Source organism: Vanellus vanellus (genome assembly GCF_965231255.1).
Source record: "Vanellus vanellus genome assembly, chromosome: 11".
Taxonomy (NCBI): Eukaryota; Metazoa; Chordata; class Aves; order Charadriiformes; family Charadriidae; genus Vanellus; species Vanellus vanellus.
The window spans coordinates 12,902,611-13,190,968 of NC_138916.1; the positions used below are offsets into that span (position 1 = coordinate 12,902,611).

Genomic DNA, 288,358 nt, shown 5'->3' on the forward strand with positions numbered 1-288,358 from the left:
CTAAGCATCCTGCACAGCTAAGCTTGTGCCTAAGGGCCTGTTAAATTGATCCGCTACCACTCCTCTCATCAGTGAATCTTATCTATCCCTCCTAATGTTAGTGGAGCTCCAACAGGTATCACAGAAGGTATTTCATTGTAGTTCTGAGAACACATTTTCCTTAAATCTTTTTACAACCGCTGGCAAGTTGCCCATCTTGATGACGTACCCTAGGAACAGTAATAGGTGCCACCACCTAGTGCTCCAGAATAGCATTCTTCACAGGTGCCTTTCACTAGATTTAGGTCCCCGGAGAGGTCCCCAGAGATTAGTTTCGGGGACCGAAACTACTTAGTTTTCGACCGAACATCACTCCAAGATCCTGCTCTCTCTCCCCTGCTACCCCGTTGTAACTTTTGTCAGAAAGGCAATAAACCGTCAAAATGCTGCAGCTGTTTGCCAAATGAGTGACTCGGTCCTCGAATTACAGGTGAGGAAAATCAAGGGCTTGTAACAGTGCAGTTCAGCATACATGAGACCACTGTTTAAACATCTACCAATTCTGGTACCTGGCTGGCACGGCCCGGTGGCAGGTGTGTAGCCCATCGAGGCTGCATGGCCAGCACTGCCGAGGGAACACCTTGCACTGGCCTTTACTCTGCTAGGAAAAAAAAAAAGGAAAACGTAGTCAAACATATATAGCAAATTTTAGCTTACATTCTCCACAAATAAAAAGAGCAATAACCCACAGTCATGCCATTGCTGGAATTTCATCAGAAGAAATTAAGTTTCAAACAAAATAAAGCACTAAGGTTGTTCTGGAACAGAGTGAAAAGCAATGGCAAAATTCCACAGCCCCCCACACTGTACAGCAAAACAGACAATCAAAAATAGAGCTTAATTATAAACAAACACCCTCACAGAAGCCTTTTAAATTACAAACTTTAATCACTGTGAAAGAGACAGCTGTTCTAAGGGAGACTGCACTGGGGAATCTCTCTTTTAAAGCCACAGTTTTCTTCTAATAAAAATGTTCATTCTAACACCAAAACAAAAATTTTATGGATTATTATCCCTTTATTATGGATTATTATCTTCTTTCAAGAAGCTCTTTGTTTCTTTCTGTGTACAACAAAGCAGCCTCCCTCCTACTCCCAATCTAGGTAAAGGGCAGAAAATTTCAGTTTATCTCACCATTGTTTTTCCAAGTCAGGAGGAAATGCCCAATGGAGAGCAGCACTAATCAGCAATCAAGAATGCAAGAATGTTGACCAAATGACTGTCTACAGAGAAAACAGAGCACATTCCCAGGACCAAGGCAAACTTGCCCAGACTTCAAGCATAATTGGCTTTTTTCCTCATAAAGATCTGGGGGAAAAAAAAAAAAAAAAAATGTCACTTGTTTGAGACCTTTCTCCTTGATAATATGTTTGGATGAGTTCTCCTATCTATTATTTGTGGAATTTAAGGCTATTTTAGACACATAGTGTAGAACCCAACCTGCCTCTCCGAGCCAAGCCATTCATAAAATCAGTCCTTTTCTACACTATAATGCAGTTGTAACCTCTACAAAGTTCTGCTTGTATAAATAACCATTTATAATTAGATATTCATTTGATACAACTTAAATTCTTATAAACTTCAATTTGTGGATGGCTTATATCAGAAGTCATAAAATATTCTAAGCAGCTTTTTCACATAAGTCTGATGCATACACATTCTCATTCAAAGAGTGCATACTATTAAGGCTGAAAGCGCTGAACAGCAACAAAAGAAACCCCAAATTGGGACGTTCTTCAAAATATTTTTCACATTTGGACAGTGATGAGTAGCAATGGTTTCACTGCCATCTGGCTCCACTTAACAAATGTAACATAGCAAGGAGACAATCACATACGCTTTGATCTTAAAAAAAAAAAAAAAGTCACAAAGAACAGTTGACAAAATTTAGACCAGCAAACAGAACTCCAACAGTCCGCAGCTATTTTGCGCAGAGAAAAATACATTCATCAGACTATTTAAGAGCACATTTTGCAACCATGGGTCCAACGTGCACTCTTGCCAGCCCACAGCACAGAGAACTAGGGAGGAATTTAGGGAAGTCTTTCACAGACAGGACAGAAAAAGAGGGCAGGGACTACCAAAATCAAAGACTGTGAAATCATAGAACGGTTAGAGTTGGAAGGGACCTTAAAGATCATCTAGTTTTAACCCCCCTGCCCTGGGCAGGGACACCTCCCACTAGACCAGGTTGCTCAAAGCCCCATCCATCCTGACTTTTAAAAGTATTTTAATAAAGTCTGATTAACTTTATTAACTCTCAGCTTTGACGGAGACAGAAAACCACCTCAGGCAGAACGGTGACATGTTTTCCTATCTACAGCCTCGACAAGGAGGGGAAGCAGTTGTTTCCTTTCACAAGGCAAATGCTTCTGACGATTCTGAAGGAGGACAGCGGTTATTTGCGCCACCCGCATTAACGGCCGTGCTGCTGTGCCGCTTGGAACCGGGGGGACGAGGGGGCGACCGGGGCTGTTACAGCTCTCGCTCACAGGCCCGCCGCTGCCCCGCCGGGCCCAGGCTCCGCCCGCCGCCGGCCGTGCAGCCGCAATCGCGTTCCCCGGCAACGCTGCGCGCCCCGCGGGGTCCGCCCGCCGCCCCGCCACCGCCGTGTCCCGCGAAAGGCCGCGGCGCCGGGTCAGTGGCGGAGGGGCTGCGCCGCGCCGCATGGCAGGTAGAGCACGGGTAGGGGGAGAAGGGGCCGCCGCCGCCGCCCTCCGCCCCATGAGCCTGTTACCGCCGCAGAGCGGCGGGGCGCGCCGGGCGGCCTAACGGCGGCACGCTCCCCACACGGCCACGGCGCGATGATGGCCCGGCGGCTCCTGCGCCCCCGCGGGCGCGGTAAGGGGGCGGCGGGGGGTCGAGGGGAGCATACGGTGCCCGGCCGCGCTGCGGCCGCGGTCTGCTCCGGGCCCGAGCCCTCGAGGGCCGCCCAGCCGCGACCAGAAGGGGCTACGGGCCGCCGTGACAGGGCGGGAATCGGCACCGCGAGGGGCCCCTCAGCGCGGGCCCGAGGAGCCGGGCGAGGCCATTCTCACCGGCGAGGGGTGGCGAGGGCGTTCCACTAGAGAGCGGACGGGGAGGGAGCCATTTATTTCCCCCTCTGTTTCCGTCTTCAGTGGGCCGGGCCAGTTTTCGCGGGCTTTTCCTTCTCCCCTCACAGCGGTTCTCTCTCGCCTTCACGTCCCCGCTCAGCAATGCCCTCCTCCGCGGCCGTCCTGCAGTCGTCCCCCAGCAAGAGGCAGAAGAGCTCGCTGCCCGAGGAGCCCACCGCTCGGCTCCGCTTCACGAAGCTGTCCGAGAACGCCTCTGCTCCCTCCAAGGGCTCTGCTCGGGCCGCGGGCTACGATCTGTACAGGTGAGGGTACCCCACCCAGGGGCGGAGCCCGCGCCAGCCCCCGGCCCCTTTCCTCTCAGGAGGAGCCCCTTGGCTCCGGGCTCCGGCGGCTGAGGGCTCTCCTGAGGCAGGGCCTCTTGCTGGGCAGAGCCCCCCGGGGAGGCTCGCCGGGCCCGCAGAAGAGGAGGCCAGAGGTGGCCTGTTCGTTAGCTCCCTTGCTCCTCCGTCCCTCTCCCTTCATTTCCAGAGATCTGTGGTCTGGTTGTGCTGCAGCACTGGTTTTGGCAGGCATCGATGCAGCTGTTGGCCAAAAGTCAAGCTTGATGCATCCGCCTGAGTTGGTGTTGGCGCCAGCATTGACTAGGTGTCTTCCTATTCATCGTGGGAATAGAAGATCATAAATGTGGTGTTTCTGACTGGTTGGTTGTAAGAGAAGAGAAGTTTGAATGAGACAGTGGTGATTCAGGTGCATTGTTAAGCAAATGCTTATAGCACTGTATGTACCATGTGAAACTCCATCACGTAAATGTAACATGCATAAAATTATGGGATGATTTCTAGGAGTCACAGTCATACTTTTGGCAAATCTAAGTTTTACAGTTGTAGGATAGGAAACTGAATTGTAGGCATGTCACTGTTTCATAACGTGTGGAAGCAATGAGGGGGATATGACAAGTTAGTGCAGGGATGGTGGGCTGGAATGACAAATAGAATCATAGAATCATCTAGGTTGAAAGGGACCCTTAAGATCATCGAGTCCAACTCACAACCTAATACTGCCAAAACCACCACTAAACCATGTCCCTAAGCACCACGTCTGCCCATCTTTTAAATACCTCCAGGGATGGTGATTCCACCACTTCCCTGGGCAGCCTTTTCCAACATTTGATAACCCTTTCTGTGAAGGTATGTATCTGTTTTAACCAGTGAGTAGCTGTTACTTTTTCAGGTTCGTATTTCCTTCAACTGAAACTAAATATAGCAGCATTAGGGTCTTGTTGCCAGCTTCGATGAAGACAAAGGCTGCAGAAACATAAAAATGTTGGCGCACGTGGACCTTCTCTGCGAGCGCTATGCTCTTCTGCTTTCCTCTTGGCTGTTGGGTGCTGCCTGCCAAAGGAACTTGTGGCAGTTTGATAATGCTCCTAGCTGGAAACCATGTGGGTTGCTGTACGGACTTAGGTTTTGGTTTGCTTGAACTGATAATAAACATTATTTAAAGGCTTACACTATGTTCAGGAATATCTGCAGCTAGGCTTGTGGTTGTTTGCATAGTGCTTCCGTGATCAAATAAAATCACTAATTACGTTTGAAACTCCACTCGTACCTCCTTTAGCTTCCCTTTTTCAGTATTACTTAGAATATCAGCCTTTTTCTTCCGTTGTATTCTGTTTGTCTTACTAGGTTTTTTTTGTTCTTGTTCCAGTGATGCACTGTACACCTGGAAAAAGTCAGTTTCATAAAAAAACCTTTCAGTGCTTCCCAGTGTTTAAAAAGCAGTTCTTTGTCAAGGCCAAGATATGCTTGCCTTAAAACAAGTGGAACAGTCTCACTGTGGTATTGTCACCACTGCTTTTCATTAAGCCTCCAGCTGGGTAGCTTCAGAAAGTTCTTAAAATCTGTCTGGTTTGTAGTTCCCAACCGAATCATGTGAATTGTGAATTTCTGACCTACTCAAAAAAAAAAAAAAAAAAAAGTGGTTGCCTAAAATCAAACTTAATAGATTATTATTTTTGACTACAACTAGCTCATCTGCTGTAGAAAGCTTAATCAGAAGAGCGTGTTATCCTTAAAGTTTTTGCTTTTGCACATAAAATTGCACAACCCCATTTACGCAATGATTAATTTAAAGTTAAACTTGTATTTTTTGTCTATCTTACCAGTTAAAAACATTTAAAACTATCAATCTTAAGACTATGCTGTTCAAATGACACTACTGAAATCTTAAGCTAGCACCATAAAAATGTGAATATCTTGTTTTTGGATCTGCATTAGATTTTGCAAATCTGTAAATATTTCTTGTATAAGTTTCCCAGCAAGAATAATTCTGAATAATTTTGTATCTTAAGTTACAGAGAAGAGAATTTTCAAAATATTCTATATAAATTAGTGTTTCTTTCTTTAATGTAGTGCCTATGACTGTGTGATACCACCCATGGAAAAGGCAGTAGTGAAAACAGACATTCAAATTGCACTTCCTTCTGGATGCTATGGCCGTGTAGGTAAGTTAATAGACTATAAAAAGGCTGCAGAATCATTGTAGAACAGGTTTGACGCCATCTTCACATTTAGATTCTGCCTAAAGCTTTCAGAATTAGTCTACACAAAAAAAGAGGTCTCACATGGCTGTGTGATTTCTTAAGCCTTGTAACAGATGTTTCTGGTTTAAAAATAAATTTGAGGTTTGGTGTATATCAAATGACAAAAAGACGATTAGCAAAAATGTTCATAACCTTCATACAACTTTATAGGCTACGCAATAGCTCATTACTTCTCTGCAGTTTCAGAATGCGAATCAGAAAGACCAACAGGTAATGGATGTACAGAAAATAAACCCCTGGATGTTTAAAAATTAACCCTGAAGTAAGAGTACTGGTGTAGTAGAATTTGACTACTTTTTGTGACAGAATACTCGAGAGAACCCATATAAAATATTTTGTTATGTTCTTTTGTTATGTTCTTTTTCTGAATTACGTATAAATTCTTAAAATAAAAAAAAGCAATAGCCACTCCAGTGGAAGAGCATAGTCAGAGTTCACTATGTCCTTTCATGTAAAAGGAGAATGCGTGTGCATTTCTCTTATCCCAGACAAAGAAAGTTTTTAAGAGATCTAAGTTGCTTGCCAAATATTGTTTTCCATTGTAACTTGAATGGATTGACCTTTTGAGATGATTCCAAACCAGTGGTAGCTGCCAATAATAAACCAAGATTAGATACTTGTCATTGGCTCCAGCTGCCTTCCTTGGATAAACCTACTCTGCAATTGCTGGCCAAAACAAAGATATGCTTATATCACTTAAAGATTGATTTTATTGTAGCCTGTAGCAGCTGTTATTTTGTTTAATATATACATTAACACTTACAGTAGTTCCTGTAAAATCATGTTTATTTTAGAAAGACTGTGGAAACAGTTCTTGCTGCCACGACTCTGTGCAAACACTTTAACCTATAAATATTGTATAACAGTTTTAAAAGAAATAAGTTATTATACTTACAAAAATTCTTGTTTTCTAGCACCGCGTTCTGGTTTAGCTGCAAAGCACTTCATAGATGTTGGTGGTAAGATATTTTTTTTCTTTTTACTAAGACTTTGTAAATCGTGATTGCAAAATTGCCTTAAATTTCACATTGTAGTATGTGTAAATAAATAATGCTAGCTTCATTTGTAGCGTTGCAAAAGGAGATAACTGGGAAATACCTCAGAGAGCCAGCACATCATAATTATTTTAAAACTTGCTGAATTATAAAATATTACTGATTTTTAAAAAATAATAACCGTATCATACTTTTGTAGGCAAAGTCTGGCATAGATGTTATTTTTTGGTTTAGGCTTTAAAGATGACTTTACATTCTACTTTCTCTGTTTTAACTAAACATCTATGTATGATTCTTTTCAGTCTAGTGCAAGATCTGAATGAATTAATAACATACAGATATTCTTTTATGCAGAGAGTATATAGTAATGATACTCAAAAGGAATGATAGAAAGCACTGGAATACACCTTTACTGTGGGTAGAATTGATTATTAGGATGAAAAGAGCTTTACTTTACTCTTACTGATGAAACTGTAACAAATTACGTAAAGCAAATGAAATTTAAACTTGTAACTTGGTACATTAATGAACTTAAAAATCGAAAGTCTTTTGAAACAGAAATAAAACTAAAATCTCACTGTGTACAAATCTTTCCAGGTTTGTATTTTTTTGTTCAGTACTAGCAACAGATTAGTTTTGAACAACAGGATGTTTGGGTTTTTTTGAAGCATTTTGAGCTTTTCTTCAATCTTGATTAGAAATTCACAGGTGCCTCTCCAAAAACAATTATTATAGGCATATCTATAATCAGAAGCCTTCATGAAAGCCTCACTGTCCCTTTGCCATATCCCTATAACTGCAACATGACGTAAATGATGTTGAAAGTTCAATTTCAGTTTTGCCATGGGGCTGATCAGAGCACAGGCAGATTCTCTAGGTGTTGTATTATAACTTCACCTGACTGCCATGACTTTTCAAATATCATGGAGAATGGCTTGGCAACTACATCACCCAGTTCCTCACGACTGGGATGCATCTTGTCAGGTCCCATAGACTCCTGTATGTTCGCATTCCTCAGGTGGTCACAAACCTGGTCTTCTGTTGTAGTGGGAGGGCCTTCACTCCCCCAGTTCCTGCCTTGCAGTCCATCCACTGGAGAGGTGTGGGTTGTCAATGAAGATTGAGGCAAAAAAGTTGTTGAGAACCTCAGCCTTTTCCTCGTCCATTGTTAACAGTTTCCCAGTCTTGCTCATCCTGGGAGGGGGTGGCGGTACGCTTTCTTTGACCTTCCTTTTCTGGCTGACATACCTGTAGAAGCCCTTCTTATTATTCTTTGTGTCCCTTGCCAAGTTCAGCTCCAGCCGTGCTTTGGCCTTCCTGACCCCATCCCTACACAACCAGGCAGTGTCCCTATATTCTTCCCAGGATACCTGCCCCTGCTTTCACTGCCTGTGCCACGCAACTATTTGTGTAGCACTCGTTAGCTAACACTTTGTGTCACCCCTGGTTTAGCAAATATGTAAAGGCTCTAGATTATCTGATATTTTGAAAAGGAGGAAGGAATAGCACTTTGCTAGAAGTAAGAAGGCAAAATTTCCACACTATCATTTTATAATTCAGCCTTTTTTGCTTATACACTTGCCGTGTGTGCATAGGATTTAATTTTTAATATTTTAAGTATTGAATTGCAACATTGAACTGTGGTAGAAATAGTGCAAGAAATCTCTGTGATCACCAATATAAGTGATATACTATGATTCTTAGTTTAACTGATGCATATCTGACTTTCTGAAGGCTGGCCTAACCTAAACCAAATATACAGTACGGGACCCGTGCATGTAGCTTTGGTACATCAAGCTCTCTGAATCAACTGAAATGAATGCTCCGTTTGACTATGTAGTTAATACAGTTACATAAAACAAAAGAGCAAGCTTGTTTTACAGTATTTACACCTGAGTGTAGCTGAATGACAACCATCAATTCCTTAAAGTTTTAGTTCTGTTACCCTGCCTGGGATACAGGATTTGGATCTGTGCAAATCCATAGCTCTCAAATAAGATGTTAGAGTTAAGAACAGATTTCTGCTTGACACTCAAAGAGCTGAAAGTTAGCAGAACAAATGGAGCCTGAATTTGGTACAGCTGTCTTAATTTCAGATGGGATATTACAACTAAAATTAGTAGTACAGTGGTAAAACACTTCTTGACATGTGATGGTGTTTTTCAGTTCTTTTTCCAAGATTGATTAGCATTTTTAGATATTTCAGTATTTTCATATATATTATTTAATTATGCATGAGTAGCATAAAGGATGTCTATATGAGCTACTGCAATAATCTACTAATCTAAACCAGCATTATCTAATATACTGACAACATTTATTAACTGAATATCCCTCTTAATTCTTTCTTATGACAGCTGGTGTTATTGATGAGGATTACAGGGGAAACGTTGGTGTGGTACTCTTCAACTTTGGCAAGGAGACTTTTGAAGGTAAGTATTAATCTTGGCAGAGCTTGTTTTCAGCCATCTGACTGGAAATGTGAAACTAATTTTTCTTTAAAAGTCAATGAAGAGAACATTTTTCTTGTTACAATTAATGAAAACATGGAAACTTAACAATATCATCTCAAGGAAACACAAAAAGATTGCACTCCTAGAAAATTAGGCAGCATGCCAAAAAAAAAAAAGCCCAAAAAAAACAGCCAACCAAAAAATCACACCAGCATACCAAAACAAACAAAAAACCCCCTATTAACTAAGCTTTAGATTCATGAGCCGCACTGAAGCTCGACTTTGTATTAAGTTTCTTGCTTGCTCTGCAAAAAAAAAACCCAAAACAAAACAAAACAAAAAACAACAAACCAAAAAGATCTAGCTGAGCCGTATTTGAGATAAAATCTTCTCCAGGACCCTGGAAAACATGAGTAAGAGAGATACAGTTTTCCCTTAATCATGCTGTCTCTCTGCAAACAGTCAGTTTTAAGTGTCAGGGCCCACTTACAATATTGCTAGCGTTGTCGCAGCCTTTTCTGGGACTGCGCAGCACTTTCTTATGGAAGTTCTGTGAACCAGATTGAGTACTCATGAGAAATTTTGCTTTCTTTTTATCAGTTCAGGGTTTTTTACCCCCAGAGAAATCACTTCCTGGGTCTAGTTCACAAAAGGAGCCACATTATACATACAGCTGTCTCTCCATCTCTGCACTATTTATGCATAATGACACTGAAGATGGCACAGTATGGCAGCAGGGCTGAGGGGAGATGCCTTGAGCTGGTACTGCTGCAGAAACTTCACCTTAAAAGGACTAGTTTAGCCTGTATTTTTCTGGGACTATTAACATCTGCTTAACTAAGTTTCAAATAAGCGTTTACACTTTAGTACGTTCTGATACTCTAGAAAGGGGACTGTCTAAACTTTGTATTGATTCTTCACTTTCTTGAAAGAACTAATAATGTTTTAACTTCGTTGCAGTTAAAAAAGGGGATAGGATCGCCCAGCTCATCTGTGAACGCATTTGCTATCCTGAGCTAGAAGAAGTTCAAGTAAGTTGCCAAAAGAAAATATTTCTGCTATTTTCAATAATGAACAGTTTAAGATAGTCGTATATAAGCTGAAATTTATGATATGGATAAATACTTTTCTTTATAACTACTTTCAGTGTTAAAACTGCATAGTAGCATTGCTACCTGAATAAAAACCTTGGATGCTTTACATGCATTTATGTGGATTTTTTTTTTTTCTTCTTAGTTTTCAGAGTTAACAGGTACTTAAGAAACACTTCAGTATATACTGAAAATAGTTGTCTCACAATGTAGCAGTTGTTTAAGCTTGTACAAAACATATTCTAAAACATCTCTTAGATTTTTTTTTTGTTTAGTTTTTCAGTTATAGCTATTGTTATGAGTAAATGTACCTTCCTCTATGATAGACAACATCTGTTGTATAGAAACAAAAGGCAAGTTAAGACACTAAACCAACTTATCATAATTGATGTCTTTCAGGCTCTAGATGATACAGAGCGTGGCGAAGGTGGCTTTGGTTCTACTGGAAAGAACTGAAAATTATTTGAATATGCTTTCTATATTTTTTGTTATGCTATTTCTAAATCTTCATTTGAATTAGAAGTGGGATTTTTGAAGTACATTTTATTTACTTATCTGTATCTGTCCTTCTGTCTATTTGTACAGGCAGTGAATTCATCTGCGTTATGTGGAAATGTGCATGACTGACTTGGTTAGTTGATGGTTTATATTTTCTTTTTAGATGTTCGGTCCTCAGTAATAAAGAACTCATTGTTTATGTGTGCTTATACTCTAATAAATTAAAAATTAATGATTTTATTTTATTTTACTCACCTAAACTAAAATGGATGATTGTTTCCTTGCCAATTTGGGTTAATCTTCTGAAAGCTATCTTCCATGTAGGTCAGTATTTCATGCTGAGAGCCGGCTTCATACAGAATCAGTAATAATACAGGTATCGATATGACTTCCCATTCTGACCCCGAAATCAGAATAAGGCAGAGACACTTAATATTGCATCTTCTACAACCTGTCCAAATACCCGTGTTTCTGTTCAAAGCTAAAGCTCTGTCTTTGATCCTTAGGTGATCCTCAAGCAGCCAATTTTTCAGCTCTCTATTAAAAAGACCGGGCAATATGGTGTTTGAGCTAAATAACACAATTCATCTGGAAAAAACTCCTATATAGTAAATAAATCCTATGAAATATGCTCTTGAAATACCTGTTGACAAATTAATTAATAAGTTACTGTATGGAAGAAAGATTCTGAATTACTGAAGCAGTGTATGAATTGTTTTTTCAGTTCTATTTTGACCAGTTAACGTAGAACTCTTTTGGAATCTGTCCCAAACCTGATTGTTTCTTTAAGTTTGGGAATCTCTTAAATGACTCAAAATGTTTCAGGTGAAAGAACACACACACAAGAGAAGGGACAAAAAGGAAAGAGAATAATTAGACAAGGCTGTGAGGCTCTCAAATATATTTTTTTTCCCTGCAGCTGTCTCTATTCTCTTTTTAGATTTTCTTAGCTGAAATGTCACAAGTATGAAATACTGTGCTTTAAGTAGTGTTTCAGCAATGGAAAGGTAGGCCCTCATATAGACTGTTTCACAGCATCACTTGTTTCATCACATTTCACTTGTTTCACAGCATTCTTCTTGTAGTCTTGGATCATAATAATCTTGTCTAGGACCGACCATTTCCAGTGAAGCGGGCCCAAAATACTGCACATTTTATACATTTTACCCCTTCTTCCCCAAGGAGCTGGAAAATAAAGTGCAATATGACAGCATTCAGATTCCCTCAACCATAGGGTAGTCATTACATTTACTTGGCAGTGCTGAAACAATAAGTACATTCATCTTTGACTAGGGTAGAAGTCTTTCCCTGCATGTGCATTATGTGCTTGTCAGTTTTTGTTTTGGGTCGTGTCCCGTCCCCCGTTCCCCCCCCCTTTAATCACAACACTGTACTTACATCTGTGTACCCAGACCTTCACAAGCAGGCTTACCATGCAAAAGCCTATTGTAAGCAAGAAGCACATCATACCGAGAAGTTTTAAATGAGTTGGAAATGCCGATCTTGACATGAAGGTTCTTCCATTCTACAATGTGCCAAAAAGGAACTTCAATTACCAAAAGCTATTGAAAGGCCTTAAAATAGCTATGATCCTTTTGTGTAAAGCTGTTTCCTCTTGCTGGACTGTAAATTGAGAGCAAGTTTTGCTGCTCTTCTTTTCTTCCCTCCCCACCCTCCAAAGCAAAAAATCCAGCAGGGGATACACTGATGCAAGTCTTTTTTAAAAGATGCTACAAGATGATCTCGCTTAGAACAGCAACCTACAAGGAAAAAGTTTTGTTGATACTTATCTCATTTGTTGTACCTGTTGGAAACTGATCTAATTTCCATTTTTTAAAGCAATACTAATAATCCAGATTCTGAGATAAGAAGGAATAGTATTTGCTAGAAAAAGCACTCTCTCAGACGCCTGAGGAAGAAACATAAATTTACAAATCCATGGCTGCTGTAAGTTGTCAACATATAGACCGTTATCTGTCATTACCAAAAAAGGCTCTCTTATTTTGAAAATTGGTATAGTTGAGCTCCTTATCATCGTTTCTCAATACTTATCTAGAGAAGCACATAATGAGTTTAAGATTGCCGCATGGTTCTTCCCAGTAGGACCTTGGAAAAGTCTGAAACAACAGAAATGCTTCCAAGCTCACCTCTACACAGAACCCCTACCTGTGCATCAAACCATTGCACGAGGGTAATGCATTCTGATAATTCTTTTTAAAATGTTGGGGTTTTGCTTCAGTATGAGTAGCAAATCCATAGAAGACAAATACTTTTAACCAGGCAACAAGAGTTACATACCAATACATTGGAAGTTCTTAAGCTGATACTTGCTACTGCAGACCAGGGCCCGTATTGAAACCTGTAGAAACTTTTTATTGGTAGCGAGTAGAGAGTTCTTACAGCAATATTTCTTACTCTCTGGTTCAAACCATGATGCCTGTGTCTTCCCCCCTCCCCCCCCTTTTTTTTTGTAAGAAAGTACCACAATTTCATTAATATGAAACTTATTTTAGTGTTCTCTTTTTCCATTATTACCACCTATACTACAAAAGTCTTTTATCTTGGTATCTGGTTCTCTTTTGAGATCTGATTTTCTAATTTGGACTGAAATACGTATGACAATTTATATTTCCTTAACAAAGGCAGGAGCTGATGAGAGTCTTGAAGGAGCAGGTGATCACTAGACAATTCCTACCACTTAACAGGGAACTCTCCACTTACAGACAAAGTCTTAAAAGAAAGATTATGGTATTGATACCATTGATCTTTAGGCCTTTTCTTGGTTCCCCAAAGTATTAACCTGCTCTTTAGTGGTTGTGAATTTAGCCCTGCTTACTCAGTTCAGCTACAGCTACATTCCTCTGTGGCATGTTAATTTTTTTGATCTATTTAACGTTTTTTAGTAGATCAGCCACTAGATGGCAGTTAAAGTTTGCTTTCTTTTCCACTTTTTTTTCCAGAGGTATTTTTCAAAGAACTGTTCATCTATAATTAAGAGTTGATGACTCCCATTGGGACTATGTTGGCGGAAAGCAAGATGCAGCAATATTTGAGTGAAAGCAGGCAAAAGTATAACCATTAAAGGGGGAACAATGACTATAATTTAAATAAGATTTGGGTGGTTGCAGTGTTTGCATAATCCCTCCTGGCACGCAAGAGCAGTAGAGAAGCCTGTGGCTTTGCTCTCCTGCTGTGTTTCAACAAAAATGGAAAATTGTAATGAACAGCAACATTTTTCCTATCTTTCATATTCACTCTTCTTACTCCCCCTTCCTCCATTCCTTTAGGTGGAATGCAGTCTACTTAAGGATTGCATTGTAATGAAAGTAGTGTATAGCTTGGTAAATTGCATTGGATTCTTCAAATCAGATGCCTCTTGCTGCAAGTTCAGGACATAAATTAAAACTTACTTATCTGTGTTAACCCAGTAGTGGCAGGTGATATATACTAACCTGAATTCCGTGAATTTTTATTAAGGTTCCCTATTTTCTGTATTGGTTGCTATTCCTGTAATCGCGCAGTCCAGTGCTCTTGTATTTGTTTTCCTTCCCTTCCCCCCCTTCTAATTTTTTTTTTTTTTAAATAACTGTCATTGTACTTTGGCTTAAAGATGGTTAAATAAGTTTCGGTATTAAGTAAACTTCTATGACCCTGCCTATTTCCTGTCCTGTCAAACCTTTCCTTGTAAGAATAACAGTGTCCTTTTATTTGGTGGAGTGTAGCATGATGTTTTTGGCAGGCCCAACATTTTTGACTTGCATAAATTTGTGACCTCAAGTGCAAGAAAAGTGAATGCTTGCTTCAGTGCCTCATGGTTTCTGCCTAAAAATAAAAGTGTCCACATCACTAACCATTACAATTTCTGAAGGAAAATTATCAGCGCAGTTATTCCACCTGATTGCACATGACTGCACTTCCAAAGAAAAGAATCATAAATAAAAATAAGTATTTTGCACCTAGTTATGTAAGGTACCAAAAGTCTGAAAATATAGGGCAGACTGTACTGCCTTATGGGTTTCTAGAATTGGCACACATGGCACTTCCCTCACGAACAGCTATTTGGCAATCTCTACCTTCATAAGGATGCGATTCTGCAAAGTGTAAATTTGGGTCTGCTGCTGGGAAAAGAATGTCACATTGCATGGTTAAAGGTTGCAGGATCAGGTCTGAAGTGAATTAACATAATTATTTTCCGAAACTTTCCCTCCATTAACTGTGTGGTTATTTAGCTCTTTACCACTGAAGTGATGCTTTTCCCCTACTCTGTTAGAACACAGCAAGAAAAACCTTTCACCCTGCCAAGTCTGAAAACCTGACAGATTTGTTTTATAATTTGAGAGCCCTCATCCAGAAAGTAACTACTGTATTTTAATATGTAAAATATGCTTAAATAAACATATGTGAGCTGTATGTGCACACTCACTTGTTTACCCTTAGACTTTGATGTTTTTTTCATTATGTCACAAAAATGTAGTATTAATCATTGACTTTTTAGGAAACATTCGTATAGTAAATTTTGTAACAGAAATAAGAGTTTTGTATCCATTAATATTGCTTGTAGCCTTAACATTTAAAGCTGATATACTTGAACTGAAGAAAGTTATCTTTTGACTGCTATTGATTACAGCAAAGGAATTTGTTTGGTTTTATTTTGTAAAAGGAAAAAGAAAAAACAAACAGTCCTGAATGTAGTATCTTTGGCCAGATTCTTTTAACACGAGTATTTTGTGGTTTATGGATTCCTAGTCCGAAAGGTTGTCTCCAAGTGTCCAAGACAAAATAACTATGCGTCCTAGTTGGAAGAAGACGACTTCCCCTTTCCTTTGCAGCTAAGGAGATTGTGCCATGTCTAGCAAGCGCAGCAGCATGTAGTCTTCAATGCTGTCTTGCTAACGCACCTCCGTCCTCACCACAACCTTCCTGCTGCACAAGCTTGCTCTCTGGTCACTGCCAAGTTACCGGTACCTTCCTTAGGGTGCAGGACAGCATCAAGGAATGGTACTTGTCAGGTTTTCACAGCAGCAAACACAAAACAGCAGTCTCGCTTTCCTACACTTTCATGTAGAAGTTACTGCTGGCAACGAAGCAAACTCAGCATTACAGGTCTTTAAGCCATTTAAATTCTGCAAGAATAACTTTTTTTTTGTCCATCCTACCCTGTGACACTGTATCATAGTCAAAGAAAAGGAGAAGGTCTTGTTAGAGGAGAAAGTATAATACTTCAATCCTGTTCTTACCTTTCTTCTCAATTTGCATTAAGGCAATAGCAACGTGAGAAAAGTGAAAAAGGAAGGAGTTGTGAAAATGCCAGGAAATCATGGATCCAGCAACAGAGAACTCATTGCCCTCCCTGGACATGAAGAAAAGGAGACAGCTGAGTCAGAATGGGCTAAGAGCTCCCACTTCATCTTGGTGAGGTTTTTTGGTTTTGGGGTGGGTTTTTTGTTTGTTTGGTTGGTTTTGTTTGTTTATATTAATCATATCAGTTAAACTAATAAAAGTTCTCCAGCAAAAACTGAATAAAGCTCACTGCCTGGCAGACTGCTACCAAATGAAAAGCCAAACTGCTGCTCCAGGGAGGCAGCAAGGTACGGCTGTTTTTGTCAGAACATCATTCCTCACTCAAGTGCAGCACTGTACATCTTGTTATCAGTTTCTAGCTAGGGGAGGCTTTAAGAGCAGCTTTAAAGAGGGCTTCACATTTCTGGAAGCATGATATATGTTGTGTCCCACCCCAGGTCACCTGCACAGAGCCCCCAAACTGCTGTTCATAACTTTCCCAAATGCCAGCTGAGTAAGACTGACCAATAGTCAAAACAAGCAAGCTTTCACCATTGTATCCTGAGCAGGCTGGAAGTCTGCTGCGTGGGAGAATTAGCCTCTGTTTGCATTTACTTTTTATTTGGATGACCTTCGAGATGCTTAGCATTTATGGGACAGCCTAGACTGAGCAGAAAACCACAGCTCAGGCACTTGTGAATAGTTTGGTTCCTACAACAGGATTCTGGATTTTTCAGTCCTGTCTGCTCCTGAGCACCTGCTTGCCAACAGGACCTACCTTTTTATTTTTACATCAGTACTTTCTGCTCATAAAGTTGATTTTAAAATTATGAGAACCTACATTAATAACAATAATAACAAATTGGACTCCACCTCTGTCCCCCTACTCCTGAAGTTCGCTATTCAAATGTTCAGAACATGTGTTGAAGGCATGGCTATGTATATATTAAAGCATGCAAATGATCACTGATGCCAGGATTGCATACAAGCTAAATGAAAAATTATTACTTATTTGCAATTATTCCAAGAAATTTTTAGTTGCTGACAAAATAATACAACAGCTGGATGAGGAGAGGGACAGGGTCTGTTTAAGCTGGCACTCAGGCTAAAGAAATTCATGCAAAGCCACAGCCATGGTTGTCTGGAAGAGTCAACTTTATCCCACTGCTGGGCTGGTGCACAACTGCATGCACTGATAAAGCAGCGTGCTAGCAACATCTGCCCAGCAAATGGGTTACTCCCCCATTTTCCATTATATTTGAGCTGTTGGAGAACATGGAGTGCCTCTAGAGCCACAAATTGGCAACAGCAACACAACATTGAAAGCAGGGCTGTCTGGCTGTGGTAGGACTGTTAATCATGACACTACCTTGTTGGTACTAACCCAGGTTAGGAATGAAACTGGGGTTTATTATGAATACTGTGACTGTCCAAATAGAGTGTATGTGGAGAAAGCTAAGGCTTAACTCATTTCTTATGATCCCTTACGGCCTCCCTGGATAGCACCTTTTCCCCTCACGCTTTTTGCTCATTGATCTCTGCCTTCTGGTTTGCCAAACTTTCATTTTTCAGGTGTGCCATCAGCTAGCTGGCAATGGTAGGAGTGTTTAAATAGTTAAAAGATTCATGTGAAACTTGCTCACTTCTAATGAACAGTAGAGAAATAATTTAAGCTCTATTTAACTGGTGCAAAGGAAAAGTGCTTACAAATTAGGCATTAAAACAAAAATTAGACCTAAGAGCAAAACTCCTGGTTTAGTACTCTAAAGCATATGCTGATAGCCTAGGGAAAACCCTTTTGTTACAACTTCATCATAAGTCTATTAAGTTGCTTCTTCTACTACTGCTTTATGATAAAGTACATTGCATAGTCTCACTGGCCTGTGCACGTCCCTAAGGTCTGGTGGTGTTGCTGGCAAAGCTTTATTATATTCCTACATTACACAGAGCACTGTGCAAATGCTAAACAAAAGAAAATGACATCCAACTGCTAACAAAGACGCGTTGGGTATTCAGATTTCTCCCCTTTCCCCATAGCCAAAGTGGCAGTGAGACAAAGGCTTCTTCGGAATCCTTGCTCATTATGTGAAGCACAACTCAATCAATCCCAAAATGGTACTAATCATAGCCTTCCATAGCTCTACAACTAATATTTTTAAAGTTATACTGCATGCTATATATAATTTTCAGTGGCTGAGAACTGTGAAACTGATACAGCCCTCATCAAAATACTAAGGGCACTGGCATTGCTTTAAAACTATCTCCATAGTCAACAGTTTATATGCACATAGATCTTCAACAAAAGTCAGAGGACTGCGTGTTTTAATAGCTATGGAAGTATTTTATTCCCTCTGAAAAAAATAATTGATTCATGTTTGTTAATGTCCGATACCCAAGGTCAAAAGGCATGTTCATATATTTGGCCAGAAACATTTCCTTGCAAGAAATCAAGATGGCAGTAAGTTATGATTAATCAATAGTAGGTGCCCAAGGGATTTGAATGAAAACATTTGGAAGTCTTAAATCAATAGCTGTCAAGAGTCCTCTATCTATAAATGCAGTTGTTTTTAGTAAACATCTGTTGAGTTTTTTTGATTCACCTAAAGAAAATATGTTGGAATCAATTTTTATGGGTTTCTGGGACATCAGATTACTAATTGCCAAAGAACTTTGGCACAACTGAAAGGAGTGAGAGTCAGACAGAACACTTCAAACACTAGTTAGGGCAAATTCTGAATGTTTGCCAAGTGAAATGCAATTGTTCAGGGTTTGTGCACTACTTACTACTGAAAGATGACAAAATCTGTCTAAGGAATAATTACTGCAAGAAACGGCTGTGGGACAGGACACACTGTTAGCCTCATATGATCTGCATACAAGAAGTGATTAATATAGAATTACATCTGAGATACAGTATAGTCATAAGAATCAGGGTCTTTCTCTCAGAGTTCCTTTTCTCCATCAAAATGAAACTTAGAATGCTTCTGTTATTTCACAGACTCAAAGTTATTCCCAAGGGCAAGAACTAGTCAGCTATGTCATAGTCTCCCCAGGGAAGCTGTGGAAACCCCTTTGGCTTGATGCAGACAAAGAAGGGAAAAAGCACACCACAGAGAACAATCCTGCATTGGCTGATGGGTTGAGTAGATGACCTAACGGGTCTTTTCCATCTATAATTTTCTTCTGTGGCTTTGATGCTGAAGGCCCTGTTGACATCCACAGTGCTGTTGCTTTCCTGGAAGCTTTAATAAAGATCTGGTTTGGAACTCACAATAACTAACACCACTGAGCAAATAACTCTAGTATGGGGCATCAGGCAACAAGAATGCCAATGGAAACATGCCCCATCATGGTAGCTGAATTTATTCCAGCCCTTAACATCAGGATTCCCTGAAACACTTGTGTCAATATATAGTAACTGCAATGGACGTCAGTGTACTGCTGACTTCAATGCAAAAGAAATACAGTGCATAGCCGCTTACTGTACTGTTCACCCAAGATAGTGTCTGGATTTATAAGCTCCCATGGCTGGCTTGGCCTGAAGACTTTAGTTCATTAGGAGATGCAGGAATTCGTCTAGAAATCCTTGGTCAGCAACAAACATGTCAGTATTTCTTCTCTATTCTTCACCTTGTCTGTTACTATCAGAAGCCTACTTCCTCTTCGCTACAGCACATCCTTATGTTAAGATTAATGCAAACTCACATGAGTCACTCTGTCACATTTATTCTTCAGTCGAAAGACCAGATTTTCTACTTTACCCTGTTGCCACTGGAATTACTTCTGGGCAAACACAATTACAGTTATACCTGTGTAACTGTAGCTTCACAACCTCTTTTGTCATCCAAAACTTGGGCAAGGTGACAAGGCTTGATGCTCCATGTGAGACACAACACTAGTCTCTAGGGAAGAACCCGCTTGTGAACAGTTTCTGTGGGTCCATAGACCAGAGCTCCTCAGCTAACAGCCAGGTTTCCAACAGTTTGCAAAGTCTAAAGATATTTTGCCAATACAGTAACTAAATGAAATGTGGCAGAATGTAGCCTATGGCAACCCAGATCTGAATCTAGAAATCTAGCCTGTGGAGGCATGGTGGTACCAGAAGAATATTCTGACTCAGCTGGAGCAGCTTCTCAGATCTGAAAGAAACTTTGCCCAATGGGAACTCACAGCAGGTCACACAGCTCTGTTTCTCATGAGGTTGGCTACATCTATTCCTTTTATGCAAGAGAAACACTTCATTAGGGCCCTACATAACCTTCTGTTGGGCAATACTGGGCACTCCTGGTTTCATCAAATGATGAATCAGTGGGTCCCATTATTGCTTCATACCTCATACAGTAAAGTTTTGAGTGGGTTCTTGGACAAGAATCTTGGCTCTGAAAGACATGTTTAATACAATAGCCTTGGACACAGACATAAAATAATTCAAACACTTCTTACAAAGTGTATGTGTTTACTTACATCGATAAGCATAAAATTAAAGGCATCTCTTTTGCTGTTGTATAAAATAATAAAAAAAAAAATCCAAAACAATACACCGCCATTATATCACTTGGAGTTCAGAGGCACTCACACACACAAATGCACCCTGCTAATTGGCTGAGAAAGGTCTCTCATATGCCAGACCTTTCCATCTACTGCAGAAAGGCCCTGTGAAAAAACCTTCTCCGGAGCTGAAAGCTGACTGTAAGAGGTCCACGCAGGCCAGCATCCCAGAGCAGAATGTGACACTTAGTAGCAAATAAGTTGCTATTTTTAAAAGCCACATTGGTATCTTTTTGAACGTTTCATATGAATTCAGAAGATTATTACTTGGCTCTATCACAATACTGTTTTCTCTCTAATTTCCAGAGTATATTTGAAGTCTGAACGGATTAGAAAGCATGAAGAGGCACTAGGCTGCTATGTAAGTACTGAAGGTAGCTACGATTTTCAAAAATACAGTGGGAGACTGCTGAAATCACTGGCATTCAGACTGGAATTTAACAACAAAACTATTTTTAGAGTGAATGAATAGAAAGAAATATTTTGAGTCTTAGGCCTTCAGGTGTCATCCCTCTCCTTCCTTCAGTCTGGACTGACATGGGGATGTTTGGCTGAGATTCTGGTAGTTTCCCTTAATACAGCAATAGACTAAATCCAGCACAAGTGTAAGTGGACACCAGGACTAATACTTGCTTCTGCCACTAATCAGGATTAGTTTCTTTCCCTCGTTATCCCACAACAATGAAATAATCTTTCCCAGTGACCTACACTGGGTCTGTAAAACTTTTAAGCATGGAGTTGAAGGTACAGACAGGACGTTTGGTCAGCACAAATCCACTCGCAGACTTACCATGTCTAAACCTAAAATAGTCATTAATAAAAGATGTAATTGAACATTGCATCAGGTGAAAGCTTGTTTAACCAATCAGTGTCTCACTACAGAGAAAAGTTTTTGGTGGAGAAATACTTCTGTTTCTTCCTATTCTTACCTTAATGTAATATTACTGCTATGTTTTGTCCTCCAGAAAGGCACTAGAGACTGTGGCATTGCAGCTTTTCCTTTCTGCTAAGTGCCTCACACAGATGACACACCCTAGCAGCGCTGGGCCTGAGCTTGGGAACATCAGCCTGTTCCAAAAACCAGAGTTCCCACATAACTATATAATTTGCTGCTATCGAGTTACTGGGCTAGCCACAAATTGACTAATGTAATACTCACTGAGGATCAGGAGGTTGTAGCATGAGTGTTTAATTTCCAGGGGAGGGTGATTTGTCCTTCAGTATCACAAACACTTTAATTATCAACACACAAATAAGCACTAAATCCCCACGTGGCAGCCATGCACGGCACAAAAAGAAAAGGGAATCTACAACCTTTAACTTGCAGCGATGTACCTAGACATTAGGGCCCTCTGAAATCTGGCAACAAAGTTTGTAGCACTGGTGCTTCCCTAGCTGTGGGGAACAGGCCAAGGACAGGCGAGCAGCTGGGACTCGGCACTGCAGAGCATTGCTTGCCTTAGTGTGACTGAGGTACATTGTTCTCAGGTTGGATATCACTCCCTCTCACTCGGTGTTTTCAGCCCATAAACCAAATGGGAGTAATTATGAAGAGCAATTCCTCTCTCCCTATATGCCTCAGTGAGAAAATTATCTTCTCCTGAGAAATAACTTCAGTCTTAGAAAATCAGATTAGTCTTTTCCTAAGATAAGAGGGTCTTTTGATTGCTCCTTGAACTTAGGCTTTGCATCACTCATTGCTTATTTCTTAGGCTTTTAGCAAACAAACTGGTTCATAACCTACAAAGAGAGACTTTACTCCAGCTATAACAACAACTTAGACTAGAAGAAAGCAGGAACTACTTACATCTTCTTCAGTAGCTCAAAATCCTGAACGCACTGATCATGTTTTCTTCACCAGACCAGCTCAATGGTACTACAAATCCTCAGAAAGTAGAGGAATGGGAACAGGCTGTAATTATTGGCTGCAGATGTTTACACCAGTCAGTCTCCTGCTAACTACCTTTAATTGCCAGTGTGCTCCAGCACAGGAGAGCCAAGTAAACATTTGCAGCTGTTAACAGCTATTTCTTGCTTATGCAATTTCCCAAGGTTATATAAAGATATTTTTTTTTTTTTGTACCAAGCAGAAAAGATTTGCACTACAAAATTTTAAAAACAACCCTTAGGTATCATGCTGAATATACCAGACAAATGACTGCGCAATAAAAGACAGTCCAAATTCATTGACTGGAAACTTGCAGGGAGACTTCATTGAAAGTCTGCCCACCCTCTGCTAGGGCTGCTAATCCTCTCAGTAACGATCTGCTTTCTGAAAGAAATTTCTAAATGTTAAACCATAAAATCTAAGCTAGGAAGTTATTTTACAGTAGATCGTCCTTCTCTGGATATTGCAATACCTGTGATCTTTCTTAGTATTTGATGTGCATAGTAATTAGTGAAGAATTTAGTCCTAGCAGTGTTGTATCTCCAGCTAGCTGTTGTATTCACTACATTATGTTATCTTATTCATCTGAAAATGGTTATCATACTTCCATCTAGGATTGCTTTGTTCAGTCTACAACTCATCTTAGTGGCATCTGTAAAAAAAAATAATTAATTTTGGAAGAGGTAATTTTATAACACCGCTGGACTGCCACTCTGTGGGACAAAGAGAATTCTATTGCTCGAGATGAGTAAACAAACACTTCCCAAATCAGGCAGAGATGATGGGATCACAAGGGTTGCATGTACTTCCCTGTGGACTTCATAGAATAGGTTTCTTTCTATTTAACCCCTCACTCTCTCCCAATTTGCAATTACCTCCAGACTTCAGAGCTACCAGCAAGGTCTATTTCATACAGCTGCTCAAAATAAACCGTTTAGTTATTTGAGCTCCTCAAGCTCCAAGTGCTATAACCACAGCTCACCCTTTCCCACCCACGTATGTGGCATCCATAGATGTTAACTGTTTTCTGTCTTAATATGCTGAACATCAGGTGAGATTAAAAAGCCAAATCAGGTCCCAGAACAGATTGCAGACACAGGGTCTCTTCCTGCCAGCTCTGCAAAGGAGAAGCAGCAAGTGCCTTTTGTTTGGTGCTTATACTAGACCATGCAGTACTGAGAGTTAATAGATCGGTTTATACTTCTGTCCTTCCTGAAAAGAAATTTGGCTTTATGTCACCTGCTTCTTCTGACCTGAAAGGACCAGGGTGAAGGAGTTCAGGCGCTAGGCTACGCAGCATACTTGTGGGCACGTTTCATCCTAGAGCAACACCGATGCCATGTAGTGTCAGGAAGCAATCTGTGAAATAACTGTAAAAAGCAGAAAGAAACTCTGTGTATTTAGAGGAGCAAAAGGAGAAATAAAAATAATGGATTGATTTTCAGAGTCCAGCCTGATATGTATTTGGCTCTAAGGAAAAACCTCTCTGGTATCCCAGCACAAGGTGATTGAAGGACTCTTTTTTTTTTTTTTTTCTTTTTAAAGAGACGTTTACAGTACCTTGGGTTTAAAAAAAAAAGAAAAAAGTAAGAAATACTTTCCTAATTAGCTTCTGTAATAAGAGGGAGAAGTGGAAAGGGACTATAAGCCATGAGCTAACTTCAGTACTCACAGTTGCTTTCTCTGTATGTGTGCCTAAATGTCTTCTAGTAAAAGTGCAAAACCACTGGTCAGCTTCAGCCACACTAAACCAAGCAGTAAATGTCTAACAGCTGCTGAGCTCACCTGCGTCTTTCAGGAAAGCAGGCAGTGAAGGAGTTGGTTGCCACCCAAATGAAAGGACACAGCATGAGCTTCACCTGTATTAGACTGCAGCAAATGGGCAGGAGCTGCTACTGATGCTCTGCCTGCACAGGTGCTAAACCTGACCGAACCTTGGCTCTTCCTAGACATCAAAAAAATCCACGTACAAGCTATGCCTTTAGTGTGCCAGACTGCTTTTATTTCAGATTTGAACTCCCACCCCAATGTTGAAAGAGCTCCATATATCAGAAATCTCACAACATAGTTTAGAGATGAGCTCACCTGTGATCAGTGGGAGGGAGACTCTAAAGTAGCTGTCAAAGAAAAAAAAAAGTTGCTTGAATCCAAAAATGGAGAAAACGTTTTGGTCAGCCTAGCAAATGGTAAGGTATGGGAGAGTTGGCAAAACAAGAGGAAATCAGTGAAATAGCTGTTAAGTAACAGCGATTAACTTCCTTAGCTCTGCTTTCTGGAATATGATGATGATCTTACTTGTACATTTACTCAGGTAGGTGGGAAAATATTGTCACCAGGGGTCATATGTGCTGGGGTGATGGGCAAGTGTATGAACAGGAAGCAATTATATGGTTGTAAAGGAGTTGGACAGAATATGACATAATGCGCCAGGTCCAGCTAATGAACCTTCCTGAATTTATAGGTGGATAAAAGATGTTATGGGTCATTTGAGTTCTCAGGTGACAGGTCAGATCTGTGGAGTGGCAAGCATAGCATCATTATTGAAATGTGTTGGCAAGTATTATGAGTCTGCCCTTATATTTAATAACTTTTAATTTTATAAGTGGTTCTGGATGATATCAAGTAGCTGTTCAGTCAATTAAATGCACACAGAGAAGTGATTATGGAGGCTGGATTACTGGCACAGTGCCAAGGCACTCCTGGGCGGGTGGGACATCTCTCCAGCCATAGAAATTTTTATTTGTTTGTTAGTTATGCTCTGGCCCTCTGAGAGCTCAGGGCAAAACTCCACTGACCTATAAAGTTCTGCTTCTGTGCCAAAGCATCTCCGTCAGCCACTTCAGCTGCACGACACCTATGTCACGCCCAGGCCTGTCGGTATTGCCAAAGTGATATTCTCAGCACATCAGCCTGCGCAGGACCCAGGCTCAGCTGAGGGAGCACCAGGGCCCTTCTCTGCTCTCTGCCTTCCTTTCCCCCGGTGGAGCTGTGGATGGCTGTGCTGAGCATGGGTGAGGTCTCAGGGGCACTTTGAGGATTCAGGGAAAAATCTTGTTCCAATGAAATCAATGGGAGTTTTGCCATTGACTTTGGTGGGGCTGAACTTCATTCATAAAGCGTTGACTGTTACAATAGATTTCCCAGCCCCGCAGGCAGCCCATGCAGAAGTGTAATAGATCTACACTTTTGCTTCTAGAAATTAATCCCCTGGCTCAGGCCGAGGTCTGCAGAGAGCAGCTTCCCTGGGCCAAGCCCTTTATCTGGGAAATCTACCACCCGGTACCCCACCGTAAGCTCAGGGCCGAGCAGGGCTGACTTGTGCCTCCACCACGGGAGGACAGACGCGCGTGCCGTCTAGCTCTGGGAATGCCAAAGGCCCCATGGAGCTGTGGCCCGGGTGGTTCTGCATTGCAGTGAGCTGGTCCCTTGAGCAATAGCAGCAAGGGTGGACTTTCCCGGCTTGCACCATGGCCAAGCTGGCCCTCAGCAGCCTTGGCACGGAGACTGCACAAGCCACTGGCTGAGCTAGCGTCTGGGCAAGTGAAGGGATGAAGTCTGGCTCATTACAGGGCAGGGAAACTGCTGCAGCGGCTAGCGCTGACCCTGCAGAGAGGGCTGTGGTCTGAGTGCCGCCTGCCATTTGTACTGCCCTGGCACGGTGTTCACTCTATTTGAAAAGAAAAAAAAGGAGGAGAGAGGGGGAATCCTGCTCCATTGTCCTACTGCAAGTGGAAAAGGGCTGAACTAATTCAAACCAAACTCAGAACAGAAACTCCTCCCAGGCGGAGACATTTTTCTGTCAAGTTTCAGCCCTGGGAGAATTTTTACAGCTGAGCAATAAACTCTTGAAACAGAGGTTAAGGGCCTCGCTAGCTCCAGGCTTCTAATACAAGGAGCAGCACAGAGCACTGGGCACTCTTTAATCTGCAGGAATGTGTTAGGCTGCCGGGAAGCTGGAGGTACAGTGGGAAGGAGGGGGTTAATCGCCACAATTGCCCAACAAACATTTCCTAATATTGTCACTTTTTACCCACAAGTTACAATTCCTCTGTTACTATAGAGGCAAGATGTTGATACTGGATTCATTTTCTGGGTTTTATTCCTTTTTGTCATTTTTCCCATGAACTAATAAGCCACAGTGGATTTGAAAGTATGAGCAAATGTGAACACTATACAAAGCACTTTTATGTTCTATTGACATTTTCTTCCCACCCTAATAATTTAGAGCTGCTAACATAAAAAAAAAATTAAGATGATCATACTTCCCATCACTTTCATTTCCCAAGTTTATGAAGGAAGAATCATGAGTAATTTCCCATAGTTATTGTTTGCAGCACAACACATGGTCTCAATTACCGGGATAAGAAACATAGAGAGGGTATTGGTAAGGATAAATGATTTATCTGTGCATTTCATTCAAAATTCATTTTCCATGCCATAGTTTATATTACTCTGATCAACCATCATCTTTCTCATTTCACTTTATAAACATAATCCAACTGTTCTGAGCGGGACCCTGGGTCACAAGAGATCAGTTTGCTGACATATTTTTGGAGCAGTGAAGCATAGACAGAGTGACCCTCCACCAAAGCTACTTGCCGCTGGAGGTATCTACCCAAGAAGGGCAGATCTGGAGAGATCTAGACTAATGGGACACAAAATAACTCTTGGCTTTCACTTTTGTTCTCATTTCCAAGGAAAGAAAAAGGGGCAACAACTAGTGTCAGGATCCATGCCCACATAGAAGATAATTCTGTGTATTAATATGCATATTTTTCCTGGCAGTTGGAGGTACTTCACTTGCCTTTGCACTACTGTTGCCTTACAGATGCCATTTCTGCATTAATGAAATGACTGGCTGCAGGCCCGTAGCTGAGCTCTCTGCGCGTGAGCTCCGTCTCCAGAGCAGATGTACGAAACCCTTGTGGTACATTGCTCCTTCTGCACAAGTAGCAGAGAAGTGCCATCGACATGTGACTGTGCTGAACGCGCGTGTGCTATAAAGCGGCAGCTTTAGCGTAGATCACAGCAGCTTGGACGTGGCAGAAAAACTAGTTATTATTTCAGGACTTGGTTGTTGTGGTAGATTTGAAAGGCGTGCTACTGCCCAGCTGGGATAGGCTGGTGGCATGGCTGAGACTCACAGCAAACAGTTTGGTTACTTGGGGATTTTGCAGGGACGGGGGTTCAGCTGACGTCAGAGTCAGCATTTCTTTCTCTTTTGCCCTGCCTTCCCATCTGGTGCCCAAAGCACAACATTCAGCTGCTTCTCTTGTAGGACTGCTCCTGGTTAGAGATCACTTGGGACATGAGGGACTTGATGCTTAGGGGGCTGGTGGAGAGGTCCCCCTGCATAAATCCTTTACCAATTCTCTGTTTTTTAAATTAATTCCAGTCTGGTCCGTGGGGAACTCAAGACTGTGCTGTTTGTTAGCACAAATAAGCCCAACACAAATAACCGGTCTTTTTCACCAGTTGTGCAACTCCTGCCAGACTTGGCCTTCAACCTGGGCCTCGTGGTCACATTGGGACCCACAATTTCCTCCCATGGTTTTATCTGTGCTGTCACTGTGGAGCAGAAAACATGCTTGTTCCCAGCATATTTTGGGATATTGGAGCGAGTAGTAGCCATATGTATGGGCAACAACATGGTCTTTAATAAATTCAGTCTCCTAAATGACTTAATCTAATTACAGGGCAAATGCATAATGGGCAAGTTCACACCAAGGTGGCTTTGTTGAAGACTGAACTTTTGAAATACAGTTGTTCTGGCTGGTACGCAGCATCTTGTCTTTGCTCTGAGAACATATGTAGCAGATATATTTTAGCCTTTTTTTCTCCCTTTCCTTTCATTGCTGGGTGCTGCTTCCAGTCTTAATCCATGCAACACAGACATGATATATGATTTAAAAATAAAGACCAGGTCTCCTCAGGACCTCCGCCCGTCCCTCACCCAAGCTTTGTCATGCCATACAACAGCTCTCATGGCCCTGGCCCAAGTCTCCACTTGGGATGCTCCAGCTTTGGCCTCATGGTGTGTCATGCCACAGTTGTACCCCAAGAGTAGAAACCATTGCTGGTCTAACACGTGGCAGCATCTCGCCTCTGTGGTGCTTTGGTGTAAGAGCTCTACTAACAGATAGGGGATCTCAGAGCTTTACATCCTTTCTCATGGCTACTTCTCCCCAGTGCTGTGAGGACACTGAGATCTTGAAAAAGTATTGGGACCTCTGTACAGGAGCAGATTTGAAAATTGGGAGGCAAAAAAAAAAAGTGAAAAGCTTTCAGCAAAGGCTTTATGCCTTTTGCAAGTACAATTTAAACATACAGAATGGGAAATCTGTCAAATTCTTTCTTGGTCAGTTATCTTTTCTTTAATTGGGTAAATGAGGATTTGTTTTTAAGGGCCTATTCTATACTCAGTACTTGCTAAGGTCTCATAATGATCTGGTCCTGATGTGCCTGGAGGTTTTTTTTCTGTTTGGTTCATTTGGTAACTTCTTACTAGCCAAAGTCCTGTGGACAGCTTTACAGTCCTTCGTAAAGTGCTGGTTGTCTCAGGGGTGTCAGCTGAAGGGAAGTCTCTGCATTAAGGCTGGTAACCTTGTGGAGCTGGCTACCATGAGGGCAGACGGCTGTTGATTCACATCAAAAAGTCTTTTGAGCAGCTGCCCGGCACAGCAGTTCAGCAGAGCCAGCACTGCCGAGTCACTCATTCCCTTTCTCCTCTCTCCCAGTTTCCTGTTGTTTTAGCTTTGCACTGATGTGAATAGAGACCAACAGTGCGGTTCCCTTCATATTCCTCGTCTGCTCTGCGCTGGCACCTTCCTCCTCTCTTCCTGCCCATCCCTCCTGTCACGTGTTTCTCAAAGCAGCAGCAACTTGTGCTATCACCTTCTTCTCTGGACTCAGCACTTATATTCCAAGTTCAGCTGTTCATATTTTGCCTGATAGTTGAAGCCAGCTCCTGCTCAAATATTTTCCATCTACAGCTAATGTTTGGCGCAAAAAGAATCTCATGATCAAGGGGTTTAATGATGATACATATTTTTTTATTTAAAAAGACAAGTTTATGTCTGGAGATCCCTTTAAGGTGCCTGAATGAATCTGAAGAAATCTGCATGAGACATGTTTTCAGCTCTTTTCCGTCTTTAAGGTACCCGTGCCGTGGCACAGCTGGCAGCACTGGCAAGCCAAGACCCATAACCCTGTTGGGCACCTCTAGGCTGGAGAACTGGCACCACACCGCTCTGAATCTCAGCAATTCAGGTAGAAAGTCCATTTCTCCACCATGTGCTTGGATGTGAGCCCTGTTTAAATGCAATATGTGTCTTGTTCCTTAGCTGAATTTACTCCTCCAAATGCAAACATGCAGTATGGACTGGATCTTTGTTGCATAAGCCAATCCTGAAGTCAAGGCACTCCAGGCTTGGAAATTGCACATGCAACTTCAAATTAAGAAGAGTTTGGGGAAGGCTTAATTATTTGGAGGATTTACTGGGACAGCACAAGCCACGTCAGACTGCTGGTCTGACTTGCGGTGGGGGGAACACACCCTGTTGCTGGTGCAGTGTCACAGGTGTGTGCTCAGTGCAGTGCAGGGCTTTGGGCTCCCGCCTGGTGAACCCGTTTCTGTGTGGTTTGTTCTTGGGACTCACCTCTTTGCTCTGGTTGTTTTGTTTTTATGGGCAAAATTCAAAATCAAAATGAAACTCAGCCAAAGTGCCAAGATTTCCTGGTTACAGGTTGAAACCAGGCAGAGTCCATGGTTTGTACGGTTTCAACCTAAAATCATAAATCATCTCTTATTCACCTAAAATTTGTTCCAAATTTACTAAAAACTTGGCCCAGATTTGCCTGAAACTTGGCCCAGGATTGCTTGAAACCAAGCCCAGCTTCAGACAGAGGCTCATGAACCTCGACAAACCTGGCCTGAGCTTTGAGTTTGTAATGAAACTCAAAACCAGGGGAGTTTCACCTGGTTTGGGTTTGGTTGTAGACATTTCTCATGGCTCTAGTATTTATGATGATTGCAATAACAACACATTTATACAGAGCTGCAAGCATACACACAACATTGCAAAGTGAAAAAGTCCAGACAGCTTTCCTACCTGTCCGAGCTTACTGTCTGAGCTTACCGGCTGAATAATGTACTGCACTACAGCTACAGTCAAACTCAGTCCTACACAGGCTGCTTCAAAAAAATATCATTTCTCCTGGGTTGTCACAGAGAAAAAATAAAATCACCCTGAAGCACCTCACATAAGAATGACAGGAATAAAGAATCAACCTCCAAAGAAAACTAAGTGGTAGCCCTGCATTCCTGGCTGGTTCATCCAGCAGCCTCAGAGAGGAGCAGGGGAAGCTGGCAAAGCCCGGGTCCTGCTCACCAGCAGTGTCACTTTTGATTATCTCCATGCAGCCTGCTGACCTGGATACTTACCCAAAATCTTTTTGCCAGCAGAAAACTACCGGGCACTGACACTCTATTTTTCTTTTTTTTTTTTAACTGGTGCTGTTGTATCTGCAGTGGCAGCATCTTGTGTGGGGTACCTATGGGGACAGCCACCCTGGGTGATGCATGCTAGAGCATGGGGCCATGTCCCCAGCTTTCTGAAGAGTGTGGTGAGCGGCTGGGGCTCTGCCAGGCTCCATCTGGGACATGTTTTAGTCCAGACGGGCAGTTCCCACAGCTTTGTGCCTGCTGGGGCCATCACGGCTGATGAGCCCATGTGGCTCCTTGTCCTTCTCTCCAGGGACACCTCAGTACTTCAGGGCTGCTCCCAGCAGAACGGCCATTGCCTGTGGGCTCTCTCAAACCAAGACATCTGGTTCTTGGTTCCTGCCCTGTAAAATGAGGATGACAAACACATCCCAACCTCACAAGGGTGTAGCAAGGCTCAACACGCCTGTCTGCGAGGCACTTGCATCCTACAGCCCTGGGAGCCATAGAGAAGCTCATAAACAAACAAACCTGCAGATGTGAGAGCTGAGGCGGGGCAAGGGAAGGGAGGGAAGGAGAAGCAGCCCTTCCTGGGTACTTAGCAAAGGTTTAGCACAGTGTGACTTTAGCCTGGAAGCACTGAAGATACAGTTATCTGTCTAGACTCTTCAGAAAAAAGCCACATGCATTTCTACACACACATACGAGAGTGTGTCTAAACCAGTTGAGGACTCAGCTGTACACTAACAAGCAGCAATGGCACACACTGGACTGGCTGGCACCAACACGGGACTGCAGCCCAGCTTTGCCAGCACGCTCCCGCTGCCCGGGCAGCTCCGACCTCCACAGCTGCTTCCTGCCATCACTGTGCCATGCAGGTCCATGTTAGAAATAGAAAGGAGAGCCTGAAATGAAAAAAAAAACCAACACTTTGGTGACTCTGGCCTCAAGGTTTCTCTGCTGAACTCAATGGGAAGCTCATAACCGAGGAGCTGGCTTGGGTGTGATATTCCTCAAAAGCATTTGTTATGAGGGTGTGAAATATTTGGCAAGTTTTTAGGACAGCAGAAGTAGATTGTTGGAATTTGTCAGCACTCAAGTCATCAGCATCTTCAAGGTTTTTGCTGCACAGGAAGATGGTCTCATTTTCAGGCAAGCCAAAGCACACAGCCCACTCCACAGGGACCAGGCGTTGCCCTCAAAGTCTCTCCAGGGGCACCAAGGACCTTGGCGATGCACTCACTGAATGCAGCAGCACCACAGAATCCTGTCGCTGACCACCTCCTTCCTGGCACCAGCAGTGCCTCTGCCTGCTCTGAAAGCAGTGGTGGTGCATCCCCCTCTGCGGCGACAGCCGCTGGCCGCTGCAGCGCCTGCACGGGGACCTGCGAGTGACAGCCCAGAAGTGCAAGGCACTAGGGCTGGTGCAGGACCAGCATCTGCGAGTAAAGCAGAAGCCGTGTGTGTTGGGGCGTTTTGGGTCACTGAACAACTGCAGCATTATCCTTCCTCCCCTTTTCTTTCCCTCTTGCTACTACTGCAACCTCTGCAATCATTTGCATTTTCATTGGTGTGATAGCGTATTTTGCCCCAACTTACAGCTGTCTGCTCACCCTGTCTTAAGTTTTTGCAGCATCCAGAAACAGTGTAATCCTGCAGGTTAATGTGATGCCGCCAACCCGCAGTTTGCATGCAGAGCCCCTCCACACTGACGCGTAACCACAGGAGCTCACACAGGGGCTGCATGGGTCTCTGCAGGCATCCAACACGCTCAAGCCACAGGCAACAACTAGAAGCTCTGGGATTTTCTGAACACAGGAGTTTTAGCTGAGCGTTATTCTGCCAAGATTGTGATAATAAGAGGGCTTACTCTGGGCAAATACTCCGGCAGTACACTGCCAACCTGGATTTTCTGGATTAACCTGCTGTGCATCATATCTTGACCTTAGCTGCTGGCCTCTCCTGCAAGCATGAAGCCAACCAAAGCGAAAAAGCTTAAACACTTGCTCTGGGGAGAGGGTGAAGTAGGCAAGATCCTGGGTCCAGACGTCCCAGCTTTGGGAAGCTGGTGTGTCCCGTTAGCTCCTGTCCTACCTGGTGTGGGGCAGCTGGGGACACCGAGAGGGATACACAGCTCCTGCAGCTTCACAGGCAGCGTCGGCCTCCTCAACTGCTGAACTCTGGCCTCCCCTCTAAAACTGAAAATACAGGATTTTCTTGTCACAGCAGTGTAACTGAAAGAAGAGAAGCTGTCTCCTTGACTGGTGCCTCCTCAGGAAGTAGCAGCACTGCAACACAATGCAAGCTGTTAACTTTGCTCATTTTGGCAGAAGCCATCAGATGGGGAAGAGTACTGTGAGGCTTTAATGGTTCAAGTACAGCATCAGTTCAAGGGGGGGAATCCTAAAAATTCCTTCACAGCAAGTGTCGATTTTTACAAGTGGTGAGGCGGCTTTTGCAATGTCAGCACCAACCCCCAGCGTGGCCTGGAGCAGTGGGTTTGATGCAGCTGCCTTGTCCCACACTTACCTGTCGTGGTGCTGCCGGCAGAGACCATCGGTGCCCAAGCTTGGCCCCAGGAAGGCGTAGGCAGCTGTTCCGCAACAGTCACGACATCTTGCTCTCTGGAGAGCTCGGGCCTGTCCATGCTGAGAAGTCTTGACCAGATTAGCTCTCCCAAAGCACAAAGCTGAACTTGAATCACAGCGTAGCATATTTATCTTAGAGAAAACCTGAGTGAGACTCTTTGGGACCTGCTGTAAGAAAGCAAACACTTCGGGTCCTTTGAAAGTCAGCTTAAAAGGGAGACTGTGGAAACAGTCATGTTCTGCCAAAATACACGTCAGCTGTCAAGTTTACAAGATACTGTTACAACACACAACAAGAGAATGATTCGATATGTACAGTAACAAGCCATCTCTGTTAAGCTCTGTGAACCCCAAAATTATATTTATATTCATGCATGTATCTATGCCAAGTCATACGCACGATCGCAACAGAGGGAAGCCACAGTGTTCTTTCAAATAATTAAAGATTTCGCCATTACCTTGAATTTGAAAAATATCTTTTAATTGCAAAAGGATACACACTCAGAAAGGCCTTTACTTCCATCTGTCTAGTGCTTAGAGTCATTCTGGGATCCCACCATCAAATCGAACACAGGAAATTATTTTAAACCGCACTGTAGGTTACAAACCACTTTTTAATTGCAGGTCTTGTGCAATATTATTATGCAACCTTTGTGCTTCACTGACATTCTAAGGAAACTGTAGAAATTCAAACTAATGTAAATAATTGTACACATACAGCAACTAAAACTGACAGGCAGAAATGACACACCAGTTAAAGAGCACTGCTGCAAAGAGACAAATGCATAACTGCACAAGAAAATGGATTTTTGTGTGCAGATCTGTACAGCATGACGGGGCTTTCCATTTCTGAATCACTAAAAGAGATACTGTCAAGATTTCTTGTTTCTGCAGCATAACAACGGTGATTTGCAGAACTGTGCAGGCAACACTGGGGCTGCTGGAAAACAGTCAAGGAACCTTTGGCATGATAAGGTGTTACACAGCAGCTTACAAGCTAAACCAACTCCACTGGACAGAGTCCGGACAGGGCTTTTTGAAACCATTCTTCTCAGTTCCTCTCGGTGTTTAAGGGCTGGAGAGAAAGTATTTAAACCGTACACTGAACTATGAACCATATGATCTTGCACACTGCCACTGGCATTAAAAAGCACTCCCAACCTGCTGAAATCAGAGTGCCATTTACAACTGTAAAGCTCAGATTATATTTTGCCATAGTTACACAACATGTGGAAAAAATACACTGTTCAACATTTTGGCACACTAATAAATAAAATCCAGACATGGTCTATTAAACATATCAAAGTGACCCTGTGCACAAGCTCCATTTTATATAGTTATATTTGTTATGCAGAAGAAATCAGAGAGCTGAAATCTAATTACAGAACATAATACAATTTGGGGCAAATTATTACAGTACATTTCCTTTCCAAAGTATTAAAGCTCAGTATACGTTCCTTCTATCAACTACAGTGCTGTCCAATCAGCAGCTTCAGCAACACAGCTTGCTTTATTTTTTCTTCCAGATTTTATAGCATCACACCTCAGTACAATGTTCTGCTGCTGCTAAAAGATACACCGTGGCACTTGCGTATACAAGAGCCACCACATCATTGAATAATTCATTTGATAGTAAAACCCAGCTACAGCTCGTGATGGCTTTTGGTATTGGATTATCCCTTTGTTATCAGTCTTAGACTATTTGACAATAGCTGTTGAAGTGGGGGTCAAAGAATGGAATATCATAAGTCAAGGCAGCTTTAGCAAACAAGACTTTTCAAATTAATTAAATGTGTTTTCTGTATAATGATTTAACATCCACTTCTGCATGCTTTGGCTACTGAAGTTACTTATTGACAGGAGTATTCAGGTCAAGTCACTGGAAGTGTTCTAACTTGCTTTCTGGAGCCACACAATAATCTGACAGAGGTCCGCTGCTGTTTAGATTTGTGAAGGTTTCTGTATTTCTTCTGTTCTTCCTTTGCATGAAGAATGAACAAATGGCAGCAGCACACCTTCAGGGAGAAATCACCTGTGCACACAGATATACAACCAACCCTACCGACAATGCCTGAAACATCAGAATACAGCTTATCACACTTCTAGCAAGAACACAAGGCCACAGAATAAACTAAAAAAAAAACTGTTTTATTGTGACATTTATGACATTGAACCCTTCTTGATATGAATGACTATGGGTACTCTTGACACGTTACATAATGTCATGATGTAAGATGGCACTGATTGTCATCTGACTTTTGAGAATGTTTAATGGTCCCTACTGACCTCAGTGCATTTTGGCAAGTCACAGAAACTTTATCATCAGGTTTGTGTATACAGTTAACAAGTAGTTGGTCTTATAAGCACCATTACAAACCCTCACATTAAGGGTATTATTAATCTAGTTTACAAATGCTTCATTGATAAAAATAGCATGATTACAGTATACACACACTTAATTTACATGTAATGTATTATAGGCATAACTGAGATAAACTACTGAGCTAACTTTGGTTGATTGAAGTATTTAGACTGAATAATGGCAATTTTGGCTTCTAAGTTGTGTAAATATTACAGTGCATTTATAAATCTAGGTTGAAAATTTACTAGCACCAAATGGATATCATAAATGGCTGACCTAGTAAGTTGTAGTTGGAGAAGCGAAGTTTAAGAATTACAAAAATAGAGCTGTCCATCAGTTGAAAGCACATTCTTGTACCTCTGCTGAATTGATGACGTGTCTCAGCATCAGTGGCCAACTTCCAATGATAAAAGTCCCGTTTTTCAAGATTCAACATATCAAGGTAGCTCAGCTACACTTAAAAGCCTGAGAAAGTGGTTGTTTTGAGCTAGGGTATTCATCCTGTACCTTGTTTATGTAATAATAGAATAGTGCTCGTTCATACAAATGTACTCATGTAAGACTGTACCTATGATATGAAGAATCTGATTGGGAGGAATATTCAGTCCTACCTATCTATCTTTGGTTTAATTATTTGGTCTTTGGTTGATGAATTAATGAAGCAATATCTGAATTTTCATTTTCAGGTTATCTCCCAGCTCACCACTGAGGTAGTCTTTGTCATGTTTCTCTTCAAGCTGGTTAAGTTCCTTCTTTTTATAGAGGGGAATACTACTGATTTGTAATGAATAATTTCCAGGCACTGGCTTCTTCTTTGTGAAATGAAGGTAACTTATCCCGTCCTTCTTATTGATTCTAAAGAAACCGTCTTCATTTCCGGAGTCAATTAAATATCGGTTATGGTTTGTCAGTGTTGTGAGGGCAGGAAGCAGTTCCAGGATGCGATCTTTGTTACTGAGATCCGAGATGTTGATGGAGAAGACTGCTGCTTTCTCAATATCCCAGCTGGCAAGACTGATCGGCGGCTCCAGCTCTTGCTGATCCTGCACAAGGACAAACAATGTTAGTTGGCTTTGTCAGAGAGCATTTCACATGCGCCTATGTGTATGTATTTCTTACCCAGCTCATTCGTTATTAATTAAATAAGTTTTAAAAGGATGTTCTGTAATATCATCTGTCAAATCCACTACTATGGGCCTAGGACTTATCACAGTAAAGTATGGTCTTTGTCCCTGTCCCTGCATGGGTAACAGGAGCCTGAGCACGCACTGGAAGTTTGCGCATGTGTCCCGCTGCCTGACAAACAAAGCCCCTCCGTGCTTGGAGTCCGTGACCGGTCTCCTGCAAGGACAGCAGCAAAGGCACATGCCTCCTCTCTGTCAGTGGAACCACAAGCTAACGTGAACAAAGATGTGCAGAAGAGAATAGGGTCTGTGGAGGAGGCACATCATTTAGGTGGAAGTTTTCTGCTTTGCAAGGTTTGCCTTGTTTAGGTGTGGAGCCGGGGCGGTGCACGGGTGCAGCGGGGTGCCAGAAAAGCAGCATCACCCCCCGCCTCTGAGTGATGGTAACTGGGCTCCCCCTGAGTCCCCTGTGCACGAGTCATGCTGCAGCAGCAGAATAACAACATTTCAGACAGCACATTGGCTGTAACATTTTCATTTGGAAAGCAAGGGAAGCTCTACATCACCTCTGAGACAAATCCAGCGCAAATCACAGACAGTACTGAAACACACTGTAGAAATACAGTTTATGAACCCAGTCTGCCCAAAATCAAATGTCCACACTCTTCTGTGCAAAAGCACACTCCTGTCTTCCCATATTAGCTGAGCACTTAATGGAAACAGCTAATAGGCTCCCAAATCCCCTGCAGTTGTGAGTGGAAAAGCAAGCTCTTCGGCACATACACATGAGCAGAGAGTAGCCGTGACATTTAGCCCAGGATAGTGATGGTGTGGCAACATTTTACAAGAGTGTCCAGTGGCTCTGGGTTATATTTAGAATGCAACACACACATTTGAAAAACCAGACACGTACTTTCAGCTGAATGACAAGTACTTGCACGGTCTCGAGACCTGCCATGACCTGCTGCTTCTCTGGCCAGGTCAGGGCAGATCCCTTCACCTGCACCATCACTGTCATCTTAGACTGCATGAAGAAGTGAGAAACAAAAGACTGTGGACTCGGTGACACTTCTATGAGCTGTTTAGAGTTTACTGAAGTCTGTATATAATTAATGCGAACAATAAGTTTTAAATCCAGTGACTTGTGCTGGAGATTGGAATGGATGACCAGATCAGGCAATTCTGACTTTACCTTCCAAGAAATTGAACTAAGCCAAAGTAGGATTCCCCAGGTAATGGAAGGAGTCTGAATTTTGCGCAAGAGAAACTACAGTAACACTACACGTTACAAGATTATGCTTCTACCATGACTTCTGCACTCATACTGGGAGGTGTGGTTCTGGAAGCCCAGCTGAAGAACAAAAAGAATTACAACCACGTGTCTCACTGTTGTGATCCGTTCAGAACAAACCCCAGCAGGGGGAGTGTGGTGAAGGATTTACTTTAATGCTTTTTTGAGAAATGTTTGCTAGGAACTATAGGAAAATATTTCCCCCGAGAATGAGTGAAAACGGATGCCCATCCTTTGCATAAAGACAAAACTTGTCACACAGCAGACTAGTTTTCATGGAAATATAAGTGCTGAAATGACTTATCAATATTTGGTTAATAAAAATAAGCCAATGACAACAGCTAGGAAGAAGTGGAGTTGTGTGTGTGAGCACCACAATACATGATAAGCATTACACTGATACAACTACCTCCTCGGAGGCAAATGGAAACCTGCCTCCGTCCCCAGCAACTTCCTAGCAATGACAAATGAAGTTTTGCCTCCTGTTCTGCTGGCTGGGCCAGTGGCAAGCACTGTGCGTGGCCTCACTGGCTGCCTCGGCCCCAGGACGGCAACCTGGGTGACTGACTGCAAGGGCCCAGACAAGCCCCAGGAAGGGCTGCAGCCCTGAACTTCCCCCCAGGTGAGTGTTCAGAGCTCTGTGTTTGCTTTGGACAGGGCTCCAGCCCCAGACACGCAGCACAGTGCTGCTTGGCAGGGTCCACATCCACCCCGACCAACTCGTCCCGCCTTTCTGGCCACAAGGCCACACAAACATTTTACATACATGCTGTCCTCTGACACCAAGAGCCTGCTTTGCCGGTGAGAGGACTGTTCTCTAGACAGCTGGATGGGCATTTATTTTAGTGTTTGATGCGACACAGATATTAAGTTATGCAGGGGCTTCAGAGGATGATCTTTGCCTAATGCCAGTGAACAACTTCAGAAAGCCCCCCCCAGACTACCTGACATCCCAAACCAACTCTTTGGTCTAGTTTGTTTGGGGTGTACGTTTCTCGTGTGGGATTGTCTCTTGGCACACCTCCTTCTGAGACTGGCTTTCACAAGACAACCACAAACCCTTTCCCCCCAAAAGGGTCGATTACCTTTGCTTCATTTGCAGTTTCATTAGTGCTTCTGCGCTTCCTTCCTCTCTTGGGATAGCCATTGATTTTACATTCATAACAAGCTTCTGGAGAGAGGGAGTTGTCATCTACTTCTCCACTGAGTGAAAGCTCTTGTCCTTGACCTTTGCCTAGCCCCACTCCAGAAACACAGTGTCTGAGGAAGGAAGAAATTACAAATTAATTCCAGTGAGAGACAGATCTTATCAAAAAGCTGAATTTGGGGGACTGTGAATACAAATAATAAAGCCATTAGTTGCACTCATTTCCTAGGAAAAATTTCTGCTGAAGTCAACAGGCAAAATTCTCACTGAATCACAGTGCAGCTACCTCTGATTTCAAGAACCTGGCTCTACAAGGCTTTGCCTGAGAGAGACCTGCCAATATTTAATAGTTTTAAAGACACAGGCTTAAGCTCTGAGAAGTTGTTAGTAATTTCTGTTATCCAACCTGGAACACATTAAGAGAGGCCAATTTTCAGAAACTGCTGAAAAATCTGAAAAGTGAGGTCTTTCATAATGTATTCCAAAGCTTTTAGTCACTTCTAAAATTTAAGTCACCATCTTTCTGCTTTCCATATGAGTTACTTGGTCATGCACGATGCACAGTCCTAACACTCCCACTGGGGCAAGTGAAAATTGGTTTTCTTGATAAAGCAGACATTTATTCAAAAAATGATTCATTTGGAACACATAAGAATATGGAACATACAAGAACATAAGAGCACGGAGAATTTTTTTCCAACCAGTGAGTGAAGCCACTTGTATAATGTAATTTGGTTTTGGAGCTAGCAGGGGGTGTTACTTTTTTTTTTTTGAAGGAGACAAGTGACACACCACAAATCACAGTGAGGGGTGTGAGCTCCTAAGCGGGAAGCTGAGAGGAGCTGGCTAGCTGCTGGGGCGCGCAGGAGAGAGGTGAAAGCAGCAGCTTAAAAGAGACGATTGAACCTGGTAGCCCTGACCAACTTTCATTAAGCATTAACACCACGTCGTTCCCTTCCCTTGGTTACCTTTCCCCTCCTTCATCTCCAAAATCAGCAGCTGCATCCAACTCAAGCACCTCCACAATCCTATCCCTCTTTCATTGGTGACAGTCCCCCCAGTTCTGCTGCTCCACGCGACAGAGAAAGGAGCAGATTGTGTCCCCTTATGTCTGTTAGTTGAAAATAAGAATCCCTTACCCTTGTCCTATTCTGAAGTAACCAGGTGGACATCCACAGACGTAGCCACCTTCAGTATTTGAACAACCATAACTGCATGGGGCTTGTGCAGAACCGCATTCATTGATATCTTGGCAACCTCCACTAAACTGCTCATACTGAAATCCGGTAGGGCACATACATTTATAGCTTCCCAAAGTATTGTGGCACGATGCTCCTCCACAAATGTGTGCACTGAGACATTCATTCTCATCTGGAAAAGAAGCAGAACACACCACATTAACTCTCAGATGTAGTCAAACCTACCCCTTCAGGAAGGTCCTGCTTGGCTGTTGCAGACATGCTGCCACATCAGATGGACAGGAGTGGAGAACAGGGCTTGGCCTCACCCTTGGCTAGGGCAGCAGTCGCTAGGAGATGACTACAACCATACAACAGAGCAATGTTTGGGCTACTCTATAGAAGATGTGTCATGCCACGTCAGCTCATGCTCTGGAGAGCAGAGAATCAGAGGAGGCAACTTTTTTTTTCATTCCAGAAACATCTGAGAAGAATAAAACTTTGAACAGCCAACAATCTGGTCCAGTAATCCCATGTTCATAATGCTATTCAACATTAAAGGGAAAAGAGTAAGGAACCAAGCTCTGACACTTTTTCCAGGCACTGAAAATCCCTCCCTACACGCTCACATTTAAATATGAGGTACAGGTGAGGTACAGGTAAGGTACAGGAACAAGTAGTAAAGTGAAAATAAAAGCAGCTGTAGATACAAAAGACTGCCACATTCTGAGCCAGCCCTTTTCCAAACTTCCCAAGTGCGGCACTGTAGGAGTTTGAGGTCAGTTCAGGCTTGTTTACTCTAAATGGCTACTTTTTTGGTCTGATTTTTTTTTTTGGCTGATGTGGCAAATTGCTTTGAAACATTCTGAATGCTATTGTTCCCCTTTTTCTGTGATAAAGCAACTGCATACGTGCACTGCGTGTGTGTGCACACGCGTAAGAAATGCCATCTGAACACTGTATGGATAAAATGTAAAACACTGAGCAGCATCTCTGACTTAAGTATCCAGGTTACAGGAGACTAAGTACTAATTCAGAGCACTATTGTCTTTTTCCAAACAATGTGGCCGTTTGTTCTTTGTTTAAAAGCAATGCCTTTGCCTCTTGCAGCCTGATTTACAGCATGGTGCACTACAGAATTGCCCGGGCAGGAGATGCAGTCACACACAGCACAAGACATGGGAGGAACCAAAGCATTCTTCAGTGATTATCTAAATATGTGTTGCAGCAACATCAAAAGTCCCTGAACACTTCATTAAATAAGCTAAAAAAGACACAAACTGTTTGCAGAGCTGGGATTGCCAAGGAATATGAAGGAATTGTCACGGAAAAACCTATTACACGGATTCTTCCCCTGTGGTACACCCAGGAGATCAAGATGAGTATCTTAAGCATATACAGTTACAGACATTACAATGTGAACATGTGGAGACCACAAGATACTAAAACCTGCGGCTGAATTCTGTGTCGCTGAAGCCTGTAGGAGTTTTGCCCTTAACTTTGAGCAATGTTTTAATGTTTGTCATACCTAACACAGCAATTATGTCAACATCATAAATACACGGTTCAGCCACAGAAAGTTACTGCACCAAGAGGAGATACGCTCATTCCACCTCGCTCCACAGCGGCAAGAGTGTGGACACTAGGCATATTTTGGGTGATTGTTGGAAGAAAAAATATGAAGAAAAGTGGAAAAAAGCAGTTACGGGAGCCTCAGACTCTGCACGAGCCGTGCTGCCAGGCACCAGCCTTGCTCTCCTGTGCTCTGTGCTTTGCAACACACAGCTCTGTCGTCCTCAGCTTCAGCAGGAAGGAGAGGTGCCATGAGGATGGAGGAAACCAAGCCTCCTTCCATGCAGTTTTGGGTTTTTGCCTGGAGTGGCCCATGTCCAAGACAGTGGAAGTGCTAGCTGAGTCATTCCCCAGTTGTGGCTCTCTGTAATTTTCCCTGGTGAAGTTTCTGGTGATCAGTATTCGTGGTGTGAAGGTTGAAGCCTTTCTTTCAGTGGGGGAAATGCTAGTGCTCGTGCATTTTGAAACTGATATTCCCTGTACAAAATTTAAGCAGTAGTCAACGGGTAGAAAAGCTGGAATAACAGTGTACACCTGGTTTGGAAATACACTTAGCTGAATGCTACCACCCAGGAAGACTTGGGAACAGCCAAGATGTTTCACAAAACTAAGAGCTGCACTTTTTCAGATTCCACAATCTTCTCCAGCAGCCAGACTTGGCAGTGTCTTTTTTTTAGTTTTCGTGGTTTTGTGTTGTGGATTGTTTTTTTTTTTACCCTCCTGCAGATTAAATTCTAATTTAACCCTAAGATCTGCTAGTTTAATTAGTATTCCTTGCTCTGTTGTATGTTACAGGCATAGAGGACTGGAGCGCAAGCAAGCAAACGTCACAGCAAAGACTGCATAAAATGTCAGGAGGTTTGGTAAGCATAATTAAAAGCAGAGACCTCCCTAGAGCACCACAGTGATAACAAGCAAAAGCATTTTTATGTTTCTGAAAAAAAAAAAAGCCAAACAAAGAGTTATGAAGCCCTTTGTTCTCAAAGAGGTCATCAAACACATCTCCGGGTATCCACACAAGGCTAGCTTGTATGAAGCCCATTAAAAGTGACTAAAAATGCACATAACTGTCACCAGAGGAAAAACGATTCATGTTTCTCTTGTTTGAATACGTTACATACAATACTGCTGAAATGTACGGAGACTTTTCCCATGACTTCTGCAGAGGACCCAGTTCTGTCTGCTCAAGTCATATCCAGCACCAATGCTCTGCACACGCAGCCCCATCTATGAGGGCTCAAAGACTTGGGACAGAACCAAAGTTTAGACAGGGAAGAAATAAGCATTTGAATTCACCAGTGTATTTACTTTTTAACATAAATAAAGAGCACTAGCATTTGTTATTTAGTACCAGAATTGTCCTGTAAGCACTTGTTATAAACTGTATCCCAAAGCTGTAAGGACGCATCTTTAAATTCTGCACAGAGAAGAGGCTTAAGCACAGCAGCCTTCCTGTAGGTGTTGTAAGAATGATAAAAGCACTGATCAAGTAGGATTTTAATAGATTTTTAAGAGGCTTTGGGCCAGAAGTTTAATTTTACAATTTAACAATCCAAACTTGTGTTTCTGAGTCTGCCAGGTTCAACCCACCATCAGCTCTCAGACAGGATCTATGTCTGAGCAGAGACTGTTGAACAGCCAAGTAAGACTTCCTTTGTTCAGACCACAAAACACATGAGTAACACAAGTTCTCTCAAAGTCCACACAACTTCTAGCACCCCCAAGGATAATTTTATGCTTAAACACTTGTTGAACCACGACACTGGCTACTGGGTGCTTCATATTGACTCTGCCTTCCACGGGAGCACACATTTGTAATGCAACTCTGCTGAACGTACTAAATTATAATCAGAAAAAGAAAATATGGGAAACTGCACACTGCCCTTCGCTTCTTGCTGCTCACAAAGGTAATATGCATTTTAATGTATGAATTTAAAAAAGTGACTTGCCAACACATTGGTTCCATTGGTAATGCTGGAGATATCCTTGTGGGCAGCTACACCTGTATCCTCCAATTATATTTTGGCAGCCATGCTGACACCGGTGGTTTCCATCACATTCATCAACATCTGAAAAGGTGAGATACACTCTGAGTTTTGGGAGAGAATCTCAAATTATGCTATATTTGAAAAGTATGTTACAAATAATCATATATATTCATATATCACAAATATAGAGGTATATTTCAGGATCTTCCAAAACCGACCAGTGCTGGGACACCACTTTGGGTCTGTCAGGTTTGGATTTCTGGCTCCACAGCAATTCACTTAAGGCTGAAAACTACTGAAAGCTCAAATTCAGCCACAATTTTCAGAGTTTTTGCATTCTGCTTTGGAGCAGAAAGCAGAAAGCCATTTGCATATGCGACCCCCAAGGCTTTCCTAAGGCTCCCAGCTCCACAGCAGACAGTCCCTTGCTTTTACCCAAGCATTCAGCCCAGTAATCCCAGGATATCACTTTTCAAAGCAAAGTAAACTCTATCCCAGCCTCTAGAGGCTCTAGCGACCCAGAGAAATAAAGCCTGTAGCCCTTCAACTCTCTCTTTAGCAGGTTGCTTTGGAGATGCAAGACTTCCTGTCCTTGGCGAGTCCCTCAGAAATCCATGCAGGATTCAACAGAAGTTCCCAGAACTTACAATACTTAAACTAAAACATTCCAGGCTAAATATAAGTCTCCTCAGAAACTATCTGTCCTTGCTGCTAAATTTCCAACCCCCGCTCCCCTTTAACCTTCACATGCTTACTCCATAGGTTTTGGTGCTTACTCCGTAGGTCTCTCCTTGGATGTCAGTATGGCTGGGAGAAGATGAAGGAAAGCAAGAGAAGGCCAAGTTAAGTGCACTGTGTTTTGTACTTACCTTCACAGCTAAGTCCAGTTTGATCAAGTGAGAAGCCACGTTGACACTCACAAACAAAACTTCCTGGTGTATTCTGGCAAATGCCCTTCGCCCCACATAAGTTGATTTCAGTAGCACACTCATTATTATCTGAAGGAAACCAAAGCCTAAGGGTTACTTTTTATTCCTTGCTGTGAAGGTGATCATTTAGCAACGCTAACAATGAACAGTTTGTGGCAACAGGTACAGAAACATCAATAACGTAGCTGTCTTACTGCCCTCTCAACTTTTTACATTGCATTACAGAAGGAGAGCTTACATTGCCTTCTTTTTCATTTGGAAACACTACCAACAGCTATGGGAAGGGAAACACTCCTTTTCTTCACCAAGAATACAGAGTTTGATGTTCTAGTCTTCAAACATCCCAAAATTCACACTGGTACCACAGGATCATCAGACTGCCACAGGCAGGATCCAACTTGCAGAGCAGAAAGTGTATTTTGCAGGAAGTAGTTTTGTTTAAAGTTTCCACAGACCTAATGGGTATGTGTTTAAAGGACAACTGCAGAAATGTGTATTTCATGCTTTCTGTTTCAAGAAGCCTTGACATGATCTCTAATGTAAGTCCGGCAATGAACTACAGGAACAGAACTACAACTATTTTTATTGCTCAACAGGTAAGAAAGGATAAGGCAAGAATTACAAATTGGTGTTTTTACCGTCTGATTCTTCCAAGTGCAAAATTCAAAGACACAAATTATGAAAACAAGGGAAGGTAGGAGGGAGGGCCTCTGCATATTCTACAAAGAGGTTCTGGGATGGGGGTCAGAACCTGGCCTATGCTTCCATTTGGTTTCTCAGGAAGCTGATTTCACCTCCTTGCTACTTTGCTTCTGGAATAAGAGTCAGTAATGAATCCCAAATCTGCATCTACATTCCTACGTCACTTACCAATGCAGGCTGTATGGTGCTGAGTGAATCCAGGAGGACATTTACAAGTGAATCCCCCAATAGTGTTGACGCAAAGGAACTGGCAGTTGTGCTGCTTTGTTGCACATTCATCAAGATCTAAAAAACCCAAGAAAACATTTTTCACTTATGTTCCCCATGGAGGATCTGACAGTTCAGCTGGACTTAGAGAGGGGCAAATTAATAATGTATCAAATCAAGCCTTTTGAATCTACATCTTGCTTTCCACACTGGCTTCCAGTTCCTCTCACGTGAAGCCCCACATGTAATGAATGGGACTTCAGAGCTAACGCTGGATTACAGACACTGCTCTCATCTGTCGGAAAGATGCTGTTATATAATATATGTCTGCTCTCACTGCAGTCAATAAATGGGAAGTCACCATCTTCATGAGAAGCAGCGGCAGGTTGCAAACCAGTATTGCATTGAGGCATGCTATTACTCCGAAAGAAGTATTTAAGTGCTAATGACAAAGGACACCATCATTTCCCATGCCAAGTTTAGAACTGCTGCTCTAACTTGCGTGGTTTCAGTCAGATCTTTGCTACATAAATGAAATTATAATGAACATTTCAAAATCTCTCCTGCATTTATGTCCCTTACTCAGCATGCTGCAGAGGCGGTAAGTTAAACCTCTGTTGATGCTGGACAACACACTGCAAACCATGCTCATCTTTGTATCCATTAAGATACATATATGACCAAAAAATATGGCTTAAAGCAACATGCTTAGCAAAATAAAACCAATCATATATTCTATTAGTTATGAAGTCTTTTAAGATCAGCTGCCATTAGCCTGCAAAAGTTCCTGTGGATCTACAGTTCATCCAGATTATCAAAGAACTAACTGAAATACCAGCTCCACCCTGTGCAGGCCACTTCCACTGTCTTTAGTAGAAATACTCACACGAATCAAGGAGACAGATTTACATAATTTCAATGTCCTTGAATTGGTATTTGCCTGTGAAACACATAGTTGCTGTAGTCAATTCTTTTCTTGATTTTTACCTTTGCAGCTTCTCCCATCTTCTTGCAGAATGTAGCCTTTCGGACATGAACACTGGAAGCTCCCCTCTGTGTTTTTACAGATGAAATTGCAAGGTTTTGGGGACTCATTACATTCATTCAGATCTAGAAGAAGCAAAACCAGATACCTCAGTGCTGATAACCAAGATCTGTGATAATGTTTTTTAAAATGCTCAGGAGATATCAGAAGGAAATGAAAATCCCCAAAGCATTCTAACGAATGACATTTTCTCTTCTTATTTTCCAAAATCTTTGTATTTCCTTCTTCAAGTCATCTCTTAGTAATAAACTTTATATACATACAGCACAATGAATAACCTACCTATGCAAAGAGTGCCAGTTATATCTGTAGTATAGCCAAGGTTGCAATGACAGCGATAAGATCCCCTCTCATTGATGCATTCCCCATTACGGCAGACATCATGAATAACCTTGCACTCATCAATATCTGCAATTAAATGAGGGTTAGTTCACAACCGAACAAGAACTGATTTTATACAGCTTCAACAGACTCTTGTGACCTGACGTAAAACAAACTCATGCCCTACATAAAATAAAAAAAAATACATAAAATAATGAAATATTGCACAGATTAAGCAGAAATATTAGGAGGAAAAATATGGTATGGAGCATTAATCTAACTTTCAAATGCAATGAACAAGCCTTAAGTGGATGCAAACAACCGGAGCTGATCATGTATTAGCCTCCACAAATCAAACATCACTTTGCTTTCATGTACACAAACAGCTCTTAATCTGCCACTACAACACACTCAAATGTGAGAGTGCAAATGCCCATTCGAGTGCGTGTCAGTCAACCAGCATGCAAAGTAAGTATCTGCCAAGTTGGGATGGATACCTCTGGCTACGCACCCTCCTCCCAAAGGACTGTACTGTCTCAACATAAAAACTCTCAGAAAATTTGAACCTATACCCAAAATATTTAGGACCTCACAGTGTTCAAATATGCAAAAAGAAAGAGTTTATAATTTATCACTGAATTTGACATTGTGTAAGAGGTCCTTTAATAGAAAAGTCAGTACCTGCTCCATTAGACATATATCCTCGGCCATGAGGGCAAAGCTTCTTGAAGGCCACGGTGCCTGGGAAGGGGCAGACCTCGCAGTTTTGCCCCCAGCCTCGGCCACCATCACAGCAGCATTCAGACTTGGTGACAGAGTTCCTGTTGCTTGATCCGATTTGACACATACTTTGTAAGACTTCAGTGAAGCAGTAGCCTTCCCTGTTGTCTGGAAGACAAATTATGCATCACAGAGAATCCTAATGGTGACGACCTCCAGAGGGTCATGAGATATTAGGAATTTAGTCGGAAATATAAAAGAAAGGGCATACTTCACCCTGGGACTGTGGAACTGAGAGTGAAAGACTACCAGCAGTAAGAAAGAGAGCACGACATCTAAGGGAAACAAATAAGACGGGAAATTTAGCAGAAAGTGGAAGACAAGTTACATTATGCTTATAAGAATATACGTCTCTGTTTGAACTGAGAGAAAAAGGACTGGCTGAAAATCAGGACCAAAGAAAAGGCAGAGTAATTCCAAGCTGACTGAAACCAGCTTTCACAGCAAGTCAACCCAACCGGACTGACTGAAGCAGGCTTACTGTTAGCATGAGCAGAATGAACCCGCAGGAGGGCACCTACTTACAAAGCCCAGAAGACACGCAAATTCAAGAGCACGTTTACTCACGATACATTCCTAAATTTAAGTTCAACCACAGTTTCTGCTATCAAAGTGTTCATTATCAAGTATCAAGTTCATCAGGGTGTGCAGCTTACCAAGGCATTCGTTCTGGGCATCGCTGACAGTGAATCCCTCGTTGCATTCACATCTGTAACTTCCCACTGTGTTTACACAGCGGCCATTCTCGCAGATCCCAGGTTTGGTCTGACATTCATTCTCATCTGCATTTTCGAAGTGATATGACAAAAATCAAGGCTATTAAGTGGATTAATGCACATTAGAAAATTCAGTATGGAGTTCTTAAGCTATGCATTCTGCCTGGTTAAACTTTATTTTTATTTTTAATAAAAAGTCTCTTTTATTCAATTTTCAGAGGAAAGATGACCATCTACCTCACAGTACTATATATTTTGTTGCTATGTTTTCTCTGCAATATATTCCTCACTGGTTTTCAAAATTTTTCATAGTTAAGACTGCACTTCTGAATGCCATCCAAAGTTTTAAACCAATTCAGATTTACTCTCATTCACGCTTACAGAGACAAACAAGCTACAGCAATGGGCCCAATTCTCTGCTTTCTTCACTCGGAACAATTCAGCACCAGAGTACAAACTGATTGTAAAGGCAGCCCCATCCAGATTTTCTACTTGGTAGCGAAGCAAAGCCTGTAGGGCACTGATAGATCCATTACACAGGCAGTTGTGGAACTTTTCCTCCGAGTTCCTTAATACTGTTAAATCCAAAATTTTCAGCTCTGTTGAGGAACTGTGTTTCAAGAGCTTCAACACTTCAGTGTCATTACCTATACAGCCTTCCCCATCTGGTCTGCGCTGATAACCCGGTCCACAGATACACATATAGGTGCCAATTAGGTTTTTGCACTCCATCTGTTTTGAGTCACAGTCATGAACTCCTTCTTCACACTCATTCTGATCTAAAACACAAGATTTAGACTTCATTACATAGAGAGACAATCCTGGAAATTCAAAATAGTAAATTCTGACTGGAATTTCAATCATAATCAAACCCCACACAAACTTTTATTGTGCTAAACTAACCATAAGATATACTAGCCTAGAGCAAATTGATTTCTCCCAAATGCCCATTTTCAGGGCAAGACAAAACCGTATCATCTGATATGACCTCACTTTATGCAGATGTATAAGTTTACAGGCAGGACAGGGCTAATACAACCAACTGTATAATGCAAACCATAGAATTTCATCCCAAATTCTTTCTGACTCAGCTACTTCCTGGGATTAAAACTCTGGCCCAATAGCACAGTGAGTCAGAGCCCTACCCCTGCAGGAACTTGAAATCATTATCTCATAACTGTGAGAGTCTGGTAGGAGCTTTACCTCTGCACATTCTCCGGTCCTCTCGTAGAACATACCCCGTGGGGCACTTGCATTCATAGGATCCAAAAGTGTTCACGCAGCGGAATGCGCAGAGCAGAGGGTTCTGAATGCACTCGTTGACATCTGGATTTGGAGCAAAAGACCACGGGGGAAGTGAAACATGCTTTTGTAAAATTCAGCAGACTTGAGTGCACAGGTTTTAGGTACGGGCAATACCACAGATCCCAGTTTACTGAGGGCTAAATTTTAATAGCTGGGGACCCATGGTTCTACTCATTATGGAGTTCTGTATATGAGCAGGCACCAGACATGCCGGGATGTTTGCACAGCTACCTGAAGTTTCAATATCTGCAACGGCAAGCAGCCAATGGAAATAATTCCAGATCCATGTTGCCAAAATACTGTCTGAGTTAAAACTGTATCTTTTCCACATCTAGGCTCAGTTTTTATAACTGGTTATTTTTAAATTCTAGATGCACTAATTCAGCATCTTTGAATACTGAACTCCATAAAACAATAATCTTACTAGAAACATTATTTTGAAGTGCATTTACATACGCTCTGGGCTATTTGAGTAATTACTGCTATATAATGATGCTTATGCACTCCGCTAACTCCTCCTTCGCAATGTGAGCTTTCACCCAAATTCCACAGGGAAGTGAACGAATCTCTAACTGTATATAAAACTAATGCAAGCTGATGCAAAAATAGAAGCATTCTTTGTATGGCCTTGCAAACAAATAGATTGTGGCAGATCATTTAGGAACAGTTGTGTCAGGTCAGGAGAGAGTGCCAGGATGTCCTAGGACATTCTCCTCTCTCTGGTTGTAACAGAAGAGGAGTATTAAAAAAAAAATAATAAAAAAATCATGTATGCAGAGATCTTTCCCCTGATACAGCCTCTCAGTTTAAGGACTTTCACAGCCAAAAGCCACAACCAAACTATCAAGCTTAATTTCCACTGATGGATTCCCACATAAATTTGTACAATCTCTTTCTGGGTCAATTTATACTTGTGGCCTCACTAATATTCTGCAGCAAAGAGTTCCACAACTTAAGTAAGTACTATGCATACAGAAATGTTTGCTTTGGTTTGTCTAACCTGTTCCCTCTATTTTTGGTACCTTTACCACTTGTGGCTTTATAAATTTAAATCATGTATCTCTTCAAACACATTTTCCACACTGAAAAATTCTAGTTTAATTAATTTTCTGCACGTCCCTTCTATAACTGTGATCTTCCTTACTCCTCCCTTCTTCGTGCATTTTCAAATTTTTATTTTTGAAATGAGTGACCAAAGCATAAAAAATATTCAACATACAGGTACCATGGTAATTGTCTAGTACTGTATTTATATTTTCTGGTTTGTTCCCTGTTTCTTCCCCAGTAAACCCAAGCAGCCCATCCACAGTAACTCTCTTCACTCAAGGGTCATCTAGGAGGTAAGCAAAAACCATATAGACAATAAGTAGCATTTCTGTGGACTCTTCTGGAGACACTGTAGTACCCCAACATGCTCCTCTCCAGGCAGTCCCTTAGCCGATACGACCTGAAAGTTCTGTTCACACAACCTCCAGTTAGAAAAAGGCACCACAAAAGGAGGAACTTATTTTTCTGTTTCAGATAAAGATGCATTGTTCCAAATGTCCATATTTTTGTTTTTAAGCTGCTTTACTCTCCTCAGTCATTTCTGAAATCGGCAAACTGTTTCAGCACACAACTACAATGACAGCCCTTAACACACGGGAGTCTCACCTTCACAGGTCATCATCGGTCCAGGCTCAAATCCCTCAACGCAGGTGCATTCAAAACCTCCCACCACATTTCTGCAAGTTCCATTTCCACATGGGTTTCCAACAGCACATTCATCAGTATCTGCAAGCAGTTAAATCAAGGCAAGAATAGATGGTTATACTCAAGCAAAAAGGTATAAAATCTATGTTGTTGATGTACAACCAAAAAAATACAAAAATACAAAATCCAAGAACTCAAGTTATTGAACTAGAGTCACAGAGTCCTAGCATTATTTAGGATCGCTAGAAGTTACCTGCCAGAGCAGGAGCAGGAACAGCTTGGAGCAGATTGCTCAGGCCCTGCCCTGGCAGGTTTTAAGCACCAGAAGGAATGGAGACCCCACAACATTAGAATAATATAACCCCATTACTCCTTAATGCCATACTTAGCAATTCAGGAGATTCTTTAAAATGGAAGATGAAACAGCTATACTTACCCACACATTGAGCTCCTTGTAGGATGTAACCATATGGACATTCACAGCGGAAAGACCCATCTGTGTTGATACACTGCCCAAATTTACAGTTATCTGGATCAAGGCACTCATCCACATCTTAACCAGAAATACAAACAACACAGTAAGTGCAACTGTCTTCACATGCTTTTAGACTTCTCTCAAAGAACAAGCATTCTGGTGAGAAATATTCCCAAGAGCACAAAAAAATAGTAATATTTGAATTTTGATGCATTAGGATGAGGACACAGAATTTGTCTTGCAGGCCAACTTTCAGAATGCAGAAGTGAAATGGATTCTAAATGTTGGATAAAAAAATCTCTCCAACTGGGGCTACAGGGAGAGGAGTAGATATGAAAAGCTGTAGTCATGCAGCACTTCTTAAGTGAAAACTTTTGCCAATAAGGCTGAAGTGCTGTTTGTCTTGGGAGAGAACAGAATGTACTGAAGGGATCTGGGAAACTGTGGTTTGCACTTCTGGAGGATTAAAACCATTTACTGTAAACAGGCTACATATGTTGTATAAGAAAAGACAGGTATGCCATGTGATGCATTCTCTAGATCCTATATAAGATCACTAGCAAGTCTGTTCAGCATAAATTAAAAAGCTAAATACTCTACCCTGAAAGAAGTTTAATTTCTGATATATGAGATATTCAAGCTTGAATTTAAAATTGGTATAAATAATTGAAAAAAAAAATGTATAGAAGTTTCCACAATTGATGGCTTTTGTAAATAGTTGCAGAGATGTTATTCTCAATTGAAAGGGAGAATGGCTTATGCATAGAGAATGGCATACCGATGTAACAACGGCATCATGCAGTTCGGGCGCTTACCCAGTCTTGCGTCACCAGGTCCAACAAGGATGCCAATTCCAAATGGACAAATTTGTCTGAACGCCTCTGTAAAAAATAAAAATAAAAATAAAAAATCAAACCACATGTTAAAGTCTATGTTGGTGATCAGCATTACCCATGAGCTACACAAGTAACCATTGATACCAATTCATCTTCCCCATGTTCAGATCCAAAAATATAGTATGTAAATGTATAAACTTATAATTTAATCTTACATTCATGCAAAAACTGTATGCTCACTTTACATTTCATCTGATCTGCTGTATATGTAAAATTCTGTGAATAATTAGCATTACTTAACTTCCTTTAAGGAAAAACTAATGCAATATTTCAATTTTAAAAGTATCAATACTAGTAACTGCATTCTTTTCTGTTGTAAATGAAAGATTTCCTACATTTTCTGAAGATGACACAATTTAATCTGTAGTCATGTTAGCAGCCCCTTAAAGCATGCCAATCTCTAGTTCTAGAGTAAGTAGTAATCGTATTATAGGTAGGCTGAGAGCAAAATTTCTGCATTCAGCTTAGAGTGAAGTCACCACTTAGTTTACAAATCCACAAGGTTTTCTGTGTGTTTTTTGAAGATTTAAAGGTGATATAAGTCTTTTGAGAACGTGACATTCTCTATTTTTTGTTGCAGAAAGCATGTACTCCCTTACTTTTGCAAATTACTTGGTATATTCTTGGCATTAGAATGAATAAGAAATCATAAATTCCCACTCTGGTGGACCAAAATGCAATGAGGAATCATAAAGATCCTTCAGCTTCAGAAACTCCTCTAGTTTTGGGTCTGACACACACTCAAAAACTACAAGTCTTGCAACCGAAACAAACCTTCCAGCTTTCCCCTCTAAACTGTATTTTGAGCAGACAGATGGACACAGGACTAATTCAAACCATCTCAAAATACTGCTGAGCATATTCTCTACCAACCATGCTCAGAACATCACAGAACCCTTGACAAGATTTCATTTTTTCTTTTGCAAATTCAGTAGGCTGCAAAGAGGTTTACAGTGCAGCAGTAAAATACAATACAATAACAGACATAACAAGTGTTACGCTTTCTCTAGTTGAAACACATTTAACTGATCTTTGCTGAAGTTGAACAAAAGAGAACTAAATGTAGATGAACACTTGCCCTGAAAGCTTCAGTGTCTGGCACACTGCTAGGCTGTGAGTGGGAAACAGCCCTGGGCAGCTGGGCAGCGCAAAGCCTGCCTGTTGCTCAAGCTTTCAGATGGACACTTCAGGTGGCATATAAGCTTGAGCTTGCCAGCCTGCATTCGGATCACAGACGATGGAGAACACGCGTGAGATTACAATTGAGGGGTTTTTTTTGTTTGTTTATAAAAGAAACAATTCCACTGTCCATGACATGCCAAGACACAAATTTCCCAGACTCAGATATCTTAAAGATACTTCTTTTTTAAAGGATGAGTAAAATGGCCTTGATACCATCCTTTGAGAACAGTTTGGACTGTGAAAAATCTATGTGCTGACACCCCAAGGAAATGCTGTGATGTATACCATGCTTTTCCAACTGACTTTAGTTCAAATGCTCTGGGGCAACGGAATGAAACACGCACAGGCAATAAGCACAGGAGGAATGCTGCAACTGGCACATCTGATTCTCTTTTCTTCCCTTGGCTTTTGTGAGGATTGTCTGCAAAACATCTACATGACTTATTAAAGAAATTAACTGTATTAATGTATTACTGAAACCAGTAATGCTGTTAACCACATTTGTCAGCATGGATTAAAGTCCGTTGAGCAAATTGCACCACGATGGCACAAAGGCCTGTTGACTTGCTTGATGCCTAGTTACTCAGTCTTACAAAGGATACTAACAAAGGAAAGTGTTTCTTTAGCAACAGTCCAGCGAGGCTTTCCTTCATCAAGGCCTGTGTTTTGTCATTCCCTGCTACTTTTGAAATTCATTCATATTGATAAGATTGCAAATTTAGACTTTTTTTAATAACAAAATGTAGTCATAAAATGTAACAAGGTTCAGATGTGGATCTAGTTGGACTGTTGTGGTGTTGTTTTTTTTTTAAATAGATTTCCTGTTTATGGCACCCCTTCTTATTTACAATTAGATGAATTCTATTTGTTTCTTGCAGGTATTTCCACTCAAGAGCCTATCAAGGACCTACTACTTTCCGCTTTCAGTATGTGACACCTCCAGAGCAAAATACTCATCACCTAATCATACTAACAAACCTATAAGCAAACAAGGAATATGCTTGAGACTGGACGATGCGAGAAATATGTTTTTTGAGACTGCATCTACTTTTCAGAGAGCAATGACAATTATTAGGGTTAAACACCTCAGGAAAACTATTTTTCCTAATTCCTTCTTATAAGATTCCCAACATTCTTTCAGTTCTGAGAGGCTATCACGACAGCAAGGTAACCTAGCCAATAACGCACCATCTGCTTCCTCTGGGCAGAGTTCACAGGGATCTCCCCATCCCTGTCCCTTCAAGGCGCAGCAACACTCTTGTTTGGAATGGTTTCGGGACTTCGGCACAGAACATTTTCCATCTTCAAATTTGGTAAAGCAGTAACTTACTCTCAGATCTGTGTAGAGAAAAACATTATGAGTCGTTAGGGTTACTTTGGCACAGTTTTTACTTAGAGGTGTTAATTGCAAAATTACGGGAGACACCCCCCCCCCCAACAAAACACCCAACTTCTGAGTCTATCAAGAAGCAGAATTATTGTCTCTGACTGGGGAAGATCTGAAGAGGGAGGGGAGCTCTCTACTGCAGTAAAGGAAAGCTAGATAGAGGGATAGAGTGTCCTACTTCAGTCATGGAAAAGAAGGGTTTTTCTCTTTTGTCCAGCAGAGATGGAACGCCTGTACTCCCCTCTTATCCCCACTCCTGTTATTAATAAGAATCACTGAAGTCAAGCGATTTTAATCAACTTGCAATGATAATACCATGTAGTGTTAAAATGAGAGGCAATTTCAATAGTGCTTTCCTTCCTCATTCTGCTCTAAGGTACACACAGAGAAAGAAAACTGGCCCAGTGGCACTACATTTTAATCCCAGGATGCTGGAAAAGAGCTGAGATCACAGACCACAAGCATCCAGGAGGCAGAGAGCTGGCAGCTCCCTGCGTTGGCAGGGGGACTGCAACAGGGCAGTTGTGGAAGCAGCTGCTCATCCAGTTTTCCAGCTGCAGCTGGGCAACGTCCAGATTTTACAAAAGTTCTAGGTAATGGGAAGTTTTAAACAAAACTTTGCTTGGCCTGAAGAAAACCACAGTTTTCTTCAGGAGATGGGGAGAAGCACACTTAGAAGTTCATACACACAAGTGTGCATTTTCCTCTGACGTTATCTGTGAAACAGTGGCCTGTTTTCCTAAAGGAGAAGATTAGGTTGCATTCTTTTTTATGGTTTTGTTTCACAGAATCACTTAAATTGGAAGGGACTTTAAAGATCATCTAGTTCCACTCCCCCTGCCATGGGCAGGGACACCTCCCACTAAACCAGGTTGCTCAAAGCCCCATCCGCCTGGCCTTGAACACCTCCAGGGATGGGGCCTCCACAACTTCCCTGGGCAACCTGTTCCAATGTCTCACCACCCTCATAGTGAAAAATTTCTTCCTATCTATTCTAAATCTACCCTCTTCCACTTAGAAACTATTACTCCTTGTCCTATCACTACATGCCCTTGTAAAAAGCCCCTCTCCAGCTTTCTTAGGGTTTTTTTTGTGACTCTCCTTACCTGAAGAGAATAATACCCTCAGACTGAAGAAACATCATTTATATAAGCTACAAAAGCCCAGTTAAAACAGCCGTGCTGCTTTCTTGAAGTTGAATGAAGTAACTGTGCCAAACTGCGTGGTGGTTTGGAGACTTGGATGAATGTTTACTGCAGGTTGGATTCATTTTTACCAAAACCACAGTTTCATTTAGCCCACTGTGAAGTGAAGAACTCACTATGGTGTCAACAAGCATCACTGTTCTGTGCCAAGCATAACTACAGAGGTCCTTATAAAGGTCTTACTCATCAGTGGTTCCCACTGTGCACACTGTGTATAGGACATTTAATGATGTATCTATTTAATAATTTTGAAAGTCTTTAAAATAACTCACTCCCTAGTTTCCTGTGCTTGTTCTTTATCCACAAAATAAGCTAACCTGTGGCTTTTTGGTACTAGATGTCCAGCTTTTAGCATCTGATTTCTGTCTCAGTACCCATGTTTAGGCTCTGAACAGTGTATGTAGCAAGCTAGAAGCTAAAAGATGCTTCAGACGTTTCTAAGCAGATAGGTACTTATTGTCCGCAAAACACTGCAATTTTTTTCCTCCTATCTTTTCCACCCACACATCTGTGGAGAGGAATAGCATATAACAAGTGTTATGGATAATTTGATAAGTGCTAAGAACAGCCTTATTCATGGAAATTCTGCCTTTAGCAGTGCATTGCAGTAGTCTCCCGGCTGTGTTTGTGCTCCGTCTCCATGTCAGACATGTCACAGTCTCTACAGATTCCAGGTAGCCTCAACGTTTCTTTCAGGGGTGCAAGAAAGTGGCCGCAGGGCCACATGATTTCCTCGCTTAACCTGGTGCGTTTAACATTATCTTCGCCCCTTTTATTGCAATGTTCTCTTTAATGACAAACAGATGTTAGGGCAGGACAGAACCTGGCCCCAACTACAGAATTATCATGTTTTCCTTGTGAAAAACACAGTTTGAGTCCAGAGCCGCCTCCTTATATTAGAAACAGGCAGCTAATAAGGCTTTTATAAAGCAGCAAACAAATTTTGAAATGCCAAAAAATAGGAATGAACTTACCTTGGCATCGCCTTCCTGTGGAAGACAACACAAAGCCTTCTGGACACAGACATTTGAAACTTCCAGGAGTGTTGCTGCATGTGCCCAGGGCACAAATTTCTGGCTGTTCCACACACTCATCAATGTCTGTAAGAAAAGTAATTAAAGAGATGAGAAATAAAAAAGTCTACAGCCATACTACATAAAATGTAACCTTACGACATCACTGATATCGAATAGATTTGAAAAACAACAAGGTCAAACACAAAGGAACAGACAGAAAGAGGAACAAGAAATCCAGGTGCAAAATCTAGGGTCAGTTTTCAAATTCTCATGCAGTGGGCAAACCTCAGCAGTGTACCATCAACCAAAAGGCCTGGGATTAGATTTTTCTTGGAATCAGATCAGGTAGTTCTCATTCAAAAAAAAGTTGGTGAAACTTTTGCTGGGGAGTGAGTCACTTACTAGTGGCTACAGTTCAGAACTGTACACTGCCACAAAAGACTAAACATTACTCATTTTTAGATGCAGAGGAAAGTGGTAACAACTCTAAGGAGTTAGGACACGGGACAGAAGAAGGATTGTTCTATACACACCTTCACATTTGTCGTTTTGCAGGACATATCCAGGAGGACAGATACATCTGAATGACCCATCCAAGTTCTGACATGTGCCTGGTGAGCATTTTCCAGGCTCCAGTGCACACTCATTGACATCTAAAAGAAAAGAAAAACAGTTTATTTGAGATAATTGCAGTTATCTCAATAAATCTGTGACTGAGGCTGCTTTAATTTTGATTCCATCAAACTGATGGTGGAACTTCCCAGGAGTAGAATAGTCCTCACCTTCTTATCATTGTTTTCTTCTGCTAGGCACAATGATGACAGTGTGACAGTTGACTCTGACCTCTTCTACGGTTTTACTAAGAATATCTCCTCAGGGTTTGCCACACTTTTATTTCTACCCTAAAAGAAAGCACTCACCAACACAAGTCCTTCCATCCAGAGCCACCTCGTAGCCATCATTGCAAAGACACTGGAAGGACCCGATCGTGTTCACACACTGACCATTCCTGCAGAGCATTCCATTTCCACTTGCACACTCATCCACATCTACAAAAAATAACATTGAAAGATATATAACAAACACCTGCAACAAGTGAAATTGGGTAGGTGAGATTTCTGTTTCCACTATATTGGCACAGTAACTGATAATACATAAATAATCTCCTGTTTCAAAAGCAAGCGAGGGAAAAATACCGATATCAGTCTATGTTGTAAGATTGTCAAAGCAAGAGTGAAAAAAGGACTGGCACATATCACACACAAACATATAAGTGGCTACAGAAAAGTGAGGAGTGCACAATCAAAGAGACCTTTTCAGACTGAAGAAATCAGTTTTTGTCTTTAATCACACAGACCACACAAGGTGCGATCTTAACTCAAGAGAGAAGATGGTACTTTCATTAGAAGTAGAAAGTCTTAGAAACACGTAACTGGTCTCAGCACTCCTTACCTATGCAGTCATTGTTGTGTGAGAGGATGAATCCCAAATTGCAGCGGCAGTTGAAAGAGCCAATGGTGTTTCTGCAGGTGCCGTTGCCACAGGCATCTCTCTCACACTCGTTAATATCTACAAAGGAGAAAAACAAGCAGCAAGAATTTTAATCACTAATGCAGAAAGGAAAGCCTGTAGCTATCCCACAGGCAAGAGAAATAATCCACTGCCAACAGAGTGAAGAGATTGTCATATTTCCCAAAAAGAAGATTTTGCACAGGTTTATACACTTGATATTAGCATCTACAAAAATAATCAAGGGTCCAACAATCATTTGTCTTACTGTGGCTGCTATCTCACCCTTCCAAAAGGAATTCTAAGCTATCTTTAATCATAAGCATTCTGAAATCTCCTTGTCTTGCTTAGACAACAGACACTGCACTAACAGCTGTGAACAGGATAAATACAGAATTTCCTTCTTTATGAAGACTACTCTGTTTCTGAAAAGGGCGCTCTTCTGGCAAGAAATCTACCTGTCACTTACTCTGTTAAGAAGCAGGCTATTTACAATTGCTGCATTGCAATATTAATCTATTAAATTTCTTGCCTAAAGGAATAAATGAGACAAAATGCTTCAGAAAATGCTAAGAAGAATGGGACATTTTCCTGAAAAATTAACACATTAGCAGTTCATTAGATAGGATATGTATTTTTAAGGGTTCAGTCTACTATAATGAGTATGTTCTTCATTCATTAATGGCTTCCTAATTGCCAGCTATGGTGTTTTTGCACCTTTGCCTAGTGGTAAATGGCTCATAATCTCTGTTCTTGTAATGCAACTCCTCATGACAGAGAGGATAGACTTAACAACTATCTTAATGGAGAGCCTAAGTACAGCTTCATTCGATATACTTGCCTATACACATTGTTCTGTCATCATTGGTCTTGAATCCATTGTGACAAATGCAGTAGAAACTTCCAACAGTGTCAATACACTGCCCATGGCTGCAAATATTGGGAATTTCTTGACATTCATTCCGATCTGAAAAAAGGGGCACAGTGAAGGTTAAGGCTTCTAAACTGCAGGGCTGGAAAAATGCTTTAACAGCAACCATGATAGTTAGAATCCAGTGCATGACCCTAATTTAAAATAGTCTTTTTAATTTACTAATGACAAAAGCATTACTAAGTAAATCTCAGAAAAGGGGCCACTTGCTTGTAAATTACCTTTTCCAACATTTGTGGAGCTGAAAAAAATTTAGCGTAAAAATTATATTTATCAAATACGAATTCTTGCTGGAGGGAAAGCACATCGCCATGGCTTTGAAAAGCAGAATTAATAACCTGTAACTGTACGTAGAGAGATTTCTGAGTGCTCTCCATCGACTATGAGGCAGATAGGAAAGCCGCATATAAATCACAGTTTGTATCCTTCTCATGAAAGCAACTACTTGCTTTTAGCTACGTTTGATTATAGCCCAAATTACAGAATCACAGAATGGTCAGGGTTGGAAGGAACCTCTGGAGATCATCTAGTCCAACCCACCTGCCAGAGCAGGGTCACCTACAGCAAGTTGCACAGGACGGCGTCCAGGCAGGTTTTGAATGTATCCGGAGTGGGAGACTCCACAACCTCTCTGGGCAGCCTGTTCCAGTGCTCTGCCACCCTCAAAGTAAAGAAGCTCCTTCTCATGTTAAGATGGAACTTCCTATGTTCAAGTTTGTGGCCATTACCTCTTGTTCTATCACTGGGAACCACTGAAAAAAAAGTGTTCCCATCCCCCTGGCACCCTCCCTTTAAGTATTTGTAAGCATTAATAAGATCCCCCCTCAGTCTTCTTTTCTCTAGACTAAAAAGACCCAAGTCCCTCAGTCTTTCCTCATAAGAGAGATGTTCTAATCCCCTAATCATCTTTGTAGCCCTTTGCTGGACCATCTCCAGCAGTTCCCTGTCTTTCTTGAACTGGGGAGCCCAGAACTGGACACAATACTCCAGATGCAGTCTCACCAGGGCAGAGTAGAGGGGGAGGATGACGTCCCTCGACCTGCTGGCCACACTCTTCTTGATGCACCCCAGGATGCCATTTTCCTTCTTGGCCACCATGGCATGTTGCTGGCTCATGGTCATCCTGCTGTCCACCAGGACTCCCAGGTCCCTTTCCACAGAGCTGCTCTCCAGGAAGTCAGCCCCCAACCTGTACTGATGCATGGGGTTATTCCTCCCCAGGTGCAGTACCCTACACTTGCCCTTGTTGAATTTCATAAGGTTTCTCTCTGCCCAACTCTACAGCCTGTCCAGGTCATGCTGTAAGGTGGCACAGCCTTCTGGCGTGTCAGCCACTCCTCCCAGTTTTGTGTCATCAGCAAACTTGCTGATGGTACACTCTATCCCTTCATCCAGGTCATTGATGAATATATTGAACAGGACTGGACCCAGTACTGACCCCTGAGGGACACCACTCATTACTGACCTCCAACTAGACTCTGCACCACTAACCACAACCCTCTGAGATCCATCTGTTAGCCAGTTCTCAACCACTGTGGTTAACTCACAGAAATCATACAAAACAGAAAGGGAGATGAATCCCGCAGTTTTCTCCTTGATCTTACAGACAGATAAAATGCATTGTAGATTTATCTACTCATTGTACAGAGATAAAATGGGTACGTGTATACATATGTGTTGTAGCATCCATGCCTCATGCAACGTGATGATCCTGTAAACCAGATAAAGCTCAAAGAGCAAGAAGAGTTACAGCTATCAGTCAGCTATAGTCAGAAAATATTTTGCCAAGAGCAGCAAACACTCAGCTGCATAATTCTGCAGAGAGAGATGGGGAAAGCTATCCTGCCAGCACATGATACGCTGCCTTACAATAGCAGGGCATCTACTACACTAGTTCAACAGATGACTGCTTCCTGCTACTCATTATGAAAGCTTTCAGGCAGAATCCAGCATTTTATCAATAGTAAGTGAGACAAAATGTCAAAGAAAAATAATGTTTTCTGTCCAGCACATTTTTTTCCATAACAAATGAGAAACATGAATCAAATGAGGTCTTTCTGTTGACCTCATCACCAGCAAGAGCTCATTTGATTCAATATGCTTCCTGGTGTTTTGTCTGCTGCAGCTCCAAAATGCGAGAATGGAGGTGCTGCCATATGCTTCTATTAGAATTTATTAGATTTTAGTGTTCAGTAATTTTATTTTACATGCAACCTAAGCAAAGCAGATGCAGTTTCTTACTAAACCATCCCCAGTTCATTGCAAAACTAAGATTTAAGTTGTTCCTAACTGCAAAGAACTTTATGCACTAAATCTTGTTTTCCTGTCTCTGCTGCCTCTTCTCTACACTCTACTTAGCACAGGGACAGGCCCAATAGCCCCCGCACCCAGGATTACTGTACATCAACTGGAGCCATTACTAACTTTGGATGGGAGTTCACTGATGACCAATGCTACAATGATACTGCTGCTAATTAGAGTCTAAAGGAGGCAGAAAGGAAACCAATGCTGGATAACAGGCTGTCTTAAGAACTCCTAATCTTCTCAGCTCAGGAGAGTAGAGACAAAAGAAAAACCGTAACTCTCTCTGGTGCGTAAAATGAATAGTGAAATAAAGTCCCATGGAAAAGTCACTTCTTTTGGGGTAAAGAGACAACAGTATAACTTTTTAAAAAATTGGGAGGCAGAATTGTCTTAAGTGCCAAAAATAAGTTTATATGAAAAATTATTTATTATACCACAACAGATAGCACCAGCAGAATGCTATTTTGATACTAAGATAAATGCAGTACTCATAGTACTAGTGGCTGTGACACATCAGTTTTGATTTAATAGCACATAAACTATTGGGATGTGATCATTTTCCATGCAGTAGCATGACTGATGCAATACTGCAAGGTCCCTCAGCACTCTTTGCTTTCAGCAGAGTGGTTGGGAATTTCCTTGCTTTGCTGAATCAAGTACTTTATCAACCACTTTTATTTTGACTCTAATTGTGTAACTTTATTTTCACTAAATATAAAATAAGAGCAAAATACAGGGAAGTATTACTGTTTGTACCAATTCATGTTGGGTATTGTAACCCATATCAGAACCTTCCCTGGCTCTTCCTGTACTGCTGTAACGAACCCATAACAAAAACAATTACATTAGGAACATATTGAATATTTACATGTGCCACTACATAGCTTAACAAAACAAAGGTTTAGTTCTCATAGTAGTGTTCTGGTTGCCCCTACACCCTTTTCCCTCAAGGGTCACATGAAACAATGAAAAACTGCACCGCAGGGAAAAGTACACTTCCTAAAACTCAAGTACTCAGAAGCAAAAACCCAAGGAAAATGTTACCAGTTTCCTTTGTAATTATTATTTTATTCAGAAATGTATATAGTATTTACAGCTGCTTGGCTCACAGTAGTCTTTAAAATCTCTGCAACTCTTCAAGTAATCAAGATAACACAAATGCCCCTCTGGACTACGATATTAGAAGAAAGAGAAAATAGATTAGAGAACTGTAGTCCTACTCAGTGAGTATTTAAAAGCAATGTTCAACACCCTGTTTAAATGCACAGAAAAGTTAGGAAGTTTAACAATAAGCTTTTAAAGTTAGTTATTGCATATGGCCTAGCAGATAAGTCCACCTTATCAGCAGAGACCCCATCAAGCAGAGATTTGTTTGTAAAAATACAAGTGGCAAATAAATTGCTAAAACACATCTAGCAAATTCCAATGAAAATGAAATTTATGCAGAAGGAGGTCCCTGTCAGGACTGCAACTGCATTTCTAGTGTCAGAAAATAGTTAGTCAAAAGGTAGTGAATCAATTGGTCTTCCCTCCCTAGACATGACATAAGCTAAAGAAAAATGTTTGCAGTTGGTGGGATAAAGTGGAAGACAAAGACCTACTCAGGTGATTGACTCTCATTTATGCCTCTGTGGGATGGGCCCACTAGTCTTCCGGGAATTACCAGAATGTTTATGTGATGCCCTAAAAGGCTTTAAGAGTAGGGTTCTTGGAGCCCAGATCATCTCCTGGTATACCATTTCTGCAGAGGTGATATGCTTTTTTAGACTTCTTTTAGAATCTACTACTTTTTGCAGATCTTCACACAAACAAGCCAGAAGTACTCACCAGTGCAGCGGCCAGTTGATGTGAACCTGTAGCCAGGTTTACAGTCACAACGGTAGCTGCCAGCTGTGTTGACACATTCTGCATTTTGCTGACACACTGGTCCATTTTGGCATTCATCAATATCTGTCAATACAAAAAGGGAATTTGATTGTTATCGTAAGCTAGAAAGATGTGAAATCCACTTTGCTTTTAGTGTGAAGAGTATTACCTTACCCAAATATAAAATTTCTTTCTAATTCTGAAAAAATAAATATATTGATGAAACTAGATATTTGGTCACATTTAGGTATCTCCCTGAAATGATCACAAACCCACATGCTCCATTTGTAAAATTATTTCCTGTTTAACTCATACTGCCGTCTTCAGTTTCTCCATTAAACTGACTACCACAATGTTAGTAAAGTTTAAATTGGAAAAAAATTATCATGTGTTTATATTATTTACAGAAATCATTGTTCCATTAGAAAAAAATATCTTGGAATTAAAAGAAATTGTGCTCTGACTCAAGACTCTCTTCTTGGCTTTACTGTCAAATGTAAAAAACAATGTTTCTTCCCATGACTGTTGACTCATGCTCCTTCAAGGCCTTAGATGTCTGATGGAAAATCTGGTATTTTCTATGCAAAGGAATTCAAAATGTCTTAATTAACATAGACTTACTACACTGATACTGGTACTTTTCCCCTCATTAAGGATGACTTGCAAGTATATCAGATTTGCCAGTGTCTGAATTGCCAGATGGTTATATCCCATTTCTCCTAATGAGACCAGCACTCTACCTTCACAGATCAGTAGCTTGTCATTGTAGAAGAAACCCACAGGACACTCGCATCGGAAACTGCCAACCATGTTTATACAGATCCCATTTTCACACACTCCAGGAATCTCTCTGCATTCATCAATATCTGCAAGAAGAATTTTTTTTAAATACTTATAAACAGTACTTCATGAACCTTCTGCTACAGCATATGTCCTTATGCATTTATCCTTAAGAGAATTATTAAACGTATAATGTGAGCATCATCAGAGTGTTCCCGACTGCAATAGACAGTGAGTCATTCCAAACAGTGGAAACGTAGATATTTCCAATTTCCTCAGGTTCTGACTCTTCACTGTAGCCAAGATACATCCTGCCACACAGGAATGCAGAGTAGTACGCGTCCTTCCTCATGTCTCCCACCCACAGCCTTGATGAACCTCCTCATCTTCCTGAATGTTACAGTTGAGTTATTGAGAGAATGTAACTGTCTTTGGTTTAATAAAGGAGACAATGACTGAATGCAAACACTTGTCAGAATTAGTTTTGCACTGTTTTACCCTGAAAAGACTTTCATGTTTTTATGTAACAGTTTGAGAGTGCCAATGCCAGGTAACATCTGAAGTGCTGCCAACATGCTATTAATTAGATTGATTTAGCCAGGCAACCAGGGTTTGCCAAGGCTCTATATACACCTTGGTTAAGTAACAGATTTTGGCAGCAAAAAACCCCAGCTGCTGTTACAATTATATGTCTTGCCTATTGGGTCCTTGAGTTTTGCATCTTTAATATTTTGACAACAGGAAAGACTTCAGAGTCTCCTCAAAAGCCTCTCCCTATAGGGAAAACTGCCACATGCAATGATGTACACAAGACAGAATATGGTGGGAAACTATCAGCTAACGTGAGTTTCCATCAGATAACCTATTTTTTTTTTAATTTCGCTGCTGGATCAAACCCTTCATTTCCTACATTAGATTCTATAATTCTGAGTCCTCCGATTATACAAGGGATGAGTAAAAGTAGAACTACTTTTGTCTCTGAAACAACCACCAGGAGTAAATATATAGAACTTTAATCCAAACAGAAGAGCAAAATCATGTAAGGACTGTAGCCAAGTATTACAGGGTACACAGAGCACTATCCCTGCACAGTGGGTGCTGCCTTGCTCCCATGCCCTGTGCCTACAGACGTAAGGGACACGAGCAACTCCTGTGCAAAAGCAGTAGGTTGGGTGCTACAGCCTAGTGAGACCTGCCAAGATCCCAAAGCAGCAGGGAAACCTGTGATTAGCACAACGTAAAGCTGCGTGTGCATCAGTCTCACCACAGTGCTGGATGCACTGAGATGTACTGGTGGCCTCTGTGGGATGGCCCTTCTGTTTCAGTTGGCTCCTGAATGTGCATTGCTCTGGGGACGTGGCAGGGCAAAGAGAGCAGAGTGCAACACTCCTGGCATGCACGTCAGATGCTACAGATGCAGCTTTTACCTATGCGTGTTAGCATCACCCAAGGTCTCCCTGCTGATGCTGACGAGTGGCCCATTTACCTCAAGCAACAATTTGGGCTAATATTAACAGCTAGAAGGGGGAACTTTGCTTCTAAGAAATGACCTGGTAAATAATAAATGCTGTATGTTTCTGTAATTTCTTTAAAAATTACATTCCCGCCTTCACTGGAATATTTCCATCTAACCAGCTGAATACTGCATCACAGCAACAGCTTAATGCTAAAGCACCTGATTACTGCCTATATGGTGCCTCTGTTTGTTACAGGGCACATTATATGCTTCTTATTTGCATTTTTGTGTGAATAAAAACAAAAGGGAGTCCCATTAAGGATTTACTCAACTCCTTGTCTTGGAATTCCTCATTCTCTCCCTCTTTTTGTTTTGCAATTTGTTACTCACGATTCAAATGTTACACACAATAACATACGTAAGAAATATTCCAGCTGAGCAGAAAAAAGGATTTTTGTGTCAAACCAATACACAGGGGGACTGATGTGAAATGTCAGATTAAACTTCTGCTTTAGTTTGAAGGAAAGAGTCCTAATTCCTCTCAGACCAAATGCTGGTTGGCCTTACTCCCAGACCTCTTATTCTCAGTATCTGTGCCCTGCTCATGTAGGCCTGATTATGTTTCTTTGAAGCTTTATGTTGCCCTGATTACACACAGCAATTATCATTGCTGCCAGCTAGGAGGAGCTAGGCTGAAAGTTTGCAGGCTCAGACTAAAACAGAGGGTTGAAATCCATTACACTGTTCAATTGTTATTCCTCCCATGAAAAAGGTAATTGGGAAAAAACCCTCCCCTCTTTCCCTGTGCAGAGGTAGCATGGAATTTAGTTCTAAACAGAAATTACAACTCACCAACCGGTAATCCTGTATAAATGTCAATAAAGAAGCCAGGCCTTTGACTTCCACAGAGTGTGGAGAATTCGTCTGCAACCAGAAAACAAAGCAGCAATTATGGTATTTGGAATTAATCAACAGTCAAAATTCATTACATCCTTTGCCCAAGAAAATTCTTCTCCTTCAGCACCTGCAGGGCACACAGAGGTATGCAGACTCTTCCGCAAGGCTCACCACGTGATGATATGTTTAGTAGGCACTTGGGTTCTCATTCAAAGGCCATTGAAATTAGCAAATAAAAAGATGTAGATCACATGCTGATCACATGTAGATGGGATCACATGCTGATTTTGCTTTGCATATGCTTATCTCTGAGCATTACTGTTTTTGCATACAAGTCCAGATGTGACTTTTAAAAACCTGAACTGTAAGTTGAAAGTTATTCAAAGAAGTGTCTAGAAAGTTTATTTTTGAAGCAAACCACCTCGAACCAGAGTGGGATGCCCTGGTCTCAACTCTGCAGAGTCTTACAGAGTGTAGAGGAGTTCTATATGCCCATACAGTTTGCCCAGAAACTCCTACATCTTACATTTAGCTGCTTGACACAGATCGTTCTCAGAGGAGACCAAGGTACCTCTGTAAACCCATGGCTACCAGAAAGGCCCTTTGTGGCAATCAGCAGTCGAGGCACAGCACAGCAGACACCATATTTGTTGGAGTAATGCCAATAAAACCTTGGTCAGTGCCTCAATACTGGATCAACAAGCATTTGCAAAGGGACAGATTAACCAATATAGAGCAGGAAGTCTCCCAGGCAGGGAAACTCTCACAAAGGAGGCATGGCCCAGCAGCATAAACACAAATCACTCCACAAATGCCTTCCTTGTGACCATGGGCTGATCACCTCCAGGCCAAAAATGCAATTAATCCTTTCATTTCAGACACACAAGAGGAGACAAAGACATAGCACATCTCTAATAATGTTACATCTGCTAATAATAATTATGATGTTACCAAGCTTTCAAGTAGTTTTGCGATGCAAAAACGTACCAGTGCTCGGGATAGGACATTGTTCACAAGGTTTATTCCATGCACGTCCAATGTTGTAGGAACAGCAGCACATTTTCTTGGTCATATTAAAGAGCAGCTCACCATCACAGGTTTGATTGTCAGCATAGTAATTTCTGTAACAGAGGCTTCTTCTCATATCTGTGAAAATGAAGAAAAGCCCAGGGATTAGTTGCATTAGCAACTCCTATGGAAGATTATCTACCTGAAGGGTTTAGGAGATAGGTCCTTCAAATATGTACTTTTTAGACCCCTGTCAAGTAGGCACTGCAGCACTGTAGAATACTACAGAACAGCTTGTCCCTAGAAGATAACTCTAAAAGTATGAAAAAGTGCTTGCAATACAAATATTCAAGAGCAACCAACATGGCTGTAAAACCGATCAGACTCATCAAAGGATTCAATATTGGTCTTTTGCCCAACACTGGAAAACATGAGCTTGTTTACAGTTCCCCCTAAAAACCGTACACAGCTTTGCTTTATTTAATAGAATTAATGAAAGAAGCTAGATCTTTTTTTTAGTTAATTCTTGTATAACTAAATTCAGAGAAATAGTTCTGATTTGTACTAAGTAAAGCCCTGGCCCAAAGCACTAAGATACAGCTTTTAAAAAACCCAACCCATACCCATGCAGTTGTTTCCTCCATTGACTTGCATGTAATCCGGAGGACAGATGCAGGTGTAGTTTCCAACAGTATTGTAACACGTGCCAGGTCCACAAATGCCAGGTGTATCGCACTCATTCACATCTAGAAGAGAACAAAAAGGCAGTGAGTGGCCAACAGAAGCTTTCTCATTGTGCTTCCGAGAACGAAAATGTCTCAGTAACACCTGAGAGAAGAGCTGAAGGGGCGGCTCTGAGCAAGGTGATGCTGGAGTGAAGCCCACACAGAGAAGGAAGTGGTGGCACAGCTGGCCACAGAAAGCCTGGCTGTGATGCAAAGGTGAGAAACTCTGAGATGTCTAGGCAGCTCAGAAAAAGCAATTTGGGTTTTGTAACTGTTGCACAAAAATAATACTTGAGGATCTCACCCATTCTGGATGCCTGGATCTGGACAAGAACCAAAGTTCTTCCCTGTGGAGTGCCCATTTCAATAAGTAATGATGCTAAACCAGACTGACTGGATGGTTCAGGTCTGTTTGACTGGGGAAAAGGAGCAACTTTCCCAACACAAGAAGTCATGTTTGCTTCATAAAGAGACCTTAAACTTTGTTTAAAAAACCTCAAGCAAACCCAAACACAACACCACCTTCACAACACCTCAGTTCCTAAAAGTTCAAAAGCATTTCACTAGTGTTACCATTTTAAAGTATCTTCGACACACCACTAAGGAAAAAATATAGAGGCAGGTTTCCTCTTTAACATTTATTGAGCTACATAAGCACAATATGGATAAATCACTTCAGTGCAGCCTTTATTTAGGACCTGAATCTTTTTTATTTCTGCAGTGTTTGGCACATCATAAGCGCTATATTAACATTATTAACAGTCTGGAAGGCTGAAGACAGCCTGGGCAATGGGAAAATTAAGGATTTGATGAGTTACTTAAAGTTTTCTATCCAGTACAACCGGACAGTTGCATGTAATGTGATGAACATGTACTACTGGCTATGCTAGGGGAAGGAAAATATTTTGCAGTACAACCTCTATTTTCAATTGGACATTGAGATCAGCAGAAGAGAAAATAAGCAGTGGAAAAAAGGCATGGACACACTGTAACCAGCCCAGCAGACTCATGGGGCAAATCTATTCTTTATCTGACTGCTTATTCATTACCCATTACCAGACAGCAATTTTTTATAGCTGATTAGTAAATTACGTTTTACTTAAAGTAAAATTGTTGGGTTTTCTGGTTTTTTTTGCTCAAAATCTGATCATTTTAAACAAAAAATTGCATATATTTCAACAGGGTCAAGCAGGAATTTTCTCTCTCAATGCGAGACTTCAACATGTTCCAATTTTCCCACCTTTGCACTGCTTGGTCTGGTTATGTTCTTTTTCAAGGACAGATTATTTCTTCTGCGTATTGATCTCTCATCATTTTATAAGTATAAAAGCAAAAGACTAGTTAAGTGAAGGCTACGTACCATCGCACACTCGAGTCTCTTCATTCAAATAGTACCCTGATGGACACTGACACTGGAAGCTACCAAACGTATTAATACATTTTCCTCCTTGGCAAAGTCCAGGCAGTTCTTGACATTCATCAATATCTGTTCAAACAAAACCACCAACATTTCATTCATGCTTTTCCATGAAAAACAACGCTCACTGAAGAGTTTCATCATTTTAGACATGTAAATATAGGAAAATGTAAACATTACCCTCTAATATAACTGTAATAGGGTTTGGTCGGAATCCTTCCCCTCCAGGGCAAAGAACCTTATATTCCGCTGAAAACAAAATAGAATTATTACCTTAAAATAGCAGAAACATTTTCAGCACAATTATTTTTGAAAATTAATCAGATTATTACAGGTAATTGAAATGTAAAGTAACAAACTAACCAGATATAAACATTAGGCTTTCCTCTGTAACATCAACTGCTATTCCATTTCATAAAGTTTTTTGTGTGACACAAGCTTGCTCAGAAGTGATAATAATATTCTGACTAAATAATCTTTTTGAAAGACTAGTAAAGTTTTTGGTTAAGACCTGTGGAAACCTGTCTCCTGCATGTACACAAAAAACAATTACACCGGTATTTGAGTTACGTGGCTAAATTAGAAAAAATCCAATCCAACACACTGTATTGCATTTAACCCAGAAAAGCTGACTTACTTGTGTTCACGAGTGGGCAATGTTCACAGGGAACTCCCCAAGCTTTGCCCAGGGAGCAGCAACAGGAGGCTTTGGAAACGCCCACTCCGATCTCATTGCTGCAGAAGGTGCCACCGTTATCTCCACGAGTTTTAATGTCCAGGTAACAGTTACCAGACCGTGTATCTAGAGAGTAAAACACAACACATATCTCAGGATAAGGGATACCTTCAGATGGCTCTCATTTCTTGTTGGACAGCCAAAGAAAATAACTTGTGTTGTCCAGGAGAGCCCCACTTTTCCCACTTAGATAGGACAGTGGTGCCCCATCCCTTGGCTTTGTTGGACATCTCACAAAGCAGGGAATTTATTCAGCATGACCTAGGGGAGTTCAGCCAGGCCTTCTCTGATTTTGATTCACATTTTCACCCACATTTGTACATCTTTGCGGTTCCAGAAACCCACTGCTTGCCTCTCTCCTTGAGGTTAACAAGCATGAAAGCATCTACTAAATGTTAGGAATTTCAAATATATTTGAATTTGAGTAGCATCCCTCCGCCCTCTTAAACAAACAAATACCAAAAAATACCAGAGGATTACTAAGCAGTTGGAGCCTAATACAACAGCACTTCCATCAGTCGTGAAGCTGCACCTAGCCAAGCTGCGCTCAATGCTCCAAGAGCATGAGTGGTTTTATGCCGCAGCTTCATTTGCCTGCCATATTGGGGCCAGCTGGATGTCGGTTTAAGCTTGCTGAAATTTCAAATTGTCTCATGCCTGCTGTAAATTGTGGACAGCTGTAACAACCCCAAGGGGTTGGTTCTGGCAGCCGGGCAGTGCTGGCATGCTACATCACTCTGGACATACTCCCGCTGCACTACTACAACTTCTAAGCCGGGGACAGCGGGGTGGGAGTTGGAGAGCCTGTTCCAGCCCTTTTCCATGATGTGGGCCTTTATTCCTAAGCAGTTAGCCTTGCAGCCCCTCTGTGCAACTTCACTTGTAAATCACATAAGGAGTGGTCCCTTACCAACACATCCAACTCGGGTGGGATTCAGCTCAAAATCCGGAGGGCACTCACAGGTATAACTACCAGCAGTATTGACACACGTGCCACTAATGCAGGTTGTAGGATCTGCACATTCATTAACATCTGCAAGAAAAAGCATCATGTGATAAGCAATTACTCCAGGACAGTGCAAACCATTGATATATCAGGTATCATAGGCTGACCACCCCAAATCCATTAGTTAGGAGACACTGATCTCCAGAAAGCTCTAAAAAATACATACACATTTCAGAAGAACAGTATCTGAGATGAATTCATCATTTCATGGAGGGGGAAAAATAAAGAGTTTTTCCTGGAAAACCAGTCTATGAACTGAAATTCACATAAAGTACTAAAAAAATACTTAGAGGAAAAATATACAAGGCCATAGCTTATCATCCAGTACCGTAAATGGAAACTACAAAGCACAACATATCTCTGCCTGGGAGATTTGGACAAACAGAAAGGTTCTCTCTGCTCTGTTTTCCCCCTTCTTCTCTTAAGGCAATGGGAGATCAGAGGCTCACAAAGAAGGGGAAGGAGAAGTGTAGAAAAGGCAAGCAGGAGAACCCTGTGTTACACAGTAGGGAAGTCTATATTTTCCTCTATCCAGTTTGATTTTTATAGCTTCTTAAAAGAACTTCCTAAGGAGCCGACCACAACACTAACAGAAAATTAAAAAGCATGTTGTTCAAAATTATCTTTACCTGTGCAGTTACCACCACTTCTGTCCAACTCATAACCCACTTCACACTCGCATCGGAAAAGTCCAGGGAGGTTATGACAAGTACCGTAGACACAGATGTTAGGGAGTGAACACTCGTCAATATCTGATAGAGGAACAGGAGGGGAAAAATATGAGGTTTCCTTATCTTTTTAAGGTATAGACAGAGAACTGCAGAAAGGTTCAGAAAACATGGATCTGGAAGCCAACTGCTCCTGCACGCCATATAAGATCAGAAAAAAATAACGTGCAAGATTTATGTCTCAAGCCTAAGGAACCTAATCCATAACTTTTTTTTTTTTGGTCAAAAGGCTCTTTCCAGTGTCACTGGAAGCCATGCCAGAAACAATCTGAGCTTATTAGTGGGCTAATCTGACAAGCACTAAATTAAACATGGCAGGAGATATGCTTTAAAAAATAAAGCTCATTCTAAATCAGCAGTCATCTGCAGAAGGAAAAGCTTGTTGCCCAAAGGTGAAACTGATGCTCATCTTCGGGTTTCTGCATTTGACAGATCTCCAGTTTGGCAAGCAGAGCTACTTTCGTGCCTTTTGTTCAAATCATTGCATCTGATTCAGTGTTTATTGAAAGCCATATGCACTGCACAAAGAACAATAAATAACAAACAAATTTGATGCAATAAAAAAGCGTGCGTTTACAAAGGACCTTAAAATACTGCATTAAGTGCACACATCTGAGACATCAAGGAGAGTCTGTTTTAGCAACAGGAGCTAGGCTCTAGATAAGCTATTTAAAGTTAGTTAAAAGGTTTGAAAGTAAACTGTTTCATGAAACATTACGAAACCTAATATTGTTTTAGTTTATACAAAAATTCACTCTCAAATTATTTCTTTTGGTAGATTACTAAAAAAAATACACAAAACACTTTTCAGGGGAAAAAAATCCCCTGAGAGTAGAGATGTACTTATGAACTCCATCAAATACCAGTTACTATGAGTTATTACTATGTCAGGTGATACAGCTGTTGCTTCTTGACTGACTTAACTGATTAGCATTATATCAACTGAGGATTTCAAATGTTACAATCTAATATATGACCTCAATCATGTTGGTAACATTTTTATTGTTTGATTGTTTTTTGTGAATCTTTGCATATGCAAAGCTCTTATTAAAGAGTTGTAAATAGTGTAAACAGTTTCAAAACTGAACAAATACTCATGGGATTTTTTATTTTTTTTTGCGGTCGTATAAACTTTCTGCAAGGCTTCAAACTCTGGTTCTACACCTCACAGAAGCCCTCAAAGCATGTTCACTGTATTAGCTACCAAATCAGTGTTTTTCCGCTTCATACACACCAGTGCAAAGTAACAAGTTTTTCTGTTTAACTGTTATGAATAAAATGAAGGAGTGGGTACAAACTGACAAAGATGAAATGGCAGCTGACAGCACCTCTTGGATCACCAGTCAGACCCACAAATAGTATGTTGTAAGATAGGCTCTGAAAAGCTGTTTTCTCTTTATATGATAGGTAGATAAACACCTAGAGGCCCATAATAAATTTATAAACTGAAAAAAAAGCATCTGCTATGGACAATTTTCAAGCAGTTCTGAATACAACCACAACTGCAACCAATTGTAAAATTATTCAAACATATAATATTATTAAGGCAGAATTTGTTGAGTGTTGTTTAAAGCTTACAGAGAATTACCTTCACATGCTTTCCCATCTGGACTTGGCAAAAATCCCATATCACATTCACAGCGATATCCTCCAGGGGCATTGAGGCACTGCCCATTTTCACAGAGATTCAAGTTTTCTGAGCATTCATCGAGGTCTATAAAAGGAAGAGAAATTGCAGGTTTGCAGTAAACACAGTTTTCTCACCAACATTTGTTTCAGCTGCAGCATGCAGTGTTCCAAGGATTTTAATTATTCCAGTAGCTGTGAACACTTGCAGAAGAAACCGCAATCTAGTTATGTGCGGAGGCTATTATGTGTAACAGTTTGGTATATTTCCTATGTGTTGAAAATAACAGCTTCTAATGTAAAGGAAAATCAGAGAGAGGTACAGACTCCTAAAGTAACTATAGTTAATAACAATTGGAGGCAGTACACAGGGTCAAATTTAGACTCAGAATGAGCACATGAATTTTATTATAGTTATTGTTTCTATTACAGCAAAGCCTAGAGGCAGCAACTGAAAAAAGAGGTTTACTGTGCAATGAGCAAACATATGGTAACAGGCAGTCTCCACGCCAAACATGGAAAACACAAAAAGTGGCACGTAGGTGAAAATAGCTTGATCAAAATTAAAGTGCAAGTTAACAGCTGATGAGAAAAACAGCCTTTCTACTGGACTACGCCGCCCTTCAGATAGATTGTGGCCCTTATTCTCTAGCTGAAATATTATACATCACAAAAACACTCTACTTGTTGCAACAGAGTCTGGCTGGCACTGTGAGCTTGTAAAAGTCCATGGCTGGCAAATCAAAGGTACTACCTACTAGGGTGAATGCTGCAGGCTTTGGCAGAGGGCTTACAGAACACTCGTGTGCCCTAGTTTGAGTCCCAGCCACCTCTTGAATACATGAACAATAAAGTATGCAAATTATAAAAATAAATAAATACAAAGTTTACTGAATGCAGAAACTCTGTAAGTTCTCCATTTGAAAGATGTAGTTTATAGACTCCTGGAAAACATCATATGGGAAATTAACAAAGAGCAGTGGGTTACGAAGGGCACTAAGGAAGCTGAATCAGATTCGAGAGTAAATTATACAGAGAAAATTAAACAGAATCCCAGGCTCCATTTATAATTTGGAATTAACAATTCAGCCTTAAACCTGCTAAGCCAGGTTCTCAAATGCTATAAAAACCTGCTGTAGTTGATAGAGTGCTGCCGATTTGCACCAGCTGAAAACCTGGCCCACCAGCTGTCTGTCGCACAGCTTTATTCTGAACAGGGTCACCCTCCATGTAGCATCACCAGCGACACTGATACCCTTAATGTAATAGCAGGGCTCCTGATCACTAAGCTTACATGAGCTAATCTGTTCTTCAAAGGAGAAGACTGAAGTGTGGGTGGGAAATATCTCTCTAGCAATGTTTTATAATCACATTTACAGTTTATAAAATGAGGTTTCAGAAGCAGCTACTTCCATCATTCCACATGTCAGCACTGCATCCTGACACTATCTCTCAGGATGATGCAGTAAAGAGGGCAGACAGCACATGCTCACTTGTGGAAAGAGCAAATGTTTTTAGGCAATTATGAAATAATTTTAGTGTATGTGCCTTATTATTTAAATACTAAGGGGGACAGCCAATGGACTGGTTTACTAACTAGCCAAATTATATGATCACGCATTGCTTTAATGTTTGCCACTCACTGCAACCAACAAGAAAAGCTCAATGAAAACTGCATTTTATCAAGTGAAAAAAGTGACTGCTTCAGACTAGGTATAATAAACAGTATTTCTTTCAAGTTATGGCAGCTTAGGTGAAGTAGAAGACAACGGAAGATGACATATTAGAGAATAATTTCAAATGTTTGAAAGTTATTTTTGTGTATGGAATTGTAAACTAACTTAGGTTGCAAGGGACCACTGGAGGTCATCCAGTGCTTTCCTAAGAAAGCTAACCTGTACAAGTGAAGCCATCCCCAGTATAACCTTCTTTACACAGGCAGCGGTAAGAGCCCATTGTATTCTTGCAGTCCGCATGTGGGCTGCACATGTGGGTTCCATTGGAGCACTCATCCAGATCTTTAAAATAATAATAAAGAAAAAAAAAAAAAGAAAAAAGAAACATTAGTTAAAAAAACACACCATGAATACAAACTTTAAATAGCATACGGCACACAGAAGCTCTACTTTAAATCATCTTCCAGGATAAAACCCACACATATGTGGGGTCATCTGACTGGAAAAGCAGGCACAGCTTATTCGCAGTCCAACAAAGAAGTCTGGCAAGGTAACTGTGAATGAGGAAGCTGCAGGGCACTCTCAAAACTAAGATCTGTATCTTGTTTTCATGGTGAGCACGAGGAGACCTCTCACTGCCTCCCATCAGTTGCCCTCAAGGGCACAGTGCCTCTCTCCATGGTCCATTCTGTTTTCACCACCTCGCAAACTACACATGAAACAATGCAGATTTCACAGTTAGCATGGTGGAGAATTTGTCCTCCAACAGATCAAGTCAAATCGACCCAACAAGCTTGATAACCATTCATCTTCTCAATTTGGAGGGGTGGTATTGTTTTTCTCAGAATGGCTGGGATGCAGTTTTGGTCTGACCTTACAAATAAATACAAATGCATATATGACCTTTACCTGTGCACTTGATGCCATTTCCAATCCAGCCAGGGCTGCAGCTACATTTGAAACTTCCTGCTGTGTTTGTACATATGGCGTGCCTATCGCAGTTATGGGCTCCAATTTCACACTCATTGATATCTGTAAAAACAGAGATGTTTCAAGAGCTCATGAATCAAATTTTCTCGTATCCAGATAACTGATACTGGAATTTCTCAAGAAAGACAATGTGAACATGAAAGCAAGCCTGCATTTCTTTATAACATGACATTTAAAAATGAAGCAGAAGAGAAAATCACGACAAAGGAAAGCAAAGAAGCTTGTGGCATATTTCAAACACGTGCTGCCCTACTATCTATTTTTCTGATAGACATATAAAGCAGTACTTCTGCAGTTCACTCCAAAGCCTTGGTGACTTTTAGATTCAAGGAGGAAAACAGTAACTCAGGTTTTCCGTCTTTTTCTAACTGGTGCACTCAGAAAGAATGTGAGGCCTTTGGGAAGAAGAGTACTTGCATCCATAAAGATTACCACTGCAGGTGTACAGCATCCTGGCATGTATGTTTGTCAAGCAGCTTTGCAATAGGTTGTGGGTCAAATCTGATGACTAAGAGCTGGTATGAAGTCCTGTGCTGCTCTGACAGCAGGGAGATACCACTACAATTTACTGGCTTGCATCTTGCCCATACCTTAACACGACAGAGGGAAAGACGACAGCTTTCCCATCTGCCTATCCTGAAGTCTGCGGAGTGGGACTTGGGTGGCTCTACATTGCATGGTTTGCTAAAAGGTCTCAAAGGCAACTCTGCTGCCTATTGATTCCTGGAACGCAGCACTCCCACAGCCCCCACAGTAACTGCAAGGATGCTGATGAACACCAGCTGGGTACCACCTGCAAACTCCTCATAGGACTATCCCTAAGCAGTTAACAAAACTAGGTTCTGCTTCGCCAGAGACTGCGTGGAAGGTGGAGGATGGGCTGTACCCACTGTACTTAATGTGACAGCTGATGCACAACAATCATCAGGCATGCAGTTTGTTAAGACCTCAGGAAACTTAACACAGTGGAAAAACGTCAGCATCCTTGGAGACACCAGACAGCAAGTCATACAATCTTCAAAATATGCATTCGTGCCAGCACATTCTATTTCAGTACTTGCTATTTTCACCTTATTTTCATTCTTGGGCATTCTCTGGCAATGTCAAAATGTATAGACAGAAAAAAAGCAAACCGAACTCCATCCTTGTCACAAAACAATATTAATGCCCCATGTAAGTACTTGGAGAATGTATAAACTCAAAGGCAAAGTTTTGCAAAATTACTACTGGTAACTAAAACAAAACTGGCAGGAATTTTCTTACACATCTGAGCTATGGATTTTACAATGCTTTCTGTAACCAAGCCCTCTCTAACTGTGCTTTACTTCCATGCAGGATGTAAATTATCTAGAATACACATCAAACCACTTAGTATTTATATCCATTTTTTCAGCCCTCCCAGGTGACTTTGCTGTTGCAGTAAGCCATCTCATTGTACAATAGCTGATGGGAAGGGAAAACAAGCTCATAAACTCTGCATGATTCCACACACAAAAACACAGCTCAACCCCTCTTGAGAAGATGATTAAGAAAAAGCATCACCATCAACCATGTAACAACCTTTGAGGTTCTCAGCCCCAAAACCACAGATCTCAGTTTCCCTACCATTGTACCTAAAAACAATTAGCTCTTTAAATAGGGCAAGAGAGTGGAGCCATTGGGGGGGGGGGGGGGAAATGTTCAGGTAATCATTTCCTTTGTAACCCCTTCTCACATTTTTCTACCCACCCTTCTTTAGACAAGAGACTCTGTGTCCTTTCTCTTGCCCTATACATATATCTTGCCTTTTTACAAAGGCTACACATGACTCTGAGAAGCAGGCAACATACATCTGTCATCCTACAATTAAAACCCAGAAATTACTCAAACCCACTGTTGGTTTGGGGCTTTTTTTGGTTGGTTGGTTTTGTGTGCTTGTTTGTTTTGTTTTTTTCTTAAGTCTGTATAGTGGAATTGCATCCAATCTTACTTTTCTGGGTTTCTTTCTAAATGAGGCATTGCTCTGAATCAAAACCCCAGACATGAGTATTCCCATAATCTGAACACTGAAGTCTAGATACAGATCTGAACCTGGCAGCTGGAATCTACTATTAATGAATGTTGACTGCACCAACAAGCCTGAAAGCATGCATACACGGACACTTTTTTAAACTTAAAAAAAAGGGTCAGGAGCAGATAATCTCAGAGCATGTCTGCTTTTAGCATGTGCAGAATCTCATATGAAGATAATATCACCCTAAACAGGAAACTAGTGTCTGTCAAAAATCTTAAGAGTGGTCAGAAAAATCCCCCCTCATTCTGGCTTGGACTGAAGGGAAAGACTAGAAGGAATTTTGAGAGGTCAGCTACAGTATACATTGACATAAAAAAGCTGAGGCAAACACTCTATATTTTAACCTTTACATTATTTTAAAACCGAAACTGTTAAACCACTGCAGACATTAAGATTGCACTGTATTTGATTATTTGATGCTCTGAAACACGCAAACAATAACAGGCTTCCTTATACCCTGCGGAGCACAACTAAACAACACCAAAAAAATCATCAGTGGAGAGATTTCTGCCAAGAATTTTTTTAAACCACCAGCAAACACAAACAGAAACTTGCATGCAACAGCTACACTGCAATGAAATCATGCTCAGGCTCAAATTTAAGACAATCTAAAGCAAACTGTCAACTCTACATAAAGGGACTGTGGACTCCACCTCGCAGTGACCCGCTAACACTGAGAGCACTGAGAGGGGCACCTGAGAGCCCCCGTTAACATCTCTCAGTGGAACCGCAGCACCATGACACCGGTGCCCTTGCACTGGACACTCGCTCCCCTGTCAGCTGTTTGACACACACTAAGAAGCTTGGAAACTTCTGCAGGATGAAAGTTGTGAGCACAAATCTGTATCCAAACATGGGTATTTATCATGGGATCAACTTTCTCAGAGATCATTCACTGAAATGCCATTCCACTCGCTTTGAACAAAATCCTGAAATCCTTTTCAGCTCTTTTCCAGGAAAAAAAATTCAATAGATTCCAATGCTGGGGTAAAGATCAAATGGGGAATGCAAAATATATTTTCTAATACCATCTACCTTTACAGGGACATTGCGGGGCTTACTTCATTGATGCATGGAAAGGTTTTCAGATACTTAAATGAAAGCTGATTAAGGCACACAAAATACCATCACTGGCTTCATCCCAGATTTTACTTATTTTCAAAGCTATCTGCATTTAACTCAGATGTTGTTTTGCTATAATCCCTATTCTCTCCTTTCATTGCACAGCTGAGTTATAAGCCTAAATTTATTGCATTGCAATTATTTCCAAGGCAAAAAATATCTCAGACCAAACACGGTCCTGTGTAAACGGGGCAGTGAAATCAATGGAATTTATGCCTGCTTATACTGGAGCTTAATATGGATTTATGTTGCCATAAGTATTGAATTATGGCTTCACAGAACGAAACAAAAAGGAGTTGAGCTCTGTAGGGGAAAAATTAACTCAACATAAATATCTTTAATAAGAGCAAGAGTCCAGATTGTGCTGTCTGCATGGCAGTACAAACAGTACTACACTCTTCAAATACTCCAACTATTTTCATGTGATTGTTTGAATAGAAAGGCATTACTCAGTCTGAGTAAAGGTATCGTGACCCAAAGAGCACACAGGAGGACACTACTCAAGTCAGGGCTTCACACAATGATGGCCTATTCCCATTGACTTCAGGGGGATTTTCAAACAGTAAAGGAGTGAGTCACTGATTTATATCAACCTTCTCCTTCTGCCTCCAGTATGAGGCCATGACAAGCCAAGGAAAATAAAGACATTCCAAGCCAAGACTGACACTGCATCCTCAGCCAGTCCCATTGTGCCCCAGTCCTGCTGCACACATGTTCTCAGCTTTGTAATTGCACAACTCCCATTATTACTAAGGGAGTTGTCTGCCTACAACAGATGAGAATACGCATGATAAATAATATGCAGATCTGACATCATAACAATCCCAAGCACTCTGGGGAAAAAAACCTGTCAGTCACCCTACTTTGTTGGCTCCTTCAGTTCTCTTCTCTTGACAATTTTTTTTTCTCTCAAGCCTTTGGTAATTAATAAAGTGTCTCTCCCATTAATCACAGAGGCACGAATTTTTAGGGCCGTGGATGTGCAACAGAAACACACTTCATATATACCTGTCATGTTGGCACTAAGCTTGCAAATGTGGCAACCAAAGGAAAGAAATGGCTAGCCACTATCTGCACAGCACATCTCTACGGAGTCTGGAAGTGGATCATTAAACTCAGCCAGAGAGGAGCATGGGCATAAGTCACTGTATTCTCACCTATACTCTGGAATCACCCAAGTCATTTCTCTGCATTTGAACAGGATGAGAGTGAACATTAACCCACAAAAATTCACACATTTATCACAGGGCACAAAATCCTCAAGGTACTCTGTGTACCATTTACATTTTCTGTTATATTTCATTGGGGCTTCAATAGCCCATAAGGATTCTTAGCAAAGTGTGAATTTAATTCAGTCTCCACCTATACATCAGTACTGTTTGTCAGGAATTATGTAAATCCCTTAAGCATTTTCTAACTTTTTAATTTTTTTTGGCAGTTTCTGCATATCTGTGCATTTTATCGCACTGACGTTTCACTGGTATTTCAAGCCTGGGCCTGATTCCCACAAGGCCAGTCGTCTGGTGGAAGTCACAAGGCATTTCCTCCTGCTGGGTTGCTGCCCATGTAATCAGGTAGGTAAAAGGGAAGGCTTTTCAGAGGGACAGGACTGTGAATTTCAACTTAGAAGTCACACAAGTAGAAAAATATATGGTAAAATTTGCCTATTCTGATCTCTACACCTGTAAAATGTTTTGGTTTTGTTTTGTTTTTTTTTTTCTTTTGGAATCACTCTTGGATTTTATTCAGCATACTGCACCGTAAGCACCTCTTGGAGTTTCACATGGGGCAGTTCAGTTCTTGCCTGCTATCCATCCTTACGTCATCAGCCTGGGGCGCAGCATGTTATTGCTGGACAGACGCCTACTCACAATATGCTCCTTCTGTAATACCCCCATTTGGCGGGCAGCATCTTAATATTATTATCTTCTGGTATTTGGCCTGACACAGCCAGGTCCCAGATTCATAAGGGGAAATGTATTTGTTTCACTGATAGCAGAACTCTCTTGTGCCATCAAGACTGAAACACAATGTATTATTAATGGCCAGAAGCCAGAGGCAGGGGAGAGAGGCAAGCGCATTGTACAAGTCACAAAAAAATTATGGACCTATTTCTGCCGGCAAATGACAAGGCTCATCTCTTCCTTTCACCGTATCAGGTGTCATTTTCTATAACTATGCTATTGTCAGCCATGCAAGTATGCCGTGCGTACTCATTCCTTTATCCACTATCATCATCATCACTGCATGACAGCAAGTAATGTTCAAGACTGAAGTCTCTAACCTCACATCCCACACCAAGGCTGCAGCTGAACATCTTCCACTAGCCTTTCTCCAAACAGCACCAGCACAGCCCTTGCAGAGTCAGAGCCGGGTCTCAGCCCTCCGACTCCCTGAGCCTGCTGCGGAGACAATCCAGCTGACTGTTAAAGCACATTTGTTTTTGATCTCACGACCATCTCTAGCAACTTCTGCCTGCAAGTTCACCTCGTTCAGTCTGACTTTGTGAAGAGTGCCCTAAGCCTGTGCAAGCACAGCTCCACCAGGAGCAAACAGCAGGTCTGCGCACACAGCTGTAACTGGCAAGGATAGATGGGAGAGCCAGAGAAGAGTTTGTTGTGAAAATATCAGAGCAAGTAAATCTAAGGCTCTACATGTGAAATATTGCAAATTTACAGGCAATATTCCAGAGTGGTGATGAATCATAAAATACAAATGCAAGGGCCAATACAGGATTTGATCTCTGCACAAATACATGCATACTTTATTGACAGAAAAAGCAGACAAGATATTTGTCATAAAAACGGGCAATCTGGAACTGGGCTAGGGGAAAATTCTGCAATCTTCTCTCTAGTGACTATGTACCATGGCCTGCCTAGAAAAATCTAAAATGAACCGCTCTAAGTCAGTCTTGCCACAGTTGCTTTGTGAACAGAAATTAAACCATTCATAGCACTTCGCCTAGGAAACCTGCATCTACAATGTATAGTTTTGCATATTTTTTAAAAATTATATTTTTGTTACTAAACTCTGTCCACATTCTTACTGAGAACCAAGGAGGGGGGGAACTAACATCTGTGTGGGATGGGAATGTAAGTCAGTGGGTGGATTCTGAATACTGTTAAATGATTGGGGAAAAAAACATGTTTATTTGTTAAAATGGAAACAATCAGTAATGACAAGGGAGCTGAAATATTTAGACAAAACTGTAATGGAACCCACAGGACGTTATTTAGTTGTTCTCATGAAACAGAGAACCTCCCATTCAAAGTGTTGCATGCATTTTTGTAATTTTTTTCCACAAGAGTTCCTAAAAATTGTGGATACCTTTGATCTGTCTGTAAGACAAGAATTGAATCCTGGTGTCAAGGTGCTGTTGGCAAGGTCCCTCCAAAAGAAGTCTTGAAGGATGCTCTCATAGTCTGCAGTACCCAAGCCTGGGAACATCAGTTCTGCTCTAATACTGTAAAAACGTGAGGTGGGGAATTCAAATATCTCCACCAGTAAAGCAGAATTTAAAAAAAAAAAAGTTCCTGCTCTGCTTCCTCCCTTTTCTTATTTAAATCCAAAAGATTTTTGTGATTTGAGTATGGTCCTATCATCTCAGCTATATCAGCATAATTAATACTTCATTTATTTGTCTCAGACCACCAGCCTCTCAAATTACTGAGCCTCTCTACAGCATCTGCTGTAATTAAGCTGTCCTGGTGGTCTTCCTGGTGAACGCCATCCTCCCTGGAACACCAGCATATAGCCAAAAGCAGCAGAGGATGGGCGGAAGGAAAGATAAAGATGTGCGAGGCAGTGGGAAGAGCCCACATGGCAGACAGTGTCCATTCAGAGGGCTGGGCTTGGCTGGGACCAGGATGGAGGGATTTCCCTGCCTCTCTGTTAACAAAAACGTATTGCTTGGGACATTTGCCATTACCCTGTGTCACATGATGCCAAAATGGTGGCTGTTTCCAGGCTCTTCCCCAGAAGCCATACCTCAGATTCCTCCCCTGTCTCCACGACCTTTCTCTGCCTTTTGCCTTCTACTAGTTGCCTCATCTTCCCTGACTGCTCCTGACCATCACTCATTCCGCTGGGAGTGATAGCTGCGCCATGTGTAACTGATCAGCATGAGGGTTTTCAGGTCTAGAGTACTGAAGATCTTTGTATAATTTAGCACAGAAACAAAGAACATTGAAATGTTGGTCTACAGGGTACAATTAGGGATTTCTTGGATTTAGATCAGTTTATATGTAAGTCAAAAGCAGCTGTTACTAACGCACAACTATTTGTCCATGGTCCAATATGCAAAGTATAACTGCAGCTCTCAGATTGTTCTATGAGAGCTGTAAAAAACCAGTTTCATATATTTGGGGTACTTACAGAAGTATATTATTAACTCTGTACAATAAGGGCAGACTAAGAATAAAAGTTTGTCTCAAAGACATTGCCAGAAATGTGTTTACCCTAAGTCTACATTAAAAAATTATATTAAACATATGTTTGCATTCATATTTGGGCAAAGCCTAAGATTCTCAACACCTTGGCTTGAGACACCAGCACTGGAATTATTAATACCATGCCCTTGGAGCCTGTATATTTGAATCTCATTTCTGTTTGCTGGCAATACCTGAAATAATGCAAATTCTAATTTTGCTGATATAATGTAGTTGAGTAGCTGTATTGTTGTCGCTTTGCAAAAACTGAAAATATATTTTAGCACATTTTCAAGCCATCTGTGTTTGCCAAAATAATACTTGGAACAGATATCTGTTATTTGCATACATAATATACAACTAACTAATCCAAATGCACTGAGGTCCTCAGGAGTCTGTCAAGTTACAGGCAATGGCATTTCTGTTCTCTTAGACCAACAACAATGCAGTAATAAGCCCAATTTTGTTCGCAGTGGATATTTTGTCAACAATTTCAGCAGAAGCAGCATCAGGCTGAATGCTGTGCCACTGAAGTTCAGCAGAACACAAGCTCAGCAAATTTGGAAGAGATACACAATATTTAGCACAAATAAGTGACAAGAAGCACAGTGAGAGGATGTATTGAACACTACAGAAAAGGGCATGCAGACTCGCGAGTTTAACTAAAAGTTAATAATTAAACTTTAAAACATACCCGTGCAACCAGTTGTGCCTTTCTTGCCTGAATATCCCATATCACAATGACAGATAAATGAGCCTTTTGTATTCTCACAGGTTCCACTCAGACAGATGTTTGGATGCAGATCACACTCGTTAACATCTAAAAAAACCATGAATTAATACTTATTAAATAAAATTCTCAGAAAGTAATGGGTAAAATCTCCTGTTTTGGTACAAAAAATGAGTCTACGTATGCAAAGAGAAAACTGCTTAAGTTAGTTCTTTCTTACCTAGCATACATTTCCAGACCTGGTTTAAGACTGGTATATTACCATATCTGTATTAACGTACCTTTAATTCCAACTTTCTTTAAAAACAGAGACTAAGATTCAGCATATTAGCCAAAGAATGACTTGACTATTTATCAATGCTTTCTACGTATATGTAGGTGTGCATGCATCTATGCATATATGTATACGTGTGCATGCATTATCTAGTTTTGTACAAACATTTCTCCTCAAATACACTCCAGATTTTTCATTTGAATGTGAATATTTGGGTTTGGAGATACACTGTTTCATGACTTTGTTTTACCAAGGTACAGCACTTGCACACAGTTTTGTCTTAGAGACAAGTTTAAATCAGTGCTGGTGACTTATCTTGCTAGAAATTTTCCACGGCGTCGTCCACAAGCACTTCCTTTCTGAAAGCTCTCTTTCATTGGAGCTGAGGTTTTTATAAAAACCTCACTGGAAGAAGACCCAAAACATGACACTATAGATCATCATGTTTGCATCCCAATCTACAGGGATATGCAGAGGTTACATCTGCATTTGATAAATACAGGCTTGTGCAATGGGGCTGGTCCTACGGTCAGGTGGCCAAAATTAGGGGATAAGAGCAATACTCTTTAAAATATCATTGTTTGCCTACTTGGAAGTAGTGCCTTAATAAATATTTTTTCCCTAGTTAAAGCAGATTGGAAAATAGGTACTGTCACTTACCTATGCAAGTCTTCATGTCTTCAGATGCCATAAATCCATCATAGCAAAGACACCTGTATTCTCCTGGGATGTTTGTACACTGGCCTCCATCACAGATGTTAGGATTGTCTTCACACTCATCAATATCTACAGGGAAAAAAAACAGATTAAAATACACTACCTTTAAGCAATGCAACCAACCATAATCATGGCAAACAAACATTTTAATGCGCTGATAAACATGATGAAGACTGAATCCTTACAAATAACTGAATGGTACATTGCAAAATTGTCCTGACAAGTAAGGTCCTCATCTCCAACCAGAGTCAGTGGCAAACATTCCCCTCTGACTCCAATGGGAACAGGAATCAACTTTGGAGGTAAAAAAGTCATAGACAGAAAAAAACCAAACACACAGAACCTTTGTCACACCACATGGCCACAAACAGCTGGATATTCTTGCATGCAATCCATCGTTGTTGAAGTCAATGGAAGCTCTGAAGTAAAATTCAGTGACAACAGTATTTAACTTTACAGATCTTTAAAAAGCCATTATACATGCAGAATACCTCTACAGGTCTCAAGAGTGGCAACAAACTGGAAACACAGAGTCGAACTCATGACGGAATAATTACAGTACATACATTTATTTCACTATAAGATTTTATGGGTTTTTTTAGCATTTCATCTGACTGGTCAGACCAGCCATATAGTTACATCCTCTAGCATGTAAGCTGTTTTCTCAAATCATGAAATTGGCCATCACTGATTGGGGCCAAGCTGTAGAAGCAGACACTTTATTATATTAATGCAGCCATGCTAAAGTCTGGAATCTTTCGGAGTCCCTGGGGTTATATTAGTGTTCCTTGTAAAAATCCCTAGAATCTCCCTGTGTCAGCACCAACATAGACCAGCAAGAGCAAAAATCAAACTCTGCCTAGTGATACCATGGGAAAAAAATCAGCACAAAAAGACAAGATTCAGGAACCCCCTCCAAGAGAAAGGGTGTAACTCATTATCAGACCAGTCTATTGTGAATTGCAGTAATTATGCAGCTGCAGAAAATGAACTCACTTTAACTTAAAATATTATGTTCATTATTCTTCTGTATTTCTACCAGCTAGTGCTTGTGTGGATACGCAACTTCTGTAAGGAAGAAGGCTGACCAGTCCCTGTTCATATTAACAAGCAAATAATGTTGGCATGGACATTAGCCTGGAAATGTTAATTTGGAATGGAATTTGAATTAACATGCAAAATTAAGCACTAGAAATGGGGATAACAATGACAGAAATAAAGAACTTTATTTACGAACCTGTCACTGTACTGATTTCACAGTTGGGGGAAAATCAGCTGACAAAGAACTCGTTGTTTCTCCTAATTGAGCTGATTATTTATGCATAACCTCACCAATTCAAATCTGACCTACTACTGAACTGAACAGCATTCTTACCAGCTCAATTATCAAGAAATATATTCCATAATGGCTTCTAGCTTTGTGTGATGTTAAAGATAAAAGACATGTTCACACAGAGAGCAAACTGAAAATGTAAAATAGGTGTTTCACATACTCAGGTCACAGTGCTACTGTATCTTGTAACATGCACAAACATCTTAACAGTAAAACGAGATATCCAGTGCAATAAGTAGAAAATGTCACAAAATACATTTTTTTTCTTATTTTTCAATTTGGGCAGAGGCAAAATTTCAGGATGCAGATTTTGAATATTCATCAGGTGTCTATATATGTAATTAACATCTCTTCAAGAGAAGGCAGCAGCATTTTTAGAAACTAAAAGGGTGGTGAAGGTGACAGCTCACATCTCTGGATATTTTCTTAGGTAGACTTTGACTTGACATCAAAGGCGGCTGGTGTTTCCGCTATTTAAACCTTCTTATGTGTTGGCTATTGCATTCAAATCTTTCTTAGAGAAGAGTATGAAAATGAATACCTAATAGCTATTACTGGCTGGCCTATGAATGAAATTCTATTTTTCAGAGTCAAGGCTCGATATAAATATGCAAAAATTCACAACCAAGATCAGATGGTTTTTTTTATTCCTCACCCAGGTAAGATCTGACTACAAAATTCTATGGACATGTGTATGGTGAAGTTAATGTGTGGACAAAACCACCGAGAATCCATCCCCTCCCCACGGCAAAGGCAATAGCTTCCTCCCTTTCTAATTTTGAGAAAGGAAAGATGGTAGTTTTCAATTCCAAAGGTTTTAGTTTAATACACAGGAAGGTGCTCTAAATGATCTGCTCTGTTTTTCAGTTTAGAGATGTCTTTGGGTGGCTAAGGGCAAGCAGGAGTAAAGCACAGAACTCTTTCTAGCCAGTAGGCTTGAGACCCCTTGGGTCATTTGGTCCCCAGTAAAGCCAAGAAGATGCAAACAGAAAAGTCGCTCAGAGAACCCTGCTCCCCCCTCCTCCCTTCCCTCTCATGACCCTATAAATCCTGTCACTTGGGTTTAGATTTTGGCTGAGGCACAATTTTGATCAACTGGTTTTATTTTTGCATTGAAAAAGTGCCTGAAACACCAATGCTTGGGCAAGATTTTGTATGAACTTGCCTTTTCTAGAAACTTGACCTAAACCAAATTATTTCTAATCTAAATATTTTAAGTTTTGAAATACTTAATTTCAGGGTCAGACAAGTTTGCACTTTTTCTAGTTTATTTTTTTCTCTGAACAAGGGTCCAATGCTTGCTGAAGATTGGCTACTTCACATCTTTCTGACAGCGTAAGCTACAATGGAGGGACAAACCACATTTAACTATGCTTTAAGGCTCTTTTATCCTTTGGAATGGTAGCGAGTGGCCTCAGGGTAATTGAGACCCTGGTCAGAGGTCTATAAATATTTACAAATTCTAAATTTGAGCTCTCTCTATTAATTCAGTATAGAAAACTCTCCATTTGTTCAACTATAAAGGCAATTCTATCCCAAGGGATTAACCCTGTTATATTTCTCGTGCTCTTCAAGGAGCTCTTGGATGGAATTGGCAAACTGCTGGCAAATATTCACATGCCTCAGTGGCCCTGTGGTCGTGCAGCAAGAAGTAAGAGAAGAGTAGGGTAGAATTCTCCTTCCAGGAACCTATGTGGAAATCACCAAGTACAATTCACATACCGGGATTATGACTCCCAGACTCCCAAAGGAGATCACCCAGCTGTTATAGAGCTCTGAAAATTTTCTCACAAACCTTGTTTAGAGTGCAAGAGAGCTGTTTCCTAAGATAGATTCATACTATTTAGACTTCAGTTTGTCTGAAAGTAATTCAGTTTTGAAGCAATGCAGCATTCTTGCATTTGACTAAACAAATAATTAAAAATATGAATTTTCTTGCTTGCTTAAATCAGATACCACACAACCATAGAACAGGGCAATCAGCTCCTTTTCTAGCATTTCTGTGTATTCTCTCCCCAATATAACCATATAATACATATGCAGAACATTTTGGTTTATGTTTATGTTTATGATGATTCTTTCCATTGACTTCAACACATTTGAGATTTGGATTTAATAGATCCAAATAGATCTCCCTTGAGGGAGAGAATTTATCTCCTACTGAAAAAAATACAGCTTTTTGTTATCAAACTCAGAATCGACTTGTACACTTCTTGAAATGATGAAGAATCAATTCCCTTCAAAGCAATTCTGTTCTGCAGTTGTTCAATTCTGACATTTTGAAGATGTTCACTTTAGAAAAATAACTTTCCATGCATTAATTACTTTTTTTTTCAGTATATTTCTTATAATAGCTTTAATCTCAAAAATAAGGTCCATTTTTAAACTACTGAAATAAACCCTTTCAGTACAAAAGTTCCCAAAACCTCCCTTACCAGTGCATGTCCTGTGGTCTGGCATGAGTGCAAAGCCTTGTTTACAGCTACATTCATAGCTGCCCTCCGAGTTTGTACAGAAGTTCTCACAGCCACCATTCATTATACTGCACTCATCAATATCTAAAAAAGGAGAAAATTACAGTTAAAACCCACAATACTTTTTACTTTAAAGCACATTTCAAGGACACGCTTTGAGGCAGCTTTCCAGAACAGCATCAATCCAGAATCTACACTTGATATTTGCACCCTCCTTGAACATTCAAGTGTTTGCAAATATAGGAATTGGGATGGATGTCAGGCTGACCAAGAGGGAAAGAGATGATATTATCTGACTGCATATACAAATACCTCTGCAATTCTCTTTTTACATATAAAAATACCTCTGTTGGGTTACCATAGTATCATGAAGGCAACAAAGTTTTTGTAAGGATCGAGGGAAAAAATTATCTACTAGACAGAATTAAAGCCAGTGGATTTTTCATGTATTTCCGTGGCACAATAAAATGTATGCATATAGGATTGCACAATACGTGATTTAAGCTAAATATCATTTACAAAATGTGGCTTTAAGGAAACAGTTACTGGAAAGGCCCTATATTTGAGAGAATTACAAATCAAATTAGGAAAAATTCAATTGAACTACATGATTCTACTCCATGGTCTGTCAGTAATGCTGATTTTTAATAAAATATAGAACTCAGGATTTAACAAGGTATTCCCTCTTAATGAGCTACCATAATTTCATTCATTCCTCAAAAGTAATGGATGTGCACAATTTTGGAGGGTTTTTTGCATACTCTTTTGGCAGACTGTACCAGATTTTTTAATTACACTTAAAAATGTCTTCATACAACTACTAAAACCGAATTTATGTTTTATCTTCCCTATTCACTAGAGACCCTGTGTAGTTTTTGTCCTTACCAACACAGTATAACTTGTCAGGTGTGGACTGATATCCAGGGTTGCAAGCACACTGATACTTTCCAATCAGGTTGACACAATGACCATTTCGGCACAAGCTGGTGCTTAGGTCACATTCATTAATGTCTGTTGCAAAAGAAAAAGGGGAAAGTATTTTAGGTCTGAATGAAAATGATACTAAAGCAAACATTGTAAATGCCTGTGCAGCACAAGAGCAGTATAAAAAGCTGTGCGCAATATTGATTTTGTCTCCACATCTCACCTATACATGCAGAGATATTTGGTGATATCTGATGGCCTGGAGGACAATCGCATCGAAAACTTCCCTCTGTGTTGATGCAGGTGCCGCCTCGGCAGAGAAGGGGATTGCGCTGACACTCGTCGATGTCTGTGGGGAGAATGGAAGGCACATCACTGCAGGGGCCAGCGCTGCCACAGCAGCGGCTCATCCCTCCCCATAGTCTGCTACCCATCACAGCACCGTCTGCCTAGATTGGCTCTGGAGCCTCTCCTACAGCAAGTCATCCCTTACACCACAGCGCAGTTAAAAAAATAAAATAAAATTAATTCAAAAAAGGCTTCTTCTAAATTTTAATCTGCTCTAACTTCAAAGTTCAGGATGGTGTCCCACTTAGCAAAATGGGGTTTGTGGGGATAAATTTAACATTCCAAAAACCTGACCCTTGCTCATTTATGCTATGGCATCCTGCAGAAGTAGCAAAATCACATTTAGGATGGAAATTAAGTTAAAGTGAGCTTTAGTAAGACTCACAAAATGAGAGAGACTTAAACCCAGGAGCAACTAAACCTTCAAAAAAGAAAAAAACCACCCCAGAAAAGGGCCCCATGCATAGCATACTAGCACATAGTATACTGTTGCACATCCATGGTCTATAAAAAACATACCCATGCAGTTTTTCATCATCATAAATCCACTTTCATAGCCTTCAAAACATTCACATTCAAAGTCTCCAGGAGTATTGACGCATATGCCTTGGCCACAAAGATCAGGAGAGATGCGGCATTCATCAATATCTGTAAAACAAAACACATTCACAGTATTTTTCAAAGGAGTTCAGTTTTTCCTTTTCAAATCAAAGTTATGAGAGATCTATCCATGCAGCTTACCCGTGCAATTCCGCTCTTCAGAATCAAGGGCAAATCCACTGTCACATCTACACTTAAAACTGCCAATGGTATTTCTGCATTTTCCATGGGTACAAAGACTGGGGACCATTTTACATTCATTGATATCTAAAAATGAAACCGTAAGGACATATGATGTTATCACCATACAAAAACACTGCACAAAAGAACAATGCCGACTTCAGAGCTCATCCTTTCTCATAATAACGACCCCTCCTTTTGGGAAAATTGTAGACCACACTACATGAACTGATACTGACTTCACCCTAACCAACAATGTAGCACTAGAACCATGAAGAGCACTTTCTGCCATAAAACGGTATTACCCTTCCCTTTGTCCTGGAGGATCTGATCTGCAGCTCACTGAAGTCAATAATAAGATTTCAGTGGACAGAGGATCAAACCTACAGGGCAAAGGGTGCTTCTAGAAGAACCACTCTGTCTTCTGGTTTCTGAGAAAAAAACCGTGACTTCCATGAGTCACAGAAAACATAACGAGCATAAATAAAAGCACATGTCACTTTTCTTTATGGATAATTAATGGCTTAGTAACTGTTTATAAAACTAAGGCTGAAACTAGTAACAGCAGTTGTCATTCACATATATTTTCCCCTCAGTTCAGACTTCAGAATGTTTAGGTTTTGGGTAACTGGCTTTCTTTATAAACATATTCACATCCATTTGTGCTTCTGACACTGTCCAGCTTAACCCCACTGGTAACCCTGGAAAGACAGCTTTCAGCACACAATGCTAGGGTGTCACTGTGTGATTCCCATTTAATGCTGGAAGTTTACCAACAACAGTCATAATAAGACTTGGTTTACAGTAAATTAAATTGTGCTGACTTGAGCTATCAGCCTGGAAATATTTTTCTTAAGTAGCTCCACAAGAAATTCCCAAAATTATTCACCCTCCCTTCCTTGGTCCACAGTAGAATTAAAGTTACTGCACCCTGCACAGGTAAGGAGGATTGCTCTTTCAACACATCCAGAGCTGACTGTTCAATTTGTTCCAGTTCTTGTAGTACGAGGTGCCAGGTTTTCAAAGCTATTCCATCAGCCAGAGGTGCCATTAGGTGTAACCCAGGAAGCAAAGTCAGGCACAATTTAACCTCTCTACTAGACACACAAATTTAGTGGTTTGAAGCTGCAGTATTATGTTGTATCTAATGGTCTGTGACAGACTAAATTACCTTATTCTGGCTGTAATTTCTGTGAAATCTAATTGGATTTTCAAATGTGCCTTAAGGTAAGTGAAGTGCCTGACTATCACCGAGATCTTCAAACCCACAGGAATTGTCCAAGGGAAGAGTAAAAAGGAAAGCCAGCAGGCAACAAACCACAAATGGATCACATACCTTTAGAGAAAGGTTTCCCAGTTATCTCTATCTTCGTAGAGAACCCAGATCCTCTTGGACAAAGGGCTTCAAATTCAGGTGATCCCTTCAGAGGGCACTCCTCACACTCAAAGCCCCACGCTGCCCCCACTGAACAGCAGCAAGCATCCATTCGGTGTCGGCCTGGGATTTGTGAGGTGCATTGCTCATCTTCATGCTGCAGGTAGCAACTCTCCAAGCGAATGTCTGTTGGGCAATTAAACAATATGTTGAGAGAGAAAGAGAAAATTTAGTTCCCTGCAGAGGAATCCTTTTCCAGAATCCCTTCACAGGACAGTTTGCTCCATGTTTTTGTGGACTCATAGGAGTGTACCAAGCACACTGCATAATTTCTGACAGCAAAATACTAATGGTAAACTCAGAAATTAAGAGTTGAAGTAAGTTTAAAGTTCCATTCTGAAAATAGTACTCCACACGAAGTAAATTTTGGATCAGAAGAGGATTGTAAGCATCCCAGCTTATCATATCTATATAAGGCCTTTTAGTTACTACAAGCTACGCCTTGTTCTGAGACAAATCTTAGGCATTTACTATCCTAAAGGGACAAAGGTGTTTTGAAAGGACAGCATACAAAACTTCAGTACTCTGTTGCACCCTCCGTTAAGGTGTATGGTGCAGCTAGAAACACCACGTCCCTCCTCAGCCACCTGAGTCCCAGCCCAGAGCAGTCTCCCCCCCAACTCTTCCAACTTTGGTGATTTCAGTGGGGCTGCCAATGAAGAGTACTAAAAGCACAGATGATCTGTAAGGAACTAAAATCAACACTATTCACCATCCGGTAGCTGGTGATGGGCTTTAGCTACTGGAATCTGTTCATATTCTGATTGAACTAAGTTCATGTCTCTGATTGATTCCATTTGAAAATTTCTTTCTGTGGACAGAAATAATTTTCCTTACTTGTAAGAAAATATGCAGTGCAAACATGGCTCACCACATAGATTTGCTCTTCCCTAGTAGACCTGTAAATGGAATTAATACCTACCAAGACATGTCCGTCCAGAAGCATCTAAAGTCATTCCATTGGGGCATTGGCAAACAAACGATCCCAAGGTATTGACACACTGCCCATTTGTACAGACTCCAGGAAACACCTCACATTCATTTACATCTATTTCCAAACAAAGTGTGAATAAAAGTAATCACTAGCATGCTAAACATGAACAAATCAGAACAAATATGAACATTCTAATGTTTGGTTTTTAGGACAAAATACAAAACCACAGCAGTTTACATGGCCTGAAAAAATTCCAAATATTTAGGATTTCCTATGCAAGTCAGCCACTACCAATTCATTACAGAAAACTGCTGATGATTAGAAATAATACATGTTGCTACTTGTCATTCCTACATATACTGAAATCACACTCAAAAGTTACAAAAAAAGGGAGGGGCATTTAAAAAGTATATAAATTTTCATACTCACTATGGGCCAGATTTTTGAAGCAAATGGGCAAAGAAAGACAAAGGTAAGTGCATAATATGATTATGCATTATTCCAAAGAGATTAAGTTATACTGTGTTTTTTTAATGCTGGGGTTTTTTTTACATTTCTGTGTTTTTAATGTTTGTGCCTTATCAGGCACACCTCTGCATGTCTGGAAACTACAACACTGTTTGAAATCTGGCCTTATGACCTTGTCAGCAATTAGTAACTTTATATAGATTAAAATAAACTCCTTACGACTGCACACGGAGTTTAATTTAATTAAGTAAAGATTATATTTCTATATTTATGTGGCAAATTTAGCACTTTTGGGTAAGGATAATTTGATTAACTTGTTAGTTTGGCCTGAGCATAAATAAATATTTAGTAATCTAAGTGTGGGGTCCTCCCACCTGTGTCCTTTGTGAAAAGCACATGCTTCCCAACTGCCTTTAGGAAAAAGCCTCCAGCATTAAATATGGCCCAAAATGAAGCATGACAAGAGAGGATAAGAACAAGAAATGAGAAGAGAATGACTCTGATAATCTATAGCTGAACACTCATGTATAGAGTACTCCAGAAGTGGGCAGGTTGAACTCACTGGTGCGAACAGACAAAACTCCTGGTGCAAACAAACTCTGCAGCTCTCAAACCGCACAGAGCAGGGTAAAGGATAAACATGGGGTGGACATCAGTGGCCTCTGCCCTTGAACAGATATTCTAAATAAAAGGCCCATATTGACTGGAAGGCAGGAAGTAAAAAAGCCAGTGGACTATTTGAAACCACTGAAACACAGTTCACGGCCTGTGAGCCATATTCCAGCTGACAACTCCAGGGCTCACCCGTAAACTAGAGGAACACTGCCAATTTAGCTTGCTTATTTCCTTGCATAAAGTCCATTACTCATTTTACATGGGCTGTGTATGGGAGAACTGAGTATCACCTTTTGGGAACTAAAGTTGCTCCCTTGTCCTGTCTCTCACTTGCCAGTAAATTTCCTAGAGATCTTCCCGTCTTGAAAAATGTTTACATTGGTTGAAACCCAAATATGGCTTCAGTATGTTAAAAGCAGGGGAAACTACTCTGAAAAATCTGGGGCTATCCAGGTCCCATTGAAATGAGAAAGATTAAAGCACGTAATAGATGTAATCCGAAGTGCTGGTAAAGGAAATGCTGAAAACAGTTATGTCTACATCTTGGAAGGATAAACTTTCCATCCCAGCAGTGTTGAAAATGTTCTAAGACTTTCCTTGTGAAGAGAGATAGGTGGGGCCACTTTTTTTTTTTTTTCTTCCCTTTTCTTTCACTAACACACTCCAGAAAGTGTTGCTGAGGTCAGATAAGTTTTGTACAGTGGGTCTGCAGCACAGACGTGCCAAGGTATTCAGTCATCATTTGGAAAGCAAAGAATATGTGTGAGGGTGTTCCTCTTTTTTTAATTTTATTTTTTATTTTATTTTTTGTTAAGGGAAAAAACAATGTTTCTTTATGGAAGCTACATATGGGAGTAATTTTTTAAAAATATTTTAACTGCAGTGTCATGTCAGATGTTGTCAGTCAGGATGACCCACAGCAGTTTGAGACTCTCTGAGCTTCTGCATATTATGGAAATATGCAGTACTTTGCCAGGGGTTCAAATCAATTCAAATGAAGATGAAATAGGGTGGGACCTTCAATTCTCACAGAACAGTATAGAGTCATCTCATACCAAGCAAAAAGCTACACATTTAAAAAAATCTTCAAGCTTTTCTTTAACCAAAGCTTAACTGTGTCCTGATGCCTTATTTATTTTTTTTAAAGACGACAATGAAACTATGCTTTGGAATGTGTCTGATTTCATATAATGTTACATGGAAGAAAGTCAAGGTTAAGGGAAAATAAAATAAATATCAAAACTTTCATGTGAAATATAGTCTTTAAACATTCTTTTTCTAAAGCATAGTAATGGCTTGTCATACCACTGTATTAATAATGACATGCTTTATAACATATATAAGATGCATACTTTGCCCAAACAGGTTACTCAGTTAACAGTATTTGAAGAGAGAACCATCTCCTTATACTGGTAGACACTATATTTGCAAGTGTGTACTTTGAGATAAACTGTGAGTACGTAGGAATGTTAAACAAACTGAAACCAAATTCATCCCTGACATAACTCTAATGAAGTCAATAGAACTACACGAGGTAAGAATCTGGCATAATGTTCCTCTATGCTAAATTAACCACTTAAATCAAAACACTGGCCTTTTTTCATTCAAGCTCTGATTTATGTTAAGGCAACAATAAATACCTTCACACAATGTTCCTCTTATTCTTGAATATCCCTTTTGACATATTGGGTCTGTAAAACAAACAGAAGTGAATGTTTAGAATGCTAGAGTCCAAAACTCACCATTAACTTCTTGTGCAAAACTGATCATGTGAAATATTGAGTTTATTGCTGTGAGATGTCCGAGTGCTTAGACAGTATTTCAGTATTTTCTGAAATAATAAAGAGGTAAGATGGGGCAACTACATAAACTATATAGAGTGTCAGCCATTATCCTCTTTTGCTTCCTGTGTGTCTTAGCTAGCTAACCCAAAAGGGGTTATATGATTCCTGCTTCATTCAAATCAATTAATTCATTTAACTTGATCACAGCACATCAAAGCCCTATTTACCATGGATGGATGAGGATGAATTCTGCTAAGATATACAGGATGAATTTAACTAAAGATTTGAGCAAACTAGCAGCTTTCAGCGTATAGAAATAACAAGCCACACACATTTCTGCATTCATCAGCTCATCCTTGGGTTCCCAGCTCATCCCACAGTTCATTCTAATTATCAAGTGAATACGCAGAGACCTCAACCCATTTCTTGATCAACCATATAATTCTCTAGGTCATCAGTTAATCTACAGAGTATAATAACAAGGGCTACTCCCTCTCCTCCCTCCATTACCACACCAAAGATCCATTTGTTGCAAACATTTTCTCGGGAGCTCTGGGGAACATGCATCTATTGCTACATCATTAGGAACTCTAGATCACTAATTATGACAAACCATGCTAAAGTAATGCTGCAAGTTACAGATTGTAGGTGTGGTCCCTTCCCCTCAGAATTTAAACTTGTAAAATGTTTACTATAAAACGCGAAGTTAGAACCTTCTATAGCTACATGCTACCTCTCAAGTATTAAGACTTCTCCTTTTCAGACTCAATAAGGTATGAGTGCTTGATAATAGAACAAGTTATTTGTCTAGCCTATGCCCAAACTTCTGTGGCAATAATCTGGACCAAACTCAGAACAGGAAAAATCCTAGGTTCCTAAGGAAAATGAACAGTGTTACCTCGTTCACATGGTGTACATGGGCTTCCCCAAGCAGCACCCAGTGATGAACAGCACTGGGACTTCAGAGTTGCTCCGTTGATATTTATTTCACATCTTCCATCCACTATATTCTGCCAACAGGTACCCTTAACAGTTTCTGTTTGGAAAAAAAACAATGTATTGTCATGCAGATTGTTTAGCATTATACATTAATATATTTGCAAACACATTTGAACTTAACCATGAAAAAGAATCACCCTTTCATTATAATTTACCACATCAGACTTGAATTTATTTTAAAAGCTCTTAATTTATTCTTCTCTATGCTGGACTAGAGCCTGAAATCATCCCAGCACAGAGCTCATGCCAAACCTAGTTTATGCTTATTGACCCTAATGGGGAATATCTCAACACCATTAAAGACGTGAGTCATTGTATTTATTATGACTCAGATTAGAGGTACATGCAGAAGAATGGGGTAGATATGAACCCCTTCTACATCTTCCATTAATCTATTCGATCCCCCAGTCTGGATATCTGATCTTCCCATATAGGGAGTGGCAGGAGATCGCCAAGTATCACACAGAGCCACAGTACCACAGTTTTTCTGGCTATGCAACAGCTATAAATTACTGTCCCTCCAGAACAGGTAAGGGAAGAAACTGTGAGTCCACCGAGTATCTGAGTCACAGCATTGTCAGTGGCTGCTCTTGAGCTGGTCTGGACTGTACACAACTTACTCATGCTCCATCTCAAATAGAAAACTGGCCTTTCTAGCGAGTGGATCTTAAAAAGAACACGTCCACCCCCTTGCAGGAGGAATTAAGTGGGTGAGCATAGTCCTGAAGAAGTAGTCCTAGCATTTCTGCATTTGATACAAAAACATTTCATCTGTCGTTCAAATTTGACATGGAAGCATGCCACTCTCCCAGGCACCAGTCACACTTTATGTACCCACAGTAATGGTGAAAACACACACTTTCTTAATACCGTTTCTGTAGTGTTTTCCACTAAATTTATCTACACGAGTTATTTTTAAATACCTTCTAAACTTGGTATACAATGTTTTTATGTCACTGGACTTTTTCAAACAGTAAATATAAAATCTTCAAAAGAATAAATACCTATGCAGATGGTTTTGGTTGTATCCAAAGTACTTTCAGGAGAACATTCGCAAGCAAAAGAGCCTGGTGTGTTTTTGCACACTCCGTTAACACAGGGGTTAGATTCACACTCATCAATATCTAGAAGAGAAACACACTGCCATTAGTGCTAGGAAGCATTAGCAAAAATACATACGGCCTTTTTCAGGTTAAGGAAAAATGGAAGAAGCTTTCCTCATGACCAGTTTTCCTGACATTCTGTTTTTCCATTATGAAACTCTTCACTATAGACTAATGATGCATGTGTCCCAAAGGCACACTAACATGTCAGAACATTAAAACATTGAACTTGGAAGCTGCATCTCATTTTTCAGTGATATCCAGCTATGGCCCTGCTTTGTGGTGAGGGACTCTGTTGTTTAAATGATCTGATACACATCCTGTCTGTGGATCAAGAAGAGTTCAAACTAGGAGCCACCTGGCTCTGTTCTCCACACAAGATAACAGATTTGTAAAACTTGGTTCATCTCAAGTTTTTCTCACCCTTGGCACACTGTGAGCCCACTGGTAGTAGTCAATAAGGAGAGTGCTAGTACAGACCTCATACAGGCTGTTCCATGAGGTTATCTAATGCTTTCACTTTGGCCTTGTCTCTCCACGTTCCCCTATTTACCCATATAATTTCTTTATGTAGTTTTCAGCTCTAAATATTATATCCTCATCAAGGTTCAAAGTGTTTCTGGCACAATCTGAGAACAATCCAAATGAATAAAACTAGGATGAAATGGAGTGTTACCAATTACCTTCACATGTTTTTAGGTCAGGAGTGTATACAAATCCTTTTGGACAGGTGCAGGTGAAACTTCCAGGGGTATTTCTGCATTGCCCGTTGTCACAAAGCAGCATGTTCAGTGCACATTCATCAATGTCTACAACAAAAATCAAGAACTTCTTAAAAAAGAAAATATTTCTGGAATAGAAGCTAGGACAGAATTTTCTTCCCAGCAGCCACATTTCATTAGATTTTGTGTATGTGGAGAGAAGGAGGAGATAAAGGGGAGAGAGAGAATACTCACAGACATGACTTGCACTGCTTTTCAAAGACACTAAAAAGATTTCTAGATTCATTTCGCAGACAACAGGCTTGGAATGATTTCAAATGGAAACGATCATTCCAAATAAACTAACTCTAAAGATCCCACTTACTGCACCTTTCTTCTTCATGAAAACTATCATTAAAATAATGGAAACAATAATAGTTATATGAATTCAAACCACACAAATATTACCTAGAGAAAAATTAACATTTTCATTCTGTTTTTTCAATAAGGAAAAATAAGAAGAAAAAACCCTTCTCTGTATATTTTTGTTGACTTTTTCCTATGCTTTATTCTTTAGCAGGTTGCTTTGCTTTTATAAGAGCTCGTACTTCCTTTCTACACATATACATAATATGCAACAGCCAAATCATGGTTCAAAATAAAGCTGGGAATCACAGTTTCATCTTGCCTATATTGTGGAATAGGTCTGTGCGGTCTCTGATTCCCTGCAGAGCAGCCCCCGCAGCCATGAAAGAAATGAGGAGAGGATTGGTTTGGAAAGGTTTGCTGGTCATCCTGGTCTTTAAATCACCATTTTTTCCAAGCTGGCTCTGAACTGTCTTAGATGTTATGGTTAACAAGGCCAATGTAAGTCTACACTTGCTTCAGAGGTGAAAAATTTAAATAGAAATGCTAGTACTAAATTTCAAGAGCCCTTAGGAAATGTTTGGAAGAGCTGTGGTCATTAGAGAGAAGTTGCAAGAAGGTGGCAATGGGCCATGAACGGCAGGTGAAGACCAGAAGAGACCCCAAGAGCAGACAGAAACAATTGGCAAAGTCAGAGAGGCCTCAGAAAGTGTTGAGAGAAGTTGGGAAGACTCAGAGGGTCAGCGCAGCAGCTGGGAACAGCAAAAGTGCGAGGAAAAGCTTGGAGATTTGCAGAATAAAACAGACCGTGTGGGAAGCTTCACAGGAGTTCAGAAAAATTGAGAGAGGGCCAGGTGGAACATTATGGAAGAATGGGAAACAGCTGTGATGGAGCATGGATGTGGGTTGCAACAGGGTGGGCTGGGGAGCAGCTGGAAAACTCACAGATGGATGGGGAGAAGAGAAGGGATGCCATAAGCTACAGGCAGACACCGAAATGGGACATGGATAATTAAAGCCAAAGAAACAAATAGGAAAATGGGATGAATTACAGCATGAATCTTATCAAATACAGATCAACTCTTTTTTTTTTTTTTTTTTAAATAAGACAGTGGATAGTTTAGACTGGGATAACACAGATGACTTGAGCTATTTATGTTTAAGTAGAGAATACAGAACTCAAATAAAATTATTATGTAAGCTGGAGATAACAGGAAGGAATTTAAGAACTTTAAGGTGGTTCCAGGGCTGGCTGAAGGAGAGATTACAGCACGGTATATTAAAAAGGGGAGTAATCACCAGGGAGAAAGGATATTAGCAATGCCTTTCAGGGATCAGTCTCGGGACTGGTCCTATAAAATATTCATTGCAATGTAGAAATAAAAAATGAATAGGATCAAAAGCTGTGGACAATACTAAGCTTGAAGTTATTACCAATACAGAGAATCATGCAATACTAAATTTATCTTGACAACGTGAATGAGAGAAATAAGAAGAAATATAATCACCAACGTTCAAAACCTTGCAATTAGGGTCCAATAACAATAACATGCTATAAACCAGAACTCATCAGTTGAAGGCTATTGAGAAGAGAAAACTCTGGATATAACTCCCAATTAGAGGTTGACTTTGATCCCAAAGTATAACACATATTTGAGAAAAGACTAACACACTCTAGAATCAATTTAGGCAGGATATTCAGAGGGGCAATGGAGAATTGCTGGCACCATTACACCAGGCACTAGTCAGACCTCATCAGAACACTGTATAGTGGTCAGATCAGTTGTTTTCAAGAGAAGGCTGCAGACTCTGCTTTTATGAAAAGACTGAAAGCATGGATTTGGATAGCTTAACCAACAGAGTTTGAGAAAGGATATGATGATTCTTTATAAATACTTTGGGGATAAGTGCTGACACAGTGCTAAGTCAAAGGATAATATTAGTACAACATCAACTAGGAATAAAATGGTAACAAGCAAATTTTAACAGGAAATCAGAACAACTTTCTAATCAGTTGTGCAAAGGAGGTCTGGAACAATGCACCAATGGAAGAAAGTGGAAGAAAGGAATCTAAAGGGTTTTAAGTTATGGGCTTTCAATGTCACCATGTAATGGAACAAGACAATTGCCAGAATTAAAATTTGTAACAGGAGTCTGCAGGCATCTGATGGGGACTTTTTATATCCCAGATAGCATGAGAAGAGACTGGAATGCTCCTTATTTGGATGGATTCTTTTTATCCCATGCCACAGGGCTTCCACTGGTCACCTCTAAGGATCAAGAAGAACTTATTTCACCTTTTCTGTGATGAAAAATTTGGCTTTACATTTTTTTCACTTGTACAGCACAGGAAATAAGCCCTAGCTAGGGCCACCATGCCATCAGATTCTGCTGGTGCTTCCAGTGACAATATATTTTTCTGTGTCTGGCCAGGACACAACACAGTTAAACCAATAGCCCTGTCTGAAAGCTGAAAGGGAATTTTCCCCAAAGTCGCAGTTGGGAGAAACCATGTAAGCCTTCTGTAGTGTATGTGATGCTTATTTTCTTATGATCAGTTGGGATTTTTATTAAATCCCCTGCTCTTGGAGGCACCTAGCACACTGATGATCCTACATTCCCCCTGTGATGCATTGTAATTGCAGGATCTGGCTTCTTTTGATTTTGAGAAACATTGGTACTGCAGAGTGCATGTTCAGTGGACTTAACTGAACTGGATGTTTATTGCCTGGTTGCCAGTGATTTGAGTCACTAATGGCAATGGTCCCTTACAGCCCCACAGTGGAGGATTTTATGAGCATTGCAAAGCACTGAAATTAAAACAAGATTTCAGCAGAAACATCCAGAAATATCAGAAGAGCAGATAGTGGATCTGATGAAACACAGAAAAAAAAAAGGTGGAAGATAAAAACAAGCATCAAACTTCAAAATTAAAACTGGGACGTTTCATACCGATGCAGTTTTTCCCAGTTGAATCCACTTCATATCCAGGGTCACAAATACATTTGTATGTTCCATGCAGATTCTCACACCTTCCATTTGGACAGAGATCAGTATCCAGTAAGCACTCGTTAATATCTACAGAAAGGTAAAAAACAAAAACAAAAAACAAGAGTCAGTTGTTAAAGGGTTGTGGGGTTAACTGTCCAAACTAGAAAAAGATATATTTTTAATATCACTAACATTGGCTGCTCTGTATTTACAATCACGTTGGCCTGATTAGTGACTTCACACCTAAATATTCACACTCAAGAGAAAAAAAAGCATCCCTTTCACACTGATTTAAGACCATCTCTAGCCCACAGACATTTAAGACACTTGTAACTGTGAATAAGAACTGGGATTATAAACTGGGGTCTTACATTTAGAGATGCCCATGTACTCATACCCCCTGTTATCTCCTGATTCATAGCATTTCCAGACAGCATCACTCCCCAAAGCATGAACATCCCTCCTTTCTGAATACTTTTCCCTCTCTACTGCCAGCAAATCTGCTAGTGAGCATTGGCTGACTTAGCATCTGCAGTTCAACAGTTCTACAACTACAATGCTTTTATTGTAATCATTTGCTCCTTCTCTGTAGTTAACCTAACTCTGTCAGCCTGGCCTTTTTGACAGTTGAAAACATGTGAGGAAGCTCAATGTTCAACATAGCTTTATTCTTCAGGATGATTTCAGGTGAAATGTGCAAATATGACTTATATATTACGATTTCTAAATCATATAGGTAATAACACTTCTCAAAAACTTGCAATTGTTTTATAACACCACTATATTCCATGGCATAAACCAGAGAGGGTGCGCTAGTGACATGGCCTGCTCCACTCATTTCATCCTAAATTATTCTAATGTGTTGCAAACAGCCATTTGAATAAGCCTTTCTCCCATTCTTTTTTTGCCATCATCCCCACCAGCGTGTCTAACAAATCAAGGATATCAAGGTAACGCTTTTAGCCAGAACTGATATAGTTGGAATTAGGTGATCTTACCATTTCCTCCTGCAGTCATGCCAGTTCCACTGCTGCACAGAGCCTGATATTCAGCTGAAAAATATTAAAATACTTACTGGAATATTCTTTCTTAGCTCATTGCTTTCAGCATCATCATTTACAAATGCCAATTAATTATTCAAATGAAATAACATGCCTTTCAATTATTCTAAAAACATTATTAGCCTCATAGTGTTCTGAACCTGTGAAACAGTTTAGCAGATTCAGAGTCTGCATCTGCTTATGAAGATGGATGACTAAAAACTTCACATGGTGAACTGAGGAATTTCAGAATAGACATAAACTTCATGCTGGCTCTCCTACACAAATGAACCATAACATATTCAAAACAAGATTCTCCAAAACTCATATGCCCATGCCCTTGCTCAAGGTGCACATTCAAAGTGACCAGGAAACAGAAAAAGTTTTCCTATAAATCTAGCCCATATTTAACTTCATTTAGCAGGAGAGTCTTCAGGAGTCCAGAGCAGATCAAGGATCTCTTATCCTTAAAAAAAAAATATCATTAAAATATGTTTTAAAGTATCTCAAATATCTCAGTTACCGCTAGGTTCAAGTTCTTTAGAGTTCAGGACAACTAACAGAATAAACTGACAGACAGATCAGAATTAATTGTTGCCGTAGAGGTCAGCATTTTCCCATAGATTTGCACTTTAATAACAGCCCAAATAATTACACTGCTAAAATTAATAAATATTAAAAATATTAACGGAATTAGCTGTCTTTTCTTCAAGGAAAATCACGTGCAACATATCTCCCAATATTACCATAATCAGCAGATTAATATGTACCCTGCTTGAATCAGCTGCCACTGTATGTGAAAGCAGACTTGCTCTGGACATGCACGAGTAAGACTTTTAGCCTGGAATGGCAGGAACTTTGACGAAGAGCTTCTGAGGAGCACAGAGACACAAATGTCTTCCTTTCAGGAATTTTTTTCAGTCTCTCTGATACAATGCTCCTCTCTAAGAAATCTTCTCGTTCCCTCCCCTACTCAAATCCCAAAGAAATGCTACACCTCCCCCTACCTGAGATGGCATTTTTTTAACAACTAGAAGAGGTGGGCAAAATAACACAGGAAAAATAGCTTCCATATATGTAAATGTTCTGCTAAAGTAATTAAAATATAAAACAGAAGTCAATGATACAGAGTCCAACATTTACAAAATATGGCAAGTCTACTGTACAGTAAGAGGAGCCCACTGATAGCAGAGGCTGCTGGAAGGGCTCCTTCCTATCCTGGTAACATTTCCTTGGTGTTTTGCTATTCTAAACAACACAGCATGTTATAAAATGGTAGTCAGCAAGTTCCTGCTGAAGAGCTCACATCAACTCAACCAGCCTAATTTGCTCCACTGGTTTTGTCTCTCCGATGCTTTTCATAAAGCTATCAGTTAAAACTGAGATTTAAAAAATAAATCTAGAATTGTTTTTGCCTACAAATCAGATACCATGCTAGTATGAGATGCTTTTGAACTACATATCGAATGGCACATTTTGTTTATATGCAACCACAAATTTGCTAAGTGAAAAGCATCATTCAAAGTTCGGCTTCAAACTAGCTCATTGCAATAAGTTACCTCCATGAAACCAGGGTCCCTCTATTTAGAGCACGGACTGTGTCAGCACAGTCTTCTTGGAAGAAGTGCTTTTCTAAAAGCAGATTCTGCCTATGAGAATTATTAGGATTGCTTTCTTGCCAGAGAGAAGTTATGTTCCAGACAACTTTGCTTGGTGGGGATTTCAGTGAGAGATTCAAGTATTCTCAACCAACTTAACTGGACATTTGTTTTTGCATTGACCATCCAAAGGCTAATTACTGTATAAACTATTTCAGATCGCTTGAAGGATATAGAATTCAGGCAGCAAACATCTGACAGACAGGTGTACATAAGGATTTGAATATATGAATTACTCAAGATGTTTCCATTAATAACTTCAGGTCAAAATTACATTTTTTTGTTAGCCACATATTAAAATAGTTTCTTGTTACAAGCATTAAAACAGATTTTCAAACAACTCTGGACCCAGATATTGGCCTGAAAAAATTCTCTCCTGTACTCTTCCAAGGTGCAAAATAGCAGATTGCTCAAAATATATAACATGTTATAAGACACTTTAACCTTCCTGATTTAGGGTGCAATGTTAATACAAAACTGTATTTTACCTTTCTAAAACTGTATTTTACCTTTCTAAAAATAGCGTATCAACATAAAGCTTAGATTAGAATACGTATCAGTAAATATGCTGTACCTGAATTTTGCGCTGGGCAGGGCTGACAAGGCTCCCCAAAGGCGTAGTCAGTGCTGGCACAACAGCACTCTGATTTTGTAACTGCACCGGTTAATGGTCTCACGCATTGTCCTCTCTTGTAGCCACCATAGCATGTGCTTCGCATATGTGTATCTGAGGAAAGAAATCTCTCTTAATCCTGCCATAGCCAACTATACTGCCATAAATTACAACACATATTAAATCTAGCTTGGGTGTCATAAACACGGTAAAATAGCTGTCGAAACAAAACATCTTTCACCATTTCCCTATGCTTTTCACCCACCTATACCCTTATTCTAACTCGGGACAGGAAATTCTTCTTCATGCTCCTAAGAGTTCAGACATACAAACTAGTTACTGCATTTAATGATTTAACATACATTAGTGAAGTACTAGGGGAACAACCGATACTTAACCTTGATCTAGCAAGAAGCCATGGGGAAAAGGGACGAAGTCTCTGCCACGTGACAGGGACACTACTCACTTGTAACTTGACAGGCCCAGCAGCAGGATCTCATAGCTAGAATCAAGTATATCCCAAATCTTCTGAAAAAACTCAGTACTGTTTACTTTATTCTCAGAGTCAGAGGACTGATTTGATTTTAACAAGAAGGATTTTCTCTCCCCCTCCCAACCTTGTTAGTTGTCTCTGGTTCACCAAGGCTAAAATCACCACTGGTGCAACACCCTGGATTAAGCCCACTAAGGCCACACTAAAGTGCTTTTTTTTTTTTTTTTAATTTTATAGCTGAAAAAGGCAGAATGAGAGAAGAAAAGAAACTTGCATCAGGAAAAGATCACAAAGTATGCTGTCCTTAAAAAACCATATCTATCTACGCTTGTAAAAAACAAAGAAAAAAAAACCCAGTAATCATATTCCAGTGATAAGATTTAAAATGTTTGTCTTTTCAGGCCCAGCGGTGACATTTCTTACTTTTTAAAATCTACCCCATAATGACTGTCAGACACATTACGGTTTTAAAATCAAACACATCAAACATCTTTCACTTGTAGAGAAACAGGCAGAAGTGGAAAAATTCTTATGTCCCACTTTAAAGAGAGGTGAAAGAGCAATTAAATCTTTAAGCTTAGATGCAAATGAAGAATTTTACATTGACAGAAATGGGGCAAATTCTCACCTACTCAAAACTGACATGCACTACTCGCCTCCAACACCACTATGCTGTAGTCTACCTGACCTTGTGATTTGGCCCACGCTTTTCTCTTTAAATGCACAGGAAAAGAAAAAAGAGCAAAATGGGCTATTACAGTAAATATCCCTGAGCTGTTAGTATCTACTATAACTATCATTCACCAATCCATGACAAAATGGTAAATTCTACATTCAAACTTGGTCCATCCATCAGACTAGCATTAATGCCTTAACATTGGTTAATTGTGACTCGCCACACATCAACCTTGTCTTACCGACACACACACGTCCGTCCAGTCCTACTGCAAGACCAGGGAAGCATTCACATCTGAAAGAGCCATCAGTGTTCACGCAGCGCCCGTTCATGCATATTCCAGCTGTCTCACACTCATCGATGTCTGTTGGAGAACAGAATGAGCTTTATTAGAAATTAAATTACATAATGTTCAACACCTGGCTGAAACTTGCATTTGTTCAGCTTATTTTCAATGTATCCTATGAAAAATATCAAGTGTAAATGGAAACTAGTTCAAGTAAAGATTTTATTAAAAATAATGATTAATTGATTCTGTGAAAAGGAAGAAGAAAATGCAAAATTCAGAAGAAAAAATAACAGAACAAAATAATTTCACTCTCATTGGAGAGCAAAAAGGGACTACATTTTCCTAACTTGTTCCCAAGTGGTCCATCTTCTGATTTAAGGGTCATTCAGGCAAAAACATAATCAGAGGAAGGAGGAAACTGTGACTGCTGAGACAAAGGACTTTTGTAGTGTGTAACAGGGCATTCCCTTTCTCTGTTAACAGTTATTTTACGCTGTAAGAAATCAGTCCAGATAGCAAATTGTCTTTCGCACACACACACACACCCCTCCTCGACGTGCCTTCACAGAGCCACCAAAGAATTTCCCTTCCTCCTGCTGCGGGTTCACTTTTTGGAAGTACATCTGAATGTCCACAGTCAGACTCTGCCCACAGTAGTGCCTCCCTGGTGATCTGCATGACAATTGGGTTTTCCTATCAGATGCTCATTACAGCCCATTTTATAAACTTTCAATGGACAGACTGCACTCCAGCCTTGAAAGGAATTTGTTAATGACTTGAGCCCTGAGCAATGGTAGAGCACAAGCTACCATCTTTGCCCAACAATAGTACATTGAACAATAAGGTCCTTGGCAATGAGATACAAGAGTAAAGCCTTAAAATATTAGACTATCACAAAAGGATGTCAAATTAGTGAAAAATTATATAGGCTGCATATCCTGTTAATAGTAAGATCATACTCTAGACACAGAGAGCATGCCATTATATCATATGTGGTTAAGAAAAGGAGTGTTTAAAATATTGTTTGGGAGTATGTATAACCTTTATAAAATAATCACTTCATAACAACTCTCCATAATATATACAAGAGACTGTGTGTGTGACAATTTCCTTTTTTCTGACCTTAAAAGGGCAAATTGAGAGTGAAACACCTCTGTGTTTTACTTAGTTTGTGTTGTTTGGCATAAAACATGGCCTGTATGATCCAAGATTCCTTTTTCAAACTGCATTTTAAAATAGAAGTTATATTTAAGTACATGGGCTCAATTCATTTCTACTTCATCCTGCAATCTTTTGTTCTGTTTCACACAAATCTTAAATGCTTTTCCCACTTTAAATTTAGTCCTTACTCTGTGTAAGTAAAAACAGAGTTGGGACTTCAAAATGCGACCATACTCTTTAACAGTGTAGACAGTTATTTTGCTAGACAACACTGAACTCCTTTGACAGATATAAGTTCTCCTTAAAAAAAAATGAATTAACTTTCCTTTTTTAACATTACTTATAGAAACAGAAAGGCAAAGCTACTTTTTTTCCTTTTCCTGTAGTTAATTTCTAAAAAAGATTTTGTAAGCTAACAAGAGGTGAAATACGCAATCCATTTTCTTTTGCACCGATTTACAAATGTGTTGAAAATATTGTTCTAAATGTTTTATAGAAAGGTAAAGTTGGTCACTTAGAGTTGCGCAGATCAGCTGAAAACCTGGCTCCATTCAAGATGGAGCAAAAAGCCTCTGCTTTTACCAGGGCTGATATTCCACCCAGTAAATCAACTGCACACACAGGCATAAGCTCCAAATTTTTAACCTTGACAAGGCTCCGCTGTCTTCTGTTGCAAAAGTCACCATTTGGACAACTTCAAAAATACCCCTTTTCTGACTTTTGCCAGAATACCTCAACCTGGTTCTGGAAAACCACCTAATGGACTCATTCTCCATGTCCAATGAGTTTTTGCCTTTTCTATTTAGCTTCCTCAGTAGTGCCAGCTCAGTACACTAAGTCCTCTAATTTTAACCAGGAAAAATTTACTCAGACTACTAAACTGCCACTTTCAGTTGCCTAGCAAAAGCTTTCAATTTGGGGAATTCCTGTTTGGTCTAAAGATGAACCAATCTATGGAACAGACATCGTGCTTTAAAACTCTGCCTGCCTCATATAAGTATTTCTGAAAAATCATCAACAAAAGAAGCTAATGGTGAATAAGTTTAGTATGTCTTGTATTACAGGGAATACACAAGACTATGGTGTAACATTCTTTTTTGGCATGTTACTTCATAAAGCCCGAGTGGAATTTTTTACCAGACAGCCAAGCATATGCCCTGTACTTATACTTAAATTCCAATTTTACGGAACTAAGTGTCATTTACAGTATCCCCAACTTTGGGTTAGAAACCATTTGCAGGGGTTGATGAGGGGATAAATAGGAGGAGTCAGGAAATTAACTCCTGGCTCCGAGACTGGTGTATCCGGCAGAACTTTGGCTTTTTTGATCATGGGCTCATCTACAGGAAACCAGGCATGCTGGCAACAGGTGGGGGAAGCCTAACCCGAAGGGGAAGAAAGATCCTGGGACAAGAGCTAGCAGGGCTCATCTATAGGGCTTTAAACTAGGTTTGAAGGGGGATGGGGATGAAACCAGGATTACAAAAGTGGTGCCTGGGAGAAGCGTACCAGTGCTTCTGGGTAAAAGTGTTAGCAAGGTCTTGCAGCCTGTCCCAGTGATGGTGGGGGATGGTGAATTGTGTGACAGCAAAGACATGAGGGGTAGTGATAATTTGGTAGCTACAGTAGTGTCTGAGTATGATCAGGTGCGAATTAGGGCTTGTCCCCCCAAGAAAGTGGCAGGACAATTAGCCCAGCTGAAGTGCATCTATACTAATGCACGCAGCATGGGAAATAAACAGGAGGAGCTGGAGGCCATTGTACAGCAAGGAAACTATGATATAGTTGCCATCACAGAAACGTGGTGGGAGGACATACACAAGTGGAGCGCTGTAATTGATGGCTACCAACTCTTCAAAAAGGATAGGCAAGGAAGGAGAGGTGGCGGGGTGGCCCTCTATGTTAGGGGCAGTTTTGAATGTCTGGAACTTAACAGTGTGGATGACAGTGTTGAGTGTGTATGGATAAGAATTAAGGGGAAGGCCAATAAGGCAGACATCGTGATGGGAGTTTGTTACAGACCTCCCAATCAGGATGTAGAAGCTGATGAAGTATTCTATAAGCAGCTGGCAGAGGTCTCACGATCATCTGCCCTTATTCTTGTGGGGGACTTCAACTTCCCAGACGTCTGCTGGAAATACTATGCAGCAGAGAGGGAACAGTCATGGAGGTTCCTGGAGTGTGTGGAAGACAACTTCCTAACACAGCTGGTGAAGGAACCAACTAGGGGAAACGCCCTACTGGACCTACTGTTTTTTAACAGAGAAGGTCTTGTGGGGGATGTAAAGGTTGGAGGTCGCCTTGGGCAGAGTGATCATGAAATGATAGAATTTTCAATTCTTGATCAAGTAAGGCGGGGAGCCAGCAGAACTGCCACCTTGGATTTCCGAAGGGCAGACTTTAGCCTGTTTAGGAGCATGGCTGAGAGTGTCCCTTGGGAGGCAGTTTTGAAGAGCAAAGGTGCCCAGGAAGCCTGGGCATACTTCAAGCAGGTGCTCTTAAAAGCGCAGGAGAAGGCCATCCCCTTGTCTCGAAAATCGAGCAGACGGGGAAGACGACCAGCCTGGCTAAATAGAGAACTTTGGCTGGACCTCAGGAAAAAAAGGAAAGTTTACATTCTCTGGAAAAGGGGGTTGGCAACTTATGAGGACTATCAAGATATAACAAAGCTATGTAGGGGGAAAATGAGACGGGCCAAAGCTCAATCAGAACTCAGCTTGGCAACTGCAGTTAAAGACAATAAGAAGAGATTCTTTGAGTATATCAATAGAAAAAGGAAGACTAGGGAAAATGTAGGCCCACTGGTGAATGAGACAGGTGCCCTAGTGGTGGAGGACGCAGAGAAGGCAGAGTTACTGAATGCCTTCTTTTCTTCGGTCTTCACTGCTAAAGCTGTCCCTCATGAATCCCATACTCTGAAGGCAAAGGGGAAGGTCTGGAGAGAGGAAGATTTTCCCTCAGTTGAGGAGGACTGTGTCAGAGACCACTTGGCCAAGCTGGACATTCACAAGTCCATGGGCCCTGATGGCATGCATCCGCGAGTGCTGAGAGCGCTGGCAGATGTTATTGCTAGACCACTCTCCATCATCTTTGAACGGTCATGGAGAACAGGAGAGGTGCCTGAGGACTGGAGGAAGGCTGACATCACTCCGATCTTCAAAAAAGGCAAGAAGGAGGACCCAGGGAACTACAAACCAGTTAGTCTCACCTCTGTCCCTGGGAAGGTAATGGAGCGATTCATTCTGAATGTCATCTCCAAACACGTTGAGGAACAGGAAGTTATTGGAAGTGGTCAACATGGATTTACCAAGGGTAAATCATGCTTGATCAATCTGATAGCTTTCTATGATCTTATAACTGGTTGGCTGGATGAGGGGAGAGTCGTGGATGTCATCTACCTTGACTTCAGCAAGGCTTTTGACACTGTCTCCCATGACATCCTCATTAGGAAGCTGAGGAAGTATGGGCTAGATGAGGTGACAGTGAGGTGGATTGAGAGTTGGCTGCGGGACAGAACTCAGAGGGTTGTGATCAGCGGCACAGAGTCTAGTTGGAGGCCTGTAACCAGTGGTGTACCCCAGGGGTCAACACTCAGTCCAATTTTGTTTAATATATTCATTAATGACCTGGATGAGGGGACAGAGTGTATCCTCAGCAAGTTCGCTGATGATACCAAACTGGGTGGGGTGGCTGACGCCCCAGAGGGCCGTGCTGCCATCCAGCATGACCTGGACAGGCTGGAGAGCTGCGCAGAGAAGAACCTAATGACGTTCAACAAAAGCAAGTGCAAGGTCCTGCACCTGGGGAGGAAGAATGCTAGGCACCAGTATAGGTTAGGGGCGGACCTGCTGGGAAGTAGCTCGGAGGAGAAGGATCCGGGGGTCTTAGTAGACAGTAAATTATCCATGAGCCAGCAATGTGCCCTTGTCGCCAAAAAGGCCAACGGAATCCTGGGCTGCATAGGGAAGAGTGTGGCCAGTAGGTCGAGGGAGGTCATTCTCCCCCTCTACTCTGCACTGGTGAGGCCACAACTGGAATATCGTGTCCAGTTTGGGGCTCCCCAGTTCAAGAGGGACAGGGAACTGCTGGAGCGAGTCCAGCGAAGGGCAACTAAGATGATTAAGGGCTTGGAGCATCTGCCTTATGAGGAAAGGTTGAGAGAGCTGGGACTCTTTAGCCTGGAGAAGAGAAGGCTGAGGGGAGACCTTATTACGGCGTACAAGTATCTCAAGGGTGGGTTGAAGGAGGATGGAGCCAGGCTCTTTTCAATGGTTCCAAGTGACAGGACGAGGGGTAATGGGCACAAGTTAGAACACAGGAAGTTCTGTTCAAATACACGGAAAAACTTCTTACAGTGAGGGTGACAGAGCACTGGCACAGACTGCCCAGGGAGGTTGTGGAGTCCCCTTCTCTGGAGACTTTCAAGACCTGCCTGGATGCAGTCCTGAGTAATGTGCTCTGGGCAATCCTGCTTTAGCAGGGGAGTTGGACTAGATGATCTCTAGACATCCCTTCCAACTCTGAAAATTCTGTGATTCTGTAAATTCTTCTTCATAGTTCAAAATTCAGCTTAGATTGCATCAAGTGAGATGTTTATAGGGGCAATGTGTTGCACACTGCAATTCTTATATTCCTTTGTTGATCCCCTAAAGACTTTGGCAAAAACACAGGTTCAAAACTGCTCAGGCAGGTAGCCAGTTTGCTGCAGAAATGTCAGTTTGTGCATACACACGTTCCAAACATTCATGGCCACTAACAGCATGTGCAAGCGTAAATTTAGAGTTTAAGAGTGTGTAAGATCTCAATGCATTCACTTCACAAAGAAATTCAGGATATGCAGTTTGAACAATGAGTGTTTCAAAGGTTAACCATTCTGTTAGACAGAAGTTATTTACTCTGTATATGTGGTGTGTACAGAGAGGACTCAATAAGGATAAACAATAAAGTGTACAGGAAAAGACGTTATTAAAGATCAGGCTTTTAAACTTTTACTAACATGACTGAAGACATTTACCAGAGAGTTGTGTTCTCTCTAGCCATTACATTCCTAGGAACTATTTCATGATATTTCGGGCAAGTGGAAGAAAGGAGACAAATATGAAGCTGGGAAGAAGTGTAATCTGGGTGTCAAGGTCTCAAAATCTGTTTTGATTTTGACCCAATAGTATTTTTAACGTGTAATGAATGTTTGCATGCTCATTCATAGAGAACAAGGCTTACTGTAAGTGTTGAAAAGCAGTGGGAGAAATCCTTTATTTTACTATAAGATCCGTTCCAACTTTCAGTAGGAATCAGTTGAGTTGCCTGCAATTTTGGATCATTTTCAAATATTCTTCCTTTGATGCACAAAAGTAACATTTCTCTAGGGCCAGAAACCCCTTTTTGGCTGTATCCATACTCCTGTTTAGCCAGGAGGCATGTAACAGAGGCTGTGAAGTTGAGTATCATTGGTTTTTAAGTAGTCTGAAGCAATTTACATACCATCTTCTTGGATGGTATTTCAGTGCACAGACTAATGTAAAAAAAAAAATAAAAGAAAAAAGAAAAAAATAACAGAAGATGCTCACAGCAAAAATCAAGACAAGCATTTGGGCTGAGCTTGCACCAGTGAGTCACATCCCTGTCAATGACAAAGAGAGCAGCCAGTGGTCTTTGGGAACACAACTGCCTGATGCGCCAAGGCCTGATGGGCACTGGGTTCTTCCCTATCAAGTCTGACACCAACTCTTGCTGCTGTCCCACACACAGACCAGCTGGAAAATAAGCTTTGGCAAAGCACAGACATCCACCTACCACTTGGAAAACAGGTAAGAACAGAAATAAAGCTGATTGCTCTAAGTCTGTGAAGGGTTGCAGCCAACACAGCCAGTAGCTGTTAAGCTAAGGATACACTTGTATGGATCTGTACATTTGTTCATTTGAGAAACTAAAGAACATTCATTCTCCCAATCAAAACATCCCTATTACACAGGAAAAGTGGGGTTATCTCTCATTAGAAATACATGATTCCCCCACCTGAAAGCTGGGTAGCACTGTCCTGCATACCTAGTGCAGAAGTTATCAAATGCAAGAGAAGTTCCGGATGTTTTACTGGATTTATTGGCCTGGTTTGGATATAAAATCGAAGTCTAGACACCACACAATTCAGATCTAGGACTGGTACAGTGTTCAAGAAGCAACAGGATCCAAATTAATTCACCTCTCATGTTAGAAACTCTCAAAACCAATTTATTTATTCAAACATTTACTTTCGTTATTGGTCGCAAAAAGATGCTGCTGTGTGACACTTTTTTTAAATTTGCCAAAGTGCAAGCAAGCACTTTTTCTGCCTTGATTCCAAAAGTTAAAAGATTTTAATTTTTTCAAAGGAAAAACTGCAAGTAACTTGGCCCAGCACTTGTTTATTCTTTATTTCAACTTCTGCTTTGTGCCTATAAAACTTGTTGAAACATGAAGATTTTATACACACAAAACTTCCAGTTCCTGATGGGACTGAACGGAAACTCTGATGACATAACTAGCAACCAGAACGCTGCAGCATCTCCCACAGGGGGTATTGCTGAGCTAGTGCAGCAAATGGAAAAGACAATCTTGCAGTGGTGCTCATGTCTGCATCTTGGTCACAGGAGGTGCTGGACACTCCTCAGAGATGCTGTATTGACTAGGAACACCCAGGCAGGAATGGGAGAAAAACCCAGAGAAGGCAATAAGCCAGGACGTTTGGGTGGCCAAAGGCAGAAAACTAGAAGGCCAAACACAAAAAATGAGATATACTGGAACCAAACCACAGAAGAACTCATAGGCAAAAAAAACCCTGGAGTTTAACTAGGTCAGATCACACAGTCCTTGATCAAAGAATATTTCCCACTGGCTGGTTAGGGCGGTTGCTCAACACTGTGGAGAAGACCGAGTACTGTCTTGCACAATGACGAGTAATTCTAGCTGATTAAAAAAGCATATCTGACAAGAACTCTGCCCAGTGTTTCTTGTCCCCAAGGACAACTGTAAGGAAATAAGGCGATTCTTGAAGCTACCAGAGGGATATGACTCACAAGCTTTGGGAACACATAATTTATTGTGCTCACCTCTGCAATAGCGTCCATCAGATGCTAACTGGAACCCTGGTTTACAAATGCATTTAAAACTGCCATCTTCATTGATGCACATCCCATTGAGGCACATGTTCCTTATGCTGCATTCATCCATATCTGAAAACGTACATAACAGACATAATGCTCAAATGTTTCAGACAAAGAACTCTTACTAGTTATAACCAAAAGATAAACCTTAATTTCTTTCTTAGTTGTCAGAGTTATACGATAATCAGAAACATATGATGGGACATACTGCACTGTCCTAGAGGATGTGTCAAAGCAATGACTCCATTTTTTCATAATGAATCATTAGCATATAAAGGTATGCATCCAAAAAGAGCAAAGAGAATGAAAAACAGATGAGAAACTGGACAGCTTAAGAACTGCCAGTTGGTAAAAAACGCAAAAACAGTGAGAAAGGCATGTAATTGAGGAGGGTTTGCAATCTTCATGTAAATAGAAGCTAGGTTAGAAGCAGTCTCCCATTTGTAATGGTAAATACGATTTTATGTTACTAAGAACACCTGAATGGGGAGCAGTGGACATTTGTGTTTGGAGTGAAAACTTTTGTAACCTCCACTGGCTGAGTCTAAGATTTATGATATGGGAGACTTCCCAGCACTGTGCTCAAGCACGCATTCTGTGGGCGCTTTCATCATCAACTTCCATGCAAAATAAAATCTACCCCTTCCCTGGATTCAGCACGACAGGTCACATAGGAGGGAACTTACTAATCAAAGCTTCATACTAGCATCATTCACCCTCTGAACTAACGGCATAGCATGAAGGATTCAAATAGGAAAAGGTGGAGGTCCCAGACACCGCTATTCTGAATCCTGCACAGTTACTCACACCGGGGGGGGAAGGCAAGTAAAGAGAATTTTGTGCTTTATTTGAGTAAGCTTTTATATCCTCTTAGTCTTTATTTTGTCCTGGCACAAATGAAATTAGTTTTGGACTTCACATCCAAGAAAATCAGCACTATTTACCAGTTTCATCTAAAGGACTGTACACAGTTACACTAAGGTATGGCACAATGCCATGGTCTATACTGATTAGTGTGTGTGCACATGTATTCCTAAGAATAAAACTCAATGCATTACAGTGCCAGAGATGAAACTGTTTCATAACTGGGTGCAACAGACATTCTGGCAACATATGCAATGGAATTAAAAATGCTTTACCAGACTGCCGATGTCCTGGTTCTTATTACTATTAGCACATGGTATTTGGTGGGAAAGGAAGAAATCAGAATCGAGGTTTTTTCCAAAATATATTCATTTCAAAATATATTCAGTCAATATAGTTCCATAATAAGATATTTAAAAAGCAGCTTTAGATACAGCTAAACTGTATCTAAAAAAGAGTCAGGAAAAACAAAGTCTTAAAATGTCTGTCTCTACCAAGGATTAACAGAATCACTACTAGCACATAAAATCACTGGATCATAATGACATTACAATATATTCGGAATCGTGCTATTTTCCTTAATATTGCAGCTGTCTTGGACAGAAATTACACTTCTAGACATGGTGTGTTTTCTTTTTACTTACAGGCTAAGTCGGACAAAAATAATTTATGATTTAAAAAAAAAAATCATGTATCTATCCCAACCAGGAATTTTGGCATTAAGTCTTTGAGCTGAATCACTGAGATAATATTCTGCCAAAAATGTTTCTAAGAACAGTGCTTGAAATTCCTTTAACGTATGAATAGATCATTGGGAACCCTCCCAAGGACCTTGGGAAGCATGATAAAGAACATTCTTCTTTTTCCCCCCTTTACTAAAGGTCTGGGAGGTAGGAACACATCAATTATGTTTACAAATTTTTCTTAAAACAGTTTTTATGGGTCAGACCAGACTGCATCTACATAAAACACATTGCTAGTCACCCAGTAAGATCCCATAAAGCAAGCTATTAAACACACAGTAAAATCAGGCAGCATGTGACTTGTGCTCCAGTTTAAAATGTACCACTCCCATCAAAGAAACTGCATTTTGCGATAGTGGTATGTACTATTTCTCCTGCTGGACAGACATCCCATTGAAGATTGCCAAGCCAAGGCTCCAGAACTGGCTGCAAAAGACAGTTTACTTGCCCTCCCAGATACAGCAAAAGGTATTTAGAAATTTGATTCCTTGTTCCTTCCCTTCCCCCCCAGCAGAAGTCCTTTTCTTTTTCATTGATAGGAATAACGCCTTGCGACTGTCATTACCAATATAGAGTAACTTCAGAAAAGTCTTACCTTCACAGTTTTTCCCATCAGCTGCTACTTGAAAGCCAGCATTACACACACAGTGAAAACTGCCATCTGTATTTATGCATCGTCCGTTATTACAGATACGACCATTCTGTAAACATTCGTCAATGTCTGAAAGTCAACCAAAAGGAAAAATAACATTTTGGTTTTTTTCTTATTTATACTCAAGAGGAATTCTTCCCATTTCTCCTTGCCCTAGGTTTTTAACCCTACATGGAAACCATAGTCACCTGAAAAATGATTTATTTTGATTTCCATAACTGAATGTTATGGGGGTGGAAAATGTTCATCAGCTTGAAATTTCAAGAATTGCTGTGAAAAAAAATCAGTGAACATTACCCTGCAGCTTGGTCCAACAAGAAGCAGACCCTTTCAATTTTTTTTTTGCATTTTTGTTCCTCATGAAAATATTTCTACTGAAGTTTAACTTAACAATAGCTAACTACTGAAGGAAAGACAGGGGAAGCTTGTCTTTTGCTGCTGCTGCTTTGTAAGATAACAGGAAAGATCGAGACTTTCCCATCTCAGAAGATATTTCTCCTGCTTATTTTGTATTTGAAACATCAGCTCCTCATTTCCCTCTCTCTGCAGGAGGTGCTTGGCAAGTGCTTTGGAGGACCTGAATAGTGATATCACACGAGGCTGGCAGCTCTCCCTCTCCTCCAAAGAAGGGGAGAGGAGATGCTGAGACAGACCGTCTAGACATTTTTCAGATTGCTCAGTGTTCTCCATCAAGGCCTGGACCATCTCCCAGAGATTCCTGCACACAAGGGACTCTGCTCACAGAGATCTCAACCAGCCCATGCAGACCTATCTATCATGCAACCACGCCATCTTCCTAAATATCCTGGGGGTGCCCTCCCCCAGGTCCTCTCTGCAGAAGTTGTGCTGCGCTTCAGGAAGAAGCGGAGCACAGGGTGTCCTCCCAAATGCCCCTGCTCTCTAGGCACCTATCTGAGGGCAAACTGATGTCTCTCGAAATTGTGAACCTGTATTTGCCTTCTTAGCAGCACAGTAGTTCTGGGAAGCTGCTAAGAAATCCCTGAAAGTAACTGTTTTGCAGTTACCAGGCCAGCAGAGGTAAGAGCTGCTCAAGTGGCAGCTCACTGCAGTGGCAGCTTGCAGCCCTCTTGACTTCCAGCAAAAGCGTACGGGCTTGATAAACCTCCCCTCATTTGATAAACAAGCATCATCTATCAACAATGCATAAAAGGGTGTTTTATCATAGAAGCATAGAGTTTTCTCTCTGTTCAGTCCCTTTCCCTACACTTTTGTGGCACTCAGTTGTACCTGAGCCTGGCTTCAGCTTTCTTCACCAGCTTTCTTTAGACAGGCAGAAATGCTACAGCATCTCGTGAGTTTTCTGGCCTTTTAGCCTTTAAAGTTCATTAGGATTTGTACTTTTACACATCTGATGTCATCTAAATCATGGTGCAGAAAATTAACACAGAATCTCATTGTTCTTTACGTACACACAGCTGACTGGAGACCCACCACTAGTTTATGTTACTTTTCTAATTTTCAAATTATGAAATAACATTGGGGATTATTTTTTTTCCCCCTCCTCCAAGAAACTTGCAAAAATCAAAGCTCCCCTCATACTGAAATGTCCATAATTGCCACCACCTCCATGTCAGGTCTGACCTCCTCCTCTCAGAAATGTCAGGTAGATTATAGTAAGCACTTAGCTATTAAAGCTTTGACTGCCATACATTCATAGCTAATCATCATAAGATTTCCCTTTTTTTTTTTAGGTCCATTTTACATCCCCTCTTCTGAAATTGAAAAGCATTTTCTGTTTTGATCAATAATCATAATGTGACAATTTTATTCATCTGTATCTCCAATTAACATATTCTTTCAGCCAAACTCCTACTAGAATTATAAGGGATCCTACTAACAGTTGAAACAGTAGCTTGCGATATAGGCTGCAATGTTTAACCAGTCATCAGACTCATCATGCAGGAAAAAACCCTCCCCTGGAATCTCAGAGCAAGGAAAGGATAAACACCTGGTCATTATGGAGGCTTCATTTTTCAAGAATGGACATAAGGAACACTTTTGCAAAAGCGTATCAGCACAGGCACATTTGTGTATGCAAAAAATAAAACCTCAACATACAAGTAGTAATGTGAAGTAATTTTACAGCACATGCTGATTTTGGCAAGTACCAGTGCTATATGCGTATTTTGCCAAGTGCACCCCACTAGCCTGTTTTTTCCTCCCTAAACTGGTCCTAAAAATTCGTTTAGAAAACAAAGATTCTGCACATCGTAGCATTTTCTGAACTGCCTGTCAAGCAAGCACAGTTCCCATAGACTGCAAAGGAACTGCTAAGTGACCACACTTTAATGCCATTAAGCTACTGGGCTTCTGACAACCATGTGTTTGTGTAATGAATCAGTCAAATTAAAAGCGTGTGACAAAAATGACTCATGAGTAAATTCATCACCGCTGAGACTCCACTTTAGCACTCCTTCACCACTAGTCAGCTGAACTATGAAGATGCTTCCGCAACATGTCTGTTTGGCAGCAACTAGGTCAAATACTCCCAGCAACATGCAGCAGTGGTGCTGGCTCTGCACGTCCTCCTGGATTGGAGTGAGCTTCTGCACCACAAATACCTTTCAGATTCACAAAGTGAAGGGAAAAAAAAAAAAAAATCACACACAAATACAGACAGCTTCTGTTTTTTTAGAAACTGTGCTTCAGAACAAGGGCATGCTCAGGGAACCCTCATTCGTGCAGAAAGCAAAACATGAAGACAAGCTGGGACTCCGAGCACTCAAACCTTCTGTTTCATTTCTTATGGAATATCAAAGCAGTCATTCATTCTCCTATCAGAATTATCTCATTATGACTTAACTATAAAGGATTGCATCCACCTTTACAGTCAAATTCCCACCCCAGAACATTTCGGGAGACACAGAACCCTGACAGTGGGCTGATCACTGAGGAGCTATGTGTTCACCACTCCCATAGGAAGACAGGATGAACCATCGGGACTATTGTTGAGCCTGGTCTTCAAAGTACCAATAATGGAGGTTCTACAGCTTCACCACCTAGACCTTCCCAGTGCTTCACTACTTTTCCATACATCATTTAAGTTTTCACTGCTGTAATTTATATTTAGTTCTCTCTCTGACAGTGGGCAGGGACAACACATGGGCACTGTACTCTTATATTTACCCAGTAGAAGACTTATCTTTCCCTCCACCTCTCTTAGTCTTTTAACAGTCTTTTATAGGTAAAGGGTTTCTCCAAAGAGGCGATGTTTAATTGTCCTTGAGATCCGCAAGAAGCAAAAGAAAAAGGATCTCAATAGTTTAAAAAAAAAAACCCAAACGAGTTTCTTCCACTTTGAAGCCACAAATGGTGCCAAGATACTTTCAGCACAAGACAAAATGTCTTTCTTCATAACCCAGTCTGTGAACAGCCATCTTAGGCAGGTTAATAATTTTTACTGCCATATCTGATTTATTTTTCTTTAAGAACCCTCCTATTTAACACGCCTGTTAAATTTTGCCTAAAAACTATTTTCTCTCCTGGTATGTATACAATAGCACAGAAATGGCTGTAAAACCATAATTTACCTCGGCACTCTGTTCTAGTTGCCGTGCTCTGATATCCTATACGACACTGGCATATGTAGGATCCCTGGGTGTTCACACAGTCTCCACTGATGCATGGATTCTTTTCACATTCATCAACATCTGCAAAACACAGACAACATGTTTTTATTAAGACATTGGTTGAAAGGTATTTGGGTCTGTAGGGGTATTTTAACATTTTGCAGTTGGAGAAACAGTGTGCTTCAGTCTGAAAGGAAGGGGGACACCACTGAATTCCCGGTAAAAGGATCCCATCTTCTAACCTAAAAAGGAGCTGGAAAAAAGGAGTACTCAACAAGACAAGATATTGTATGTGCAAGAGGTAGAGGCCTTAATCCCACACCTCCACATTCCCAGCCCCACAGGAGACAGATTTTGACAGAATCAAAATCTTGCATGTAAGAGACAGCTAATCCTTGCTCCTATCATCAAGCTCTGGCTGAGTTCCAAAATTAAAGGGCTCAAGAGCCCAACAAGATACTCCTGATGAGCTGAAAGAGGACTTGTAAATCTTAGTAAGCCCAAGATCATGACTGTTGGTTTGTTAGTTGTTTTTTTTTTTAACAATAGGTCATTTGCATACTGAAAGAGCTGGTAGCATTTGAAAGAGGTCATTTGCAATTCACTAATAAAGACATTATAGTCACAGGCTAGTAAAATAAGAAATCCTTCTGCATATTTTTGTGGCAAGTTACAAGATGTGTTAAATACTGTCTTAAAGGCAAAACTGCTGCAAAAATAAGTTTGCAGTTGAAAGCAATTACTTCTTGGAAGTCTATTTACTGGTTGTTTTTTTGGGGGGGGGGTTGTTTTATTTAAGAATGCAGAGTTGTTACATTGTGTGGAAAATTTTTTTTTTTTTCTTTAAAGCAAAATTCCCCTCTGTGATTTACAGCAGAAAACCACATACCAATGCATTCCCCTCTAACATCCAGTTGGAATCCTTTGTTGCACTCGCAGCGGTAGCTCCCAGGAGTGGGAATACAGCGCCCATTAAGGCAGAGATGTCGGAACAGTTGGCAATAGTCAGTGAAGTTCACCGGCAAGATCACTGAAATAACAGAGTTGGAAAAATATTTTAATAGTTCGTAATAATTTTTGGTAATCTGCAACTTGTGCAGCATTTTCCATCAAAAGTCAACTTTTACCTTCCATCGTAGTGTGAATTACACAGTAAAATCAGCATCAGGAGAGAGAAAATGGCACTTTGACTGTTAGGGATTTGTCTGAAAACAGCTAGCTACCACTGATTTTTTTTTTAATTGTGGCAAGTCTGATCTTGTTTTCCTCTTTGGCAGGACAAAAGAGGACCGACTCTGCTCATATCTAGTGGTAAAGTGGGTATGTGGCACTGCAGGGACTCTACTAAAAGCCTACAGTAGCAAAGAGCAGACAGACTGGTTCATTTCTTTGTTTTCTTACATAGCAGAGGGAGAGGAGGGCAGTGATAACCCTGGAAGGTACGCCGATACGGTCTTTGGCAGGCAGACGTGAGCTGGCTCTGTCCATGCTCCCAGCTGACCAGAAGCTGTGCGGCTATGTCAGTGCAGTGTCAGGCCTGAGTTAACATACATTGCCTCTTAGGCTTATTAGCTCAGCTTGGTGCTGAACCAAGACTAAATAGTTTCAGCTGGTGCCAGTGCAAGCAGAGCCTGGTTGCATCTGCACAGAGCATGGGCAAAATGAGCTTGTGTTTACTTGCAAAAGAGTGCGTGGCTCTGCCAAATGATTTCAGGTGGCACACGCCTACTGCAGACTATATGAGCACATAGTAAATTCCCTAAGCAATAAGGAATATATCAGTATTCTGCTCTGGCTTCCTCCTTGCTCTAGAGAAACTTAGCCTATCCATGTGTATCACTGAAACAGTTCTTTCTTCGCGTTGGGTCAGCCTCAGTGTCCAGCAGACTAGTATTTTGATCAACACATTTCCTACCTGGCCAAGCAAAAGTGAGGAAAACAACCTGAAAGAAGCTGCTTTCTCCCAGCCAAGCTCTTTAGTGTAAGTAACTATCATAACCTAGTGAAAGAGCTATTCAGGTTCCTCTATATTGACAGGCAGAAAAGCTCACAATAGCCTTAGAATAACAGTAATGTAACTACTATAATATACGGGCCTCTGTACAGAGAGTGATTTTTGAATCCTGTCTTAACAGGGACAACACTACCAATGAGATGCGGTTGCTGTAAAATACCTGGTAACCAAGCTACCAGGGACTGTGAAAGATATCCAGAGGCTATATGTTCACATAAAGTAAGTAAAACATACCAACAGGTGAAGCGAGCACCATTGCTCCTGAGAAACGCATGTTTTTAAAGAAGCTAAATGGAAATGGTGCAAGGAAAGGTTATTATTTCTTTCTTACCATGAGGTGGTGGAGCCCGAGATGGATAGACGATTTCTGGCTGTTGAGGAGGGTAAACACCAGGAAGGAGTGGTGGAGGGATGACCTCAGGACGGCTCGGAGGAAGCTCAGGTCTTGCTGGCAGCAAAGCAGCTACTGTGCACAGTTTGCGATACTCATCTGAAACATAAAAACATGAGTGCTGTTTTAGACTCTTGTAGCCTTTCCTTTTAACCCAACTCTCCCCCTTTTCGCAGTGTTTCAGATTAGCAGTAACAAACCTTAAATAATCTGGAAAATCTGAGCCTGTATGTTTTCTTCATAGTAACAAGCTTTGTCCTGTGAATTGAGTCATTAATCCATAGGAGGATATCAGTACTACTTGTCAGAAGACTGCTAGTAAAAAGATAACAGAACCGACATTCTGGATATGAAATCGAACAGTTAGGTGAGGACCTATCTTCATCTACTTAGTCTTCTTTCAGGCAAAATCTTTGATGAACTCAGTAGGAAGTTTACCTAAAGAAGGACTTCTGGACTTGATCCCAAGTTAATTTAATACAAAGCTTGCCACAGAGTTAGAAAAATACTGAACAGGGAAAAAAGCTCAGTTTCAACTGGATTTCTTAGAAGTTAACCTCCTAAAACAAAGAAATATAAATACAAGCAATGAGGCAAAACCAATTAGAGAATGAATACACTAACACTATTTTCCTGTGAAAATGAAGTTTGCCAATACAAGCAGAAACCAAATGAGGTGCAGTGAGTCTAAGGAGCGTAGACAAAGAGAAACCGAGTCAGATCCACACCAAGTTCTTTCTTCCCCAGACGATGGGAAAATGATCTATTTTGCTGTAAGCACAGTCTATGCTGAGTGTTATGCATCCTCCTACTGTTTATCTCTATTAGTGGCATCTGCCCTACTGCCCCACTTTTCCTCCGACTCTTTTGTCTTTGGGAAGTGTGGGTTTAGAACTTGTGATCCAAAGAATGCATGCAGAGTATCACAATTAAAGACCACATTTCCAGCTGACCTAATTCATGTCCACAATTGGTGTGTACACAAATAACTATTTGCGCAGCCAATCTCTTTGAACTTCAAAATTTTAAAGTTTATGGCACAGCAGGGGAGAGGAATTATATAATGAAAACAAGATGCTAGAAATGCATGAATTCCTGAAACAATATAAAAATGAGAACTGAAAAATAAATTCAGTGTTGGGAGAACTAAGCTGGATGTTTCAGCCTTCAACACTTTCATCTCACTTCTATTTCCACCTGGAAAACACATTAGAAGCTCTTCCCGAATCACTGAGGATTTGCTAAATAAACATGGTAGCCTGAAGTTCTGCTTTTCCTGATTATGATCTTTGCATTTGCTTTAATGCTCTTAGGTGATCAGTTTGTTTCATGTGTCACTGCATTTCCCTCTATTGTTCCTTAGAATGATTTTAGTCATTAAATAAATCCCTAGAAGATTTTATTGTATTATGTATTGTATTTTCTTTATTTGTGGTTTTTGCTAGCTTTCTATTTTTCCGATTCATATGTAAGCTGAATCTACTCTCAACCAGTGGTCTACCGGTGATAAAACAGAGACATCCAGAAGAAAGAGTGTCTGTGTATGTACAAACACAAATTCTAATATGCAAATATTTGCTAATGATGGTGGTTTTAATAGTCACTTCTCTAATCACACATGCTCTACAATCCACTGATCAGTCTTTGTGACAAAAACAATGCTGTATTTCTTTTTTACTCTAGTTTGCTAATACCCAATTATCCAAAACCAATCCACCAGGAGCCTAGGCTTTCAGTGCAAAAAGAAGTCACGCCCTTGGGGCTGCCCATCGGTTGAATGGAATTAGCACACATGAAGGGACTGCTGAGGTGAGAATTGAACACACAAACACACACACACACACACACACACACACGGCTGGACGCCTAAGATACCACTTTTCAAGTACTTATAGTGTCAATGGTAAACCCTGTCATTGCACATAAACAATTATTGCCGTGTTATGCAAAGAAATACAGTGCAAACCCTTTTATTGCAACTTTAATCTCCATGTATAATTTCTAGCAATAAACAGCCTGTTTTATAGTAACATCTGGGTCTGCTGCCCACATTGAAAATGCAACTGCTTGGTTACATTATGCATCCAGTGCTCCACTTTATATTGCAGTGAATTTCCATTTCAGAGTTAGAGAGACTTTGGGCCACTGACAGCTAAATTCCTCATCTTGCTTTCTCAGGATACATTAAGGAATAACTGAACTTGATTAAATAATGACAGCAATACCTTACATACTTGTAAGGCCTTTCAAAGAATTTCAGAACACTTTTTAAAAGGGTCGTTTATAGTCTCAATTTATATCGCAAGTCAGAGGGGAAAAAAAAAAGTTAAAAAAAAAATGTGGCACGTAACCATGATCTGGAAGACCTTGCAATGGATTTATGAGTCAGGAAGGCCTGTGCTCTAGCTCCTTCTCCACCATGTCTCAGTCTGTGGCTATGGCCAAATTACTTCACTTTTCCATCCAGTTTATTCACCAGTTAGATATGAATAATTAAAAAGTATGTAAAGCAAACAGGGACTTTTTTTAAGACTGAAAGCTTTCTCCTCATCTTCCTATTTCAGATGAGCATCAATAGATTATTTTGCTAGCATTATTCTAGCCAGTTTTGGACATTTATCATGTTTAAATATTATTAATGAGATAGTGACAGAAGCAGGAAGAGTCTTCCAAGAGTTCTGATCATAGATCTCTGCTTCATCATTACGCAGTTTCATTCAAAGGATTAAAAACAAGAGTAATAAACACTCCCATACATGACCTCTGACAATTTCCTCGGAGTTACACTGCTATAGTGTTATGACTCCCATTCCTCCCTAAACTCTGCACCTCTCAATCTCCCATCAATCCTTAAGTTTCCTGTATTCTTCTTTTCTAAAGCATTTCATTAGGTCTCCAGTCCTAAACAATTTCAAAAACATCTTTCCTCCACTCCCTCACACTTTGTTTCACAATCTGCTCACCATCTTCTCTAAATTCAAATCTCACATTATCTGGGGTCTCAATACACAGGGAGACAATAAAAGTACAGCATGTTTTGGTATCAGACAGAAATCATGTTCTGTCAAACTTCAGGAAATAAATGGCACCTCAAAGCTAGACGTAAGAGGAAGGAAACCCCAGTTTTCCAATGAGAATGAAACTACAGAGGGAAGAGGGATCTATAAGAAGGCTCCAGAGGAAGTAACTTGAGCCTGAAGAGGATGCTGAAAACAAAATATGAATCAGGTAAGTTTGGAATAACCAGGCTACAAAACATTAATTAGCAACAGATTAAATCCTTTGTTTATGTCTGCTTGCCCTAGCCTCCTGGGGGTCCTGAGCAACCCGCCATAGAAGGCTCTGCTTTGAGCAGGCGGTTTGGACTAAACAATCTCCCAAGGCTCCTCCAGCCTCAATTATTCTGTGTTAGTTCTTTGGTTAAAAGATTACTGATAAAAGAAAATCCCTGCCCAATTCAGTTTTCAACCATGCTCATGAGAATAGAGGTGGATTCATACCAGTGGATCGGATCGGGCACATTTCAGGAGCGGTGGCTGCACCAGAAGACCAGCATCGGCCGCTGTCACAGCAACACTGCATTTTGGACAAAGGCTGGGGGAGTTGACTGCCACAGCGCCCATTGGTCAGAGAAGAGAAGCAGTATCCAGGACGCACATCTACCAAGAGAAAGAAATGGATATGTAATCATCAGTCCAATGAGGAATGTGACTTTCACAAAAGGGAAAAGTCCTGTTTTTCTTGGTGGATTACATTATCGATGACATAGCATGTCCAACATTACAACAATCAGAAAACAAAAGGCAGAAAACCAGAAAAATCTAGATAATATTTGGGCTGCTTTGCTTCAGCTGTAACACCTCCTGTAAGAAAGCTGAAGTGAAATGTGGCACAGCAATGAATTAATGGAGGCAAAAATAGAATAGGAACTTGTATTCAGTATGTAATAAAATATGCCTCTGTGCTCCCAAAGAAAAATTGCAGTCATCTCTATTACAGGTAGTACCAGATCAATTCTGTCTAAGCTTTGATTTGAAAGCCACTGATGTACAGTAATAAACTCACAGCATTGCAGCTCTCAAAGCATTAATTCATTTTTCATTAGTCACGGCTTCCCCAGCTGAAGCATGTAGTGATTTGACAAGATATAGGCTTGCAGCAAGAAAGAGCAACACAGTTTTAACTGGTGCCATCACATTGTTTATGGAGATGTGCTGGCTTCCTGTCTGAAAAGGGTAAGCACGTGCTGTACAAAGAACGTCCTGTACCCAGATTTCATACATTCAATTCTAACAACATTGCACAGAGATCCCCCAGCTTAAAGAAGGGAGAGAAAATGTGGATGGGAGCAAAACAACAAAAAAAAAAAGTAAAAAAAAAAAAATCTTGTGATACAATCTGAAGCTCTGAGCAATTGCTTCACAATATGTCAGATCATGTCAAACTCAGTATAAGCTGTGGTGTGATTCGATGCTGCATGATAAACCAGACCAAGTTTGTTTCTAAAATACATGAACATTTGCTGTCAAAACGTAGAGGAAAAAGTTGCAGATATAACATTACAACAGCAGACACCATTCCCTAAAGAAACAGTATCTCAGTTATCCAGGGCATGATGGATTCATCTGTCTGGTAACAGTGCTTTCCAGAGTTTACTAGCTATTCTAGCGGATATAAAAAAAAGCAGGGAAGTTTCTTATTATTTTAAGGAAATTGATATATAGTGATATGTTGGGAGAGCCTGCGATGGTTCTGCCTTTTATTAGCTGGAACCCTGAACACGGATATTACTGGCAGTACAGCTGAAAGAGTCAGTTGACCTTTGCTTCCAAACTTTAGTTAGTTCACTTGTATTATCATATAACGGAAATCCGAAATGAAGAAAAAAAAAAAAGCTCAGTTCTATTACTGGTTCTCCATTTTGTCCTGGTACGCACCTAAACTACCAAACACATACACTCCTTAATCTACCCTTTTAAAAATCAAGTAAAACTCTGAAGCAAACTGTTCCCTGCTGCATCTGTTATAATTTTGGTCTTCATATGGGGTGGAGAGATATGCTTGGTGTGATGGTGGCATGGATGGTAAGGAAGTCCTCTAGCAGACCCTATCATCATCCTCTGTAATTCATCCTTCTCAGTTTTTGTAAGTACCAAGTTTTGAAACATTTAAAAGTGATAATGGGCAGAATTGGAAGAAGGATCTACACAGACCCTGTACAAGCACACAAGGTGTCCTAAAAAGGTAAGCACACAGCAAACATCTTTGTCTTCCTACAGCTTACCCAAAAGCCACATCAGTTTCAGAAAAAGACAGCAGGTTTGTGAGAAAAATGCCAAATCTTTCCATATTCCTAATCAGAAGTTACTCTTTTTTTCTGTTTCATTTTCTCTTCCAAATGGTAAGACACACAAATAAGGGCAAGAACAGCAGGAAACAACTTTTTTACTGTTTCAGCTTTTAATATTTTTATATTTTTCACTTAAAAAATTGCATTTTGAAAGGGCAAAAAATCACCATGAAAATAGCTTTCAAGAAAAATGTGTCTCTTTAAAAAACAAACAAACAAAAAAAAAGCAGCACCATCAAAAAGTAACGCGACCATACAAATTTATGCAAGCTAGAAGTATGGGCGAGCAGCTTTCTTCATAGCAGTATTCATGTACTTGGGCTGAGATGTCCCTGCTCTTGTTTCTGCTCTTCAGCTCTAGGAGATATCATCTTTGCTTTGTCTATTCTAATTTTTAAGGTTTGTAATAATAGAACTCCCAGTTCTTCCTTTGGATGTTTGGCTCCAGTGCTGCTCAGTTTGAGCACACAGCCTGGCATTATTTAAATACCCCATTCTTCAGCTGAATTATTTCAACCTACAAATACAGTGGGTAAAAAAGGCTGGAAAATTGCAGGAATAGGACATAGGCGTAACTGTTGGGCAGTCCTGACTGAGCAGTGACTATAAAAAGTAAAAAGCAAATGGAAGTTGTGAATCTGTAGAATTTTTTTGTTACAGAAAGGTGAATCTCCTTCATAAATATTAAGTACAAGCAGCAATAAATGATTTAAGGATCCACAGTCATTTAGGAGCCATTAATCTGAAGCAATAAAAGCAACTTCCACTGGCATTTTAAGTGTACAGCATGGATCCAATCCACCAAAATCCTGTTCTTGATAATGGAAGAGATATACTTCATTTCTCACAACCTGCAGAAATAGAATGGCACCATTCAAAATGAATCACAACCCAAACTACTTCCAGATCTCTTGGGGAAGTTAATATCATTTGGTACTTTTGTCTGTGAAGTTATTTTTTTTCAATTTTTTCCAAATTATTTTCTACCAAAGGTATTAAACACAGGGTGCTCTCTTGAACCCCAGTGCTGGTGAAACTGAGGAAATAAACCTTTTATTTGAGTCTCAAATGACGTAATTGTTCAAAATTCAGCACTAGCAGTGAAAAAAGAAATTACTGCATAAAAATGAGAAAAAATATTAATTGAATACTTGACCTGCCTCAGAGCAGGCTGTATGCTTCCCAGAAGCAGTAAGTGCTAACACTACTTTTTCATGGCTTTGGAAGTGCAGTGGCAGTCATTTAATTCACACAGTTGTTTCATTCTTAGTCAGGCCTTTGGAAGACAGGTTCTGCTCTGCTACAGTGAAAGCCTGAAAGAAGAGCACTGCCAAATCAACAACATCATGAAAGCAGGTGCAAATGTCCCACACCCAGCTTACCACACTACTTCCTTTAATGAAAAATATCTGCATTAAGGCCATAACACTTAGAATGAGGGGAAAAGAAGCTGTTTGGGGTGATTACCTTCTTTCTCAATTGTATTTGCTTTTCTAAATGACTGCTGAATATAACACGGATTAAATCAAAGACAAACATGAGAGCAAGAATATCAAGGAGAGCTGTTAAACAAGTTCTGTCTTTTTTAAGGCAACAAATATGGCATAACAGAAAAACTGTAGTAAGAAAAATTAAAAGGAAGGTCACAACGAAGAGGGAAAGAGGAAACATATCCTGCAAATGGAAAACTCATTTCAGAATACATATAAAGGCACACAATGTACTGCTATATAAAAGAAGGATTTCAAGATCACACGTTGAAACACGTTTCTGGAACCCATTTTAGATATTGATGAATGTTCATGACATCTACTATCTTAGTATTTACAGGATGCTACTCACCTATGCACTTCAAGCCATCAGGAGCTGTATAAAACCCTGGAGGACACTTGCAGAAGTAACTGCTAACTGTGTTTGAACACTCTCCTCCATCACAGATTCCAGGAATGGTGCTGCATTCATCAATATCTTCAAGGCAAAAAGAGAAGCAGGGGCAGGTTAGCTAAATTAGTTCTGGCATGGGAATAGGTATTTCATAATTAGTATTAATGATCAAATTCACTGTGGTCTGAGACCCCTACTAACTTATCTACTAGGGGCATAATCAGCAGTTTTCAATCAGGATCTTGTTAGGCATCTTACAAACACAAGTGAAACAGAACACAAGAAAATGTTGTATCTGTAAAGTGCAAAAAGCCAGAGAGTTTATTTTACTGCTTAATAATGATGGATGAAAATCTTAAAACTGCACAGGGGATTTACTAACTGTAAGTAAGCCATAACCCCTCCAGTTTGAATTCTGCCACTAGAATTAAGAAAATTGTCATGGGTCCTGTAATGACCCTAACAATCAGGAGCTTAAGTGTTATGTCTCACAGTATCTCCAGCAGCACAGTGTCTCCTCACACCATACTGAGGCAATGGTTCAATACTGACTCAAAGGGAAGTGTAGCCCCTACTGAATTGCCCGTCCTTCTTATTGCACTTGGGTTTTTCTTGGAAATCCCCCATATAAAAGCACTGAGCAGCTAGTCACTGTTTAACTAATGCAATCTGACAGGATTATAGCTCAAAGCAGGATGACTGCAGGCAACAAAAATTACCTTTCCTGGCTTTCTCCACCAAGGGGATGTTCTGAAGTTTCAAGAGGTTTCTAAACAGAAACTGAAATATCTACTGCAGAAGTCAGGCCATGCCTATAATTCCCCTTAGATTTTGTCAGCAATTTTAAAATAAAAGTCCGGATCATGATTTCCTTCACTAGTGAATCTCAATCCATATACTAAGTATTGTCATAGATCCAATGCAGAAAAATTTTCAGTGTCTGCCGAAAAAACCTAACAAATACCTTCTTATGCCTGATTTTAGCTGCATACATGAACAGAGGGAACCTGAAGGGTTTCTTCCACAGCTAGGAGTTTGTGTTATCTACAGACATGTGAATAACAACCTACGCCAGCCCCAATTGCTCCTTAATTACCATCAGTAGCCTGCCTGTGACATATAGTTACTTTCCCGTTGGTTGCCAGTGGCTGCCTTAACAATGCAGCTGTATCTACTTAGCACTGCTCTCATCTTCTAGGAACCCGGAGTCCAGCTGAGCTTAAACACAGCTCGCTTTTTTCCATGGTACCTACAAGAAGAATCAGCAATGCAGAGCAGAAAGGGATGTTATTCTCTAGAGTGATCAATGACAACTGCCTGTCACAGCCATCTACAACTGCCCAGTTGCTCTCCTGACAGGGAGAATCCAGCCAGAAATAATGGCATCACAGGACTCTATCCAACCTCTCCTCCAGAGATCTACAGATAGACACATGGCTGTAATAATGATTTCACCAACCACAAAAACTTCTGAGACTGCAACACCACCCAACACGCCAAGGCAAGGAGTGAATAATATCCTAGTCATTAAAAATGATTGGAGGAATTTAAATGTAACGCCTAAATTGGAATTTGGCCCCAGCAGATGGGGGAACACCCAGAGTCCCGCAGGACCGTTAATGAGTGTTTTACCAAGTAGAGAGGACCTCTGTTCTACTTCTCCTGTGAAGACAGTATATACAAAAATTCAGTAACATAAAAATTATCAATTCCTTTTCCCCTAGGTAAAGCATTAGATGCTCTAACACCTTTGTGACCCCTTGTCTTTGCAGGAAAGGAGTGGAAGGACTGGGAAGGACATACAGATAACCAGACCTCACAGACCAACCCATCCTAAGTGGTGCTGGGCCTCGGGCCCTCTGCGCACACATTCCTCCCCAGCATCTTGCTAGCTGTCGTGATGTGGGTCGCATTCCTCGCTTGGGTGTGAGAGAGGGGTGTGACTTTTTGTTTGGTGCTACTTCTAGGGAGTTGCCAAAGCCTCAAGTCCGAGTGCCCTGGGAGCACTGCTAAGAAACTTCTGGCTTCTGCTCCAGGATTATACTCTGCAGGAGTCCCAGAACTCTCAGTGACAAAAAATGTGGAAATTGAATTTTGGTCTGAATAGAGCCCTTAATTAACAGAGAAAAATGCAGTCGTAAATGGATCAGATTCAAGCATTTTCTGACTCAAATTCACCAATGTTTATCTTAAAGTCAGTGTTGCCACTGTTTATATAGAGTCCGACCTTTTTAAAAGCAAAATCATCACTCTATTTTAGGGTTGAGCCTAACCCAAACAGTATTTCACTATTTATATTAGTGTTGACATTCATATAAGCAACATCATTGTCATTGTTAAGTATGCAAGTTTTATAAAGGTAAGTATACTTGATGTACTTGCAGACATCACTAATTTTTTCTGTCACTCCAGGAAAAATTACTCCCCTCAATCACCACAAAAAAAAAGTATTTACCTCAGCATTAATGCAACTGGAAGAGGAATGGTGATATGAAGCAGTGAAATATTGTAACACTTAATAAACAGCTTTCCACCAGCTATGCTAATGAAGAGACTTTGGCCAACACACCTCATTTCCCATCTTGTTGCATTGTCTCACTGGTCTATCATGATCTTACTTTAATGGGGACCCACTGAAAAAACATCATTGATATTGCAGCAGGTAGCTCCCAGTTCTACTAAATCAGTGACCAAGGATATGTTACAGCAGCCAGAAGTTCTACTTGCTGGCTAGGAAGTTAAACCAAGCACATGGTCAGACATTAATTATTATGTATTAGAATTAATTACAATTAATTACTATAAGGCAAATACCTTGTCTTATATCGGAGATTTCAACTTAAAACTCAAAGGGATAATTTAAAAAAGCAGAATGGATATTCTGTTGTTATGTGACTATGCTCTTAACTGTTGAATCACTATCCTATTTCACGCCGCTGGTATAAGGGTACTACTTTTAATTTTTCAAATTGTATTAATACCTACAAAGCTTTAACTAAAACTGCTAGGTACATGCAATATGAAGATGTACTGAAGGTAAGTCTCTGCTGAGGTTCAAAAATTTATTGGTATGGAACTGAAAAAAGGAAACTTCATCCTATCTTCGCAGCCATGCGATCATTCCAAGGGGATTTCAGAAGACTGTGGAAATTTGTGGCAGGATTTGAGAATGAACCAAGCTATCTCAGGTTCTTGGGTTCAGTCTCTCAGCTACTACCGAGTGCAGGCTCTGAAGGTGGTGATTGATTGGGGTTTTTTGTTCTTTGTTGATTTTTGTTTGGTTGGTTTATTTACACGATTCAGCAATCGAAAAATACCACAGGAATGTTTATAGAATGCAGCCTATGCAAGCCTACAGTTCTCAGTCTTTCAAGTACTAATACTTAACAAGGCACATGTTCAGTCTTTCCTGTTCACGGTATTCTTGATACTTCATCCACAGAAGGAAACATTTGCAATGCTGTTCTGCCCTAAAGTTGGGTGACTTTCTGCCAAAACCCTTGGCAGTCAATATGAAAACCATGCTGTGTACAAACTCATCTGAAATTACATTCCCTAACCTGCAATTAAATTATAAAGTTATACTTGAAATAGGCATTTTTCTTTTGAAAGGGTAAGTCATAATTCTTCCAAAATGACTAAAAAATTTGAGTGCTTCCTTAAAGGCACCCAATGCAAGAAAGGGTGGTGCATGCACACAGTGCTCTTACACATCATTATGATATTGAAAGTTCGCACTCCAAAATCACCAACCACTTATGGAACTTGTCTGCTCAAATTAATTTAATTTTTGTCTAGTGACTGAAACGAGAAATAAGTTGTTAAGAGTTTAAAAATGACCTGGACTTCATAGTAAAGAAGAATCAAAATTGTGCAATTGACACATTTTAGTACTACATTCCTTATGTATCCAAAATTATCTTAAAGCAAAGGAGACGTCTATGCCTGATTATTATATTACTGGGAGAGAAAAAATACTGTAAAATCACAGTTAAAAATTAGCAAGATTCCATATTCACGCACTGCAAATTTCCACGCTAATAGCTAGCACCTGTTGTACTTCCAAAACAGGGTGACCAATGAGGAAAGGAAAAATGTTTCTCCTTCTTTAACATCTGCAACTGTAAGGATGAGTTTCGAGCACAGTCCTGCAGTCTTCACTCAGCAGTGTCCAGCTCCCACTAATGTTAAATACAGTTTACCTGAGCAGGTGGGAATGTGCTGAACCTTCCAGTCATATACACTTTTTGGTTAAAAGATTCACACAAGAGACGTGCACGTCAAGCATTTCTAAAGCAACATATGGATTAAAAATATTTTTAGTTTTACTGTTTAACTTGTTTCAGATGTACCTTTAAGTCTGAAAAATGTTACATGAATAAAAGCCTGGAAAAACTGCAGGGCCAATATTTAAGATTCTCCTGTTTAAAAGGAGAAAGGACCATTATTCGTATTTGTTGTGAAGGATGCTATTTTGCAAGGCAAAAGAGCCTGGAAATTTTGTTACAAACTTCTAAACAAAGTTAGCCCCAAAAAGAAGACTGTCCCCCCCTTTACTTTCAGAATAAAGTTCTAAAAGTTCTTACCGTCGCATTTTTGTGTCACTTCATTAAACTTGTGTCCAGCTGGGCATTTGCACTCAAAAGATCCAACAGTATTAATGCAATTTCCCCCTTGACAGATCCCAGGGATGGCTTGGCATTCATCCACATCTATCATATAAAAAAAGGAAAAAACACCCACTTTTAATTCATTTCTCAAGAACAGCCATAATAATTTGTCTACACAGAAATTAAAGTAAATATGCCTAAATGCATTCTTCACCCATCATAATATTATGATACTTGCTTGTGAAGACAGACACTAATTTTGTAATTACTCTATGCAAAGTATGATTAAGTACAGTACTCTAAATATTTTCTGCAAGAAATCACATGGTTATTATTGTTACAGACATTAAACATCTAACTGCTATTGCTTTGTTTTTCCAAAACATCTGGGGAATGGTGTACAGAGAACACAGCCTGCCAAAACCCAGGTTCCCTTAAAGTATCTGAAACTGGGCACCCAAAATCACTTGCCCCTTCAAAAATCTTGGCAACTCCACACAGTGCATAGCCCACCAGCACAGAAATGCAGGAGCCATGGAGGAGCAGCGTGCAATGTGCACGGAGGGGGCCTCATGGAAAGGCATGGGGAATTGCATAGTCATTATTGATGGAAATGATTAACCTGTCACTCCAGAAAGATCAGCACCAATGACCTTAAGCTGTGGTTAGGATTCAACTCAAGGAGTTTCATAGCCATAATCAATGTCTCAGGAGGAATTATTAATGACCTGCTTAGACATTCATAAATTTGGACATTTATTCCCCTTTATTTCTCTCTCTTTGCTTTTAAATTTTTCTCTCAAGAAAATGAAACAACAAAGACGATATCACAGGCTAGGTAGGAAGCTCAAGACAAACATTTTTAAGAGGCCCCGGTTTTTGGCCTCACAGCTATTTTAGCACAACATGAGTGCGTCACTTAGCTGCAAAAGTGTTGCTATGGCTTAGTAAGAGCTAGAGAGAAGAGACTAAAGGAGGAGGAGTGGCATTGCAATAGGAGAGAGCGGAGGTCTGGCTCACAGTCCCCAGCGGCTGCCCTGTGTCTGCTGCTCCTTGTCCTTTGGGAGCAAACAGAGCACTCGCCACTCTCCAACCCAAACGCCTGCACTTCCCCCATTTCCCCAAGGAGTACCAGCTACTGCTGGTAAAACCTGATTTTTTGAATTTGTGGGCTTCACACTACGATCGGTTTCAATGCAGAGACACAAGCTGAAGGAGATGATGCCTTCAAATCTCCCTTTATAAATCCGAGAGAGCCAGCTGTAATGTGTCTTGTAGTCTGAAAAGCAGAGTATTATGTCTGTACAAAAGGCCAAGAGGCAATGTCCCTGGGAGCCACAAGTAGGAAGCTTCAGGAACGCCAAGGGGCATATCTGTACCACATCGCAGAGCATTATGTAAAGATGCCTGGGCTGACTGAAACGGGTCAGGTGGTGCAGCAGCAGAGCTGGAGCAGTGCTGTCCCGGTCCCGGAGCTAACTGCTGTGCTGGGAGGCACAGAGCACTAGTGCAGCCTCAGCACCCTCGACACAGCCACAGCACCCTCGACACAGCCACAGTGTCGCTGGGACTCGAGCTACAGAAATATGCTGTGCTTTAATAACAGTAATCAGCCAGACTTCATGGCACTGTACTGACTTTTTAAAAAGTAATAAAAAAAAAAAAAAAGTCACGCTCCTGAGTCATGATGTCTGTTTCAAAATCCCACCTTTTGGCTTTCATTTTCCTCCTTTGTATCTTTAAAAATCTCAGCTGTGATATTAATTTAACTTTCAGCCAGACAGACAAAGTCAAAGTGTGGGCAGCGATATTCTATTTACTTTTTAAAATAAACTTGCCCTCCCCTCCATTTGATTTTTTCTGACTTCACACAATAATAACAGTTCCTTTTTCTCTTCAGAGAACCTGGATTTTATTTAACATGCTTTCCTTTATTTAGATTGAATATGGATGTGAAATCCCTGAAATGTCTTCAGTCTGAATGGATGTTATCTGATTTCAAAAGGACTGGATTTAGTACAATTGCATGAAAAATAAAGCTAATATGTGGTTCCATAGCAGATCTGTTGAAATTATGAACACATTACGAGAGAGGGGAAAACTGGAAAGTACAAGTCAAACATACAGGGCCAAAACTGTGTTGGCACCGCATACAGATTAGGTTAAGTGTGGCTGCATGTAAGAAATGTAGAAGCAGAAGTAGCCTTATTCCAAACTGCATAAACCCATTAGAGAGGTCACTCTCCGTGACCACACTCACTTTCCGTGACACAAACAAGAGGGATATAACTAGGTGTGGCAGGAGTTCAGGGGTGTGGGCCACATATTTATGCACATAAGATTTCAGAAGTGTCCAGAATCTCGATTCACAGATTTCTGCACAATTTAGTTTTGACCTTTACAGTGATAGGGGGAACAGAATGGCTGAGGTCAAAATACGTGCACATTATGCAGCGTACACAAACATGCCCATCTTGAAGTTCATCATGCCTGTCTGCAGGCACCGGCCAGGCCTCAGCCTGAGACAAGGGGATATCTACATTTTTAATGCAATGGAATGCCTTGAAGTCCGTCATAAGAATTTCATAATTAAATAAAATTATTCATAGATTTATAATCTTTATCTCCCCTATTTTCAAAAATATTGTAACTTACTAGAAAATGTTAGACAGATTGAAATAAACTAGCCCCAAAGATATGGTTTTGAGAATGTATAATCCACATCAGTTTAATACATAGCTGCCCCTGTTAACTTTCTCCTGTTTCCTGCCAGACATCCAGACAATAAAAGAATTTATACAGCTGGAAGTATTAGAATAAAAGCCAAAAGCAGTGTAAGGACTTTCTATGGTAAGGCATGCTCTGAAAGAAGTAAGCAACATCTGGGTGGATTTTACGATTTGAAACAAATGCAAATGCACTTCCAAAATTGTATAAAATATATAATAGGGCATTTCAAATGGCACGACATGCACTTTTCTCCAGGTCAAAGCAGGATAGCTCCAGAGATAAGACACCCAAGATGAATCCAAAATCAACAAATTTTAGCTAAAAAATCCCACACCAGATAAATGGAACAGTATTGCCACAGATTGATTTTTGCATGTTTTCAGTGCTTTTTAAAACAGAATTAATTCCTCCACGGAATGATTGAGTGATACACTCAGAAAAACACCATTACAGAACCAAGGGAAAGGGGCTGCTGGCAGTGAGAAATTCATTAAAATGCTGGCTGCTCTCACATGACCTAACTTACTAACGTACTCACTTGAACATCAGGCACTCACTGAATCATGAAGTAATGCATCTGACAATGCTTTTCCATTCTTCACACATATAGCGGAGAATGGCTTAGGACAGGTTATTCACAGCAGCGTAACTCAATTAAGATTAATCCAGTAACAATTTCAGCAGCTTTTGGGGAAGCTTTGCTGCTAACTTACCTTGACAGGCCCCACTTCGAATGTTTGGAATGAAGCCTCGGCGGCAGGGATGTGGCTGGGCAGGACACATTTCACAGGGGTGGCCCCATGCTCTCCCAACTGTTGCACAGCAAAGGGTTTTTGTGCAGACTATTCCACTGAGCTGTCCCTGGCACATCTGGTTGGTTATCAAAGTGAAGCAAGGGCCGGTCCTGTAATCTGTGCCAAAGACAGGAAACCTAATCAGCGTCATGATAAAAATACACAACAAAACTCATAATAAAGTAAAACAACAGCACATTCAGGCAAGTCTTCTACAGATAAATTGCCCACCAGCCCAAGAGTTTTACTTAGCAGTGTTCTGCAGAGGATTTTTCTCTTCATTCAAATCCACTGAAAATAAGCAGCTCTAGAAATATATTGTGACTATTTTACCAGGGGTATTATATACTTAAGATTCAGCAGGTCCCCTTTGCTGCTTGGTTTAATCTCTAGTAATACTCTTTGGGAGGACTTTTCATCAGTTTGTTTTAAACATTCGGTGCATTAATTAAAGTAATACTGATAAAAGAGTTAGGATATGCTTATTGCCACAAGTGTTGTTCTCACATGAGTCTCAAGGGAAGAGAATACAGACTGCAGGAAGTTTTTTGAGGACAGTTTTCACTGTTATTCAGGCATACGCTGTACCAGACACGGGGGTGAGCTTTGCCCACAGCTGAATGGAGGGCATGTAGAACACATCTGCTTTGATTTGTTTATGGTAGGACAGGCCACTTAGCCAACAGACAGAATTAAGCTAAGACGTTAATAAAATACTACTAGGAGGCTTTATTTTGTTCCATTCTCCAAGGGCAACAATCAAACAGTGATACTGCCAACTCCTGCTGTCTCCTGTACATCCGGGGTGCGCACTCAGTTAATTCTTCACAAGCAACCCTAAAATGTTTTTGTTATGGTGCACCAGGACAGAGTCCAGTGTCCTGTAAGCATAGCCAACAAATTATGAACCTGATGTTTGTCTGTTCTGAAATAGTTACCAGGTGCCTCAGCCAAGGTCACTAAGTAATCCACACTGCCTTATAGTCATGAAATTATAAATTCCTCCAATTTTCATCCCACTTCCAAACTTTGTTAACAATAATATATTTCCACCAAACCATTGATAAAACGTGTTAACAATAATATATTTCCACCAAACCATTGATAAAACGTGTTAAACAGGGCAGAAGTAAGAACGGGTGCCTTTCCTCATCTGCCACATCTCCCCATACCAGGTGCACCTTGAAACCTGTCATTTAACTAATCTTCATTCCAATCCAGGGATGCTGTGTCCATATGCTATAATTCTGCTGATTAATCAACCCATTCTTTGATATAATAAATAAAATGGCTTACAGAAGTCCTGTAAGCTATACAATAGTGTTACATTGTTAATATTATCTTCACCAATTAAACAGAAGGGTTATCAAGTTAGTTTGAAAGACCTATTTCGGATAAACTTGTACTAAATTACACTAAGTATTATTTACTCTTCATTTACTATGCATGACATCCTATAATTGCTATTCTATCTTTTGCCTGTTTAACAGACCTATAATCACCTGGGCCATCTCTTTTCCTTTTAAAATACTGGAACAATAACAATTTTCTCCCAGCCTAACAATAATTTTCTTCCAGCCTCTGGAAATTTGTCTTGTATTTCTAGATTTATGGAGGAGTAACCTGCATGATATGAGAACCCTTTAGCTAGCTCTTTTCAGTCCCCCTGGTGCTGGTTAGATGTATAAAAATATGTAAATGCAATTACTCCTATTTAATGTCATCCTTAAATGCTATCAGATTGCAAATATAAAATTTCTGTCTTATCCCCTCCAAACACTACAGCTACATTTACTGAACACTTCTCCCTCCCTCTGTCCTAGCAATTCTGTCAGACTCATCATGAAATGGGTCAGAATCTCAGATAACGTCTCTCTTCCCCTTCGTTACTTAATTCCTTTTCATCGCTTTAACATTTTTTTTGTCTTGGTATTTCTCATTGTGTCCCTTCACTCCCCATATTAATTTTCTACACTAGAGCTTCTATCAAGTTCTTTTCCCATTTTTAAGCATTTTTGTAACTGCTTTCCTTTTCCTAGTTATATAAGCTTGGTTTTGCTCTTGTCAAAACTTACATCGCCTTCTTTCTCATTTCTCATTGTAGAAATGCAGCTTTGGAAGCATGTAGTACAATCCCAAATATTACCAGCTTTATCTTATTCATTCAACACACAAATGAACACAAATAAGTCATAATCCATTATACCTATCAATTAAAAAAATTTTAGTTCCAAGATTGATTCTTTATTCTTGAACAAAATGAGGTCTAAGAGAGCTATCTGCTCTACTGTATGCAAAACTCCCAATATTAAAACAATAGATGACAATTTCTTCAGAAACACCACAGTTTTGTCGGCAACAGGAAATCTCCAGTGTACCTCCTCAGAATGAAATCCCTCATTGTAGATTGTCCCTATGCCGTTTATATATAGACGGTTTAAAAAGGAGTCATTTTGTTCTCTGTCGCAGCGGGAAGCACGCATCAGACAGCAGTGAATAACCCATCTTGTATTTTATGGTAGAATATGAATGGATCAGCATTTACAATTGTTTGCTTTCAAGCTATAAATGACTTAGCAGTGGCTAATATGACTTAGAAATATGGTGAACTCAATGAAGTTAACTTTGTAATCATGCAAATCTTTCCACAAGGTTTCAGTAACAAGAAGTAGGTTAAATATGCACTCAAAACCAAGCAAATCCAGCTCCTATTTGTTATTATCCAAGTTCATAGCACGTTAGTATGGAGAATTATAGACTTTATTTTCACCTAATCTAAACAGCTTATTAAGTCCACAGGAAAGAAACAAACTCCACTTTGATCTAAAACTCATTCCTGTTCCAGCCACAATCATCAAATAATTTCAGTTATCTTTTCAAAAGATCCTTTACGTTCCTAAAAGCACCAGAAAGGCTGCTGAAATATGTAATACTGGCAGGCTTTGATCAAAAGCAAGCACAGCAATAAATAATGATAATTGTTCCAAGTAATGCTGGACAGCACCAAAGAGACTCCAGGATAACGCAAGACTTTCAACACCAGATACACATCTTAAGCCTTCAGTTCATGCTAACCTCTGTTTTCAAGCACAATATAGTTTTTAACGTAAAAATACAGTTTAAGAAAATTTTGAACTAGTGGAACACAGATTAAACAATTACACTAGTGCAAGGATGCTGGATGAAATTCTGGTCACTCTTTCCTCCAAGATGCATTCCTTATAAATCTCCTACAAAAAGTTCTTGAAGCTTCAAACAACAGCCTGATTTTGCGGACTGATAACCATTTGTTAGGAAAGTTGACAGACTCCTCCACCCCTGTTAAAATAAATGGAAACTGAATGGGTGCAAAGGTTGAAAGACAGGATCCTCGCAAGTCAGCATTTCTCTTATCATGATCAAGAGCTCATTACTGAAAACAGGAAAATGCCATCTCTTGCCACCATAAAGAAATTGTTAATGATAAAATGAGTGCTGTTTTTCCAGTTCGCAGCACACAGCATGGACGGCTCACACAGTACCTTGTGCTGCACACTAGCTGAGAGGCAAACCCAGAACGTTGCTTGGAGGGAGGAAGCATTCCTGCTAGCTGTTAGCACTTCGCATGGGTAAATTCTGCATGAACCCCAAATCCAGCCAAGACTGCTGTGTAACTGAAACCACCCTCAGCAACACAAACTGGCAACTTTCCCTTGCTTTAGTACAGTGGAAAAGGGAAAGAAAAGAATATTCCATTATCATACAAATAATGAAAGAAAGGTCAGAAAGGGCTCTAAGGCAAGTGAAGTACCTTAAAGCTGATCTTTATTACAACTTACTTTCCTGCCTAGCGGTATTTTTGTTTCTGCTGTTTCATGGGTTGGTTTTGTTGTGGCTTTTTTTTACCAGTTGGGGATAGAAGAGGAACATTGGAAGTGAGACTGCACAAGGCAGAAACGCAGTCTCGTCTCTGCAAAGCCTACTCAGCGCTGCTCACATGTGATCCACTGCACTTGATAGCCCGTGCCACTGCTTGGCCAGCCATCAGAAGAGAGAATTGCTACCGCTTGTACCTGTGAATGCTCTTTTGGAAACTCATCTCACGCAGCCAAAGAATAACGCTAGCTAAAAGGTTGGCGGTCTGAGCTTCAAGTAGCAGAATCCTTTTAAAGCAGTACACGACTTCAGGCAAAGTTCAACTATTTTTTTCAAGTATTCAGTATTACTAATGGAAAAAACAAGGATTTTATATAAATTCTGTTTTTCAATGGCATTGAAATTACAAGCAGGAATTTTAAACGGTGATAGAACTAGTAACTACGCAATTATGAGCGGAAAAAAATACTGGGTAATTAAAATGCAGCACTCTGCAGTCAGGTACAGGAACAATATGAGAAATCGAGCTTCCATCTTTCCCTACCCTGGAATTGCAGGTGCCGAGAATGCTATATACAAGAAAAGGTATCACATCTCTGTTACAGAGGGGGAAAATTTGCCTTAAACATAACTTGTAGATTAGACAATGTAGGATTAGAATTAGAAAAACAGACGATGGGATTTCCAAAGGAGTTTCCAAAAATGTCCAGTGGTTGGACACTTATATATGGGAAAAATGAATGGGGGAGAAGGGAACTTGGAATGTATCAACTTGCACGTCACCAATAAGAATGATATGAGAATGACATCAAGCAAATTATGTTTTTGAAACAGAGATAAAGACAGTGTTTTAAAAAATTAGCTTTCACTGAGCCATGAATAAAGAATCTTAGATGAATCCTAAAAATACACACTTATAATCATATTCGCCTAAGCTGATTTTGGTGTGCTTGCACAAACAAAACTCCTATCACTTTTCCTGAGTTTAAAAACCAGGAATGGAAGAAATGTATATCAGATATTCTGATCAAAAATCTGAAATAAATGGTGACATAACAGCATCATGGATATGATAAGTAACGCCAACTCTTGACATTTTACTTCTTTGAGAAAGCCGTGTTTCTTGAGAGGATTGGAAACCATACGATACCTCTCACTATACAAACAACTGTGCTGTTAATGGAAAAAACAGCTTCCATCTCTGTATGTTTCACTGTACTTCAATCATTTTACTCTCTTCAGAGAAGGTAGCAATACATTTAAAGACGATGGAGAAAAACAATTGCCTCATTTCAGAAGGCAGGATCTGCTGTGCTTGAAATGCAAATTTTTGCTGTAAAATTCCAGGAACTACAGAGAATCTCAGAACTGACACAAGAGCACAGCATGACCAAGCTGACTATAGCAGTAAGCACCACCATAGCACAGAGAGTTACAGAACACAGAGGTTTAGCATTTCAGGCTCAGTTTTCAAATGTCCTTCAAAGTGATTCTAGGTATTTTCAGACACACTAAAATCTCCTGATAAGGACAGAGAGAACAAACAGAATGCTTTACACGCATACCCCTCCCAAAAGATTCACGCAAACCTGTGTGTGTCACTGTACCAGAGAAACAGGGAAGGGTAATATGCTCCTAATTCCATTTTCACTTGCACAACGTCCCTTTCAGTCGCTTGTAGGCTATCATGAAATCATGTTTTGCATATGGGACTTTGAAGCTTTTAAGTGCTGGTCAGAAAAGTGAATAACCATGTTCAGGAACCCATGGGGTAACTATTATTTACCTCCATCTTTCTTAACACGGGACATGTCGCACATCTCGCTTCACGGATTGAATCAAGACCAGACACACAACACATCATTCCCATGTTACTCAATGCACTGACGTCCAACCATTTCAGAAAGTGAGACACAATAATTCTCCATCCACAGGTGACACTGAAATGCGAGTTGATAAATGCATCCAATCACAACACTCTTTTTTCCACACAGGCCATTTTCTTAATAATTACTCACTGTTAAGCACTCCCTGTCCTCTCCTTCCCCCAGCCAGACACCATTACTCACCCCAGTCAGATCCCAGTGTGTCATCACTGGAAAGTACATGGCAAAGATAGCAGAGGGTGTTCAGAAGGAAAGAAAACAAAACTTGGTAAATATTTTAAAACTTATTTCCTATGATGTCTAACACTTCTTACCAATGAGGTATAGGTATGTGAAGAAATTATCACCATGCCACTTCTGCCTGCTCCCTTCCAGTGCCAGAGATGGCTTCACATATTAACAAGACCCCTTCCCAGCTGCTTCAGCGCACAGTGCAACACAGAGCTCAAATTGCTGAGATTTAACACTGGCTAGTGCTAAGATGTCACTGGAACTAGGGACTCAGCGCAACCATTCAGGCATTGTTTCTGGCAGGGGTATAAATCTGGAAGCAGAAATGTCTCAAAATACCACAGCTGTGCTGCGGACAGATCACAGCTCCAAGTTGCCTCTTGTTATTTTAACAAGAGTAAAAAACATCCATGGAAGCATATCTAACACTTGCAATAAATAACTTCCACTGGTATCATAACTCTTTATTCTGTATTAGACAGCCACAAAAGTTAGTTACTGCCTCATATATTCCAGTCCCAGGAATATTATCCTCTAATTCATGATTCTGATGACCCCGTTTCTGCATGTCTTCCTCACCTTTGCTTGTTGCAAATTGTTCTCATATATTGGCTTGCTGGCACACTTCAGCCTAAATTTATTTTCCATTCTGTAAACTGCTTCACAAATCCATTTCTGCACAGATGATCTGTTTAACATGTCTATCTAGCAAATATTATCTAGTCTTCCTAGGATACTGGTTAAAGAACAGGACTTTTAAATAACAGCTTACTAACCATGTGAAACTAACATTATCAGCTGCATTTGATGTACAGAATAACTCAGGCTGACCATTTTCAAAAGTATTTTGGCAACCCATTTTCAAGAACAAATATACAACTATTTTCATGCCAATTTTGTTCTTGCAACTGACCCAGTTCTCGAAGTCTGTAAATGAAAAGTAATAACATTACAGTAATAAAATAAAAAATTAATGTTCGAAAAATTATTATAGAATTGGAGTGATTTGTTGCACACATTTTAATCCAACACGCAGACTAAGCATTTCACCAAAATGAAGGCTTTAGCTCTGTTGTTCCCAATTATGTGCGGCAGCAGTCCAAATACAGAAAATTGTTACCACATTTTATTCTTTTCCATGATGAAGAAAACAGTAAGCAATGCAGCTAAATACAGAATAACTTCTCATTTCTGAATAGTCAGTTACCTGACAAACTCTAACCCACCCTACTTTGCTGTATAAGCTACAAAGGAACAGTTCTTTGCAGCTTTTAATTTTTCCAATTTCTTTCACAGGCTAGCAACAATAAAATAAAATTCTGAGTTGATTTCCATCTCTCTTTTTGCAAAAAAGTAAGTAACTTTGGTGACATATTTATTGTCAAGACCAGATGATTATTAAGGAGAATGGATTCAATTGAAGAACTCTGGAAGTTTCACTTAAAAAGAACAAGTTGGCTGAAGTTTGTTACTACTTTTTAAAAAGAGTTCTTAAGTGCCACGTTATAGAAACTCTCTTAACATACCACAAAATATTAACTATTAAATAGCAAGGTAAAGACAAAGCTAGTAGATGAGCTCTGTATATTTCTTGTCTTTGCTTCCAGAAGACACCGACTATAAAATTACTGATACTATCCAAAAGTAGTGCAAACTGTGTAAGAAAAATATATCCTAATGACTTGCAGTATACTGAATAGACCAACATCCAAAAAAAAGGGAAAATGCTTTCAGACAATGCAACATCAGACAGGATCTAAATAGATAGTGCTCCTGTTTAAAAAGGAGAGTGGTACGAAACAATAGAAATTACTTTTTTTTTTTTCTAAAATATAACTGTTCCTCTACAGTGTCATGAAACACAATACAATTGCAGAGCACTGGAATGAAACTCAGTCCAGAACTGAAAATGGGTTATAAATAAAAAGGGGAGGTGAGAGGAGGAAGGGAGCTAATTTCACTGCTCAAGCTAAGAGAAATACAATGAATAAACACATAGCAGGAAACGTGAGAAGTCAGCTCATTTTCAGTGTGGATGTCTTAAAGCAAAGGCAGTAAATGTAATAATGATGCTTTGGGTGTTGGTAAGTATGTATTATCATAATGACACATGGACAAATAAATTTTATGGTCCTAACAGAATGCAGAACTTCTAAAGTCCTGGCAGCTCCTTAACAAGGTAATTAGAGCAATCAACAATTTCTTCTTATTTCTTTATAACAGCTGCCAGGAATCATCTGGCTTGTCCTAAGCAAGCTCCCTCTTTGCCATAACCCAAAAGGACCAGCACTCCTGAGAAATTATGGCCGAGGAAAACTTACGCAGAATGAAGGCAAGGAGCACGCAGATTGTATTCCCGTAAAGATTCTTCTCCACACATCAGACAGCTCTCTGGCCGAATTTCTTCAGCCAGGCAGTTACCCGGGTTTTTGTATTCTCAATACTCGTGTATTTTTAGTGATATGATTTTAGTGATGTCAGCTTTGATATGATGTAAATACTGAATATATTTTTTTTATTAGCCTGAATACTTTGGAATAACTAATACTGTTCTTTTTGAGTAAGGTTGTAACACAGGGTTTTATGTTGTAAATAGCCAGCTAAAAAGACACAAAAATTATGCGGAAAACAATGTCAACATACACTATTTTGATTTTCACAGAAATCTTTTAACAATTATTTCCTTCATGATTGCACAATAACCCCCTGAAAAATTTCAGAAAGCGTTACAAATTTTAAGTCAATAATGTACAAAAATTGCTTCGGACACTAATATGTCACCTTTAACTCTACAGTGAAACACATCAACCACTTAATTGAAATACCATGCAACCCTCTGTGTTACAGGATCAGACTCCTCCCTCAATGAAATTGTGGCATCACTCTGTGTGTACACCAGTGTAATCACAACCAGAATCTGGCTCATTTTGCATAACCACATATATGGGATTTGCATTAAGACTGTGGTCCAAAAATAAACACAGAAATAACATGCACTACTTAACTCTGAGTAAGTCTGATGGTATCTGTTGAAATGTTACAGAATACATGCCATCATTCGGGAATTATCTCATGTATTCAATACCTACTGCTAGAAGTAGGAAACATCTTCCAAAAAGGCAAATGATCTAACCTTGACTAACAAGTGTTTTCAACTAAGCAAGCATAATTTTATAAAAAATATATATTATACCCACTAAGATAAAGTACACGAGATGCTAACATTCGTGTGCTTCATTACTTTTAATTTTTTTTGTACAATTCTGGAAATAAATAGATTCTGGAGAGTCGTAGATGTCATCTACCTTGACTTCAGCAAGTCTTTTGACACTGTCTCCCATGACATCCTCATTAGGAAGCTGAGGAAGTATGGGGTAGATGAGGTGACAGTGAGGTGGATTGAGAGTTGGCTGCGGGACAGAACTCAGAGGGTTGTGATCAGCAGCACAGAGTCTAGTTGGAGGCCTGTAACCAGTGGTGTTCCCCAGGGGACAATACTCGGTCCAATTTTGTTTAATATATTCATTAATGACCTGGATGAGGGGACAGAGAGTATCCTCAGCAAGTTCGCTGATGATACCAAACTGGGTGGGGTGGCTGACACCCCAGAGGGCCGTGCTGCCATCCAGCGTGACCTGGACAGGCTGGAGAGCTGCGCAGAGAAGAACCTAATGAGGTTCAACAAAAGCAAGTGCAAGGTCCTGCACCTGGGGAGGAAGAATGCTAGGCACCAGTATAGGTTAGGGGCGGACCTGCTGGGAAGTAGCTCAGAGGAGAAGGATCCGGGGGTCTTAGTAGACAGTAAATTATCCATGAGCCAGCAATGTGCCCTTGTCGCCAAAAAGGCCAACGGAATCCTGGGCTGCATAGGGAAGAGTGTGGCCAGTAGGTCGAGGGAGGTCATTCTCCCCCTCTACTCTGCACTGGTGAGGCCACAACTGGAATACTGTGTCCAGTTTGGGGCTCCCCAGTTCAAGAGGGACAGGGAACTGCTGGAGCAAGTCCAGCGAAGGGCAACTAAGATGATTAAGGGCTTGGAGCATCTGCCTTATGAGGAAAGGCTGAGAGAGCTGGGACTCTTTAGCCTGGAGAAGAGAAGGCTGAGGGGAGACCTTATTATGGCGTACAAGTATCTCAAGGGTGGGTTGAAGGAGGATGGAGCCAGGCTCTTTTCAATGGTTCCAAGTGACAGGACGAGGGGTAATGGGCACAAGTTAGAACACAGGAAGTTCCGTTCAAATACACGGAAAAACTTCTTACAGTGAGGGTGACGGAGCACTGGCACAGGCTGCCCAGGGAGGTTGTGGAGTCCCCTTCTCTGGAGACTTTCAAGATCGCCTGGATTCAGTCCTGAGTAATGTGCTCTAGGCAATCCTGCTTTAGCAGGGGAGTTGGACTAGATGATCTCTAGAGGTCCCTTCCAACTCCGAAAACTCCGTGATTCCATGATTACTATGGACGTTACCCCTCAGTTATCATTCTCCTGGTCTTCTTTGGATTGTGCAAGTTTTCAGTGAGTCCAGGGTTCTCTCTTCTTTAACACTTCCCTGTAATATTTACTAAAGCACTAAATTGCTCTGTTGCTAACTGTGAATGATCTTCAGAAAATCTAAGATACTCACAGAGCTTCTAGACTTCTATATTTAGTGCAAAGAGCCAATGAACATCATATATATTAGTATTTAATTTTAAAAAGTAAACTTGTACTATTTCTTTAAGGCCTGTCATTCCTGTCTTCATTGACCACTTGGTTGGAGTCTTGTCTTTGCTTAGCATCAATGGTTGGATGTCCCCCAAAGTCAATGAATGACTGGCCTCAAGTGACTAAGGACTTTCTGCATCCATCACAACTTTAATCTAAGGTTTATATAAACTATTTATGACAATTGTCAATTAAATACTCTTTGTTAAAACCACATCAAAAGCCTGATTTTCCAAAGCAGCAAGAGTGCAGAACTAATTAAATATCTCAAAACAGGGAGGGGGGGGAAAGTTATGAATCATCAATTATCAAACTTAGGGTCAAATTCTCTTCTTACTTGCATGCTGCAGGCAAGAAGATTGAAAGGTCTTTACTGACTCTCCTGTTAGAGATGTAACGAAGAGCACATTTTATTTTATTTTTTAACTTAAGATATTGGTTAAGAACAATTGCAAGCCTTTCTAAAAGGCTTCAAGTTACTATGAATACTCTAGGCAAACATGGGAAACTTTGCTTTTACTCAAAAGGCATGCAACTCCACAATCTTAGCATATTGTTTAACAATTCTTAACTTTTTAATAGCATCTGTGCTGATGACCTTGGCCTTTTCTTATTTGTCACACTCACTATGTACATGTTGGTTTAGTGTAGCAGGTATTGCAGATCTATTTTTACCTCAGCACTGGAAACTAGCGTCTCTTCTACTTGTTGATGGGAATGTTAGGTCCTAGGATTTCATTGCCTCCACACATGGGGCAAATAATTAAAATTTGGGAAACAGTCACCAGCCCGAGTGCCTTGAACATGAACATTCAAGCTCTGAGACTGAAATCCTAACTGACTTTTGTTTCCTCCCTATTAGATAGGACTTGTTGATTTTGTAGGTGTCCAGACACAGACATCCAGCACAAAGTCCAGGTCCCAGATAAGAGTAAAGGGTTAGACTCACTGACTTTGTTGAGACAATGAAAAGTCAGTGGTGGAATCCCGTTGCCTGTGACTGTGCATGGACACACCCACATGTAGAAAACATGGGGGTGAGGGGAAGAGAGAGATCCACCCAGCTTCAGAGGCCTCTTTCCAAAAGTTGGGCCATACTGGCTCAACCGAAACTGACACACGCCAATTGTATTTTACTAATTTCATGCTCACAGGGAACAGCAACAGAATTTTGGAGACGATTTTTTGTACCAAATGGTCCATGGATGATTTCTCACTACATCTTTTAGAGACTTTAGGTTGAAAACCAAGTTTCTCTCGCCTCCATGCTACATAAATCCCAGTGGTCCTTCAAAGCTGACTTTTTAATTTTTTTTTGCCAATCACTGAAATTTATCTGTGTAAATGCATAGAACATCTGGAATTAATGATTTCAATTAACGGAGTTCATAAAAGTGGTGCTCCAGAACATACATCAGTGAGAACCAGGTAAGTAATTTTTATTTGGGGGATGTGGGAGAAAGGAATCAGGGAATTCAGGAATCAGGAATTCAGCAAATGACACAGGTGTCTCTGAATAGCTAACTAGGGCACTGAGGGGAACAAAAAGCTCTGGCTTATTCTTTGTATACTTCAACACAGTAATGCTGATTTCATACAAAAATGGGAGATCCCAGCTGAAGGAGGATGATGGATATACATGCATACATATCCACACATACTTGCACCTTTTTTTTTTTTCCTTCCATTTAGGGTACAAAAGATTAAAGCAGAAGTTTTGTTACACTCTGGTTATACAGAGATTCTCCAAAAGTTAAGTAAATGCTCAACATAATAGGAATCACTCAGATTTAGGTCAGCAAACTGCAAGCCTCACTAACTCCCAAAACAGGAGTACTTAACCTTTGAGTAACACGGGTGCATTAGCCTGTCACACGACCCGAGCCTCCCTTTCTCAGCTTAGACTGCATGGTGTAACGCGCTACATAGCTTGGCATAGCTACACATCACTGCTAACGCATCATGATGTATGAGTAGTACCAGAACCTAAAACGTATGAAAATTAGAGAGCCACAGAACACAGAATCCTTTAAATACATTTTCCATTCTTAAAAATCATTAAAATGCCTTTAAATTAAGTATAGTATTTATAGAATTAACTATGCTGTTTATAGATAAAATAATTTATGTAAAATTTACAAAGCCCTTACAGGCTTTGCTTCTGTTTACAGATAAAAGTATCTCCAGAAACTGCTGTTGATCCAGATGCCTGTCTAATACATAATACTTCACAGCCTTACAAAATGCTGTGTAGAGAAGAATGGAAACTGCTTTTTGGCCTACTTTCTACACTGACATACTGAAGAGGAGGGATAGTCTTGTGGTTGAGACACTTGGCTGAGACTGAGATGACCTGGGTTCAGTTTCAGACTCCACTACAGACTCCCTGTACGCCCTTACACAAGTGACTTAATCTCCCTGTATATTAGCTCCCCACATGTAACGTGGGGCTGCCAGTACTCCTGGATGCTGGTGGGGTTTTTTCCTCTTCAGACTACACAGCCTTTGGGACACAGACTTGTATGTTTTGTGAAGGGTAAAGAGAGCCTCAAGCTGAGTTCAGGCCTCTTGGCATTAATGTAATAAAATGAGAAAAGATCTTTCATATAATGTTTTTTGTGTTAAGACCCTCCAAGGTTTTTGTTTTGTTTTGTTTTATTTTCATGTTCAATTAACTCTCAGTTTTTAGTAAATGACCAGAAGAATTAGCTCCTGAGATTTTCTGTGCTGGGCGAGCGTAACAGCAGCAGAACACATTCCACAGAGGAACTCATGCACAATCAATTAAGTCGTCTAATTAATTTTCCAGCTCAATAGATGCTATGAATTTATTTTTTTTTTTTTTGCAGAAATATATCTATACTGGATACACATGTACAAAAGCAATCCAAAAACTTTTAAAATCTTAGAGAACGACAGTTGATATTCACTTGAAGGGAATGGGCTGCTACATGGGAACAATGCCCTCTCACATGGGATTCATATTTCTGTCATGAAAGGAAAAAACACATACGGGGGGATGACAGTATTTTCTAGTTGACAAGGTTGTGTAGTTACCAGTAGGGACCGACTTGTTAATCAGTATTTAGAGTGATTTAGAGTGATATTAGGTACCCCATAATCAGGGAAAATGAAAACATTGGCCATGTGGAGAGAAAGAGCAAAAGCAGCACTTAGAAAATAGCTTTGAACCATACAGGGACAAAAAGTATAGGTATTTATGGGGGTTTTAACCACAGATGACATGAGATACATTATAGTATCTAACAACAGAGATCTGTTTCTCTAGTCCTAACTCAGACAAAACTTCAATTAGCATCTGCAGGAACTGCATCTGAATAAGGACTCTGGAACAAAGATTGAAATATGCAGAAGAATGGCCACAGAATTTTATGCCCTCTCAGAGTCTTCAGCAGCAAGTTTTCAACTGCTATGGATTTTCCCCACACTTCCTTTCCCATCATTGTGATCACTCCAAAGTACTTATTCCACACTAAAATAATGAAGTGTTTGTGAGACTATAGTTATAATTGCAATGTCTGGATTAGAAATGTCACAACTCACTGTTTTAAGACTCCTAAGGGAGATGACAGTGAGTTATAGAGAATACACAGACACTTGATAATCCACAATTATGGGAAAGATGACACAGAAGCACGACAAAGCGCTTCAGCTGGAATTTTATCACAGGCATTTCTATGTAAGCACAGACTAGATTTATAAAGGAACTTATGAAAATGACCGTAGGAAATAAAAAGCGTCAAACAGAACCGTTTCTCCAACCTGTAACACTAACTGTGTTCTGTTAGTAAATGTTTCAAATAATGTGGTTGCTAGATCAGGTGAACAGACAAAAGTGAGACAGCAAGCTCTGGAAAAGATGAATGCTGCCTGCAGGTAGGGGAAAGCCAGAGCAGAAAGCCTTCAGGGAACAAGTGTGAAGGAAACAAGGATACAAAGAAGCAAAACAGCAAAAGAGCAGAGGGAAGAAAAACAGGAAGGCAGCAAAGACGGGATGGATCAAAGCAAATCTAACAAATGAGTGGGAGGCACAGAGACATGGAGAGATAAACAGTGGGAGCCAGCAGACACCATGTGTGAGAAGGGGAGAAAAGGAAGGGGAAGGGAAGGAAAAGGCCGGCCAGCCCGAGAGCTTCGCCAGCCAACCAGGAGAGGGAGGTTTGCCAGGACAGGCCGGCCAACTAACTAGTTAAAAAGGAGGTCCAGAGAGCCAACTAGTAGAGAGCAGCCAGCCAGGCAAAGCCATCCAGGAGAAGAATCTGCGGATCGAGTAGAGCGGGAGTAGTGCCGGCTCCAACCGGGAGCTGGGTGACCTGCAGCAAGCACCACACTTTGCCGGGGGGGAAAGGGCATTAGCAGCGCTCACCTTCATGCTCCATCAAGCAAAAAGGTGCCCAAGAATGTCATGGTAATGTGATGAGCCTCTCACTAACACAGTAGACCACAGTATCCCACCTAGCTATGCAGTCTGAAATATTATCCTCTAGCTACCACTGGGTGACCAAATATGAATAAACAATGATTACACAAATTGCAGATCTTAACAATCAATTTTCCCAAAAGTTGTTTTCCTCCCATCTCTAGAACTGATTCCCATATTCTTTTTCTACTTTGATACTTTCAAGGTGATAAGGTACAAACAATGTACCCTGATGTTATTTGTATAGTTCAGTGTCATAATCCTAAATCAGGAAAAACAAACACCAGGCTGATGATAAATGAGGATATGAGATTAAAAAGGGGGTTACAAACCACCTGAAGAATAGCCTAATCCAGCACTGGCAACATACTGCTTATCTGTTAAATTAGGCAGCTCCTATCTATCCATCTCAAAGAAATAAAATTACGTGTATTGAATAAGTAAAAATTTAAAACTGTAGCTAATGGATTTCTAACAGATAGTAAATACTTAGTAGTACTGTCTTCCAAAATTTTTTTTTTTTTTTTTTTTTTTTACACTGAAAGAACAATTGATTGGAGCAGAATAAACCATGGCAAGGCCTAATTGTGTTCCCATCTTTAGATTTAAAATTCACCTTTCAAAAAAGGAAAATAAGTGAGCAGTAAAAGATACAGATTTAAATTATTTCTGAGAAGAACAAGCTCCATTTCACAGTCACCAGACAATTAAATCATATCCTGTTCAGTTTTATCTCCCCAACAGGTCCTCCTGCTGTAACTCAGCATCATACAAAGCAGGTACTAAGTTTAAGAGGTGGTCCTGTCAAGAAATCAGGACTCACAGAAAGAACAGAAGTGAGGTAATCCGTGTGTAAGCAATGACTCAACGCTTACCTTACCCTTCTGGATATAGGATCTGATCCACACCACTGAAGCCCTTGAGTATCTTTTTGACTTCACTGAGCTTTGAATGAAGTATTAAGCTGTTAGGAAGCTATTAGTCCAATTCAACTCCCGTATCCCCCTCAAGCCAAAAGTGGATTCACAGCTGAGACAGGAGATACTTTAGGTATTCAAAGTCGACTTCTGCTTGGGACTGAGCACAAGAGCGTACATGACAGGCAGCACCTTGGGGTTCCCGCAACTGATAAGAGGAGAGATGAAGGGAAGCTGAGGAACAACAAAGAGTTACGAGGCATATGCGTACGGCATAATGCAGTTTAAAGTTCCTCTGCGGGAGCTCTGGCATCTGCCTAAGCTGCAAGGTTTAGCAATTACAGTGCCAATTTAAACTTGTACTTAAAAATCTAGGAAATATTTTCTTTTAATTTTTAATAGAATGGGTACATTTAGGAATCTAGGTGGTCACCAATACACCTGTGCCTCACTCCCAGCAATGTTAATGGAACAACAGACTGTTCTGAATGGTGTCTAAAGTTTCACCTGCTTGTAAACCAGCACTGTGGGAAAACTTTTAGGTAGCTTTAAAAAAAAAAAATCTCATAAAAAAAGTAGAAAGCTCATAATTTAAGACAGTTCGGTGGAAGAGAAAACTTCCTCCTGATTATCAGAGGTATTTTGCATTATATCCAAAGGGTAAGTAAGACCTCTCCCAGAAATGTCTTTTATCCACATCATTCTTGTCAGGAAAGTGCCTGAACATCTAATTTAATAATTAAGCTTCAGGTTTCAACAACACTTGTGATAAATAACATTCATATTAGAAAAATATTTTTAAAGCATCAAATAGTTTAGTCTTATAAAATAAGCTTGCAATGGTTAAATTTCCCTTACATATGAAATTTTTATTAGTGTGTGAATATACTATAAGCCTAAATTATGAAGATAATGTAACTTACCCCACACATTTGAAATGAGATAACCACTGGATTGGAACTCTTGCCTAGCAGCACACTAATCTCTTTCTTTCCCCCATTTCATTTAATTAGGAACTTGAAATTGGATCAGCAACTTTTAAACAGCTGATTAAAAGCCCTGTTCACAAATGTGATCTTGCTTATTTTTCGCATAAGTATCAAGCTGCCCCTCTGCTGGGCAGCAAGCCTGCTGCCTGCAATCTCCTGCTTCAAAAGAGGTGTAGAGAGTCACTGGCATCCTGGGTACTCCATCTGCCCAGGATACCTCTGCATCAATATCACATTACTGCAAACCACACACAATACTGACTACTTAAAAGAACACCCAAACCAAATCAAACCAAGACAACGTAACAACAACAAAAACCCACAAAAAAAAAACCCACCAGGCAAAAAATAGGACAAAGACATCACAAACTCCTCTGTGTGTTAACCAATGTACACACCTGTATTTGAGAAACACTTTAGAAATATCACATGAAAGATTGTGCATGCAGCACATAAGCCCAAAATAAAAAGCACACTACATTATAAAACTGAAAGAGGTTTTATGTATTTTGTTTGCTATTTACTCTACTAGAATATTTCTTATTCAGCATCTTGAAATCCCAAATCACTGTTAAATAAATACCATTCCATATAATGATATTTCCCATACCCTACAGCCACAGGTAACAGTTTTCCTTGCTAAAACACATTCATAGTTGTGGCTTATGCCTTTCAGCACTTTTTACTTTTATCCAAAATTACTGATTCATAGTATTGTGTGGTAACACAGCACAGAGCCAACTGCTTTCTCAATAACCTTGCACACCTTCTTGAAAGCTGGCTGACAAGATCTGATCATGCCAACTGACTCCCAATGCAAAGCCCACCCAAGTCTTAGGGTGTCACTTTCTTTTGACATGAGTAGGTTTTGGATCATTTCCACAGTTACTGAGAAGTTTCATCCAGGCTTCATTTCTCTGAACAGTATGACTTCTGCCCTCTGAGTTTAAAATACTGCCCACATGTTTGAATATATAACCAATACACATGCACTCGTATGTATGAATTGCATGTATAATTTACCTTCTGCACATAGCAAAATGAAGAGCTGTAGAATAAATGTAAATCATTCCCTGCAAGTTTTTGGCAATAGTTTACAATAAGTTGCAAATCATTACTGCTTTTGATGTTCATTGTAATGTTAGCCATCTTGAGCTCTTTTCAGTATTTCTTTGGATGCAGTGGGCAGTTGCCTAGAAGTTTCATTTGTGGTATTTAATGCAGAGTCACTACACAACATTTTATAGTATTACCCAAGTATTTATGAACAAGGAATAGAAGTTGTGTGCATGTATGCACAAACCCTAACTAATTTGTTTAGATGATTACAGACACTAAAAAACACAATTCTCATATCAAGAAGAATGAAGAACAATGGCAGTCTCTAAGTACTGGGAGATGTCAGTAACAGCTCCTGTAGCTGCATTCCAGACAACTACAATTTAAGTATCAAAACTGTCTCAAGTCCTCTGAGTAAGTCTCTCCTCTATTATACCGAATTCAAAGGAAGTGCTACCATTTATTTCAAACAGGACCAGGATACCACTCCTGGTATGTTTTGGGGATAGTCAAATCATTGCAACAGCAGCAAGACTTTGCATCAGAGTTACAAAGAGAAATTCCTCCCAGCTTGAGACTGAAGCGGACATCAACAACATAGGCTGAAGGAAGTTGTTATTTCTATTCAAAATTCCAAACAGCTGTTTTCAAGGCAGATTAAAAGATTTTTCAATGTTTGGATTCAACTCAAGAGCTTTATCTAATGCATACTTTGTATTTGAGTATTTGTTGAATTAGAAATTTAATAGAGCAGCTGAGCATTTTAAAATCTTTTGGAAGATGTGAAAAAGGGATGTGAACTCTAGCACACCCTGTAAAACATAAATTTCTTACCAAAAGAATATGTTATTCATGTGCTCTGTACATTAGGTCAATTATTACTCACTTTCTTTGGAGAACGACCAAGTGCCTCCACCCTTTATAACAGAGCACTGTAATCAACTGTAGTAAGAATAGCAGAATTATTTTAATACATATTGGTGGCTCAGGCCGTAGCTCAAGAAGGTTTGAACAGTAAGAGACTAAGATGGATTTGCCATCATCTTTGTTTTTTTTTTTTTAAGAGGGGAAAAAAATTAATATTTCCTTGTACACCTTGGTAAATAATTTCAATTTCACATAAATGGGGAAAAAAAATATGAAAAGAAACACTTTAAATTGGCCCTCCAATTTAAACACTTCTGTTATTTAATGAGAAATTCCATAAACATTCTGATACCAATACTTCTTCCACTGCACGTCTTTCATTTCCGCTAACCCAAATTAACCTCTCATCTTCCTTTCAGTCAGCAGCTGTACAAAGCATTTTTTTTGTACTGACATCAAGAAGTGACTGAAGTGCTAGTGCTAGATTTAAAATGCCTTCTAAACCCATGACTTTTTGTATTGAATTTGGAATTGAGTTTGATACAACTTGTACTGCTAGTTTAATATAGTATCACCTTTCATTGAGCCATATCTTGTTGGGTTCCTGCTGGGACCTGAGAGCTGAAATAGCACAAGGTTTAATGCATGGCACTTGATTTTGCCCAGCCTGGCTCAGGCCAAGAGAAGCATTTCAAATTATTTAGATAACCACACAGATTAAATACCCAGCAAGATAGCTTGCTAAGTCATTCATCATTTGCCATTCCTGGACTGTGCTTGTGTCTAGCAATGTTTTTACTAGAGGAGCCGTTCAGATGAATGGAATGCACATCTCCGCTGGGTTTCCTCTGCTCAAGCAGCAGTCTAAACTTCTCAACCTGCCTTCAACACTGTCTTCCTGAGACGTGTGAAAACTATTTGGCTAGATCTCCTCGCCCGTCTTCCTCCCTCACCTGCATCTCTTGTTTTTTCTTTATAAGCCCCTATACATCTAACCAATTCCAGTAGATTAAAACATTACCCTCTCCTTATTTCAATCCCTCAAATTGTCTTCACTCCTTCACTCTTCACCTCAAGGATCAAGTAACTGGAATAATTCACACCGTGTGGTGCAATTCAATTCCAGACATAATATCTGCATCATTAAATTATACCTTATCTTAAAGGTTATTGGAGCCCAAGTAATCTAACCTTGACTCTCCTTTCAGAGCTATGTATCACTTACCTCTTTTTTAACTGCCCTTTTCAATGGTAGATCTTTTTGCCTTTAAAGCCTGCAGTCTGGGAGTCATTTTTGACCCTGTGGTTTCTTTTGAAGCCTGTATTAATCTGACTGTAAAGCTGTCATACTACCATTTTACAAATCTCTCCAAGTTACCACCCATACTGTCCCACCGGGACACGGAGATTCTCATAAAGGCTTTCATCATATCCCAGCAGGACAATTATAATTCACTGCTTGCTGGTTTTACTATTACCTCTTATAAACATTTCAAGCTCAAGTAGTATTCTGTCACTGTACTGCTCAACTGAACTAAGATGTCTGGACATATTATTCCAGCACAGAGACTAGTCCAATGGTCCTTGAAGAAGCCGTTCAAGGTGTCTCATTAAGATCCATCTTAATTGTACTTTGAAGAAAGTGCACAGCATGCTCTTTCCACTGTATGTTTACTGCTTCATTTCATGCTCTAGTTCTCAGAAACTTCAGCAGACAGGAGCTTTTGAGATTCTAAAATCTCCCATCACTGAGGGACCCAGTTTTCTCCTAAATCAGGTGAAATTATCAGTGAAGTACCTAATAGGTCTCCCCATCATTTTGTTTTAAGTGACAAGCAGGTAAGTACAGCTGGTGTCAAGTGCAAATAGGAAAATTCCCCCAATGGCATGTCTGTAGTTACTAGGAGTTAAAACCATTCCCTATTCCCACACCCCATGAACCACTGTAATTTTGTCGGCTTATTTCATGGTTTTAAACTAACTCTTCCATTTTAAGGATTTTATTAGGCAAATACACTGGAACCTATCAGTATAACATGTGCTTTGATTTCACAGCACTCAATCAATTGCTGCCATAGGACAAACACTCTCTGGATGGTAGAGCACACAAATAAGAAAAAATGCAAACTATCCAAGATTATGAATGCTTGGACAATGTTAGCACTGGATCTTCCTTAAATGGCTAGCAGGTTTGAATGAGACAGTTGGAGGTGTTACAAATCACAGACTAACATATATTTTAACACATTTTCCAGAAGGTGGCTGGACACAGTCCTGGACAACCTGTTCTAGCTGATTGTGCTTGAGCAGGGTGGTTGGACTAGGTGAACTCAAGAGGTCCCTTCCACACTAAGCAATTCTGTAAGCTGAAATACTATTAGAAATTATCCTCTCTCCCCTGTTATTCTTATGGCTCTATTTTTCAAAAAATGTAAATACATGCTTTGATAGGTTGGAGTCACTCCACTAAATAGTAGATGTGCATTTTAGTATGCTGTCTGTTTTTGCTGAAGATAAACTGATTTCCCCAGCCTTGCTGAAAATTCATCTATCAATAGATTCAATGGAGCCATTGTAAGCAGTGGGACCAATGTAAAAGGACTTACAGTAAAAACTGATGGCTTAATCTTGAGACCAAAGAGCCCTAAGAGATTCCTGTGTATACAGAAACAAGAAGGAAAACCGTAAGCCTAATAAAATACCACTGACTTTATTACCACTGCTACAATGCCAGCAAGGACCCTTCTCCTGCTTCGGCGCAGCAGAGCAGGGGCTTTGTCCCATGCTGTGTGTAGTGGTGCAGGATGAAAGCATCTTCCCCAAGATGACAAGAACTGCAAGCATACAGGTTTCTGCTAAGCTCCTGTTGCCCTATGACTGTCAGCACCTCTGTGTTGAAATAAGAAGCGTTAAGAGGGTCACAGCAGACCCAAGAAGTAAGGAAGAAATGGCGGTAGTACTGAAAGTCCTGGTGATCACTGGGTAAACTTTGCAAAAAACATAAATTATGAGGACAAGGCATTATAAAATATAACCGAGATCATTTGGTAAACCAGACTTACTTGAGTTAAATGCTTTTTAAAAACAGAGTCACATGCTAAGTTAAACATTCAGGATCAAAGGAAACTGTGCAGAGGCCAGGCCTTCAGAATGGGACCTGTAATCCGAATTACAGCACCATAAAAAGAAATTTAGACTGTGGTACAGCAGACTGCAGTTACATTAACCTACCTGTGCTAGTGTAGCCTAGGTAATACCCATAATAGACACATAGTAAATGTAGACGATTACAATCAAAAATCAGGTACTTACAAGGTTTCATATTTCCGTTCGTAAAATATAAAGCCATATGTGTATAAATGTGTGTACACATGCACTTCTAATAAATTTCATGCTTTTTTTTTTTAATTACTTATCCCTAGCCTTTATACATCTACATCTACAAAGAGAAATACTGAATCTTGGTTTCTTTACATAAGGAAATTATGCCTTTTTCCAAAAGGACTCTTTTTCTGGATAAGGAGTGCAAAGCTAGGCTCTGTTTTAAAGCACAGAATTTGGAGAGTGATCTTTCTCTTAGGGCTTCTTTCTTTTCAGACCTTATTTAGGCCTCTTTTCTTTTCCTACAGCATTTCTTTAGAGTGCCAAACCGTACAACCTGTCACTGAAAAAAAAAAAAAAAAATATATATATATATAAAAACCACTCAGTCATTACTCACGAACTTCTCAAGGCCAATACGAAGTGTGAATGTGACTGTCCTTACAGCTGCTCTTAGGTAGGTATTCCTGTAACTTTTTGCAACTTTTATGCTGAGTTAGGATATGAGATATAGTTCTAAATGTAACAGTTTACTTTAGAAATGCTTTGATTTTCACAGAGATTTCATCAACTCTGTTACAAAAATGTTGCAAGGAAACTTACATGTGACAAAGCAGCTGCACCGACCATTTTGAGCACCTCTGTTTAAGATGCATTTTCATTAGGGTTTTGCAGCTGACCTACATAAAAGAATTGTTTTACTTGGAAATGCCCTTGTCAGTTTCTCCTTGCATTAGGTATGATCTATGATGTTTTAAAAAGACGTTCTCTTTTCTTTGTTAAAACTGACCATCATGAAAGTTTTGGATCCCTTTAAAAAACAAACACACAAATTAAAAATGAAGTCTGTAACACAAACTTGAGTGACATATCATACATACTGATATTTGATTTTTTCTGTTGCAACTGTAACAAAAATTTTCAGCTTACCAGCTCAATAAGGAAAAAAAGGTATGAACAGAAAATATTAATATAAAATTTCAGGGTGATTCACAAGGAAAACATTTGTATTCTCTGTAACAAACGAAAAGATTTCAGATAGCTGTACTTTCTTATATCAAAATATATTGCAGCCCAGAGAAGAAGGAACATTTTTATCCATAAGCGGCTAAGTGAGCACTGTTAGAGATAACTTATCAGCTGCATTTACTCATTCCCTATATCATTCCCTATCATTCCCCTATTCCCTATATATTCCCCTATCATTCCCTATATCCCCCATATTCAACTTTAGGAGTCACCATTTTGAAAGCACCTTTTCTATCAAAAGCTCCATGAGAAATCAGTTGTGCTCAGCTATTTTATGTTCTACAAGTTTTGTAGTGACCCAGGAATTGGCAGATAGCTGAAATTAGAAAAATGGGGACATTACAATGGTACTGAGAGCAAGAATGGCTTGAAGACACTAATTCTGAAGGCCTGACATGCAACGCCATGTTGCAATGACAACCAAAATCAATAAAAGCTGACTCAATCTTTACACACACACACACATACACACACACACACACAAAGAATCTGACTTGTGATCCAACACATCAGACAGATTCTTCCCAGTTCTCCCTGGAGCTCCACAAAACACAGATCTGGCAGTGCAGGCCATTCAGGGAAGTTGTATCTTTCAACTGGCTGCACTGTGTATATAAAAGTCATATCTGTATTAATGTAACATCCTATAACCAAATGTAGACATCTCTTTGTGTATATAACTTCAACAAAGTTGAAGTTGATGAAAGCACAGGCCTCCACTCTTCATTTCTTAAGACACTAAAAGGCAGATTGCAAGTACCCTGCATGAGCAAAGCCAGTGCAAGGTTCATCCCCTGCCTGCAATGAAAGCAGAACTGAGTTTCTTGCATAGTTAACACGTGCCACAGGCTGCCAGCACACCTGGAGGTAGGCATCAGGTTCAACAACAAAGCTGTCTGCGGTACCAGGAGAACGATCTCAGCGATTCTCATGTGAGCCCCTTCAATGTCCTACATGCAAGAATAAAATCTTACAGATTACAATAGCACAGTTATTTCATTCAAATATTTGTATTATAATTTATACCAAAATATGGGCTCCTCAATATGTGATTAAATTCATATGCACCTCCACTGCTACAACTAAAATAAAATCGAAACAAAACAAAGTCCAAATAATACCTTACTGCACATCTAAAGGTCAGTGCCCTCAGCAGCCAATCAAGACGGCATGGAAATACAGAAAGGGCTGCCAAATAGTTGAATGAAAACTTTGGATTTGGATTTGTTTGACTGAAATCAAAATTCAATTTGGAACAAAATGTAAATGTTCAGCTTCATGTACAAAAGCTGGAGCCCTTACATTTCACAAGAGACCTAAGCCCATATGTACTGAATCATTTAAGGATCTTGATTAAGCTTTAAGCGTATACCTGAAGAAACATTTTAAAACTTGCTATGTGATATTTTGAGATGCACAAGGCATAGAGCAAGTGACATAGGACAGGTTATAGGGTGTGTTTGCAAGGAGCAGAACAATAGATAAAAGCCTTCACATACACAAGATCCTAAAAATGCTTTTTGGCATTAAATAACAGACTGAGCTTAGTACTGAGTTCTGATCCAGAGATCTACTGATTATATTGCTAAGTATTATAAACCATCTTAAATAATACATAGTTATTCTGCAGAGACTGACTTCACCATTAAGCTGCACCTTGAGGCTGCACCTCAATTTTAAAAATTAAACTCCTCATCCATTTATCTCAATGTCTTTTATAGAAAAGAATCTAAACCACTAATATTTAATTTTCGTTTTAAAACTGAAAGACATGAAGGGTGGCAACATGTATTAAAGTTATTTTATAGACAGTAAAACATCACTCTGACTGAATATATTGATCTTCAGCCTGAAGCCATTTTTCATATTTTTTCAGAGGGAAAACGGTGTACAAGAGTCCTTATTCCAGGCCTCCAAGCTTAGCCATCCTTTAGTTTGCTGCTATAATACTGTACATGCATTCATGTTACAGGGCTGCTGAAACTACATGTCTATGTCAACAGATGTGTTTCTTGGAAGACAGCTACAGAAATCAAGTTTATTCAAATGTTTGCCAGCTACCATATGCTGCAATACTACTTTAAATGCAACATACGGCTTTGGGAACATACTTTTACTGCTATCTACACTTTGTTATTTACTTTCCATTTAGACTAAATACCAGAGACGGGGCACGCTAAGGGGTGCAGTGTCCTCTTTGTGAAAACATTCTACCCGTTGTAATATTTAGAAAGAAAAAAAATATACACAGCACTACACTACTCTCGACCACTTTCAGCGGCCCCACTTTCATAGAGAGGCTCTGGGAAAGATATTTTTACATATGGCATTAATTCTGGGAACTTTTAATAATGGCCAAATATAATTAAAAATTATGCAAAAATTCCTGCCATGAAGAGAGCAGTACAGAAACGACTCTGTTTGAAGAAAAAGCAATCACTTGCTCATATTCTCAGTCCAGAAAAAAACAAAACACACGTGGTACTTTTTTGATATTTGAACTACATCAGGCCCAATTCTGCTCCTGTGCGAAGCGAGTGGCAAAACTCCAAAATGCAGCAGGATTGAGCCCCTGATGTTGTCACAAGCATTCAAATAAACAAACAGGGCTGTAACGCATTCTAAGCTTCCACTGTGTTCCTCTAAATGGAACCAGACAGAAAAAGAAAAGCACATTTCATTGCATTTTTGCAATACAAGGATAACAACAATGCACAATTTTATATTATATAGAAGTCAACCTCAGAGTATAATCATCCAAATGTCCAAAGACAGACAGATTCAAAGAGTCAAGAAAGCTTTTATGCACAAGTTTGGAGGACGCAGTTCTACCATATCTGATAGGGATGTCTGATCTCTCTGAGCTTCTAACATCAGTTTTTCCTCTGGACTTTAATATTAAAGTGCATGGCATAGGGATTCTTTCACATGACCGAAACGTGGGCATCTCATATAGCAAGCTAAATCCCCTAGGCTCTTTTACAGACAATAAAAAGAGCTGTTGATGTTCTGAATCATCCTCAGGGGAACATAAGCTAAGCCTCTGCTTTCAATGTCTTCAACAACTCTAAAAGGAACTGCAGAATCTGTAACTCACTCAAGTTATTCAGCATTAAACGTCAAATGGCATAAAGATGGCATCCAGTTTTTAAACAGTAGAAGAAATTTTCCTTTACTTGCATCTTCATTTTCTGTTACCTGTGATTTCTTTTCTTTCATTAACAATATGACTAGATGATATGCTAAAAGCTGAGTGCACCTCTCAGATCTTAACTGAGTCTGAAAGCTTGGGCCAAAATCCAACAAGGCCCTTAAGCACTTGGATAATTTTAAGCATATTGACATCTCAGGTTTGAATTTAAATGCATGTCAAAGCCCATCACTGGATCACAGCCAGAGAACTCAGCACCTTCCAGAAGGAATCCTTGAAGTTCAAATTTCAACTGAGCCAATATCCCTGAAATATTTTCCTTTCTGGACTACGTATTTTAAATGTGTCTTAAAGTGCTGTAGGAAGCATTTCCAACTCCACTACACTTTTAGTGTTCAGCTTATGTCAAGTTCACCTTTTTGATGAACATTATCCCTCAGAAAAGCCAGGTCTGTTGTAATTGTGATACACCTGCATATACTCGACAGTATGCCCAGGAGACTTCCCCCACGCTGGAAAGATGCCAAACACCATACACAACAGCTCAGGAGCTAATCATTCATGTGTACCACTTCTGACCATGCTACAGTTATCAGTCCAGCTCTGATGAAGCATATCTCACCAGTGACACGGTACACACTCCCAGAACAAGACAAGGAACTCAACTGATAATGAATTTAAAAATTCATTTTGCTCTTGTTTATAGTTTTTTATACCATCATTAACACTTCTAAGACACACAAAAAGCAATTCGTGTGCCAACACTGCCAGAACTGTCCAAGGCCAGCTGCTACCCTCTCAAAGAAATGACTGAATAAATACAGAAGAATACTACTGCCACAAATTTGATGGAGTTTGCTGCACTGTGAAAGCAGCAGGTCTTCCAGCAGATAAAGCCCCTTTGTTGTGCATGTATTTGAAGCTACTGACCGACACAGAAGTCTTGTAGACCTTCATTAACAACCATATGGTCAGCATTTACTGAGGTAATACCAATCAGGCTAATTTGTATTACAAATATGGACCAAATGTACAGAAAAACTACTTAAAACAGTAGAGACAGAACTGTACAACTTGCCCCTGGACTTAAGAAAGTGGCTCTAACTTTGCTATAACCACCTGCGACATTTCAATTGTTTTCCATATCAGGTTATTGCAATAACCCCCATGAATCTGGTCGCCTCAACATTGTTTTATTCAAAACAGTTCTAAGCTATGACATATGCAGCAAAGGCTGGAATATTCTTTGGTCTGTGACATACATGCCACAAACACTCTGTGACTGTTACTATTACTTGATACTTGTAGTGAAAAGCACTGCGTGATACGCAGCAGTAAAGTACTTACATCATTGTTAGCTTGTGGCATGGCATAACCTAGAAGTCAAACCACAGCCAAACAGATGGAAAATGTGCATGCCACAAAACCGTATCACTTCACATTGCATTTATATACAGAAATGGTGTGTTCAAAACAATCTGCCTCTCCTGCTTCCCCAGAAATGGGATAGTTTAAGAGACTATTTCTCTTGAGTAATTTCCCTTTTTTTTTTCCCCTCCATGCATAGAGATGCTTTGGTTTGGTTTTGTTCTCCTCCCCCCCCCCCCCTTTTTTTTCCTAATAAAGACACAGTTTTACTCCACAAAGCATGAATTTTTTTAAATTTACTGGATAACATCCATCCACGTATACATCAGAAGCCCACCAGGGAGTGTCACAAATACAAATAACTTTCCAAAGCTAGACTCAAAATACGGACCTCTTAGTTAGCTGACAGATGTGTAAAATCATATGCAGCCAGACGACTCCCTAATGACCACACAGGTGCATGTGTTGAACAATGCAAGTTATTCTAAGACCAGCATTAGCATATACTTGAAAAGTTATCTTCAGAGAAAGTTTTTCTGATGGCATAATGTGATTCTGGGACCAAAACCCACCACACCCTTTTTAGAGGAGGGGAACGTATTAGCTCAGCTAGGTAGACAGGCTGCAGGAAATCTCTGTGAAAGAAGCCAAATTTCAGAGGTTTTCTAGGAAGATATGACTATCATTTGGCCTCAATACTGCAGTGAGCGTTAGCCAGAAATACTACAGCTCATTAATGATTATTTTCTCTTTTATTGAAAACTACAGAATCAAGCACGTCCAGGGTAAAAACTGCCTATGGATGAGGCATATAAGTTACAGATTTCTACCTCAATTGTGCTCAGTAACATGCATGGGATTGCATGACGGCATGATTTGGCTCAAATGGCTCTGTGTAACCAGTTTCTCACTCCACCCGACACAAAGCAGGAGCCCTGAGGGACAGGACTGAAGCTGTTAGCAGGCTTCAGTCTTGATACTTGCCGTAACGAGGTGGAGTCAAACTGGTCCCAAATCAGGCAACATAAAAGTAGCATTGAACAATCTTCTTCTGAACTTGCACTTTACACTCCTTCGCTGGACTGAAGGCTTATACCCTTCACCCATGGAGTCAACTGCTTGAAATTCAAAGCCCTTGCAGTAACATTCAGTACATTCTTTACCTATAAAGCCTCTATTCTCTTCAAACTTAGGATTTGTAACCTAATTTTCCATTCCTCTTACTCCCCTCCAGCAGTGAGATCCCAAGATTCAGAATAGAGCTACTTTTCAATCTTCAGAAAAGCTTCACCATCAGTTTGGACTACTTTTACATCTGAGTGGACAACTGGCAATACTTCACACAGTGCCAATGCAGCAATTTTATCTGCTGTAGGGAGTGCAGGAAACACCTGCTTCACCCTACCATCTGCTGTAGCCCAGAATGAAAAGCTTTGGTCTGCTAAAACTTGCTGTTCTGCATCACCCACCTATACTGCCCACATAGAAAAGCCAACCTTTACTCCAGATGCAGCACCAACAGCGGTGATCATCTCACACGCTCACTGACAGAAATTTCATGTGCTAACCACACCCCCTACATGCAAGACCAAAACGAGGTTATTAATGTTTATTCTGCCCCAGGTTCATAAATATGTAATGCAACTTATTTGATGAGTATTATGTATGAATTTCCAACTAAACAGAACAACTGATAGGTCTAACAAATGAAAGTGTTTTATTTTTAATATTATGAAGTTCAACAGAAGGATTATATCTACACTTTGTTCACTATGTCTCTCTCAAATGAGCCATCAGTTTAATAACCCTGAAAAAAATCCAAATACCAGATAAGACAGTTGGTATAGCTGTGTTTTCGTGTGGAAACAGCTGTGATTATCACTATGGATATGCAAATAAAAAGCTAAAATTGATAACAATAAAACTGTACAGAATGGAAAGAAGAATTGAATAAAGTCTGTCAAAACCAAATGTGCCAAAGACAGAGGCAAGGCGCTACTTATCATTGGTAAGCAAATGTATAAGAGATACAAAGAGCTTTTCTGATGACTTAGAAACTGAAGTTTGAGCAAAACCCCTTATCAATATTTCTTTTATTTGTCACCTCTTCCATTGGAGTCTTTTTATAGGAAAAAAGTAAAGAAAAGAAAGGCCTTAATGAGTTGCACGTGTGTTTCATCCCAGCCTCTATCCTTACAAAGCTCAATTATTCCTAAAAATGCTACTTAAAATTTATTTTCCATCTTGAGACTAACAATAACAAATCCAATCAATTCAGCTATAGATTAGAATAGGCAATGGCTCAACAACCCTACTGTTAGAGTAAATAAATGGGGATTTTTGCCCCAGGAAAAGAAAACAACACTTGGTAAACCTAGCACGAACTGATGAACTAACCATTAAAATCATACCAATCAATGCTTGTGATATATAAAAATCACAAAACAATAAAACATTGAATGCTTTTAAAACAATGCTAAAGTTTTCTTTCCCATTAAAAACACCTTTTATGAAAGCTGTTACCATTTTACTCTGTGTTATTCCATAACTAATATCTCCACAATTTTCTTAGACTGGAGTTTTCCTTTCAGTAAAGCTTCCTTACATGGCATTCTACAGGAACGTTAGTTCTATTTCACCTTATTCACAGACAGCAATAAAATATTACTATTTAAGTATTTTATTTCATATTACTATTGAAGTATTTTTAAGTTACTATTAAGTAAGTTGGAACATCATTATTTTTCCACTGTTTTAGGGCACATACCTCTTTCACACTGGGGTCCAGTAAAGCCATATGTGCAAGCGCATCGGTTCGGAGCCACACATCTCCCTCCATTTAGACATCCATTTTCACAGACAGCTGTATCAGAGGGAAGACAAAAGTAATCTTTATTGAGCTATTTCCAGAAAGACATGAAGGTGTGTACTTGACCAACTCAGATAAACTGGTAAAAATGGTAAACATAACAGGACAGGAGATGTTATTTTCCAGAATCTACTCATGATCTTCTCCTATTTCCTGGCTTCATTAGTACTATGAACTCATCTTTTCAAGGGAGCATAATATAAACACAGTAACAATCACAGCTTTTCTGACCTCTCAGAGCCCTTCTCTCTAGGATGGCTAGACAATTCCGTAACTTCAAAATACCATCTCTTTCAAATATTCAACAAAGAAACACTGAAATAGTAGAGATTGCAGATAGAAGGTGCAGAAGAAAATTTCACCTCTAAAGCCTCAAAGTTTTCCCTATTCAGAAACAAATTTGAAAATGTATTTGTTCCTCTACCATAATATAAAAACAATCCAGTATTAAAAGGCTGTTTGCTGATGTTAAATAATTCATGCTATCAACTAGGATAGCAAAACGTAATCAATATCTATTTTGACTAAGTTAATCCAAGATATTCTTCCCTTGTACAATGCTGTCACTAGATTCAGAACAAAAATTTTCCTCATAATAAGCTCCAAAAGCAGTTGCTCTCAAAAAAAAAAATCAGAAAATATAATATTCACGTGAAAAAAAGGCTTTAAAATACAATTGGATGCTCATTGAGTAATGTTATTCTTTGCTCCGTTTCACATTCACTTCAGTAAAAAGAAGGTTCCCATTTATCCTCTTTTATCCACTTGATATTTCACAGAGAAGGCAGAAATACAATTCTTAATCCTTTCACCATATGATCCTCTTCCAGATTATTAGGGTAAATTCCTGGTCCTACTGAAGTTCACATAAAGTGTGCCATTGATTTTGACACAGCACAAAAGGTTTTCATTAAATGAGCTGAACACGTTTTCTCTGTCAGACCAATAGTTCACTAGATAGCAACATGACAGCCTTGGTTAAAAGCAGCATCTACATCCTTATTTAAGTTTCTACACAGCATTCCAGCCAAGAAGAGCAAGAGACCACCAGAGTCAGTTTGGGAGAGATTTCAACTGGTGAATCCAGGAATGCTGTTGGCTCAGGATTGATTGAGGAAAACAAAAATACGTCAATCAACTCACATAAGACAACATCAAAATGAGCAAAATTCCTAAAGCGTACTAGCCAAGTCTGAAGCAAACCCCTGAAATTAAAACAAGGCATTATATTGAAAAGCTTAATTTTGTCTAGAGGATGAAAAGTGAATCCCATGTAAATTCTAAATGTATGGCCTATTTGCTCTAGCGAACGGAAAGACCTGGAGGTCAATGGGAGTTATGGTAGTGTGAGAACTACAGGATCAAGTTATATCCAATTATTATGAATTCACATGATGTTTATTTTAATAGTCCTGATCAGAAAGAATTCACTCAGCATTCATTACAAAGTCATGCGTTTTCCTGTAAAATTCCACTACACCTGGTCAAAAACAAGCTCAACACCAGCTGAAATTTAGTGCTAAAGGGTACCCGATCCATACATCCCAGAATTACTTTACTGTACAAAGTACCTACATAAATAAAAGTGTACTTACGCTGTCCACAGTGTGTTCCCGTATATCCCTTCTGACAGAGGCAATGGTCATCACTGCAGCTACCTCCGTTCATGCACCGGATGTTACAGTGTTGTACTTGAAAGGAAAAAAAGATTTTCCTCAGTTAAATCAAACCAGTCAGAAACATTTAACTGTCTGCTAAAAGATATTTTTTTTTTTTTCCAGGGATTGATTCTATGAACTAGAAACCAGTATTAGAAACCAAGGCTGCATATTTTAGGACAGATACTTAAAATGGCAGTACAGAAAACAGTTTATTTTAACAGATTTACACTTCCTAAGGAATATAGGACATGGTGCAAGAATTTGATAGCACCCTTATTCACCGAAGTCAAAGGTGTTTCATATGAGCATAAATCCACAGAATTTGTCTCCTAGTTTGAAATCATAAGAAAAGGCCATCAATAAGGGAAAAGTACTACGTTTCTGGTGGATACCACCAAGAAGAGAGTCTTGTTGTCTGGGCAATGGGGGAGAGAAGTATTAAAGAGAAGCATATAAGGAAGCTCCTGAAGACAGCCCAGTTCTGCCAACATACAACACCAGAAGCTGATCTGCTCAGGTAGGAGCTCTTGCATGAAAAGGAAAAATAACAGACCAATTTCTTTCTGTATGCCATCTGTGGGCTCAGCCCATCTCCAGGTAAAGCTGCTGCCAGCTGCTGTGCTTGGGGGCTGTGGAGCTTACACACGGCAATTCCCCAGAGCCAACAACCTTCCCCTGCAAGGAGCAGAGGCAGGGGAGCAGCAGCACACTCTCCTCAGCCACAGTCCCACCATTTATAATGATTAACATGCTGCTTAAGTCCAATGCCAGTAAAGTCTAAAAGTCTGTGCTGCATTTTTCTAGTAATAAGGACAAATATCATTTTTAAGTAGAGGTTAGGAACAACTTAAAGTATGTCAGGCTCTTCATCAGGCATAGAGAAGTGGGCAGGCCTCCCGACAAAGTAAAAATTCTTCACCAAAAGGGTCATCAAACATTGGAACAGGCTGCCCAGGGAAGTGGTCGATTCACCATCCCTGGAGGTATTTAAAAGATGGGTAGATGTGATGCTTAGGGATATGGTTTAGTGGTGGTTTTGGCAGTGTTAGGTTAATGGTTGGACTTGATGATCTTAAAGATCTCTTCCAACTTACACAATTCTATGATTCTAAGTCCTCCTTACACATCTCACTGTCCGACACAGCTGTGAACTGGGGCAGGCACTCCAGTAAGCAGCCAGGAAATGGTTTCCCTCTTAACAGGAACCACATGAAAGGCTCCTCCCCAGATAGGATTACGGTCAGATCAGCATTTCAGCAGACTGTGATGGAGCACCGGATACCTACACCACACTGTCTGAAATGCTCAGGACTGAAAAATAGAAATTGCATGTCCCGCCAGAGCCTGTTGCTAACAGGTGCCATGCCAACCACTGAATTTTTCCTGTTGCACAAAGCCCTTAAGCATCATTTGGCTTTTTACAGTTCAGAAGTATGTGAATGGAATTTTATTTTTATTTTCAAGTAGAAATAATAATTTTAACTGTATTGCCTTCTACAGCAATATGAATCCACAGAACAGGACTTAAAACAGGCAATTGGAGAAAGGATTTAAAACAATCTAGCATTTAAAACACTTATTCTCACTTATTAAATTCTTAATTCTTCAATTATAAAAGTAAAAGCTGTATCTTACATTTCTTATATGTCTAATAGTTATGATGCATCTTTGTTCTGCTTTGGATGTACTTCAGGCAACAAAAATGTACTAACATTCCTCAACAAAAAGTAAAATTGTCTGCAAATACAGAGTGAGTATCTGGTGAAGATTTTTGGACAATGTCCTAAGTAGGTCAGAAAAAGGTGTATAGTTACTTTAAAATGTGTAGTTCAACTTAGCTTTATACAATCTTAGAAAAACAGAGGGGATTACAAAAAGCATAGGAAATGATATCATCTGTCAAGCAGGGAAGGAACTTAAAAACCACAAACTGATTTCAATTAGAGCAAGCTATGCCAAGAGCTAATTTCCATTCCCACATGAAGACCAAAGCCATTTAAATAGTCTGAACTACATTTGAGATAAAAAGATTAACAATAGCTTATATGATGATTTTCGTATTATTTGTTCAAGTAAAAGTAAAGTATATTTCCCCATTTTGGGATAAGGAGAGGTTTTACACATAACACACACACACAAAGTTTCCATAATTTGTCTTACTGCTTCTTAAAGAAACTTTTCCAAAGTAAAATATTTCTTCTTCCTTTTTAAACTAAAATCATTATGGGACACTGCTGGGACACCCAGACATCTTTATTAAAATGAGCCATTCAAATCAGTGAGCTTTCTTCCTTACTACCATGCAAGAAAATCAGTGACATACAATTGGAAAACCAATTATTTATTTTCTGCCCTCTTTTGAGGGAATGTTGAAAACAGTGTTTCCAAAATCATACAGACTATTCTGAAACACTACCCTTCCAAAAGTTTATAGAAACACATGCGAAGGCTGTCTGGAGCTCAGACGATGATTTTAAGATTGCATTTTTGAAAAGTAGCATATTAATGCAGGCCCAGACTCTCTTTTCTCAGCTATATCAACAATTCCTATAATGTCAGCAGAGATATTCCAGTAAATGAAATAACCTGTTCCAAGGTATCACACTGACAGAGACTCAAGGAAAAAGCACAGGAGTTACCATAAGACTGGTAAAGCAATGCATACAGCTTTGCCTTACCTCAGCACGCACAGGAAATGTTAACAGCGTTAATAAATTACTGTTTTTAATCAATTATTCTTCTCTTTCGGGCCCAATTTGTAAACAGTCTGCACTGGAAACTTCTGAGGTCAAACCCAGAGTAACTGCAGGAACACAGCTTTATAAACCTGCGTAAGGGCCAGCGAGACCAAACACATCCACACATGCTTTGTGTGTGGGCAATATTTGCCTTGTTTATCAAAGCAAAACAACAAGCCGCATGCTTAAGCATAACCAGTTCCTGTCTTTCTTAATAAATTCTCAGCAAAACTGAGTAAAGACTTCATCACACCAAGAGCACTGTATCACACCACAACCACTCGCAGAACATTCAGGAGCTCACCAAGCAGCTGAAAGGTAACACACATGCCATCTATTCTAATATTCTAATTCCAAACTGACAGACGTGAAGCATCTGCGATCCTCAGGTGGGAGAGCCAGGGAGCCGCTCGCCCAGCACCGCAGGCCGAGGGCACTCTGCAGGGCCAGCCAGCGGGCACTGCAGTAGAGGCTGCCTCTCATCTCCCCGTGCCACTGCTGAGGAAATGCTCCCAACCCCGGCTGTGCACGATGCCGGGCCTCGCCTGCCAGGAGCTGTAAACAAGGAATGACAGCCTCATCGCATCCCAGATGCTCAGCATGCTTTCTTTGCCGAACAACCGACTCAGGAGAGAGAGGGCAGCTAGTGCCGGGATGGGACACGGGCCTGCAGCCCCGCAGGGCATGCTGAGAAAACCTGCAGCAGCCTTGAAAACTCTGGAAACGTTTAAAATTCAAGACCTTTTACCATCTCTGAGAGCAGCAGGATAGGGGCTGAGCTCCCGGTTTTACTGCGGTTGAACAGACATCTCCCACCCCACAGCTCGCTCTGCCTCTGCCACAGCTCCCTTCCTTCAGGGTCAGTCCCCTCAGCAAATGCCTTTCCTGCCCAGGCCAGCCCAAGCCATTCTGACTAAAAGGGGCTGGAAGCAAAACCAGTGGCTGAGCTCAGAGACACACACGCCTGACCCATAACCTTGGGGGCACTCAGGGGTGCCCGATCATAGAATCAGACAATCGTCTATGTTGGAAGGGACCTTTCAGACCATTGAGTCCAACCATTAACCTAACACTGCCAAAACCACCACTAAACTTAAGCACCATGTCTATGTCTTTTAAATACCTCCAGGGACAGTGATTCAGCCACTTACCTGGGCAGCCTGTTCCAATGTTTGATAACCCTTTCAGTGAAGAAATTGCTCCCACAGGGGCAGAGCAGCAACTCCAACAACATAGCAGGATGGTGTCTGCAGCACCAACGGCTACAGAACTGACAAGGCCAAAGCAGCCATGGCCCAGGTGGTGCAGCAGGTAGTAGCAGAGCAGCCACCACAGGGCTGGGCCACCACAGGGCTGGGCCACCACAGGGCTGGGCCACCACAGGGTGTAGGAAATCTCCCCACACGTGCACCTGTAACCTCAGAGCCATCCACACATCAGAGCCAGCAGGGGGAATGCGTCCACGGCTGGCAATCTTATCTCCAAGCCTGCTGTAAGTGTACTCAAAAAATGCACTAGTTACACAGAAATAACCACTACTCCACCAGCAAGTTCACTGATGTCACAAAAATCCCTGCTGAGGAAACCACCAGCTCATCTTTTCAACCACGAATCAGATTCCTAAAGTTGACTCGTAACCAGAAAAATCCCAACAACTGACCTGCATAAAAACTAAACTTGAAGGCTTTGTTTTGCTTTCCAATCTGCATTATTTGATTCCAACCGACAACTAGTCTCTGAGAGCCACTGTGAATTCAGTTTCCACCTATGGTTGTACATGCGACAAAACCTGTGCCCACTACTGATTCCTTAAGTTTTTCTCATTTGTTGAAACATATATTTAAAATAAGGTTTTATGAATGCATATTCTGACAAAATATTAACTGTTCCTAACGGGAGTTGACAGTAACTCTTTGATGTCAAACGGTATTTTTTATGTGTATGTTTACTTTGTTTCCTAATAGCAGATCTAAGTCATCATGGTCTATTGTGAAAATACATATTGATGGATTTTGTCTACAGTGCCAACAGAGCAAATGACTTACAGAAATTGTATGTTCTATAAGTCCTAATGAGGTGCTGGGTCATAAGCATTATTACACAAGAGTGCACAGAGGCAGTAGAGCCCTTCCTCTCTACAACAACTGAAGACACTTTTGCTTTTAGAACTGGTTTGTTTTAATATATAAAGGTGATGTGACCACACACACAAAATGTATCTTAAATTATTGCACCAATTAAACAAGATATTGTTTATATCTTTTTAAGTCTATTTGTAAAGTGTTAATACTTACACCATATACAGGAAAGCAACATTTAAAAGTGGGCAAATCTATGTAGCAATGTAAGGTGAATGTCAGCACTGATTAAAGCTAACGAGCAGTAGAATACTCATACATAGGAGAAGTAATTGCCAACAACCAAAATAGCTATGTCGTACAGGCTTTAGAAGCTGCTTGATTAAAACTATAGTAAAGTCGTTCTGCACCCATTTATCTGTGCAACTCCAACGAAGGCTAAAACTATGGAGATCAGTGGCAGAATATTTCAGAAAAAGTAACCACCAGAATAACTGTAATTGTACTCACACTCTATTTTTCTTTTAAGTCTTGACTTATAAAATACTTCAGTGTGGCCTAAGAAAAAAATGAGGTAATACTAAGGCCCACTCATTCCTGCCTTTTACAAAGGTGCCAAAACATGTAACAGATGTAGGGATGTATCTCTCCTCCTGTACCCTGAAGGGGACTTGGGAGAAGGTCATACTTTCCTTTACCGGCTTACAGGATTAAGGCGTATGCACCTGGTAAAACAGTAGCTGCAAACTGAGGCAGGAACACACCACCACACGCATTTCTGCAGCACTTTGCACCCCTCCTCCTTCCAGTGCTCTCTGGGAGCTCTGTAGCTCCGTACCCTCCTCACACTGGCCTCTCCCTAACAGACATCACAGGAGCCTGAAAAAAGGGGTTGAACTACAAAGAACAATATTTACCATTTTAGTACATGCCATTCCATTACATTCCACAGTTGTTATTGTTTTTCCACTGTTATTGCATGACAAGGATGCTAAAGCCACAAGCTGAAGTGGTCAGTTATGTGGGAAAACTCTTATCAACTAGGAAAGCAAAAAAAATTGCAAGGTAAAAAATACAGAGGCAAAGCAGACCACACACTGGACCTGAAAAGATATTCAGAATTAAAAGGATGACTATTTTGCATAATATTACAGACCCCAGCAGAGTGCATCCTCCACTGACTGCAGTAAATATGTTGTTCAGACAGTTATGGGCATTTGTGGGAAGCGGTTTCCCCCAAAATTCTTCCCAGAAACTTCACACTTTATATAAAAATCAAGATCATCTACGTTCTAAGAGACAAGCACCATACTCAAATGAGAACAAAGTGGAGATTACAGCTGGCATCTCAGATATGAACTGAGATACTATCCCCAGCAAAATCCTACTTCATATCAGATAGCTCAATGGCTAAACATGCATAGAGTATCTGATTCATTGAATTAATTTAATTTTATTTATTTTTTTCTGGATCTGAGGAACCTTCCTTGAAAACCTGAAATCCAAACTTTTCTAGGAAACATCATCTCTCTGAAAAGTTTCATTTCCAAAGCATCTTTTTTTTCTGATGAAAAGCTGTTTCACTTAAAGACCTTGACAGAACTGCTGTACCTCTAGCAGAAGTATCACCTGAATAAGATCAGCAATATTAGATTCAGAAGGTATGTACTAAGCCTGGCAAGGAAATGCTATAATACTTGTAAGCCTATGTATGTAAAATGCAGCACAGTGTCTGGCTTAGTAACCCCCAAAATGAGAGTAGGATTACAAAGCAAGTCAAATCCAGCCACTTGTCAACAGTCATCTCCCTATCATTACAACTTTTGTGTTGTACACGCCTGCATGTCTAGCTTTGAATGGAGATAAGGCATCTTCCAGCAAGTAAGGAAGACTGGAATTAGCATGACAAACTGGCAAATAAATATACCTTCCAATAAAACTAATTTGGTTTTAATTTGGCAAAAAAAGAGTGCCCCCAATAGCTAGTCTCCAAGTCATTCTTCAGTTTCATCATAGGAGGCTACGCTTTCCTTCCTTTGGTAAAAGTATGTCTGGTGACTCAGAGGTTATTTGTCTTAAATATTGACCACTGAACTATCTTACATACCTTAGTAGCTTCACAGACACAAAAGAGCAATATCAAAGACACAGAAGAAATACTTACTTGATTTTGAACCACAGGAGGGGGCTATCTGACCATTTGGGCATGTGCACATGTTTGGTCTAGAGCAAAATCCATCCCCACAGGAATGTCTGCAGATTGCTATAAAGAAAACATAAATGCCTTTAAAATATGCTTCAAAAACCCCAAACGCATAAAAAACACCTGACAGAAAATATGCATTCAGCACCATAACATAAATACCTACAAACTCATTAAATCGCGTACAACAGATTCCAAAACAGTTCCTCCTGCTCACCTGCATCTCTCTCTATAGGTGACAGCTTAAACCTAGACCTTCTCCATCTCTTATGAAAAGGTCTGGGAATATGCCACAGGCCACACCAGATATAGGGAGATTTCCTTGGAAAAGTAATGCTGTGGTCCATTCTACCAGACTAGCCTTGGAGGAAGAATGGCACTGAAGCAGCATTACAATGCTCCCTTTATTTCTGCCCCAGACATACACAAGCATAATAATTCCTATCTGACAGCGTATTGCCTCAGTATCTCTAAGAGGGGGATCTTATCAGCCTTAGGCAGCACCTTTAACAATTATTTCTGGTACATTGTACTGTTACACATGAATATACATACAGCACTATGACGTACGTATGTATATATTCATATGCCTACAGATATATTTCAGGGGTACGGTCAAAACAAGCAGAGCAAATGTACTTGCTGGCCCGATACTGTTGCCTCTTTCCACTTACTTAAATAGATTAACATATTCCACAGCTACTTGCTCCTGAGAGTCCGCACATCCCTTAGATCCCTTTACCACAGACTTAAACAGAACATGTGGGTAAGATTAATCCTTTGTTAAATACTGGTATCACATCACTGTATTGCAGCCCACAAAACTTTGTATATTAGCTTAATATATTTAAAATGGTAAAGAATGATGTACAGCTGTTATTGAAACCATATAGAAACATACTGCAGTTCTGGTACACAATTAAAAATACCCTGACACGGAGGGACAAAGATAAACCTCAGTCATTACACGTAACTGGATTAACTTACGGACTATGCATTGGTTTCCACCAGGTAAAGTTTTCCATCCAGGGCAACAGTAAGCATTGTAACGTGATCCACACACATTTGGTCTGGGGGGAAGAAAAAAAAAAAAAAAGGACAAATTCTTATTTTTACTCAGAAATATGTTTTAAAAGTAGAGGCATAAAAATGGAAAAAGTAAATCACTGCAATGTACATTTCAATAATCAAATCTAGGAGTGCTGTGTGTTTTTAGCAGAACTATATGCCTTTGGTTGTTGGGTTTTTTAGGTAACATCCACTCTTTACAAATTGAAGATTACATTATAAACACGAAATCAAATCAGTAACATCTGAACAACAGGAACAGAATGGGCAAACTTTGTCTCATATCATGCCATATTTCGAAAAAGTAGCATAAAGGGGTTTTGAGTAAAACTCATATTTAAATACAAAATGAGGGAACATATCCATTATCATTAGTGAACACAGAGGAAATCTACTGCTCTTTAAATAAGAATTTTTAAGCTTCATGTTGCTTTCTCTTCTTTACTCAAAAGCACTATCACTGTTCCCTGTTTTGTTCATGAGCTGAACTATGTATGTTTGAAACATGCCAACCATGACATTAGCCAAATAAATCAGCCAAAATATGTAAATGCTTTATTAGCAAAAATTACTTACTATCAAAATAATCAAGGATGAGGGTGCCTGTAGAGAGACAAGGTCCTGAGAAGTGAATATGAGAGTCTAGTGCACTTCTTACCAGATACATCGGAATTTTTCCTTCCAACCTATTCCTCTCATCCATATTTACCCTTTCAAATAACTATATCACTAGAATTTACAATGAAAGCTAACAGGACGTAACGCTACTCCTATAATTATTTAATTGGTAAAAATAGAAAAGGTGAAATGGTTCTACGCCCTTCACAGATAGTAATTTTTTTTTTTCCAATCTAACCTGTCCTACTTATTTAATGCATCTATCCATGCAAGAGAGCTAGTAAGAATAGCTTCAAAAATGGGAAAATATGCCTCCTTTTGTTGTATGTTTAATAATCTTATCAGGAAAATTTTACATCCTCTATAATATTGGGAGCAATTACTCAATAAATCAATGCAACTAAAGCCAGCTATAAACTAGTACTTCCTAGAAACTGCTTTATTAAAATACTGTATACAGATTAGAGACAGATTTAAAGTGTTTATTGTTTTAGGAAGGGTTTTCTATTACTGTTTTGTCCTTGGTCTTTCAGAAAGTTCTTCATCCCCAGTATTGCAATGTCTAAGTAAACAACAGTTACCTCATATGGTGAGGCAACTTAAGACAAACAATCTCGATATATACAAACATTTATTTATGCACATTTTCTAACTAACAAGACTTTTATACTGTATTTATTTAGGAATCTGTATTGTTAATGCAATTTCAAGTATTCTGATTACACCAACTTCAGTGACACCTAGTCTTTTCATTAAGCGCTTGGCCAGGAGCTACTTAAGTCAAAGCAACCGCTACCATTACCTTCCACTGGTTCTGGCCAATTACAAAGTGGTAACCGAGGTGAATGTGAGCAACACAACTGAACTTGTTGCGGGGCCCTTTTCCCTTCCTGCAACTGGTGTTACAGGCTCAAAGTCTTATTCATATAATTCCAATGTATTCAGTTTTAGTAATGTCAGCTACTTCCCTGCAGGGCTATAACCATGTAACTTTCCTAGAGTTCCCTCTTCATCAATGCCAAATGTTGCTCCACGATCATCTGCCAAGTAAGACTGGCAAGCAGACAAGTGAGATTGCTTTTCACCTTCTCCAGGCAGAAGAAATAATGGAACTTATTAAGACAGACAGAATGAGTTTGTTGCTACCTGTTACAACCTACGGGCATAAACCACCCATTTCCGATCCGCGTTGGTAAGAATCTATAAACGGCTGGCCATAAAGTGATATTTAGGTACTCTGTCAAATATCAGTCTCAGCAAGTACACAGCTTTGGGGACCATCTGGTCCAAGTTAAGAGTCAGGAGCAGATTTTTGTGCCACAGGGAAACCCAGTTTTTAAAATCTGTTTCCAAAATGGGGCTCTGGAAAACCTAGATGTGCCAGCAGCCATGAAGTCAGAGACCCTGGGAGCCTCGAGGCTGTCCACAGGGTAGGCTGAGCTGTACACCCAAGAAGCTCCAACTCGGATGCAGAGTGCTTAGCTTTGAAACAAAACAAAAAAAAGAAAAAGTCAAACTGTACTTCCATGGAACAGTTTGAGCCTGACAAGTGCATTTTCCAGTGGAACACTTTTTCGTCAGAAAGCTGCTGTCTAGCTTATAAAAGAAACCTATATTAAAGTCTGAACGCTACTTCTTTGAGAGGGAGGGAGTGTTCTTTACTTGTGCCTATTTGTAAAATGTCTTTAAAAAGAATTAATTTTCAAGGTTATATTCATTGATATTTATGAAGTGATCAGACACTATAGCAATAAATCCCCATAAATAAATAAATAAATAATTTATTCACAGGAATAACAATTTACCTCATGTAAAATCATGGAAAGCATCAAATTGTAAAGGCTCTATTGTGGTACTTATTTCAAACAGTTACTCAGTGTTGTGTTTAATAGAGCATATTTTCCTGCTGATATTATAGGCTATGAATACTAAAGAAGCATTTTATATTCTTATAAAACTGCTTTCCTGAACAGCACTACAAATAGAGTTCAGTTATAAAGCCTCATTTGTAATGATAAAGTAAGCAAAAATGCATCTATACAGCCCAAGCCACCTGTGGTGTCCCACCCACAGCACCTTCCTTTCACACCAAAGCCCAGTGGAGGGAGAAAGCATCTCAGGAACAAAGCTGTTCCCATTGCAATCTAAAAATGGTAAGTCTTTCACTTGATTTTAGAGTCATTTATGAACTTGTAAAGTATAAAAGAATTTCTGTAATGGTATGGTGCTGAGAGACAGTATGACTGATGCCCAGAGTTTCATCAAAGATGTCCAAAATAAACAAGAAATGTCTTTGATTCGTGATATGCGAGTACAAATTCAGTAGCAAAATGAGTTGAGTAATTATCAAAAGACTTTAGTCATCAACTAGAAAAGTCTTAGAACAGCAGAGAGAAAAAAGTTCATCTGGAAATTCTGATAGCTAATGCTTGAGAGTGACAGCTCTGGCTGACAGCACCTGCGTGCGCCAAACTAGAAGATATTCTTCATTCAGGAACAACCATGGGGAACCTCCACCCTCATTATGAAGTAAAGCTTTGTCTGTCCTTTCTGCCCGCACAGGGATGGAGCACGGGCAGGACTGCAGCATCAGTTCCTTCAGATGGACGCAGGCAGTCCTGCCCCAGGTCAGCACTGTGCTACCCCCAGGCTGGGGCTGCCGCCATGCTCTCCTTTTTCCACGGGGCAATGCTACATCATCTCACGGAAAGGACCAACAGGGTCCATCCCTGCCTTGGTACCCCTGCTCCAAATGCCCCATCAATGCAAGGACACACGGCTACCTGGCTCTCCCGAATTGCACACAATTACGCAGCAACTGGCGGGGGGATTTGTGGAGCAGGCACACAAACATAAAATGATGGGAAGCAAATCACACTAAGCTTGGCACTGCTTTCTTATCAGATATAACCAGGCAGCGAGGGTTATATATTCTCTGATAGGCAGAGAAGCAAGCGAGGTGTTCAAGAGCCCTGTGTGAAGCTAGCAGTGGGGAACACCACCCAGCCCAGGGACAGCGGGGGGCACCTCCAGCATGGTGCCTGTCCTCTCCAGGGCCCCGGCAGAGCCACAGCCGGAGCCCCACGCTGCAGCCTGCCTGGGGGGTGTGCTAATTCTGTATATCCCGGCTCTGCCCTGCCTGTGACCCCTCGAGGAAATTACAGCCCTCTCCCGAAGAAAGCATTGCCCATCTGCAGCTCCCACGGGAGGAAGAGTTTCTGGCATTGCTGTGAGCAAGGCTCCAGGCGGAAATTTTGTCAGCAGCACTGCCATGCTCCAGCCAACGCTGGCGTAACCCAGGCTGAATCAAACCCAAAGCGTGGGTCTTGAATAAATTAGATGGAGAGACCAGACAGAGTGGGCAGAGAGCAGCTGAGAGAGTAAGAGACAGCTGATTGCCACTTACAGCTGAGCTGAGATGCAGAAATATCAGGGAGGGTTTCTAATCCTTCCCTCAACTCACTTTTCCTCTCCCTAGGAAAACACACAGGGATTCCTCCCTGCAAGAAAATGTCTAATGAAGGACTTCTATTAACTATTTGGCTGCAGCAGCTAACATATGTTTAACATAATGTAGGGACCCAATTTTCTGGCAGAAGAGATACAATTTAAAGCAACATCATCAGCCAACAGTTATTTTTAGAGAAGCCTTTGCCTGTTTTCTTCTTATGTGGGTAACCCACTAAAACTGTACCCAGAATTATTTGCTGATCATTTCCACATAGAATTGGAGTGGTGCTTCCATGCTTGCACTGGGAGTTAAAAAGGACGAACTGCACCTGAAAAAATGGTAGGCTGGCCTTAAAAACGTGGTTGTCTAAGTCTGAATATAACCAACACACCAAGAAATAGAAACTAAGGCTCTAGAACATGAAGAGGAATAGCTTTTACTAGTCGTTTCCCAGAGACACATAATCAGATCTATACCTTTTGCTTTATGTACCTTCCTAAACTCCTCAGCATCTCAGAGTAAATGCAGTGAAGAGGACTCCTGAAGCTATTTATTTCAATTGTATAAATGGAAAATCTAGGAAACAATGCTAGACTCTGAAAGCAAACACAAAATTTAGCTTCCATTATCCTACAAAGGATAAGCATGCATTTGAAAGCAAAATATGTTTTTTACATACAAAGGATTGTATCTGATGCACTCATTTTTACCATGCAATAAGACAGCCTGGATATTTGTGCCATGCAGAGAGCCTAATATGATAACTATTTCTCACTCTGACAGTGAGGATAGCGCTGTCCCAGAATCCTGGCTCAGTTTAACTAAAAAAAATAACATTCTGAGCAGCTCTACGGGTGTCTTTGGCTCCAGCCTATGTGCAAGTCAAGAGTTCAAAATGACATGCAAGTTTCCTGCAGCAACACTGAACACTTTTCTAACCCTAACTTCCATCACACTGTGACAGCTAAATACAGCAATCCAACAACAGCATTTGACATTAAGTGAATTCTTCCGCGCTTGCTCTGAAAATCTGACCGTATCTTTTGCGGGGACAGACTCATCTAACCTGACAGCCAGGCATTGTTCTCATTCATAGCCAGAGACAGACGCGTTCTTGGCACGTATTCCGTCATTGTTCCACTTGAGAATGTCAGTGGGTCCAGTTCAACACCTAATCTACACGGCTGTATAGGACATGTAAAGTACAGCTATACCACTGCAGAAACTATCTGCTGGGCCAGACTAGTACTGGTACACAGGAGGGATCCAGTAAGTACCTTCCCTGGTAGCCCTAAACAGCATTCCATGGGAAACAGATGTACTGTGGGCTAGGGCAATGCTTAGCTCTCCAGATGTCATTTCCAACAGGGGAAACAGGGAGAGACCAGGTTACACCTTCCGCACCACTGCTCACACTCACCACGTACCTGCTATCGATGGGGGTAGACCTCCAACAATCTCTGAAGAGAAAGCACACAGGCAAGCTCAGGACCTCCCCCAGCCCGAGCCGCGTACTGAGCACAAGGACTGGCAGAGGGCACACTGGCCAGCCAAGCCCCAAGGCTAGCCAGCCCCTTGTCGAGACCTTCCCAGAGGCTGTGAGATGGGGTGAGCTGGTGCTACCCACCGTCCCCACTTTGGAGCAACTGCAAGCACTTAGGGAGTCTCATAAACCTGACACTTGTATCAATACTTGTGAGTTAACACCCTTTGGTGTTAAGCAATGCCATTAACCTGTGTTTTAAAGTGCTCCCCCTTAGGCTACTGGAAGAATTATTTTAGGTAAGACAGCAGCATTTCTGCTCCTCCCCTCACAACACACTGTATCCTACCCTCTGCCTCTCCTTGCTGGGACACCGACACCGTCTTTTCAAAAGGCCAGTTAACTGGATGCCTGCCATAAGGCAACAGGAAAACCCTCTTGATACAGTTCCCGCTGTTTCAGTTCACCTTGTCTCTAGCAGCCACTGGTAGTTTACTCTGTATACAGGGAAGAGAAAAAGATGAAATATCAGAGGCAAAAAGCAAAGGAGGAAAAAAAGACAGGAAAAAAATGTTCCTGAAAGGAAACAAATTTTAGTTTGAAACCTCAGCCGAACATCACTGGATAGTCTGATGTCCTCCAGCAAAACATGAGAGAGAGGGAAGCTTGAAAAAGAGGATGAAAATGATTAAGACTGTAGACAAAAGAACTGCGGCTTTCATTTGGTATTTCTGAGGCTTTAATGGTCATGAATCATTTCATAAAATGAGAAGTAGAAGGGAAAACAACAGATTCTCCAGCAAGTCAACATTCAAAATATTCTTCCAGATAAAAGCTAGAATTCCTACATACTTCAATGAAGATCTATAAGCAAAACCAGAAGGCACATATTTTACCTCCCAATGTACCTTCCAAAGAAGAGTTCAATTTTACTGAACTGTCACAAAAAAAGGAAATTATTCTTCTCGTGCCTCTATCCACACATCAACCTGAGCATGAATGAGGCTGTTCAGTGGGTCCGAAATCCTTTTTTAAAAAAGTAAATAAATACAACTGAAGTGGGAAAGTCAGAATGGATGAGAAAACAACCAAAGGAGATGTCCACAAGACAAGACCGAAAAGCTACAAATATATTTTCCAACACAGTGGTTAATCAGAAACACTCCAGGCCACAATTGTTCCACTCTACAAAAATATTTATTGAGTCTGGGGAGTAAGACCAAAGCAACACACATGCATCTATATCGTCTTCATCTTTAGGGTTCAGCAGGGAGATGAAGAGGAACAAGATGGAAGGTGATCTTATTGCAAAGCAAAAAAGCTAAAGATTAATTTCTTACTATTTCTATATGTACACGTACAAAGATCCCCAGCTCCTAAAGTCTTGTTTAAGTAGAGATGGCCTCCTAGTAGCCAACGTCTACTACACTTCTATCAAGAGGAAGTTTTCCCGGAGATCCATGTGGCTAAATAGTTTGGGTCTTGCATTTTAGGTAGTACTATTCTAACAATGACAAGCTGCTGAGTCCATGAATGTATTTGAAGCGAGCCTTGTCAAAACTCGTATTGAAGTTCATATGTAAAACATTCAAGTTTGCAGGATGGAAGATGAATGACATGAACATATGCTGAACAACACACCACGGGAAAGGAAAATAAGCATACAGGAAAACAGAAGCTGCAATTTTATTCAGTAAGGATCACTGTAAATGAAGCAGACAGATGGACTGTCCCTGCCAAACCCTAACCCAGTGATCCTCCCATTGCTCCCAATAAACTGAGAGCAGCCCTATGCTTACCTCAAGTCTGCATCCTCAAGTCCAGTATAACCCCAAGGGTTCTGGCACAGCAGTGTGATGTTGCATATAGAGTAGCTTATCTGGTTAACAAGGCAAACATACCCAGAACAGGCTGAAACTGTGGAACAACCTGTGGAACCACCACTGAACACAAAATGTATCCTGTGCTGCCTAACAACAGGGGAGAAGCCTTAAGTGGGCTCTTAATTGAGGATAAGTGCACGTGCCACAGGCTTCTTCTGCCCCCTCCAAACAATTATCTCTGGAAACCTGCCTGTACCCTGCTGCAACCAGACACACTCTGCAGGTGCAGTTCTTCTCCCCAACCTTTTGTGCCTCCAGTTTCTAAAGACTGAATACCACCTGTCCCCCCTCAATAAAAGTTCAGCTATACACCCACAAACTGAGATTAGAAAGTTTCTAGAAAGACAACACCACACACAAGATTAGACAATTCCATCACATATCCACAGAAGCAAATTACTACCTAGAACACAAGAAAAGAAACAAAGCACAATCCATGACATCTCTCATTTTCTGAGTAAGGGCTGTAGCATAAATGTATTTCTAACCTGCCAAGCAATTAAGTCATAGCCACAATCAGCCTTACACAGGACCCCTCAAGATGGAGGACACCAAGATACCTTCCTATGATGGAACACAAAGCAGCAAACCCAACATGCAATTCTCCACTCACTTTGTGCACAAAGTACAACCCCATCACAGGCCAGGTGTGACCCATCCTGCAACATCTGGGTCACCGTATCAGGCCAGCCTGACAGAGCCAAGAGCTATGCAGACTTAAAGAAATAAATAAAAGGAGGGAAGAAAGGAACTACATCCAGTCCTGCCCTCAAGATCTTCAGTGTGTCATCTTGGCAAAGTGGTGCTTGGCGACAGGAAACCTGCTTCATCTGACTCCCCCAACTCAATTTTACAATATTTCCAACACAATCATGTTTCATGCAGTACCTGTTTGCTCTATTTGTGACATACCACCATCAAACGGGAAAAAAGTATTTCTCTAATGTATTGGGGGGGTCTGATTCTGATTTCAAACAGCAGACATGGCACTTCAAAATCATTTGTGTCCAGCTACAATATAATATGAGAAAAGATCACAGAGGGGGAGCTGGCTAAGTGGTTGGTAACAGAATCACATGTGCCTAAGACACTCACCAGTGAAAGGGAGACTACAACAGTACCCACCAAAAGTTTTAACCATAGGATGATTTCTCACTGGCACGCCCAAAATGAATTGATTCCTAATTCTGGACTACAAACTATGCAGGCCCAGAAGTCGATCCCCATAAATCATAAACCACAACTGGGATTAAGGCCATGCCTTTTAAAGTGTCCAAATGACAGGATTTGGAAATCCAAGTGGAGAATACAAGGACTATGTAAGCCTTCAGGCTGAAAAACCTTCAGGTTGAAAAACACCATGGAACTATAACAAAAATGCTAGCATGGGAGCTTTGCATTGCTAATGGCTCTGGATAAAGCAATCCAGTGAAGACTACTGTCAGACAGCTTTCATTAAATGCATTTAAAAATTTACATGTAGTATTTAAACTAGTATATTCCAAAATGTAATTAAAATCTATTGTGGCAGCCAGGGGAAGACATCTACATGATCAGAACTGAAAATAATTCCCTCTTTAAATACTAGCCCTTCAGCAAGTGTTAACAGCTAACGCCAGTCACAGAACAGAATCTGAGCTGGCTTCTTGGCTTAGTTCTGTCTGCTTTCCCTACTCCTCATCATCCATACATCCTGCTCCCAGAGAAACTCACACCTACATCAAATCACATCATACAGTCCTACTGAAAGAAAGGAAACATGTACATGAGAGAGTGCCAAGATCTACGAACTCATTTCACTCTAGAATTAGATTTCCAAGGATAGTGTAATAATAAAAAAAAAAAAAAAAAAGTATCACAACCATTGGCATATAAATTCAGAGAGCTACAGAATCTTAACGCTATGCATAGTTGCTGAGGACTTCAGGTTTTGCATTTGCCCGGGGAAGCTGTGGATGCCCCATTCCCGGAGGTGTTCCAGGCCAGGCTGGATGGGGCTTCGAGCAACCTGGTCTAGTGGAAAGTGTCCCTGCCCATGGCGGGGGGGGTCAGAACTACATGATCTTCAAGGTCCCTTCCAACCTAAACCATTCTATGATTAGGATGCACTGGCATACAAGTTCTTCATCCTCCATACGGGCTTTACTCCGTAAGATGCAAAGGACTGGAAGGAGCTTGGCCACACCGCCTGGGAGTCAGGTGAGTGCTTCAGCACAGCAGGTATTACAGCAACTTACATGTATTTTTAATTAAGATTTTTATTCCCAAGTATTCCAGCTGCCTCCTGCCCACAGAGTGACAGTGACAAGGTGTGGCACCACAGCTGGCCAGAGGTGTGCAGGCCAAAAGTGGTAAGAAAAAAATGTTTGAGGTTTTTCAGTATAAACCAATATTTACCAGTATGGAAAGTCTGCTTTTCTTCAGCAGGCTTTTAGTGGCAAATATTGGTTTAAAGCAAAACCTAGAAGCCTTAATTATATAGTTGAATACTGGAATTATGTTACAGATTACAAGATTTATTTTATTTTAGGGAGCAGTGGTGCATAAAAAGGGTCAAATCTAACCGAGCTTACTCAAGGAAGCATATCAGAAAACCTGTGGACTTTGTTTGGGATGACCAAAAGAAATTGGTCCAAAAAACCTCAATTCCCCTGTTGAATAGCTTTAATCCAAGAGTTTTATGAACCATTTTGCAGCCAACAATCCTGTTCTGCAATATTCACTATCATTTCAACTTAGCAAAACCAAAGAAATCAAATCATTCTTGAACAAATGCATTTAATCAGTGTCTTGATTAGAGTCATGTCACAATTTAGCTATCTTGAAGAAATTTTAGTTCTTTTAAAATTTCTGCTGAGCTATTTGTTAGGCAAATAATTGCTTTTTTGGCCATTATACTGAGAAGAGATGGCTCATCATTGCTTAAAACATTATTAAGAACTGACTGATCCTCATTATAGTTTGAGGTCTTTGTCTAGCATCATCAGAAAATGGCAAATCCTAATGAATTCTAAGACCTTTAAGCACTATACTTCTTGTATTCAGTCAAATACCAATCAATCAAATGACCAGTAAATTATTTTTCACTTTATATTCAAATGATTGAAACTTATAAAAATGGTTGACTGCAAGTCTATATTGTTTAGAAAGAAATTCCCATTCGTGGCCAGTTTTGAAGGTTTTGTTTCTTCAGAAGTTGATGCTACATTCGTAGGTGTTTAAGGGGTAGCAGGATAATGGCTCGATGCCTTATAATTCAATACATTAACATTTTTGTCAAAGTTTGGGGGATCCAGATGATAAAGGTTTCTCAGTAACAGCATATTATTTTAACTTCCTGAATCACAATGCACTCCAGCAACATTTCCACGAATGGAGAATCTAGTTATATTTTGAAATAATTATTGCCTTTATTCTGATTGCTTTCTGGTCACTTAGAGGCACGAGCACACAAACACACATTGCCTTGGACCAAATACAAATGGTATTACAAGGACTTCATTGCTAATGCCTTCATAGCTGGACCAATTCAAACTACATAAGCAGCAAGCTTCAAGTCTTAAAATGAGTACATAAGAGGCATTTCCACATAATTTAAAATTATTAAAGTTAAAATATACTTCTAGAATCATGTTATATGTTCAGACAGCTCACTGACATAAACAACGAGGCAAAGGTCACAAGGACAAAGCAAACTTCTCCTGCAATCAACAGCTTGCAGTAAAAACTGTTAAGTGGGAAAAATCACGAGAATTGAAACAGATCTTGGGCTTCTTCATTTTAACATACAAGACCAGTATTCACATAGAGACTAACCTCTATACTTTTAAATGCTGAAAGACTTTCAACAGTCATTATAATCAAGGACACAAAAGTTTAAATGTAAAGGGTTTTCTCTCAAAATGTATTCCCATGCTTCTACAATCAGAGCAAGAATTCATTGCAAAAAGAAAAAAAAAAGTCTTAGTCAACTACAATAACATGAAAATTAAGTTTCCCAGCATCTGTTATGACTTGTGTTACAACTCTCAGATTCCCAAATGTATTTGTACTGATGAACAAGTTAAAAAAATAGTATGTCTTCTTGTAAAATCATATTTTTAGTGTTTTACTCCTTCAATAACAATGAATTCTCCTTGTCTAATGTATATACAGTTCCTGTATATTCAAAATATGTTTTCCATCTGGCCTTCCAAAGAATTAGTTTCAACCTTGTCTGTTAAAATGACAATTCTTTTTATTCGTGTTGTACAGTACTGTACCACAGCTAAGGAAGTGCTCAGAATTTCTAAACTGGAGATCTCCAGCAGGATTCACCCAACAATGATGAAGATGACTGTGTGTTAACAATCTCTTCCAAGCAATTCGGGAACTCTACACTCAGCCTCAGGTGACAGTTACAGAAAAAGGGCCAGCACGCAACCAAACTAATAATTTGTTTTGTCTTTAATGTATCTCAGATCATCTGGCAAATTATGATATTCTTGTTAAGAACCTGCTTCCCAAGGGGAGTCATTCAGATTTGGAATATTCCAAAAAACTGAGCAAGTCATAACATACCTAAAATCAATATTGCCATTATCTCTAAATTTGCAGATTACTAAGTAGATATGTAACTCATAGGTAATACACAATAAAAGGAAGAATCATTGCAAAGTACATAATAAATTGATGGCTTCAGCTTAACGTAAGAATTAACTCACGAGTCTAAATATTCACCCTAACCCATTTTAGATTCCAAAAATAATTAACACTTGAAATAACATCTCCTGATGCACTATTATTACTGTCTAAACAGCAGTTTTAGAGCAACAGTTACATTCACCAAAGAAATTTTATCCTCCAAAAGAATTTTATCCTGTCCAGCAAGTCAGCACACGTGTGCTAGATGGCATACTCTGTCCCTGCTCAGAAAATGGTGTTTGTCAGTTTGATATTAACTCAAGAGTTCTATAATGAGAAAGTTTATTAAAACATCCTGAAGAATAAAGGCTCTTTCTGACAAATATTTTTCCTTATCATCTTTTATTGCTTGCAATTAGTCCCACAAACTTTACTGTACGTCCTCCTCACCTCCTAGAATAGTTTTTGTCACAGGAAGGATCTACTTTGCCTAACTATTTCTCTAGTGATGAGATATTAGGAAATTAAATACCAGGGTCTGAACCTACAAAATTGGATCCTTCAAAAACAATACCGATAACTTACATCTACTTTTGCTGCATCGGGACCTAAAAACATAAACCTTTTCCGATCGGGCAAGCATAAAAAAATACCAAGATTTAAAATCTGAATATAAATAAAAGTACTGCATAAGTATGAGGAAGTTAGCAAGAGACTAAAACATACTCATCAAGGCCTCTAAAATAAAATTGTAATCGCTCCTTTTTGAGGAAATCAGGAAAAGAAAGAAAATATCTCTCATCGCTTACTGAAGCCTAATTATCTCCATATAATTTTTTGCTACATTTGCCCTCTGCCTGCTGAGTGAAAAACCTGGCTGTGGGCTGAAAAGGTGCATCGGAACACCTGAAAAAGGAAACCTCTTTTTTCTTCCAATAATGCAAGCTTTTCACCTTTACAGTGAACTAAGTTTTCAACTGCACACACACACAGTGCCTTTCAGCTGACTTCACAACTGTTTTTGCATTGGAAAGGTGTTCCATTACAATTGGGAAAAACATTTGCCCGACACAGATTCACCCTTTAAAAAAACCCACTCTAGAATCATTATGAAACATTGTGGTACGTGCTTAGTAAACTCTTGTATGGTTGGGCTCACTCGTACTAGTACTAGATAGCTCCGATACAAAAAAGCGGTCCCTATTCTTCCCCCCTGCCATCCCCAGGACACAAGAAACACCAGATAAGCAAGAACAGTCCACTTGAGAGCAAAAGATAATGTACATCACAAAAGGTTTAAGGTGGAAATGAGAGAGAACAGCTAAAGGAACGGGCAATGCTGTGGTCTCCGGGCCTCACCGCTATTCTGCTTTATGCAAAGCACAAGTCCGGGACGCAGGAGGAATGCACAAGCCCACGGTGCCCCTTCATTTACGTCCTTCCTAAAAGCTAAGTTAGCGACCTCCCAGCTGCAGCGGCTCATCCTCATGAAGCATCACCTACTCAAAGGCTAAACAAGGGCTGCAGCACACAGGGGACCCAGCACCCTGCCCCGCCGACAGCCGGGGGGGGTCCCAGGAGAACGGCGGGGCTCCGCGCTCCGTGCCGCGGCGCTACCCGGTGATGCTGCGGGCGGTGTCCCCCCCGGCAGGGGCAGCCCCTCGCGAGGGTAAGAGGGGTCGGGAAGCTCTCCCACCGCAAGACGGCAATAGCCATAGATGCGCACACACAAACACACGTCCACGGACAGATCCACACCCGCTCCCCGCACCGCGGCTCCCCGGGGGAAGGGGGGGGGGCGGGTGTCCGGCCCCGCACCTACCCCTTGAGTGCGTCGTGCCCGCCGCCGCCCTGCCCTCGCCTCTTGGCCCGGCTGGCCCGGCTCTCCTTGGCGCTCGCCCCCTCGGCGTGCCCGGCGGCGGCGGCGGTGCCCGCCTGGGACGCCCACAGCACGGCAACTCCCAGAGCGATCCCCAGCAGCCGCCTCCGCCACATCGCGTCCCCCGAGCCCCCGGGCTGCGAGCGGCCGCCGCCTCCTCTCCGCCGCCGAAATCCGCCGGTCCTCGCCGCCCTGTCTCCGACCAGCCTCTCCAAAGCGAGCTGCGAGGGGAGAAAAGGAGAAGGGGGGGGGCGGGTGTTAAAAGACCGAGGAAAAGCAGGCGCGGCCGCCCCGCGCCCCCCGCCGCCTGCCCCCGCGCCCCGGCGCCGTCGGCCCCCGGCCAGCCCGGCGCTAGCCCGCCCGCGGGAGGCGGCGGCCGCGGGGGATGGCGAGGGGCTGCCCGGAGCCGCGCGGACTCTACCTTCCCTCCAACAGCATCCGCGGGGGCTCCCGCTCCCGCACCCGCCGCGGACAGCCCGCGGCCGCCGCCGCCGCCACCGCTCCCGGAGCTGCCTCGGGGCTGGAAGCGTCTCCCGGGCATGAACCCTCCCCGGCTCCCCGAGCCGGGCACCGCGGCGAGCCGCGGCGGCTGGAGCGCGGTGCCCGGCCGGGGCGAGGAGCCCCGCGCCCAGCCCGCCCGCCCCGGGAGAAGCCCGCTGCGAGGGGCGCGCACCCGCTGGAGCCGCCGCCGCCGCCGGCTGCCGTTCCCGCTGCTGTTCCAGCTGCGGCCGCTGCACCCACCGCTGCTCCAGCTGCGGATCCAGCTGCCCCCTCCCTCCCTCCCTCCCTCCTTCTCCTCCTCCTCCTCCTCCTTTTTCCCCTCCTCTCCCCCCCCACCCCCCCCAAGTATCGCCCGCGCAACACTTTCTCGCGAGAGAGAGGTGAATATAAATGTCCCCCCACCCCCGAACCGCCACCCCGGGGGCTCCGGGGCGGCCACCGCGGCGGTAGGGCCCTGGCGAGCCCCGCGGCGGGTCACCTGCGGCCCAGGGCCGGGGGGATGCTGCACCCCGCAGGAAGCCCTGCGGTCGGGCCCGGCGGGACGGGGCTGTGCCGCGGCGGCAGTGCTGCCGGCTCCGGTTACCCCGCGGGTCCCCGGCGCGCACGGCGGCAGAAGCATCAGCCTCTGGGCTAGGCTCAAGGCTAAGAACAGGAGTAAGTGTGTAACACAGGACTAGGGGAGCACCAGAGAAAGTGGACGCCTATGCCCCCCTCTTAAAAAAAAATATATATGTCCTAGAGGTGCAGCATTTTTCATCTATGTAGTAGCTTAAGAAAAAAAAAAAAAAAACACATAATAGTATCTGTTTACCTTATAAGGGAAAACAGCAACGATGTTGGCTTTACCTTAGAGACTCCTGCAGAATGAATGAACTTTCTAGCAACCAGCCTGGCACAGGCACCGATGCACCGAGCTCTTCTGTACGTACTCCTAAACCTCCACAGCCAGCTCCCGAACAAATGCGTGTCTCATCCTTAACAAGGAAAGGAAAAAAAAAAAAAGCCCTGCAGTTTTTACTTGTGCTTTTGGGGTTTTGTCTATGACCAGCTCTGCTGAGGCTGATTTAGAAATCCTGAAGAGCAAACCACCAGCCCCTTGAAAGGTAGAAAGTTTTAATACTGAAATAATTCGGGATGGGGGGAGGACAGTTAAGAGTTGAAGCCCAGATTATATACTCCATATATATACTCTGTACTGGGATTATCCCATTACAACATACACAGAAAGTACAAAACCAGAACAAGCAAACCTATTAGACTGAAATGAAGTTGTATTTATCCATTGTGCTGCTCCTCACTTACAAATATTTTACCAGAAATGTTGGATTTCCTAATTTGCAGATATTTTCATTTTTTGTCAATTTCAAGCAGGTAATGATGGTGAATGGTTCTGTATCATTGAACTGATGTTGCAAAAGCTCAGCTGCACAATTTTATAAGCAAGCAGCTGCCCACCTGCCCACAGCAGCTGCCAAACCACCCTGCCCACGGATAAAGGCACTGTGTATCGTGTACCACTGATACATGGTACTTCCTTTTTTTCTAGTACTGTAAGATTTGCTATCCAATCTCTGTTTACAGCTGAAATGTAATGGTGACAGAAAATACAATAGACACTATTTGAAATATATAGTTTGAATCAGTTTACAGTAGGTTTTGGTTTTTTATTATTATTATTTTATTATTATTTATTATGCATTCTCCTTATACACATACATAGAAGTATTTAAACTAGTATAGGATATGCTGTATTTGTGTGTGCTCACCACAATAACAGCATTCTAACCATTTTGGCTGATTTTTATCATCAAGGAAAGCGGTGGATTCCACAAATTACAAAAACAGTAATTTGATTTTGACCATTCCAATGTCACTGTTCAACAGTTTAATGTGAAAACTTTCAGACGGACACTTAAAATACAGGTAAAATTTAGATGTGCAGTGAAATCCTATGAGAGATTGGCACAAGAAAGAAGTGTATCTGAACAAGGCCCATCATAGTAGCAACCCAAACCTATATACCACTATTTTGTAACTTGTACAAAATGAATCAAGGAAATTAACTTTAATTCTGCATGCAGAGTATTACTGATTTGCACTTTGCACCACAGAAGTAGAAATCGGGGGGTTACACAAAATGTTGATTTTCCTGCTACAATCCAGATGAAGAAATAATTTTTTTTTTTTTTTCCAAAGTTTTTCGTGTTTGTCTGCCACATAAGCAGACAAAGATAAGATTCTTTTTTATGCTTATTGAAGAGACAATATAGCATTGTGTAAAGGATTTTGTATTTCTTTTGCAGTGGCAAATGAAAAATTGCTCAAAAAAGAAAAGAGACCAGGATAAAGGTGGTAGTAACTGTCCCTGCTATTAAGAAATCCAGGACATGCAGTACATTGATACACAATTCACTGCCTTCACTCTCATCTATGTGTACAGCAAAATCTAAATATTTATTTAGTGAATATAGAAGATAGATGTGTTTAAACCAAACCACTGCAGAAAAGTGTTGTCAGTTACTTACTAATTATGTTTACAATGCTAAGATAGAATTTACCAGTAAACAAAAGTGAGTTATGAAAGGAATTCTGTGTTACTATTTACTCAAACATTCTTTTGGTTTCAACATTTTCTGCTTCAACCGCTTTAATTTTCTGGATGATCTACCAGAGAAATATCTAGTCTGTGTCACAAGTTAATGGGATGATTTTCTCATATCTTCTAGGACATTTTATGATGTATTCTTTGGTATCTTGCATGGTTGCAGAAATGTGGATTACACTATATGAAGTAATGTTACATGATATGTGGGCTGTCCGTTAATTAATCTAGTGAAATATGTACCACATCATCAACTTCTGGTGTGTCATTTTAAAGAATATGCTTATATATTAGAAGTACTTATATTGTTGACAACTTTAGAATAGTGCCCACCCGGGTTCTCAAACCACTAGAAAAAACACACTGCCACGAGGAAAAGACTTAAAGCAACTGCTCTCTGCTGCTGAGCAGAGCTACTCCTAAGGGTCATCCACACGCTTTCCCACAGCCACTTGAGCCTTTGCAAACATTTGGACTCTGAAGAAGATCTAGACAAGCAGATCCCTTTATGGCCTCCAAAACACTTGTCATCCACTCAGAAGTTTCACTCAAGATAAAAACAAACAAAGAAGTAATTCTGGTGATCCAGTTGATCACCATTTTCCATGACAAACAAAAAGCTGAACTCTTAAATTAACTGAGATCCAGAAGCTCAGCGATATTTTAGCTCCTTGATCAAACCCTGGAATCAAAGCCGGAAATAGAAGACACCAAGACCAAGGCATAGAACATCGTTGCTACTTGCATAGCGGAATTCACCGTAACGCATAAGCAACTATTTTTTACAACGCTGATTTTGAGGATCTTATAACTGTATCTCGGAGGATGTAGATGGTGTAGATTGTGATGGCAGGGGAGGATAATTATAGGTAGATTGATTATATCAGGGAATGATAGAGAAGACAGACTACCTTTTGCAGTTAGGTATCAGCTTGGAAGCAGTAATCCTAAATATTTACATAACTATACAGACACACACACACACACACTTTCAATCAAGTCCAGTACATTCCTCTAGTAAAAGACATGCTTTTAGCTAACCATGCCTTAGGGCACCTCCCTGTGCTTATTAACATCATGTACATTTTATACTGTGGCTCAATCATTAAAATTTTACTGATTGTCAGAGAAATACCTGTTTGTCCTGCTATTCCATTTTCATAAAACCATTGAACTGAAGTTTTCAGTGCTGAGGATCTTTGTGTTCAGCAGCGCTGATGCAGAGTACTGGTCTTTCTCCTTCCTGGCCTTTACCAAGCAGGTCCTCTTCATCTTATGCAAGTGTTGCATCCTCTCCTCCTATAGGATGCTTATCAGAATTTTCGTATTTTAGACAAATTGTTTTGAACAGTTACAAACAAACAAAAAAATCTTACCACTGGGAGTACTGTGATGGAGTTGGAAGTTCGTTTTGTTTAGTTTTTTTTTTAATTTCAATTTATATGAACTTTTGCAATAATTGTATTTTTTGATCTGTAAATTTATTCCAACCCAAGTGAGCAAAAATAAGTATGTCCATCTTACATATTTCTTTATTAAGAAAACCTTGTTTATGCCAATGAAAACAAATAGTGTGGGAAACTTTTGGTGTGTGTATTTTTTTAAGTGCATTACAAGCACAAACAGTAATTACATCCAGACAACCAATTAACTGGTTTAAATAAAAAAAAAAAAAAAAATTAGTTAACTCAAAATAAAACAAACTATCACCCATTTTTCTTAAATCTGTTTGGTCAGACAAGCTGTGATAACTAGCTATGAAATCCATTAATGATAGCTTTTGGGGGACAAATTTCACGTAAGATTTTTACTTCAATTTTACAAATGGTTTTATTTGAAGTTTTCATCTGTCAGCTGAGTTTATAATGATGGAGGAGGAAAGCCAACCTACATTAGCATATAATTCCATAATTTGTGATATGTGCAACATGTTGGAATAATATTTCTGTAATATTATGAGAATTGAAAGGAGGCCTCTCTTGGCTTGGACGTTAGGGGCCTATGTGCTTCTGGGGAAATTCCAGTATTTTTTCTCAGTTCTGTCCTAGATGACCATAAACCTATTACATTTTATGCAGATTCAGAACACGTCTGTCCTATTTATGCCTGTATGGAATAGTTTTAGCACAGAATTTATGTTGTTTTAAACAAAACAATCCCTTTAATTTGCAAGAACAAGGCAAATTTTGATATCACCCCACTAAAAATTGCAGGAGAAGTCAAACAATAACTGGATTTGTCCTTACTAAGATCTGAATGAAACAGATGTTCTTACTCCTCTAAGACACCTGGATTCTTCAATATCAGCAACAAAGAAAGCACAAGGAAACTCAAGAGATGCCCTAATTCAGACACCCCCTTCTCAATACTATTTTTAGGAAAGTTCTGTGCTACATTCATAGCTATTTTCTTTTCTAAAACTAGGTCTCATTTTAAATCAATCCTTACCTAGTAAGAATGAAACTGCTATACTACATCTCCATTTACGGAAGATATATGAGATTACATTAACTGAGTTATTCATGGGGGTCCTAAAGAAAAGATAACTAAACCAGAAGAAATCCTATGACTTCAATTCTGTCCTCCAGGAAGAGGAAGCACAACCTATTTTTGTAAGAATAGTGTTGAATAGAAATACAACTAAAATACAGTGGAATGGATTTTTTTTTAAAATCCCAGTGTAAAACAATACGTACATCAACATATTTAATTCTATGTATACAGCTAGAAAACCTAAAGTTTAACAATAGCAAATGTTTCTTGGACTTAAAAATAAAGATTTTAATCCAACCTCAGTGCAAGAAAAGGAAATGTATATACACTGATTCTTTCTGTCAGCTATAACCCTGTCAAATTTGATGGGAACTTTGCCAGAATAACAGTTGCAAGCCGAGTTTCCTCAATCTTACATTTGTCCCACATGACCTCTTAAATCCCACCTGTAAGCTCAGAAGCAAAGGGAAACAAACTTCATGGCTTAACATGAAATGCCAACTGCTGGCTGAATTTTCAGGCTAAGACATCGAGCAAAACGGATATCACTTTTTTATTAGAATTAATACATTCCAAGTGGGTGGAAATCAGTAACTAGGAGCCTCTTCTTGTAGCTCTCATTTATGCAGAACTCCCTACTGACTTGAACAAAGACAGCTGAATCAGGCCCTACATTCCTTCAAACATTGTGTCAGCAAGGGATTGGGTGTCTCTGCCTCTGTTTTCCATCCCAGTGTTCCTCTAGCTATGAGATGACTCCGTTGATAGGGAGTTGCCCCATGATGCCATTGAAATAATAAAATAGGTAATAAGAGACCAGGGATTAGACACCGAACCCACCACATTCCATTTGCAAGGCCCTTCCTTTGAGAAACACTATGAGAGCATTGCATACAGCTTTCAGAGTCAATGATGAATTTAGGTTGGAAGGGACTTGGGGAGGTCATTTGGTGAAGTGCCCTGCTCAGAGCAGGACCAACTTGAGATCAGGCTGCTCAGGCCCTATCCAGCCGAGTTCCATCTTCAAGGACGGACGCTTCGCATTTCTGGAGTATCCTACTCCATTGTTTTACAACCCTCATTGTGGTTAATTTTTCTTAATACTTAGTAGGAACTTCCCCTGTTAGAATTTGTGCCTGTGCCTCTCATCCTTCCACTGCTAACCACCCAGCAGAGTCGGGCTCTATCTCCTCTACATCCTGAAGACAGCAGTAAGATCCTCCTTAACCTTTGCTTCTTAACCCTTCTCCTTGGAGAGCTTTGCTTTAGCCCCTAACCATCCTGGTGGCCCTCTACCAGGCTCGCTCCAGGTGTCAATGTTTTTTGGATTTAGTTTTTGGGGGTTTTGGTGGGGTGTTTTTTTGTTTGGGTTTTTTTTTTTTTTTTTTTTTTTTTTTTTGGTATGAGGGTGCTCAGAGCTGGATACTGTACTGCAGATGCAGTTTCTCAAGCACCAAAGGAGGGGAAGAATCCCTTCCCCTCCACTGCCTGGTTACACCCCCACTAATACAGCCCCATATGCAGTTGGCCACCTTCACTGCAAGGGCGCACGGCTGACTCCCGCACACTGGTGATGAGTCTCCAGCCAGTGACTGGTTCATTACAGCTCTGATCTGTACTTTCCTTTATTCAATGACTTTCCAAAGGCTGACTTAATTTCCTCAGGTTTTGTAGATACCAGTAAGTTAAGTGAGACAATCTCATCTAGAGTCTGTGATTTCTTACTGGATACAAAATCATTTGGGGGGTTTTAAAATTTTTTTCCCTTCCTCCCTGTCTGGTGAAAGTATTAAAATTTCCTTACTGAGAATCACTAGAGGGTAGTTTTATCAGGTTCATAAGTTTCACTAGCCAGTCTTCATTTCTTCAAAATGCCCATCAGATGCAAGGTCTTTTATACACCACACTGGATAGAACAACATTCATTTAATAATGTATACATCTTTAATATATTGCATCCTGCACTTCCAGTATTGTTGCTTGGGTAATTCAGCCCACAGAAGTAAATAGAAAACTTCCTATTAACTTGAAGATTATTTTGTTTCATTATTAGCCCCTTCTCATTTATGTATTGGCTCAACTTGCAGCAAGCTTATTGTGTCCTAAAACAAATAGCTATAAAGCATATAAATAATGCAAATAATTGGGTTGCCTTTCTTTACAAGGAAACAGGAAATAATAATTGCAGTTAATTCAAACATATATTCATTTTACAAGTAACCAAATCAAGTTAAGGAAGGTATTTGAGTAGGAAGTTGCAATAGGTTCCAAATACTGTGGCTCAAGGTAGGAACAAGAAGGGACAGGAAGAAATCTCTGTATGTTTGGTCTTTTTTTTTTTTTTTTTTTTTTTGGGGGGGGGGGGGGGGTGGTTAACCCTTTTTTCCTTCCCTACAAGGAGAATTGAGATATAGGGATAGTTTAAAATTTATTACTTAGATCACATGAAATGTAACTTACCAGTGTTTCCAGTACAAATTTTTCAGATTACAATTTAAATGGGGGAAGCAATTCTAACATTAAAAAATATTTAAAGCTTAAAAAAAAAACCCCAACCTAAAAACAAAGCACAAACAAAGAAAAACCAACTGCCTTTAAAACATCCCTAATGGTTTGCAAATTATCAACACCAGATCCACCCAAAATTGCTGTTACTGCGATGAATGGGGTGGAGCTCAGAAGATATTGGTCTGCTACATTTCTTTTTTAAAGGGACAGGTTCTAACACTTTACAAATTTTAAATAAAAAGTTGAACACTGTTTTTAGCTTTGTGAACTCCTTTCAATACCAAAAAAAAAATACCACATAACTTCAGACGAATAAGAACAGAGGTCGAACAGGCACACAGTCAGCAGAGGAAATGTTATCTGACACCCGTAAGAGAGAGCCAAGGAAAAATACTCATGGGCAGGAGATGCTTGGGAAAAGGGACATCTATCTATATCTATCTATAGATATACGGATAAATAGTAAGGCTGACTTTTCCCACTCCTGTTCATCAGTAAGAGGCAGGAAGTCTAATTTTATGGATGAAACAGTGGGTGATGTAAATAAGGAGATTCATGCTGCCTTTTCAAGATAAGGAAATCTTTCAGAGGCTCCAGTCTGGACACGTTTTATGATAAACTATTGGGAAAACAGAGTTTCCCTGCACTCCAATGATCTGGAGAAACTTCCTTTGGCACTACAAGCCTAGTCCAAAGCCCAAGATAATGGGTTTTTTCTCCCCTCCACTTATTTCAGTGGACTTCAGAGCACGCCCTGACTTCAGTACGGTGAATGCTATTCCATCAGTTAAGCTAAGCTAGAGCAGTGAAGTTTCCGAAAACAGCATATTACATGGATTCTGAAGCATTATGGAGAACTGAAAACACCTCCTTACATATAATTGGCTCCAACGTCTTTCCCCTCCTTTTCAAAATAAGCGATCCTCTCTATTCTTTGGTCCATACCCAAGGCTCTTTACCTACCTGTCTAAGTTTTTGTCACAAACAGCAAAACAGCAAGTCTGTGCAGTCTTGATGACTAAATATTCAGAGTCCTGCAAAGTGAAAATACAAAGAGAGATCTTGGCAGTGTTGTCTAAAACAAGAAATTAATGCTTTTTGAGTTTACTCCAACTTGTAAAAAAAAAAGTCTTTAGAATTCATATATGTATCATGCTTTAACGTATACATTGAACAGTGACAAATTCAGAGCTAAATAAACCCAACTGCACCGTTATATCAGTTCAGTGGATACCTGATATGCATGTGCTGACAATGGTCATTCCCCACGGAATCCTGGAAAATGTTGTTTTTTTCTAAGGCACCTCAGCATCTGAGATCTTATTAGCCTTTTCTTTTTTTTTTTTTTCGGTTTGTTTTCTACCTCCCCCCGTCCCCACCAGTGTTATCATAAACTGCATCTTAAAGGTAAGCTGACTTAAGCAACCCTGGTAGCCACTTACCCTGCTTTGACAGGTTTGTTTCACAAGTTCTCCTTCTTCTGCCCATGGTCAAAAACTGTATAATAACATTTGCAAGAAAAAAAAAAAGGAAAAATAAAAATTAAATATTTTAAAGACAAATATTATCATTTATGCTACTGGATAAACCCCAAAGTGTGGGAAAGGGTAGCCCTGCACTTAATCAAATCCCACCCCGGAGAAAAGAGCTGTTCTAACATATTTGGAACTAAATTCTGTGTTCTGTTAACTGTGACTGAATGACTGGAGTAGAAAGAAAATTTGAGGAACTTCTTCCACTCACACAGAATGCAGGTGGTATTTAGCACAGGAAGATGCTGGGAAGTACAAGAGTGTGTTAATCTGCAAATCCCAGCTATAAACCTCCCTGAGTCTGCACTGTTCAACCCTACTCCTGAGCTATCAGCAGACAGCCTGTTTCAAGAAAACGCTGTCTGACAGCTGCCAGGTGTCGAGGTTGCTGTTCTTCAGATGATCAGCAAAGTATGTTCCACAGTTGCCAGCACTTCTGCAAGAAAGCCTTCAGCAGACAGTGTGGTGATGTAATTTATAGGGTTGTTGATATTCCAGAAGCTTTCAGAAGCCCCAAGTGAGGCTGTGGCCCTACTGCATTATACTAGCAGCACAGAAAGAAAGCTCCAGGCAACTAGCCACTTCCCTTCCACACCAGGTCGAGGCAAACCGTAGCAGTGGTGGAGAGACATTCTGACAGCAAGGTAGAAACACATGCAGTAAGTAGTCCAACTTCTTCATCTCTAGGATGACTCCGGAACTTCATTTACCATAACCAGACCTTACAGCTTTTGGATATGACCACTTGCATAGTCATTTTTAAGACTTTGTCAACAGTGTCATTCTTCTGAAACTACAAAAATCAGTAAGAATAATTTTAAGGGGGGGTGTCCCCCATTACTAGGGATTTTAGCAGATATTTATTATAAGTCATACCATTGCTTCTGGTAGTAAAAACAGTGAGTTTCCCAACAGAAATGAAGAGCTGACATCTAGCAATGTTTTAAAGTACCATGTCACATACAGCAGTCCACAGGAACCACTTGACACGATCATTACAGCTGTACAGATAATTTTGTTTCAACATTACATATCTTACCTGCTTCCTACATGTGTACATGTGAATGAATTTGATTTAGTTTCACTGTTGACACTGCTGTTCAAGAGAAGTTAAGAACAAGTTAACCTCCCTGGCTGATGAATTGGCCATAGCTTCCCACAGGGACTGCTCAGACATCCGCAATGATAAATAGAGTCAAAGCCTCTACTGGCTCAGCTCATGTTTATTAGAACTATCTGCTAATGACCTAAAGGGAACAATCCTGAAAAACGTAGGACATAGTTTCCCCAGCTATTGGTTATTATAACATGCATCGCTGACACAGGCAGATAATCTCTTGTAAGAGCACTGCAGGAAGAGAGAAGTTACATTTTATTAAGGATTTTACTTTTCACATTTGGTTTCCTTCCAAGCTGGAAGGAAACTGAGATACTTAAGTTTTCCACAAAAGAAAAATCATGTGGAAAAAAGGCCGGGTTTGGATCTCCTAAACCGTTTCATTTCGATTTTGACTTCTTAGATTTGCAAAAGTTTACAAACGAAGACTCATTTTAAAACAAAAGGTTCCACTCAAATAATTTCAAATGTTTTGATTCTTGGAACTTTTCCATTTTTCTTCCATAACTAAACATGAAGACAAACACAATTTTGTGAAGTATTTTAAGAGAACTGTATTTTCAAATGGAAAATTGTCAGCATTTTCTTTATTGACTCTATACCCTTCTTATTCCCCTTTCTTTTCTTCCAAATATTAGTCCAAGGCATTCTAGAAGTGGAAAAGTTTCAAGAGGGTAGTTTGAAAAGAGCAGCTAGCTTCTGAAAAGTGAATCCTCTATCTACATTTTTCTTAATATATTCTCTCTGAGCAGAAAAAGAAGAAAGGAGAAAAGCATCTTAGGAGGTACCCTATCTTCTCCACGGACACTGTATTAGCAAGTAATTTCAAATGACTCATTTAAAATACATACTCCAGGAAGCAAGGAAAAATTTAGCCAAGGACTTACCCATTCACTATTGCTAAATTAAGCCTGTGTTGCACACCTGTATATGTTGATTACAACATCACTTAACTTGAGCAAAGAACTACTGGAAAAGCAGAAGTTTCCATTCTGATCCTATAGGTCCTCATCTGTTTTCCAGCTAGTGGAAACCACATCCTACACAAAATGGCCAACTGGCAAGCTTAAAGGAGGAACCCAGTCATTCGACAGTCTCCATATGTCCCACTACTCACACGGGCCCAAACAGCGTTAGACACGCACCAAAACTGGCATGGCCCACAGAACAAACATAGAGCAGCACTGCAGATGTGACCAGGTTCTGCTGATGTTTCTACAGCCTTGGCTGCAGTTTGGGTCACCGAGACATTGACACTAACACCCCTTGTGAATAAGTTTGAGGGCACTGAAAATAAGTGCTTGGTACACAGCTTTAAGATTTTTCTGTACGTACTGATTTTAAAGCTGTGGGTGCAGTTTGGCCTTTAATGATAGTCAACATATACAGAAGAGTTTCACGTAGGGAGTTACATTGGCAAGAATCCCAGTCACTGAACTGGTTTCTCTATAGAAGGAGGAGATGAGCAGAAGAAAGGAGAAGTTACCAGTAGACTTTTGGTTTTTACAGAATATTAACACCATCCTTAAATCTGTTGTGATGAAGTGTTATATAAAAGTATGTATGGTATAAGACCACTAGAGGGGAGTAAAGTAACTTAAAAGTGAATGTTTCCTCTACTTGGTTTTGCTGTACAAATTGCGTTTGCACATGTTAATTAACAGCTATAGTAAAACCAGAGTATTAAAGAATTGCATTTGCTTAACATTCTAAGCAAAGTTGATTAGATAATTACAGTATTTCTGTACCATTGTCCCCTCTCACTAGGCTGCAGGCTGACAGGGAACATTCGTCATCTGGATGAAGCCAGAACACCAGGGATGGCGTTCAGCCAGAACATTTGGCAATAGACATGAAATTCTTTACTTGTATTCAGATTTACAAAGAAGCAACACTACATGATGGAAACAAACTCATTTTATCAAGTGTGAAAAAGACACTGGGCTTAAAAACCAGGTTGGTAGGTAAGCATGTACCAGAGGTAGGAAAACAAGAACTTTGGTTCTCACATAGATCACTGCCCAAGTCTATGCAACAGTGAAATATTTACCTAAGCAACAAGAACAGAGAGAGAAGCATGATTAATTTGGAAGCGTGAAGTACTCTGCATCAGAATGCTGGGTGAAATCTTGCTACAGCTGCAAGTAATGTGCTCCTGTATCACTGCCAGGTTACCATCGTCTCCATTGTAACCCATCTACACTGTGGGAGACAAGACTGCGCAGTGAATCTGCACAAAAGAGCAAACGTTTAAAATAAATTTCAATGGGAAATCTTAGCAACTCCCACAGAACAAAGGGAAACATGAGAACAGCGTTCCAACGGCAGAAGAATGGCTCTGACAGCAAATTTTAAGGATGAATGACTGAAATATATATACGTGACTGTGTATCTCAATACTTCTGGAAGTGTACCCAGCTTGAGATTTTGTGGGAAAAGGGACACTATACAGTAGTAAGACCTACAAAATTCAGTGGAAAGTACCAACTACAAAGTAAAACAAGAGGTAAGGGGGTAACAACGTATGAAATTCCAAAGGTGTCAAGGAAAGCCTGGGAAGGCAAGCAAGCCAGGGCTCTCCTTAGTTGCATATCCACAGGTTTGACCAAGACTATATGGTTTTTGTTTGTTTTTTTTTTTTTTTTTTTGTTTTTTTTTTTTCCATTTACCATTTGCTGTCCTTTGGACTCTTTCCACATTTGCATGCAGCAGACCTATACATCTTAAAAGCTGATTTATACAAAAAAGATTGAAAGAAATGGTGTTAAGTGAAAGAAAACTAGGGAGAAAAATAGTAGATTTTAAGTATGGCCTAAAATAAATCCTTATTCCATATCCTTTGTACGTTGGAGAAGCAGTAACGAGCTTAAACTGCAGCAAAAGAGTTGCGGTAAGACAAAGGGAATGGAGAGGCAGCCTTCCAGCAGTAAGGATAATACTGGAAGGGATTCATCTGGGCAGTTGTAGAGTCTCCGTTATTGGAGACCTTTCAGAACACATTGGACAAACATTTATTAGGACCAAAATCAGCACAGCTGATACAGTACGAAAAAAGACTGCATGACCTTTTTAGAAAGGTAAAGGTGATATATATCTGTGATATTATGTAAATTGCAATTCATTATATTAATGTAGTGTCATGAATTGGATGACACATGAAAAATGGTATCTGTCTCTCTAGTGAAGAAATTCATAAAGATGAATCTATTTCCCCCACCAGCGAAGGCTGAACAAGGGGATGAGGGGAACCACGTATCTCTTAATACAACATGAAGCTCAAAAAAAAAAAAAAAAACCAACCAAAAAAGTCCATGCAAAGCCAAAAGGAAAGTGAGTCCAAGATTAAAATTAGGGAAAAGAAAAAGAAAAAAAAAAAAAAAAAAAAAAGACAGGCTAAATGCAAAGCCAGAGAAAAGAAAACTGACCAATATCGAGACAAAGGGAAGTAAAAAAAAAAGTACAAGGGGACAAACCAGACTAGAAGAGAGGACAAATAAAGGAAGTGTAAAAGCACAGTAAAGCCATCAAGTAGAAAGAAAAGGTAATTTAGTGTTTGAAGTACTAGCCTAGGATTTAAAAGACCTGGTTTTAATTCCCTGTTCAGGCTTTCTAACTTTCTGAGCAAGCTACCTAACCTCTCATGGCCTCAGTTCCTACTCTTATAGCGATCCTTGTGCACAGCAACTTGCTGTGGTAGGAGACAGGGTCTCAGATGCACATAACGTGTCTACCAAAAATAAACGTGGAAATTTAAATTGCTTATGCAAGACCTATTCTTAGGTTGTTTTTTTTTTTCATTAATAGCTAAAGGTGTTTCTCATTCCAGCTGAAATAGGCCACTGAAGAGCCAAGCTAAAACACTAAAATCAGAGACCAATAATTAATGTATTAGTTACTCAAAGTATTAATTACTTAAAACATGCAGGAGTTCGACAAATCCTGTGCATTACCGTTCTGTACATCACATATAAGCATCTTATGCGCAATTAACTATATAAAAGAAGTTTCAAGATGTACATAAAATGTAAATTTTAATTACCATTTAAACATAGTATGAAAAAGTCATCCTAGAAATAGCTTCTATGATATCAATATTTTACTATGAAATAGAGTGATGCATTTTTACAAAGAGTTTGTTCTAAGCAGAAATGTTCTAAGCAGAGATACTATACCTGCAAGATAAATCAGCAAAAGGAAATATAAAGAACAAAAATGCAGTAAAGAGTACTACTGCATTCTGCTGGTTTGGGGCGGGGTGTGGTGAAACAAAGTTTAAGCTAAATAGTGCTGACCTGCAACATCACTAGAATAAAATTAGATCTGGCTCCTATGGCATAAATGCAGTATTAAAACAAGGAACCATCTGAATCAAAAAGACATAGCAGCAGGTAATGAATTCTTGAATCAAACAGGTAAGTTCTTTCAGCAGTAAGCGTAATGGGTTAAAATACATGGCAAACTTATTTTAAGATATTCTTTAGTGGCTCTGTTACAATCTTGGGTTGACAGTACAAGTCCAGCCACATGTATTGCAACACTACATCCCCCTTTCTGACTGGTGTCAGCTGTCCAACTTCAGGAGCTGCCACCCTCTATGCTAGCTGGTTATTGCTTCATTCTTTCCTACTGACGTTGGAAGGAGGGCTGAGGAATGCTTTTGACTAGCAGTTGTTGATTCTTGGGCTAAACATCTCCTTGTTCCTCAAACTCTACTCACCAGGGAATGATTGCTGCTGTTTGGGGATGGATCTTCCCTCCAGGCCTCTGCAGTTGATTCTCATTAAGGAAGACTTAAAATCCCCTCGGCATCTCGGGAGCTCTCTGGAGTTGTCAGTGCAACAAGACACACACAGTAAACAATAGGTGAGCAAGGATTTAATTGAATCTCTACCTACATCCACCTTCTCACACGCATTGCAGTTTTGGTCACTGAAGTTGCCCCATATTGTGATGTGATATGATACAACCGAATCAACCACCAAATCCAGCTGGGCACCGAATGTCCGCATATAAATATTCTCCCTTTTACTAGATGGGACTGGAAAGATTCCCCCCCCACCCCTCTTTTGCGCATAAGAGAGGAAGGACATCCACAAGAGAACCTTTTCTCACATCAGGCTACAGACTGCTGAAGAAAGCTCCCCTGGTTTCCTTGCTGTAGCTGGGATCTGCTGCACCCTCGGCGTTCTCCAGAGCGGTGAGTAATGCAGAAGATCCCACCTCATCAGTGTGGGACCCCAGCTTCTAAATCAGACACATAAAAACCATCAGCTGCTCAAAGTTTTAGCAGGGCTAGGATCATTAAGTACTTCATTCTTAGCTTTTAAACACACACACTTTCTAAAGCTACAGAGAAATGATAATAAGAGTTATGCATAAACACATTGAACAAGGCAACAGAAATAAAATTAAATGTACTGTAAGAAGTTACATTTTAGAAGAATTGTAAAAGCAGCTTGCACATTGGCATTTTGGGGAGCAACAACAGAGAAGCTCTCCAACCCACTTAGGATGAAGGATTACTTGGAAAAGCATGTTTGGTCCACACCCATGACAGGATGGGTCCTCAGCTGCTCTGTTTGAATGGTCAGGGATGTCCTACAGGACAGCTCCATCTTTACTTTTACAGACACAGGCTTTCTTCATCTGGGGAAGGTTTCTGGACAAGCCCAAGGAATGAATTAAGCTGATGTATTGGTTTAAACACTTGTACAAGTACCTCTCATGTGGGAATAAACGTGCTCTTTTTTACCTTGTGCAATTTAGGAAAATGTTTAAGATAACCAAAAAAAGCCACTCACCATTGGGAGGAAAAAAAAAAAAAAAAAAAAAAAAAGCCTCCACGTGGGGCTTAGAGGACAACTAGTAAAAACTTTCCCCTGCAGACAAGGCCACAGCTATTTCCTCAGCTAAGAGCTCGGAATTTGGCCCTTGAACTTAACCACTGCCCATGTTTGTTTAGGCACAAGCGGTCTCTCATGGCCTTAGTTTGCTCCCACTGACGATGACAAACCCCACCTTCACTAAAGAGGAAGTGGGGTTGGATTTATGGGCAACATTAGAGGCCACCAAGAAATGCAGAAGTCTCTCATTAGATCGCCCGAGAGTCTCGAGTCACAAACCAGTCCTGCGTACCAAGAGCTGTAATGCATTCTGCCTTGCCAGTTGGCCTGAAATATAAACAGGCAGGACGGTTTTGCAAAGGAAGTTAAACACATTTTTCTTCAGAAGATTTCTGTTGAATCTTTTACTATTTTCCTCTTAAAACTGAAAAGATTCTCAGACTAGACTGTGCTGTTTGACTCTGAAAGAGCAAATTAACATCCTTAGAGCAGTAAATGTTACATATGAAAAGCATAAACATCATCTTTGAGAAAATATTCAGTCTTTTTTCTTCTAATATCACAGCATAGTAGCTAGCAAAACCTTTTTATGTCTTCTGTATTACTGTTGATGTGAATTGCTGGCCCATAACCATACTGTTAATTGCAACAAGCATGATTTAATCTCACCCTGTGTAAGCTAATCACCTCATTCCCACGCAGTATCACGCAGTCCCAAGGAAAGCAAAACATCTAGATTTTGTAATTGCTTCAAAATGTGATCAGGTCTTTAAAACAGAAGGTTTTTAAGCATCACGAGGAACATCACACTACATCTTCAATTTACATTGATAACCTATACTATTTAAGGAACACCTTTCTTCTGACCAGTATGGACTATTTTTTGCTGTACCAAAGGGAAGAATACTTGACATTTGATTCGTTATAATAATTTAATGAAAAAATGCAAGTATTTTTGCTTTTCTTATGGGGATGCAAACAGAGGCTTAAATGAGGTCCTTCAAAATGGAGAAGTCAATTAAAATACTTACTTGAAACAAATCCTAAAACATCTCTCATTGAGCTCTGAAGGAATTTTCATAACCATTTAAAAAGATTATCACAAGTTACAGTAGCTTTGTTTTAGATAAACATTGCACTGCAAGCCAAACTTAATATAAAAATAGATTCTATTTAATAAATTTGTATATGGTACACTATAAACAATTATGAAAGTGTTATTACAAAGGTAAACAGAAGTCTGCATTAATATTTCAAGTAACTTTATAGAATTTCTTCCCGTAACACAAATTGTGTAACATTGATCATGAAATGGACACAGTAGAACAGGTTTTCCCCAATCCTCACGCTTTTATTTAAATATCAAGTCATCATTTTTTCCTTCAGACAAGGAATCGCTGGTATTGATTCGAGTTAGAAAGTGGGCTATCAAAACTACTGTCTTGCTGACGAGACCGGGGATCCCACACCATTTTTTTCAAAGCATTTGTTGCAGCATTTCCCTCCATTTGAATCTGGCAATACATTGAGTTGTGTGACAGCAGAATTTGATTTGTCAGAGTTGAGGAATGAAGTAGGCTCCGGGTTTGTTATCAGGTGGCCTCCACTGTGAACTTTAGTGCTGCTTTTTGCGCTGAGCATCTTGCTGTTGCCATTAGTAAGGTCTCTCCAAGAAGTAATGTTTTCATCTGCAGGGGAAAATGACCTGATGTGAGGAAACTCTTCAGAGTATGCAGTCTGTGCTTGGACATCAGTACTGGCTTTTTGTTCAGGATACAAGAGAGGCATATCGTTACAATCCAGATGCAGGCTTCCATTCACAGAACTCCATTCACTGCAGCTTCCTTCATCCCTTTCTGGAGTTTCTTGACAATCAAATTCCAGAGTTCTTTTAGATCTAGTTTTCCATTTCCCACGTGACTGGGTACATTTATCCTCTTTCAAAACTGTTCTTTCATTCTTGCTCTTAAGTATATGATGAGTTGGCCCAGAGATGGTGTGGCCATTCATAAAGCTGGGTGCATGCGTATTTTCTAATGTTACTTGAAAAGCAGATGGAGGAATATTCTGATGTGTTATATTACTAGCAGCATACAGGAGTCCTTTGTCTACATTTACAATGGGGCCATGTTTTTCTCTTCTTCCATCTTCAGTTGGATAAAACTCTGGCAGAGCAACTCTTGAAGCACAATCCAGATTTTTAGAATTATTCCTGTTCTGAATATTTGAAGTCACTGTTTCATGAAGCATATGTTGAGTTTCAGTCTGCACTGCATCAAACCGCTGTCTCAAATCATGTGGTACATGTTTCTGAACAACTTCATCATTGGCTCTTTGCGTAATGCTTTCGCCACATGATTTGCTTTCCATATGGTTTGACCTAGCCTGAAGCATATTATCTCTTTTTGAGTACTCAACTCCAGGTGGTAGATCAGAATTTAATAGCAGAGCTAGGAAAGGAAGGAATGAAATAGATTAATTGAAGGAAATGTTAATGCTGGAAGAAAAACTAGGTTCTCTTGTTTGTTTTTTAAATTAAGAATCACAGGCATTGGCAAAATAAGCAGCTTATATTTACATTTCCATTAGCAAGCTAATAAATAAATAGTGCTTCACTTTCCATCTGCGTTTGCATTACTACATGCATTAAATCAATATGATCAAGAAGAAAACAACTATAGAATCCAACATACCTGAACGGGTAGATTTGCTTTGGGGAATGTGTCGAAGAGGCGTTTCAAGTCCTTTAGCCATTGTAGCAAGCTTACTGGCAGCATTCATTATTTTCTTTTCAGCTCTGCCAAGAATTGCAGAACATGAAAAAAAAATAATATTAAAGTTTAAGGTTAATTCCTTTTCAACTCTGCATTTTACTTCAAGGTAATGTTAGCAAGAGTCAAAGAATGCTGAAGAGACAGTATGCCAGACTGCTCAGCAGTGACCCCACACCAATCTGAACAGACTGGCAGGACTTTAGGTCAGACACTGTTTGCTCCAAGGTGGACAAACACCAGACAAACATCTACACACCTCTTTCAAAAGCAACAGTAATTTCCAAATGTACTTGAGCTTACCCTTCATGTTTCCCATTATCAGTAAGAAGTTGTTGAAGGCATGTCAAATAGTATTTGCGCATTTTCCGTGCCGTCTCTTGGCGCTCTCTTAAAACCTCAGCTTTAATCATTTCAGCAGCTCGCTCCTTACTTTCACGGATATAACAAAGCATATCACCTACAAACACACTTCATTAGTACCAGTTTTCCCCCAGATGTGGAAAAAACACTACCGCAAACTGGGATTGTCTAGCAGACCTGGAACAAGTCAGCAAGGGCCTGGAGTTACCTGCCAACATTCCACCCAAATCCTTGTGCCAAGTGTTGCCTACTGGACAAATGCCACTGAAGACCAGAGCAGGTCAATATGAAGCATCAGACAGGAATTCAGTTGTTCAATTCTGCTTCTTCAGCAGCAATAGAAAACACTAGGCACAGGGATTTGAGAGGAATGTTGGCTGGTAAAACTCATGTCTAGGAATTCTTCGATGGCAATGCAGCTGGCATTCAGGGGCCTGCTGCACTCAAGTAAGACATGGCACCACACTTAACCCTCTTCCCTCAGGCAGAAGACTGCTGATTAAGCCAGATGGCAGGATACAGCAGAGAAAAGCACATTCTCCCTCAGGACAAGTTGCAGGGTAGGTAGATTGTTTGCTGGAGAAACAAGATCGGTTCTCAAAGTGCACTTTACTACTTTAAAAGATGTGATACAGCGCAACAAAGCAAAGATGGCATAACAAGGCTTCACCCATCACAATTAATGTTGTCCAAGATATGGTGACAATTCCATTTCTCACATTCACTCCAGTAAGAAAGAAAAGTGTATTCCTCATTCAATTTGGCCATCAGATTCCTGTGCAAGTTGGCTGAAGGAGGAGGAAGCGACAAAGGAAGTTATTTTGCTCTCCTAATTTTTTAACTAAGACTTAAGTACTTACACTTAATCTTGCTCACAGCTTTAATGTACTGAGCACGCATTTCCTCCAGCCCTTTCACAGAGTCACAGGATGTACAAGGTTTTGAGACGCCTCCCTTCGACAGTGACCTGAAATGCACGTAAGTCACACTGTACAAGAAAAGCAGCTTATATCTTACAAAGATAATCAGCTCGTTTAGATTTTTTTTTTTTTTTTTAATACCTTGGTGATATTCCCAGGTCTTTCAGTTTAGTCTTCATCTCAGAGTTTTCTGCAATTAGAGCTTCTAGAACCTTCTCATTTTCTATAAAAACACAACCCCAACAGTGATGAACCATAATTCACTGCATTTCTCTAAATTCAAGTTGAGTTCAACAGAAGTTATTACATAAACTGCTGTCTCTGGTATAAGAGCTCAATGTCACAAAGCATCATCAGATGTACATCTCTTGCAGTAACAAGCACATAGGAATCAACCACAATACCCTCCAACGAAGCCTGAACATAAAAGTAGTCTCATACAGTAATTAAATAAGCTTAAAGCCTTCATATGTCATTACTAACACTATGCAGGAGGCAAAACTTTAGATATATCAAGTGCACATGTAGAGAAAGGACAGGAAAAAAAAAAATAAGGGTTGTTTTGACAAACATTGGAAAAGAATTACTAGTCTGTAGGTTAGCAATTGTGCCTTCTTTGGGGTGGAGAGCTAAAGGATAAAACTTGGTTAGTTTTGGTTGAGGTTTTGTTTGTTTCGTTTTGGTTTTTTATAACCAAAAGCCAGTACTGCAGAGAAAGGCTGGACTTCCATGCTGAACTCTGCCGAATGCTACTAAGAAGCATATAAATATAATAGTGAGCCACCACAGAGAATGAGAACAGTGGAGCTGAAAAAGCCCAAAGGGTAGGTCTGCAGGCTAATACTGAAGACTGTTGATCATGGCATACAGACAGTCCACCTGTGGGTCATCTCCTGAAAGTTAAAGAACCTTAAAACCTATTTATTAGCTATCTAATCTAATCTAAGCAAATGATTATTTTAAAAAAGGGTACGGGTATTTACCATAACTTGAAGAACTGATGCATAAACTTTGCTAGACCCATAAAAATCAACAGTTGATTACTAGCTTTCCTATTTTAGGAAAGAAATCCAACATGAATTGAACTACACTGAGTGCTGGCAGTACTTCCACTGCACCCAGCCACAGCAGTTCTCATATGAACCATGGTCTAAGGAAAACAAAGACTGTCACCACACAATGGAGGGCATGTCTACTAAAGACAAGTCTTCCTTCTGGAAGAATCAAGGTTTTCATAGGTAGATTGAGGACCTGAGCCCTGGGAATGGCACAGACAAGTTTGGCTTTCTTCCATCTCCAAGATAATGCACAGAAAAGCAAAAAGCAAGCAGCCATCCTGGAATACAGATAGAAGCAATTCATGGCCTTCAGAGATCCTGATTTGTGGTGTGAATATAATTTTTAGCAGTTGAGACTTGTATCTGTGATGACCCTGGTGACAGCAGTAGCCTCTGTTTTCATTAACGGACCTCCTACTATTCTTCAGTCTTTCTTTTAGTCTCCGAGGAACTTTACAAACTACATAGTTGTTGACAAAAGAACACAGAAACGTTATGCAGGTCTGTGCAACTTACCCACCACATGCCCTTGCTCACGCATCTGCAAGCTGGGAGAAACCTTTCTCTTATAAATATATAGCATTTTACTCCTCCTCACTGAGCACAAAAATTATTAGAGCAGGCAACAGACTTTTCACTAAAAGAAAAAAAATGGAAAAAACCCACCTCACGCAACTCACACAAACCACAGCCTTTGGCAAGCAAGACTATTTAGTCACTTGGTACAACCTACTGCCTCACATCTGCTCTCTCCAAGCTGACCATTTGCCAAACCTGCTTACAGTGGCCACAGTGACTTTTCACTGAGGCATGCTCAAACAATTCTACAGAGCTACTGACCCTCAGGATGCAGTTTGAGCCCTCTCTTGAACCAGGACCTTCAGCAAGCCCAATTCCTGCCATGCTCTAAGGAGAGCCTGAAAAAAATGCCCTGAACACTACTGTGTACAGCTTCAACTGATTAAGACACTGCAGGGAGAATGATCCTTTCATTCAATCACCACCATGTTTTCCTTTAGAGAAAACAGTTCTCTTTGTTCTGCTCCTTAAAACAAAGGCCTCTACTGACTTCAATACAGCTGAGGGGATCTTTTTCCACCACAAATAGCTACAGAAAGCCTTATTTCCATACTACAAGCAGAAGCCTTCTTTTCAGTGACCCTTCCAAAAACAGAGCAGATATTTCATATCCATCATTGGTAGAGACAGTTGTCACATAGGAAAGATTTAAGGACTAGGGACCTTTTCTCAGTCACCTGTCCTGTATTTCTCATTTCAAGGTCACAAAGGAAAAAGAACATCTTGATTTAAAAGGCAAAGACACTAAATAAAACCTACTTAAAACCTACTTTAAAGTTTACCAAAAAAAAAAAAAAAAGAAAGAAAATAAACAGAAGTACAGCTTCAAGCTATTGTTCTTAACTGCAGGAAGATACAAGAAAACTGTGGTCAGTGGCTTACTACTACTGGTTCCAAGAGGAACCAATATTTGGGGCTGCTCTGGTCTTTATACTCCCACTACAGGGACTGAGTATGTGCATAGTAGAAGTACAGCCCCAAAGAAGACCGTTAAAGACCTCCCTGACTCATACACATTTATAAGCATATGTGTGTATGTGCACACACATGCATTATCTGTATAACCTTCACGGGCAACAGGATCCACAAGTACACATATTCAAAGAACTTCTGCCACGTGTTCAGTCTTCCTCTATACTTTTCCTGATACACATGAAAAGAGTACTAAAGCAATAAAGCAGTAAGTAATGTCTACAGCCAAGAGGGTGGGGGGCAGGTCAGTTTGTGGGTTTTTTTCCAGGGGGGTGTGTGTGTGTTCTTTTGTTTGTTTTTTTTTTTTTGTTTGTGTTTTTGTTTTGTGTTTTTTTTTTTTTTTTTTTTTTTTTTTTAAGTATGTACACACACCCATTCCAGCCACTGAAAACTAAATGATGCAACAGATGAAAGACTCATGCAGCCAGCTAGGCAGAGCTATTCAACGTTGTCTTTAGGCGACTAACAATCCTAACCTTGGATTAGCTCTGACTTAGCTTCATGTTCCTTCACAGCAAGCTGAAGATATTTGCGGGCTATCTCCAGCTCTTTTTTCAAGTCCTGGCACACAGTCTCTCTTTTTTCAAGCTCCTGGCAGCAGTGTTCACAGCAAAAAACTTCCTGAAACCCAAGGTTCCTTTTTGTATATTTCTGACCTGCAACAGTAATTGCTAAAAAGTTATACATCAACCATGGGACCAAAAAAAGAGAATCAAGCCCAACCTTACCATTTCCAGTGCTCTACTTAGTCTTTCTCTTGCTGGAAAGCATATAACACATCAGTCTAATCAAAATAATCACAAGAGATTGGAACCCTATTTTAGAAGGTGCAGCAGCATCTATCAAGTCATTGAGCCCTCACAGCCTCAATGCACTCACATCAGTGATGATTTGAGGCTCCAGTCAGCAATACAAGACTTGGAGGTCGATTTTTTTCTTTTTAAAGGAAAAAAAAAAAAAACACCCTACAAAAAAAACCAACAGCCAAGCAGGGTCTTTCAGAGCCAGATGAAGGAGATTCTCCCAGCTGGGAAGCCTCACATGCGGCTGAGTCTAGTTAAGTTAAGAAATTCACAAAGACTGGGCTACTTCCAGGAGAGCAACGGCTGCTCCCTATGGCCAGGACAGGGAGCTCTAGAGACAGAAAAGCTGCACTGCTTGTATTGTTTTGTGTTTTATAGATGGTTTGTTATTTTGGTGTTGAAGGAATTCAAGCCACGCTATAGGCATAAAGCCAAAGACTCTCTTGGGTTTTCTTGCTTTATGTTTTTCAATTGCATAAGAACTCAAACTAAACAGAAAGCCCCAGAGAGACTTCTGTGCCTCCCATGAAGTTTTTCCCCAGCTATATTGTCTCTAGCTTTGAATGGTATATGTGACATCTTTGGGAAGAGCTACAGTGCTAAAGTATATACAGGAGGCAGAAGGGAAGGAAGGAAGGAAGGAGAAAAAACAAAAACAGGAAAAGAGAGAAACATCATCCAGGGAGTCACATTTTTTCAACTACATTCTTGATCAAAACAATTGGAAAAAACTACCATGCCAAGTGAAGTATAATTCCTGACACAACAATGTTTTACATGAATGAAGAATTCCTTGTCTTGTCAAGTGTCGAGAGCAAGTAGTATAATTTTATCTTCAAATCTTTGATAACACTGGCTTGCTTATGAGCCGTTACACACCAAAATTATTAGTGTTCATGTCCACAACCAGTATTTACACCTGCAGCAGATATAGCAGCTATTTCTTTATTCCGGAAGAATGGCTTTAAAAAGCAGAAAGCTACTAGCATTTAATAAAATTAAACCTCAAAGCCTAGCATTAAATCAGTAAGCTGAAGACCAGTACCGTTTGTTACCTGATTTGAGACTTTAACATAGTACAAGATAATGCAAGATTAAACAACCTTACAGTCAGAAGAACTGCATCTTCCTCTGTCTCCTAATTATTCACTAACTTTGAATTAGACATAAGACATCGACTATTAAAGACTGCTACTAACAAGCTTAATTTGATGGTACACAATTTGCCAGACTGCAAACAAACCAAATACCTTTGTCTGTTCCAGTTTCCTGCAAGGGTGGCTGTCTTCTTAGCCTCCTTTGTGCTTCTGCTTGGTGTCCAACACTGTACACAGGAGGTTTTGCCACGTCCCCAGTTTCTCCTTCACCACATTTCAGGCAAGAGCATGCTTCTTTACTTACATTACTCAGTAGCTCTTCATATTTCTGCAATTGAAAAAACACTTCCTGAAAATCCAACACAAAAAAAACGTGTTCCAGACTGTCTTAAAGTAGATAAGTAGTATGTTATGCATAAAAACAAGCAACCCTGGCCACCAAGTAGCTTCAGTAACTGTAACGCAGGTGCCTTAAGCCTGCAATAGAACTGTAGATTGCAGCTCAAATCAGGAGGAAAACGTATTCTAGTATAGCAAGTTTTACTTAGTGTAATTCACTGCAACAGCAGTAGCTGGCTATCTTGAGTTTTACTTTGGAAATGTCAGTAGCACTTAACATTGCAGAACTACACAGTGTCTTTGAACAGTTGAAGCTAAATTGGTTTTTAAAAGACATATCCAGCAGAAAAATGGGTTGGACCCCATTTAGGGTTTCTGCACAAATATGGGAAGCAGAGAGACAGGAAAGTCATCTCGAAAAATGTAACTCCTTTGTTTGTTGTTATTATGGTAGCATAACAGAAGACATTACTAAGAAATTACAAAGACTTCACGGGATAAGGTGGCTCAAGCCAACCAACATTTTGAAATTCAAAGGCATATTAAAAACCCTTTACCAAGAGACATTCATATCTATTACAGAAGATGCATCAGGAGTAGTAAAAAACCTTTCAATTCTCTTTACCATCATGAAAATAACTCATGACAAGATAACTTTAAAGGATCACTTCCTGAACAGAAACATATTGCCACTAAAAAACTGGGTGAAATTGTCATGAGAAATCACTTCATACTCATTTTCCCCTATTGCTGCCTTTTCTTGAAAAACAAGACAGTTTCTTTCTCTGTCCTATTCTTGGATAACTCCCCAGCTGCTAAATGCTGGTGGCAATGGCATTTCCGGTGGGATGCTCCCCATAATCAAAAACTTACTACAAGCATAAGTATTGCCAAGACAACAGAAACAGAAGCTTTGGGACAGAATTCTCCCTAGCCCCAAACTCTTCTAGAAGAGGGTAGGAGGTCTTTTCTCATTTGGGCAGGCACATTGAAAAGGATTTCCTAGAGCCACAATAAATTTAAGTAAGACTATTATTCCCGAGAAAGATCAGTTTCTCAGTTTTTCAGTTCTACTACAGATAATTTGCAAAAAGGATTTACTGTTTTCATCTTTATTTGTATCAGAAGGGGGAAGGAAGAAGAGTAACATGATCCACAATCACTATCCAATCACCATTACAAACTACTACATTTCTCAAAAAAAAAAAAAAACCAAAAAAAACCCAGCAGCTGTGCAAAAATCTAAAGTGGGCCTTAATGACCAAATCCCCTTAAGAGGTCACAAGGAGCCTTTAACAGACTATAAGCTTAATATGGTGGATTCATCTCCTTAATTTATGAATCTTGACACTAAAGAGTGACACTCCTAACCTGGCTTTCTCTTCTTTAAAGACAGGAAGTGTCAAAGCTACACCTATCCTTTCCTTTTTCATTTACTAATGGTAGATTTAGTCCTCTTACGTTTTAAAGGACTGTTGTTATCAATGAGCTCAAATGTTGGATTCTCCGATTCTCAGGATTACATGGTATTTTATATAGGGAGAAAACAGGCATGAGTCTGACTTCTCAAATCCCTTTTCTGGTTGTCAGTTACAACTCACAGAAATATTACCTCTTTCCATTCTTGCTCTTTCTTTTCCAGAATTGTGAAAACTGTGGTTCTGTAGGCGTTTTGTAAGCAAGCCTTCAGTTTGTCTTTGCATTGGTGGCTTAACTGAACATGAGCATCAAAACACTGATCCTTCCAAGAATGCTTACTATGTGTGCACTTGACTAGTTCTTCATGGATTTCAGTCAACAAGTACTCAAGCTCAACCAGAGTCTTCTCTTCATACCGATTAATTTCATCCTGCAGTCTCTTTGTTTCCTGAGCCTCCCATTCTCTCTGCTTTTGGTCTAGCAACATCTTAATTTCTGCCTCTTTCTGAATGGAGAGATCATTCTTCTGCTTTGCAAGATCCTCCTTTGCTGTGGCAAGTACCTCTTTAATTCTGTTTCTGTGATCATCTAAGAATGATCGGTAGTCTCTCTCATTTTGCTCTTGTATCTGCAGGATTTCTTCTTGCTTTTCTTTGTTCCACTGAGCACGGGCTTTTGCTAGTTCTGCTTTGATAGCTGCAGGGATTTCTTCTTTCTTTAGCTCCAATTCCTTCTTGAGAGAAATTACTTTTTCTTCAAGTTCTTTCATTCTTGGTCCAGATTTGTCTGTATTCCCATATTCTTTCTTCCATTTCTCTTCAGCAGCTGAGAGGACTAGGGCTAACTGATGAATATATAACACAGTCATTAGAAATATATACATACCTTTATATATACATAAAATATAACCCTGGGTCATTATCACTCTATTGGAGAGGATTTTCAAATCATTTAATAAAAATATAAACCTATATAGGAGAAAAAATGGATCAGAACAAGAGTACGCTAGAAACATCTTTCCTTAATGATTCCCCACCTATGTCTGCTCAGTAATATGTGGGATTTAGGAGATTAAACTGTTTATCAATACACATATACAAGTATTTTAGGCTACCTGCTTTGCTGCAGTCTCTTTGTGTTCTTTTTCCCATTTTTCTCGTTCTATCTTTAGATTTACTTTGTACTCTTTGAGGTCTGTTAATTCTTGCAGCCACCTGGCACGAGCTTGGGTTAAAGCTGCATCTACCTATAAGCAGATTAAAAAACCTACTTCAGTCACCACCACCACCAAATACGTTTTTATTGTTACTTTCATGTAGCAGTGAAAGAACAGACTTCAATTTGGATTGCCCATATTTACAAAAGTTAAAAGAATCACGCCAGCAGCATCTGATGCATTTGATGATGCAAAAATGATAGCAAAATGATGAATATTAATTTTTTTTTTCTTAACACAGTGGTATAAACTCTAAGTCAGTTTTGCTCGATTCTGTTCAAAAACCCCTGCAAAACTTATCCAATTGTGTGAAAAATTAACAGCTAGAAAAAGCAAGCTACATGCTACAGCTTCTTCAGAACTTCTTTTTTTTTTAAATATATCTCTAATATAGCAAATATCAACTACTGAGCTTAAGAGAAAGTGAGTGGAAGAGAACACTTTTTTTCTTAGATAACTCAGTTGCACATGGCAGTTTCACAGAGTCCAGGCAGACAGAACAATTATTTGTTACCTGACTGGCAAGATTTTTACAGTATTTATTTTCCAGTTCTATTTCAAATTCTTTTAAGACCTCTTCAGAGGCCATATTTTCTTTCAGAGCTTTTTGGATCTGCAGCCTCTGGTCTTCAACAATCCCTTTTAACTCTTTAGTTGAAGCTTCATCCACAACTGTTACTCGGTCAGTTTGGCTGCTGCAGTCACTACATTCAACTACAGTTCTTCTCATTTCTTCAAGCCTACTTTGCCATTCTCTTTCTATTTTTGCAAAGAGTTGTTCTTTACTCTAAGGAAGAAAACATTTTTTAAGAAAATCTCCCAGTGTCCAAATAACTACAATTTCGCTAGTATTAAACAAAACTCTGTTTACAACAATAATCTTCCCTAATAGGGGAAGAGCAAAACCACGCTCAGAGAGCAGAGTTTGGTAAAGAATGAGTTGTTTCATCTTCCTCATCACAGCTTTCTTCTATGGGACAGGATAAAAGGCTTTTATATGATAACTGAATGAAACAATAGGAAGTGTAACCATTCACCCAGGGGTCAGGGTGGAAAACTCCCAACATATTACCAGCTGTGACATTCAGGACATTCTGCATGTTACTTTGCAAGGTCTAGGGGTCTTTTTTCCCCCCAAAGTCTTCAGTATGTGTAATACCTACTGACTTCTTCAGACACTCCTAAAATGACAGATCCTTAAAAGCCACTTCAAACGGCAGAACAACAACGCATAAGTCTATCTACGTATGAGTTCTACTTCTGAGAATAAACCATCCAAAAAAAAAAAAAAAAATTGGAACTCCCTGGTTTAAGTTCCACACCTCTTTTTCTTCTTTCTCCCAGTGAACTTTAGCTAATGCAACTTCCTCTTCAACCTGCTGTTCTTTTTCTTCCAGCCACTGCCTCTTTGCTGCTATCATGGAACTACTGTGTTTCGCTTCCAGCTCAGTCCTCAGAAGATTAAGAGAGTCTTCTTTTTCTTCTAGTAGCTGTTTCTTGAGCTAGGCAAAAAAGAAAAAAAAATTTAAAGTATTCTGCAAGGCATAGCAAAAGTGATGGGAATGCATGAGACAGATGATTAATTGCCTGTGCACTGATCTTACTGATGACACTTGGACAAGAGATTTAGCTCTCAAAAGGAGGAGTTTTAAGGCATGATATCAGAGGTTATTATAGGCTATAGCTCTAACATAAGTTTTCTTATCAAGGATCTTTATTCCCTGCATACTTTGAGCTGCACATCTTTACTGTACTTGCTTAGCAAGTCAGTTGACCTACTTTAGTCACTTCATACTGATATCTTATGAAAAGCAAAGTTTTAAATCAATATAGCAGTCTTAATTCTTTATTACTTAAAAAAAACACAGTATTTTCAGATCAGTTTTATATAGGGAGAAGAAAACTTGTATTGACGTTCAGTTTTTTGGAAAGTGACTCATGAATGTAAAATGTCTCACTGCTGATTGAGCTGTCCTCAAGAGTCAAAATTATGGAAGTTGACTATTTGAAAGCGAATAGCTATTGGAAAGGGTTACTTCCACAATATTTTAAACCCCAGGAGACACAATAGCAAGTCAATTTAACAACCAATAGGTGACATGTATTAATTTTCTGATATAGCTTCATCTCTTCCAAGTATCCAAGTAGAAAGCCATTTCCAAGTAGAAAGCCAACTGCATCCTGGGCTGCATCAAAAGAAACGCAGCCAGCAGGTTGAGGGAGGTGATTCTCCTCCTCTACTCTGCTCTGGTGAGGCCCCACCTGGAGTACTGTGTCCAGTTTTGGAGTCCTCAGCACAAGAAGGACATGGACCCATTGCAGCGGGTCCAGAGGAGGGCCATGAAGATGATCAGAGGGCTGGAGCACCTCTCTTATGAAGACAGGGTGACAGAGTTAGGGTTGTTCAGTCTGGAGAAGAGAAGACTCCAGGGAGACCTTATAGCCTTGTAATGTGTGAAGGAGGCCTACAAGAAAGCTGGAGAGCAACTTTTTGCAAGGGCACGTAGTGATAAGACGAGGGGTAATGGCTTCAAACTGGAAGAAGGGAGATTCAGATTAGATATCAGGAAGAAATTTTTCCACTATGAGGGTGGTGAGACACTGGAACAGGTTGCCCAGAGAAGCTGTGCATGCCCCATCCCTGGAAGTGTTCAAGGCCAGGCTGGATGGGACTTTGAGCAACCTGGTCTAGTGGGAGGTGTCCCTACCCATGGCAGGGGGGGTGGGACGAAGTGATCTTTAAGGTCCTTTCCAACCTAAACCACTCTATGATTCTGTCTTCCTCAAACAATTACAAAGTTAAATATACTTATGGATACTGCAACTTAAAAAGAGTTCCGGAATTATATGGTTTATAGGTATTTCCATTAGTACCTTCTCTTCTTTCAGCTGCTGCTCTTGCTCAAATTTCTGCCTTAAAGTAGCTTCCAAGGTGTCCTTCTCTCCACAGACTCCAATGTAACACTCCTTCACTGCAGTCATCTCTCTATTCAGCTCCTCTATGTTAGCCCTTCACAAGTCAGATTATTTATTATCAATTAGTCTTTACACTCACAGCACAGTAAATCTGCTTTAGAAAAAGTGTAACTAGTACTGAAGGCCAGACAGAAAATGTGAAAGTTCTAGTAAAAGTGGAAAAAATTGTAAGTCTTACTTTAACTGCGAGATTGTCTCTTCGTAAGTTTGAATAAGCTGCTGTTTTTCTGCAGCATACCTCTCCATCAGGTCTTTCTCAAAGTGTGCTTTTGTATCCTCATGATGTTGCTGGTAAGTTCTTTCACACCTGTAATTTCAAGAGAGAAAAACACTGCCTATTCCCCCCCCCTCCCCCCCCTTCTAAAATGGGTTCAATTTAATCTTAAGTAAGAATTTCTAATGCTGACCTCCCCTGGTACCAGAGAGCTGGTACAAGATTATACATGCAGGCTAAAAGTTCACAAGTAGAACTAAACAGAGTTAACAGACTTACCTGTCAATGGCTTCTTGTTTATCCTGATCAAAATCCTGAACCATCTTTCTCATCTGACAACAGAGATCTTGATTTAAGCTTTTCAGTTTTTCCTCATTTTCCTTCAGTTCTTCAATAGTCGAAGTATGGTTCTGGACAAACAAGGGTCAAGTAATAGGTGGGTTGTAAAGAACCATTTCTAATTGCAGGTTTCAGCACAGGGGTTTTTTGTGGTGGGCTTTTTTTGTAGGAATAAGCAGCATCTATGTCTCACCTCAACTTCTTGCAGCAAAGTTTCATTAGCCTTTCTGAGTCTCAGAACTTCTTCCTTAAGGTTATCAGAAGCCAAAGGACTGGTCACTGAAGTATCATGCAGATTTTTGACAGGCTGAAAATAAACAAAATTAAGATATCTTTCAAGTTATGTATGATTTAGAAGTTGATGCTTTAAAAAAAAAAATTCAAGCTGTCAAATAAAAATTTTACTTAGAAAAAATTAGAAAAAAGGAAATTATTGCAGTGCAAGATCTAACAGTATCACTGTTATTCTAGGTGAATTCTTGAAACTCATAGCATCATGTAGGTTTAAGGAAGCACACGCTTGATGCTGTGTTTGCAAGCTGAATGACTACTATCATCCAACAGAAAGCACACTTCTCAAGCATATTATATTCCTATCCAACATCCAGGTCACAATGTATAGATTACAAGTCAGATCAATTTATAGAGAGAAGTTAATAATGGGGTGAAGAGAGATGCAATATCAAAGAGATTCCTTGTTGATCAGATTACATAGTGAAGGCCCCCTGAAGGCAGTCTGTGTAATGTTCCATTCACATAACCTAATGATACTATCAGCTTTCTCAGAGAAATTAGACCTTTTTCTAGCTAAAGAAAATTACTTTATCCAATGAAATTTGGTTCTGAGAAAAGCAGAGTGGCCATTAAGCGTTAACAAGCAAGTAAGCCACCACATCAGAACTCAGCTAATAAGGCATATGGTGCCCAAGTTCTGCTATTCAATTTCTTTCTTTTTCACCAAAGATACCTTGTTTTGTATCACCCAAATGACAACACTTTCCTTAAGATCAAAGACAGATTTACTTAGTTGCTATGAGTACTCAGCTGTAAATTCTTTGGTCTGTTTTCATAAGAAGTTTAAATGTTGGTTTTGTTCACTAAAATTCAGTGCACCTTTACTGTTAAAAAAGCATAAAAGAACAAACCTCTGACTCTTTTGAAGCTTTTTCTGCTTTCAACAACTGCTTGTATTGCTCTAATGTCTTCTGGCAATCTTTAAGATCATTTTGTAATTGAGTAATCTGGTTTCTCTTCATTTTATTACTGCTCAATAAACGTTCCAGCTCAGCTTTTAATTCTACAATAATTTCATCTTTAGAGAGCTCTTTATCCATGTCTCTGTTCTGTACGGCACTGTTAGGGAAGACATAACCAGTTCAGTATTTAAAAGACAAAAAACATTTATCTGAAAAGTAGCGATAGCAAAGAGAAGAGCAACTAATGCTAACAGAAATACAGAGGTAATAACAAAAAGAATGAGAGAACGTGAATACTAAAGTCATACGCTTTTTCATCAAGTTGCAATTAATGTACAGAAAACTTGCTCATTCAGCTTGTTCCCCAAAAGATTCATTCTCACATGATATGAGGTATTTTGAGACAACTCAATTGGTTGTTTTAAGACGCAGCTTTAGCATTAAGTAACTTTGAGCCTCAAATTGCGCCGGGGAGATTTAAGATGGATATTAGGAAAAATTTCTTCACCGAAAGGGTTACCAAACATTGGCACAGACTGCCCAGGGAAGTGGTCGAGTCACCATCCCTGGAAGTATTTAAAAAAACAAACAAAAAAAAAAAAAACCACACAGGTAGACATGGTGCATAGGGGCATCATTTAGTGCTGGTTTTGGCAGTGTTAGGTTAATGTTTGGAGTCGACGATCTTAAGGGTCCCTTCCATCCTAGACGATTCTATGAAAAAGGTATCCATGCATATAATCCATACAATCCAAGGAACTGCAACAGAGTCCTTATAAAATCTGAAGATTAACTAAGCAGCAATTAGGCATCCCATTTATGATATTAGTCCAGTTTACCATTTCCCAGATTACCCGGAAACACAAGCAATATTTCAAACATCTACCAAAAACCCCTGCATGTTGATCTAGTAAGACCATCACTTACATAAAATCCTCATGAAATTATACATTTTTTTCAACAACAACAAAAAATATAATTAAAAAAATAATCACTCAATACCTGCAGAACCTTGGTTTCTTTCCAGCAATTTTCTTAATTCCCAAATCTACATAGGAATCACCCAGGTTCATATGCAGCTCTCCACCTGCATCATTCAAGAATACTCCAAACTTGGCAGCAGATTCATACAAAGCTATTTCTTCCTTCAGTTCCATTAATTCTTCCTTAATGGAAGAGACAGAAAAAAGTTACACTGCTCAGAAAAACTCCAAGGAAACACATCGGGCCCATGATAACTCTTCCAAAGAAAACAAGTACATGGATCTATTCTTTCTAAATACAGTTGTATTTAGCTGTATTTACCCAAATCATCTAGCATTAGTTTTATTTATTTATAGTATATTTATTTATACTATCACTCTTGATACCTCTAGCAAAGCATATGTTAAAACTACAAATTAGTTAGAATGTACTGAGCAACAGAAAACATTCCCTATTGTTCTTATTACAGTTCATATATGAAGTTAAGTATTATTTCTTTTGCTCTTACTTCTTCTTTCCTGCTGCCTTAGTATAGTAAAATGCATGGCAACCAAAAAGTACATAGCTGGAAAAACAAACCATTACCTTCAGTACTTATTACAGAATCACAGAATGGTCAGGGTTGGAAGGAACCTCTGGAGATCATCTAGTCCAACCCCCCTGCCAGAGCAGGGTCACCTACAACAGGTTGCACAGGACAGCGTCCAGGCAGGTTTTAAACGTCTCCAGAGTGGGAGACTCCACAACCTCTCTGGGCAGCCTGTTCCAGAATTAGGATTCATAATTTCATAATTAATTCATAATTAATTTTTCCTAATTTATAATTAGGATTCATAATTTCCAAGACGATAGATTTAAGTCAGATATATGAACTGAACTGGAAACACAGACTTCCACTCATTTTACAGAGGAGTCTCTAGCATTCCCTTTTGCTGGCAAAAGGTAAACGTCAGAATATAACATCTCCAAGTGTCCCTATAGCCTAAATTATGAGATTTCCAGCAAATAGAATTTACATTCTTCTTTTTCCATAAGCAGGTAGGATAGATGTGTGATACTGGATTTGTGCCAATACATATGCCATGCTGTGTTTTGATTAAAAAAAAAAAAGTGTCCAACACGCAACACGGAGATAAAGAGTAGATAGTCCTTTACTGAAAGGAGACATGCTTTTTTCCCCCCCAACAAATACAAAGAGTTTCAACCACCAAACTCCTAGCTATAACGCCCGCCCCCTAAAATCAAAACAGTGAAATGTTTAATAAAATTAATTAACCTGCAAAGCCTTGTTCATGTTGCTGCTTATCATGTGTGCAGACTGAGCTTGTTGCAATTGAAACCATAACTGATTTGTCTCCTGCATCGAGCCTGTTGCAGGAAAGAAAAGGGAAAGAAAGAGCAAGTCACAAATACACAAGAAAGACTATGCAACCTGAAAAAGATGACTTAAAATAGCAATATTGATTCTGGTAATAGGCATTACTTTGTTTCTATCTCCCTGAGCTCACTAATAGAAAATACAAATAATGAAGGAAAGAATATTTCTGCCTGAATTGGGCAGATGAAGGTTACTACAGGTCTCCAATTGAAACTGCAGTTTGTTTTGAAGTTTGGGAACTATAGTGGCGCTTTGTTTTTCTCCAGCTTTAACATACATACCGTGAGGAGCAAGATGCACCAAATGTTTGCTTTCCCTGTAGCTCACCAGAAGCAAAAAATGACATTGTGCAATTGTGCCAGAAGTTTAGCAGGAACAGGACCACCTTGGAAAACTGGCCACCTTCCCCTCCTCCCCAGGGGAAAAGTTTAGCTTTATCAGTTTGACAATTTATTACTGCTTTAAGGCATTCGCTGAATATAGCCCAGAAAAATCATGGCATTCTTCAATTGGCAGTTGCACTCTTTTTAAAGATCCTATCACATTTATAATTACTTATTTACTACATGATACAGATCCAATAAGGTTTTTTTGCTTCTCTATCCCAATATTTAGGCTCTCTCTAGAGAGACATTTCTTCCAGACTACCACAGTTCTCAAACAGAACATGCCCTTAAATTTGGATCCAGGAAGACAGACATTTTGTTTAGTTAAGATGTTTGGATTCTATGAAAAGACAGAGTACTATTAAAAGACTTTAATGTGTAAAGGTAGCCACAAGTCAAATACACAAAGAGCAGAATATTTTATGTGCTATTCCTATTCATATGAGTTTCCAAGAACCAGCCTCCAGCCAGAAAAACAATTCTTTTCTCGTTGAGATTTGAATTTAGAACAGCAATTCAGGTCAAACACCTAACACAAAAATAAGTGCCTTGCTCCCAAAGGCTGTTGTTATTTAGTCCAAAACTAAGTTTACGCATACTCAGCCCAAGATGTATATAAAAATAGTTTAATCGTTGTTGTTTGGGGTTTTGGTAGTTTCTTTTTGTTTGGTTAGGACTTTTGGGGACGGGGGTGTTGTTTTTATTTTTATTGTTTTTTACATTTCAGTCTAGACTTCACTAAATTTCATTTAAGTTTGACTAAAGTACTGCATAGGAAATGGTTTAGCTTGATGTTGATTCCATTTCAACAGGAACACAGATGTGCAGTTTCATACTTCAAAAAAACTGGAGCCACTTCTGCAGGGAAAGATAAGGTACGAGTAAAAGGCTGACCTGTTTGCAGTAAATTTGCACATTGCTTTTGGCTTTCCTCTAGGCTTCTTGTCAGTCGATTTATTATTTCAGTTTTTTCACATTTGGTTTCCTCCAGCATTTTTTCAAGTTGCTTAACATGCTCTCCTAGATTTTTGCAAAGCTCTTTCTAGGAAGAGAGATTATTTTTACTCATGTTACAAACACCTAGCCATCTAGGACAGTGTTGGATATAGAAAGAGTCAACACATCTAAGACACAGGAGAAAAAGAATCAATCTAATACCTACAGGGGCAGAGGCCAGCTAAATCAGTCACAGATCAAATGCTATCCTTGGCTGACAAGTCATCACTTACAGTATCAAAGTTAAGTTTCCATTAAGAGACAGTAAGTATACTCGTATATAAACATATGTGGATATGAACCATTTCATATTTCCTAGAGCAGTTAGTTTTCAGCATCAGATTATCCCCTGTAATTAATCACATTAGTTAGTCTACTGCAGAAAAAAATCAGGCCCTCATGTTATTTACATTAAGCCCGAGTTTGACTCATTTTAGTTTAATCGAACTTAAGCCAAGCTCCAAGTTTCAATGCTCTGTAAACGAGGAACTTCAGTTTTTTCACGAGATACAAAGTAGACCTTCATATGGCATTACTTACAGTTATCTACACAGACCTGGGAGGCACAGTACCACATCTTTATGCATTTTGATTTTTCTGTTTTCTCTCAAAAACAGGAGAGCTTTCTTTAAATACCTCAAACATTCTACTGCTAAAAAGGTTTTGGTTTTTTTTGTGATAATGACAAAGCTGTGTAAGCTTTGTTGTGGTACTAAGACAGAAATGTAGCAGTTCATTCTTGTTTACAAGCAAGTGCTAGTTACCTTTTCAAACATACTACCCATGTATTTTTATACATATTTATGTTGATTTATATTACAGACCTAGAATTAAAGAAATTTAATTCTACTTCCTTTATGTGAGTGAAAAGGACAATTTAAGGCCTGCCTAGAGTACATTGGTTGAATATTTCTAAGAGTGTAACAGACTCCTACAAAACATCAGGTAGAATAATTTTAATAAGCTCTATTACCATGTAATACAATCCTTATCAAACTCCACCTTAAAGCCAGCCTTTTCCTCCTGACCCTCTCCTTTTAAATCCGTACTTCTAAAATAAAGCGGCTGTTCAGTGGTTAGTCATCCTTGATCATTTTGAGACTAAAGCTTGGCAATGGACTCTTCAATAAACAGTTTTTCTTGCAGCAAAAATATAACATCATTTCTTAATTAGTTCTTTTCTTTTCCAGATTTATTTGCCAGTATTCTTTCAAAAAGAGATTGTGTGCATAATGAAAGCTCAGGAAATAAACTAAACTAACACAATGAATTCTTGCCTTCTCTACATCTATGTACAAACTCACAATTTGAGCTCACAACTGCCTGGAGATATTTATAAAAACATACCACATGGGATTCATAATATCAAGACTTATGTAGAATTTCCTTGCTCTTTGCTTAGAAGCTTCCAGAAGGAGTTATTAGAATTCTAGGTCAAGAAGTGCAGTTTAGGAAACACAGGGAGCTCTACAGCCTCTCCAGTACAGTACTCAGCATCCTAAAATAATTTCTCACCTGCTCTCGGAGTGCAGATTTTGTAGTATCAAGTTTCTGCTCTAATGATAATACTTGCTTTTCATACTTCTGCTTGAGTGATGAAATAATGGCCTCGTGTTGTTCTCTGGCTCGTTGAAGGGCATCTGATCGCTGAAGTTCTAACAGCTGCTTCTGCATGCTTTCCATGGCTACCTCTGCCACTTTGGATTGCTTCAATATCTGTAGGAACAGTATTGAAGTAGCTCCCGGTTACATACACTTTAGTTTTGCTCCAGTATTCTATATGCTAGCTCATTTTTTTTTTGTGCAGGAGTCGCTAGAAGACCTCAGATAATGCCTGGATTTTAATATAAACTATTTTCCACCAAAGTATCCTATTCATTCATCATACATTCAGCTTCTGCAATGATCATGAACAGTGTTTCAAGAGAATAGCACTTATGTTTAATGCAAATGCACCACAAATATAACTGTAGAGATCATCCACAATAAACAGTTTAAAAACATTTATAATACCTGCTCCTCATTGGTAGTAAGAGTCTGAATTTGAGTTTCAAGGGCCTTTATTTGACCTTCAAGATGTACTTCCCGTTCCTTTCCATTCTGATAGAGTTTTTGAGACTCACAAAGACTAACAGCCAAACCATCCTTTTCATCTTAAGAGAGAGACATAATAATTGTGTGAGAAACATGAGCCAGCCACACAACAACTTCACGTAACATGACTATTCAGTATCCCTTCTCTACAGAACCATTCGCTATGAGCCCTGCATCTCATACTGTGGGCAACAAGCAGAAGACAGAACAAAATCAGTCAGTCAGTCACCATCCAGTAACCACTTTCTCGCTCTGGTAGTTGGAAGCACTCTAATATATTGTACCTTCAGAACCCTACTGGAAACAAGCCCCATTCTCTCAACACTAGGAACTAGCATCATCCCTTACACCATTTAAAGGGAGAAACAAAGTCATTCCCTTGGATGAACAGCCAAGACACAGCAAAACAGTTGACAGCTGAAATTTTCTCTCTCATTTGTTCCTTTTGCATCCTAATTCCCTAAGCTCACGACCCTTTTTTTGTCTGTTCCTAAAAGAAAAGGCAGATCAAGACAACCACCAGTCTCCACTACAGCTTTGATAATTTTGGAAGAGCTTCTCTCTACCTACAGTCCAGGAAATGGCTTGATAAACCAGACAGCACAAACAAGTTTTTTTCATGGATGTACACTTCTCCTATTGGGGGTTAGGATTTTTTTTTATTTTTTTGTACTTTTAACACAATACTTCGGCAAACTTCTTGCTTTTCTGCACGTTTTTAATGCCTGGCACATGGGGACTGTGGAATACAACAGTAGTCTTGAGAATGCAGTAAAAGTTAAGACAGTTATGCAGTCAGGCACCAATCCAGAGAATTTCCTTTAGAATAATGTTGGGGGTAAAGAGTTAGGTCCACATAATCTCAAGGTAAGTTTATAAATATGATCAATACCCACAGAGACACAACCTAATTCAAATTTTCACAATAAAAGAGTTGCTAGATATGAATAAAACTTAAGAGTTAGTACAAAATATTTTACCTTTGACCATTGAAAGCTGATGATTCAAATATCTAATTTGCTGTGCACTTTTCTCTAGCTTTTCATTAAGTTCTTCCAGTTGTCTTTGTCTTGCTTTATTTAGAACTTGAAGTTGAAGAACCTGCATATTTTCTGAAGAATCTGCCAAATTTCAAAAAACATACAGACAAGTTAGCACAGTCAACTAACCAAGAAAGTCATCATCTTAAGTAATTCCTGCCCCAAGATACTTTCTTACAGTGCCAAATTCACTGTTGGTTCACAAAATTGCATCATTTTTTAATCCGTGTTTCATTCATATCACCTGAGTTGCTCTGGCAGCAATGACCAAAGAATTGTAGGAACTACCAAGGCAATTCAAACCTAACAGCAAGCCCAGATAAAGGTTTATGTGCTGTAAATTCACAGCACATAAGTCTTTGTGGCAACTATAAATTTTCAAGATGTCTAATAAGCAAAGTAGTTCTGTTATTTGAAGTGTACCTAACAGAAAAGCCCAATGTGGTATCAAGCCAAGTATGTTTCCTAAGGTATAGCAAGACATTTTCCAATATTATAAACAAGACAATGTGCCAGCAAGACTTGAGATCAAGCCATCAGATATAATTTCATTCAGTCTCACCAGTCAAAGCTACATCTTTAATAGCCTGAAACTCAAATACCCTGATCAAAGAGCTGATTTCTAGATAAAGTAGGGAGGGGGAGTAAGGGCTATCCCAAGGTAAGCTTAGCGCAAAATAAAAGACCATACATACTTTCAGTTATGCTCTTACTGAAAATCTGCTGAAATCATCAGGTTTTCTGTTGCTGATTTCCAGTGGACTTCTCATACAATTTTATTTCAAGTCTAAACAGCAAACACTTACTTTCATCATTGCCCAAGAATTCACGTTGCAAATCTTCAAACACTTCATTTCTTCTGGTTCCTTCTTGAACTACTGGAATTTTTTGATGAATGCCATTTTGGTACGGTTTATAAGTCACTTTGTAAGATTCTGGTGATTGACCACTGACAATGTCAGATGCAACAAATTGCTGTTGTGACAATATATACAGAAGAGGACATAAATTAAAACTATAACTGTAGTCTTGCTTGATGAAAATATTTTTCATTTTACAGGTTGACATTAAGAGGAGCTCTAGTAGCTCTTCATTTTCAGGCTCCAATCCAGCACACCATTTAAGTGTGATAAAAATTTTCATGAAAGCTTCCACTTTAGGATAGTGGTGAAGTGTCAACTTCATTACAGTAAGCATACACTTAACTGAATCACATTCATTTTAGCCCATGAAATTCTACCTAGCCAACAAAAGCAAGAAAAAAAAGATTAAAAAATAACCATAACATGCACATATGCAAATCCAATTATTTAATGTTTCATTGTTTAAAATAAACTACAGAAGCCTCCCATCACTGTTTAAACTGATAAGAGACTGAAAGCATTTAAACATATTACTACCAGTAGTTAAAGACCTGTGAAAATTTTCCAAAACAGACAGAAACACACATCAGCTTCTGGAATACCTTAAGATGTTCCTTTGGAGCATCTGGAAAATTTATTATTTTACTTTGCTGATTGTTAAAGTCTGGTTTATGGTCATTTGTATATGGCCTGAAGTTTTCAGGAAGATGATACACATTGTTCTGTTGGTAGCAACTTGGAGCGTTAAACTCATCTGTACCAAGATACACATCATCAGGATCTTCTTGACCATTCTGCCCACAGTAATCTTCTTTAATGTCATATAAATGTTTCTTCTCTTCATCATTATGTAGGCCATTCCAATTCTTTCCAAGTTTTTCAACATGATCATTTTGTTGTTCACACAAGAATTGTTCAGTGTACAATTTTTGTCCTTGTTCATAATCCTATAAGTGGATAAAAGGTTTAGAATTGCTCTCTCGAAACTCAGATTTCTCCCCACCCCTCTTTTTCTGGGGTTACCAGCCCTCAAGTTACCAATAGTTCAAATGAATAGCAAAACACATCACCTACATGAAAGCTATTTTTCTAATGAATTTAAATAATATTTAGCATAGTATTATGAATAAGCAGTTCCTAATAATTACATTACTGCTCATAGAAGCTTACATTTTGAGGATCACTTATCAATGGATGATCGTTCCACCTTCCATCATGCTTCACAGGCTCATGTAATCTAAAGAAAGACAAGCAGCTTAGCTATGTACTTATAACTTCAGGAAAAAAAAAAAAACAAAAAAACAAAAAAACAAATAAGCTTCTTGTTAAATTAAGTGGCATCTAGTTTGTTTCTCATGGAACACAAACCATACTGCAAACTGCACTACAGCTCCCCTTTTACTTGGATTGCTTTTACACACCTCATCAGCTTAGATTTTGCTCTATTCTCAAAAGCACAACATAAATAATAAAAAATGGTGCAAAATGCCTTACTGTTCTTCAGTCTCATGAATGCTACAGTCCGAATAGCTGGAGAGCTGGTCTCCACTGTCCTCCAGCATATCATGGGGAAGGTCTGTCAATAGTTGTTGCAACTGAAAGAGAACAAACAACATTCATTATATATTTTTCAAAAGAATGTATGCAAGTTCAGTCCAAAGAGACAGAGACAGGTGAAATAGGCCACTTGCACAAAATCCTGTTTTTCTTCCTCTATTGAAAAGTTCACAACACTGGAATTCACAGAGACTTATACCACAGAACACTTAACAGACTACAGTACCAACCTAATGACTTTTCTGGTAAACTCTTACTTAGTAAAGAGCTGTACCAAAAAGAGGTAAGGGAGACACCACCAGATAGACATATCCCAGGACAGACTACTTTTGAATAATGATTTTCAAAATAATCATGCCAAGATTTCTCCTCCCTAAACCCTAAGCAAGAGAGGTACTGGACATTCAAAACATGCCCTTTCTGAGGAACCTGGATCGAAATCCAGATAAGAACTTGCCAGCCAGTGTTAACTAGATGCAAGAAGTCATCACTGCAATGATTAGCGTTCTGCTCGTGTGTTCAGATGAAGTCACCAAGAAACTGGACACAAACAGAGAAAAATACCACCATTTCTAATTCAGGAAATATAGCTGTGCCACAGAGGAAAAAAAAAACAAAAAAAAAACATCAAAACAACCCACAACCAAAACACTCCTGAACTTACTTGTTGTAATGATTTCCATATAGAATGTACCTCTTCTTCCAATTTTCAGAGAGGCTTTCATATAGGGCCACATATTGAGCTTCCTGTAGATCTGAGCTATGCACGCCCTTTTTACTGGGTGACTTGAGAACTACACAATATATTCAGAGTTATTACATGTAGTTTCTGGACCCTAACCGTGTTTTTCTCCAAATTCTCAAAGCATGGGTTAGTAAGGGCAGAAACATTAGCTGCCCCGTGATAAATACCTTAGTAGCTTTTCTTTGTTAAAAAACAAAAAACACCCACAAAAAAAAAAAGACTATCATCTACAAAAAGTTTATCTTACAGATATCATGTTTCCTCAGATGCTATTTTAGATGCTCTCTAAGACCAAAGGATAGACAAGAAATTAAGGACAACTTTTCTAAATGTCTACAGGACAGCAGACCACCAAAAGTTTGTTCCTAGAAATTCACTAGTGGCACGAAGAAGTTTCCCTATCATTAGGGCACTCTCTGGTTTATTAGATCTCAGCTCCAGGAAGCAGGAAAGGAAAGGCATCACCATTCACTAAAGATCCCCTTTCCTTTGCCCTACTTGTAACCAAAGACATACTCAGGCACCATAAGTTTCACTGGCCTTGCACTGCTTCGGAAACTTAGTCAAGAGAAAGCAGCGCATACACAGTTCACAAAACATCATCATGCAAGTTCATATTTAAACTGAGCTCAGCCTACCAGGTTAGCTAGCACAGACCTCCAGATCTGGGTAAGGGTTATCCAATTCTTATATTAGAGTCGAAGTACTCTCCTACTACACATGATCCCCCACTTTCAAGAAAAAAAACACATGATTTGCTGTGGCAGAAAACTTAAACTAATGCAGAAGTCTTTGATCATATCTTGACCAGGGAACACAGCAGAGCTTGTGTTTTAGCTGCCTTTTAGCAGGCTAAAAAGTCACATCCCACTGAAATATCTATGACACGTAATTTTGTGAATCCCATCTTTTCCCAGTTCAAACATGCATGACCTACAAGGATTATCACTAACATATTCTAAAGAGGTTGCTTTGTCTGTACCCAATGCCTCTTGTCCTGTCACTAGGTACCACTAAAAAAAGCCTGGGTCCATTGTCTTTAGGTCCTCCCTTCTGGCATTTATACACATTGATGAGATTCCCCATGAACCTTCTCTTCTCCAGGCTAAACAGTCCCAGCTCTCCCAGCCTCTCCTTATATGAAAGATGACCCCCTCAACATTCTGAACGTATAATCCTATTACTGCACTCTTGCTCACTCACTGTAATAACCTTACAATTATTTCACTACTTGTTCTCCTGCACAAGCACAACATTGTTTATCTGGGTAGAAAGTTTTGGAACAGACACCAGATTCCCTACAGTGTTTGCAATAATACCGTCCCAAGCTAAACAGCTATTGTTCTACTATACATTTTTTTGAACATTTGTCTTTACATTACCTACACTCTAGACAGTGATCCCTGAAGTATATATTAGGGAGGTTACCTGACACGAACATTATTTACCACCCTGCAAGAAACCATTCTGCACGTCCACATTAAACACACATTTTGCCAATTCTCTTTATGAAACAAAAATAACAGAAACATTCAAAGTATTTCAACTCAAAAAAAAAAAAGCCCAAAACATTTGAATATATTTTTCTAGAGATTAAAGTATGTCATTTATAATCAGAATGTTAAAATTCTGATTATGATTATTCTTCTTTTCTAAACTAACCAAATGTTCAAGTGAAAGAGAGAGAGAGATGTTGCTTTCTAAGTATTTGTAATAAGTGAAAAAGCTGTCAAGAAATACAAAATATAGATGACAACAGCCCTTCGCATTTGATCTACTGCATAGGCAAGGAGTAACCGTCTTCCAGATACTACGTATGACACTGAAAGACTCTTAAGATGCAGCATCTCGGTATCTCTCCGCTTTTTATGCCACTCATGCAAAGCACAGTCTGCACTCTGCTTTGCTCTTACCAAAGACAGTATAAAAACTTCTCTTTTTCTTAAACACTTAAGAGAAAAATGGGAATAAACTAGATAGACAAGCCTCCAGACTAAATAATTTGTTCTTTTTCACCTCTTGTTCTCTTGCATAATCCTCTTGGTCGTACTCTTCATCTTCATGTTGAGTTTGTAGAGCTCCACTATCAAAGTCCAGGGACATTGTTTTCTAATAATGTTTCTGAGTATCCAGCAATCCTATCACAAGACAGGAAAACATCACACGAGTAAAAGTGGGAGAGGAGAAACCAAAAAGTACCACCCTAACTTCCTGAATTAAGTAGCCAAACATACACAAAAATATATTTTTGAAACAAATGTTGCACTTTATCTACATTATTCACTTGAGGTTTTGTTTCTCAGTATACCCAATACTACCCATTTCTAAGAATTTAGCATTTAAAACAGATTATTTGGGCTTTTCATATGCTGGCATTATGAAGTTATTGAAGTTCACTTACAACCAGACATTATTTTCTTCAAGTTCTAACACTGTATATTATACATATGCTGTGATATATGATGATAGTTATGTCATCTTTTAAATCTCGCTTCATTTATTTCTGGAGACTAACTATATTTTTTACTAAATACTGAAAGTATGCTGCTGCTTGCACATTTGGATAATAGCTCTGATAGAAAAAATAGGAAAACTATGGTGTCAGTTCCAGATTTGACTGCTTAATGAACAGACTCAGACTCCCAAGGCCTTGTCGACGCTGAGCCGGGAGCTCACAGTAAGCTACAGTGCACAAGCGCTGCCCCACACGTGGCTGCATGCTAAGTTACGCCCTGAGGAAGAGACACTCCTGACGGGCAGCTATGAACTAGAAATGACTGATGAAGATTTTACAGCATGGCACATTCTTTGGGCATACAGGCACAGCACATGCTGGCGTCTTCACCCAGTATAACATAAGCTTTACAAAAGCGTTATTCCCAAGTTAAAAGAGGTAACGTGTCATTTACTTCATTATGTTTAAAGGACCCGATACTCAAGGAAAGTCTCTCGATACAGTTAGCAGGAGTCCTAACAACACAACTACCTGTCTCCGTGCACCCCCTGAAATATCAGATCCCACAGCGCGACCGTCTGCAACGACCCCTCACGGAGCAGCTCAGCCATCTGCCCCCCCACCCCGCCTCGGCTGTGCGCGGCCACCTGCCAGGCCGACGCCGCCCCCTCCTCTTTCCTTAAAGCCCTTCCCAGCCCCACCACCTGAGGCAACCGGACGAAAGGATATCGCCCCGGCTCACGTAAGAGCCGCCATCAGTCACGGGGCGGCGGGAAGGGGTGAAGCTCGTCGGCCGCCGCCGCCTCACCCCCCTCACGGCGACCAGGGAAGCATCTCCCGCCGGGGCCTCCTTGGCCGGCTTCACCCGGGCCTCTACGGGACAGAAGGCGGCGGCAGAGCGCGGTGCCGAACACCGAGACTCACCTGAGGCGCCGCGGCCGCCCGCCACTCCCGAGCACAACAAAGGGGCGCCCACCGCTCTTCCGCATGACAACCAAACCCCTGCGCCCGCCGCCCTGACTGACAGCCATGGACGCCAACCGGCGGCCCCAGCATACCGTCGCTGCGCAGGAAAGAGGGGGGGAGGGCGGGACACGCTCGCCCCGCCCCAGTCGCGCTCGGTTACGCTGCAAAGCCGCCCCCGCTGACTGTTTGAAAGCGGGCGCGCATGGCAGCGGGAACATGCCTGGCTAGCTGGTTGGCTAAGTGGTCGACCAATGGCTGTGGCTCTTTTGCGGAGGGGCGGGGTTTCCCCGTGCCGTTTCGATCGCGCGCACGCGGGGCGTGCAGGTGCAGGTGGGGGGGGGGGGCGCCATCTCCTAAGCGAGACGTGGCGGTTGCCTGGCAACGCACGACGGCGCCGTCGGAGGTGGGTGGCCCGACGGGGTGATGTCATGGGGCGGAGAGTGGTCCTCACGGCAGCGTGGTGATGGGAGGTGACAGGGTGGCACGAGCACCTCTCGTTTCAGAGCCGCTGCGTGGCCTGGGGGAGGGGGGTGTTGCCGCCCCTCTCCTCACACAGGAGCTGCCCCTGAGGGAGCTGCCTGTCCCCGCAGCGCGACCCGGCTGAGAGAGCGGCACACGGGGAGACCCTTCAGGGGGACTCGGCCTTCGCCCGGTGGGCCTCCCCGGGGGCAGCCAGGCCGCACACGGGCGGCCTCCCGCAGGCAGCCTTCCTCAAGGGGACCCAGCGCTCGGGGAGCCGCGCTGCTTCCAGCTTTCATCGGCTTAAAAAATTAAAAAGTTTCTCCCTGCAAACAAACTTCCTTCACAGGACTGCCTGTAGCAAGCGTTCAAAAAAAAAAAAAAAATCAGAAAGGTTTTTTGAACAATAAGTGTTTGTTCAGAGATGAGGAAGGTATGTAGTAGCTCCATCTGGTGACACTTGCCCTCAGCAGGAACAGCGCTGCCTGCCGGCCCCAGCAGCAGAAAATGGAAGCTCTGGTAGCAGAGAGGTGTTTGGGCCATTTGTTACAACGCTTGTATTGACGGAAGCAAACAGATGTGTGTGTTAATGTGTTCCAGTGAAACTTATAGGGGCTTTGAAACAAACATACGATGTCTTGTAATTGTGACATTATAGGCAAAATTAGCTATTTTTCCCAGGGGGTTCTAGTAACCATTAGAATGGAGATTAACCAATTCTCAGCATTTTCAGAGACATTAAATGATTTTTTTTTTTTTTTCAAAAACGTCTAAATGTACTGACAATTCATATTAACTTTCTCAAGAACAGTATTTTGGAAAACTTTCCAAAATTTGAATATTTTTTTTTTTTCTTTTTAGCATAGTTACTTCTAAGACTTCCACGCAGGAGCCGATAAAGTACTTTACATGAGATGGTTTGTCCACAGAGGCTAAAAGCAGTGTTAACAACTAAGAGAAAGCATATAAATGTTAGAAACCAAAACTGAGTTCCTAGTTCCAGCTCCAGAAGAATGAATATAATTTAGTCTGGAAAAATGTCTGTTGTTTGTAATGCATGGATGTGTTGTATTTGAATTGTATCTGTAATTAGTTGGATTCTTTTCTTTCTCTCACATCACAAGATTTTTGAGATATTTGTTTATTGCAGTAGCACCTAATTAGCTCCCTTTCCTTCCCTTTTTCCTACACAGTTTTGCTTCAGACACACACAAAAGATGCAGGAGCAACAAAACAAAGATTCTGGTCTTACTTCTGTTTAAGTTAGTGATATTCAAAGAGGGTGAATGGGACTGTGTCATACTGCGATCCAAACATCACACACCGTCTCTGGGTGTTTTTATGCATTTGTAAAGCGAAAACTGGTGAAGTGAAAAAAGTCCCTAAGTCAGCATATTGACTGTCAACGTCACAACTTTGATCTCATGCTATTATAGCTCCAAATGCTATTCTAGTCCCAAGTAGCTTTGATTTGTACTAAAAATAGAGACGGAGTTCTGCACATATACCTTCTATGATCTGTCATAAATCTCAGCCTTGATGCAAAAATCAAAACCGCCCTATGCAGGTCTGTCTCTCCCCTTGACATGCCACAGAAGTAGCTATTTTTGCTTCATTGTTTGCTCAATAAACACATCAAGCACATTATGAAGTTTGGTAAGATGTGAGAATAGAAAGGATACTATGCAGGGATTTAATATTCAGTTACAGTTTCTTACCAACTATCCTGGCAGTGGCATAAAACTTGAGCATGAACTCTTGCTGGGGGCCTTCTTCACAGCTGAAAACCTTGCGTAGGGTAGAACAGGCATAAGGTTTAGCTTCTAGTCTGAAGGCTTGAGGTATCAATGCCAGACTATTAGCAAGGAAATCAACTACAAATGTTTTAAAGCTTCTCACTGCTTCAAGTATATGCAACTGAGTATTTTAATCGTGTTATTATCAATGAATGAAATACATTTTATGCCTGTTAGCTGAGGATAAGAATAAAGATGTTTTGTAGTCAGCTCTAAGTGTGGCTTTTTATATCATATTTTCCCCTCCAAGAAAGCTTATGTCTTCAATAATTTTATTTGTATATGACCCCTCTTGTTTTCTAGAGGAAAGAGCTCTTACTGTAGTGTCCCATTTAACATGAACACAGGCAAAAGAACAGAATGTATTTTTTTTTACAGTCAAGTCTTCCAGCAATTGCTGAACTCCATAACAATTGTCCGCCTTACGAACTGAGCTGGTGGGCCGGGAGACAGAGAGCATGTCCCTGCTCATGCCAGAAGACATTGCTTATCTTAAACGGACAACTTTCTCAGGCCATCACCCAGGCTACCAGTTCATTCCCCAAATTCCCCTCTGCCTTTCCTCAGTTACTTACTAAATTACTGTTTCTTCAACAGGAAGCCCAAGAAATCACTGTTCACTCTGCATATAGGATTGTTCATATTTAGAGTATTTATTGTGGCAAAACAATTCATAGGTTTCCTTTAAAAGACTTTTTTCCATGTTTAGGAACAAATGGACTCTATGTAAAGAATGGGAAAACCATATCTTGTTTTGGAAAGGACACTGAATAAGGGCACATGCAAAGTTCAAACAGTCTTTTAAATAGTTTTCTCTCAAAATGTATCATTAGTTTTGTTCAGCTTCTCTAGTTTGTAAAGTTTGTAAACAACTATGTAATCAATGAAAATATATTTAGCCTACCTTTAAAAAGAGATGTCTCCAGTAGTAATTGGTAATAATAGTAAAATCATATGCAAGACAAAAATATTAGGATCTAGCATGCTTGTCCTTTAACAAGTTCTATTCCAAAATTATATTACATATATCAATTTCAACTTTGTAAATGTTGCATAATCTCAAATCTTTGAGTAGTCAGTGATAAAAAATGATTAAGAAACCGGACAACCTTTCTGAATTGTGAATGCTATTCATTTCAAATGTTACTTGCTAGTAAAGTGCTGTTACAAGCAAAATGGAATTGTTAGTGTCTATCGAAAGCAGATGGCATTTCAGTAATATTGAAATTGTATTTGTTTTGGCAAATAGTTAAAAGCTTAGACATATTTGTTTACCCACCCAAAACTAATTCAGTATAAATAATATTGGTTTCCAATAATTCTATGCTAAAAGGCACATACTAATGTTCCAGCAGTTCGTTCAAGTGAGCTTTTGCATGTCAAGGTTTAATTGTGCTTTTAAATAGTTACTGATTCAGTATGACCTTGAAAGTGACATTTGTGCATGTCTAAAATACCTTCTCACAAATGAGTATCACGCTCCGAAGGTGTAATTTCGTTAAGATTACATATATCTATATAACTATGCTTATTGATCTCTACAGATCTACATAGATATACACATATACATATATTCATACACACACAAAAGGGTATCTTCTGGAACAGCAGCAGAAAGTGCAGTCTATACTTTTTTTGAATTGTCTTCATAATAGAAAGTTCTCGGTACAGTTTTCAGATGTGAATTGTCTTGGGATTTGTGATATCCAAGGTATTATTTGTGATACTGCAGGTGTCCCACATTACTCTCTTTCCTTACAGGCTGCTTCAAGCTCACTTCACTTCCAGAAGAGATGATTGGCAAATTATTTTCCATGTGGTACTGAATAAGATGACCCACACTATCAAATATATGGTCTTTGGTTCTCACCTAATGAAAGAATCAAGAGAATATATTTATGGTTAGAATGTGCTTGTAACTGGTTGGATGTGAGCCTAGCACATTGAAGTCAAAAGGCATTTAAGCCACTGAACTCACTGGAGCAGGATCATTAGGCTGCAGACAGTAATTGAGACCTATCCTTCGACCTACCATTAGCTGACATGAAAAGCAGAGGACCATGTAGGACTGGCTGATTCTGCCCAGGGGACGAAAGTAACCGTTTTTTTTTCTCCACAGAAGAGAGATATTTTTCCCTAAATCCCATGGAGAATTACTTTTCTGATTTACTCTCTCCTCTGAGAGTTGTCACTCAAGAGTGCTCTTCTAGCCCTGAGCAGAAGCAAGTAGAATTGACGTGACAACAAACCGGCTTTACCTTTTCTGTATCCATAAAAAGCTTTCTCTATCCCTTCACCAAGGGCAAGTCTTGCCTGACCAACCCAGTGGCCCTCTATGATGGAGTGACTACATCAGTGGACAAGGGAAGAGCTACGGATGTCATCTGTCTGGACTTCTGTGAGGCCTTTGACATGGTCCCCCACAACATCCTTTTCTCTAAATTGGAGAGAGATGGATTTGATGGGTGGACCGTTCAGTGGATGAGGAATTGCTTGGATAGTAACATCCAGAGGGTAGTGGTCAATGGCTCAATGGCCAGATGGAAATCAGTGACAAGTGGAGTCCCTCAGGGATCCATATTGGGACCAGTGCTCTTTAATATCAATGACATAGACAGTGGAATCAAGTGCACCCTCAGCAAGTTTGTGGATGACACCAAGCTGAGTGGAGCCTTCGACACACCTGAGGGACAGGATGCCATCCAGACAGACCTGGACAAGCTCAAGAAGTGGGCCTGTGTGAAACTCATGAGGTTCAACAAGGCCCAGTACGGTGTCCTGCGCCTGGGTTGGGGCAACCCCCAGTATCAATACAGGCTGGGGGATGAAGGGAATGAGAGCAGCGCTGCAGAGAAGGACTTGGGGGTACTGGTGGATGAAAAGCTGGACTTGAGCCGACAATGTGTGCTCACAGCCCAGAAAGCCAACCATATCCTGGGCTGCACCAAAAGCAGCATGGCCAGCAGGTCGAGGGAGGTGATTCTGCCCCTCTACTCCGCTCTGGTGAGACCCCACCTGGAGTCCTGTGTCCAGCTCTGGAGCCCTCAGCACAAGAAAGACATGGACCTATTGGAGTGGATCCAGAGGAGGGCCACAAAAATGATCAGAGGGCTGGAGCACCTCTCCTATGAGGACAGGCTGAGAGAGTTGGGGTTGTTCAGTCTGAAGAAGAGAAGGCTCCAGGGAGACCTTATTGCGGCCTTTCAGTATTTAAAGGGGGCTTATAAGAAAGATGAGGACAAACCTTTTAGCAGGGCCTGTTGGATAGGACAAGGAGTAATGGTCTTAAACTAAAAGAGGATAGATTTAGACTAGATATAAAGGAGAAATTTTTTACAACGAGGGTGGTGAAACAGTGGCCCAGGTTGCCCAGAAAAGTGATAGATGCCCCACCCCTGGAGACATTCAAGGTCAGGTTGGCTGGGGCTCTGAGCAACCTGATCTAGTTGAAGATGTCCCTGCTTGTTGCAGGGGGGTTGGACTAGATGACCTTTAAAGGTTCCTTCCAACCCAAACTACTCTATGATTCAAAAGTGTGTTACTAATCAAATCCATTATTTAATATTAGGGTTATTTTTCTAGCAATATAATAATGACTCAAAGGATGTTGTTTGTTTGTATACAAATTACAATATTAACAACAGTATTTAAGTATGTCACTTCTGTTTCCATGGTACTTTAGTGCTTATAAGTTCTTAAATTGAACTTTCAAAGATACTGAAGTCACTGGCTAAATTTAAATTAACCTGGAGGGAATCAGATCAGTTCCACTTCCTGGAACACACCCATGCACTTTGACTGAATTATCTGAGCAGCCCTGAAATTTCAGTATATCAACTGTTCATACCTTGCCCTCAGGATCCACCAAGAGCAGATGCTTTGCTTGCCCTCCCTGAAGTCCACTGAGGACATACTGACCAGGTGACGTTGTGCTCTCTCGCACCAGAAAATCCCCGTCATTGACTAAGAGGCTCTCTGCTGCTTTCCTGTTTAATTTGCCATGGTAACAATCTTCATTCTTTAGCTGTTGCTTTATTTGTGGCAGAACACTGAGACCAGCTGTGTTGCTTGTGGCACTCTGCTGAACAGCTTCCGGTAACTCTAAAATTTAATGAAAGGGAATGTATTGGACACTTCACCTAGAATTTCATCCTAAAAGGATGCAAGACGATATTTTTTATAGCTTTAAAAAAATTCAAATGGTTTGGTCTTGAAGCTGTGATCAAGCCAACCTTACAGACTGTAATAATATGTACACATGAATGCTCACAACCCTCCAGTGCATTAAGTAAAATTATCACAACATCTCCTCCCATACCTTAGATGGGAAAGCCTTGGGTCGCTAGGCAACAGGGAGTGGAAGCAGGAATTTTTCTGATGCTCTACTGTTTTAGGTTTGTATTTCTTTGGTTGTATTAAAAAGACAAATATTCCCTGTAGAAACAAGATTTTTGTTGGGTTTTAGCCACTTTTTTTTTTTTTAAAGACCTAATTTTTCCTTCTTCCTTAACAACCTCTGAAGAGATTGTCACGGATCATTGGGAGAGTCGGGTTGAGTGGCTCCAGCTATGTGCTGGAATGTAAGACAACATGGCCAACGTAGCCAGAAGGGAGGGATTACAGCATGATGCATCTGCTGTGAAAAAACGAACAATTACTGAATGTACTAACAAAACCGGGTGGTTTGGGATATAGCCAGTCAAACTGCAAATGATTCACAGGCAGGATTTTTCTAAGGAAAATAAAAGGATACCACTTCTTCAATGGAATTGTGCAACCTAAGGCTCCTCAGGATATGGCCAGTTCCTTTTAGAGCATAATACAGCTCTGGGTTGGAAATATCTCAATGGTCACAGATTTCCCTTACTGTAGTTTTGTCCATTCCTTTGCCCACTTTATTGTGTGGAGCCAACTCTGACAGAGAAAACACTTAGTAAGAAGCCATAAAAGGCAAAGCTAATAAATAAAGTATTTTCAATAATGAAGACAATCAGTAGCAACTATATAATCACTTAATGGATATCTACCACGTTGGGTCTATAAATCAAGACTTAATTTGACATATATTTAATAGATACTACTGATCAAAATGTCTGATTTAGAAGTTATTGGATGAGATTCAATGGTCATTTGTGCAAGAATTGAGAAAGACAGTCATAACGATCCCACTTTGACCTTGCATGCTACTGCCTGTGAAGCAAAAGCATCTGAGGCCACTTCCACCTTAGAGTGGTTAAGATCTTGAGCATACAGGAGAACCCTCTTCCTTAAGGTATGGTACCGTCCCAAGGTTTCATATCATCTTAAATTCTTGCTTATTATTACCTGTGGAAAATGTGACACTATTTATTGTCATCAATCAGCTACAGAAGACGAAAGGTTATTTTGCTTGCTTATCGTCACTACTTTTAATCTTTAATCCCCTTTGTCTTGAATTTAACAAGCAAAAAAACCAATGAGGAAGGATTTCTTCCCCCCACCTTTTCTATATTTCTTATGGGGAAACCAAAACCTTTATCCATGCACACAGCTGACAAGACCCCCTCTTTTCAAAGCTCAGAAAGACACGGTATTGCAATGGGAACCTACTGGCCTGACGCAGTGGGCTCCCATGGGTCTGTGTTGGTGCTGTACCACGGGCTGTACAGACTGCAGACTGCAGGGTCTGTGTGTTGATGTAACACGGATCATCAAAAAGATCTGTTTTGTAGGCAGGCTTCAATAATGTTGCTTCTTTTTTTGTCTTCTGTGATCGTTCACCACAGTTACCTGCAATTAGTATATAGTATGCACAGATTTCCTTCTTTCTTTTTTTTTTTTTTAAACTCAAGTTAAAATAACTGTAAAAGCTGAAATAGGAACATTGTTGCTCTTATATATCCCACTAAAGTCACCCATAAGGAAAAGAAAAATTGGCAGATGAACTCGTTTTTCCTTATGGCTAGAAGGCACAAGGTACACAAGGTATCCCAAATGAGTTAGAATGAAGTTTTCTGAAATGTTCCACGCTGGTTCAGTTCTGCTTCAATCAATGTCAGCACTAAACCCCCCACTGATCGAAAAGAAATTAATACATACAGCTCTACAAAGACACAAGCCATATACGTTGTTTGTTGCAAAACTCTTTCTTTCCCCTCTGCACAAGAAAAGCTTGTGGGAAGCTGAACAATTCCCTCTCTCGCTATTCTGGTGGAGCAGGGAAGATGGAGGAGGTTGGCACTTTGTGGCTCTGCCTGGAGAGCCAAAGCCACATCTATCAGGTTCGGATCCAAGCCTAGGAACAGGCTAACAGAAGATCCCCTGCAGGGTATGAAAATAATAGCACTTCAGCTAGCCAAATAGCACGCATATTTTTGCTCTTTAGCAAACTTTTTATTCATAGATCTATTCATTCATTCTTTTATTTGTTCACTCTCTTTTTGTAGAAACCATTTGATTCTCCTTAAATCAGAAATAACACAAGAAACTGAATTATCCCCTGCAGACAGTGTAATGGATCACTTTAGAGCAATGCAGGTGGGAATTCAAAAAGGACCTCATTGGGCAGTGGAAGGGATGAGCCAAGGAAATGTGCTCAGGATATCAGCTGTGGCAAGGGAAGTCCAGAAAGGGATGGAGGCTGGTGATCTCCTGGGGTCCCAGAGAGCAGGTTTTGCTAAAGGCAAATTGATCTCGGGCACAAAGCCGCCCAAGGCAGGGGAAGAGCACAGTCACACTGAGCAGCCAGTGATGCTGGAACCAAGGGCACAGGCTCCATTGGAACAACCACCCGATCCTGATGGTTTGGGTCTCATTGAGCATTTGTAGGGGGAAGGGGTATTTTCAGAGACTGGTAAGCAACAAAGTATCTTCCTTTTTCAAAGGGTATGAAAGGGAATAAAACAACAAAAAGTATGAAAGAGATTAAAAAAAACCAAAGAGCTACTGTAAGGAATCATGACAAGTAAAATAAGTAAGTCTGCCAGCAGACGTGAAGATAGATTAGTGGTCTTTAGAAAAGCTGTAAGGCTTTTTTGTCTGCCCTTTGTGTAGGGAACTAGAAATGACCCACTAAGTAGAACACTTTTCACCACTGTATCAAAAGCCAAGGGGCAGCTCTTCCAGGCAGTCTGCCTTGGTTAATTCTGCATATGCATGAGAAGGAAAACAGAGTACGTACCCACAGTTTTGTTTTCTTCTGGGCAATTTTCATATATATTGATGAATGTTGGGCTGCCTGTCTGTAGAAAAATTGTAAAAACAGTCATGTAAAGTAGTACCTTAGAAACCTCAGGTACCTTTAAAACATCCATGCATCAGTTAATTGGGATACAGGTAACTAAAAATTCCTATCATACAGGTAACTATTCCTATTCCTAAAACAAAAAATTCCTATCTCCTCAAACAATATTTCATGCTGATACTCTTCTTTCTACAGGGCATCATGTCTGGACATACTCCAGCTTCACAGAGGCTGTTAACTACCCAGTTATCTGTCTAAGCTTTAGCATATACAGCATATACGTAGCATAACTGCTACGTAATAAAATTCAGATTTTCTTATAAATGTTCCTTGCAATAAAAACAAGGAGAAATAACTGCAGCCATCATGGTTTGAAAGTGAAATGGTCACCAAATTGTCTGAGCAGCACTAGAAAGTTATCAGAACTAAAAGGAAAAACAAAAGTAACACCCCATGGAAAAAAGGCATTTTCATTTACACGTTGCAGGAGGAACTTACTTCCCTGCAAGAGCTTTGGAAAGCTTTGAATGCAAACTCAAGATACAGTCAAACACCATTTTGGAGAACTGCTGGGGAGGTGGAAACCACCAGGCCCGCTGCCCAGATGTGGAGTATGGTTGAGGTTAACAAGGCAAAAAAATGGATGTAGCAGTAGCATAGGAACCTGGGAGCAGTTGCCACCAGATACAAGCAACAGTTGGGAGCAGCAACCTTTTAGACAGCACCAACAGGATCCCAGCGGGCGCGTCTGCATGCAATCCCTCCGAGCAAAGCCGTGGTACTGGCTTCCCTGAGTGGGGAAGCGCTGGTGTTTCCAAGAACTCGCACAGCAGGCTTTGAAATCTGTGCTGAGTCTGAACTCAGCTGGTTTTACTCCCTGACTGACTGGGGTTTATTCCCGACTATCCCAGACAACAGGCACAGATATATGCATTGTTTGCAGCTGTGGCTGATTTAACAGATTTAATTTAATTACTCCAAGGGTAATTAATGTTGTACACACATTGCTATCAGTTAATGTTGTATGTATAGGTTGTAGATCAAAATGGACAGGACTAAATATTTATCAGATCACAGAATCAGGAGCCAGGAGCTCCCAGATTTTACAGATGTTCTCTCAGACAAGCCATTTAAGTCTGTGTCTATTTTCTCCTCACAGCTAATGAGTGAACAAGGGAATATTACTTGGTCGCCTAAAAGTACTCTAAGGACAAACCAGTTAATATTCAGAAAGTGCTTTGGGATTCAATTATGTACTAAGCATCATTAAATCTAGCCTAAAAAAACCCTTTCCCAGGGTAATCAGGACCTGGTTCTGATGTTAATGCCATGCTTTACACCACAGTAACACTTTATTATTCATTCCCATAATAGGCAGTGAATAGTTATCCAAGAAGATGATGTACTTACCGAGCAATACTGCTTTTTGCACTGTAAATGACAGTTAGCCCTTTGGTCTGTTAGAACTTTCACTCGCATGTCTAACACTCCACCGGCGGGAGGCTCTTTCCCTGGAATTTCATTGTAATATTCATGATCCTCCCTCTCCTGTGAATTCCCAGCTGATCCATTAGCATTTGCTGCCTCTCTGAAAAAATATGGAAAGAAAAAAAAAAGTGACTGATGTAATCAACTGCTTTCTAGTGTAGGCAAACGTCCCCAGTGTTTGCGCATCGCACAATACACAGATTAGCCATATGGAGGCTGTAACAGGCTTTGGGCCTGAACTTTCAGAGCTGCTTATTTTTCCAGTTACTTCTTCCTGAATTAAAAATGGAGTCATCAGTTTGGGGTCCAGGGACCCCAGTCCAGTCATTTTTGTAGCACTGGGCAGCCCAGATCACTCTTCTCTGAACTGAAAATACAAGAGCCACCTACTGAAACTTTAAGAAAAAGTGCCAATGCAGCATTCAATAAGGTGTCCAAAATGTAGACCATAAAACGAATCCCACTGGCTTCTTGTCTCAACTGTATAAATCTAAAGATTGCTGGGGAGGGAGGGGGGGCGTGACTTACAAGAGAAAATTTGGTTGGCATTTAGTAGAAAAGCCTGCAGCAGTTTTAGAAAATCAAATATTGCTACCAAAAAAAAAGTTCTCCTGAGTGGAACGTACCCCGATTTTAATAACTGTAATCAATATAACTGTTCTGTTTCAGCCTGAAGAAAACACTGACTGACACGAAGGGGAGTGCCCAATGTTTTTCTTGAGCTAAACCAGAATGATGATAGTTTAAATGTACAGCTGATACACTGCAAAACAACTAGGTGCTTCCTGTACTGTCTCCGGTCCCGAAATAAAAAGCTCATCTCAAATCTTACTTCTCTGTTTAACAAGAATATAATTGGATAAAAGGCCTCGAGCAGGAAAAAGATAAAGTTCAAGTAGTTGATTATGTGATATGCAGTGCAAGTATTTGATTATGTGATTCATAGTAGTTTGGAAGCGAGTGACTCATTCACACAGCAATATCCGACTTCTCTGCCCGAGGACTGTTCTCCAAGGCTGGCTGCGGGCTAGGCTCAAGGAGGGAATCTAATTAGCCTCTTCCATTTCTCCATGCTCTGATTTACTTGTGGCATAGCCTAGCAGAGTTTCATAGGAAAGGCTCTTCCTCTGGTTATTGTCTCCAGGGAAAACAGACCAGTATTAGCAGTAGAATGGCAGGAACCACTATATACAATGAAATAAATATAAACTGGAGCTGAGGCTGCTGTTACGTCATAAAACCAGTTCTGTTGCATTGCATCAGGCACTGTACCAGTGACACTGCCTCCACAGCGACTCCCGGGACTCAGGCCACAGTTAAGCGGCATTACAGCTTTTCCTACTCCTGGGAGGTAGCAAGCAATCAAATTTGGCATTACAGCAAAGACTGAGAAAAATAGGCATGGCTAACCTGCGAGGAGAGCCATACATTAGAGCAAGAATTTTGTCCCCAGTGCAATGGAAGAAGGGTAATGGAAATAGGGAATTGCGGTCCAGAAATTAATCTAGGCCCTATATTTTGAGCAATGTGCAGAGGACGGGGCTTCATATTTTAAAATGCCAAGCGGTGGCTGTCACAGTATCACAGTATGCTAGGGATTGGAAGGGACCTCAAAAGATCATCTAGTCCAATCCCCCTGTCGGAGCAGGAACACCTAGATGTCTTTACTTCAGTACACAAGGCTGATGTAAGTCACACCGGGTGGAATCTGAGGCTGCTGCCAGGAGATGAACAGAACAGCAGCAAAGTGAATTATAATGGCTTTTTTCCCCCACCACACACTTTCCACAGCTGCAGCAAACTTAAACTTGGCATGGGTCAGGACTGAGCCCAGAGTGTGTGTGTGCGCATGCAGTATTTATAGAGCTGAGCTTACCTGGGCAGAGTAATTTGAACATTTGTTCAGCTTACTTGCATGACTTAAGATAAGGCTGTTTTAGCTAAGGAACAATACAGCTAAATTCTGCATTATGCACATGTGCAAACATCACAGAAATCAATGGAGTTTAGTGGAATAAGCTAATTTTAGTCTACTATACTCTGTATGTACAGTGTATATTACAATTAGCATATGTCCAGAAAGCGTATCCAAAGCATCTTATTTATGGCTCAATCTTTGGAGTACATTGTTTTCCTGAGAAGTACTAAAGAGAAGAAAACCGCAGTTAAGTGACTGAGAATGTGCTGACCTTTCATTAGCCGTAACCAGGTTAGATGGGTTCTTCAGGTACTGTTTGAACCGGAGCTCAAAAGCCTGCCCTATGGTGTTTATCACCTCCTGTGCCATCCCATTGGGACATTCCAGTATGTGGCATGCTGCAAAGAGACACCTTACTTTAATTAAGTAAATGCACTTTATACCAGAAAATAGAGACACAAGCTATATTGCTTACAGCAGAAAAGCTGGGCATGAAATTATGCGTCTAGATAGCTTTAGGACATTATACAGCCTGAAATTTTTGCTGTGTTAAGGAAATTGCTCTAGGTATTTTTTTAATCACAGTATCAACTTATACCTCAACAAAAGAAACTCCCCATTTATGTTTCCTGCATGGGATGCTCCTGTATCTCACCTTCTCTCCCTGCCTGGCTGTAAGCAGCAAGGGAGAGGACCAGCCCTGCCAGCGTGCAGTTTTCATGTGAAACAGCATGAAAACACAAGTTCAGGTGGCTCTGGCAGCCAGGGGCAGGGCTCCCGCAGGCCGAGACCACGCTCCTGCCACCAGTCCTTGTTCTCAGGAAACTTGGGCCGGCAGTGAGCGTGCTGTGCCCAGGCCCGGCTGCCCCCTCTGTGGAGCCACCATGAGACAGCACTCAGGGATGGTGCTGGGCCAGCCACCAGCCCTGCCTGCAGGCTGCCAGGGCACAGGAGTTTTGCACATCCCAGCGTCAATACCGGGACTTATGGTGAACTCACAGGGTGCCCTAAGTTAGTTAAAATACCAGTGATGGAGCTACAGAGAGGTGGCAGGCCAGACTGTAAGGCTCCAGCCCAGCTTCTCCAGAAAACATCCTGATCTTCTCTGAGCCACCCATGGCACCTTACAGTGAGCCCTCCTGTGAGCTGCCACTACCAACTTCACAGCCATCAGCAGTATTGCTCTGAGAACTGTCTGGCAGGAAGGAAGCAGCCAAGTAGCTGCAGGCAAGTAACGAGTGATGGAAAGGGCCTTTATCCCCTGCGTTAGTGTCCAGAGGGGAGAAGGTCTCCTACACCTGCACCTACATACCCCACTCTGCCTTCCAGCAACATACCCAGGAGGCTGGGTTAGATGAGGAGGCACATTCACTGCCCTTCCCTCATCTGGAAGTCGTCCCAGAGCAGGGCAGCTGCCCACCCTGCCAGGCTCTGCCCTTCCTCCCCAGGCAAGGCCGGCTCCTGCCCCTGCATGGAGCCAGCAGCTCCATGTACAGCTTTAGTCTGGCCTGCAGGGTCTCACTTCGTTGCACAAGGAATATGACGTGTAAAGCCACAGCCTGTGTACTGTTACCCGTATCCATACAGGGAAGTAAAAAATTGTACAGAATATTGAGCTGTTCAGTAGCTTTCTTATTTTAAAACTTAAACAATTCCTTGGTACAGATAAAGCAATCGTATAAATGCGTATAACAATCTAAAAATTGTTTCCATACCTCTCTGATTAACAGGATCTTTTGCTACATACGCAACGTAGTCTGTTGTATCCTACGGGAAAGAAGACAAAAAATGTCTTTACAATTATCAGTATGAACAACCCTACCACCGTAGCAAAGCAACTGAGTACAGAGAGATCTATTTTTAGCTTTAACAAGCGTGCTTCTTTCAGGTAAAACAACTGGAGGTACCAGCAAAGTGGGCTAAGGGAAAGATCATTAACACACTGGTGGCTATCAACACGGTATTTGTCCTGAAATCTTCTTGTAATAAATGCACTAGACCATTTGGCATTCTTTGGGTCTTTGAGAAACTGTGTTTTCAATTCCAAACTCTGCAACAGGAGTAGAAACACAACTGGTGCCTCATCAGCAGGCAATGCTGCTCTCCTCCACTGCTCCCATGGAGCTCGAAGCCTCTCCTGCGTAACATTTTCGGGCTGCACAGCTGCCAGTCACCGCTGTTAGCTGGGGCCGTCCTTATCACAGAATCACAGAATTTTCAGAGTTGGAAGGGACCTCTAGAGATCATCTAGTCCAACTCCCCTGCTAAAGCAGGATTGCCCAGAGCACATTACTCAGGACTGCATCCAGGCGGGTCTTGAAAATCTCCAGAGAAGGGGACTCCACAACCTCCCTGGGCAGCCTGTGCCAGTGCTCTGTCACCCTCACCGTAAAGAAGTGTTTCCGTGTATTTGAACGGAACTTCCTGTGTTCTAACTTGTGCCCGTTACCCCTCGTCCTGTTACTCGGAACCATTGAAGAGAGCCTGGCTCCATCCTCCTTCAACCCACCCTTGAGATACTTGTACGCCATAATAAGGTCTCCCCTCAGCCTTCTCTTCTCCAGGCTAAAGAGTCCCAGCTCTCTCAGCCTTTCCTCATAAGGGAGATGCTCCAAGCCCTTAATCATCTTAGTTGCCCTTCGCTGGACTCGCTCCAGCAGTTCCCTGTCCCTCTTGAACTGGGGAGCCCCAAACTGGACACAGTATTCCAGTTGTGGCCTCACCAGTGCAGAGTAGAGGGGGAGAATGACCTCCCTCGACCTACTGGCCACACTCTTCCCTATGCAGCCCAGGATTCCATTGGCCTTTTTGGCAACAAGGGCACATTGCTGGGCCATGGATAATTTACTGTCTACCACAACCCCCAGATCCTTCTCCTCTGAGCTACTTCCCAGCAGGTCCGCCCCTAACCTGTACTGGTGCCTAGCATTCTTCCTCCCCAGGTGCAGGACCTTGCACTTGCTTTTGTTGAACCTCATTAGGTTCTTCTCTGCCCAATATCAATATCAATTATCAATAGCAGCAGAAGATAAAATAGTGCTAACATAGCACAAAGGACAAGTCAGAATATTCCCAATTTGTATCATGAAGATTGAGTTTTGAAGGCATCTTAGAGAAAAGCTGGTCTTTAAAATATTGAATAATACAATCGGTATCTGATCTCAGTTGCTGCTGCCTGATTTTAGTCTGGCCACGATCAAGTCAAATTACTCTGGATCTCAAGGCTGCTGCTAAGATCAGACAACCTCAGTATAATCAGTTGTCTGTTTCAGTTTCTCTTTCCAGCCAACATTGAAATAATCCTCACTTTTTCTAGTCAAACTGAAAAGGGAACTGGAATAGAAAAATTAACATTTCTAGTCATACTGCAAGAGCAAAGAGTCGCTTGATAATTCAGTGTTATAGTAAAAATGGTGAGGTAATGAATAACATTCTTTTAATTATTAAAGATGCATCTTGTTATTTTGGATCTTTAAGGCGGGATGGGGAAAATGCAATTCGCAGCTTAAAGGCATGGCTCTCTTGAGGGAAGATGCAATCAGCTGGCAGGAAACAAGGCCCCCATTTGCAATATGCACAAGAACCATCATTTAATAATTCACAATGAACAACACGAGAGGCAGATCTTAGGGCCAGCAGAACTCGTCCTAGATAATTCTTTAAAAAATCTCCAAAGTTAATACCATTAAAACAAAGCAAGCTAAATATTTCTTATACATTTAGTGAATTCAATTTCCTGGGTTTTTCTTAAAGTTCATAAATATTTTAGGATACACTTTTAAAATAAATTAGATCTAGAGAGCAACTAGAAACTAAAGCAAGTGGAGCAGTACCTGCTATTTTTATACCTTTGTAATGTTTATGTACATGCATGGATGACTTTGCTTTAAAATAAAGCCAGAATAGGCTTTATTCTCGAGCAGAATATTGCTACTCCTTAACCCTGCAGAGCAACACTGAACTGTGCTTAGACCCTGAAAGTGGGGGCAGGTGGAGAGACATGCCCCGTGGAAACTATTGCCCATTTTAAATGTAAAGGATTTTGGAAAAATTACCTGAACAAGCTGCCAAAATTGCCTCTTATGTGAAGTGCCATTAGATTTATAGCTGCCACCGCTGAGCAAGACCTCCGTTGTATGTATGCTCCCAGTAAGAAAAGTGTCACCAGCTGCGCCACTGAGCCCATTTCCTGCAGCACATGTTTGCAAGCACATCTCTTGGGGTCCTGCCATTAAGCACTGACCAAACCCAGCTCTGCCTGTGAGATCTGATGGGATCACTGTGCAAGACCAATGCAGGATAATAACATAAAAAAACCAAACCCTAAAAGAGGTAAACAAGCCCTAGAGAATTACTCATCCAACCTGCTAAGCAAAGGTCTGAAAACATATCCCTGAATTTTCCAAACTGGAAACATTACATAAAGACAAACTAGGTAGCCAGCATCTAGCATACGGTATGTACTTCAAAAACAAGTCAGCTTAACGACATATTTAAATTGTTGAACTATCACAAAAAATGGAATTTGGATATGAAGCATTGTGATGCTCAATGCAACAGCGCTTGGAGCTACCTGGAAATCCACATCAGGAAGGGTCTGCAAAGCCCAAGGACATTACTGTACAGTGCAGTGTATTAAGGCAGCACAGGCATCTAAAGATGAAATTTGAACTTAGACTCTCAATACGCCTTCATCTTTAAATGGGATCTTTAGGGATGTAGTACTTCAGCACCAGGACTGACAGCAGAGCCTGCTCACGGGCTCCCTCCCCACTTCCCAGCCCAGCCCCAGAAAGCTCCTGCTCTCAGGCAGCTTGGGCAGCATCTCCCTGAGCAGAGCAGCCGGGCTCCTTACATCCCCCACATGGCCCTCCAGAGAAGATCCATCAGCCACACAGGGCCGGTTCCTGGCTATTTTGCATTGTCTGCTCCTAAATCCAAAGAGGCAGATCTGTCATTTTCCAGTCAAAGATGGACCTGGCTTCCACCCCAGTGTTATCAAGAGCATGACCCAGAGCCTTCTTTTTTCCCTGGATCATAACACAAGAACAGGGAGACATTTAACAAAATGGAAAGGCAGAGAACTCAAAACTGATTAAAAAAATACTGGTTTTATATCACATGGAGTGTGAAATCCAGAATGCTGGCAGGGCTGGGCTTGCTTAGATTAGAAGAGGGAATTGGGCATGTTTATGGATGGCAATAAAGACTTTGGAAGAGGACAGAAAACCTCTTGCTTGAAAACATCAGTGAATTCATGACTACCATTCTAAGAGAAAAACCCGTATCTGCAGGAAGGTTATCTGTCTTATAAGAGCTGTTTGTTTGACTCAAAATTCATCTAAAAATTTAGAGGTGCCAGTGCTGACTGCTTTTGTGACAGGTATTGGATTACAGGGACCACAGAACTGATGTGATTCCTATGTTCGTGCATTCTTATTTTTAGATCCCCACGTTTGAGGGATTTGGAATGAACTGAGGCTCATTGATGGGCAACAGGGAAGTTAACTATACATATCTATTGAAGATCACTGAGGCTCTATTCCATATTTCCTTTCTGCTCCCATTCCCTCAGTTTTTTTCTATTACTGGTCATGATCCAGAAGTGCGGCGTACTCTCTTAGTGTTTGTGGATAGGAAGGGACGAAGCAAAGTATTTGCAGGTACTTTTATTCTCATAATAATTTCATTATACCTGCGGAAGTATATCTTATAAATCAATACTTACTGGGTCACCTCCAGAAGCAAATGAGATGGACTGCATGTGATGGTTGGCAATAATCTGAAAAGCATGACAAACTAGTTAAACATGCTCATGTGCCACACATTTAGAAAACAGTAGAGCATATATCTTCATAGAGCAAGCACGTAAGTTCATGACAACCCAATCCATTAATACAAGCACAAATCATTTGTGGAGGAAGGACATAAAAATAGGAAGATTTTTGAGACTCCCCATTCATGTTTAGTAATGTCTAGATCCCTGAGTAATCTTCCTTAAAGGGTTTTCAGAAGAAACTCAGCCACCAACTTCTAACCTAGTCAGTATGAAGCTAAATGAGACTTTGAAAAGGGAATAACTGGAGACACTGGATGCATTTACAAAGTCTTGAGACATTAATTAATCTTATTTATTTAAATGCATGGCATATACAATGGTGGTGTTTTTATGAACAGGTCCCACTGATACTCTGATCATATTCTCTCTCAGCGCTAGCACCAAAATGTTACCTGGTAGAGATTTCACTAGCCAAATCAGCCAACAACTTTTCATGGTTTCAAACACTGCCTCATCTCCGGAGACAAACTGTTCTTTATTATAAAATCAAGTGCAACGAATTATGCAGGTGGGAACACAATGAAACATGGTGGCAGTGCAAGAATAGAATAAATGGCATTTCCCAATAATAAAGGTCTAGTAATGAAAGATCTAGAGAGAATTTCAAGACAGTTCCCTGCACGTCGGCATGTGCAGTGACAGTGCACATCAGTGCATTTGGAAGGAGATCTGCCCAGCTGGCTTTTAGTCCTGTTACAAACAGGAACAAGTTAAAAGGACTGCATTTTACCCGCCAACCCTCAGAGCTTCACCTGGTGTAGGGAAGCCCTTTGCTGCTGTACCTGAAAGGAAGGGAAAGCTGGTGCCACAGACCCTTCCTAGCACAGAGATCCAAGGGACAGGAGACCTCTGTGCCCTGGTGAAGTCCCAAGAGCTGCCGGACACTCAGCTCAACTCCGTGATTCCTCAGAGCCAGTGAGCCCCGATGTTCCCCTGCTCCAGCTTAGAGCAAAACTTGCCCTAGCCCCCGGCAAGATCATGCCGGGAGCTGGAACCAACAGCTGACCAAGGAATTAGGTGGGCAGCATGAAGCTCCTCATCACATCTGCCAAGGGAGTGCACCCCAGTTCCAGGGCAGATCCAGGCTTTCAGGAACACACCTCGATGGAGCCCAGAGACTTTGCATCGTATAACTGATTATGCACATATATTACCCAGATGTAAAATAGCTTTGAACGACACCAAAGCCGAGCTCTGACTCATTTATATCAATAATTTTTTTTTTCCCTAGGACTTGTCAGAAACTCCAGCCAGGACTAGTGCCTTGTTTATCAAGCACCACACACAGAGAAACAGTTTGCGAAGTGCTTAAGGATCCCTCCCCGTGGAAGACACCATCATAAACAAAAAGGGCATGTGCTACATGTCCAAATCCTCCAAAGTGCTCTCACCTTTAAATTCAGAGACATTGTGTAATTCAGCTTTATCAAGGCATGCATGAGAAGACTAAAGGGTGCTGCTTTCCCCTCGAAGCACCCAGCCTTTCCTCCAGAAGCCACGAGGAAAGCCATGAGGAAAATACAGTAGCATGGAGAAAAGGACACTGATTTATATGTATCCTACCTGCTGCGTGTCAACATTAATCAAAGTGAGGCTGCTTGTTGAAATGGTCAGCTTTATATTCACGCCAGAAAACTGAAGGTTACTTTTGCCAAGTACAGAAGACAAAAACTTCACTGGAGGCTTTGAACAAAGAAACAAAAGCAAGAGGCTGTCAGCTGAGTCTGTCAGGGGCAGAAACGAATCAAAGTCAAGTAGATTTTACAATATCATATTGAGAATTTCAATGGAGTAAGGATAATGGCTTGATCAAATGCAAATAGAACTTCTAACAAATATCAGCTTTGAATATAATACTTGTAGGCACGGTTTTTATGTCAATAATGGGAAAAGTTTTAAAGCAAAATCCCAGTGAGCTAAATGTTATAGCTGGCTCAGTAATTCAAAACATGTAATTTTCCTGCTGAACTCTGCTTCGTTTCCTAGGGATGAAGCATTTCTGAGTAAATCAAGAAATTCTCTCATGTATTCATTTTTCAGGAGCACGTTCATTCCTCCCGAGCCCCACAGTTACAGAAGGAAATCAGTCACTTCCACTGGACACGACCCAACAGCAGCCACTGACACTGCCCCTTACTGCATCCCAGTTACTAAATACACGATCAACCCATTAAACACCGCCATTTTAGTTGTGTTTATTTTTTTTTAAATATAAATAACAATCAGGTAACCCTCCATTGAATGAGCTCCCTTTTGCTATCAAAAAGGCCTCCTATGTTTTACCAGCCAGAATCTAAAGCCTGTAAAGCCCTGAGCACTGCAAAGGCTGGCAGGAGCAGGAACCCTGGGAAAAGCATTAATCCTGAAGAAAATAAGGTATGGCACAGCCTCGGCCCCAAACCGAGCAGGCTAAACACCCTGCTACAAGTGCTCTTTCATGTTATACCGAGTTCAGATGGATTAACATGCACTAATTCCAGCATGGACTGAAGCCTGTTAGGGAATCGCATATCCAGCTTATCAAAAGCAGATATAGAAAATTAATCATTCAGCTAAAACTGTATTTACCTTCCGCTTTTTTATAGCTCCATTTGTACCTGATAGAGCTTCACACAGTCGGCTTATTGCTTCCCTGCAAATAGAAAATGCAGCACAAACTTGGATCATTTCACATGCATCATCTGTAACAGGGCCAGCAACCCTGTGATTTATTGTTATCGTCCCACTTATAAATGCTTAAATCTTCTGAAAGGTCTTTCACAGTTGTTTTTCTTTATTCTTCCCACTGCTGAAAAAAAACTCCAAACCTATTTCACAAAATACAATGATTCAGCAGCCTGGTTTGGGTTGATTCTTTTTCTTCATAAAACACATCACTTTCACCTAATGAAACTTTGGTGTGTTGTTTGTTTTTTTTTTAAATCAACTAACCACAAGAAACTCAAAACTAATGCCTTCAAATCCTTTTTCTCAGTACAATTGGTAGATCTCTTGCTTGGCAGGGAGGATTCCCTCCCTGTCTTAATCCTGCTTATTTAGAGCAGCAGGGGCGTGCTAAGGGAGCCCAGCTGGGTGCCCTGATTGCCTTTCTGGTGTTTGGGGCTTCTCTTTTCTAAAAAAAAAAAAAAAAAAAAAAAATGTTCAGGGAAAAAAGGATATGTAATCAAATTCTCCCATTCTTTTTCAAATCTGAGGTCTCAGTTCATATCTTCCCATCTCTGACAGGTATTTCGCAAACTAGGCATCCTTTCCAGCTACCCACTATTCTCTACAGGCGCCTCTCAGCTAGGGAAGCAGAAGGGGAAGGTATAAAGCACTCACAGTGTTTATTGGTCTATATTAAAGACAGCTAAATTACACATTTAATGTAACATAGTGGCACGCTGCACCTATTTTCCACACTTGAACAAAGAAAACTCTCATATATGCTCCGGCAGGTGACTGGTTTGGACATACGGTGGAGCACTAGACTGCCCTGATCGGGGTTAGCGCAGCGGCTGGAAAAAACCCTTTAGCTGGCAGTCACAGGCTTTCCTTGACTGACACTTATTGAAGTCAATGAGAAAATGGTGACTTACTGGGCTGGGATGTGCTCAGCAAGTTTCCTTAACCTTGCCTGGCCACCCTGGTCTGAGCCGCAGCCCCCGACATCCCCAGCTGCCCTGGCCCTCTGCTGCGGGGCTGCCGGGGCCAGCTGGGCCACCAGACCCCCCCTCACCCTCTCAGGCTTCGGTTCCCATAGTGGGTGATTTTATTTTGAGGCTGTAGCCTCAGCCTCTCTTTCCCATCTGAATTCAGACTTGGGCTTTCAAGGGTTGGGCTTTTCTTTTGTTCTTAAGGGGAAGGGAATTAGTTTGTTTCATTATTTGTTTATGTTATTTGATTATTATCCAAAGAGCTAATGAGGAAACGAGCTAGTTAGGAAAGTTTGTGTTTTCAGATTCTGGCACGTGCGTGGGAGGAACACACCACCGGGCTTAATTTCCTGAGAAAGTTTTGGTTCAAAAAGGTTAAAAAACACCAGGGGACCACACACCAATGAGAGGCTGCAGCCAGCTACATCCCATGAAGCAGAGGTGCCCCGGTGAGGAGGGTGGTCCCCCCAGGACCCTGCATCATCCCTGGGGAGCAGATCAGAGCACATGTAAAGCCGGCACAGCACCAGTGAACCACAGCATCGCTGCTGCTCCCTGCTCAGCGCCCCACAGACGTTGCTAGGCTGATGGGCTACATGCTTAAAGCACTGAAGATCGGTGATGTTATATCAAGTATTCCTGACAGAGAACATTCTGGCAAATTCAACCTGGAGACTCTCAAATGAATGGAGACCTCCCCCATGGCAAAATAATAAAATGTAATTAATGTGTTCTGAGTAAGAACAGCAGGGAAGAGGAGGAGCACCATCATGGGCCACACAATATGGGTCAGAAACACAACCTTTTAAACACTGCCCTTTTTTAGCCTTTCAAAGCAAAGCACTTCCCCCCGCACAGCTGAAAGTATGCTTTTGAAGTGATTCCCAATATCCTTCTTATTTAGCTCCTGTTTTATTTGGGTGCTACCAGTAGAAAGACCAAAACTAAAAAAAAAAAAAAATGGGAAAAGCATCCTGCAGGATGATCTTGCAGATTCCAATAATCAGCTTGGAAAATGAGAGCTCATCTTCTCATTCAATATTAAAGGAAATTAAAATCAGAGCCAAGACATTAAGGCTACTGGGAGCCTGCAAGTCTAGTTCTACCTAGAAAGAAAACCAGATACGGAACAAATTGGAAAAACAGGGAAGTCATCTATTTAGGTGACAAATGAGTTCAGGCAGCCCATGTGGAATAAAGACTCGTAGGTAAAGCTGCCAGCAACAGACCCTGTTCTTGTACAAGCCAGTGTGGTGCACCACATTCTGAAGCACTTGTCCAGCAAACGAGAACAAAAAGTAGGCAAATCATTTCTACTTAATAGTTTTTATTACCTTTCTTTGGTAGGGGAAATCATCTTCTCACAGACATTTCTTGCTGCATATCTCTGTGTGGTTTTTCCAGATGATCTAACAAACCTCTAATATTATTTCAAAGACGTGAAAAGCAGCGGTCTGGTAACACTTTGCTGCTACAACTGGAACACTTCTAACCTTCAGTCATTTCCATGTGGCAAGCAGAAAATAAACTCTGGTTATGTCCACGATAACATGAAATAGGATTTACTGTATCTGTGCTTTCTTCCTGGAAATCTGCTATTAATTCATTCTTATAGCCACTCGTTTTCAACCACTTACTCGGGGAAGTCTCTGCTTTTAGATCTGCGGGATGGCATACACCTGTGCATAGGCTGTGTAGTTAATCAGCTTGAGCCTAGATGAATGTGCAACCTTATGGATCCCAGCATTTGCTTGTCCGTTTGATATCTTCTAAATCTGAGGCAGTAGCAGAAAATGCGGCCTTGTTATTCCAGGCATGTTGCTGCTTTTTCTGTCTCTCCTTCTTGTCATTCATTCAAAAGCAAAGCACTTTGGGGTTTTTTGTTGGTTTTGTTGTTGTTTTTTTTTTCTTTTAAATCACCCTGAATGAGATAACTCCACTTGCGTACTCTGCAGTAGCTCTTCTCAACCCTGGGAGCCACAGAATGAAATTGGGAGAGCTGTGAGGAATTTAAATTTTTCTTGTAGTTTAAGGCAAAGAAAATCTCGCTCCTTGACTCCTCAGGCATCTTCTGCCATTTGAAGTGGAATCACTGTCTGTCGGTCCTGCAGCACCCACGCAATTACATAAACTGGTCATTGTTTCATTGACACAGTTTTCACTTTCCATAGTGAATGGAAGAAATTTGGGTCAGCTCTTTCCACCATCCTGAAAAATATTACTCTGAAGCTGCTTGGTCCCCTGGGCTGTCACCAGCAGCAGACCTACCACAGAGGCAGAGCTCCTACTCCTGGCCCCAGTAGATGCCCATCCATTGCAGCGGGAGTTTCCCATGGGTTATTCAGCTGGGGAGCAACTCAGTGAGGATCAAGGCTGGCACAGCTCCCTGGGGGCCCCTCTGTAGGATCTGGGAAGCAGGATGGGGATGGGGAAGTGGGACCATTCCTCTTCGATTGGGACATGGAGGCTCCTGAGCGTACAGCTGTAGGCAGCTCCCCATCACCTGGGCTAAGACGCGCTGAACTGGGACAGTGCCACAGCCCCCCTGAGTGCTGCACTGGGAATGTTTCCTCACTCCCCAAAAAGCCTCTGCCCGCTGGGTTGGCAACCAGCCACCCAGCCAGGCTGTGGCCACTCAGTGAGGGCTTGGCAAGCACTGGGGCAGGAGGGGGTGACAAGAATAGCCCCATTTTCGGCATCCATAAGCCTTTAGCTCAGCTCAGCTGTACAGTCTACAGGTTTTCTCTGGGTCTGCACCTCTGGAGCAAAACCTGCAGCAAACGCTCCTCCAAGAGCATGCAGGAGAGCGGCGGGCTGGCAGTAACAGTGAGCCGCTTTGTTTATTGTTCCCCCAAACGAGAGTAAAAGACAAGAGATGGGCTGATGTAAGCGAATAAGCATGCTGTTGAAGATTTGCTTTTAAGCATCTCGGGCTCTGCCTACACTATCTAACAGAAAGGGATTGTGCGTCTCAACAAAGTTGAAATTAATCTTCCAAACAAAGTCAGCCTTCTTTCCCCAGCCCTCCCCAGCAGCACATTTCAGACGCCCTTCGCTGCCTGACCAATTTCAAGTTTGCAAGTTAGTGCCCCAATCTGGGATACAGAATCCCTTTTCCCATAAATGCCCAAATATAACAATAATCAGCTCGATTTAACAGAAGTGGGAGATGTGTAAGAGGAAAAGAGCTGAAGGGCTGGACAAGGGAAGCACACGTCAGGGTCCATCAAAGGCAGGACCTGCCACAGCACAGCATAGGGGCGACAACCCGAACACATCAGGTACCGAGAACAGCAAGCACAGCATGTTTTCGGGTGACCATTCAAAAAAAAGGTCATTCCTTCAAGCAGAGGAACCTGTTACCCTCACTGTTATTTCTTGGTGTTACTCTTGTCATCTACATGGGATTTGGGATCACAAATTTCTGCAAAATGGGAGGGATGTCCTAAGAGCGTGTGAGCTGGGTCCCAGGCAGGCACGGCAGGGAGCTGGAAGAGAAAACTGCTGTAGCAAAATCTCCTCTGCCAACCTCCTCACCACACAGCCAGCAAGGGTGGCGAGCACCTCGATGCCTGGCCCTCCCCTTGCTACGCTGTGGCCATTCGGCCATACAGCATCTCTGCACCCCACGGCCATTCGTAGTGCCGGAGAGGCCATGGTCTGCCTTCCCTAAGCCTGTGCCTGGGGACTGACTCTGAAAATGCAAGTCCAGCAAGAAACCAGAAAATAAACCCTCCTCGCTCATCTCTTCTGACTCCTCAGGGCACTTTGGCAAACACGAGTTTGTTGATCCTTCCAACATTCACGTGAGGTAGGTAAATAATATCTTTAATTTTAGAGATCAGGAGACTAAGAATGCAAATACACATAAAGCAAGGCAGGGAGCAGCCATAATTAGAGACCCTTTCTACATCACTTTAAAACAGAAGATGCCTCTTTGTTTAGTGAAATGCCATCGGAGTAAAAATATTTTGTAGCCCCAGTACAAATAACAGAGATGATTAAAACGGGATCATTTCCAATAACTCCTTGGTTGGTGCATTGTGCATGCCGTCTATAAACTTACTCCCCCAGGAGAACAATAGGGGAATAATCAATGTTATCTTCGCTCCAGTCAGCTTGTAATCGATCGAACTTTAAAGTTTGCATGCATGAGCTCAGCACTCCAGCATTCGGTTTGCAAACAGTTTAAGTTTTGAATTTCTCGTGCACAAAAGAGCCCGTTAAGGTCAGCAGTGGCATTTTTTTTAGGTGAAGGAAATATTTCCATTGTTAAGTTTTCACATAGCTCTGATTAACAAAACCTTACTATCTGGGCCAAATTTAAGTTGGCAAGCTTTTGTCACACAGTAATTCATATTCATTATTTTCCAGACAAATCATCCAAAGGTCTGTTTTGTAAGCGTAGCAGGATACATGCTCCGTGTCTGGCAAACGGGAGATAACCTCGCTCTCTGGCCGAGGCTGTTGAAGAATACAGTGGCTCGGTCCAAACGCACCGGGCTGATTGCTTTGGGCTCAGTGGCTCTTCCTCATCGGTAAACGACTAGGCTGAGGGAAGTGTATTCGTATCTCAGGCACTTCTTCATATCCACATGCAGGAACTGGGTGAGTGAGTGCTTATGCTGATTGTAAATGTCAACAACCGCTGATTATGAATATAAAACAAATCGGGCAGCTTTTGAGTGTGGTATATAGGCATTTAATGACTCAAGCTTTTCAGTTTCTTCCTTTTAGTTGATAAGTCTGGGAGCCGATAGGTAAAAATGTAACACTTCTCTCTTCATGTTCCTCTACTTTCTCCAGGATTTATGTGATATGAACACTTGAGGAAGCAAAAGAGCATCTGTACATCATCTGCCGGCAGGAAGGAAGAGTTGGGCAGGCGCAGGAAGCCTCAGCCACACTCCTGGCATCCTCAGCATCAACCATGCCAGAAAAATAGCTGAGAGGAGCAGGGAACAGGTCTAAGGCCGGGCCAAAATACTCTGCACCCACCCACCCCTCCAAAAAGCCTGTGGAGGTGCCGGGATGCCGGGCGGCTGCTGGGGCAGAGCACTAGTCCTGGCTGCTGGACCGTGAGCATATCAGCTGGAACGAGGGTGCTTATTTTGAAAGCTCAGACACTCCTGCACTGACAGACTTACAGGAACAAACGTAGAAATAAAACTGGGGTTTTCTGCTCCTGACAGGACAATTCAACAACCCCACAGGTGCGTATATTAATAATCTGCACCCAGCGACTGGCAGCAATCTGCAACAGAAGTTGCAAACTTCTCGAAAGACCACAAAATATTTCACGTTTAAACCACACTCAGTTGTATCAGGGAGCAAAACATTCATCTTTTTCTGATTTGAAGCCTGGAGACTTAGGCCTGCAGTACAGTTGGAAATGGCTGTATTTCAACACGTTTTCCTTGCGACGCCGCTTCCAGCTGAGCCTGGCCCTGGTGCAGATGGGGCCAGGCAATGTCACATGTCTGATAAAAATTTATTAGACGACCTTGCGAGATTGAGGGACCAATGGCACCTTCTGCGCCGGGCGTGAAGCGGCACGGCAGAGAGGCCAGCAAGCATCCAGGCTCGCCACCTTGGCCACCCGCAGCCGCGGCAGCACCAGCAGATTGAGGCGGTGCCTTGGGGGAGCTGTGCAGGCGGCGCTGAGCCCGAGCATGGCCTGGCTGCTGCCGGGCCCCGGATAGCTGGGGATGTCTGCACCGTGCTGCGACTGCAGGGGGAGGCTCTCTGCATCCAGAGCAAAAACTGGGAGAGAAATTAGGTCTGCTGCTGAAACAATTCCTTTTCCAATGCAAATAGCCTATTGTAATGATCAAATAATTCAAATCATCGCTTGGGGAAAAAACAAAACAAAACATCCAAACTCCTATCCAAAATTGTCTCAAAGCTTGGCACGCACCCTTGGCTTTATGCGGAAAATAGCACGCGGACTTTTCATTCTTGGTCTGAATCTCAGTTTGATACCACCTACCTGGTGACTTGCGTTCGCGTGCCAAAGTCCAGGGACCTCATTGACTGCAGCACTTCAATACAGCCCATGTACTAGGGGAAAGAGAGAGACAAAGGGAAAGGAGGACCGTGTTAATATCTAGCACACAGGTAAGAGCACAGAAGGAAGCAAATGTAATTTCAGTCCACTAAGTATATGCAGAACCACAGTCTAAATGGAAAATCAAATCAGCCATCCTAAAGCTGCTTCCTACATAGATCTTGTTTTACTGGAAAGTGTAAAGAGCAATAAAGATACCAGTGGCTTCAACAACATAGCACAAAAAAAAGGTAAAACACTCTGGGGACACAAAATTCAATCATTCTTTTTTCCCAGTTCTGCGTACTCTCATTAATTAGCCTGTGGGCATAGATGAACATTGGAGGGAAACTGCCTGGGAAAAGGGCTCTGGAAGCCCTGTGGGACCAATGCACGCAGAGCCTCTGTGCAGAAGAGCTGAACGTCCCTTCAGAGCAACGGGAGGCATTACTAGGCATAAGGAAAACCACTGGCTCCATGCTGCTGCACGTCTGATGACAAATAATCTCTGCAGAAGATGAAGGAGGTAGAGCTGCAATTCCAGCTCATAGCAACAGCTCTTAAGAGCCTGCACTGTAAACTGACCTGCTTTAAATTAGAGGCTGACTCCCACACATCCGTTGTATGGGGCAGAGCTGGGGGCTTTTTCTGTACTCGTTAGGGATTTGCATAGGACTAATTTTCAGAAACATCAAGAATGTGATGGCGTGTCACTCCTTTGATGTTATGTACAAACATATGGAACATTTTCATCTCAATGAAGTGTGCTAGGCTAAGTCTATCCACTGAGTTTACCTCTCCCAAAATATGTCTTACTAATCCTTTCAACATTTCTTTGGATATCCATCTCTCTGCTGTCCAAGTGCTCTGACATCTCCATTTCACAAGGCTGGCATAGGTCTAGGTCTCTCATTTTGCATCCCCCCTTCCACAATGAACTCTCCCGGAGGGAAAAGGGCTTTCAGGAGCATCCTGCAGTGCTCACACAGCGTCCACGGGCTGCAGCGACAGCCTGCCTGCGCAGACCTCTCCTGCAGAAAGGCAAATCCTCTGGGATACAGCAGACATCCTGGCAATCCCAGGCAGGGACATGCATGCTCTGTCTTCTTGTTCTGAATGGATGGAGGAGGCACTCTCTGTCCAGAGAGTATTTACCTCCTCCTCTTCACTTTGCCTGTGAATTGATTTTTCTGCCGGGCCATTCAGAGGAGGTTGGATTTAGGTATCTGATTCAGATCTTTTAGAAATGAATGCGTGTGTTAAAAAGAGAACGTCAAGCAGGGATTCCACAACAATTGTATTATCCCTATTTTGGTTTCTTTCCAGATAGCAATGTAACCCTTGGGAGAACTCCAGAATTAGGTCAGAGCCCTGGAAGGACATCAATAAGAATCTGAAGGGTTAGCAGAACTGCTTCCCTAATGAACATTTAATGACTTTGTAAAGGACTCTGAGAGCTATCTTAGTTGTTAAAGATATTCCTGCTTAATGGGAACAAAGCTAACGTGGAAAATATGTCTAGAGCCTCAGCTCGTAGCACAGCGCAGACCTCTGATCCCAGAGTATAGGGTCAAGCATCCTGTGAGCCGGTTGGCTGCTCCTCCATCCTTGAGAAAAGAAAGATTTAGAGGAGCAGGTGAGTCATATGCTGATAAGTGAGTCCCCACTGCATCCTGAACAGATGCGTGGGAAGCTACTCTAAGCAAAGATGAAAAATCAATATTAGGTTTTTGCATAAGTGACCCTGAGCGAAGCTGAACTTATCAATGATTCACAAAAGACCTTTTTTTTTTCCTTAAAAGCCTGAGTAGGGAAGTGCATTAACATGGCACCTCACTGCATCCCTCATTTATTTTAGCTGCTGTTGGTTATCTAAACCAGCACAGTCAGTAATGGCTGAACCTTCACATCTCAGTAGGAGGGTACAGAGAACCAGCAGAGCCCTGGGCAGGGGGATGCTGCAGGACTGGGACTGAGGCAGTCAGGGTCACAGAGCTGGGGAGAAGCCCGTGGAACACATAAAAGGACAATGGGATACCAGAAGCCTATTCAAGAAAACAAAAGACACTCTCTAAGGAAGAAAAAATAATTAGCAAACAAACAAGGAAAGGATTAACCCTTCCATAGCTGAGTCCAAAGACCAGCACAACAAGTGTACGAGAGAAAGGGGAAGGCAGGAGACAAGGGCAATGCCTGTCTCAGAGACTTCTCCTGCACCTGGACTCCAATTCAGGTGGTGCCCCTGCTCCTCATCCTGTATACCCCAAACAGCAGCTCCCACAAAAAGCTAGTGGTCTCATCTAGGGATGCAGCGTTGAGGCCAGCTCCCGCTTTCCTGCTGCAGGGAGGGTGAAGCTGAAGCATCAGCAGGGCAGCAGCTGTGGGTGCCCTCCTGCAGCACCCAGGAGAGGCAGCCACAGCAGCGTGCAGCCCTCGCCCCGGCATGGCCACGGTGTGCCAAGATCCACCTGCCCCGCAAGGAGCCCAAGCTATCCACCAGTTGGTTTTGGAACATGGCCATAGCGATGTTGAGGGTTCAAATGCGGTGTCCAAGAAAGGGGGTTCATCTTCCAAAGCCCTGTGAAGAGGAGCATGGCTCCGATTCACTGAGATGCTGAGGGGAAGCCAAGGGGGAAGCTGGACACAGGCACGAGGATGCTGCAACCAGCCCCAGGCAATGAGGACAGGTATAACTGCAGAACTCAGCTACCTATAGAAAAATAAAATGACAATACTGAAACAAGCTGAGCACTAAAGCCTTGACATCACCAGTGAAAGCAGATGCTGAACCCACTGATCTGTCAGCAAGACAGGGAGAGGGGAGAGGGGGAGAGGGGGAGAGGGGGAGAGGGGGAGAGGGGGAGAGGGGGAGAGGGGGAGAGGGGGAGAGGGGGAGAGGGGGAGAGGGGGAGAGGGGGAGAGGGGGAGAGGGGATGTCTCCTCTAACAGTGACGTGCACAAAACTGTCCCGTCTCCCTGCAAAGGGCTGGGGGGAGCATCGGCACTGGGGGAGCTTCATCTCTTGGGTGTTAGAATCTGGAGAGTGATCTGGAGCTGGTCACCATTTCCCCATGCCACTGGGACGGCAGGGAGGTGGGGGGAGAGAAGGGCAGTTACTGAAGATGCACACGTCTTTTCTCATCTGTTTACAAGAGACGATGGAGAGACTGCAAACAGGATGAGGGACTGTGTGGGAGGAGATGTGAAGGCGCTAGGCAGGGCCCATGTGAATAAGCTTTTCAGGCACCCTCTAATCCAGACACACGTCTCATTTCATTCCCTGCCGTAACGCAGTTAGTGGCTCCAGCTCCAGCTTGAATGACAGCCAGTGATTCACCCGCAGAACTGATACGGGGAACAGCGCACGGAGCTCCTCATTAAACAACGCAGCTGCAGCCTTGCAATTTTACCTATTAGTTAACAGGCATTAATTCATATGTAATGCCAAAAGCAGCTCCTACAGACCCCATGGCCAACTAACAATCAATCCAAGGGACAGGATTTGCTTGCAGAGGCCGTCAGGTAATGTGCTGCTGCTAAACAGCCTCTGTCCAAACATATGTGAGAGTAGGTCCAAATTCCCTAAAACACATTACACAGCTGCCTGGGCAGGAACTCACCACAAGCAGCAATGCTGGGTACACACGAGCACCGCAGGGAGCTAACTCCCATGGAAGCATTTCTTTTCCCAGCACTGCTTTAACAAGATGCTTTTAAAGTGAGAGCAAGACCATTTCTGAGCTTCTCACCACCCTCTTTCCTAACAGACAAGGGCTGCCCGCGGCGGGGCCGTGGCTCTCTGCCGCACAGGGCAGACAGCTGCAGAGCAGCAGGAGAGTTTCACTTTAATTTGCTTGAATAACTTCCCTCTAGCTTGCAACGGATCCGGTGGGAAGGGAGACTGGGCAGAAGCAAGCAGTAGCCATTGGCAGGCACACGGCAGGACGAGGGCACTGGAGTTATACGGAGACATGCCTTTGCCTTTCACACCAAGGAGAAACAACTTCTGCCTGTAACAGCCGCGGCGCTGCCCACCCTGTGGCTGGCTGCGGGGCTCGGGGACACGCTCTCACGTGTTGCAACACCTCATTTGAGATCCCCCCGCTTTCGCCCTGGCAGGAAGGTGAAGCGCTGGCCTCCCACATGGACGATGCCAGGAGCCAGCCAGGGATGCGGGGAAGGAGCAATGCACAGATCACTGTAGTTTTAGTGGGGAAGTTTTCTCAGCCCTTCCTTAGATGCTCCCTGTGTGGCTTTGGGGCTGAAAAGCCACTTGTCCACTGGAGAGCAGAGGCCCTGGCAGTGGCACCGCATCCCTGTCAGCTCACAGGTTGCACCACGCTGCCGACCAGCCGGTGCGCCCGGCTGCTCATCCTGCAACACACAGCCACCTTTTACCGGGCTGGGGTCGGTGCTACGTAACACCATTAGCAGCCACCAGTCAGGCTGCTAATGAAGAGCTTTGGCCTGGGTTTGCGCCCTGCAGACTTGACCAGCTCATTCCTCAACCTGAACCATGACAGCTTCCTCCAGCAAACACCAACCCCTTCAGAGCCAAAAGCGAAGCCGGCAGAGCCTGCTCTCCCATCCCTCCCGGGAAGAGCGGAGAGGCGAAGGCAGCCCACGGCGGCAGCCACGCACCATTGCAGGCATGGGTACCCCCGGGGAACCTGCGAGAGTGGACAAAACCTGGTAGAATGGGCTGGGAAACAGACTGGTCACCTTCATGGGGAAAAAAAAAGCCCACTAAAGACCATTAACCACACAAAAACTCCACTAGTGGGTTTTCAGTGCTAGCCTAAGCCCCTGCACTGCTATTTTCTGGGGATGGGAAGTGCCAGAGGACCTTGCCTCATGTGCTTGCCCTGCTCTCATCTTCCTCCCGGTAGCAGCAGTGGTGCGGACAGGCAGAAAGGCCCTTGGTCTGTCCTGCTCCTCCTGCCCACACGGCACAGCCTCTTCCCTGAGGGGCAGTGAGACATGGTGGTTTTGTGATGAAGAATGGCTTTCACTAAATGGAAATTTTCCTGGGAAAGTCTGACCCTTTCATTTATGGGTTTTCAATTTTTAAATAAATTTTGAGAAAAACCCAAGGAAAAGTTTGTAAAATTTTGTATATATATGTACACCCACACAGACATGTACACACACGTTTTGCTTTTCTTTTTAGTTTTGTGCTGAAGAGCCACTTGCTGCACCACCATACTCAGGTCAGGGCTCCAGCAGAATTGGTTCAAACTGTCCTGTCCCCGTGCTCCCACCTGTGACGAAGCAAATGGCCTAAAAACGTGCCTGGCAGAGCGAGCGCCTCCCCAGCACCCTACAGCCCTGAGCCCACGGCTCACGATTCACAGCTGTGGCTCTGAAGCTGTGAATCACCAGAGCCCATCTCCTTCCTGCGAGAGCCCCGGCTGCGCCTACACGTGTAGTTATTTATTTACGATGGGCGATGCAGCATGCTGAGGCCAGAGCAGCTCTTCGGGTGCTGCATGCCAGGGAAGTGGCTGCAGCTGAAATACCTCAATTATTTCCCTGCCCTGAGCATGATAGAGGTGCTGGCAGCTTCTGGGGACCGGGCAAGGGCTGGCCTGAACCCCGCTCCCACACAGAGCCAGGGAGTGGGTTCCCCAGGCTGACCTGTCACAGCCTCCATGGACAAAAGCAGGACTACGCAGGGGACAGGCGCCCACGTGCACTCTTTCAGGACATACTTTGCATCATTCTGAACTCCTACATCAGCAGAAGACAAGCTCCTTTTACTCTAGAGACTAGCAACTGATTAAATATATATGTATGTCCCAAACTGTCTGGGATCCTATTAAAATATTAATATTTGTGCTCTTTGTTATTCACGAGAGCATCTCAGGGGAACAGCGGCCGTTACGGGTCTTGGCTTCCTCACCGGAGCCCAGGTGACACTCGGACGCAACACAGGTGCCCTGTGACCACCAGCCACGCACTGCCTCCCAGGGAGGCGCGATGAGCCCGGCATCGCCTCTTAAACCAACCCCAGAAAGAAAATGTCTGCCTCACTCCAGTCCACAGGGGACAGCTTCTGCCCTAAGGCATTTCATTACTTCACCATATTACTGCCTTTCTAAAATAACCGCGGATCCTCTCCACATAAGTGCCAAATCCTTTTCAGACTCCAGTTGAGCTTTTAAGGCCAAAGATCTCCGGCAGCAGCAATCCCCATAACACAGACCTGACCTTCCTCCTCAAATGGTCTCTGAGGATATCCCAGCAATCCCTAACAGGGCATGAGAAGCTGCTTGGGGGCAGCGGGTGTCTTCGAATGCCACAGGAGGAAGAGCCAGGGCAAGGGGGAGAAGGATTGGAAGGACTGGGGGAAAGGATTGGGAGCAGCTCTAGCAGCTGCCCGGCCCCGCTTTGCCTGCAGGCAAGACCATCCCACCGTGTCACGCTCCCTCCGCACTGCAGCCCTGCGCCCCTGGCTGCTTCCCAGCCTGGCTGAGGTTTCATCGCTACCTCCTGGAGTAGTCTTGTTGTCCCTGGGGAAACGAACTCCTTGCCCATGCTCTGATGCTGAGGCCCCAGAACTCCCAGACTGCTTATTTACTGACCTGCTTGTTATTGAAGGGGATGGTTTAAAAAAAAAAACACCAAGAGTTTGGCCAGGACACGTTGTGGCACACATCAGCAATGCTCTCGCAGCTCTCCTGGGGCTGGCTCCTGCACCCCCACCACCGCGGGACCAACGGGAGTGGGGAGATGCAAGAGAGATGCAGGGAAACAACATTTCCCCACTCTGTTGGGAGCCTCCTGACAGCGAGCCCCCATTCAGAGAGATTCTCCATGAAGTGAGGTGACTTCCAGAAAGACCGGCAGAAAAACATGCTGGAAATACAACCTGGGGAGCAACAGGAAGGGACGAGCCCTTCCCCGCTTCACATGACCTTCCCAGCAAGTCCTTCTCTTTTTTTACTCTTTCTTCTGCCTTTCTTGTTCCTGTGGTCCCCAGCAGGTGACACCTCAGTGCCTCTGCTCTCAGCCCTGGGCCACAACAGAAACCCAGGAAATTCCCCCTGTGCTTCATCATCTCCTCCCCGTGCCAGAAACTGAATTATTTAAGTGTGCCTCTGGCATTAGCATTTCAGCATTTGAATCTCGATAGGTACCTCAAAGCTTTCATCACGGGCACTGCTCAAACCGCAGCACACGAGGCAGGTCCTGCGCGGTGGGCGCTGGGCATCGTGATGCCATTCATCAGCGCAGGCCTTTCTGTGGGCTGGCCGAAAGCATAGCACCTGCAGCTGCGGTGGCCCTTGCACTGTCACTGTAAGTCACACCCTACGTGCTCATTCAGCTATTTCAGCAGCTTGCTGATGTCAAAACATCAACTGCTCATGTTAGTACTAGAATCTAAAGAAAAATAAACATAAAAGGACATATATTAGCATGATGAAATAGCGTGTCCCCTCCCTCCACCTGCTGCACCCCGAGTGAATGTCCCAGGGCCTCCTACAGCTCTGTGCACAGTGGCCGGTGCTGTGCTGCGACACCGTCACCTTTCAGCCAAGTCCCATCAAACCAGCCGTGCCACCACTGCTGGATGTCACGCAGGCATCTCATTCCTGCTTGGGGAAAGGTGAACACGGCTATTTCCCCATGTTGCTCTTCTCCCCTCTGATCTGCCTGCTCTCCTGCTGCATTTAGAAAGGGATTGATTTATTTTTCTTCGCCTTGCACCTTTCTTTAGACTTTCCTGCTTACAAACTATCACATGGGAGGCACAAATTTTGCATGGCTTACAGCTTTTTTACTCCTTCTGGCACATTTTGATACCTCCTGTACACCAAACTGACAGCTTACACACACACACTCTCTCTCTTAGCACCCTGCCTGCAGCCCGCTTGGAGGAATAGATTCTGGTTAATAACACCTCGTACAGCTTCCTCCTGCGGTCCCCCTTGCATGTCAGGGACAGGCACGACGACTGTGAGAGCTACAGGAGCCCTTGGTCAGCCTGGCCGTTACATGAGTATTTCTGAAGCAGGTTTAGACCGCTTTCTCTGCCGTTTCCCCGTGGTCTGCACTGGCTCCCTCCACACAAGCAGCGGGCAGTTTTTGCCCGGAAGGGCTTTTGACAGATGAAGCGTAAGCACTAAAATGTACAGGGTCAGAGGTTCAAAGCATAGACAAAGAAGCAACAGCTAGCAAACAGCAAGGTCTGGCCACAGAAATACAAAGTCCAGAGAGGAAAAGAAAATTAGAAAGCTCCCAAATGTGGCAGGGGTGGAGGGAGTGAAAGCACCAAGCCCAGGAGGCATGGTCTCCCCTTGGCCACTGACTGCTAATTAGAAGACGATACACACCAATCGCAGTCTACAATATGAAAAATACCCTGAAATAGCCTTTCTGGGTATCTTCTGAAGAAATAGGATGGGTTTTCTGTATATTATCATTACCAAGAAAATCAGACACAGCCCTGTAGCATCAAACGAGGAGGGTGGCTTTTGCATCCTGCCATTCACCTCCCAGGGCAGGAGGTACAGGGGAGAGGTGCTTCAGAGAGCAGCAGTGGTCCCAGCAGCTCTCCCACACTCTCTGTGACGAACACGTCAGTGGCATGGGCCAGTGTGCACCTGGTGCCTGGGAGCTGCTCTGCGAGGGATGGGAAGCACTTTTTGTGGGCCTCCTTCTCCCTCCAATGCGCATTTCAGGTCAGAGCAAGCCCTGTTTGAATTGCAGCTCAGCTGCACTCCTCAGAGAGTCTAAAGATAGTCTTTTGGAAATCGATGTTATGTTACCTCTGGGAGCGGCTGTGGTCCTTTTAACTCCCTCAGTTCGACACCACAGCCCTACTTACGTCAGGAGGTAGGAAATACACGGGAAGTCAGTGGTTTGGGGCACTAGCTCCAGGATTAGGAACACAGAGGTCACCCTGCAGCCACCTGCGCAGTTTGCTTTGTCAGAGAATGGAAACCCTGTGAGAAGTACTCACCCGCACGCTGTAGGTTGTTCCTGGCTCCCCGACACTTTCGCCAGTCTGCGTGAGGCTCCTGTCCTGCCTGCTCGTAGGAGCGGCCTCCTCAGCTTCCCGCACAGCGCAGTCGCCCGCTGGCTTTGGGATTAGGGCCAGCTTGTCCAGGTCAGGCTGTGGATAAGATGCCGAAAGGCAGCTGATCTCGGGCGAGGTTGGGCTGCTCGGGATAGTAATGCACTCCGTGAGTTTAATTCTTGGCACCTCTCTTGTTCCCAGACAGAAGCTTTTCAGTCCTGGCAGATTTGACGGGTTGGCAAGTTTAATGTTAGCCATCCGGGGGATCAGCGTGCACAGGGTGGTGCAGGTGTCCTGGGGCCCCAAGGAGACATCTTCCGTCAGTAAATTAGGCGTTGAAGAATGGGAAGAGGAGGAAGAACCTTTGATGTTTAAAGACGTATTTTGTGTACCTTCATCAAGGGATGTTATTGAATCATTCCTGAATCGGCTGTACTTAGCCCTGTGCAGCATTCCTGGATGTCTGAATAACCCTACATACAGGACTTGTCCACCGAGGCTCTGCTGGCTGCGTTCTCTCATAGCCTTGGCAGTTCTGTAACTGGATACTCTTGCATAAATTGGCTCTTGTAGATAAACGATATGGAAATCGAGCAAGTCAAACAATTTTAAAAACAGAAACCTATTGGATATTTTTGCTGACTCCCTCTCGAGTGGTTTATTTTCCTCAATGGACGAGGCTTAAAATTGCATGGCCATCTGGTATTTCGTAAGCGGTAATAAAAGCAGCACACGGGAAAGCGCATCAGTGGTACAGCAGCTTAAGCCGAAGAGCCGCTATCCAAACCTGCCCCGCTCCCGGCACTAAATCCCACCTAGCTCTGAAGACTCACAGCCGTAGCAGCGTTACCCGCGGAGTCCTGGCCGCAGCGAAAGCTCAAGCACGTTCCACACAAAGCAGAGCGAGAGCGCTACAAGCTCAAACCCATTTTCAGACCGGCGTGAACCCCGTAAGGTGCCCGGCTCTCTGCATCTCCACCGCCGGCTGCCCCGAAGGCGAAGAGCCTCCCTGCGCGGCACCGCTCCTGCCTCGCGCTCAGGCAGAAAGCCAGGATTTTAAGGAAAACCCGGAACGGCGCCGGCAGCTCTCGGCGCCAGTCTCGCTAATTCTTGCTGGAAAGTCCTTCAGCACCATAATCCAGGAGCAGCTCAGGATTCCTGCGCCTCCGGCGCTGTTTCCCGCAGAGCCGCGGGGCAGCAGCTCCGCAGCGCCCGAGCCGCCCCCGCCGCGCCGGGCCCCGCCGCAGCCGCCGCCGCCGCCGGCTTTTATGAATGAAGTTTTCGTGAATGAGGCTCGGCGCGTGCAGGCGGGCAGCGCCGTGAATGGCGCTCGGCGGGCGGCCGCGGCCCGGCGGCCCCCGGGGTGCGCCTCGCAGCCAATCGCCGCCCGCCGCCGGCTCACGCGCCCTCAGCGCGCGGGGAGCGGGGCGGGGGGAAAAGGGGGAAAGAGGGGACGCGGCGGCGGGCGGGACCCTCCAGGGGCGCCCCAGATCCCTCAAACGCCCCTTTCTGCGGCAGGGCCTGGCCTTTCCTTCACCGCCGGCACAGGCGGAGCCGAGGGCCGGCGGTCAGCCGGGGCTGCGGTGCCCCCGGGCTGCCCACCCGGCACCGAGGGAAGGACAGGCCTGTCCCAGCCGCCTCCCCGCAGCTCGGCTCCGGTAGGGAAAGCCCCTCTCCCCCACTGCATGTACCCCAGGCAGCGAAAGGAGCATGACCTGGTTTGTGTTACTCACTGGAAATATCTGGGCCCTCAGCACACATTACCTTCGGTCCGTGCGGGGTTTCGACGCCTCGGGCGGCGTGGTGGGAAGAGAAATGCAGCGTCACGGGGGGCAGGCCGGGGGCGGGGGGGACACGGGGACCAGCACAGCGGCCTCGGTTCTCCCCGTTAGCTGAGGTCTTTTCTCTCACCAGGTTTTCAAGATTGAGTTCACCTTCCTCATGCTCGCAGTGATCCTGGCCTCATTCTCTCCTCCTGTTCGGTGCTGTAAATCAGCTGGCGGCGGATGAGGAGAGGCTGTGCTGCCCACTACCCTGCCTGTGCCAGGAGGAGAAACTGTGGGCAGAGAGCCGGAGAGGCAGAGAGAGCTCAACACAGCCATCGCGGTTTTTTTTTTCCTCTTGTATGAAAGCTGGTATTAATCCTAGAAGATGCAATCGTTGCTACAATAAAGTAGGGAAACCCCCCAGTCCAGACTCCACTAATGAAAGAGGGCTCAAAGAGGAAGCGGCTGCTTTTGAATCAACCCTTTTTGGGGAGGATGGCTCAGACTGCTCACAAAATCAAACCCAAAGGCAAAACCCGGACCAGCCACAAGTCAGAAAGAGTAACTAATTTCTCATGAAGCGTTAGCGATGGCTTTGAGCACAAAAGGATAGAAAATGTGCAGAAGTGATTAGCAGCACTATTGATTGTACATAAAGCACAGAAACTCTCCTAGCATGAATGTTTTTCTTTAACTCTTTCATTTCATCACCATGCTAAAACACAACATCAACATGGCTGGAAGATACCACTGGGATGGAGAAGCCACAGTCAGTGCCCTCGCTGGCGAGGAGGAGGGACCAGAGCAGGGTGTGAGCTGTGCTTACCATAGAGGGGACAAGGACTGGTGTTGAGGGAGATGCAGATGCCCCAGGCTTCTGTCTCAGGGGACCTCCCAGATTTCTCTTTTTACTGCCATGAAAAACATACAACCAGACAAACCAAATTCCCTCTTCCTGTGAGATCAGCCTTACCATCATTCCTGCCTTTTCTCAGCACCTAGCAAGGGTCTTCCTGCCTTACAGCAGCCCCTCAGTGTGGATGTAGATGATGGCTCCAGGAAAGGGTGGCTTGGTGAGCAGGATGCTCCCCATGCCTTGGCTCAGGTGGAGAGTAGTTCATAGAATAGAATCATAGAATCGTTATGGTTGGAAGAGGCCTTTAAGATCATCAAGTCCAACTGTTAACCCAGCACTGCCAAGTTACCACTAAACTGTGTCCTTCAGCACTATATCTACCTCCAGGGATGGTGACTCAACCACTTCCCTGGGCAGCCTGTTCCAGGGCTTGATAACCCTTTTAGTGAAGAAATTTTTCCTAATATCCATCCTAAACCTCCCTGGCACAACTTCAGGCTGTTTCCTCTTGCCCTATTGCTTGTTACTTGGGAGAAGAGCCCACCCAGCTACAGCCTCCTTTCAGTAGTTGTAGAGAGCGATAAAGTCTCCCCTCAGCCTCCTTTTCTCCAGGCTGAACAACCCCAGTGCCCTCAGAGCTGCTCCTCATAAGACTTGTCCTCCAGATTCCTCACCAGCTTTGCTGCCCTTCTCTGGACACACTCCAGCACCTCAGTGTAGTGAGGGGCCCAAAACTGAACACAGCACTCAAGGTGCGGCCTCACCAGTGCTGAGTATAGAGGTAGAAGGCCATGGGCTGCCTCTGGCCTGTGCTGGTCCTCATCTGAGCCCTTCTGCCATCTGCTTCTTCCTCAGGAGGCAATTGGAGCCTTCCTTACCTGTGAGAGTGAGAAAAAGGGTCAGCAGGGTCCCTGCTGGCCCTGCAGGAGATGCAACCCCCACTGTGTCCTACTGAGGCAGAGCTGGCAGGTGAAAAGGGTTAACAGGACTGGCTTTAAATCTGTGTGGTGAAAGGGGACGTTTTCAAGAAAAAGAAACAATAATGCAACAGCCTGTCCTTCACTAATCACCCAAGAGCTGCGTCTGGAGCCTTGAATGCCACCGGCACCTGCTGCCCCATGGCCGAAGCGTTGTTGCCCTCCCTGGGTGCCAGGGGGGCTTCCCACAGAGGCGAGGGAGGCCGGTACATTAACCGGCACTTCTCAGCTCACAGGCACCAGCAAGTGTGATTATGATGTGGGAGGTGAAGAATAGCTGGTGTTTTACAGCAAGTTCCAGAGAAAAATGTAATTGTGACAAGCTCTGTTTTCAGCAGCAATCAAGAAATACAAGCTCAAGAGCGGAACTCAGCAAAGAGCAGCATTGTCCAAGGAATAGTAGTCATTGCAGGGCGGGGGAGGAGGGAAAAAGAAAAATGCCGTGCCTTTGTAAATTAAAAAGCTTTTTTCTCAAGGCTAAAAACAAGATTTCTGTTTAAGATACTGGGAAATCAGCCTCTAACCAGCACAGAGAACAAAGCTCCTTTAAGCACTGGTGAAACTGAGCCTACAGCCTTGTATGCAGCCTAAAAAGGAGCCTGTGTTTCTCGATTACAGCTCGAGTTCCCAGTTGCCCACAGTGCTTAGGGCCTGGGGAGCTGCCCCAACTCGCTGCCCACCTGCCCACCACTGCCCCGGGAAGACACAGGGACTGGCCAATTTGCCCCTTGCATGGCTGCTGACATGGGACAGCGCGTGCTAGCAAAAGACTGTGCTACGTGTGGGTCCTCAGGCTACACGGGAATGCCCTTCTGGCGCACAGTTATGAGATGAAGCCTGCCCCAGTCGCTATGTTACCAGCCCCATCACACCCAAACCCCCCCATCACACCCTGTTTACAGCCCCAAACAGTCTCTCAGCCTGCATGAAAAACTGATGTGAGCAGCCCCCCATCATGTATTGTCACAGGGGACAGGAGCTGTGGCAGGTGTAACCACATTGACGGGGCAGCACCATTACAGAGGAGCAGGAGCAAGCTGTAACCAGCTGCAGCCACCTCTGACGCCCCTCTAGAAAAGCTGCAGAGAAGGAGGTGAGCTCGCAGTAGCATCACCACAGGGAGCCTGTGCAGCAGGAAAGAGCAGTGCCCGCCCGGAGCCCCAGGAACGCCCCCAGACACCCTTGGGAGCAACACCATTTCAGATTTGGGGCTGTGGGATCACAGCTCTAGTAGGCAGTTAACGCCGCTGCACCACCCTTCCCTTGCAGCACAGGGGCCAGGGAAGGCAGATGCCGGCACACAGGCATGTGGTGCTCGCTGGTGACAGGAGAGCTCAAGGCAAATTGGGGACCAATTTAGAAGAGAGCAGCCAGCCCAGCAGTCTTGCAGCAGGAGTGTGTGTGGGCAGCGCGGGGAGTGAAGCTGTCACCCACCCGCGGAGCACACCCGAAACGCAGTTGAGCTCCTGGAGGAGCCCAGAGGAAGCCGTTATGTGCTTCTTGCAACCGGCACCACAGAGCTCAGTGTTTCTGTTAGAACACAGTGCAAATGGGGGATTTTTTTCCCCTGTATAAATAGCAACAGCAGAGTTAATTCATGCTAAGGTGCACCGAGCTGATCCGCCTTCCTTCCTTATTGACATGCCTGGCTGACACTGGCAGAAATCAGCAAAGCATTACAGGATGGCAGGAAAACCCCGTAACCAACAATGTGGTGGGCAGGTACCTTTGGGAAGCCCTGGCGCACGCTCATTTTCTCTGCAGGACTTTTGCTAGCGCCACTGTTTCGTTTCAATCGAGAGAAATTTATTTTCCCACATATTGAATCCCTCTCACTGTTTTATCTCCTATGGATACCTTTCCCGTGTTCTGAATGAGTTAAAACCAGGCATGTTTGGCAACTGCAGCCCACCTCCTACTTATCAGGAGAGTCAGAGGGGGTTTGCAGGGGCTGAAGATGCAGAGCTGAGAGCTGGTGGGTTCAAGGAGGACAGGGGCACGCCTGCTACCACATCCCTGGATACAGAAGTCAGAGATTGGCCTGTTACTGCTTTTCTCCTGTTCTAGCTCTGAAAGATCCAACAGCGCTAATCCCAGAAAACACATCCCAGGGTGGCTTATAGACAAGGTGCAATTTTCCTTCTCAGGCACCATGCTGTATTTTGCTCAGCCCAGTTTAACCATTCGCAGTAATGTTGCTTTGACCAAAACCACAGCTAGAAGACAGTAGAACCGCGCTGCGAGAATACAGCAGAAGGCAGGGCTGCTCCATGCGGGTGAGGGGCAGATCCTTGCAGCTGAGCTTGCGAGCGGAAGGACCCAGCACAGCATACAGCAGGGCTCAGCTGGATGTGCTTTATTCCCTTCCTTTTCACCTCCGCTTTGCCCGGCAACACCACCACCTCCTCCTTCAAACACTGCTGGCACTGCTGGGCTTTGCGTTTTCTGCCATGACAGCCCCATAGCATGGGGAAAGAGCAAGGACCTGAAGAGTCCTGTGCAAGGAGCCAAAATTCAGAGCCCGAAGGTTGCTCAACAGCCAGCACAAAGCCAGTGCTTGCAGCTCTGAGTGAAAGCAAAGATAAACCCCGCGTGCCGCAGGCTATTGACGGCGCTTCCGAGGAGGTGAGCGCTGAACACTGGAGGAGAGCAGAGTGTGGGAGACCTGTGCCACAGGTCCCTTCTGCCTGGGGGGCGATGCCAGCCTCTGCAGGCTTGACAAGGACAACCAAACACTTCAGAGCTACAGTCGCAGTCACTGCAAGCCATCCGAAAACAACATACTGTGCTAACCGCTGCTTTCTAAAAGATCTGCATCCCAAGAGCCCAAAGGTACAGTCGGTAGCACTTGCTGGCCTGCCTCAGCACTGCTTGCAAGGAGGACGAGTGGCCACGAGCAAAAGCCAGCATCCTCCGATGTCTGTTGTCCCACAAAGCGCTGAAAGCAACAGCAGATTAAGCGTCCGATGCCCGGCTCTGGCTGCAAGCACAGCCCTGCAACAGGAGGGATTCAAAGACAAATTTCAGCCTGAAGTAGCCTAAAGCTTTACCTCTGCAGAATTGCCCACCACGTGAAACGCGTTGCAGCAACAGCACCACAAAACTATAGTCAGCTCAAAAGGAAGGTAGAAGCAGTCATGCTTTAGTGGCATCACAGGGCTTGATATCCACGTGGCAGCAGGCAGGGAACATCCTCTCCTGCAATTCAGCTTAAAGCTGTATTTTTGTTGGGCAATCCACTAGCACATATTTGAAAGGAATAAATCCTGCAACACAGTTGAACTTCTCCCAGTGGCTCCTCAGCTATGCAGAGGAGATCCAAGGAAACGCTGAAGGACATACCCTCACTCAGCATCTCCTGCTTCCATCCTTGGATGCTTGCCTTTAACTTGGCTGTAGTAAATCAGAAAAGAAACCGCGACATTAAGACATTTCTGATTGCTTTACTTTTGTTAATTTGCTCTCTTCCTCTACAATCAACATTCCTCCCTACGGAAGGTTTTGCAAGAGCTTCTTCCAGTTCCTGCTACCCACAGCTTTTTTGCCAAACATCCTCGCCTCTCCAGCACTCACCTACTCCTCAAGACAGTCCATGGCAGAAGGGGCACTTTCCTTCTCAACTTCAGCTGGAAAACCCCCAAGAGTTTGAAACAATGATCTCAGGGGCAGAATCCATCTGAAAATCCTTGCTTGAAATGCATTATACAGTTTAACGCTCTCAGTAACTTATGTTTAGGATTTCTTCCTGAAAGATGCCTCCCAACAGTAGGACTGCAATTTTTTTTTTTTTTTTTTTAAAACATACAAAACCCCCCACAAGTTTAAAGCAACAATAAATATCGTCACTCTGCAAGAAATGAGGAATCTACTATATAGGCACAAAGCCTTATAGAAGCACAAAGTAATTTTAAATTTAGTGTGCACGCACATTAGTTTTCCGTATAAATACAGAGCGAACCGGAGCCTCGGCAGTCTCCAGGGGACCCCGAGCAGCCACAGAGGTAACTGTGGGAAATGCAGTTTGCACCACGCCCCCTCTCCTATCTCCCTTTATATATAAAGAGCAAGTCTGTTATCAGCGTTGCACGATTACTAAATTCCTCTTTACTCACTAAAGTACTATCCCTGGAAAACAACGCTGTGAGAGATAACTGAGCGTTTTAGATAGCATCCAGATGGACACCCACACACATCCGCCGCGCCAGAGCGTGCTGGCCCAGCCTCAGTGGAAAACTGCACTTTAACAGCTACCAGGGAGCGTACCAGTGGCCTGTAGCTGATGCCAAAAAGTAAGTTCCAGCTCCAGTTTCCTTGCATTTTGTGCTGTTTGCTAGCTCATAAGAGACCCCAAAACGTAAACAGGCTTCAGTTGCATTATCTCCTTTAGGGTTTGTTGTGGGGGTTCATTCTTTGCAGGTTTTTTTAAGCAGTATTGAACAATTTACTTTTCTTTTTTAATCTGTTTAAAAAACAAACAAACAAACAAACAAAACACCCCACAACTGACTTAGACAGTGATCCTAAAAATCTGAAAGCAAATCCAAAGAGCAATCTTTGTCATATAAGTGGTGCCATTTGCCCGACTAGGGTCTTTCTGCACATTACGGACAGGCAGATTCATAAGCTGAGAGCTCCAGTTGCTCTCGGGGTGCAGGCAGTGCCAGTGCTGCTTGTAGGAACGTCAGTGCAGCAACGGCAGGAGAAATATTTTCTTGCAGTTCTCCTGTGTGCACACAAATGCAAAACACCAAGTGCTGCCTATGGTGTTGTTTAAAAAGAATTTTCTCAATAGAGGGAAGGAATTTTCCTCAAGGGAGCTACAAAATGGTTAGCATTTGTTAAATGGTGAAGAAACGGAGAAGAAAATCCAGTTTGTAAGGCTTTGGGGTAATTAATTTTCTTTTCACTGCCATGGCACAAGTCATACTGTGCCACCTACTTTTTTGTACTTTCTAAAATTCCTATCAGGTTGAGAAGACACAGGCAAACCCAGATGCGAGGAGTAATTTTGACAGCAAGCGATAGCACCTACAAAGTAAGGTTTTTAACAGAAGCACTTTCAACAGAAGACAACTGCAGTAGCGGAATCGAAACATGAAGTTAAGGCACATAAATAGAAAATTCAAAATTACAGGATGAAGCTGTATCCTTTTTGAATTGCTACAAATATTCTCACACGTGGGAGTTGCAAAACCAGTTAATGACACTGTTACTAGAGCCACGGAAGCGTGAGCAGTTACCAGTGAGTCACTGGAGAACAGGGGACAACATGCTGAGAACTTTGTGTTATTTTCCAAAGGTGACTTCATGTACCAGTACAACAATAAAGGCAGGTGAACTTAAGTTCTCATACATTAGAAGCAGGCAAGAAATCCCAGGTTTTTTTGACGTGCCTGTTGTTATTCTTACTCATTTGCTCTTCAGTAAATGTTATTTCTAACTCAACATTCTGGACCTAGTTCAGTCCCATGGTCTCTGAAGAATGACAGGTTTTTTTCTATTTGATATTTTTCTGGCCATCATTGAGATGGTGCGTGACAACAGGGACCTGGACTCCGTAACGTGTAAAACCCTCAGCTAACTCTGTTTTTCCTCTTCAGCCTCTCTGCCAGTGACCACTCAGTCTAGGTGAGCAGAGGGGCTCAGCTCCCTGCGCTGGCTGTCACCCTGACACTGGGACAGGGCACCACCAGCCAGAGGCCAGGTGGCTTCTCCAC

At 41.3% G+C, this 288,358-nt stretch overlaps 4 protein-coding genes across 6 annotated transcripts; 1 reads left to right on the plus strand and 3 right to left on the minus strand.

Annotated features, from left to right (window-relative positions):
• Nucleotides 1–2,822: 2,822 nt before the first annotated feature.
• On the plus strand, nucleotides 2,823–29,681 carry DUT (deoxyuridine triphosphatase). Of its 3 annotated transcripts, XR_014269580.1 has the most exons (10): nucleotides 2,823–2,880; nucleotides 3,235–3,397; nucleotides 5,507–5,598; nucleotides 6,612–6,656; nucleotides 9,050–9,124; nucleotides 10,106–10,176; nucleotides 10,636–10,867; nucleotides 15,995–16,146; nucleotides 20,869–20,923; nucleotides 29,607–29,653. XR_014269580.1 is itself a non-coding variant. In XM_082488736.1 (7 exons), exons 1-7 carry the CDS (start codon nucleotides 2,844–2,846, stop codon nucleotides 10,690–10,692), a joined length of 540 nt encoding a protein of 179 aa, XP_082344862.1. In that variant the 5' UTR covers nucleotides 2,823–2,843; the 3' UTR covers nucleotides 10,693–10,933. The 3 variants fall into 3 exon arrangements, 1 of the variants encoding a protein (XP_082344862.1); XR_014269579.1 differs by lacking the exon at nucleotides 20,869–20,923 and having other exon boundaries at nucleotides 29,607–29,681; XM_082488736.1 differs by lacking the exons at nucleotides 15,995–16,146; nucleotides 20,869–20,923; nucleotides 29,607–29,653 and having other exon boundaries at nucleotides 10,636–10,933.
• A 5,927-nt stretch (nucleotides 29,682–35,608) lies between these two features.
• FBN1 (fibrillin 1) lies at nucleotides 35,609–195,994 on the minus strand. The gene is made up of 66 exons (XM_082488735.1): nucleotides 195,969–195,994; nucleotides 195,239–195,516; nucleotides 181,278–181,360; nucleotides 180,252–180,350; nucleotides 173,206–173,301; nucleotides 171,509–171,604; nucleotides 140,845–141,042; nucleotides 137,378–137,503; nucleotides 132,750–132,875; nucleotides 129,058–129,216; nucleotides 125,498–125,656; nucleotides 124,042–124,182; nucleotides 123,114–123,233; nucleotides 119,506–119,631; nucleotides 117,250–117,372; nucleotides 108,956–109,078; nucleotides 107,507–107,659; nucleotides 105,233–105,286; nucleotides 104,196–104,321; nucleotides 100,860–100,985; nucleotides 100,078–100,197; nucleotides 98,973–99,110; nucleotides 97,931–97,981; nucleotides 95,196–95,321; nucleotides 94,175–94,399; nucleotides 92,800–92,925; nucleotides 92,578–92,706; nucleotides 91,934–92,059; nucleotides 91,672–91,797; nucleotides 90,748–90,870; nucleotides 86,923–87,048; nucleotides 85,953–86,078; nucleotides 77,576–77,698; nucleotides 76,886–77,008; nucleotides 74,953–75,078; nucleotides 73,266–73,388; nucleotides 72,541–72,663; nucleotides 71,532–71,696; nucleotides 71,075–71,143; nucleotides 70,838–70,963; nucleotides 69,376–69,498; nucleotides 68,732–68,890; nucleotides 67,700–67,771; nucleotides 65,352–65,477; nucleotides 64,573–64,695; nucleotides 60,352–60,477; nucleotides 59,454–59,570; nucleotides 58,922–59,050; nucleotides 58,535–58,654; nucleotides 57,960–58,085; nucleotides 55,582–55,731; nucleotides 53,131–53,196; nucleotides 52,277–52,393; nucleotides 51,802–51,921; nucleotides 50,047–50,169; nucleotides 49,491–49,622; nucleotides 48,784–48,909; nucleotides 48,029–48,235; nucleotides 47,309–47,434; nucleotides 46,969–47,091; nucleotides 45,943–46,059; nucleotides 45,013–45,141; nucleotides 44,105–44,224; nucleotides 40,545–40,776; nucleotides 39,344–39,518; nucleotides 35,609–36,886 (listed from the first exon to the last, which is right to left on the minus strand). Exons 2-66 carry the CDS (start codon nucleotides 195,409–195,411, stop codon nucleotides 36,497–36,499), a joined length of 8,601 nt encoding a protein of 2,866 aa, XP_082344861.1. The 5' UTR covers nucleotides 195,412–195,516; nucleotides 195,969–195,994; the 3' UTR covers nucleotides 35,609–36,496.
• A 17,094-nt stretch (nucleotides 195,995–213,088) lies between these two features.
• On the minus strand, nucleotides 213,089–240,299 carry CEP152 (centrosomal protein 152; the record flags this gene model as incomplete). Its single annotated transcript, XM_082488896.1, has 26 exons — nucleotides 213,089–214,341; nucleotides 214,585–214,688; nucleotides 214,966–215,122; nucleotides 215,886–215,992; nucleotides 216,087–216,168; nucleotides 220,608–220,782; nucleotides 222,406–223,056; nucleotides 223,390–223,458; nucleotides 223,943–224,215; nucleotides 224,751–224,930; nucleotides 226,303–226,438; nucleotides 226,583–226,711; nucleotides 226,898–227,028; nucleotides 227,151–227,264; nucleotides 228,103–228,310; nucleotides 229,156–229,319; nucleotides 230,414–230,505; nucleotides 231,796–231,943; nucleotides 233,413–233,613; nucleotides 233,911–234,050; nucleotides 234,972–235,112; nucleotides 235,838–236,006; nucleotides 236,497–236,841; nucleotides 237,065–237,131; nucleotides 237,389–237,489; nucleotides 240,213–240,299. 26 exons carry the CDS (start codon nucleotides 240,297–240,299, stop codon nucleotides 213,326–213,328), a joined length of 5,187 nt encoding a protein of 1,728 aa, XP_082345022.1. The 3' UTR covers nucleotides 213,089–213,325.
• A 5,228-nt stretch (nucleotides 240,300–245,527) lies between these two features.
• Nucleotides 245,528–279,689, minus strand: SHC4 (SHC adaptor protein 4). Its single transcript, XM_082489034.1, has 12 exons — nucleotides 278,986–279,689; nucleotides 269,964–270,034; nucleotides 262,908–262,971; nucleotides 261,903–262,022; nucleotides 260,229–260,282; nucleotides 256,216–256,267; nucleotides 254,772–254,898; nucleotides 252,505–252,682; nucleotides 251,032–251,092; nucleotides 249,462–249,641; nucleotides 247,720–247,973; nucleotides 245,528–245,742 (listed from the first exon to the last, which is right to left on the minus strand). Exons 1-12 carry the CDS (start codon nucleotides 279,562–279,564, stop codon nucleotides 245,587–245,589), a joined length of 1,896 nt encoding a protein of 631 aa, XP_082345160.1. The 5' UTR covers nucleotides 279,565–279,689; the 3' UTR covers nucleotides 245,528–245,586.
• Between the last annotated feature and the right edge of the window lie 8,669 nt (nucleotides 279,690–288,358).

Coding starts and splice junctions, on each gene's coding strand:
- DUT (XM_082488736.1), top strand. CDS start 2,844: ATGATGGCCCGGCGGCTCCTGCGCCCCCGCGGGCGCG. Junction 5,599..6,611: donor TGGATGCTATGGCCGTGTAG/GTAAGTTAATAG, acceptor CTTGTTTTCTAG/CACCGCGTTCTGGTTTAGCT. Junction 6,657..9,049: donor GCACTTCATAGATGTTGGTG/GTAAGATATTTT, acceptor TTCTTATGACAG/CTGGTGTTATTGATGAGGAT.
- FBN1 (XM_082488735.1), bottom strand. CDS start 195,411: ATGTGGCGGAGGCGGCTGCTGGGGATCGCTCTGGGAGTTGCCGTGCTG. Junction 171,605..173,205: donor GGGAACACACTGTGGACAGC/GTAAGTACACTT, acceptor CCTCTGATACAG/CTGTCTGTGAAAATGGATGT. Junction 92,060..92,577: donor GATGATGAAAAACTGCATGG/GTATGTTTTTTA, acceptor TTCTCCCCACAG/ACATCGACGAGTGTCAGCGC.
- SHC4 (XM_082489034.1), bottom strand. CDS start 279,564: ATGAGAGAACGCAGCCAGCAGAGCCTCGGTGGACAAGTCCTGTATGTA. Junction 254,899..256,215: donor AGATCCTGTTAATCAGAGAG/GTATGGAAACAA, acceptor GTCTCTTTGCAG/CATGCCACATACTGGAATGT. Junction 249,642..251,031: donor AGAAGAAAACAAAACTGTGG/GTACGTACTCTG, acceptor TACTAATTGCAG/GTAACTGTGGTGAACGATCA.